The sequence below is a fragment of the Cygnus olor genome, chromosome Z (genome assembly GCF_009769625.2).
Source record: "Cygnus olor isolate bCygOlo1 chromosome Z, bCygOlo1.pri.v2, whole genome shotgun sequence".
Lineage (NCBI taxonomy): Eukaryota > Metazoa > Chordata > Aves > Anseriformes > Anatidae > Cygnus > Cygnus olor.
The window spans coordinates 34,155,025-34,410,392 of NC_049198.1; the positions used below are offsets into that span (position 1 = coordinate 34,155,025).

General features: G+C 38.5%; 3 protein-coding genes across 15 annotated transcripts; 2 read left to right on the forward strand and 1 right to left on the reverse strand.

Annotated features, from left to right (window-relative positions):
- Nucleotides 1-5,078: 5,078 nt before the first annotated feature.
- Nucleotides 5,079-27,204, forward strand: SNAPC3 (small nuclear RNA activating complex polypeptide 3). The gene is made up of 9 exons (XM_040540956.1): nucleotides 5,079-5,728; nucleotides 13,523-13,600; nucleotides 14,627-14,711; nucleotides 15,483-15,587; nucleotides 15,941-16,090; nucleotides 21,816-21,898; nucleotides 23,159-23,323; nucleotides 24,378-24,485; nucleotides 26,284-27,204. Exons 1-9 carry the CDS (start codon nucleotides 5,490-5,492, stop codon nucleotides 26,429-26,431), a joined length of 1,161 nt encoding a protein of 386 aa, XP_040396890.1. The 5' UTR covers nucleotides 5,079-5,489; the 3' UTR covers nucleotides 26,432-27,204.
- Nucleotides 27,205-34,316: 7,112 nt separating this feature from the next.
- PSIP1 (PC4 and SFRS1 interacting protein 1) lies at nucleotides 34,317-70,844 on the reverse strand. Its single transcript, XM_040540957.1, is given in 22 exon segments — nucleotides 34,317-35,045; nucleotides 35,047-35,061; nucleotides 37,894-38,005; nucleotides 40,692-40,911; nucleotides 41,098-41,199; nucleotides 43,958-44,028; nucleotides 45,193-45,248; nucleotides 48,312-48,429; nucleotide 49,097; nucleotides 49,190-49,287; nucleotides 49,290-49,400; nucleotides 49,723-49,736; nucleotides 50,371-50,413; nucleotides 50,416-50,445; nucleotides 52,217-52,331; nucleotides 56,313-56,375; nucleotides 56,703-56,810; nucleotides 59,432-59,548; nucleotides 65,278-65,416; nucleotides 69,251-69,327; nucleotides 70,319-70,485; nucleotides 70,721-70,844. Coding segments are annotated over 21 exon segments (1,728 nt in total). The 5' UTR covers nucleotides 70,391-70,485; nucleotides 70,721-70,844; the 3' UTR covers nucleotides 34,317-34,999.
- A 4,793-nt stretch (nucleotides 70,845-75,637) lies between these two features.
- CCDC171 (coiled-coil domain containing 171) lies at nucleotides 75,638-243,563 on the forward strand. 13 transcript variants are annotated; one of them, XM_040540963.1, is made up of 26 exons: nucleotides 75,638-75,845; nucleotides 76,502-76,615; nucleotides 78,533-78,605; nucleotides 81,709-81,847; nucleotides 83,969-84,143; nucleotides 91,275-91,456; nucleotides 97,417-97,560; nucleotides 110,046-110,138; nucleotides 111,440-111,600; nucleotides 120,402-120,540; nucleotides 131,177-131,279; nucleotides 136,191-136,294; nucleotides 139,146-139,235; nucleotides 141,097-141,297; nucleotides 143,236-143,403; nucleotides 145,324-145,512; nucleotides 150,724-151,225; nucleotides 151,931-152,047; nucleotides 156,457-156,683; nucleotides 157,344-157,526; nucleotides 159,308-159,493; nucleotides 180,658-180,803; nucleotides 184,066-184,120; nucleotides 196,073-196,204; nucleotides 221,477-221,629; nucleotides 243,229-243,553. In XM_040540963.1, the coding sequence occupies exons 3-26, from the start codon at nucleotides 78,550-78,552 to the stop codon at nucleotides 243,268-243,270; spliced, it is 3,687 nt and encodes a 1,228-aa protein (XP_040396897.1). In that variant the 5' UTR covers nucleotides 75,638-75,845; nucleotides 76,502-76,615; nucleotides 78,533-78,549; the 3' UTR covers nucleotides 243,271-243,553. The 13 variants fall into 13 exon arrangements, with proteins under 13 accessions (XP_040396897.1, XP_040396893.1, XP_040396892.1 ...); XM_040540959.1 differs by lacking the exon at nucleotides 76,502-76,615 and adding an exon at nucleotides 76,681-77,167; XM_040540958.1 differs by lacking the exon at nucleotides 76,502-76,615 and adding an exon at nucleotides 76,780-77,167.
- Nucleotides 243,564-255,368: the final 11,805 nt, after the last annotated feature.

The window sequence follows — 255,368 nt, forward strand, 5'->3', positions numbered from 1 at the left end:
TCCGTTTCTGTTGTTACCAGTTCTCTCTTCTGATTTATCAGAGGGACTACACTCCCCTCTGACTTTCTTTCAAATGGTACCAATGTACCTCTAGAATCCCCTCTTGTTAATTTTTGCATCCCTTGCCAAGCTCGGATCCATCTGTTCCTTGGCTTTCCTGATCCCATCCCTGCACATCCAGACAACATCCCTGTACTCTTCCCAGGCCACATGTCCCTGCTTCCACTTCCTGTGCATTTCCTTCTTATACCTCAGTTTGACCAGCAGGTCCTTGCTCAGCCATACCAGTTTCCTGCCTTCCTTGCTCAACTTCTTACGCGTGGGGATGGAGACCTCTTGCATTCTAAGTCCTTAAAGAGTTGCCAATTCTGATCAGTTCCTCTGTCCCTAAGCAAAATGTCCCAGAGGATCTCATTCTCTAGTTCTTTAAATAGCTGTAATTTTGCTCTTCTAAAGTTCAGGGCCCTGACTTTGTTCTTTGCCAGGCCCTGTTAATTGGAATAATTGACTAATTTAAGTAATTAATTAATGGTGATTTATTTAATTACTTAACTGCTAGTTAATCATTGGAATTATTTACTAATTCCAATTTCAAGCAAAGCTGGCTGAAAGCTAGCTCCTTCGCTTTGGGTTTCACAACTAACTCAAAATGTTTTTAGATAGATATCATCTTGCATATTTCCAATCACCGAAGCTTACAGTGACATCAAATACATTTGACTTTTCTTTGAAAAATATTCACCAAAAAACAACAAAACTTCTTTTTCCCATAGAAGTACAGAGTACACCTATGATTAGCCCTCCAAGACTATAAAACAGAAATGACATATTTGGGCAATGATTTATAATGTTGTGTGACAAGGTTTCCTTCATACTCTGTAAAAGAAAATTCTAAAATGTATAGGACAGTTACGCACAGCACAAACGAGAGATTCCGTACTGGGTATTCATCCAAAGGGAAATGATGGAGCAGATAAGACATCTTGCAGAAGCTTGGCTGTAGTTCTGCTTGGTGTTTCATAAAATCTTTGCATGCTCTAACTACAAAATATTTGTACTAGAAGGGAAAAGGTGCCTGTGTGCTTTAAAAACGTGGTTAATAGCTTCTTAGGGCTAAGCACAATTATACTGTCAATTTACACTGCCAAAATGTTAAGTAATTCTGTAAGAGGACTACATCATTTACCCTCTGCAAATATGAGCCTTTTCAATGCTATTTCACCTCCTTACGTAAAACTGTACTGCCAAACATCTTCTTTGTCTTTTGTCAGATATATAATGTAGCTAGTCTGGCAAAAGGCTCCTACACCTTAGGAAACCTGTAGTTTGGCCTTAGAAAATGAAGTTATGCTTTCCAGCTGTGTGTTTCACTGATACAGTTTCAAGTCCAAACATGAATTCCTGCAGCTTTTCTTTCCAACTTGTGCCTGAATCCAAGCATGATATTTATGATAAAATTCCAAAGAAGGAACAAGTGAAAACAGTATTCATGACAGCTGACATAAATGTTTGGAACAATTGCAGCAGCTTGAATTCTACTTTATTTACAGTTGTTTGCTCCTGACTGTAACTAAAATGTAACATACTGAGCAGCTTTAGATGCTGTCTGCTCTGTGATACTATTTCTGCTTTGTGTCTGACTTCTATTTGTTCCTTATTTCAGTAATATACTCAAACTCAGTTCTAAACTCTGCACTGGTGTGGCCTCAACTCAAGTACTGTGTGTAGTTTTGGGCACCACAATATGAGAAGGACATAAAACTATTAGAGAGTGTCCAAAGGAGGGCAACAAAGATGGTGAAAGGCCCAGAGGGCAAGACATATGAGGAGTGGCTGAGGTCCCTTGGTTTGTTCAGCCCAGGGCAGAGCAGGCTGAGGGGAGATGTGAAAAAGATGTGAAAAATGCTAGTAGCTGCCTTTACAAGAGTCTCTGATGCAAAGACTTTTACACCCCCAAATCACTGTTCATCAGCATGGGAATTTTGGAAGCGGTGACAGCCAAGACACTCCTAAGCAGTTCCATCTACTCCCATTCCTGGTGAACACCAGGTTGGTTGTACTGATGCAGCCCTCTGTAAGATCACAGTAAAAACACTGTGGCTTAACTTGGGTCAAGCTACAAAACAATCCCCCAGACGGAGTCAGGAAATACTTTCAGCTGGGTTTGTTCAATGCTTTGGGTCCTGTAGTCCAAGAATACAGATTATGCATCTTCATAATGAAGGGGTTCAGTACTGTGTGTGGAAAAGAAAAACTCTTTAAGCCTCATAGGTGTTGAAGTCCTGTCTCAAAAAATTACAGCCCCAAACCATTTCTGTATCTCTGTATTGCTGTACTGAGGCAGTCACTGCTTAAAAAACAGTGACAGACAATGTTCTCTGTCTGTCAAGCTACAGAGGTATCACGGAACTCCAGACTGAGCTAGTAAACAAAGATGGAATCTATTCTAAAACACTGAATAAAAATAACATCCAACACCAGTTCTCAGAAGTTTTTTTTAAACTGCCTGCAAACATTATTTTTTTTAGCTTCATGACACACCTGTTAGTGTTTTCGTGGTTATTTTCTGGATGAAGCAGAAGCCCAGAGTATTTTAAATTACTTTTCTTAAATGACCTAAATTTAGTTACGTGAACTAGGTCTGAGAATAACATAAAATGATGATTTATGACTAAGCCACAGAACTATCATAACCATTACCAAGGCATTATATAAAGGCTACATCTATTACAGTGAGTACTGCCGTGGAATGTAATAAGCTACCACAAGTAGTTATGTATTCCTGAGGATGTGCCCATAAAGAAACGAATGAAGGGTGTTTCTTGTGGTGAACGAAGGAGTTTAATTAGTATCTTTGCCTTAGACTTCCTTGATCATTTAGGCTTTCTGGTGGTTATGTATCCACAATGTTTATTGACTGTAACTGGATTTGTGTGTATGTGAACTCTGATAATCTGTCTCTTAAGCCCTCAGGATACCACAGTGTTACAAAATACAGACAACCTGATTGCTTCAGAAGCACATTAGTTACAATTTCTCTTTATTCACCTTTGCATGAAGCGTGCTTTTTCCAGCTTGTTTTCCATCCCTCTAGCATACCATCTCCACTTCTCATCTAGCTCTGATGGTCTTTCAATGCTCTTTGGGTTTCAGCATTTCCCATCTTAGAGAATTCAGTTTCCTACCTGCCTGAATTTATACTGCTTGAATTCTTCATACATCCTTAATTTCTTTAGCACTGACGTCTCTTCATCAGAGAAAAGTAACTACTGAAAACTTTAAAATGCCCATTCGCCTTGTTCCTAGTGTATAAAGGGCAGATTGGTTCCAAGCTATAAAAATAAATAGGTCTGTTTGTTCTTAAAAGGATTTTTGTTGAGTGAAGTTGCTTTATAGGTATGCGACTTCTTAGTATTGAAGTTGGGAAATGAAAGAGAAAACATATCGTCCACTTACCACTCAAAGTGTTCAGCTGTGCTGCTTTTACCTTAGCTACTCCTTGAGCTGGTACTAGCTACTCCTGGAGCTTACTTACCCAGTTGTGCTGCATGAAGTTTATGTACTACTTTTTTTTTTTTCTTTTTTAAAGTAATGCAGAACAGACCCCAAAATACAGAAGAACTCAAAAATCAAACCATCACAGGGAGAAGGAAGAGAGGCAGTGAAGGAAATTCACACATCTTACTGATCATTCCAAGAAGTATGAATAGAGCACAGCAGTTTCTAGAGTCTTCCAGACACGTTCTTCAGCAGCACAGACCTCTGTGATAGCTCTGTGGTTGGCAGTGAGCATGCTTGTGTTGTAGAATTCTGTAGTCATTTTCATGTGGTTTGGGGACAAAATCCAGCTCACTGATTTCCACATTGTTTAGTGTGTTTGGTATTCCAAAGAAGGTTTTTGAAACCAGTATCCTTCTCTGAACGTGATACAACTCTGTTTTCTGGAAGAAAAGGATTTAATCCTACTACTTTTGGCCCAAAGTGTTTCTAAATGTTTATGCCAACATTTAGATCAGTACAGCCTACTCTCATCTGTGGCTACAACAGATACATGATAGGGTGTTTTCAAATTTCAGGTAGTGTTGCAAGTGCACAAAGGGGAAAGGTATGTTCGTAACATAAACAAAACATGCCCACCGTGGAAGATCACAACAAACATAAAAAGGCAGGTGTGGCATTGGAAACTGGAATAAGAACCCCTCGTGGAACAACTAGTAGGTTTCGGGGAGGATACAGCAGGAAGTGAGTGCAGCAGTCCCTAATCAAGAGCTTCCTCCAGAGCTTGGGAGTGTCATGAGGCACAAACATGATGGATGAAGAAAGCAGAGGGTGTAGCTGAAAAGGAAACAAACAGTGTCAATGAGCGCAGGAAAAATGGACTGAAGCTTAGCAAAACTTCCGTAATGAGGAATAATAACTGTAATTAAGAGGCAAAGGTGAGCGAGAGCTGATGAAAGAATTTAGCACTGAAGTGCAAGTCTAAATATAACTGGGGAAGGCACAGGGCTGTAGATCATTCTGTTATTGCTAAGTGAAGCAAAATATGGTCCTGTATCATAGGCTGTGCTATTACATTCTTACCACTCCTAAGTACTTACACACTCCTCTTAACTACTTTCTCTTGCAAAAGCTGCAGGTAAATGCTGTGACCACCGTCTGCACTTGGCCCCTTCCATGTAGCTTTCAAAGACCTGACCTCCGTTCGCAAACTTTTCTGGTCTTAACCTCACCCTCTGCTCCTCCTTTTTGAGTACTATTTCCATACTTACAGAAGTAATAGAGTATTTTGACTTGAAGTGAGTGAGAACGCTCTTGTTTAATTGGTATGTGAAACAGGTGTATCAGGTTAGATCAACCCAGGATTATTTGTGCCTCTTTCTTAACAGGTGGTGATAACAGCAGCTTTGTCACCCTGTTCCTATGGCTAATTTCCAAGTGCTCTAACAGGAGAATATGCTGCAGCTGTTCACTGCGGGGTTCTCTGTACCTTCTCTAAAATACTGCTACTGAAGCAACTGAAAGCATCATTAATCCTGCGTGGCAGGGAGGACAGATGGAGTCAATATATATATATATATGCTTTTTAAGCAAAGACATTGGCAGTGCCAAGAAAGTAAACTGCTACGGATCTCCAGAACCTCACTCATCATATTTCTGCACATCCTAATGCTGTAAAAAAGGGTCGGCAAGCACCACACTCGCATTTCAGCAGAAAGATGGTTGGGGCCGGTGTTCTCGGAGGTCCTTCCCAACCTAGCTGGTTCCATAGCAGAAATTTTAATGAGGCGCGACGAAAGACTGCACGACACCATATAACACCCCAACGCTGCACGCTTTTAAGGACTTCATTTATTATTATTATTATTTATTTTTTTAACACGCACGCCCTGATTCCTTCACGAGCGGAAGAGGCGGGCACGTCTATGTCGACGTGACGCGTTTCCATATGGCGGACTACAGGCCCCAGGGGGCGCCGCGGGACGGTGGCCATGTCCGTGCCGCTGCAGGACATGGCGGCGGTGGCTGTCCCCGAGTACGAGGTGGGGGAGCTGCACAGCCGAGTCTTCTGTGTCGGCGCCCTGGGCCGCGGCTGGCGGCAGCAGCTGGGGCCCCCCGACCTCTCTCTGGCGGCGGAGGAGGAGGAAGATGAGGAGGAGGGGGACATGGCCGTGGCGGAGGAGCTGGGCTGCGCCTTGGAGACGGCGGCCGAGCTGCGGGCCGTCTGCAGGTGGCCGCGGGAGCTGGGGGGCCTGGGGGGGTGGGGGGGTGGGTGGGTTTTTCCCCCCTATTTTCCTCTGGAATAAATAGTGGAGAAGGAAAGCGTTTCTTTATAGAGCAGTGCTGGGTTTTTCCTTATGGTGTGGGCTTGTCATGGTGAGCAGAGGCCTCGGCGCCCTGCATGCTAACCACGTAAAGCCTCAGCGCTCTGCATGTAGAGGCATACCTGCACCGCTCATCAGGTAACACTGACGGTGTATGAACATGTACGTGCTCTTAGGAGGCCCTGGTTGCAGAGGTGGAACTTACATGAAGAAAGCAGCCAGACATCTGTGTTAACACCGCCTAGATGGGCTCTGGCACCGTACGGTAGCTTTTGACTCTGTGCATCCTCATCCTCTGCCTGCTTTTTCTGTCAGGGCTGTCTGTGTGGTCTATGCAAGGCTCCGCAACTGACTCTTGGTGCAGGGGACAGCGCTGTTTTGCCGAGCTGCCTAGCTGGCAGTAGGTCAGGGAAAGAAAAATGGTTCTCATGTTCTTGTGCACTGGCTCCCACGTAGCTCTGCTCGTTTTTGCAGACCAGTGAATTGCAAACTTGTGTTAGCACTGGAAGGGGAGAACCATCCAGGTGCTAGAGCAGCAGGATTTAATGTGTTAAAGCTGAGAGGCATCAGACTTCCAGATCAGATAAGTAGTGAGAATCACCTGCTCTTACCCATCCTCTAGGAAAGGCCAGATTTCACACAGCAATTGCTGCAGAAAGCATCACAGTTGGTGGTTTGCCTGCAGCTCATCAGTTACAAAGACGTGCCAGAGCTCTGTTGCTTTGTGTATAGCTTTGTGCAAGACCCTTGATGATTGTTTCCTCCAAGGAGGGAGAAGTATGTACTAGTTTTTGCAAAAGCAAGGTGGAGGTGGCTCGCTTTCATGCATGGAGTAGAATGAATTTAGTCTCTGTAGTGCTTTAACCCCAGCAAGCAGCTGAGCCCCACGTTGCTGCGCAGTCGCTCCCCCCAGCTGGATGGAGAGGGAACAGTTAGAGAGATAAAAGCAGTGTAACAAGAAAGAAAGGAAAAAAAAAAAAGAAAAAAAAAATAATAAAGGTGGGGCGGGGGGGGACACAAATTAAAAGAAAAGAGTGACAGAAAGGTAATTGCTTACCACCAGCTGACTGATATCTAGCTAGTCCCCGAGTATGGTGCCTCCCCCAGTCATCTCCCCCCATTTTTACTTCTGAGCATGATGTCGCATAGTTTAAGACATCCCCCTGTTCCTCAGGGCCAACTTTCCTGGCTGTGTCCCCTCCCAGCTCCTGGTGCACCCCCAGCCTCCTGACTGGCAGGGCAGTGTAAGAAGCAAAGACCTTGCTGCTATGCAAGCACTGCTCTGCAACAAGTAAAACATCAGTGTGATGTGAGCACTGCTTTCATCATAAATCCAAAACACAGCACCAAAGGAGCTGCTGTGAAGAAAATCAGCTATCCCAGCCAAACCAGGACAGTCTCAGATGTGATCCAGAAGGCAAAGGTTGGTAATGTAGCTGGAGTCGTGATCTATATGGGTGCCCTAAGTGCAAGATGCATATGAAGTTGCACAAGTTGTGTGGTGAGTGTCTTGCTAAATGTTTCCACAGTTATATTTCAAATTGTTGGCTTTGCTGTCATGTTGTCACAACATCAGCAACATTATTTGAGATGGTCGTTAGCTGATAATTACTGCTTGTTTAAATGGTGATGGTGCTTGAGAGGGAGGAGGAGGTGTAGGAACGTACCACACTGCTTCAGTAAAAGGCAAGAAACATGCAGAATTGGAGCCTAGGAGCACAGAGTTCAAAGTTGGAGCCAAAACATACCTGTGTGTATGTTGTGTGTGACAGTGAAAGTTTGGGAAGCCATTCAGAAATCAGACCCTTTAGGGACACTTGTAGTGCAGGAAGAAATCAAGACAGTGAGTTATATTTTGCCTTTTCTATGGAGGAGAAACTTGTCAAGCATTCTCACATTTTCAAGTGCTAGCGTAACTAAACCAGTGCTTTACTTCAGCTGTCATAGTTCTGGTGATTGGGATTTTTTTAGCATTACTAGGCTTAGGAAAAATAGCGGCTGATGCTAGTGTTAGAAACAGTTCATGTGTTCTGGTGTGGCAGCACCTGTGTGAATTACTCTTTAAGCTCTCCCTCTGTAGTGTAGTTCCTGTTCTGTGCTGTGGCTTACTCTCTGCAGTGACCCTGTTGCTTGATCCTGTATGCTGCTATTTTTGCATAAATTTCAAGCAGATTTTCTGTGCTTTATATTTCCCTTCATTTATTCCATGCTCCTCTCTTCTGTCTCCTTCCATCTATGGCTACTATGTTTCATCTGCTGCCTGCGTTTCCTGGGGTTACAGGGCAGTGCTGACCATTTGCTGCAGAGTAAACCATGGAAAGTGGTGCTGTGTAGTGAGGAAGTTTGGAAAAGGGGGGCAAAAAGGGAGAGAGGGTCTATGAGGGAGAAAAAACAGATCGTCTGGCAGCTGCTTGTTGGCTTTGCAGGAGAATGAAGATAAACCTGCACATCCTGGCGTGACCTTTTCCCTCATGCAGGCTGGAATCCCAATCCCTAATCTCCACGTGCTTTTACTTTTAAATTAAATAGTCCTAGTCTCATGAATCTCTCCTTAACATTGGCCAACCTCAAGTCACCACCTCTGATCACTTTCACTTGCCTGCTCTGAGCTGTTTGTACTTGTCCCTTGAGAGGAGTTGACAACTGTGGACTACACCAAGATCTATTCTGTGCAGTCTGCTGGTCACACTTGTTATTAGCCTAAATATAGTTTCCTAGGCACTGACATGAAGGCATGTTGGATATGAACACATTTTCTTCACTGAACTACTTGTGAGTGAAGTTCTGGCAAGTTAAGCTGTTTTGCTTTGGTTAGAAGAGAGATGGCAAGATGTGGATACTGCTGCTGTACCTCTGTTTGAAAGAAAACAGTAGCAGGATAAGGGAATCTTTCATAGACTCAGGATGAAGTTTTCCAAAATCCATAGTGGAATATTTTTCACAATATTTGTGATATGTGTATGTTTAAGTATTCCTTATGATTTAGAGTCTTCTGGTGAGAAGAAGTGGAATAATATTTAAAAGTTGTTTAACTTGCTGTGCATCCCAGTATATTGTGGTTGAATCGCTCTTTTTTTGCACATGTGTATTTTTCTATTTGCGGGAAAATAATTCCACCTTCACTCACTTGAATTTGACTCAGTAAGAACAGTTTGCATGCTGCTCAACTTGCGTGCAGACCACGGTTGTATGGATTGCGTGCAGGTGTAAAATGCTGTCCCCAGCTAGGAGATCCTATCAGCTTTTCTCTTAAATAACCAAGGTGTGGGGAGGGTCAAGTTTTGACTCTTGTTCCGTCAGTTGGCACAGAGATTTACACTGGGTTTCAGTAGTGATGTTTGAGAGACTGAAGTGTTTTAATGCTGGAGGTGCTCAGCTATGTTACTCTGTTTTGCCTTCAGGGTGATTTGTTGGGTAGGTGTAGGACAGGCTTAGATCAGTGTGGATTTTAGGTAGGTCAGGGGAGGTGAGGCTTACGGGTACCTTATTTCTCTTCAGCCCTGCTTCACCTTGTTTTATTAGAAGGGGGTAGTTGTAAATATCTCTAGGGATGTGTTATAAAGCTGCATTAAGCTAGCATTAGCATCTTATCGTATTAGTATTTAGCGTCTCGTAGCATTAGTGTCTCAAAGGTGATGAAAGTACTGCCCTCAATACATATGCAATATAGAGAGTAGTATAAACACTGTATCTGATATAGCAGGAAAGCATCAGGCAAAATACTAAAGAATCTTCGAAGTTTTTGATTTCTAAAACTGAGGAAGATTTCTGTGTTGCCAGAATATTCTGAGAAAAGTGAGGCTATGGTGATTAAAGGCTTTGCTGATGTTCTGTTTCCATGTCAAAATTACCACAGGCCTGGCCTTAACCTTTTTATTTTTAGCCTTCTTCCTAGGGGACGTGAATTTTGTGTAATGCTTTGTATGCTTTATTTAAGTGAGACCTTCGTCTGTTGCTCCTTGTCACTCTCCTACAGTTCATCTTAATGCCTGTTAAGCAATTTGGGCATTTACTGTGATTATTTCCTCCCCTGCCATAGCTGAGTGCACTGTTGTGCATATGACTGCTCTTTGTCTTGAATCAGCTTGACTCAGGAGTGGGGTGCGTCTGGTGCAAGCTTTCTGTTGCATGCAATTTGGTGTGTTAGGCACATGACACCCACTACCTGGACTTAATTCCCTGGGGGAACAGCCATATGCCTTATGAAGGCTGATTTTCTTAGGACTGTGGACCAAGCATTAGTGGTATGGTTCCACCACACTGGAGTTACTCCAGTGTGGCCTGCAGAAAAGGCCATGTAGCAAGGTCTTTCAGGACTTAAGTGCCTGTGATACAGTGAGATACTTCATCGGTTTAGACTGCTTAAAAAGCCTGAAAAAGGTATTCTGCATGTAACATTCCTTTAGAAATCAAAGGTTTCTGACTTTGAGGAGTTTGAAATTGCAGTATCGAGGCTCACAAAGGTCCATGCAGCCTCTCAGGGATCCAGTGTCATTTTCTCTTTGTGCTAGCTACCATTCCAACCTTACACGGAAAATGAGGAAGCAGCTTGCGTGACAGGTGTTTTTCACTGTGTCTTCTTGAAGCTGCTTTCTAGGGAATGTTAGTTTTTTCCTGGAGTGGATGATTAGTGGGCCTTCTGCAGATGCCACAGCCAGAGATTGCTGTCTAACGCTATGGGAGGGAAGGAAAGCATAGGCAAGTATTGGGGAGTTTGACACTGTATGCTTGTGTAGAAGGGAAATTCCATTGCAGAAAATGGACTCCACAATCAGTAAGATTGTAAAGTAGGTATGTTTATTTAGCGCTGGGCAGCACGTGGGGTAGTCTCACCAAAATTGTGCACCCGCGACACGGCAACTTGCCATGGTTATATGCAGTAAAGAGTTACATATACATGAAGTTCCACAATGCACCTATACGTGTGCATAACCTGTCCCCGCTTCGTATTAAAATTAGTTCAAGAAGTCATTTCCATAAGCTCCTCCCATCTGCGCTTGCACAGTGTCTCCTGGTGGTGGTCGCTGGGGGTTGTGGGGATGAAGGTTGGTGACTCTTCCTCGTCACCGCTAGTTGACCTCTTGTCTTTGCGCAGACTCAGTTGCTCCTTGGCTCTTGTCCGTCCGCAGGACCAGTTTCTGCCAGTTTCTTAAGATAGGCTCACACTCCTATCAAGAGACTAACCTTGGTAAGGGGCCCAAGGGTTCTTGCTTTAACTAATTTGCACAGTGCACAATAGTTAGCAAAGACACTAAGTGGCATCCACTAGCTTAATACTGTCAGTGCTCTACCTCTACTTGATAAGATTCTCCTAACTCCCTCTCTCAAAATGGGGTTTTGTTGCCTTTGATGTAGATGGAATTTTACAACAGTAGTTTTCAAATCTTGCACACAACCTACATGTTGCTTAAAGAGCGAAGGGTATAGGCATGTTTGCAAAATGGCAGGACCTCAAGAAATTCAGCATTTTTAGGTAAATAAGGTCACTGATGCATGTGCAGGAAGACTTCAATAAACAGCCTAGGCAAGCTGGTGGGATGTAGATTGTTTTTATTGGCCACAGAAAGGTTATTTGTGAATTACTTTACCCGTCAGGGACTATATTTACTTCAGTGGATGGGCTGTTCGTAACAGTTACCTGACAACAACCTAGAACATAGAACAACCCTATCTAAAGCTGATGCTTGCTTTATATTCTCCAAAGTACTCTTGTCCTCCTTTATGTTGCTTAAAATGACTGTTCTTTAGCAGCAGTCTGCATTCGATACAGGGCTGACTTCGTTGCCTCTGCCTCTAGTTCCTCTGGTGGGAATCTAAGGATAAGGTTGGTTCTTTTTCTAAGGGGTTGCAAGTAATTGCTGCATTGTTTTTATTTGTTTCTTTTTAAAATAATACATCTGAATGAATCTTCTCTTAAAATACACAGAAAAATTCTTATTTTTCTTTTACAGTACATCTGGATGGTATGAAAGCATCTAAACAGTAGTAAATCCAAGTAATCTTCAGTGCAGAATAAATGTATTGGGTCATCAGAAGTAGGGCATCTACCCTGAACTGAAACTTTATCTCTGACGTTTACTTGCTGTCAGCTGATAGCAGTTGATTCCAGACTTCTATTTCTCAATTGCTGTATACTCCTGTGCAGTCCTACTCTAATGACTTATCCATTACTGCAATTATAGTTTTCCCGAGCTTAGTATGGTTGACATATGGAGGACATTAGAAGATGATAATGAAAAAGAATATAACCAAATCATACATTACATTGAGAATAGATGGTACAATCTTTTTTTTTTTTTCCTTCTGGATTCCACCAGTGCTCTCCTTCTCCATATGGAGAGGTTTGCATAAATGTTTGTTGGGATTCAACCTGGACAATGACATAGGCAGTGATATAAGCCCTGACTTTATATAGTCTGCAAACAGTGGGGAGACAAATCAAGTCTGATTGAAAGCGGGTGATACTTCTCTATTTTAAGTGCTATTTTTTCACACAGTTTTCATGTTGGATAAAAAACTATGATTTTTGAATCAGTGTTTTTCTGTATGTTTTTAGATAAAAAAAGGATAACTGATGCTAGTGTAATAGTGTCTAATTTGAAGCTTACACTGCTGGGTCTGTTTGTGGGGTGATGTGGAATAACTTTATATTATAAAAACTGTGACAGGATGCAGATGTGGTGTTCTGCAGTTGTTGTTTTTTTTTTCAAATGTATTGATGAGAAGGCCCTTCTTTACTGTGAGGGTGACAGAGCACTGGAACAGGTTGCCCAGGGAGGCTGTGGGGTCTCCTTCTCTGGAGATATTCAAAACCCACCTGGGTGCCATCCTGCGCAATGTGCTCTGGGTGATCCTGCTTGGCAGGGGGGATGGACTAGATGATCTCCAGAGGTCCCTTCCAACCTTAGCCATTCTGTGAGAAATTTCATCCTTGTTTATGGTATGGAAACGTGACATTTGTATAGTCAGTTTAAATCAGTACTGCAGCCAAAACAGTTCCACTCTTCCATCCTACATCCTGCAGTGATTTGCACTACAGCAAAAAATTCTAGTTAGCTGTACTTTGGATTCAGTGTGGGCACAAGAAGAGTGAGGGTTAAAAGCATCAGAGGATGGAAAGAAGGATGCAAGGAAGGGTGGACCTACCACTTTTGGCAGAAATGTTGTTTAATTCCCATTGGAAGAAGTCTGGTGTAAATGAATGCCTTAATACAGCAGTCAGTGCTTGTGTGAATGTGGTGGCTTGCCTACATGTGCTTAGTTGAGTTGTTAGCTTTGCCATATGGATTGAGGCTGATGGTCCTTTTTGGTTGAATCCGTTTTGCCATATATCATCAGAAAATTGGAGCAGGTGGGTGGGATTTGAAAAAGTCAAGTGACATTTTTAAGTTTATAAAAAGTGTTGGACACACATCTCTACCGGGGCTTGTTACGCCTCTATAGACGGCTATGCTTTGTTAGGAAGAATGCAAAATAAAGAAAATTTGCCCAATTTCTGTGAAAGCTAGATAAAAAATCCAGGACTCTTTGACTTCTGGTTCTCTGTCTTATCAGGCATAAGGGCAGTAGAGTTGATTTAGGCTGTACAAGCTATGCCTTGTTTATTTGCATTTTACTGTCTTTGTTCCTTTTAAGAATAACTTACTGATTTTCATTAAGTATGAAAAAATGTGTAATAATTATTTTCTTTGTTGTCCTAGTGTTGATATGTTAATGTCTTCTGATAAAGAAGAGGACCCAGAAGTTATTCCTGAAGATAGCAGTTTACTAACTCTTCGGTACGTTGCTACGATGTACTGTCTGTGTCCTCATTTGAGGGAGGAGAAAAAGGCCAAACAAACACAACAGCGTGGTTAGCTGCATGTTCATTTTCTAGGCCATGGTGTACTTTCTGAAGCAGTGTCTAGAAACGCTCTAAGGGCAGAAACACCATTTTAGGACAAGCTAGTTGATATGAGCCTTCTGCTTTAATGTTACTTAGTTGTTTTTTTTTTTATGAAGGTATGACACAGAATATGCCATGTTTCTTCCTGGAAGAACTGAGGATTCCTGAACCTAGGTGCTTCTGAATTAGTGCCTGTATTTTGAGCACACAGGAGACTTCTTGAAAGCATGTGAAGAAGGTTTCTATAAAAATTTAAAAAACAAATCTGTAGTTCTTATCTCCAGCAACCCGCAGTCCCATTGTAACATCCAAAGTGTAACTACTGAAATTGTGGCCATATACTTCTTCAAAATCTTCCTGAAAACATTCAGGAAGATCTGAAGGGGTGAATAGACTTGTCCTGGAAGTTAAAATGAGTTTGTTATTCGCACAGTGGTTAAATATGTGTATTGTAGGTGTGGCACGCTTTTTTTTTTTTAGAAGTTCTTTGTAGAAAAATATGTCCTGAGGTTGAGAATATTTGTATTTTTTTCTTTTTTTCTTCTTTGCTTGAGTATGAATTGGATTTTTCTAAAGTGTGAGGACTAGAAGAAATAGCTTCCTCAAAGGTAGCAAGTGTTCTTCTATAGAGTCTCTGCAGGGTCAACATTTTGTTGTTTTTTCTCGTGTTAAAAAACTGCCCACAAACAAACCATAATTTGAGTGTGAAAAAAAAAAAAAAACCAAGCTGAAATCCACAACCTGGAATGATGTACGGGAATTGGCAGACAGGATTATTGCAAATGTTGGTTGTACTAAGATGGCCAGAAATCCTGCTCTTTGAAAGCTGCACTGTAGTGCCTTGTGTTATTTGAAAATATGTCTACAGATTGCGTACAGAAGTTTAATGAAGTTTTTGTCCTGTGTTTCTGTCCCTCAGAATTAGAAGGAAGGCACTGGAGAGGAGAGAAGAAAGAATCATCGTGGATCGGGCTTGCAGGCAAGAAACTCTTGCCTATGAGATGGTAAGATTTCCATCATCTCACAGGATTTCAGTGCAGTCTAGCACAGCCAAAATCCAAGTACTGGTTGCTTTTTTTTCCCAGTACTGGGAACCTGTGTACACTGTAAATGTTTGCGGATCTGAATCTGAAGATAATGACTGAGATTAAAGACATTTTATAGAAAGATAGCACAGGAACTCATCTCTTAGTCTGTTGATACCAAACATGGTAAGGAGGAACTCCACCCCATTACTGCTGTATGACTGCTTTTACTTGGCTGCTACTAAAGCATTGTGTAGGGTGTCAAGTGTACTGAGTGTTGTATGAGCTTACTATATAGCATAGAGTTACTGCTCTAACTTACTGCAGATTACTGCTGCATAGCATTGTTGCTTGCAGAGTCCTGTGTTGGTATCTAAGCTTTAATGTATCAGGAGTTGTCAGCTGGTTTCTGTAGAGCTGAAAGAGGAAAACAGTAGAGGCAAAGTTCCTAGTTCTGAGCTTCATAACCCCTGTTTCTCAGCCATTCTGATTTGTCACAGTAGCTGGGTGTTTCTAATTGTCAAAAGCACCTCAGTTTCTCCAGAGCTGAGAAATGAAGGGAAATGTTTGAAACCACAATTTTTCACTTTCCTATGTTGAAGGAACGAGGCTGTTAATTCAGAAGGCTACAAAAAGACAGTCAAAAACAAGTGATGGTTAGAACAGAGTTTCTCAGACTTTTATTCAGGGACTGTGGTATATAAAAGGTTGCCAATATAATATCTGTTTGTATCTTTTTTTTTATTCCAGGAGTCACATGCAATTGGAAAGAGGCCAGACAATCCAGTAGACCTAGTAGAAGAGGGAGAACTGCTTTTAACTCTGAACATTTTCTATCCTGTCATACTTCAGAAGGTTGGTACTAAATCCTATAGGCTGTATTCTAATGCCTCTTCCCTGCTCAGGTAACGTATTGCTTTCCCAAACAGTTAAAATCACCACTGAGGAAGCATGGTAAACCCTTCAACTGTGGTAACTTCTCAAGGCTTTTACAGAATCTCGTTTTCCGTGTGGTACTGGTATACACAAAGATATTTCTACATAAAACTAGTAATTTCCATCTGTAAAAGAGGCTGAGGCGAGATACTGTTTAAATCTTAAACAGGAAGGTGGTGTGCTGCTATTAAATACCTCAAGCGGTCAACCCAAGAGCAGTTCTTCTACTGAAGTGATTTTCACTTGAACCTTTTATGCTGTTTTTTTTGTAGCATAAAGATCACAAACCCTATCAGACAGTCCTTGTACTGGGCAGCCAGAAGCTCACTGAACTCAGAGACTCAATTTCCTGCGTCAGTGACCTCCAGATAGGTGGAGAGTTCAGCAGTCAGCCAGATCAAGCACCAGAGCACATCAGCAAGGTAAAACCTTCTGCTTGGACCACTAATGTGTAAGAACTTGGAAAATACATAGTAGAGAGGGGCAGGGTTGGTTTTTTTGTCCCTTCAGTACTATATTTAGCTAGTTTGGTTCTGAGTGGGGGTTGCACCACAAGTAAATACTTCCTAGTGGCATTGCCAAGCTGACCTGCTTTGTACATTTTTGATGGCATGTCAAGAGAAACGTCATTAGTGCTATTGCTGGAAAGTAGTAACACTAGCATTGACTTCTTGTGGAGATGCGTCCATGTGGACTGTTTTTTACACTGAACAATATTCTGAAACACCAGAGGTAATGGAAAGCTAAAGGTGGACTTCCCATCTCTGAACACAAATCATAGAATCATTAAGGTTGGAAAGGATCTCCAAGATCATCTGGTCCAACCGTCCCCCTACCACCAATGTCACCCACTAAACCACCTCCTTAAGCACCATGTCCAGCCTTTCCTTAAACACCCCCAGGGACAGTGACGCCACACCTCCCTGGGCAACCCTTTCCAATGCCTGACTGTCTCCTAATTTCCAACCTGGACCTCCCCTGGTGCAACTTGAGGCCATTCTCTCCAGTTCTATCGCTTGTTGTCTGTGAGAAGAGGCCAACCCCCAGCTCCCCACAGCTTCCTTTCAAGTAGTTGTAGAGAGCAATAAGGTTTCCCCTGAGCTTCCTCTTCTCCAGACTAAACAACCCCAGCTCCCTCAGCTGCTCCTCACAGGACTTGTGTTCCAGGCCCTTCACCAGCTTCGTAGCCCTTCTTTGGACACGCTCCAGGGCCTCGATGTCCTCCTTGTAGTGAGGGGCCCCAAACTGAACACAGTACTCGAGGTGCGGCCTCACCAGAGAAGAGTACAGGGGGACGATCACCTCCCTGGTCCTGCTGGCTACACTATTCCTGATACAAGCCAGGATGCCGTTGGCCTTCTTGGCTGCCTGGGCACACTGCTGGCTCACATTCAGGCGAGCATTGACCAACACCCTCAGATCCTTTTTCTCTGCACAGCTTTCCAGCCACTCTGCCCCAAGCCTGAAGTGCTGCATGGGGTGTTGCAGCCAAAGTGCAGGACCAGGCACTTAGCCATGTTGAACCTCATGCCATTGGCCTCTGCCAATCCTGTCCAGGTCCCTCTGCAGAGCCTTCCTACCCTCCAGCAGATGGACACTTCCCCCCAGCTTGGTGTCATCTGCAAGCTTCCTGAGGGAGCACTCAATTCCCTCATCCAAGTCATCAATAAAGATATTAAAGAGGATGGGTCCCAACACTGACCCCTGGGGAACACCACTGGTGACCGGTCACTAGGTGGATTTCACTCCATTCACCACCACTCTCTGGGCCTGGCTGCCCAGCCAGTTAGTAACCCAGCAAAGAGTGTCCCTGTCCAAGCCAGCTTCTCCAGGAGAATACTGTGGGAGACCGTGTCAAAGGCCTTGCTGAAGTCTAGGTACACTACATCAACAGCCTTTCCCTCATCCATCAGGCAGGTCACCTGGTGATAGAAGGAGATGAAGTTGCTCAGGCAGGACTTGCCTTTCATGAACCCATGCTGACTGGGCCTGATCCCCCGGTGTCCCGCATACACTGCGAGACTGCATTCAAGATGACCTGATCCATCACCTTTCCTGGCACCGAGGTCAGGCTGAGAGGCCTGTAGTTCCCCAGGTCCTCCTTACAACCCTTCTTATAGATGGGCATCACATTAGCATGTCTCCAGTCATCCAGGACCTCTCCAGATGACCGTGACTGCTGGTAGGTGATGGAAAGCGGCCCAGCAATCACATTCGCCAGCTCCCTCAACACCCTTGGGTGGATCCCATCTAGCCCCATGGACTTGTGATGGTCCAGGTGGAGCAGCAGGTCTCTGACTGTTTCTACCACAACTGTGGGGGTTTCTTCTGCTCCCCATCCCAGACTTCCAGGATGGGAGACCATGTACCCTGAGGATAAGTAAATGCTTTGGTGTTTGTAAGTCGGTGCTGATCAAAAGTAGGAATGAAGATTATATATCTCTGCTCCAATTTCCTGATATTCTCTGGGGATATAGAAAAAAGGTCCAAAAAGAAAAAAGTACTCCAATTGAAAAGACTGAAATTACATAATGTAGGTAATATGTTACATCAGATATATCACAGAATAACAAGGTGGTTGAGGCTGGAAGTGGACCTTTGGAGGTCATCTCGGCCAACCTCCCATACTCAAGCAGGGCCACCTAGAGCAGGTTGCCTAGGAGCAAGTCCAGGCAGTTTTTGAAGATCTCTAAGGAGGGAGACTCCACAGCCCCTGGGCAGCGTGTGCCAGTGCTCTGTCACTGTAAAGTGTTTCCTGATGTATAGACAGAACCTCCTGTGTTTGTCTGCACCTGTTACCTCTTGTCCTGTCACTGGGCACCACTGAAAATAGCCTGGCTCCATCCTCTGTGTACCCATGTTGATGAGATTTCCTCTGAGCCGTCTACAGGCTGAACAGTTCCAGCTGTCTCAATATTTCCTCGTATGAAAGATGCTTCAGTCCCTTCATCCTTACGACCCTTCACTGGACTCTGTCCAGTAGCTGTATCTCTCTTTGCACTTCTCCTTGCAGAACTTCATCAGGTTCCTGACAATCCTTTTCTCGAAGCTGTTGAGGTTCCTCTGTGTGGCAGGATGACCCCCTGACTTATCAGTCAGCCCTCCCAGTTTTGTGTCATCTGCAGACCTGTAGAGGGTGTATTTCACCCTATCATCTGGATCATTAATGAAGGTGTTAAAAAGGACTGGACCCACTGCAGACCCCTGGGGTACACTGCTAGTTACTGGCTTCTAACTGGATTTTGTGCCACTGATCTCACCCTCTAGGCCCAGCTGTTTGGCCAATGTTATAAATTAATAGTATAGTATATTATCAACGTAATATAATTTATATAATGTGTGATAATACATGATCTGAAGAGAAACCATAGTGAACTCTGTACTCTGGAACCTGCACATTCTGCTTTCTTCTGTACAATCTGAAGAGACATCACAGTGTACTCTGCACTCTGGAACCAGTATGCTCTGGTTTCTTGTCAGATTGTATATTATCAGCTGTTATATATTACATAATTTATATTACGTTGATAGTATATTATTTATAGTACTGATTGTATTGTATGGTTGTATACATAAAAATGAAAATTTTGCACATTCCCGTTTAAGACAACTGAAAGATGTCCTCCATCTTTTCAGTTATATAAATTAAGTAGAATAATCTTTCTACCTAGCTACTAAAGCAGTAGCTGATTAGTTCTGAGGGTAAACTCCCTTCCTGTGCGTGCAGAGGAGTCATCTGAGACTGTCAAAGCATTCCTAGAAGACAGGTTTGAGAGATGTGGCTTCCTAACACAAATAACTTCTACAAAGTAAACGAATGTTACCATGCCTGGCCTCCCAGCAGGAGTTGTTTGTGAGAGGTGTGCTTTGCTTTCATTTGTTTGTTTTCTGGAAACATGACTAGGAATTGCAACAAACAGTGGAGTATAGGCTGAGTGCATGTCAATGAAGTTGCATGTTCACAATAAAATGTGCATGTTCCTTCAGCAGGTAGGTAATCAGCTATCATTGGGGTAGAATTATCTTCTTTTGGTCTAGGAGGAAGTGGCAGCTATACTTGCTAAAAGTATGTTAGCTTTTCCAGATTTTTGACTATTAGAAGGATCCTAGAAGCTAATTTAAATCATAGTGGCACTATGAGAGGCTACAGAAAAGAGGCTGTTGTATGCAAGGTAGCTGTTGATGCCTGCTTTTTCTTCTATTGAAATACAGTTGGGGTACATGAGCTGAGCAGAAGGATCAAGTTCCTGCTCTCAATGGTTAGGGAAACATCTGTAGCTGGTCAGTTGATACAGAGGGCAGGAGACTTTTTGGATTTTGTTGGTGTAAGTAGGCAGTATTTGTTTCATCCTGGGTTTTGTGATTTTACTCTTTGCATCTGTGCCATTTTAATTTTTTTGTAAAGAAGCATTTGAGTCAAAGCAACATAAGGGGGATGTTGAAGAAAAGTAGTCAATATTGAGGTGTTTTATTCCACAGACATGGATACCTTTAACAACGTTCCTGATCTTTTGTGTGAATATTATTACTATGGGGATCCCCTGGAGAAATGCGATGAGACATTCCTCCTTGCGTACTGAAGGATAATGCAAAGTCTGAGCAGAAGGAATGTGTGAGTTGTATCTCTTGCTAGTGTTGATCAGGAAAGACCTGACTCAGACTCCGCAGAATCTTGGGGTTATATATGTATACAGTATATCTCAGCGTCACTTGTGTGTGCTATAGCTATGCATAGTTATATACACAGCATACGCAGAATGGCTTCCTAAGCAGCAGTCTGTGTTCTGCTCTGAAGTGCTTCGAGGCAGGTTTAGTCTGTGCCCTTCAACCTTCCCTCATCTCTAACAATAAATGCAGTACAAAGCTGGCCTTTTTCTGCAGCCCAAGATCCAGGATAGACTTGTTCCAAAAGAACTTGGAAGAACACAATTTAAAGGTGAAGTTATATGGATAAAAAAGCACAGATTTTTTGGTCATCTTTTCTCTGCTCAGACTGCTTGTTTGTATAAAGACTGTTTTGAAACCAACAAAAGGAAATTGTGGAAATTACAGAAAAAGGAATTACAGAAAGCAGATATATGCTTTAATTAAGGAATTACTTTTGTCTTAGGTATCAATGATGTAAGTATTGAAATAAAAAGTTTGTATGTTCCTCCCCATCTTACTTTTTTCTGTGTATATATATAATGATATTCTATTCCATTTCTTTCTCCTATTGTAATAGCTTTATTAGTTACAAAACCACACACAGTTACTATTTTATAGAAATAAAGTATGGCTCTAACTTTAGTTTTGGGAGAGGACAGCTCTCTGAATATTGCTGTGCAAGCAGTCTGGATAGGTAAACGTAACGATACTTTGACTGTGTTATTCGAGTAGGATATTTTCTCCATATGTTGTTCCTTCTCAAGAATATGCATGCTGCAGGAACTTTTTTTATGGATGGATATGACTTTACCTTAAATAGTTATGTAGTTCTTCTGCAGAATTTGTTACATATGCGTGGACAGCTCATAGGTTAGCTCAGTTTCTTGGGATGATGTGGAAAGTGACGATGCTTGCACTGCTGATATGAACGCCACAACTTGTTAATAATATTTGATAGAGAAGGTTGGTACCAGGATGCCTGTCTGCATGTGACAAACTTTGTAATTAAGGGAGTATTTTGAAGGAAGGTAGATTTTCTTCTGATCCCCCAGAGGCGAGGGGATTGAACCTTCCAAAATTGCATGTCTGTCTTGTTTATGTAGATGTGACTAGGGACTGCTCCTGTGTAGCTGTCTTGTCTGTGTTGTGTGTGCGCGCGTGCAGGGGACAGGATTTGCAATAATTTGCAATTATTCTCTGTCATCCCAAGTGTTCCTTGTGGTGTTTTGTGTTTTATAGAAATCCATAACTGCTATGATGGAGATAGGAATAAGAGAATTAAAATAACCTATATTGCCTTGAGAATAATATCAGCAGAGCAACTGCATGAGCTTTCTTGTCAGCATCTAAAACCAGAGCAAGGTTTATCTCAGAAATCTGTAGAATGAAGTCTCTAAAAGTAATCTGGATACCTGAAGTGCTCATTTTTTTGACGTTCTTGTAATGTTGAAGGTGTTAATTATCTTGTAACACTAATGCAGACTTCTCTTTCTTTCTCAGGATCTCTACAAATCTGCTTTCTTTTATTTTGAAGGCATCTTTTATAACGATAGAAGATATCCAGAGTGCAGAGATCTGAGCAGGTACAGTATTCATATACATAGACTATGGAAAACCTTAAAGGACAGGAAATTTACTAAATTTTTATTATGATTTGTGGTGTTTTTAAGACTGGAAAGGTTAGTGTGTAAATCTAGAATGGACTTTTCATTTCTACCCATATCACTTTTGAAAAGGAAGAATGAAGTTGTTTCTCACAAATTCTGTTTTGGTGTGTTGAAACACTGTGAAAGGGAAAACATTCACAGCTGTCAGTCTGTACTGGCTTTTTCAGTGCCCTCCTTAGTTGTGATGACCACCCAAAAGACTTGTCTGTGATGTAGAAGATGGGTCAGAACGACAGCAGGCTCAGCTGTGTGGGAATCAGTTGTTCTGCTCCATCTTGAAATTGTGCTGAATGCCTTCATGGTTAAACCAGAAAAGAGACTGTTAGGAAAAGAAATGCGAGACAGCATTCCCAAGAGTCTCAGGTATCTCTTATTTGGAACTATACGTACCATTTAAGCTATACGCCCTTGTTTGTTTTGAGGAAGTGGGGACTTGCTGACACGTCAGGAGATGGTGGTGTTAGAATGGTATGGAAGAGCTATGAGTTTGGACTGTATTCCTGTTGTGCCAAACTTGGTATGTGATTTCAAAGAAATTAATTATTTTGCTGCTGCTTCTCTTTCTGTCCTTGAGCAACAATGATTTTTATGGAAAAGCCTGTGATGACATACACAGTTCATAGCGAATATACGGTTTATAGTGAAATGGCATGTATGTAGGGGTATACTGAAAATAATTGTAATAGTGACTAGTGCCCTTCCAATCCTAAATAGCTGTGCAGTTGTCAGCTTTGTTTCTTCTTGGGGGAAAAAAAAAAAAACACTAAAAAAACTGAAACCAACAGCTTTAAAACAAAGTCATAGACCAAAGGAACAAAAATTATATTCTGGTGACCTGAATAATTGGAGTGCTTTAGAAGTGTTGGGCGGCAAACAACCTGGCCTGGATGGGGTGCCATCAGTAGTGTGCACTCTAACTAGACCTCCTCGTGAAGCTACCTGGTAGGGATTTAAATGCAGGTCTTCTACAAGAACAGCGCACAGTTCTGCAGAGCTGTGTTACTGCTGTGAAGTTACGTCATTACATCTGTTGTGAACTCTTCATTTCAACCTGTTAAACTGTATCCCACTGAAGAGCACTGCGTGTTCCCCAGAAAGTAAGGAAAAGGAGTATTCTTCCTTTCTGCATGTTTGCAGCTTATAGCCTTGCCATGCTGATGACCTTTCTATTTTCAGAACAGTCATCGAGTGGTCAGAAGCCCATGACAGAGGCTATGGAAATCTTCAGTCTGTTAAAATGGAGGACTACACATTTAATGATTTGTCCCTCAAAATTGGCTTTCCATACCTTTTCTGCCACCAAGGGAACTGCGAGCACATCGTTATCATCACGGATATAAGGTAAGTTACTGCTGTTTGGGAGTTGCCAGGCAATTAAAAGCAAGCCTTCAGTGGACAAACTTCAGACATTTAGGTGCTGAATATCTGTTAGACTAATTTTAAGATCATTCATGTGTCTTTCTGCAGGATTTATTTAAGACTTTATTCCATATACCACGTCAGAAAGGAGAAGAGCGATCTCCCTTGCTTTTTTTTTTTTGTAATAGTTTGACCTGCATAAAAAATCTGGTTTCTTATTAGCATGACATGACTTGTGGTATGGGAGGAATGGCACCCACAGTGAAAAGCCTTTTCTATGCAAAGCCAGTGTGTGTCAAATTTACATAATAATTGTGGAGCACTGGGCAGCACACTGCGGATAGTGGCTCTGGCTACAGTCAACTAGACTTGGTAGTTTAAACTTAGTGTCAGGCTGCAGGAACTGAAAAAGGGATGGAGGAATGGAAATAGTGGGGTAACGTGGATGGGCAAAGCAGAGAAGGAGCAGGTGACAGTGGCTGTGAGGTGGCAACCACATCAGCAATAGAACTGTTGTGTGTGCTCTGCTTAACATATGAAGGGTAGAGAGAGCACTCCTCTGAGTGTCTGTAGATCATTTTTTCCTTCTAGAAGCATGATATATCTAAGTATTGTTAATAAAAGGTATCTCTCAGAGGAATACAACCCAAAGAAGGGTCTGGATGTCACACGATGATGATGATCTTAGGGTTGTGAACCTCTGAATATTCTCCTAGTTATGCGCCTGTTAGTCTACGTAGGAGGTATAAGCTTTAAACTGTAACTTACTCTGAATTATTTGCTTGAATGACTAAAGTAGATGGTCTGAAAATTTGAGTTAGTAACACAAACTAAATTTACTTCTGATAATAAAATCCACAGATGGTGCAACGAGCAGTCTCATCTTAATACAGATGAAGACTTGGAGAAATGCTAAGCAGAAGTAAAGTCATAGTTTGTACTGGAATTGAAGTCCTGCATCCGTGCTTATGTTCAGATCAACTCCAATGTGTCTGAGTCTTTATTGTATTTTGTGTATTTATTTATTTCCTTCAAGGCTTATTCATCATGATGATTGCCTGGACAGGAACCTCTATCCCTTGTTAATCAAGAAACACTGGTTATGTACCAGAAAATGCTTTGTATGCAAAATGTATACAGCCAGGTATGCTACATAATTTATCTTTTTAAGGTGTCTTCTTAAACAAATCTTTATAGGTGTTTCTACTAACTTTCCAGAAAATAATAATAATTGGAGCTCTGTGTGTTTTTAGTATGCTATGTGAATAATCTCCATCCAAACATCCATAGGTGTTCTGAGATTTTATATTTCAGGCAGGTGTCCCTTGAAAAGGCTTCCTGCAGGTGTAGTCATTGGGAGGAGATGATTCAGGATGATCAAAGAATTGTAATGGTGCAGAGGTTAATTCTTTGGCTCAGGTTCTTTTGCATACATACAGCTGAGCTCTTGATCTGTTACTTACTTTTGAAAACCTCAGTGTTGGGGGAGTACGATGCATTTTTACCTTATGACAAAAGATGCGAGATATAAATTCTCTTACAAAGCTTCTGTTAAATCCAGCATTTAACATTCCAGTAGAGGGAAGTATGGATCTGTCCGACTTCAAAGTAATATATTAAAATCTGGAGATTTTCAGAAGCAGATGGCATATAGCTCCCCCACAGATAAACTTCAGACCTCTACAAGGAAGCTCTGTACTGTGCTGGTGTACTTGAAGTAACTTCTTGTGATGCACAGATTTTCTTCAGATAAAAGAGCAGAACGTGAAGTTGCTACTGTAGTGTTTAGTGCTGTTTACTTAGACATGAGAAAGCCTTTCAGTAGTCCTAGTAGAAAGTTCTCTTAAGGAGTTCTATGCACTGAACTAGGCTCCTTGGTTTTATAGACCTGAATGATTTCTTTATAAAAACACCTGTTGCCTCCCTTGTGTGTCCCCTGCCCCCCGAGCTTAAACTCAGCCCCAGTTTGACACCAGAGCTGTGTTATGTTACCTTGCTAGTTTGCAAGTTTCCAGGCAACTCTTAGAGTTTGCCTGGAATTAGGCCAAGAGCCAATTTTCCATCATGACGGGAGCCTCTTCTAGGGTTCCTAGCAGAGCCCCCAGAATGCCTTCACAAGTGGCTATAATCTGTGAGGCATTTGGCCAGAAGGGGGGGGTGGAGCCAAAGGGTCAGTTTGGGGGAAAGATGGGATAGGGAGGGCATTACCAGAGGTGATGTAAATGCATTAAATTAAAACCAGGATTAAGCACTAAGCTTAAGTGGGGAGATGCTAAACCATGGGTGCCAGAGCTGCTTTGGCTGTCTGTCCTGTATGTTGTAATCTGTGCAGATAGGATCTTTAATCACCAGAAGCCTTGAGCTGTCAGGGCTACCATAAATTAATTGCTCAGTGACATGGCAGCCCCTCTTTGTGCTGGCAGCTGTGTTCATGTTAATTTTTGTGCTTGCTGGGGTGTGCAGCAGTCCCTCCTTGCCCTGTCTGCATCACCCAGGCCTTTCTTGCAGACTTGTAAATGGATTTGGTTATTCCAAGAGTAGTTCGGAGTCAGTCGTGTGCGTGCTCTGTATCGAGGTTTCTCACTGTAAGGTAAAACAGATTTATCTTTTATGACTTAAATAGCCAGAGGCTGGACAGAAGATTCTTGACTTTTTTTTTTTGTTGTTGTTGTGCACTGTACCAGCGATAAAGATCTGAGGGTTCCACAGGACATGAAGTGGCAGCAGTGGCAGATATCAGCTGAGATTGACACAGAATAGGCAGAGGGGTTAGTTAGGAAATCGCTGTAGGCCTGGGATGGTAAATATGCAATATATGTAGTACCTCTTCGGTGTAACCGTACTGATGTTTGTTGATGCTATCCCCAGCTCTGAGTAAAACATTGAGATGTTTGTCGTGTGTTTGGCTTGCATGGAAAATACTTGTATTTTGTAACTTGCAGGTGGGTAACCAACAAAGACAGTCTGGCACCAGAGGATCCTTGTTTCTTCTGTGATGTTTGTTTTCGAATGCTCCACTATGATGCGGAAGGCAGTAAACTGGGGGAGTTTCTTGCATATCCTTATGTTGATCCTGGGATTTTCAACTAAAACTTGCATGATTCAGTGGACTACATCGATGAATCTGTTGCTCTAGCTGCTAAAACCACCAAACAACTTGAGTGTTGAGCGTACTGTAGGATTTTTGGTTAAACTTCTAATTCCTATGAGGAGGAAGGAGCTCTTCGCACTTAAAATCTTTTTGGTATACCTTTACATCCACAGAGATAAGTTAGCATGGAAAAATATGCTCAGGTGTGTATTTTAATACAGTACATTTTTAATATACTTTTACTACAGTACAGTAGTTTGGAGATTAGACTCTCAGAATCTGGATGTTTTGAAGAGAATGCCCTGAGAATGCCCGTGTAAAAGCTGGTAGGGTTTTTGTTTGTTTTTGTTTGGGAAATCCTTTGCATCCAAGGCTCTGTTAACCTCAAAGGATGACAAAATGGTCTTTGGGCATTTTACCTGGAAAACTGGCAGTGGTCATCTCTGAACAAGGCTGGAAATCGGTGCGATGAATTTGCTGGGAGGAGAATGCTCCCCAGGAGACAGCTCATAGTGTTGGTTATCTTCTAGGTCTTCCCATTAAAAAGTGGGTGCTTTTATCTGTAAGCTCCTGCTGTCCTTGCACGTTGACTCTGAGGGCTTATTCTGTGAAGAGCAAACCACATTTTGCCAACTACTGAACTGTAGTCTGCCTTTCAAATAAGTTGATTAACTATGTTTACAGTGTATGTAGTTGTAAATGTTCAAAATTAGTGTTCATTGTGTACTTTTTAATATTTTTGTTGTTTCTATTAAAATGTGAGCAATTTGTACTTACTAGTCTTGTGTTAAACTGAAACTCTGCTTGCCGAGGCAGAATACACCTATCTAGTGTCTTGCTTTTTAAATTTTTAATCTGGAATTCAGGGAATTTCAGGGGAGATCTGGCTGTTTAGGAAAGCTAGTAAAGTAACTGCTTTTCTTTTGAGAGCCTCAGCCAGTTCCTAGAAAAATCTACTTCTGGTTGGTGTAAAAGACTGCCTACTCTGATAACCTGCATTTAGTAATGTATTGGATGAACTGAACTGCTGTTCAGATCCTATGGCCTGAATTATGCACATGTTCACTTGATTATCTTAGATGCCTTGAAACTCCTTCATACAGATACCTGACTGCTTTCCAGTGGCGCATTAGTTTGTGTGAATGTAAACCAGTGGTTTTTTAGGACCAAAAAAAGGACGTGACTTTTTTTGTCTTGTAAGCCAGCCCACTGTTGGCCTGTTCATTTTTAAAATGGAGTAGTGAACCTAGCCCTTCTGTCAGGTGTTGGGAAGCGTGATGGTTTGATAGTTCTCTTATCCTGCAGGAATCCGTGGAAGAGGAACTGCCCTGCCCTCTACAACTGCCACAAGTCAGACTATTAAGGCATGACTGCTTTGCAGTGCTGTAGCAGCTGCTTTGAAATCCCCTGCAATACACTCCTGGCTGCAACGTCTGTATTTTTTTCCCTCATCTTCATCTTTTCCCCAACCCTGTCCTCTGTCAGCTGCATCCTGATAACGTGGGCTTCCCAGTCCTCTTAAGTATTGGAACTGAGATCACATAGCTTTAGAAATTATATCAGCTGCCTATTGTTTAGTTCTTTGATGCCTTATTATGGTGAATTTTAAGAAGGTAATCTGAAAGTTTTTGTGCGTGTGTAGTCTTAATTAGTTTCTCTGTTTTGCTTTCCTTTAGCAGTAGTGTGGTGGTATTGCACTGATGGGCAGCTAAGCTACCCCACACTGCTCTCACTCCCCATCCTCAGAAGGTCGGGGGAAAAAATATGGTGGAAAAAAAAAGAAAGCTCGTGGGTTGAGATAAGGACAGAAAGATTGCTCACCAACTACCATCATGGGCAAAACAGACTCAGCATAAGGGAGATTAGTGTAATGTATTGCCTACTAATAACAGACTAGAGCAGTGAGAAGCTAAAACCAAACTAAAAATAGCTCCCCCCCATCCACCCTTTTCCGTGTCCTCCCCTCGAGGAGCACAGGGGAATGGGGGCTGTGGTCAGTCCCTAACACTTCATATCCGCCTCTCCTTCACAGTCGCTCTGTGCCCCTGCTCCACGTGGAGTCCCTCCCACGGGATGCCGTCCTTCCCGAACTGAGCCTGCGGGGGCTGCCCACAGGCAGCAGCTCTTCAAGAACTGCTCCCACATGGCTCCGTACCACGGGGTCCATCCCCCAGGAGCAAACTGCTCCAGCACGGGTCCCCCACGGGTGGGCGGCAGCTCCCCCCAGACCCCTGCTCCTGCGTGGGCTCCTCTCCACAGGCTGCAGCTCCGGCCCGGGGCCTGCTCCTGCGGGGGCTCTCCATGGGCCGCAGCCTCCTCCAGGCCACATCCACCTGCTCCACCGGGGGCTCCTCCACGGGCTGCAGCGTGGAGATCTGCTCCATGTGGGACCCATGGGCTGCAGGGGGACAGCCTGCTTCACCTGGGGCCTCTCCACAGGCTGCTGTTGTAGTTTTTTTTCCCTTTCCTAAGTAGGTTACCACAGAGGCACAGATTGCTTACTGGCTTGGCTCTGGCCAGCAGCGGGCCCCCTTTGGAGCCAGCTGGAGCTGGCTCTTACCAGGCAGCTTCTAGACTCTTCTTGCACCACTGTGTGTATTTTTATTTTTTAAAAAAAACAGCAGGGAGAAGAGAATTATGTGAATTTATTCTTTCATTAAACTAATTCTGCCTCAGTATAATTGTTTTCCACCTAACCTATTTACCTTCTTTCCAGTAAAAAGTTACGGTCAAATAGGTTACAAAAGCTGTTCTCTTGGCAGGTCAAGAAATTTTGTTAGGGCCAGTCCCATACTTCTAATAAGGAACGAGAAGCTGGCCACAGTCTGGGTGCGAGAAGCGAGTGCATCTATGCTGAACTACAAAATGGAGAACTCAGAAGTTGCAGTATGCTGTGTTCTGGTCCTATTCGATATTCAATTTCATCTTAAATGACTAAACGAAAAGTTTACAATAAATCATAGCTTTTAAAAATACTTTTAATTCCCAGGTGCTGTCACAAGACAGCTGGTTCTGACCTTAATTTAATGTTTGTGAGCAATTCCTCAGAGTGAAATCCAACATTGGACCCAGCTGCCTATTCATAATTAAATTTCTATGACACCAGCTGGATAGTTGTGTTTTGGCTAATTGTTAAATGTTCTTAGAATGTAAGTGATCACAACTTCAAAGTAGGTTTATTATTTCACGATGAAAAATGAGAAAATAGTTATTTGTAATAATCCTGTCTGTGTTTGTTTTTGGTATTTTTTTAAAAGCAAGACAATCAGTTTGTTTCTTACAAATCCCTTATTGTGATAAATTGGGTGTAAAGGTATGGATGGAATTTGAATATGTTTGGAATTAAATTCAAATGAAAATTTAATAGTCCTGCCTGCTGACATGTGGAGACTTATGTCTGCACTTACCAGGGGAAGCAAAAAGGCTAGAGAATTAAAAACTGCAGTTGAGACCAGGCACGACTGTGTATTAATAGCATTAAAGATTAGTAAAAGGCTCTTAGAGTGATCTTGCTTTTTATCCACCTTTTTTAAACTTTTTTTAAAATCTGTGTGTGTAGACAAATTTTTATCTTAAGGGAAAAATAGGGAAAACTTTCTTCTTTAACTTTACAGTGCATTTCAGACTTAAAAACATGGAGTCACCATACTCTAAAATACTAAGCTAGAAAGCATTCCTAAATAAAAGGCATTAATCTGAATTTCTGTTTGCCTTTTTGCTCTGATCTTTTTAAAGACTTAGTGATTCACAGTGTGAACCTTTACACCTCACTTGAAACTTCCAAAAGGTCTTGGACGTTCTCTCCTAAAGTTTTTGCTGTGCTAGTGAGGTGACGATACAGGATGCTGTCCTCACGTTGAGGAGGGGAGCGGTTCCTCTGATTTTACTTTGGGTGTGAAGTACAGACGCAAAATGTAATGCATGTAGACGGTGTCACTGTCCGGTGCTAGCAGGGTGCTTGTAACATCATCACCATGGCCCCCTGTGCACCTGGAAGAACAAGTAACTCAACATGGCTGCACGGTGTGTTAAGTTACAGTAAACATGACTCTGGAACAAGACTCTAGGACGAGTGGAAATGGCCTCAAGTTGTGTCAGGGGAGGTTTAGGTTGAGTATTAGGAAAAGTTTCTTCACTAAAAGGGTTGTGCAGCATTGGAAGAGGCTGCCCAGAAAAGTAGTTGAGTCACCATCCCTGGAGGTCTTCAAAAGGCATGTAGATTCTGTTCTATGGATGTAGGGATGCTGCTGTCAGACCTAACTCTGCTCTAAGTTACGTGCGTTAGTTGTGTCTCTCCTGCAAAAGAAATGAGCCTTATTCCTCAGGAGACTTAAGGAGTTGGACAGCCCAGTCCTCACCTCTCAGAAATACTTGTAAAGAGACATAACTCACAGAAAGTTACTCGGAATACTTAAACATCTTGGGAAGTGAGATAATCACTCTAGAATCAACGAGATTCTGTGAATTCACGTTACCTTCTGGAAGTGGTGGCATGGTTGACCCTTCATATTTTCAGCAGCTGTGAAGTACAGATCTGTGTTAGCTCATTGACATTCTTTCCTAATGTGTGTGAAAAGAAGGCGGATTTGGCATCGTTGTGAAATATAGTGCCTCTTCTGGTGAAATGGTTTCAAGACAAAGGAATGGTCAAAATCAGGAAGTGTCTATATGAGAATTCCTGTTTATTTTGGGTTAATGTATTTCTATAAAGACTTTTGAGGGTGATGATTTAAGTTATTTTAGTTTCCCAAGGCAATAAATACGTCCTGTGACTAGAAGTTCATAGAAACATGCAAATTCTGATCTGCAGCAGCTACCTGTATTTGGAAGCTGAAGGAGAACACTGTTGTCTTTTGACCTACCTCTAGGGCCTTGTCAGTTTGTCCCCTTTTCCGCAGTCTGTCATGAAGTACTAAAGATCATTGAAACTCAAGATCTACAGCGGCCAAACATCATGACCATCTACTAAAAGCAACTTCATGCTGGGACCTGTCATGGCTGTTGAAGATAGTACCTTAAATCAAACCTGCACCATCAAGATCTGAAAGGTGTTCAGTTTCGTTATACCAAAACCTTCCATTTTGTTAGACCAATGCATACCCATTATGCACATGAGAAGCTTTGCAAGCAGTTTTAGCAGGTAGTTCTGTGACTACTTGCATGTTTATACCTTTGTGGGGAAGGAGATTCCTGTGCTCAAAATCACACAATTGTTGCAACCTAAGACTTCTTTCCATGCTGAGGTTTAACTTGCAGTAATCACGTAAGTGGATTCTGCTCTGTAAATACAGGCTTCAATATTTAATCATTAACCTTTCTAAAGGCCTGTAGCTTGAGACTTTAATTTCCCAAGACAGCCAGCTTCTTACTATAAAGTACTGTTGTAATTGAGTGCAGTGCAGTGTAGCTGCAGCAGTATTAAGTCATGCAAGTTTGTATTTAAAATTCTTGTACAACGTAATTAGCAGGATAAAGGCCTGAACAACATACTCTGCATTAGCTAGTGTGATACTATGATTCAGCTCCGAAGGCTTACTTTCTTGAGCTTAAAAAATAGTCGTTTTATTACATGTGAAGTGGTCAAGGCACACAACAGCGTATCTGCCAGTCTTTTAATCAACGTGCATCCAGGAGGCTTTACAGTTTGTAGTGTGGAATAATGCTTTAAAACCTGTTTGGATGACTAGTGATAGATGCTAACAATGGAATTTTGTCTATTAGATGTAGTTATATACCACAGATCTTCTCTTTGCTGCTTTCCTCCCTCATCCCCAAGGCTTTCAGTGTCTGGGTCTATTGACAAACCCTATGAAACATACCAAAGAAAAAAAGCACTAGGCCTTACAGTTAATACTTGAGGGCTGACACCATTCTTGGAGTATGCAAGTCAGTATAGGAAGAGTGCAGAACCTCGTTTATTAGGAATATCTTTGCTGTTTATTTTTTTATTTTAACAAGAAGTAATTTACTAGCATGCATCTCAGGATGGAGGACTTACTCCAGGCACCCTTCACATCTCTCTCTGTTAAGACAGCTGTGAAGAGAGCAGCTGCTCACAACTTAAGGCAGGAAGGTTGAAGGGAAACGGTACCATTCTGTAAATACACACTGAAGCACAAATCATCTTTTTGTTAAGGTCACTACAGATGCATGCTTCTATCTATTGACATTAAGAAGGCGAAAGTGGTGTAGTAAGGAATGTTGGGGTAAAAATATCCTTGCATCCACAAAACTTGAAACAGATCAATATAGTGAATATATCTTTATAAGGCATGCAGGGTATTCTGATACTATGGATTCAGCTGTACAAATGCATTAAAACAGACTGCATAAATTCAACTGCTGGTGGGCAATGTGGTTGAATGCACAAACATTCTGTTGGATCTTCCACATTAACTGTTATATGGCCTAGTCTTAATATTACAGAGTAGTGAAACCTTAAATATATGTAATAGATTCTAGTAAGGTCAACATACAGAAGCAGGAACAGCATCCAAGTGTACCACTTTGTAAGTGGGCAGTTAAGAGGTGGTCAAACTACTTCAGATGGGCATCAGCAGCTAACCATGTATATAGTAACTTCATGTTGCACATGCAGTCTGTGAAGGAGTAGCATATTTTGCAGAAAAAGACAAAGCAAATGTTCTTTTTTTTTTCTTATGGCAGATTCTGGCAAAGTTATGTCACAACAGTAAAAGCTAGTGCAAACTACACAGCAGTTTTAAACACAGTAGACTTTGGACTGCGTGTGAATTGAGTATAAGCTAACATGTGCCTCCGGTCACTATTGAGTTTTTGTTGTTACTTAAAGCATGCAAGTGAAGAGAAGAGGAGGCTAAGACTGTGATCCTGAATTAAGATTAATGTATGCTGTTTAGTTTTCTATCCTATTAGGAAGGAAAAAGCAAGATGGCGGTGCTAGGAAGAAACAATTTTCTCTCAGGAATTAGGAGATGGAGAGTAATAACTGTGAGTAGGGCAAGACTTTAGTGCAAGGTAGCATTATTATCAAGACAAACCTGTCACGGTTCAGATTAGGGAAAACAGGAAAACTTGAAGAGTGTTTCAAGTTCCTAGAACATCACCTAGTTTGCACTTGCAACTTCACCATAGTGCATGGTGAAGTTGCTTTTTTCCTGTTACTGAATATCTGGCTGTTTGGCACTACTGTATGAGCAGAACTGCAAACAAAGATAAGGACTGCCAATTTATTGAACTTTAGGTGGGAAAAAATAACTCATTTTATGTATAAGCCAAGATAAACTAAACAGCAGCAACAAAATGGGTGGGCTGACTGAAGCAGCCATGGCAATTCATAAGGCATGTGAGCAAGAAATAATTTGATTTTTCACTATGACATACTATGCTCCTTTGGTCATAGCAGAGTACTAAAAATTATTCTTGGTTTATAGGTGGTTCTGGCCACATTGAGAAGCAGTGGTCTCTGGCAGGCTCTAATCACGTTTTTCTGGTGCTTCCTTGAAGGCAAGATAATATAAGGTGATACAAACACCTGAAACACTGTCATCTTCTCTGGGAAGACCCAAAGAAGATTCTTAGAACTATTAAACTTAATTTCTAACCTGGCCCTCCTCCGTCAAATACCCTTTTCTGTTCACATACAAGGTCTTCCTAGGTCTGATGTTAGACTAAGTGTTTGAAGAAATTTTTCAGAGAAGCTTAAGCAGGTCTCATTCCCTTTCATGCCTTTAGGAATTTTTGTAAGGAGTTCACTATATTTCACTATTATTTTTTTTTTAATTCAGGTTATAAATCCCCAAGTTAATGCCAAGGCAAAGCTCTCAAGATTGAAATATTACTAAAATGAAGTATGTGTAGTTCCTAGGACTGTTTTAGTTTTTATTAAGAACCAGTCTCTCTTTATCACTTCAAATTCTTTAATTTTAGAAATTGTTCAAGACTGTTTTCCAACCAGTGTGCATCAGCAGCTTTGGTGAAAACACCAGGTATCTTTCTAGCATACTTATCATACCAAATGCATACCATGAAGTCACATTCCATTACATTGGCACAATAAGTTTTGCAAGAACAAACTCAGCTTGTTTAAGAAAGTGATTAAGTAAACTCACACGTAAACCTTTTAACTATAAAAATGCTGCTTCCAGCTCCTACAAAACACAGTGAAAAGACATCCCCACGAGAGTTGAAAAACTATGCACAGAGGTCAGTATCATAGGAAGAGATTTTATACAAATGAAGCAATTAGGCAGTAAAAGTATTTACACTTTTTCCTGCTATTAACTAGACAAACATACAGTAGTCAGAGAAAAATATACTACAACTCTAAGTCTTGTAACATATAAGCATTTTTTCTCTAAATGGAATTTTAATCTTTTGAAATGTGTTACCTGTTAATACTGGACAAAACTATTGGCAAAAGTGTTTAAATACTTTTAAACCAAGATTAAAAGGGGCTTTAATTCCACAAAATTTAACTTCAAAATACTATGCTTATAAAATTATTTAAACTTTCAGCAGTGTATAGATTTCAAATGCAAAACTTAGCAATCCTCTTCAATCCCCTTTATAAAAAGACTCCAATGGTGTCATTTGTTTTTGAAGGCAGATTCTTTTGCTGTTTTTTCAAGCTCTCTCTTCGCCACATATCCTAGAAATATAATAAATTAACATTAATGACAATGTAAAAGCACTGAAGTAAAGTCTTACTCCAGATGAATGTTTTTACACAGACAAGAGTTAAATGATACTGATATGCATTCAGCAGCAGGTAAGTCTGGAGAACGGAGGCAGGAACCGATGCCACCTGTTTGCTTTCTCTCCTAAGTGGACTACCCCCAAACATTAGATGAAGCCAGCAGTGACTGTCACCACATGACCACGTGTGACCAGACATGAGTGGCAGTCATTCAGAGGTTGGTTTGTGTTCCATTCAGGTCATCCTCCCAGTCTGCTGCTGGTAATGTCAACTCAAGTGGAAAAGCACTCTGGCTTTTTTCCTGTGTGGAGTATGCTTTTGTCACATAACGATACCACTTTTCTTTGTAGTCACGAGTAATGCACTGTGTGTTCCAAACAGTAAGTAACCTCAGGAAGCAATAGAAATCTCTACCAGCAGAGAACATAAAGTACAAATAGCTACAGAAGTATTGGACAATTTCTGACTTGAAAATTTTTGAAGTACTTTTTCAGAAAGGCATTATTATGTCTTGCCTCTAAGTAACAAAGGGAGTAAAATTCCCTTTATTCCCTTATGTTCTGGAAGTAAAATTCCAGAACGTAATAGGTAGCTCTGCACTTGAGAAGTTTACAAATTACTTGCTTAGATTCAGCAGTGGGAACTGTAGGAACAGTTTTTAACATTCATGATTTGTTCACAGTCATTTTGCTTACCAATTGCTCACTTGCAAAAACCAGAGCACCGGAAATAAATACATATATTAAAAAAAATACTGACTGTAAGGAATTTTATATGATGGAGAGACATAAGTCTGTAGCTTGCTTGAATTTAAACAGGTATGCGGATAGATTACTTAACATCCAAGATATTCATAAGAGGTTTTACAAGTTGTTTTATATTCATTACTTGCTAACAGATATAAGTTAAGTCCAGAGAAACTGCTCCCAGGCAGCTGTACAAGGTTTTGCATGGAGTGGGGTTGATTTCCTTGTTTAGGTAGGTCAGAGAAAGTGCTGGAAAGTGTGGAGTTCAAGGCCACAGCAAACACCACAAACGCATAAAAAGATAAATGTCTATTAGCATAATATGACACCCCCACCTAGTTCCCTCATGGACTATATATTTACAAGTTTTACACATACAATCACAGTTACTGAAATGTTAAAAGTATAAATTATATTGCCTCAAAGTGGCTTATTTGAGAGTGTTTATATTCAACAGCCTGTTGTAGGCATGTCATTTAAGTATCTGGAGCATCCACCTTAGGTTTCTTTTCACCAATGTCCACTACAGTGTCATGCATGCATCCAAATATTCTTAAACTTTTTCTTTTAATAGCAAATATAAAGGGAAATTTGACTAAGGTTTTCCTTTTGCCACTGGAAAATTTGTGTTAGGTTCCGCAGAAAAGAAGAAAGGAGCAGGCCATGAAAAATGATGCCTTAGTCAACCAGTTAAGTTGTTTATTTTTAAATACTTGGACCAATACATTTGACTGCTGATCTGCTTTGCTGTTGATTTCAAGTAGCTCAGGTGTTGCACTTTATTAGTACCATACTGTGTTTTCACCACATGTCCCGTTTAAGGAATGTGCTATGCTCTGTAATTTGTGCTGGGAATCTACACTCACGTCTTAATTATGCTCCCTTTACATGCTACTTGTTGAAGGCAGATGAGGGTCTGGCATCCTCATCACTGGCTGAAAATTCCCAAGTGTCATTTCTGAAAGTTGTATAGTAAGAAAGCGGTAATTCTAAGGCTACCTCTCAGCAAAAATCAAATTCATAGTCATCTTAAGGTGGTTTTTTTTTTTTTTTTTTTTTAAGTTTACCCTACTGTAAATAATGGTTAATATTACACACCCTCATACATTTTTAATTTGGTATGCAGCCAGAAGAATGCCAGGCAACTGCAGTTCCTCCTGGACTGTATGAAGATGGTAATGAAAGGAAAGCTTGCAGTAATACATACTGCTGGACAACAAGAATCTCTCAACACAAGAGCAGAACTGCTCAGAAAAAACAAATTGGTATTCCAACCAAACAGTTTTGCTTAAGGATAATTTTAGACCCTCCCCTCATTTTTCACTAAATTCTATTACGTATTCCTCATGTTCTGCAAGAGATTCATTGCTTCCATTTTTATTATTATTTATTTATTTTTACAAAATTGCATTTTCAGTGAGACCAAGGTTTAAATACTACCCTCAAGCATTCATATGGCATCTTGTTTGGAAAAAGGTAAATGCATCAACCTCTGGCATTATTATATACCATCACGTTTTATAGAGAGTTCTAAAATTTCACAGGTCTAAGTTCTAGCCTGCAGTTTATCTGCATTTGGGCAATACTACAATTATAATTACAGAGCACTAGTTGAAGTAGTTTGGCTACTGATCGGGATAAATTGATTTAAAAGAAAAAAAAAACTTGATCAATCCTCTTAGTTTCTGTAAAATTTGGTTCAGACATCATTTGCTTTAAGTAGTCTAAAATACAGTGGAAAGCATGTACTTTGCCCTACCTTCCTGCATGCTGTTTTTCACCTAACAAGACATATTTTTTTTTTTTTTTTTTAATTTCCACTACAGCAGTGAAGGAAGTAATTTTTAAAATGCTCATTCAAAATCTTAAAAAAAAAAAAAAAAGTATGCCATTATTATTGTCTGAAGTTGAAAAAAAAACACCTGTAAAGAAAACGGTAACTCAACATGATTAAGTAACTTCAATCTATTCATGTTCTGTTTACATCACTTTACTGTAAACAAAACAAATCTTTAATTCATTAAAGTTACTAACTCACTTTTTCTTACTCCCAACTTCAGGCTTGTCTTTGTTTTCATCAGTGTTCTCTCCATTGTGTTGTGATTCGGTGGTGTCTTGAGTTTCAGATCCTCCATTCAGAACTTTTGAACCTTTAAAATGAAAAGGCAGGGGAAAAAAAAACAGTACAGCAGGCAGCAAAACTGTGCTATAAGAAACCCCAAACTATAAGAAACCCCAAATAATGTTGTTACATATATCAACTCCAACGATTTAAGTGTTTTCCCATCATCTTGATACTTAGCAGCTAAAATAACACAAAAAGCAAGAACCGATAGTGTTTTAACTTCTGAAAATTCAATGTACCTCATCCCATAATTTACATGATGGGAAATTAAAACATTTCTCAAGGTTTCAGGTTCCTCTTGTATTTGCCAGGCTACAAATAATAGGACTAATGCATACCTATATTCTGAGCAGTAAGAGACTGAGCCTGAATGAGCGTGTGTATGCATTCTGAGCATACACTTGAGTATGAATTCTGTATACCACTCTAAGCCAGATGGACAGTTCAAGAGACCCCACCTGGCATACTGTGTTCAGCTCTGGGGCCCTGACGTGGCTTTGGCTGGGTCAGAGTTAATTTTTTTCACAGAAGTTTGTATTATGCTATGATTTGGATTTTTGATGAAAATAGTGGTGCTAACACACGTATGTTTTTACTTGCTGCAGAGCAGTGCTCACACAGAGCCAAGGCCTTTCCAGCTCCTCATGCTGCCCTGCCAGCGAGGAGCCTTGGGGTGCTCCAGGAGCTGGGAGGGGACAAAGCCAGGACAGCTGGCCCAGGCTGGCCAGAGGGGTGTCCCACACCATGTGGTGTCATGCTCAGCAACAACAGCTGGGGTAAAGAAGGAAGAAGGGTGGGCCTTTGGAGTGATGGCGTTTGTCTTCTCAAGAAGCCATTCCACGTGCTGAGCCCTGCTTTCTTGGAAGTGGCTGAACACCTGCCTGCTGTGGGAAGTGGCAAATGGATTCATGGTTTGGCTTTGCTTGCGCGTGTGGCTTCTACTTTGCCTGGTGAACTGTCCTTATCTCAGCCCATGAGTTCGATTCTCTCCCCGATCCCACCTGGGGACAGTGAGCGACCAGCTGCGTGGGGCTGAGCTGCCCACCGGGGCTAAACCACAACAGGCCCCCAGCACAGGAAGGACATGGATCTGCTGGAGTGAGTCCAGAGGAGGGCCATGAGGACGATCAGAGGGCTGGAGCACCTCTCCTACAAAGACAGGCTGAGGGAGTCAGGGTTGTTCAGCCTGGAGAAGAGGGGGGAAACCTTACAGCGTCCTTCCAGTACCTAAAGTGGGCTACAGAAGAGCTGGGGAGGGACTCATTGTCAGGGTGTGCAGTGATGGGACAAGGGGGAATGGCTTTAAACCTAAAGAGGGTAGGTTTAGGTTAGATATAAGGTGGAAATTCTTTGCTATTTGGGTGGTAAGGCACTGGAACAGGTTGCCTAGAGGAACTGTAGATGCCCCATTTTTTCATTTTGCTTTTGTTTCCAGTATTTTTTTCCCTATTAGAATAGAGTAGAATAATCCTCAAGTTGAATCAGTTTTACCCATGACAGCAACTGACGAGCAATCTTGCTATCCATATCTCAACCCACAAACCTTCTCATCTTACTTTCTCCTCCTGTCTTGCTGAGAAAAGCGAATGAGAGCTGTGTGGTGGGCACCCAGCCGTCAGCCAAGGTCAGCCTACCACCCTGTGCCTGTCACAGGGTTGGGGGAAGATCTGTGTGGAGCCCCCACTACATCATACATACTTCTCTTGCAATAAATGGCAGGATTTCAATGTCATCTTTCTTCCTTAGTAGTTACAAATACAACTACAGTTATTCTGAACCCTTGGCATCCTCAGTCACCTCAGTTACAGTTACTTGTTTTTTTTTCCCAGATCCAGGTGATTAAAGTTTCATTTTTGATGAAATAGTTTTGCTCCCAGGATTCAAGTTCAAATTAAATTCAACTTTTTTCCAATACTTGTGGACATCAAGAACCTAAATAATTTTAACGGATGGGTAGAACTCTTACACTTTGAAGGATTTACATTCCTTTGCAACCCAGCTTCCCAATGTCTCCCTCATTTTGTCCTATTTCAAAACACAAGTAGACTCTTTACTGCATTTCATTCCTTTTTTAAGTTGCGGACGTAAGTTACTGAAGAGCCTCCTTACCATAGGAGGCTTTCAATATTGTGCTATACTTTTATAAGCACTCAGAATTAATCTGGAATAGTACTGCTTTATGCTTAGGCATAAAGGCTTCTTCTGACTACATGACAACAACTTCTTTACTATTAGGCTGAACTATGCTACTAAGTAGCATGTAAGTGGTTAAAAGCTACTGCTACATATAGTAGCATGCATGACATAGGAAGAGGCTGGTAAAAAGCAAGGTGGAAACCAAAAGCAAGGTAGGCACCAAAAAGCTCCTTGAAGAATGAAGGTAGGATGTCGTTCTATCTAATGCTTAAAGCTTTTTTTTCTCACAAAGTAGTGGAGCTAAAAAATTTACTAAGTAAAAAATGATGAATTCATTTCTTGCAAAAGCCCTTGCCTTCATGTAGTAAAGGCAAAATAACAGTGGAAAACAGTCGTAAGTTTTACCCCTGCATTTTAAACTTAGTTACAGCAGCATTATCCTTGACTATTTCAGATATGCGAAGGTGTAAATAGATGGGTAGAATTCGTACATCAAACGTTTTCAGAAGCTGGCTCAGAAGTGGGTGGAGACTAAGTCTTTTATATTACAAGAAATTAAAACCACCATGATTTACCTGTTTGGTCCTTTTCTTTTTCCATTTTTTTGTTACTTCCTTTCTTCCACTGTTCTTTGGTTTTATTGGCTTCCTCATGCTGCTTCTGCTCAGCAAGTGATTTGTTTAGTACTTGGGAAAGAACAGAATCTCCTTCCCCGACCAGAAACATGGTCTTGAACTTGTTATATAGCATTGTAGATTTCTCCACGATAACTTGGCTAACTTTGAATTTCCGTATCTGAAATCAAAGTGATAAAATAGGCGGTTCCACTTATGCATGTATATACCTATGTAATTTCATCAAATGCTAGATGAAATTCTTAAGTTAACATGAAATATCTTAGTATTTTCACTCTCCGAAGGAATAAATAACACTCATGTAAATTTAAGAAAACAGTATTTTGAATAACATTGCTGATCTCACCTTCTTGAGAGTTAGAATCATCTCTGTATGTTTCTGAGCTTGTTGCATTGTGATTTGAAGAGATGCAAGCTCATCAAGAGCCTCAATACACCTGTTCACATCCTGTAGATAAACAAGAAGTTAGTTTGATGACTTCACTTAAATGTTAATACTCATTAAATAGCCATATTGAATTCATTTCCACACTTGATGATACATTCCTAAAATACCCTTAAATTTGATGATGTACTTCATTTTATAACAATCTATACAATCCGTACAAACACAAAGATTACTACCAGTTGCATTACCACTAGTTACACACCAAAAGGTACATGTTATTCGAATAACATAAAATAAAGAACAAAAACCAGGAAACAACTTCATACCTTTATTATACCAACCCAAGCTTTCTGCTGCTTTCACAATTCTAGTAGTTTGTTACCTACAGCTGTTCTGCAAATACTCAGCCTTTTCCATATACAATTTTTTCCATGTGACCTGCCACTGAAAAGGCAGCTAAACAAATTAAGCAGCTACGTCTGATACACAGAACTGTATTTGTGTAGAGCTTTCAGTTAAAAGTTTGATGAGTGACACATTGTGGAGGACACCCAGATCAATCATGATTTTCTGGTCCATGTCTAAGAACCATCGTGCTAAATTCTTCCTCCTATAATACTTAGTTCTCAATTCCCTTACCTTCAGCTTCTCTGATTTTTACTTCCTATTTAAAACTAAGGTTAGTCTCCAGCCCAGGTCACAATAGTATTTTACATCTTGAATAAAGCTGTAGCTCATGTTCTCAATAGAAATTAGTATTTATTTTTCTTTTAATAATTAATAAATGCAATTATGATAAGCTAAGTATCCTTGCTGTAGCTCTATAACCAATGTTCTTCCCAGTATTGTAAGATATTTGCTCCATTACTCTTGTTTGAAGAATTCTAGGTGGGTTTTGGTTTTCCTCAAAGTTTATCCATCCATGTTTGGACAGTGTCTGCTTATTCCTCTCAGGTCACCAGTCTCTGTTCCCAGTTCCTGCGTGCTTGCTTTTCATGTCCGAATTCAGTCAGGAGCTTCTTGTTCATCCATGCAGCCCTGCTGACATGTTTGCTTATGTTCCTCCTTGTCAAGATGGACCAATCTTAAGGAGGTAATTCAGGCAAATCAGATCTCCTGTTCACCTTTTCCTCTCCAGAATCATCTCCCAAGGGATTCTTCCAAGCAGGTCCCTTTAAAGGCCCAAGTCTGCTCTCCTGTGTCCAAAGCTGCGATCACTTTTCTCCTGCTCCCTCTTCCCAGGGTCCTGAACTCTACCATCTCACAGTCACTGCAGCCAAGATTGCCCCTGCCTTTATTATCCCTGACCAGTTCTTTCCTAAGATCAGGTCCAACAGGAGGTCTTCTCTTGTCAGCTCCGTGATCATCTGTGTTAGAAATTTCTCGCACTCCAGAAACTTCCTGGATTGTTGTGTAATCTCCATGTTGTCCTCCAGCAGATAGCAGGGTGGTCCTCCTAGGACCAGGACATTTGAATCTAAGGTGTCTCTCAACTGCCTGAAGACGACCCTCTCTCTGCCTCTTTCTAATTGGGTGATCTGCAGGAGATGTTCTCATCAATATCACCACTGTCTATCTGCCTGCTAGTCCTGACTGTAAGTTCTCAGTTGGCTAATCATCCGTCCCAGTGCAAAGATCCAGTGGTCTCTCACATAGTTATTTCCTGCCTTGCCTTCATGGCACCTGTCCTTCCTAAAGGATGGCAGCAACCATCCGTATCAACCTTCCATGAACTATTCTACCAAATCTGTGATCCCAGTGACACCACAGACCTGCAATTGCAAATAGATGTCTAATTCCTCTGTCCAATTCCCCACGAAGTGTGCATTGGTGTAATTGCACTTCAGAGAGGCACCCAGTTGTGCTTTCTAGAAAGGCTGAGAGATTTCCTGGTAATGCTGTGCTGTCAGTATTTCCTCATTTTTGTGCATGCACTTCTAGCGACTCCACTTCAGCCCTGTTTTGTTGATAACAAGGTTACTTCTGTTCATATCACCCTGCATCACGTATTGCCATCCTGGTCCACCATTTCCTCACTTTTTCCTTCACTACTGCTCTTGGTTTAAAGCTATTTAACCAGTTTGACTAGCTTCTTGGCAGTGGTACCTTTCTCCAGTTGGTCAGGTGGATCCTGTTGTCTCCTTGCAGTCCTTGATCCTCAGCAGTTCCATCATCTGGAAGCCAAATCCTGTTGATCACATCAGCTCAATTGCTGACCCACAATTGTCAACCAGTTGTTGACCCACAGGATCCATGCATTCCTTCACAAGCCCTTTCCTCTCATTGGGAAGATAGAGACCACCACTCAGGTCCACAGTGCACCTGAACATCACTCTCAGAGCCATAGAGTCATACTCAGTACTTTGCAGGTCTCCCCTGACTGTATCACTGGAAAAACAGCAGCAGTTAATAAAAAGCCTGAAGGCCACACAAGCCTCAGCCACCTGTCAGTAGCGTTAAGAATCTGAGCCCTCAGAAGGCAGCAAGCTTTCTTCAACAATGAGCTGAGACAGCAGATAGGGGTCTCCATCCCTTACAGCAGATACTCTGCCACTACCTGACTCATTGCTTCCTTCTCGTGTTCCTGTATGGCTCATCTTATTTGAATGTTTCTGATAGGTAATTTACTCTGAAGTATTTTTAAACAAAACCAATTTTACCTGCTGACATCAATATTTTAATGTCTATAGTAACCCCATTTAAACAGTATCATTACCTTTCAAATTGAAGAAAAAAAATCCTTTCATTCTCAGAATATTAATTAAAAACAAACATGTATGTATTTCTTGCTGGAATTCTACAGCAGACACATACTTACAAGATTATCAATTTTTAGGGAGTTCTTAATTTCTGCATGTATTCTTTGAAGCCTGGAATCCATTGATGTTTCTGAAGATTAAAAACAGTATGCATTAATATTTGGACAGGCAGCCCAATTCAGCTAACCTTTCAAGCACACTCAAGCATGCCACAGGGGTTATGACCTGAAGTGAAGTACACAGTTTGTTTAAACTGGACACTATTGGCAACCTGCAAAGTTTTCTCCTTAGGAATTTTAAGCTGAAAATAATTTTCAGTTTCAGTATCTACCTGTCACCATCTGCTTCACAACTAGGTTAAAAGGGAAGTTTCAATAAATACTAACAGCTACAAACTTGGAAAACCTTAAGTGACAGGATACCTGGATATCGATGGTTTTGTTTTCAGTAAATTGGACATAAATTAAGTCATAGTCCAAATCCATCCAAATAAAATGGCCTCTAGCACACATTCTGCAGGAGGTGGGAACGACATATCTGAGATGGACATGCACATTTATGTGCCAAATGCCTATTTTTTTGCCCGTACTCAAGTGGTACGTATTCTGAAGAATACCGCACACAAACAGAACTTAAGTCTAGTCGTCTTGGATGGGTTTGGATAAATTATTTTCCCCTGCCAGCGGTGGATTTTCTTGCAGTCCATGCCAGTGGATCTTTACTATATTACAAATTACAGCCAGTGGTTTGGATTGCCCTTAAAGACAGGAGTACTAAAAAAGGAATGACTTATCCCTGTGAAGGTCAGTTTGCAACTCTGGGTTAGCAGGCAAGACCACAATAATCTGAATCTAAGCCTCTTGCTTAGGAAGAACAAGCCTCTTGCTCAGTAAAAGGTAATATCTAAATACTTTCAAGAGGTCCCCCAGATTATCTTGTGTTATGAGAAGACAAAGGAAAAAATGAAGGGAAAACTAGACTGATTCGATTCAAAGAATAGAAACTTTTGTTTCTTTTTCACCATCAGAAGGGATCATCGGAAAAGGTTTAAAGTCTTGAATGACAGTAAAATAGGAATAGCAGAGAACTGTTATAATGCACTGAAGAAGGAACACAGAAGAACACACACAGAAGAACAAGAACGTCCTGTTCACTGAAGGACGCAGTCATGGATCAAACAACTTGGACTGAGATCCCAATGCCACCCTTAGCAGTAGATTATCTTATCCAGGCAGTTAATTCTGTTCAAAGTTTAAGGTGACCCAAAATATTCTGTCAGCTTCTTTAAACTAACCTCTTTTCTTCTCCATCTTCTTAACTTCTGTTTTCTTGCCTTCTTCTTTACTCTGCCTATTAAAAATATTTAAGTATATTTACAAAATTGTAACATCTGTTTTTCAGTCTTTTTTTCCTCTTTAGTTTTTAGATGAGATGTCATGTTTTGACATACTATCTCTGTAAAACATTAACATGCAAAAAACACAATGAACTAAGCCCTGGTTTTCATAGACTGAAAAAAATAAATAAAAGTTATTTACTTAGCTGTGATATTGCTGATAAATCACACACTGACAGACTGTTTTCCTCCAAAAAAGCAAATTACAGGTTTATAAAGACAAGTTACATTTGTAAACTACACTCTGTTTTGATTGCATGTACAAATTGGAAAAATGGCATTGTACAAAGCTAATTTTGGAGGGAAAAAAAATGCTTTAAGATGACAAAAAAGAAGTAAACTGAAAAAAAAAGAGCAATACTACTATTTAACGTTACCATGGGGAATTATGGAAAGATCAGTTAATCATAATCAGTTAGTATGTGATTTAACTTCCTCATCTGGTTATTACATCATATGTATCCTACAACTGACCTTTAATGTATCAATGATAACTTAAATCTCCTGGACACAAATACTACTAAAGAAAATTTATTATGATTTAACCAGAATCTCCTGGCTCTTTCTAACTGCCTTTCTAAACGTAAAGCTGGAACTCAAGAAAAAAAAAAAAAAGTACCTTCATCTTAGAAGAGGAAGACAAGCAAAAATCTTTCAAATCAGATAAACTTTTTTTCAGAGAAGATCATTAAACCTGTTCAGAACTCTTCAGTCTTGTCTTACTGAGGGGTTTCAAAGCCTTATTTATAATTATAATCAGCCCTGATGAGAAGGAGCTGGGGATGCTGGCTGATGAGAAGCTCAGTATGAGCTGGCAATGTGCACTTGCAGCCCAGAAGCCAGCTGTATCCTGGGCTGCACCAAAAGCAGTGTGGCCAGCAGGGCGAGGGAGGCGAGTGTCCCCCCTCTGCTCTGCTCTCATGAGACCCCACCTGGAGCCCTGCTTTCAGCTTTGGGGCCCCCAGCACAAGAAGGACATAAGAAGTGTGAGTGCAGATGAGTGCCATGAGGATGTTCAGAGGGCTGGAGCACCCCTCCTATGAAGAAAGGCTGAAGAAGCCGGGGCTGGTCAGCCTGTAAAAGAGAAGACTATAGGGAGACATCGCTGCAGCCTTCCAGTACCTAATGGGGGCTACAAGGAAAGCAGGAAAGGGACTCTTTGTCATGCAGGGAGTAGAGTGGTAAGACAAGGGGGAATGACTTTAAACTAAAAGAGGGTAGGTTTAGATTAGACATAAGGAGGAAATTCTTCCCTCAGAGGGTGGTGAGGCACTGGCACAGGTTGCCCAGGGAAGTTGTGGATGCCCCATCCCTGGAGGTGTTCAAGGCCAGGTTGGATGGGGCTTTGGGCAGTCTGGTCTGGTGGGAGGTGTCCCTGCCCATGGCAGGGGGTTGGAACTGGGTGATCCTTAAGGCCCCTTCCAACCCAAACACTATAGGTTTATAGGCAGATTGATAGAATCATATTTCAACATGTCATGACTAAATATTTAGTAATACACATCCATAAAACATTCAGGCCTTCATGTCTGTCATCTTCCATGTTCCTTTCATACTCCATCCAGTTACAAACAACAATTTTCAAGTACATAAGCTATTTTACTTCAACTGGTGGCACAGGTTCATGCCCTTTAAACACTAAGATTTCCTTGAATTTCACACAAAGCACTGTTAGTACATTTATGTAAATATTAATGAAGTAGTTACAACCAAGAAAATGTAGATTAAACTGATGAGGAAGATAACCTAAAAACAAGATCAGCCTACATTTGGTGTACTAATAGAGTAACTTGAAATCTTGTGCCATTCATCATCAGCTACAATTAAATTCATTATACATTCATTAACTACTCCTCTCTTATCTTCCTGAAACAAAGCTCTATATACCAACAAGAGAATACAATACCAAGCCATTTAAAAGTAGAGGAAATTTGATTAATATAACCGAATCAACATATGACAGTTAAGTGCAGAAATCAGTCAGTGTATGTCATATTTAAACAGTGATATATTAAAAGCTGCAAAAATTCTCAGGACAATTTATTATCTCTGGAGTTGGAAACACTTAAGTTTGCTACTGGCAGGCAGAATAACTATGTTAGCTTTCCAGAGAAGGAGTGACAGGAAAAAGAGGAGAAGAAAGGAGTAGAGGATAAAAACCCCAGACGAACTACAATCTTGTTAACGGATGTGAAAAAAGTAGAATTTTTGTTATAAACGAAGGGGCCATTATCCTCCCCCTTTTTCTCAGAATTTTTACCTTGTTCTCCCTTTCTTCTGCCCTCCCATCAACTGTGGGGATGGGAACATCACGTTCTTGTGGTAATGGCTTCTACACCCATTTGCAGAATAGCTCTTGAGAAGTAAAATTTTTTCCTATCGCCCCACCCCCCCCAGTTTTTGGCAGATCTTCTATCCAGTATTATGCTTGATTCATTGTGATAATTTATTTTCTGAAGGTGGACTGCTCTTGGTATCAATCAACTGCCTTTGCAGTGCAGAGTAATTTTTTTCTTGTTTCTCTGACTGAGTGTGCTCCAGCTGCCCAGACAGAGAAGGGAATGTTTTCCGGAAACCTTATGCATTCCACAACCTGATCAAACTATCCGTTACCGTGGATTACTAGGGTCCTACCAGTCTCAATACAATGCCTTCAAGATAAAGTAAAATACAGGCTGTCCAGATTATCATTTCCATTCTCAAATGTATAGTCTTAGGAACTTCTAAACACACTCCAGGATCAGTCCTCTGCTAGAAATTCCAACGCACTGGAAGACTGACATCACTTCATTTCTAGGTTCAGTTCTTCTCATCCTCCCATAATAGTTAACATACTGATTTAAAGGAGCTTTTTACTCTCCACTTAAAAGAATGTAAAATAGACAAAAAGAAGGGTGCGGGGAGAGAAAAACAGAACAGGGTACAAACCAGCTTGGAATTTTTCATCTACTGTCTTCTCCTGCTAGTTTAAAAGTACTCCTATGATTTGTAGACATCACATGTTAGACAATACTCACGGTTCACAGTCTGTCTGCTCCTCTTGCTTACGCTTTCGTTCTGTCACCTCTCTCTCATGTTGGCCTCTCATAATGTTTCTTCTATGAGCTGTCTGCAAGCTTCTTCTCCTTTTTTCTTCTGGTTTTATTGGCGATTTTAGGATTGGAAAGAGAAAAGGAATCTTTAGGTTAATGTAAAGCAGATGATTAAATCCTTGTCCAGTAGACAGGTGAACCTACCTACACTGTATGTCTTTGAAGCAACTCTGGTTCTTGGAACAACCTGACAACAGTTGGCTTTCCCTGCAACTAAATACAAGACTTCCATATGCTGATAAACTCTGATTTTTTTTTAGTCCTTTTCCCTGTTCTTCCTTTTCCAATTGGAAGAAAATATTCTGACCACCACAAAAATGAAGAAATTGCAAAATGACTGGGAAGGCCTTATGTCTTTCAACAGTTTATTTCAAGCCAAATGTTCTCTTAGAAGCATTCAAGCAAAAAAGACCCAACCAACCAAACGAAAAAAAAACAATCAAAATAAAACAAATACAACAGCAATAACAACAAAAAAGCCACTGAAAAAAAATCTGACAGAACTATGTGACAGGATAATATTCTGCAACTTGAATTCTGCATCTCTGTATTAGCCAACCACAAGGTTCCAACATTTATTAAGATCTGCATTAACTTCAATCAATGCCCTATCCCTGGAGGTGTTCAAGGCCAGGCTGGATGGTGCCTTGGCCAACCTGATCTATTGGGTGGTATCCCTGCCTATGGCGGGGGGCTGGAGTTAGATGAACTCTAAGGTCCCTTTCAACCCAGAAAAAAAAAAAAGTATCTTCAGTGATACTGCTTTCCTTTATAATAAATAGATCAGTAAAGCAAAATTATACCTTGTCACCCTCTTGCTCTTCTCCCTCATCTTCAGAATCAGAAGTTGATGCAAAAACCCCTTTTGCAGCATTCTTCCTTTTTGGTTCAGCCTCTTTTTTCCTTCTTTTTCCTCAAATTCCTTCTTTGGTTTCTCCTCTTCCTTCTGACTTTCTTCATCCTTCTTCCCTTGTTTTTTAGACTTTTCTTCTGGTCCTTTTTTCTTTGCTTTCTCTTCTCAGTAACACTGAAACATGAACAGTACTTAGGCATCATATCCATTAGTAACAGTGAACTTAAAGCAAGTATGTTCTCTCAATTCAGGAAGGTTTTTTTAATAAACAGAATATTAAAAATTATGAAATTAATCAACTCTCAGTTCATCTAATGACTGTGGTCAAAAAATGTGAGTTTTTTTCCTAGAATTCTTGTCCATTACCTATGCCAAAAAAAGAATGTTAATATTGAGTGCAAATAATAATAAATGAAAATATTAATTATTAATAGTATAGAGGCTCTAATGAAGCAAACATATTGTGCATGCATAGATGCAAACCCAAGAAGTTAATGCTCAGAAGTTCTCACATACATATGTATCTGCAGGACCAAGGACTATTCAGAGTGCAAACACTAAAGTAATTTTATACATTATAATTATTTAAGGTGTACATACACTGAAACTGTGCATTTGCTAACCTACAGAAAATTATGCTAATGCTGAACTTTCTTTCCGTTATGAGAAAAACTAGAGGCTTGGCACAAGGACAATGGAGGATATGTATGAAATTTAGGTTGCTGACAGTGTTGGAATTCAGTGGTACCATCAGAAGAGAATTTTGAAACAAAATGTAACAAATTGACATTTTCCTTTTGTATGATCTGGCCTTCCCCTTATCAAGTATCTTTTCACAAAGCATGCAGTTACATAAGGATTTTTGCACAGACTTTACTAATCAGGAAGATCTTCTGCCTTGATTTAGACAATTGTATACCTTGAGTTATGTAATAGTATTCATATATTATAATACTATATAATAGTAACTCAAGAGTTAATATAGAACCATAAATAACATCAAAACAAACAGTAACTCATATTGACCACTAGAGGGGAAAAAAACAATCAGGAACTAAATATGAAGTCTTCACATACAGGACAATGTTAACAATGAAGAAGTTTTATATTAGAATAAACAAATAAACTCACGGGTCACTCTCGGAAATACAAGGTGTTTTCACCAACTTGGGTCTCCTCTTGGTTTTGGAATCTTTACTTCAGAAGCTAGTTTTTATACAGAAATAACAGGTTAGTCCACAGCTACCATCTAATTCCTTGTCTCTGAGGAAAGATTCTTACTCAAGAGAAGCTACACTTAAACCAAAATAACTGTTTCATACAAAATTCAAGTGTTAAGTGAGTACCAGCCTTTAATCAAGATCTCTTTGAAAAATTAGTGCTATTTCATACATCGATTGTTTGCTAACCACAGTCTCAAACTACCAATTCTCTCATATTTCTGCGCTCTGTGCAATTACAATTTGTTTCAAATGTTGCATAACTGATATAAACAAGCCTGAAATCAGAGAACCAGAACAAGTGTAAAGAAGTCACTTAGTGTCCGCATTTACATGGAGCCTGTTTAGTGCCAGTAGTTTTCAGTACACCATGGAGCTTCCTTAACTTGTAGCAAACCACTTAAGTTCTACCATCACACCAAGGTATACAGAAAAACTTGGCATTTCCTCAGGTTGCCATATTGTTGCAAGACAGTGTATCTGACAGTATATCTGCCTTCTTGGCACTTAAACCCATCAAACTCTGTCAAACAAAATACTCAGTGCACTGCATTTACAGCTTTAAAACTTGCAGGGTGTGCTTGTCTCACATGTTCACTGTGGTATCAGGAGACATAATACTCAGTGTTTAAATTTCTGTTGGTGTTAGTGTAGAGCACTGTTAAGCAAGAGATGCGTGCATCATATTGACACTAGAAAATGATGCATAGTACATCTTACAATAAGGTATTTTATATAGCTGGCGAAAGCATCTCTTACAGATCCTTTCCTGCTCTTACAGACAGTAGTTAGTGCAAACAAAATACATTTTAAAGACGAAAGCACATACAAATATTACAAATGTACATTAGTAAATATAATGAAATTGTGGGGGAGACTGTAGATTTAATTTCCTCACAGCTTCCAAGGCAAAGCAACTAAGTCAGTTAACTGTGGTTGCACTTTCTCTAACTTATTTTCATATTGTCAGCAGATACAGACGAGTATAAAGTATTACCTATCTGTTTCCCAGACTGTATGGTCATACAGTGTACTTCACTGCTCCAAGAACTGTTTTTCTACTGAGTAATTAATAACCAATTCAAGAATATCTGCAAGCTTAACACAATGATTCCAACAGATTGGATCATTGCTACCTTCAAAAAAACCAGCACTACCGGATTTTCAGCAACTGGCTCAAACTATATATTTTTAAATAAAGTAGTTGTAGTTTCACTTCACTTGTCTGTCAATCTACACAGATCGTTTTATTGTTTTAAATATTTTTAAATGAGTCTCTCCTACTCTTTACTTGTTTTTATTGTTCTCTGAGCTCCACCTACAGGCACAATCTCCCCACAGCTCTCTTATTCATGCTTTAAGGATGTTCTAACAACAATTTAACTATTCAATGGTATTCTGTATGTTTTTAAACCTTTGTAGAGCGACAGTGCACACAGAAATCTTACTTCATAGTCTGTAGTTTAGCAGGATCTATGAAGACTGCTTTTCTGAAGGGGATACTTGTACCCCCCAAAACAATGAGACTTATTCAGAGGACAGAGCATTAATGCTAACAATTTAAAGCCGTTTATGTCCTAAATCCGTCAGTTTGAGAGTGTGAGGTATTTTTCTCATTACAATCTATTATCAGGACTATCCTTAGCATAAGAAAATACTTTGCAGTAGTTTAGGTGAAAGAGACAGTAAAACCTCTCTAATTATATAAAGGTATTTCTGGTGGCAGAAAAAAAATAAAAACCCTTTTTTAAGGTTACCTGCTGGTCTTCCTCTTTGGGGCTTACTTTTGGGAGACACTGTCACAGGAGCTGCTGCTGCAACCGCTGCTGTTGCCACTACTGCTGCTTCCTCAGCTTCAGCTTGTTTTTCAGCCTAATTTAAGGAATGCATTATCCAAGTGAAAAACAGTGCACCAACTTCTCAACTGCTTCTCCAAACAAAAGTTTTAAATGTTAGCATTATGATACTATTATATATTATTAATATACCATACTATTGTATTGCTTCTACATATGAAAAAAATCAAATTTAGTAACAGTATATCTTAAAAAAGATATCACTTGCTTTACGTGCTCCATACCATGACTACCTCATACAGTAACTTTTCAAATCACTTCAAATATTCATCATTCATCTTCAGAAAAATAAAGCTATCTTGGTACAAGGAAGTAAAAGAATGATTTACAAGAAACCTTAATATCACCGTAACAGCATGTCAAAACCAAGTTTTAAGCAGAGAAGTTCATTTTTTGGCCCATATACAAATACTAGATGCCATCAAATTCCCTAGCATCTGGCATCACAGCATCTGGCCAGTAGATGGAGCTACTCAGAAGAACACCTGCTCTGTAGCTAATTATCCACAATGGAAAAATTGTATGAGCTGCACTAACCAGACATAAATAACTTAATCCATACAGTCATCTTAGAGGGGTTGGGTTTAAAGAGAGAATTTATGAAAAAGAAAAATGATATGCATCTCCCCAGCAGAACATTCCATAAAAGCAGATAAAAAGAACATAGAAAAATTCCAGCTGGAGAAAACATTCACAGAACTTAGTGTAGTGGATACAGGAGCATCACTTGGAGCACCAAAAAGTTAGTGACAAACATATTTAATCTTCATATTCTCTTAGAAACCAGTGATAACAAGCTGTTTTGAAAGAATGAGACAAACTTAAATCAGGCTGATGTAGAGGTACATCTCACATAGATGGACTGTTTAAGTAAGACAGAAAAACAACTGATAAATTTATTTTTTAACAATTCCAGATGAGAAAACACCATGTTTCTTTTGAAGGCATGTAAGGAATGCATTCAAAAGCCATATAACTGCATAGGCAACACTTTTCTGGTCTGCAAACATGCACCACATCCCTGGAATACTATTCAAGCTCAGAAGCAATACATCCCAAAAAACAGGAAGTCAGGCAAAAAATGCCAGGAGGCCTTCATGGATGAACGAGGAGCTCCTGACCAAACTCAAGCAGAAAAAGGAGGCCTACGGAGGGGTGGAAGCAAGGACAGATGACCTAAGAGAATGTAGAGATGCTGTCTGAGCAGTCAGGGACCAGGTTAGGAAAGCTAAAGCCCAAATGGAATTGTTTCTGGCCAGGTACAAGAAGGGCTTTTGTAAGTAGTCAGTGACAAAAGGAAGACTAGGGAAAACAAAGCCCCTTTGCTGAAGGAAACAGAAGGCCTGGTTACTCAGGACAATGGAAAGGCCCAGGTGTCCAAGATCACAGTCTTTCCCAGCAGGACTGGTCTTCAGGAATCCCGGATTCCAGAGGACAGGCTGAAAGACTGGAGCAAGGAAGATGTACCTCTGGTGAAGAGGATCAGGTCAGGGAATACTTCAGCAGACTGGACTTTCACCAGTCCACGGTGAATCCTGATGGGATACACCCATGAGTCCTGATGGAGCTGGCAGATGTGATTGGAAAGGCCGCTCTACAGTCTTTGCTTGATCATGGCAACTAGACGTGCCTGAAACCTGGAGGAAAGCAAACGTCAGTCCTGTCTTCAAAAAGGGCAAGCAGCAGGACCAAGAAAACCTCTGCTCCTTCCTTGGGAAGGTGATGGAATAGCTAATCCTGGAAACCATTTCCAGACCATGAAGGAAAGATCATCAGCAGTAGTCAGGATTCACCAAAAGGAAGTCATGCCTGACCAAACTGGTTACGCTTCTATAATGAAATCACCAGCCTGAAGGACGGGGGTGACAGAGGCCAGCGGATACTGTCTTCCTAGACTTCACTAAGGCCTCTTACACTGTCCTGCATGAGAGAAGCTGCTGAAGAATGAAAAGCGGTATGTTGAAGGATTAGCAGACAGTGAGGTGGATCGAAAAGCAGCTGAACAGCTGGACCCAGAAGGTAGTGGTCAGTGGTACAAAGTCGCGTTGTAGGCCTGTGATGAGCAGACTGCCCCAGGGGTCATACTGTGTCGAGTTTGTTTAACATATTCTTTAACAAACTGAATGATGGGGTAGAGTGCATCCTCTGTAAGTTCACCTACGAGACCAAACTGTGGGGAGGCTGAGTTAACCAGCCATCCAGAGGGACCTGGACAGGCTGGAGAGGTGGGCTGACAACAAACCTCATGAAGCTGAGCAATGAGAAGTGTAGAGTCCTGCACCTGGGTAGGAACAACCATGCTGCGGGCCAGCCAGACAGAAAGCAGCTGGTAGAGAAAGAGCCGGGGAGTCCAGGTGGACACCAGGTTGAACATGAGTCAGATGCGTTGCCCTCGCTACTGAGAAGGCTAACGGTATCCTGGGCTGCGTTAGGTGAAGTATCGCCAGCAGGTCAAGAGAGGAGATCCTCCAGCTCTACTCTGCATTGGGTGAAGCTGCACCTGGGGTACTGTGTCCCGTTCTGGGCTCCCCAGTACCAGAGAGACGTGGACGTACTGAAGAGAGTCCAATGGAGGGCCACTAAGATGATCAAGGGGCTGGAGCACATCTCCTCTGGGAAAGGAGGCTTGGAGTGGATCTTACCACCGTGTATAAAGATCCCAAGGGAGAGTGCAAAGACGAGCGCAGGCCTCTTTTCAGCAATGTCCAGTGGCAAGACAGGAGGCAACAGACACAAACTGAAGCACAAAAAGTTCCATCATCAAGAAACAGTTCTCTGCTGTGGGTGAGGGGAGTGGAGATCGTCAAAAGCTACCTGGACATGGTCCTGGGCAACCTGCTCTAGGAGGCCCTGCTTGAGCAGAGGGTTGGACCAGATGGCCTTCAGATGTCCCTTCCCAGCTCAACCATTCGGTGACTCAGCCATGGTCTGCAGTAATGCCAATTTCTGGTTAAACCACCTACCACAAACAGCATGTGCCAAACAAAAAACTGAAGCTGCTAGTGTGACAGAAGAAACCATCTGGGGCCTGAAATGTGTTATGACACAAGAAAACAATACCAAACAAACCAAAAGACACCACAGCCATAAGATTTGAGTGCGTTATGAAAAAGTACAGAATGAGGTCGCTGTTTTAATGTCACCTGAAAGGCTTCTCTCCCATTTAGAAGCTGATATCAAATATATGCACACTCACAGATACACTGTTAATTCCTTGCTTTTCAGACTTGCCTTCATTGAATATTACTTTAGATTTATTTTTAAGATTTTTAATAAAGTATTCTTTCCATTATGTTTTCTTTTTAATTGTTTTTGTAGGAATATATAAATGGGTATCTTTCTTTTTCATGAAGCAAATGATATTTAGTATGCTACCTACCTATGGCAAACACACTAAGGTCCACAAGTACACCTCTGCACTCATCCTGCTGTCAGCACTAACATATCACGTTAAAAATCAGGAAATAGTTTCAAATTAAAAGTAAACTTTGCCCCACTTTAATCTATTTTCTATTTGGATCAGTGCCGTGATCTAGCTTGCTGTGTGACCACAGGAACACTGATGCTGGAGTACACTAAGCTAGCAGCTGGAACTGCTTCTTTCATAAGACCACCAATTTTTCCCAGGTAGAAGAGAGCACAAAAGCACAACCTCACAAAAATGGGCAGTATTTCAGGTGTTGGTTCAATGTGAAGATGATGTTAACCATTTTTTTCAGAGCTTCAAGACAAGTTATTTATGGTTAGTTTTTCTTATTTACACGGTACTATTTGGTAAGAAAAGGGAACTCCCTACTCTACACTGAGTTCAAACAAAATTATGGCTTTTAAAACATTCCCTGAGAGAACTGCCATTCCTGCAAGTCTTCCAGCTATTTAGAAGGGATGGAAGAGTGAAAACAAAACAAAAGTCAAGCAACTTATGCATAATCTGTCACAAAAGAAAGTGATACCAGTATTAACCCATCCAAACATAAATAATTAGCCATACTGTTACCTTTCTTTTTCTTCCTCTTCTAGCAACTTTAGGAATAGATGCATCACTTGTTTTCACCACATCCTGTAAATTGAAAATGATGCTGAGTTTTAACAAAGGAAGGAAATTTATGAAGTGATAGAAATACACTGTTCACCTGATTTTTAATTGAACTCAGACAAGCCAGATTAAAATTCCCTCTCTGCTGAAAGCTTAAATTCCTGTTAATTTCAATGAGAGGTTTTAATCCGCGTCAACAGATACGAAGTTTTACAGCTTAAACTTCAGTCCTGAGACTGTCACATAGCAGTAACTGTATGTAGCTTCCCAGTACATAAAAACAGATTTTAATTAACTGACATAACATTAAAATGTTCTTTAGTATGCAGGAAAAGATGAGCTTTCACATACTTCTTTACTGTTTCTTTCAGAAGGTACATCATCTTCTTTTGCAGTATCCATCTCCTTTTCGTCTGCTTCCTCTATTGCAGTTAAGCTGCTATCCCTCTTAAAGAGCAACTGCAAACAGAAGCAACAAAGAGTCAATGTATGGAAAAGTACTCAGAAGAAACAAAAGTTAAATGAGCACGTGCTAATAACCATCATGCTGCTTTTCTTTTCAGTCTGTCTGTATACACGCTTCTTTTTTTACGTACACATTGAAAGTATAAGGCAGGACCACTTTCAAACATACTGCAGATTGATGTATTCTGGTAACTATGTACTATGATGGAAATTCAAGTCCATTTTGTGGTTATGATAATGTAACTACTTTTTCACTGCAACCTTTACATGATTATTTCTAAATGTTCATGCCAATATTCAAGATTCAATTGAATCAGCTCAGGCATACAGATGGATTACAGTCACAGACATTTATCAAAAACTATCACTCTATTAAACAAAGACTTCATGTAGTAAAAGACCACAAACAAGTTGTTTAATCACATGAGACAGTAATTAGTGATAAATGGTGCCACCTAACCTGTGCATTTTTCTTTTTTATACCTTAGAAATACTAATTTTCATTTTACACAGTTAGATTTGAACTTCAAGTTTGTAATAAATTACTTGGAAATAATCAACATTTTTCTTGTGGCCTAGGTATGTGCATTTTTCTTTTTCTTCTTTTAAACTTCATTTCATCTTCTCAACTTTAATGCTATTGCTTTGCCCAACTTGCAAGCACCTCCTATGAAATTCCCTTTAATAGTAGCTACATGTCTTAAAATTTCAAAATTGAACGAAGCATCGCAGGCAGGGGGCTATCACATAATATTGATAATCACGGCTGTATTATATCACTGAAGGCTTTGTTTTGTTTTTGTTTGCCTTTCTTTAGGCTGCGACTTTAAGAATAATCACTGTACACTAAAACCACATGAAGTCAGAGTACAATGGTTAGAAGCATATTATAACTACATCAGTATCAATAGCAAAGGAGTAAATCTGCTACAGATGTTGTCTTAAACTGGTAAACTGACTGAGACTCATTACATCCCTTCAAGACATTCCATTCCATTTTGGTGTTCAAAGGGCTACGTATGGTCTTTGTATTTTTTCTTTCAGAGAGCTAGGTCAGGACAGCCAGGAAGCACTTTTCAGTGGAAACATGATGACACTGCCATCTCCATTCGCACAAGCTGCTTGCTGCATACACTGACAGTGAAGCAAACTGATGAACCAGTCCAGTACAAGAAAAATAAATAAATGAAGTTTTCCCTTTGCAGTAGCAAATGCTGGGAGACAAATGCTTTCATCAGCATTGTTCATAGGCAAGAAAGAGGAATAACAGAATTAGTAAACCAGCTATGAGGAAATTACATATTGAAAAGTGTTCCTGAAGAAAAGTTGACAGAACCCAAGTCATGCTGACCTTCCAAATGTGCTGGTACTAAATTAAGAACACTCAAAGCAGCAACAAGTTGGGAGAAATAACTTAAATACCCCCACAGTCTCCAACTCAACACAACAACTTCTGACACTTTTATTTTTAAATGGAAGGTCTTTGTCCTCTTGAAAAACAAGCTCGGAGCTCCTAGACAATCCTCCAGGAGGGATATTCACTATGCATTAAGCATACTGGCAATTCTTCAGTTTTAATGCTAAAGGACAGTCACCTACGCCTACAGTAAAACTACACTAAAGCTTGACAATAATCAACAGGAAATCTGGCATAATTAAGGCAAGTCTATTCAAGAGTTAGACACTTGTTTTAAGGGCACTGATTGTTTTGTAGTGTATTAATTTCCAGAAGTGAGTTAAAAATAAATGAGATGCCATAAACTTATCATTATCACCTGCGTCACATTTTTTTGTCATTTTAGGATTCTAGTCTCTTTTAAGAAAAAAGGAGATGACAACAACTCTTCCACACTGTATGGAAAATAGAAGACACGTGAACAAAACAAAACATTCAAGAATAGAGAAAGTTCAAAGCAATGTGCTACACTCTGTTATCATTAAGTAAGCAGTAAGCTAGAAAGATTCCCCTCTTAAAACACAGACTACGTACAGCAGCAGTAAGCTTGAAAAAATGGTGTTTCAGACAGAAATGCATTTTATAAGTATGAATACAATATGTTTAAGAACATAATTTGTTTCAGAAGATTTCAATGTATGCACACATTGACTAGGCAAAGAAGATAAACCTTGTCAGTATAATTTACCAGTTACTCACAAGACACTTCCCTGACCCTGAATTCAATTGATACAACTATCTTTTTATCCATTATGTATTGCCTTTTGTATCTGTTCACATCACAGTTTGTGGTGTAATTCAAACTGACTCTAATCTGTTCAGGCAAATACACTGAAAAACCCTTTCAGCCCCAAAAGAACTTAATGTTTGTTCTCTTAGGCTTTTCAGGGAAAATATTGTAACTGAATAGACAGTTGTACCAGATGATGATATTAACGAGTCTTCAAAGAGAAGAAGGTAATCTTAAAGTTACACATTGGCAATCATTTTGAATTTAATGTACCTAAGAAATATTAATACATATATTAAGTCTCATAACAACCAAATGCAAAGTAGTTATGACAGAAAAGTACAGTTCAAGTGTTTAAATAAAAATTTGACAGTACAGGTTTGACTTGAAAGGTTGATAGTAAAACGAAACACGAATTCTGTCACTTACTTTTGGGGGAGCAGCCTTTCTCCTTTTGGCTCCTGATTTTTCTTCACTTCCCTCAGCAGAATCCTGACTGCTTTCTTGAAGAGTTTCTTTGATAGAAGTGCTAACAGATGGATGGGACTTCAATAGAAAAACATGGCAATTGAAATGAAAATCACTTTCTGAACTACAGAATAACTACACCGAGAGGTGTTCTGCCACCTGTAAGTTACTGACGAAACATCACCCTATGGAATCCTTTATGAGAATCTACAAGAATATCAAAATATATCTATTTCTTTAATTTTCACACTTATCAATTTAAATTGTATTTTCATTATCAAACTTTCAAGTTTTAATGTTATAATGATAATAAAACTACTGCAATGCAAGATTTTTCTCATGAATAGTTAAGAAAAAATGAGGTTTTGGTTAAATATAACTTGCAAGGCTCCTGTCAAGAAACGTTTTTTTAAATGAGCTGTCAATCCTAAGTGAGCAAGAGCCAGCTACCAATTCCTGAAAACACGAGCAGAAAAAAACATAAGGGCTAAAACAAAGTCAAAGACATGGTAATAGACAAGGTAAAGTCAGAATTACTCTCTTCTAAATTCCATTATTTTGTGGATAGCATTCTCACTCTTGAATATCAGCTCCTTCGAACAAAGCTGGCAGAACTCCTCTTAGTATTTCCCCTTCTGAGGAAGTGGTTTTGGATTTAAGCCCAAGCCACAAGCTCCCTTCTACCCTCTACCTTCCTCACTAGCAGTTACAAGCAACATCTGTGAAGTATAAATACTGCTTTCAGAACATTCCAGCCAGCTCTGGCAGTTGAACAGGAATGGCAGCTCTCAGAAGGACTTATCAAAACAAATATACTCAATAAAGAGAGAGAAAAATAAAAGGGGGAGTTAATTTCCCTCTACAAATAGCTGACAAGTCTGTCACTTCAATATTATCTTGTCGTCAAAATAAAAGCTTGATTTTGCCAACCTCTCCATGTGACTACCCCCTCTAGCCTTCTGTTCCAAGGCCAGACACAAAATTCCCTCCTCGCACTTAATTTTTAGACTTTGACAAATGAACCATCCTTCCTGCTACTGTCCAGTAATTGTGCTTCATTTAACTCAAAGAATATTTGTTTTAAGCCAAAAGGTTGTATGTGTATCACATGTAGACTTCACCTATGTAAACTGCAATGTATTAGTAGGCCGTAATGTATTGCCCTACTTCAAAACATCATTGGAAAAAGAGGGCCTCACTTACCAGTTTACTTATGTTACCTTCCCTCTAAATCTCCACAGCCTACCACTACTGCCCTCACCTCCAGGCCCGCTTGCTGCCTGCACTGACCTTCTCTCACAGGCTGTCCTGTCCTGTCCGGGGTGCAGGGGGCGGGTGCAGGGCTGAGGAGCGCTGAGGGGCTGCCCGCAGCCGGCCCTCAGCCAGTTTCAGCCGGCTCTGCGCCCAACCCAGAGCATGAGGGCGTGAGGCGCCTCTGTGGGGACGAGGCGCAGGGAGGGGTGCAACAGCTACGGGCAAGAGAGATGCTGAAGGAAAGATCGGGTGCCTGATGAGGGCTGGAATGATGACGTGGAAGGAGAGCGAGTAGTACCTGATCAATGACATGATGCCTGCACTGGGCAGGAGGGACACCAGGGAAAAAGAGATGCCAGGGCTGGAGGGATGCTGGGGAAAGAACAGAGGCACAAGAGGCGTCCCCCAAGCCAGGCTCAGAGCCCAGAGGAGCTGCCTGAGTAGGGGCAAGGAGGTACACCTCAGAGGCAACCGCAGCCCACTCAGAGCCACTGAGAAAGAAAGAAGGAGCAGCAAAAGCAAAGTAACTACACCTACATCACCTCACCCCAGGGACTGACTGTAATGTGTGGCAAGGGGACTTGAGACCAGCAAGGGTGGAGCAGAAGCATACAGAGGGAAGGCTGAGGCATTTTTCTCTAACCTGTTTGTCTTTGTTTCTCATTGCATAGATCTGTAACAAAAAGCTTGCGTTAATTGGCTAAATTGTGCAGAATTACCTGACTTGAGAGTGTTTTGTGGCCTGTGACATACCCTTTTTTGATCTCTATTTTTGATCTCTAAGCCCCCCTCCCTCCCATTTTGCCCATTTCAACCACTCTACTACTGTTAATACTAGTTTCCTAAAAACTCCCATAAAACTGCAAAGGTAACTATATCAAACTCACATGCTTGCTCTCCTCCCTGGATTAAAATGTCTAGAACCGCTACCCTTAAAAAAAGTCAGTTGTTAATTGTGACAGCCACAGAGATTTTGCCTATCACACAGATGAGCATCCTCCTCTTACTACTTGAAGGGAGAATCTGTATGTACTCATTTCTCCAGCTTACAGAATATGATGCTAAGGCAACATCCTCACAAACAGGAGAGCCATCACCTAGTCAAATATCAGGGAACTAACAACAAAATAAAACAAGGTACCTCTGACGTCTCATCTTTGTGAACTGTACATTACCTGCAAAGTATTGAAAAAAAAATAAAGCTCATTTCAGCACATAAGCTGAAAATAAATAAAACTGAAACAAAAAAATATCACACTACAATTTTCTTATTATAGGATAAAGTGGGACATTCTTCCATCTTCGCTATGGATCTCTGAGGAACAGTGACATAATACTCCATTCTGCAAATTAAACACCATAGATGGTATTTTGTGAAAAACCATGGACAACATATGACTCGTTTACTTGAAAGCATCAAATATTGTCAAAGAAAATCCCTTTAAAGTAGGCCCCTACTGCTGGCTTTATTTCAAATCAAGTAACCCTTACTCTGCCCGTTTTACATTCAAATTTCTTTTACAGAATACAGCTATTTGAAGGTGTTCTCCTTCTGCAACAACAAGAATTGCCTGCATGTAAAAGTATGAGCTCACTGAATCCTATGGGCTTGATTTGCTCCAAGTAAAGCTTGCTTTTAAGAATGCATAACAAAGGAAAGCTATCAAAACAAAATGCTTTCTAAAACTGAGGTGAAAATTCAGAGGAAAATTTCATAAATCATAGAATATCCTGAGTTGGAATAGTAGGCTCAGTGCAGTGACAACTGCCCTGGGGAACCTGTCCCAGTACCCGACCACCCTCTGGGTGCAGAACCTTTCCCTAACACCCAGCCTGACCCTCCCCTGTCCCAGCTCCATGCCGCTCCCTCGGGTCCTGTCGCTGTCCCCAGAGAGCAGAGCTCAGCACCTGCCCCCTCCGCTCCCCTCGTGAGGGAGCTGCAGGCTGCCATGAGGCCTCCCCTCAGCCTGCTCTGCTCTGGGCTGAGCAAACCAAGGGACCTCAGCCACTCCTCATACATCTTGCCCTCTAGGCCCTTCACCATCTTTGGATGCTTTCTAATAATTTTATTTGCTTCTTACACTGTGGTGCCCAAATTGCACTTACTCAACATGAGGCCACACCAGCACAGAGCAGAGCAGGACAGTCCATTCCCTCGACCGGCTAGCAATGCTGTGCCTGATGCACCCCAGGGTACAGTTGGCCCTCCTGGCTGCCAGGGCACACTGCTGGCTCATGTTCAACTTGTTGTCGACCAGAACCCCCAGATCCCTTTCTGTGGGGCTGTTCCCCAACCTCTTGTCACCCCAGACTGTGTGTACAGCCAGGGTTGCCATGTCTCAGGTGCAGAATCTGGCACTTGCTCTTGTTGAATTTCATGCAGTTGGTGATTGCCCAGCCCTCTCATTTGTCAACAACATCTCTCTGCAAAGCCTCTTTACCCTCGGGGGACTAAACGACTCCTCCCAATTTAGTGTCATCAGCCATCTTAACTAGCATACCTTTCAGTCCTGGTTCCAAGTCATTTATGAAAACGTTAATGAGAGGTGGCCCTAAAGTGGAGCCCTGGACAACCCCACCAGTGACTGGCCACCAGCCTGATGTAACCCCACTTACAAAACATTTTGAGCCATTATTTACTACATTCATAGGATCATAGAATGGCTTGGGTTGGAAGGGACCTTAAAGATCATCTAGTTCCAACTCCCCTGCCATACGCACGGATGCCACCCACTAGATGAGGTTTGCCAGGGCCCCGTCCAGCCTGGCCTTGAATTCCTTCATTCATTCTGTAAAATTGAATATATGCAAGCAAGTTAGTCACTATGGCCCTGTAATCCATTTACTTTAACAGTTAAGACATCCCCAAGAACAGTTCTTCTTTCAGTATTTTTAAAGTTCACTTATAGGAACAGAATGTAAGTACTATTTGTGGAAAGATTGTTTGTTTTTAAACATTTTTTTCCTGTTTGTTTTTAAATGTTTTTTTCATGTTTATTTTTAAAGATGGGATTTTTTTTTGTTGTTTTCATAAAAAGTAATAGTGGCAAAAAAAAAAAAAACAATCCAGTGGCTCTAGACAGAACCTGACCAGTTCACACAGACAGCCTGTTAAGGAGCTGTTACAGAAGCTGGACTGAAGTGTTTGAATGATACTGAAAAGGTCTAATGGACTTTTCCCATAGCAAAGTTGCTAGACTAAGAAACTAGTCTGTATACAGCTGTTGGCAATGTTTTGTCTGCCTCCCATGGGAAAAGTATTTAGAAATGCCTGAGATGTTAAGAAGGCAACTCAAAGTACTGCTTAGCTGAAGTTATTGATCCCCACTATGAAACAAAACACTGGAAGACCTTGCTCTTGGTGGTTGTTTATACCCAGATTTTCAGGTTGTTAGAACTGACTGGTAACATAAAACTAAGCTATGGTTCACAACTTCCTCAGCCACCCAGGCAGAACCTCTCCTAAGCTGGCACAAAGAAAACAGCAGAAGGTCTAACAACTCATTTTTCAGTAGCAGAAAAAAGAAACAACTGTCTTTTATTAATACAGTGCTTCTCACTGTTATAAGGGGATTAGCATCCGGAGGCAGAAAAAGTGTACGTCCAGAGTACAACCTCTTTTCTGCTGACTCTTGCTCAGATTAACTCTTGATCCATTCTTTGAACTAGAGATGCAGTAACTTGGGATATCTTTAGGAGCAGGAATTAACTGGTGCAGAAATGGCAGTCTGGCATGTCATGTAGGAGCAGAAAAAAAAATACAGACACCAATTGTTTTTTTATTATTACTGCAATAATGTCTAGAGGCCCCAGTAAGTGATCAGGGCCCACTATATGTACCAAAACCAAGAAGCTATAGAATGTTCAGAGAAGAAGACAGACAAAAATGATAAAGACATTTTTTTTTCTTTTAAGAAGAAGTTTGTGCCTTTTTATAGGTAGAGCTGCTTAGCTCCAGTTTAAGCTTGGGACATTTACCAAGAGGGTAAGAAACAAAGAACTACTGACAAAAGAAAACTTGAGAGTCACATGACAGAGGGGCAAAAAGCAAGAATCACATTATTTCCAGCCACTACAATGAAATACTGTGTACTACAAAAGCGTGCAATGAAATCTTACAAAGGTATTTGTGGAGGAAACCACTTGGGCTTAGATGACAGGAAGAAGTAAAATGACAGATTGCTGATGACTGAGTAAAAACTGATAAAAAAATTGTGCTTTCTAAGTACAACTGTATGGTTCTGAATATGACTTGGTGTGTGCTGTGATGGAGCAACATTGTAAAAAATATGTTCAACTTTCAATAGTGATAGACTTGTGCTGTCAACATGATTCTTCATGAGCTTACTATAGAAAAATAAAATTTCCATTTACATGAAAGAAAAGTCTCTCATGCTACTAAAACTAGAGATAAATTAAAAAAAAACACAAAACACAGTGTAACCTGCAACTGAGTGTCATCAATGATTCTTTATCCTAGAGCAGTAAATAATCATTGCCTTTTTTCCCCCAACAGTATAGTAACAAGTAGTTGCAGACTCTGCATAACTTACCTGCTGATGAGAGAATTTCACTCTGGGATTATTGTCAATTTCCCACAAGCCTTCATTAAAGCCCTTTCTTTTATTTGGTTTTCCATATTTCTCTTTATTTTCAGAGTAAGGGAATATGTCCTTTGGTCCCAAAAACGCCCTTCAGAAGAGAAGAAAAAGTTACCAGGAAAAAAACTACTCACATTTTAAATATTTTTTTTTCAAAGGAGAAATAAGCATCAAATATCATTAAGAAACACAACTCAGCATTAGCAGACAACCAGTTCTGTTACATAAGCAACTTTAGTTTTCCCAATTTAACCTTCAACAGCCCATGTTTTCCATTACTACCACCACATATATGGCCCCTCTCCTTCCTAAGGTGCTGAGTGTTCAGGCAAGAAACAGACAATGCTTCTTAACAGATGGCGGAAGACAACGAAGTACTGTGAACCAGAACAACTAAAAATTTGTTATCCTGTGAATGAACAGAAAGAACATATGCTTTCTTTAGAAAGACAGGATTAAGTGTTAAGAATAAAGAATTCTTATATCCTGACTAAATAATACAAGAGAACAACAGAAAAGAAAAAGCAGAAGTGGTTCCAAACTAACAAAGAAAATCTTTTGATGTTACTAAATTAGAAACAATGTAGCTAAAAGACAAAATACAAGAAGAATCTTAAGTGTATCAGGCATGAAAAACAACACTGGAAGGCAGTGACTACCCACACCTGAATGTATTTGACTGCCCAGGTCCTTAAGAATGCTGTGTAATTCAGCATTAATTCAGTAACTTTTCAGTTTATGAAGATAAAACTTCATCACTTTATTTACTGAATTCAATAAAAACTTAAAGCATTTCCTTAAGGTTCTTCCTCAATCCTATTCTTGGGGAAGTAAATATTGCAGCTTACATTTATTTATTTTTTTTTTTATTTAATTTACTCTCTTAGAAGAGGTCTTCAGATAGGTTGTGCATCTTTTTCACACAGACTGACAACATCCCTGCACAGCACTACCCCTACTGTAATCTGTGTAACTAAACCTATCAGCCTAGCTTTTCTTATATGTCAAAGTCACAGTATCCACACTACTGTTTTCTCTAAGCTAGACTTAGGAGAACAGGGCAACAAATTCATGAGGACAAGTATTCTGGTTTATGCTGAAGAACATCAAAGCCTATATAGTTCCTGCTCTACTCCCAGTACTTTTCAAGTTAGAACTTCACTGCAGCAATCCATACGCTGCTAAAACAAAGATGCCACTTTGAGTTTCATTCTTATTTTTGCTATGTGTCTAGACGCAGCTGTCTGATGTGAGACTCAGTAATCTGAAAAGTTGCAGGTACTTGCTTTCTAAAGTAATGGCTCATGGAAAGTGATATAGATACTTCTAATCCCCACTCTCCTATTTTCTTCATCATCTTTCAAAAGACCTAATAGAGACCTACGCCCTACTGCACTGAAAGACAACATGTTATCATCTAGAAAGCTTAAGCATCTCCTGCTCCAGCAGTAGAACACTTACCTACGTGCACAAAGCATTACGTAAACCACTGAGAGATTAGACTGCGAATTACCTGGCCCTTTTCAAGAGATGGTTATAGTCAGTTCAGCCACCATGGGAAACACACATCTGCAAAGCCGCCCTAACCAAAAAAGAAATACTGGGGAGAGAGACAGATGGAAACTGGACGGGACAAAAATAGGAAGCATCGCCTCCTTTCTTCCCTATCCCCTGAGCAGAAGTGTTTGTCCAAGGTTTGTATGGCTTTACCATACGTATTGCTCAAGCTTTGAAAAACATCAGGAACTCTCAGCCATGAAGAAGAGGTCACGTAGCATACTGGGCTGGTGTATTTAAAACCCCATGCGCCAAAAATGAACGAGAAAACTTAGTGTAGAGACATTACCCTAAGACACAGGTTCTAGAAACTACTTTTCATTGTGGCCTTCTGCAATGATGTCATATACTAGCACAACGGATCCAAATAAAGCTTTCATTAAAATAACATCTATATTTTTACTCTTTTAGAATGCTGCTACATTAAGACAAAGACAGAAATAAAGGAATGTCACCCAAATCCCCAAAGCCTATTGTAAGAAGCAAATACCTGTTCACTGAACACAGATAGTAACGCATCATTGTTACTCACAGTTATATGCTGTAAGCAACAATAAGTATGATTGAAAAGCAGGAGAGTTTCACTTGTTACCACTCTAAGGATCACTACATAAATTACATGTTTAAAGAACAAGACAGCTGGGTCACTGCAAAGTACAGGATGCTCCTGTACTTTGCAGGCTGTATGTGAAACTGATGCAGAAGTTTCTCCTATATTCTATGAATCTCTGAAAGGCAGTAATCCTGAAACTACAGCCTGCAAAACAAAAAACTAGACTGCAGTAAAACTTTACTAGGAGTGTCAATGAGTGAAGAACAGATATTTCAAATTTACCCATGCAAATGAGCAAGAAAAAAAAAAAATCCAAAGTCAAGCATGAGTTAGGAACTTAACTGAAGTTTAAAATGCACCACAATGCTTAAAATTTGCAAAGGTATTTCTCAACCTTTAGGTAAGGAGTTATTTCTTTCTCCCTTATATTCAACTTGTGCCTGTAAACTTACATACAACTACACAAAACCCAAAACCCAAGTTTAAACCAGAATGATATACATCAAAGGGGAAAAACTAAGCAGTATTATATTTTTAACTGCCAAAATATTCTGGGAAAAAAATAAAAAATAAAGATAACCAAGTGTACTGTTTAACCTTACCATTAGGAGAAGTGTATCATTAAGTGTAGGGACAATATGCAAACTTGAATTGAATTCTGCAATTCTCTTCACCCACAAAAACACACTCATGCTAAAAATAAACCAATAACTGATCCATTGGCAAGATCAATTGAAAGAAGGTATATAAGCCAAGCACACAAAAAGCTCTCTCATTGGGAAACTATTTCTCAAAAAAAAAAAGTAAAAAGTAATCCCCCAAAGAGTAGAGGATGCTTGCTTTTTAATTCGACAAGCACTGGATATTCTCTTAACATGAATTATTTTAAAAACATATGCAAAATAACAGATTAAAGAGATGTCAATAAATATTTAACGAGAGGAAGATAAAACAAAGTCTTCCCACAAAATGCAAGTAACTGAGTACTTTTTTATACATAATTTCTATTTGTGACCTGCTTATATGCCAATTGCCATCTTATTAAGAAAAAACAGAGGGGGAAAAAAATGAATTACTTGTTTTTTTTAAATAAATGAGGCAACAAAGGCAGAACTGAATTTGAAGTCTTAGATATACTCGCTAGAACAAATTCATACTATAAAGTAACATGAGAATTTTAACACGACAGAACTACATAGAAAGCAGTATGTCGGCAAGGAAAGTTAGCAGCGGAAATATCCTCAAAAGAAGTTTATGAGTGCAAAATGCTAGCATCATTGAAAGTACCTAAAGACAGATGTTTTGCAGAATAACAGGTATAGAACAGCACCTTCTAATTTTTCTCTCAAAATCTTAGAACCTCAAAATCTTAGAATCTCGGAAGGGAGGGGGTGGGGACGACTAATGCAGGACAATTTAACTATTTCTCAATTTTTTCCTATTTCATTGTTCTCAGCAATATTTCACTTTCTTTAACAATGTATTTTTGAGAATTTTGACTATATACAAAGCTTAATTAAAGTCCGTTACAAAAGAAAGAAAAACTCACCACTCGTATCACTTTGGGTAGGATTTGTTTTTCTACTGGCATGGAAAACATACATGGTATAGTCACAGTCTACCATTTCCATTTCCTTGAATAGCTTAAGCAAGTGTGAAAGTAACATGTCTTGACAAAAGACATTAATTCAGGAGATGACACGCTACTGAACAGCATAGTTTTAAAACACACAATTTTCAGGTAAGTCATTAAGTTCCTATTACAGCATGCTAACGGAATAAAAAAAGCACGTCTCTTAAATATGAAGAACTTACGTCTCATGGGTGCCAAAAAAGAATATAGGCATTTTGTTTGCAGGAGGCTTTACTGCTCCATCAGGAACTTCATCCACCTAAGGAAAACAAAGACCACAACTGAAATCAAGTAACACTTAATAACAGTCTAAAGGGAAACATCTATAACTGATAAAATCATGAAAAAAATGCTACAGAGAAGTAAAGCAGGTCTCAAAGATACAATGTTAAAAATAAAACCGATTAAACAACAGGATTATCAACAATAGGAAATGAAAACACTTCTTGCGTTACAGCAATATAGGACATTGTTTTTTAAAAGGAGGTACATGATGGGCTGCAGGTAGAAGCTTGACTTGATTCCATCCAAAAAACCATCTCTCCTTCACCATAAGCCACAATGCACTTTCTCCCCTTACACTGAACTGATAACTTGTCCAAGGCCAGATGTCAAGTATTAAGAAAACAGTCACTACATTTAACAATAAAACAAAACAAAAAAGCAAACGAACACTCTTGATGCCGCCTCTTCGCTAAATAGTGCATAGTTAGTCTTTTAGCTACGTTTCCACAGCCGTTAAATGCCTGAAGGCAATCACAGAACTTGCCATGGCACTTCCAAGGGAGGAGTGGGAACAGGAGAAAGAAATGACTGGACAACTTATCGCTTGCACTCAGCTTCTTCTACATGAAAAGCTACAGGGATGCCTGACTTTAATAGCAAGGAGTAACGCTGCCATAAGTTCGTATTTTCCTTTGCTAAAAGCGAGCAGTTATTTGGGAGCCGTGTTTTTGTACAACCAGGTCCTCGCACAGCCCCAGCCTTTGTTACGCTACCACGCAGCGGTCTGAAAACAGCAGCGCTGCTGAAAGCCAAGTTATGCAAATGAGGACAGCGAGCCAGGGAGGAGAGGGCTACTGATTTCAGGAGAACGGGCTGGATTCAAGGAGAGGCGCGAGGCAACGGCAAAGCGGAGCGGGGGACCTGCGGGGCCACTTGGGAGCCGCTTCCCCGGGTCAGCTCGGCACGCTGCAGGTGCTGGGCAGCGGCACGGCGGGAGGGCGAGGAGGAAGGAGCGGGAGCCTTACCCTGGCCGGCCAGTGCGGGTAACCTTTCATCTTGGCGAAGATGAGGTCTCCGGGCTTGAAATCGCGGCTCATGGCTTCTCGACGTGCGCGACGCGGACGGGGCCGAAGGGAGGGCTCTGCGCTTCCAACCCCCTCCGCCGGGGCGCCGCCAGCCACGCGAGGTGCCGCTGCCGGGGGAAGCACACACCGGGTCGGGTCGGGTCGGTCAGCGCGGCACCCTCAGGGCCTCACGGCTCCCACCGCAGGCCCCGCGCCCCCGCCCCGCTCCCAACGGCCGTCCCGCTCCCTCAATGGCCGCCCCGCGCTCCCCGCCGTCTCCGGCCCGCCCGCGGCACCTCGGCCCCGCCGCCCCCCTCCGCTCCCCGCCGTCCCCGCCGTGCTATGTCCCGGCCCGCCGCCCACCTCCGCCTTTAGCCGCCGCCGCCGCGCGCCCTCCTCCCGCCGTGCCGGGCGCTACCACGCGGCGGCGGGCGGCGGGGGGGGACCGCCGCGGGCACGGCCGAGGAGGGGCGGCCGGGATCCTCCCGCCCCGCGCCTTCGGGGGACGCGGCGGGGGGACGCCGGGCGGCAGAGCCGGTGCGGGCGGGGAGCGGGCCAACGGGTTCGGTTCGGTTCGGCCCGGCCCCCCCGGCCCGGCGTGTGGCGCCTTCCACCGCCCGCGGGGCGGGGGCGCGGAGGAGGCGGGGCGGGGGGGGGGCGGTGCTGCCTTGGTGCCGCCCTCCCGCCGCTGGCAGCGGCCGTTGGCGGCGCTGAGGGAGCCGGCGCGGAGCGCGGTCGGGGCTGCGTCGCCGCCCGGAGCCGAGCTGGTGCTGGCTGCCCCAGCCCTCCCCTTTGTTCCGCTTTCAAGCCCTGTTAAAGCACGCTCCCCTTCTACACCTCGCAGCCCTTACTCCTGCCAGTCCCCAGGCTGCTGCTGTTCCCCACGTGCTCCTAACCTCGTTTATTCTCTTAACTTCTGGGTTTCCCCCCGCGTTCACCAACTGATGCCCTTGGTTTCAGTCTCTGCTGTCTGAAGGTCTTACAGCTTAGTGGTCACAACTCTTTTTTTTTTTTTTTCTCTTTCTTTTAAATCTGGACTAGTGTTCAGGCTGTGCCCCTTGTTCTCTTCTTATCTACTCCGGCTTGTTTACCTGACAGTACCAAAACCGCCCCTCTCGTACCGTTTCACCCCCTCCTGAAGCAGCTTATTCAACAGCTTCTGTCCCCCTGCCTGTCCTGCCTGTCCTGTTGGATCTGGTGCTTCTCCTGCTGCACTGAAAATCACCAAGCCCGCCAGCTCAGGTGTGGTTCTGACCCTTCCCCGTGGTCCCACACAGCAAGCGCAGCATTTGTGCTAGCACTGTGGCCAAACCCAGGAAGAAGAGGTGTAAGGAAGAGGCGTAGCACACAAAGTTACTTCTTACTCCTCGCGTAATTACATTATCTGACGCTGGCAGATGAAACCACGCAGTGCTTGAGCAGCCATCCTCACTATGGGGCATCGTTCACAAGTGTCACGGGCCAGATTTCTGTCGTCGCTCCTCTGTGGCACTGGTGTAGAAGGAGACATCCTTGTAAGAAGAAACAGCATACTGGTGTTAGTTTTGATACTGAAACTGAAGTCAGACCCAAAACACCCACTTCAGTTGCCACAGAGAAAGTACTGTTTTGTTCTAGGCTCCCTTGTCCTTTTAAGCAAAAAAAAAGTAATTTGTAAATGTTAACTCTTCACACATTTGTGGCAGAAGTTGTTTAAAAAATAAGACTAAGGTAGATTGTATATCTGGACTTGTTTAGCAGAAGGTACCAGTTTGACCAGTAGAAAACTGTCACTGCATTGGTAGTTACAGAACTCTTCGTTTTGGTGCATCGAGTCATTCCAATTTCAGCAGTAGATAAAGTTTCCTAATTTTTCATAAATGTGACAGTGTTGAGTACTGGGAAAAACAAACGAAAAAACAAACAAACAAAAACATATACTAATATTTTGCTAGGCAGGAATTGACAATCTGCAGGGCTTCCCTTAGCTAAATCGTTACTCTGTTTAGTCATATGATTACATTTGTCTTCCATATCAGATTAAATAAGTTCGTATTTTAGTTTTGAAGCAGTGCTTTCGGAATCTCTTGAGGACATTCCAATTTTCTCAGCCTTTGGAAACATTCTTTTGAATCTGCTCTTTCTCAGGAACCAGAAGCCTTGCATTTAATTCAGTGGAGGGCTTCTGAAAAAGTTTTGATTTTTCCTAATTAAGGAAGCAATTCAAGATTACTTGGTTTTATCAAAAAGTAGGGTGTTCTTCAGAAGATGCTAATGAGACTAATACATTTTTAAAAGGTAAAGAATACAAAGTTAAATATGATTTAAAGAATGAAAAAATTGTTTGAACAAGTTATATTTTGTGTGTGATCAGGCTCATTTGTACATTAAGTAAAGAGACTAAAGACAAACTGTTCAAATATGGACTAAAGTGTTAAGTAAACAGAAGACTGTAGACAAACTGTTCAAATATAGACTAACATGGAACGAAAAGACGTGTACGTTGCAATGCAGACACTGTGCTCAGAAGACAGTAGCAGGTCATACTGATGCTATTAAGCTTTAAGAAGGGTAGCATCACCAATTTTTAGCAAATGGTTTCATTTTGAATGACAGAATCTGCAGAGCCAGACCTGCCAGCTGGTGCTAAAGTAAGAGGTCAGTGCACTGATAGGCAGCAAGCTATCACAAGCTGTGGCAACTTTTTCACAGGTGAAAAAACAAAAACAAACAAACAAAAACATTCTTCTTGTGAGGAGTTGCATTTCTTGAGCTTGTCTGTTTGAAACAGTATTTCCAACTGATTTCCTGCAGGTGTGGGTTAGCTTGCTCTGCAAAACAGCAGGCTGTCATCCTGTCTGCAAGTGAAGCAGTTGGTTGTGCTCTGCTAAGGTGAGAACCATACAGATGTAACAGGTTTTCACCTTCTTTTTCCAGAACTTCAAGTGCTGCTTCTATACACATTGTGAATACATCTCTCTAAAGAATCTATTTCACACATAAAAGTTAACATTGAATTCAATGTCTAATACAGTTTTGTTGCTATCTTCCTAAAAAACAAACAAACAAAAAATATTTATCCTGAGTATCCATAGGTTGTAGACTGAAATAATCCTTAAAGAGTGAAGAAACTTCTAAAGCATTTTATGTGGGAGATGAATTTTTCAGTAGTCGAGGACGGAGGGATGTTTTCTTTGCTACATGCATAAGTCAGTACTGTTTTGTCTAATGTGGCTTATGAATCAAGGTCAAAAAAAAAGTTGTGCATTCTTTTGGGCAGATAAAGTAATTGCTTATTGGTTCTATATCTGGGAAGATTTTACGGTTAGAAAACCTATGAGAATTTGTACACATGATCTGAAGTCTCTCCAATTCCTTCCATGTTATCCCGTAATTTATATTCCTTTAGTATTCTATGCGTTTTCCATCTGCTTCGATTTTCAAGTACCATCAGACGACAGCAGAGGAGTCCTCAATCACTACCATGTTTTTGATCAGCAAGGAAATTCTGTTATTAAAATAATTGTAACATAATGATTCTTTTTACTGTTATAGACCTGGACAAAGAACTTCATTGGCTTGTTTACAAGACAAATCAACCACATAATGCAGATGTACAAAAAAACACAGCTAAAACCAGATTACACAGATCAGATCACAACCTAGAGATCAAGTTTTGAGACCTCTTGGAGGATGTGAAATAATATGGAGCTTTTTGTCTCTTGCAATTTAAACTTCAGTCTATGCTGAAGGATATTAGTATCAGCTTAATATTTCACCATGCATCTTAGGAAATCTCAGCCCGAAGTGACATTTCTGCAGTTAAAAGTGACAGGAAACAACTGTGGGTAAAAGTCATAGGGGACCTCAACTACTGTGACAGTACTTGTGATAATGAAGTAAATCATGTCGACCTGTAATCCAAAGCAATTAGCTGTACTTTGAATTCAGTATGAGTGTTTTCCTGAGTGAGGACCAACTGCAGTGCTGTGGTTAATATAAGCTGATTTTGACTTCATAGATAACTGTCCTTAGTGTAATTTCTGTCCTGTTGGGGAATTCCAAGTAGAAAAAAGAATAAACGATTTTATGTTTGCTTATGTATTTATTTAATAAATGTAATATATTTATATACATATAACAGATATCATATTTTCATTTCAATCACTAATAGTATTTCCCGAGAGATTTTTGAAGCTACATAATCCGAAACCTTTAGATTCAAAAGACTGAGTTAAGGAAAAGATTAAGACTCGACTCTGTTTGCTTCCACTTGTTGCATCCAGACTAAACAGTGGCACCAAATCTGGAGACGGAGCTGCCAGACCAAACGCCGCCGAGAAAGCCTCAGATGAGATGATGCAACACAGCTCCCCTTAGTGTTAAGAGGACGGTATTTACCTACGCCACAGGACAGCGCAGGCGGGCAGATGGGATCATTTCTGCGCATCCAGTGCTGAACATGGCACCCATACAAACTCTGTGGGGCTTGCTGGATGCTCGTATACCCAGCCTTCACGCGCACCTAAGGTGGTAATTAGGGCCAGCTTCGATTACAGTTAAATTAAGTGATCCCTTCTGTAATGATAACTGAGTTGTCCAAAGAAGATTTTTGTTTTCTGTGTTTTTAATATGTGCCCATTCTGTGCCCTGTCTGTCAGGATATTGAGCCTCTTCAGTGACCTGCCTGGACTGTGACAGTGGCAGCCCGGACTGTGCATTCTCAGATAACCTGCCCGTATCTGGGCTGGGAATTTGCTGAGATTAACCTGGCCGCTTGTGGATCATGCATTCCCTCAGATCTCCCTGTAATCATAATTACGGGTGATACATCGTAATGCGTTTTTTCTTCAGGTGCAGATGAGCGTTAAGAGACTGTCTGCCCAATGTTTTGCCGAGCATGGCTGGTGACAGCTGTGATGTGCCCTTGCTGAGGCACACTCTCCGTAAAGGACCCAGGTTTCTCGGGGCCTGCAGAAGTTCGTCACAGGAATAGGAAAATAACACATTTCCGACTACTTGCTACCAGAGCCTCAACGTGCATCTGCTTATGACGTTAGCGGCACTTATTGAACACTTTGATGCAGTTTTAACTCTCTTCAGCCCGTGGCAGGATTTCCAGAAGAAGACGGTGCCGGCTCTTCTGGCACGCCTTGGGTGGGCTGTCGGCCCCCACCCCCTCCACCCCCGCGGCTCCGCTCCCCTTCAGACCCTGGCCCGGCCCCCCCCGCCGCCGGCCGAGGCGGGAGCCCGCGGCGGGCGCCCCCGTCCCGCCCCGCGCATGCGCGGCGTCTCCGTGACGCGCCGCGGCCGCGTCTTCCCCGCTGGGCCCTAACGACCGAGCGGCACCGCCGGCAGCCCGGAGGTGCGGCGGGACGGGAGCGGGTGGGGTACGCAGCGGTGCCCCATCGCTGCCCCCATCGGGTATCGCCGCTCGCCCGCGGGGTATCGTGGCCGCCCGGCGATAGCCCAGCGTCGAGGCAGAGCTTCCCGGCACCGTCGGCTCTCGGTGAGCTGCGCTTCGGGCTGCCCCCCCCCCCCTCCCCCCCCATTTTATTTTTTTCCTTCCCCACCCTGGAGGCGGTGTGCCTCGGCGTGTACCTTGATGTCTGGCTGTAATTAACGAAAGGAACCCCTAAATCAGTTCGCTAGAAGTAAATGCTCTCCTATTAATACAATCTATGTTATCAACATGCTATTTATACTGATTTTTTTTTTCCCTGTCACAAATACCGAATTAAAAAGTTTCCTCTAAAGGTGATGGGGGCTGTAGCTTAATGCTCCTCCTTTCTACCCTCATATATTGCTGATGTATCTGATACAACACAGATATTTTAAAGCAGATTTCTGTAATGGAAGACTAGTTGTGTTGCTGCGTTCACCTAAACTTGGCTAGTGACTCAAAAAGAACCCCCCACACTGCCTCTCACCCTCCTCCAGTATTTTAAGTATTACTCAACAATAAAATAATACTCCAGTATTATAAGATATAAAATATCTCCTTTAGTATTTTGGAGATAAATTGAATTTGTTATCCTCTTAAGAGAATCAAGACTGTAAGGAGTGGAACAGCATATACAGACTACACAACATTTTGTGTTGGCGTTCTTCTGAAAACTCTGACAGCAGATATTGTATAAAATGCATTATTTTTTTCATCTACAGCATTCAAGCTTGGAGGACTCACTGTACAGTTCTTTTTGTTGGGTAAAGCTGATTTCAAAGTACAGTTGGTGGTGATTGTTCACACGACACAGTAGCGCTGTTTGGTAACTATTTGTGAGTGTTGACAAGTGATTCTTTCATTATGTTGCTAAGGAAACTAAAGTATGTCTCTGTTACAGGCTTTAATGTTTTTATTGTATGGAAAAGAGTAATATTTGAAGCTTCTCAACTAAAAATATTTATAGTCGAAGGTGATGTTGATTCTCCAGAGTTCATAGACTTAAAAAGCTGCATAATGGAGATCAAGAGTTCATCTTCCACAGTCAGTCATGCAGTCCAGGAAGCTAGTGTCCAAAAGCAAACGTCAGTCCTGTCTTCAAAAAGGGCAGGCAGCAGGACCAAGAAAACCTCTGCTCCTTCCTTGGGAAGGTGATGGAATAGCTAATCCTGGAAACCATTTCCAGACACATGAAGGAAAAGATCATCAGCAGTAGTCAGGATTCACCAAAAGGAAGTCATGCCTGACCAAACTGGTTACGCTTCTATAATGAAATCACCAGCCTGAAGGACGGGGGTGACAGAGGCCAGCGGATACTGTCTTCCTAGACTTCACTAAGGCCTCTTACACTGTCCTGCATGAGAGAAGCTGCTGAAGAATGAAAAGCGGTATGTTGAAGGATTAGCAGACAGTGAGGTGGATCGAAAAGCAGCTGAACAGCTGGACCCAGAAGGTAGTGGTCAGTGGTACAAAGTCGCGTTGTAGGCCTGTGATGAGCAGACTGCCCCAGGGGTCAATACTGTGTCGAGTTTTGTTTAACATATTCTTTAACAAACTGAATGATGGGGTAGAGTGCATCCTCTGTAAGTTCACCTACGAGACCAAACTGTGGGGAGGCTGAGTTAACCAGCCATCCAGAGGGACCTGGACAGGCTGGAGAGGTGGGCTGACAACAAACCTCATGAAGCTGAGCAATGAGAAGTGTAGAGTCCTGCACCTGGGTAGGAACAACCATGCTGCGGGCCAGCCAGACAGAAAGCAGCTGGGTAGAGAAAGAGCCGGGAGTCCAGGTGGACACCAGGTTGAACATGAGTCAGATGCGTGCCCTCGCTACTGAGAAGGCTAACGGTATCCTGGGCTGCGTTAGGTGAAGTATCCCCAGCAGGTCAAGAGAGGAGATCCTCCAGCTCTACTCTGCATTGGTGAAGCTGCACCTGGGGTACTGTGTCCCGTTCTGGGCTCCCCAGTACCAGAGAGACGTGGACATACTGAAGAGAGTCCAATGGAGGGCCACTAAGATGATCAAGGGGCTGGAGCACATCTCCTCTGGGAAAGGAGGCTTGGAGTAGATCTTACCACCGTGTATAAAGATCCCAAGGGAGAGTGCAAAGACGACGCAGCCAGGCTCTTTTCAGCAATGTCCAGTGGCAAGACAGGAGGCAACAGACACAAACTGAAGCACAAAAAGTTCCATCATCAAGAAACAGTTCTCTGCTGTGGGTGAGGGAGTGGAGATCGTCAAAAGCTACCTGGACATGGTCCTGGGCAACCTGCTCTAGGAGGCCCTGCTTGAGCAGGGGGTTGGACCAGATGGCCTTCAGATGTCCCTTCCCAGCTCAACCATTCGGTGACTCAGCAATGGTCTGCAGTAATGCCAATTTCTGGTTAAACCACCTACCACAAACAGCATGTGCCAAACAAAAAACTGAAGCTGCTAAGTGTGACAGAAGAAACCATCTGGGGCCTGAAATGTGTTATGACACTAAGAAAACAATACCAAACAAACCAAAAGACACCACAGCCATAAGATTTGAGTGCGTTATGAAAAAGTACAGAATGAGGTCGCTGTTTTAATGTCACCTGAAAGGCTTCTCTCCCATTTAGAAGCTGATATCAAATATATGCACACTCACAGATACACTGTTAATTCCTTGCTGTTTCAGACTTGTCTTCATTGAATATTACTTTAGATTTATTTTTAAGATTTTTAATAAAGTATTCTTTCCATTATGTTTTCTTTTTTTTGTTCGTAGACTTAAAAAGCTGCATAATGGATATCAAGTGTTCGTCTTCTACAGTCAGTCATACAATCCAGGAAGCTAATTGGTGAGCTTTACTTCTATATTTTGTAGTTCCGTACTATGGTTCATCTCTTTGTGGCTAATTTTCAAGGTCCCTGAAACTGTGTAATTCAGCCTGAGGAAGAATAAGATGTGATTCATCAAAGCCGTGCCATGCTGATATAGTCACCATATAAAAAGTTTTGCTTGAAGATACTTGTAATGACCATCTGATGTGCTGGAATTCTTGTATGAGAATTACAAAGACATGACTTAGATATAGAAGGAGTTCCTGTCTGCAGTCAGGAATGCTGACCTGGAGTGACAGAAAGATTCTGCATTAGCTGAGGTGGTAGAGGTCAGCTTTAAGTCTTATACGCAGGCTGTATTTTTTACAACCTGGCATGTTTGATACTTAGCACAATTAAACTAAGCTTTAGTTAATTCTGTTTATCTTAGCCGTAACAGCTATTTACCACTATTTAAAGCCTCATTATACAGAGCTGGCAATGATGTAGGCAGGAATAAGAAAATTCCATGACTACTAACTTTGGTTAGGCAGTCAGACTGCAGACTGCTCCTTGAGGTAGAGGAATTTAGCAAGATTATACTAATAGGAATATTAAGAGATAATAATAATAAAATAATCACTGTTACAAAGTTTACACTTTCTGCTAGATATGGCGGAAAAGATAGTAAAAACCTTTTTCTATAACGTTCTGTGTCCACTATAGCTAGCTGACTTAGGAAGTGAATGTGAATTTAAAGCTTTTCAGTTACAGAAAGGCATTTTGCAGTGTAGAACTCAAAAGCTGTTTCACCTGCCTATGTCTTGAAGAAATTTGAAAATGTTACTAAAATAGTGCCTTAGACAAAAGCTGTAGCTGGTAAAATAGATGTTTTTGTTCAAAACCTATTACTGATGAACTGCGAATATATGAAAATGGAAATAAAAAGTTTTCTCTGAGTTTCTATTAGATTGCAAATCACACGTGAAACTTTCCAGGGATTTTGTGTGGTTTTGTCTTTGATTTAAGCTTCACTGAGCTTTGTACAGTAACCCTTCTGCTTTACATATGAACATGGAAGGAAGAATCTCCTCCAATAGGTGGCATGAAAGTACTGCATGTGCTGGAGATAATTACTGGCTTTAAAGAAGAAAAATGACACATGCACACTAACCCCACCCCCCAGCTAAAAAGTAACATAATCATTGCATAGCCTATGTTTCCTTGAAGACTGCAGAGAGAGGAGAAGAACAATTTGGATTCTGATTTTCTCCCTAACCTGTGCTTTGCTAACTCTGGTCTTCTTTTAGCTGCCTATAAATGAGATTGATACTTTTTGTATCATCCCTGAATAATGACGTCTGTCTTTCATCGGTTGTCTCCAGCCGTGGAGAAGAGTGGAGGGGAAAATAACTCTCTGTGGACACTTACACGGTGTCCGCAAACAAGCTTTTACACAGTTTCTGGAAGCTCCGGCTGTTCAGATCCTTCTTGTTTCCTGCTTGATTTACCACATCTTCTTACTGCTATAGCTATGAGTTATATAAAATAGCAATCCGTGATATTGCTTAGTTTGTTGTTGATCTTTTGCCCTTTGAGTGATGTTGATTCCTTTGGGTATGGCTACCACAGTAACCCCGAAAGCTAGTAATGCATCTATGGTTTTCTCTCAGTGCGCACAGGTTTTAATGATCCTTATCTCCTACAATTATTAAACATATAAAACTTGTTAAATACACAGCACCCCATAAAACAATTACTGATGACATACAGTTATATTGGTCTCATAGGTAAAGTCTGTCTTGGTTTTAAATGAAAATAGACTTAATATTTATTTCATCAAAATATTTTTTGACCTTTTATAAGAAATAGAATTTCATCCTTCATTACTAGTGATGTCTTTAAAGGTAACAGTCAAAAATATATGCTATTGTTCTTGTTTTTGACAATGTTCTTGTCTTTTTTTTCTGCTACGTGTATCATCACGTAGGGCTCTCAGAAAATATTAGTTGTGCCTCTGCACAAACCCAAGGGTAAAGAGGTCTTAGAAAAAAAAATAATTAAATCCCAGTAGGTTCTGTTGTTTTGCAATTAATACTTAGGACTCTTAAGACAAAGGTAAGATAATGATTTATCATTTTTAATTCAGTGTGAGATGATAGCACCTTTTTGGCTAATCTGATTATGTTTCTCTTCATGGTATGTTTCCTAGTGATTCTGAAAACTTTTGCTTTTGTATGGAGCAGCTAATTACTCCAGCCAGACTTCTTTTATTATATATATAGTAAATATAGTATAGTGTGTGTATATATATATATTTACTACATATATATATTATATATATATAAAATGTGAAGACTGAGTTTTAACTCTTGAAATAAATTTAAAAGTGGCCAACCTGAAGTTACAGTAATTGCACACAAGATTATAAAACTAGCATATTTTAATGAAATGTTCATTTTTGTACTCAATTTCCAGTCTATGTACAAAAACTTTCTTCTATTATTTTAATATTGCTTGTGGTTCCTAAGGACTGGTCCTGCTGTCAAGTAGTTTTTCTGTTAAATTAAATTCTAATTGAAATGAACATATTAGCTATTTTAGAGGACTAGACCTTTCATAGGTATTATGTTAGTAGTCAGTTGCTTATGTGAAATGCAAATGTATGCATCTTTCAAAAATATGTAAAGATTATTTTGATTCCAAATATGTGCATTTGTTACATGATAGGGGTGGTTCTGAGATGGTAAGTCAATGCTTTTTTTTTTATTTTTTTTTAAAAAAAAAAGAACCATACTGCAGGAGATAAATAAGAGATGGAATGATGTTTTGAAAGTGTCGTGAAAGATTATTGAATCAATAACAAAGACAATGAAAAACAATAAAAGAACACGTTTTAAAATCAATGTTTGGAAACACAAAACATATATCTATTTTCAGTGCCTACAGCTACATCCCGTATCCTGCATAACAAGCAATTATATGTAACTCTTCTTTCAAAAAGCAATAGTATGATAACAACTACATGGCATAATTTGTGAATGTTTTGAATTTTTGCCTCACAAACTAATCATTGAACTAAGGGACCACTAAAATTTATAAGGAGTATTCATGTATTTTGAAAACATTCATATTTTGCAGCCTAGATAGTGCCAAGAATGAGTCACAGTTACTAAAAAATAGCGATGAGTCAGAATTGGACAGTGATGAAGATCTAGCATGGCAACTCTATGAAGCTGAAAAAGAAAAATTAGACATAGCCATTAAACACCATCAAGAAGTAAGTTTTTTTTGTTTGCTTTATTTTGCTATTTTAAGAAATGTAATCTTCTTTCATTAAAATCATGTTCTTGCATGATGTGTTGAAAGTGCAGTCATTAGCTGAAAAATAATAATAAAGGTGTCACTCTACAGACCTCTCATACCTGTTTTAGTGTCTCTCCTGTCATTGTTAATAATTAAAGTCATTCCAACCTTGGTGCAAATTTTCTGCAAGGAAAATTTCTGCCTTCACCAGTAGTTTGTTAGATAAAATTGCCTAATGGCACAAAAAGATAGATGCCACAGCTTGAATCTAGCTTGATAAAAGTAATGTATTTAGTTCTTTATTCTATTGTTATTTTTTCAGAATATTATGGTAGCATTTTAATTCTGTAGAGATCATTTTGCTAGCTTTATGACTCATGGTTGTTTTTGTTTGTGTACATCAAATCTAGGTAGGGTATCCATTGATTGTCTTGCACTGTCTTACCTTATACAAATTTGCTATTTTGCAGAATTTGTAGCAAAATCTATAAAGTGCAAATGTTGTGGAATAGAATCATAGAATATCCTGAGTTGGAAGAGACCCACAAGGATCATCTAGTCCTGCTCCTGGGTCTGCATAGACCACCCAAAAATCAGACCCAGTGCATTGTCCAAAAGCTTCTGGAACCTTGGCAGGTCTGGGGCCATGACCACTTACTTCCCTGGGGAGCCTCTTCCAGTGGAAGTGTTTGTCAAGCACTTGGCATTCTTTAATGAAAGCTTCGTTCGCAGGGAGATTGCTTTACCAGCATTACAAAGATTTTTCCTGGTGGTATTGTAGCAGATTAGTATTGAAATGAAGTGGTAATAGCAAGAAAATACTTTGATACTTAAATTAAGATAGATTAAAAATTTTTGCATTTGTATACATAAGAAAAGGTGAGCACTGAGTACAGTGGTAGTTGTAATCAACTGCAGAGGTTTTGATACTAGGAATGCTTCCCTACACTTAACTAATGCCAATCTGAGGAGTGATGTGCTGCTTTAGACTGTGCTTATGTGGAAGTATTACTACTATGGATAGTAATTCTGTTCTTAGCAGTTTTCTGGGGGTGATGGATACGGGTTGTCGTTGGTTTTGTTGGGGTTAAATCGAGCCAGTAAACCAAGTTTGCTTTTCCACATCCATTTATTATTGGGGTGTGTACATAGATGAAGAGATTCCTGCTTCTCCCACAGTAACTTGCTCTTGTGCTGCATTCTTCTTCCATGGTCCCATCAGCTGTGGTGTTATTCTGTAAAAACGGGCACCAGAAGCTATCTGGATTTGAAGAATAACCTCTTAAATTGTGAATTTGTAAACTGGGTGTACATAGCAAAATTAATGTGCTGTACCATGTTGCTGTTGTTTGTACTGCACAGTCAGGTTGCTTTTTAAGTAGATGAACTACTTGAGAGACTGTTTCTTTCTATTTACAGTATAGTTACATATAATGGGAGTGCTCAAGTTACCTACAACTAATATCATTCCAGTCAAGAGGCTACTCTGTACACATTCTGAAGAAATCTGTATTTTACAATGATGGGACTGTGTTTCTTAATCTGGATGAGGTCACTTTTTGAAAGGTTTTCTGTGCTTAATTTGTTGTTTGTTAAATTTAACTGCATTTGAGTACTGGGTACCTTTATTGAACTAAACTTTATGTTCATATGCATGTGTGTCAGTTATTAGAGGTTTGGTAGTCTAGCATCCCAACATGACTGTTCTTCAAAGTGTTAAATTTGAAGAAAATTAGTAGAAAATTGCCTGTTGAATAGAATGTTTTGGTAGCTGCAGTTTTTAATTTTGAGGTGCAAGATGACACTATCATGACTTATTTTCTTAAGGTAGAATAGTTTTGAAAAAATGAAGTACTTATACTTTTAAGTACCTGAACTTGATCTAGGAATATGACCAGTTTGCATATAAAACAATGACAGTATATTTATGCAGATTTTGTCATTTGCAAGACTAGTTTTTAAGTGTAATAAGAAGGTAGCTGTAAATGCAACTCAAGATATCTTCTGAAAATACTCTGCAGGCATATTTTTGTAACATGCTGCTTATTTAAGGGAGCATTGTTGCCAGTTTTCTGAAACAAATTTTATTTTCTAGCTGTCTAACCATGAAATCCAGATTGTCAAATTACGGTGTGAAGTTGAGAAAGGAGAGGCAGTGCGACAAAGTCTGGAGTATGAATTGGCAGTTGCCAGAAAAGATGCTAATTTGAGAATGCGTGATGCAGAAGAGGAATTAAGTGTTGTAAAAACCAGGCTTGTGGAGCTGCAAGGTAAGTTTCAGAAGAGCAAATGCTGGTAAGTGGTGAAGTCTGTTACAGGTCGGGCAGACAGATGAGGTGCAGTAACTTGATTAAATTTTCTACTTATTGCTGTTTTTCTGTAATCTCTCTTACCTATCTGTTTTTGTAAACTGGTGTGCTTGTTGGTTCCTGTGTGAATTAAAACTAACCTACTAAGCCTATCATCCCTTTTTATTTTTTCTCCTTGTCTTCCGTTCCCTCTTTTGCTGCTGTCCTTGTACAGAATTGTAATCATGGTTAACCTATGATTAACCTGTCCTGGTTATTGCAATGTCCAGCAGTTCTTCATTCCCATTTTGGGAAAAAAAATCCTATCCATTTCATTTGTTTCCACTATTTCCAACAACTTTGTTCCAGCACTTCTCATCATGCAACTTCTGTCTTTCATCTCTTCAAAGGCTTCAAATATTTCATTATTCATGTCTAGTTCCTATTCTTTTCATCCTCCTCGTTTCTCTTCTTATAGGTAGTAGAACATGTATGTTGTGGAATTATTCTATTCGGGGGAAGGAGTATGACATTAGTATGTAGAGGGGAAAGTTTTTACCTAGACATTTTTTCCTACTAGTGTTATATTCAGAAATTCAGATTTCCTTGATCCTTCTCAACAGATTATGTGAAATTTCTCATTCTTACAAGTAAGTGAGGTCCATCTTTAATTATCTAAGTAAGTGTAGAATCCTAGAATTATAGAATATCCTGAGTTCAAAGGGTCCCACAAGGATCATTGAGTCCAACTCCTGGCTCCACACAGGTCTACCCAGAAATTCAGACCATGTGACTAAGTGCACAGTCCAAACGCTTCTTGAACTCTGACAGGCTTGGTGCCATGACTGTGTCCCTGGGGAGCCTGTTCCAGTGTGCAACCACCCTCTCAGTGAAGAACCTTTTCCTGATATCCAGCCTGAACCTCCCATGTCACAGCTTGACACCATTCCTGCGGGTCCTATTGCTGGTCACTAAAGAGAATAGATCAGCGCCTGCCCCTCCACTCCCCCTCGTGAGGAAGCTGTAGACTGCGATGAGGTGTCCCCTCAGTTTCCTCTTTTCCAGGCTGAACAGGCCAAGTGACCTCAGCCGCTCCTCATACATCTTCCCCTCTAGGCCCTTCACCATCCTAGTAGCTCTTCTCTGGGCACTCTCCGATAGTTTCACATCCTTTTTGTACTGTGGTGCCCAAAACTGCACGCAGTAATTGAGGTGAGGCAATATAATATTACACCTTTTTAACCTAGTACATGAGATACAATTGTGAGTTTGATGAATCTTTGATTTTCAGTGAAGAGTTCAGAGTGCTGCTAATGTAGATCTTATTCTTCCAAGGTCTGAAGACTTGTAAACTTGGAAATACATATTGTACCAGGTATTTCTAAGATAATTAGAAAGCTGAAGTTTTTACTCCCTTTTTTCCACTGCTCTGGAGAATAAAAGGCAAAGTCAAACATTGTTTTTTGGGGATTGCAAAGTGGAAGAAGGGTTTTTTAAGGATTTCCCTACTATTGCAAGAAGTGTTAGTTTCTTACATAAAGGAAGGCTATCTTTTACATGTTCATATTATTGCTAATTTGCATGACAGTTTTTGAGTCTGTTCTGCTTTAGAAGTGATCAATATGCATGTGCATTTTAAAATAATTAAAATCTCATGTTGTTATATACTTTATGATTTAGAAAAAGCTGTATTTGTTGGCTGCTACGGTGGGCATGGGGCTGTTGGTTACCTGTGCAGGAGGAGGTATGTTCTAGTCAGCTCCACAGCTGATGAACCCAGCAAGCAGGAAAGCGTGCCCACCAGCAAGCATGTGGTACTTCTGTGGAAAAGTAGCCCAGAAAGGGTGGTAAATGCTGAGAGGAAGCAAAAAGAAGAAAAAAGAAACATCACCAGAGCAGCAGGAGGGAGAGGTGGCTAGAGAAAAAGAAGAAAGGAGAGGCAGGAACAGAGTAGGGCTGGGGCCAAAGCAGTGATGGCCCAAGCAGAGACAGAGGTAGGACTCAAAAGGGACTACCATTGGTGGAGGAATCACAGTGCACTGACCCTGATCTCCTGCACTGCCCATCACCTCAGCAAATGGACCGATTGCAATATGCAGTGAGAGGACTGGAGAGCAAAAAGGAGATAAGAGAGATTTTGCAGAAACAAGGGGCATTTTCTGTGTGTGTCAGTATATTAGTTTGTTTCTGGTATTGGAAGGAACAGTGTTTAGTAGTCTGTTAATTGTCAATGAATTAAATTGGTTGAAATTCCCCAAACTGCTTTTTTTTCCTCTGCAACGGCCACTGAAGAAGTCAAAATACTTATGAAGTTGCTTCACAGTTCTTCTGCTGTTTTTGGTTTACTACTTGTTTTCCTTGGTCACTTGGAGCTTTATTCAGTTATTTGGTGCTGTGATGTGACCCCATCTGGCACTGTATACCAGTGTGCAAAGCATGGGAAATAAACAGGATGAGCTCGAGATCTGTGTTTGGTCGCAGGGCCACGATCTCATCGCGATCACAGAGATGTGGTGGGACAGCTCGCATGACTGGAACGCTGTCATGGAGGGCTATGTTCTCTTTAGGAAAGACAGGCTGGGGAAGCATGGTGGTGGGGTTGCCCTTTATGTGAGGGAGCAATTAGAGTGTACCCAGCTCCACCTGGGGGAGGGAGAAGGACAAGTGGAGAGCTTGTGGGTGAGAATTAAGGGGTGGGCTGGCATGGGGGACGCTGTTGTGGAGGTGTACTACAGGTCACCAGATCAGGAGGAGGAGGTCGATGAGGCCTTCTACAAGCAGTTGGTAGTAGCCTCGTGATCGCAGGTACTGGTTTTCATGGGGGACTTCAAATATCCAGGCATCTGTTGGTTAAGCAACTTGGCCAGGCATGCGCAGTCCAAACGGTTCCTACAATGTGTTGAAGATAATTTTCTGACGCAGGTGGTGGAGGAGCCGATGAGGCGGGGGGTGCTTCTGGACCTTGTCCTTACGAACAGGGATGGGCTTGTTAGGGATGTGAAGGTTGGGGGCAGCTTGGGATGCAGCGACCATGAGATGGTGGAGTTCAAGACAGAACTTGGTGGAAGAAGTAAGGCAAAAAGCGGGATTGCCACCCTGGACTTTTGGAGGGCCAACTTCGACCTCTTCCAGGACCTGCTTGGGGGTATCTCCTGGGCTAGGTTGCTAGAAGGCAAGGGTGCTTGTGAGAGCTGGGCAACATTTAAACAGCACTTCTTCCAAGCTCAGGATCGGTGTATCCCTAAGAGTAGGAAATCAGGGAAGGGGGGCACGAAACCTGCGTGGATGAGCAATGAGCTCATCGACAAGATCAAAAGGAAGAGGAAGGTCTATGAAATGTGGAAAAAGGGCCTGTCCTCTTGGGAGGAGTATAGAACTGTTGTCAGGGCCTGCAGGGATGCGACGAGGAAGGCTAAAGACCACCTAGAGATGAAGCCTGCAGAAGAGAGAAAGGATAATAAAAAGTTTTTTTTTAAGTATGTAAACAGTAAAAGGAAGACTAGGGATAACGTGGGTACCTTGCTGAACGAGGGGGGTGTCCTGGTAACGGGAGATACCAAGAAGGCGGAGATACTGAATGCTTTCTTTGCTTCAGTCTTTGCTTCAAGGACTCCTCCCCCGGGACTCCTGTACCCTGGAGGGAGGAGAAAGGGTCTGGGAAATGGAGGGCTCCCCCCTGGTTGACGAGGGAGTGGTTCGGGAGCATCTGAGTGGGCTCAATGCACACAAATCCATGGGCCCCGACGGGATGCATCCATGTGTGCTAAGGGAGTTGGCAGAGGTGATCGCTGGACTGCTCTCTATCATCTTTGAAAGGTCCTGGAGAACAGGAGAGGTGCCTGAAGACTGGAGGATAGCCAAAGTCACTCTGGTCTTCAAGAAGGGCAAGAAAGAGGATCCGGGAAACTACAGGCCAGTCAGTCTCACCTCTTTCCCTGGAAAGGTGTTGGAACAGCTCGTTCTGGATGCCATCTCCAAGCAATTGGAAGAGAAGAAGGTTATGAGGAGTAGTCAGCATGGATTCACCAAGGGGAAGTCGTGCTCGACCGACCTTGTTGCCTTCTATGATGGCATCACCAGCTGGGTAGATGGGGGGAGAGCAGTGGATGTCATCTACCTTGACTTTAGCAAGGCTTTCGATACTGTCTCCCACGACATCCTGCTAGCAAAGCTGAGAAAGTGAAGGATAGAGGAGTGGACAGCAAGGCGGGTTGAGAACTGGCTGACTGGCCAAGCTCAGAGGGTGGTGATTGGTGGCGCAGAGTCCAGCTGGAGCCCTGTGACTAGCGGTGTTCCCCAGGGGTCAGTGCTGGGTCCGGTCCTGTTCAACATCTTCATCAACAACCTTGATGAGGGAATAGTGTCCGCCCTCAGCAAGTACGCCGATGACACAAAGCTGGGAGGAGTGGCTGACACGCCAGAAGGCTGTGCCGCCATTCAGCGAGACCTGGACAGGCTGGAGAGCTGGGCAAGAAGAAACCAAATGAGGTTTAATAAGAGCAAGTGTGGAGTCCTGCACCTGGGAAGGAACAACCGCATGTATCAGTACAGGCTGGGGGACGACCTCCTGGAGAGGAGCTCTGTGGAGAAGGACCTGGGGGTCCTGGTGGACGACAGGTTGACCATGAGCCAGAAGTGTGCCCTGATGGCCAAGAAGGCCAATGGGATCCTGGCGTGCATAAAAAGGAGTGTGGCCAGCAGGTCAAGGGAGGTGATCCTCTGCCTCTACTCCGCCCTGGTCAGGCCTCACCTGGAGTACTGTGTCCAGTTCTGGGCTCTCTGGTACAAAAAAAGACAGGGATCTCCTGGGAAGAGTCCAGCGGAGGGCCACAAAGATGATACGGGGCCTGGAGCATCTCCCCTATGAGGAAAGGCTGAGAGACCTGGGTCTGTTCAGCCTGGAGAAAAGAAGACTGAGAGGGGATCTTATCAATGTTTATAAATACCCGAAGTGTGGGAGACAGAGGAATTTGGCCAACCTCTTCTCAGTGGTTTGTGGGGACAGGACAAGGGGTAATGGCCACAAAATGGATCACAGAAAGTTCTGCATCAACAGGCGAAAGAACTTCTTCACGGTGAGGGTGATGGAGCACTGGAACAGGCTGCCCAGGCAGGTTGTGGAGTCTCCTTCTCTGGAGATACTCAAGGCCCATCTGGATGCCTGCCTGGGCAGCCTGCTCTAGGGAACCTGCTTTGGCAGGGGGGTTGGACCTGATGATCTCTTGAGGTCCCTTCCAACCCCTACAATTCTGTGATTCTGTGATTTAGCAGCTTGGAGAGAAGGGCTTGTTTGTGGCCTGTAGGCCTCCTCAGTATTTCCTCCAAATTGTTTTTCTACTGTTCTCAGTGAGTCTTGATTTTCTGCCATCTTACAGTCCTTTCTCATTGTTTTGTCCACTGATTCTCTATGTTGTCTTAATGTGCCTCTTTTGTTCGTTTTGCTCTTCTTCAGGTGGGAAGAATTTTCAGAAAACTCAGATGAATTTGAAATAAAAAACTGTTAGAAAGTGGTGATCACTGAAATGCCAGTGCATTTAGTTGTGTTCATAAAAGTGAGAACCTGATAGAAAATACTTCCATCCAAAAGCCAGCTTGTGAAATAAAACAATGTTCCTAGTCAAACCACTTAGTAGGCATAGGTAATAAAGGTTTCCACAGCATTTAAGGTTTTGCATAAGAGCATATACAGTATTCCCCTATCTCAGGGCATTTGCAGGGCTGAAGGTTTAAATCTTTGGGGCAGCACTAAGTTTCCTTGGAAAAGCCAAGCCTTTTCTTACTAGCCTAACCAGCCTTGGGTTATAGAATCATTGAACGGCTTGGGTTGGAATGGAGCTTAAACACCATCTGGTTCCAACCCTGCCCATATGGCAGGGACACCACCCTCTAGACCAGGTTTCTCTAAGCCCCATGCAACTTGGCCCTGAACACCTCCAAGGATGGGGCATTCACAGCTTCTTTGGGCAACCTGTGCCAGTGCCTCACCACCCTCTGAGTGAAGGATTTCTTCCTACCATCAGATCTAAATCTCCTCTCTTTTAGTTTAAAGCCATTACCCCTCGTCCTATTGCAACGCTCCCTGACAATGAGTCCCTCCCCAGCTTTCGTGTAGGCCCCCTTTAAATACTGGAAGCTGCAATGAGATCTCCCTGTAGCCTTCTCTTCTCTACGCTAAACAATCCCAACTCAACATGTCTTCACAGGAGAGGTGCTCCAGCCCTCTGGTCATCTTTGTGGCCCTCCTCTGGACCTGTTTTAATAGGTCCATGTCCTTATTATGTTGGGGGCCCCAGAGCTGAATGCAGTGCTCCAGGTGGGGTCTTGTAAGAGCAGAGTAGAGGGGGAGAATCACCTCCCTCAACTTGCTTGTCACACTTCTTTTGATGCAGCCCAGGATATGGTTTGCCAGTTTGTGTTCAGTTTTTTATCCACCACTGCCCCAAGTCCTCTGCATGGCTGCTGTCTACCTACTCATCATCCAGCCTGTATTCATGCGTAGGATTGCCCTGACTCAGGTGCAGGACATTGCACTTGGCCTTGTTGAACTTCATAAGGCTCACATAGGCCCAGCACTCAAGGCCATCCGGGTTCTTCTGAATGCCATCTTTTTCTTCCAGCATCTCAACAGCATCACTCAGTAGGTTTTCCTATAGGTTTTCCTATAGTTCCTTTTATTAGGCAGGTGCATGTCTTTATAGGTTTTAATTGTCTTTAACTGAGCTTAAAGTTAAATGCTAGAGACCAGCATCTATCAGATAGAAATATGGAAATTAGCTGGCCAAGTACTGTAGAAATGTGAAATTGTCCTCTGTGCTATAAAGACCTCACTTGAAAGAGTTATCTCAGGTTTTTAGTCTTTTCCAAGAGGAGAAGGGTTTCAGTTTATAAAAATCTCTGAAGCATTCTTATGTCCTTGTGTGAAAGATACTACAGAAACTCAAAATTTTATTTTTTCTTTATTGAGGAAGTGGTGTTCTCCAGTGCTCAAAATGTTAATTTTCTAACGTTCCACAAAGTATCACTATACACAGATAAACCAACATATGTTATACTTTTGTTTTCTGAACATGCTTAGCAGTAGTACTTGTCTTTCTCTTTTTCTGAAAACAATAGTATTGAATGAAAAACTTCAGCAGAAAGTGGTAGAGACTGAGAAAGCGTTTCATATTGCTCAACAGAAGTGGAAAGAACAACAGCAAAGACTTGCAAATGAAAAGGATGATATTCTCAGAAAATGCAAGGACGAATATGAATTGCTTCTTAAGGAGAGAACCAAACTGGAAAGTGTTTTGCAGGTATGGTGTATTAATAGTTGGAAAGATGAATTGCATTAGATGATGCCTGGAACTTTTTTTGGTGAAGAAGTCTATGTGGTGCGTTGTTTTTTTTTCTGGTAGAGAAAAAAGAGTCCCACAAATAGATAAATATTGCAGCATGTTTCTGAAGAATATATAAAGCTGTATAAAGTTATGCTTACTGTTTTGCAGTCTTCCTTGCTTTGATGGAATGCGTTATAGCTGGCTTAATGTTAGCAACTAAACCAAGCTACCAGTGTACTATGGTGTTGAGGCCCACTTGTACTATGGTTCGGAGCTGAGTTAGCAGAATCAGGGAAGCCCAAGACCCAGTTTATGACTCCATTTCCCTTTTGACTTCCCTAGTTTGACGCACAGTAGCCTCTAAACATGAAAATCACTTGTACAGTAAGGAGACAACGCACTGTCATGGAACCCACTGTGATGACGGGATTTCTATGTTGTTGTACGTTATTCAGTTGATGCAACATATGAAGAACATGATGGTTTAAAACTTCATTGACATCTATTCTTTCTGTAGGCTTAGTATTAGTGGAAAGAATGACTGTGCTTGGAAGTTCTGCTGCTTGGTTAGGAAAAAAAACACATTTAATGTTAAGAGGTGGTATGTAATCTGCTTTATACTGTGGATTTGTATTCTTCAGGTAATTAATTTCATAATATTTCTGGAAAGTCACTTTTGAAGTTAGCTTGCACTGGTATGCATAGATCCCTTAGATGCTAAACACATTTATATTTTTATTATTTTTTGTACTTATTCCATAGTTAAGCAATTCAAACCAGTTATGTTTCAAACAAATCTAGTAATATAATGGTGCGGAAGTGCTGAGTTAACATATGCAACCTTTACCTGTTCCACAGGCTTCCTAATAATTACTCAATTATGGTTTAATCATTTTAACCTTTATAATTGATAATTGAATTACCTTTTGCCTCAGCAATGTAATAACACCATTTGAGCAAAAGTGAGCACGTAGTCAATTATGGTTATCCTTCATACTTTTAAAGAAGTGTAGAGCAAAGGCTCTATAGGAAGGTTGATAGCCATTTAGTCATGTGAATGACATGTGGAGAGAATGGATTGCTACTTAATGAGAGATACTTTATATATATATATATATATATAATATATATATATAATATTATATATATATATTTCCTGTCATATCCTTTTATAGCTTCCTTTAAGATGTGGGAGTCTTGACTCAGCTGGGCTGGGCATTGGTCAAGCAGTGGAAAATTAGCTGTGCTTTCTTCCCACACAGTAAGCTCCAGTCCTGGGGCAGTGCCATATAATGTTCTCAAGGGACACAAAACAGTCCTTGTCTGTAGCATCTTGGAAGCTAAGTTCTCACAGCAAACTAACCTATTGTACTGTATTGTGATGCTGTTTGTCAGATTCTATACCGTACCTGTAGGAGCAGCTCTTAAAAAAATCAGAGCAGAGAGAACTCCTTAATTACATGTATTCTAAGAATACTGTGAACTCTCTCTTCAACTCTTTGAAGGCAGGACCTGGAAAGAGAGGTGCAATGAGACCTGAAGCAGAAACCAGGCAGTGTGTGGCTATGTAGTGTATTTGTGTTGTGCTGCAGAACTGTATTGTAGTCTTAATGATCAGGAGTCTTGGTTGTGGAGAAGGATCCCACAGTACTGGATTTTCTCTGATGGATGGGCAAAAGGGAGGTCTCCACGATAAAGGTGGTGCCTCCAATGTGTGTGGATATGTTAAACAATACTCCGAAGGAGCAGCTAAGAGGAGTAAATGAATAGTTGAACAAAAAATAGAGAAAACCAAGCGAGGAGGTGGTTTCAGAGAAAAGCATGATTTGGTTGGCAGGTGATGCCCTAAGGTCCTTTTCAAACCTGCAGAAACTCAGTATGTAAAAAAAAAAATACTAGCTATAAGCTATGAAGAAACCTATTTTTAGATACAATGTTTCTTTTAAGTTGCCAAGTAAAGCAGGTTAAGGTAGAGCTTTGGCTCAGAGTTCTGGTTAACATTAGGCTGAGTGAGGTTGAGGAGGATTTTGAGTAGACTTGTGTTCAGTTCTGCAGTGTTCTGTAGGAGTCACATGCGATGAGTTTAATACTGGAAAGAAGATATATAAAAAGAGCAGTGTTAGAAAGGTATGCAAACTTAAGTGATGTTTGGCCCAAGGTTGAAAGAGGATGTGGATTGCTTGGGACATTGTATTCTGTGTCAGCGGATGTGTATGCAGAAGTAAAGGTGATCTGCAGAGGCAGACACTTTGTTTGTAAATGGAGTAAAGGTAGAAAATTGTTCACTCTGAAGGTAAACTTTTTTAAGTTTTAAAGATATTTCAAAGATATTCCAAGTTATGAAATGAAAGCTAGATGAGAGAAAGTTTAATGAGATTCTGAGTATGTACTCAAATCCCATTTGGAAAAGCTGCACTTCATGAGCTGTAACTGTGAACTCAGCTATGAGCATCCTGAGGTAAGCATGGAAATGAAGTCAGATTAACCTATTGAAATGTGTCTCTAAGATATGTCACCATAGATTCAAGTAATATCCTGAGTTGGAAGGGACCCACAAGGATCGTTGACTACAGTACTTGGGACCACACAGGACCACCCAAAAATCAGACCAAGTGTCTGACAGCGTTGTCCAAACACTTCTTGAACTCCAGCAGGCTCATTGCCTTGACCACTGCCCTGGGGAACCTGTCCCAGTGCCCGACCACCCTCTGGGTGCAGAACCTTACCCTAACACCCAGCCTGACCCTCCCCTGTCCCAGCTCCATGCCGTTCCCTCGGGTCCTGTCGCTGTCCCCAGAGAGCAGAGCTCAGCGCCTGCCCCTCCGCTTCCCTCATGAGGGAGCTGCAGGCCGCCTTGAGGCCTCCCCTCAGCCTGCTCTGCTCTGGGCTGAGCAAACCAAGGGGCTTCACACCTCTTGCCCTCTAGGCCCTTACCATTTTTGTTGCTCTCCTTTGGAGGCTAATAGTTTTATGCCTTTCTTATATTCCTGTGCCCCAAACTGCATATGGTACTCAAGGTCAGTGCAGAGCAGGACAGTCCATTCCCTCGACCGGCTAGCGATGCCATGCCTGAAGCACCCCAGGGTACAGTTGGCCCTCCTGGCTGCCAGGGCACACTGCTGGCTCATGTTCAACTTGTTGTCGACCAGAACCCCCAGATCCCTTTCTGTGGGGCTGTTCCCCAACCTCTTGTCACCCCAGACTGTGTGTACAGCCAGGGTTGCCATGTCTCAGGTGCAGAATCTGGCACTTGCTCTTGTTGAATTTCATGCAGTTGGTGATTGCCCAGCCCTCTCATTTGTCAACAACATCTCTCTGCAAAGCCTCTTTACCCTCGGGGGACTAAACGACTCCTCCCAATTTAGTGTCATCAGCCATCTTAACTAGCATACCTTTCAGTCCTGGTTCCAAGTCGTTTATGAAAACATTAAAGAGAAGTGACCCTAAAATGTAGCCCTGGACAACCCCACCAGTGACTGGCCACCAGCCTGACATTACCCCATTTACTAAATAAACCCTTTGAGCCTGACCCATCAACCAGTTGTTCACCCATCATATTATGTACTTGTTTAGCTGTATGCTGGCCAGACGTTTTGTCCAGAAGGATGCTTTGAGAAACAGTATTGAAAGCTTTGCTGAAATCCAAAAAGATTACATCAACTGGAGGGAAAGTAATCTCTCTTATTTATAACAGGTTCTGTAGTGTGCTTTATAGGGTGTGCTTTGCATGCCGTCTGTTTCATAATAGAAGAAAGCTTTGGAGTTCAACAATAAGTGCAATAGCATCACCCTGTGGTTAGCCAGAAGATAGTATTCCTTCCCAGAAGCACTGCAGAGTTTTTTCTTAAACTACTTGTGCAATCACATTGTTTATATACACATTTATATATGTAAAAAATTAATATAAAACAGTTTTGCATCAGCAATGTTTTTTATAGGCATATATATATAGTAAGTGTGCACATGACATGCAGACATACATGTATGTTTTTACATAGTGAAATATGTTTGTACCTTTTAAGTGCAGGTGACTATTGTGTTAATCTGGCAAAGTTTCATACTGCATAGGAGCTGGAAAAGCTTCGAGACTTCTCTAAGATTCTGAAATCCTACAACTGATGTTGACATGTATAACTGCCTCAATGTATTCTAGTCAATTGCAGTCTGACTGATGTTAACTACTTTCCAGTATAAAATGATTTTAAGTTTTGATGTACTATTTTCCAACAAACTAGGCATTATTTACCTTGCACATGCTTTTCCCAGTTTATTTTTTTAAGTTCTGGAAGATGTACCTGAAGAGATAAATATCTCTGTATCTTTTCAGTGTGGGGAGAGTGTGAATAGTTATGTATTACATTATTATTTTTTTTTTTATGTCATTGGAGGAAACCCATGTATTGCATTGATACAACAGGAGAAGTTAGGGGATTAGTTTAAATACAGTTTGTTTCTGTGTATATTATTTTTACAATATTGTGATTTGCTTTAGGTTCCCATTCTAAATTCACATGTTCCTTGTTAATTTTTCAGAGGTTGAAAAAAATCATACCATAGTGCCTGCACATAAAAGAAGAGAGAAAATAAGCTTACATTTTCAGTTAGCGATTGGTAATACTTCGCATCTTAGAGTAGTCATGATTCTCTTACTGTCATGGTTGAGTGGTCAAAACTCTCTGCCTTCAAACCAGAGGAACGTATAAAATCCCTTTCCAGACTTAGGAAAGGACTTGCATTTCTTTGATCTTCATGTATAAACATGGTTCTGTCAGACTTCAGTCTTCCAAAGAATCATTTTATATGAATAATTCATTTTCTCCTCCTTTTCCTCCCTGCTTGGGAGATGCCTTATGATTAGTAATTTCTAGGAACAAGAATATGTGATGTAAGCGTAATAGCGGAATTTGCAGACCAGCTGAATAGCTTTGGTGTATTTTTACAAAATGTCTCTTGCCATGATATTGAATAGGATTAAATGAGCAGGAAGATTTACTGTGATCTTTCTGTGTTTTTCACAGGAAGCCATTTTAACAAATTGGGTCTCCAAAGGCTCTCCAACTAAATCGCTGGATTTATGGCTCGTTCCTGATCCCAGTTATGGGAAAGCTTATTCCTGTCCACTAGACCAAAGCTATTCTTTCTGAGACTTCTGGGATCTCCAGCTTAAGTATATGCTAGACTACTGGGGGTTCATTATTTGGCTACTTTCCTCCCAGCCAGGTGTGGTATGAATGTGGATTTTGCAGCTGTGACTCCACAGAGCTACTGAGTCCAGTAGCACTAGTAATTATCCCAGCCTGTAGCTTGTCTCAACTTCTGAATTCAGAAATCGAAGTGGGGAATAGCTTGATTATTTTATACTACTAAGAACTACTTAGTAGTTCTTATACGTAATTGTTTAACATAATTCAGTTTCTAAACAAAAGGAAGTCTTTCTAAGGTTAGCAGAACCAAAGATTATTAGTCTATGGGAGTAACCCATAGACTGTCCTAAAAGTGCCTGATCCGTTTTCAAGTTCTAATAATTAAAACCAAAGCAAAGTAGAACTTTCTGTGTATCTTTTCATGAAACACACTTAGCTGCTTCCCTCCCCATCATTGCCATTCAGCAGGGCGGGAGAAGAGATTGGAAGAGTAGCCCTTTCCTCTTTAAAGAATAAGGTTTCCTGTGGGGCATTGTCTCTGTTCTTGGTATGATTGCAGAATGTCATATTCGTAGTGATTCCAAGCTAACACATTTTAGCTGATGGTGAAGAAAGAGCACATATACTGTTGGGCAAATGGTTCTGTTAACAGGTGCTAACTGGTTAGATTTTAATAACTGTTTCTAATGCAGTTTCCATCCACAAAGCATTCCTCTTTTGAGCTTTTATTGTTATACTTTTTTTTTCAATAAAAGCATCTTCACTTTTTTTTCTTTTTTTTTTTTTTTCTAGGAGCAGAGTAGTGCACTGCAAAATATACGCGAAAAAGTGAAAGATGTGGTGCTTGAACATGACTGGTCTGAGCTGCTTAGGCATCAGGTCAATGAACTTGAATGCAGTGCTGAACAAGAGGAACGACTTAAAAAAGAACTTGAAGTAATGCTTTCTGTTTATTGCTGTTAGTCTCAACAGACACTGAAATTCTGAGCAATTTCATTTTTGAGGGATGGAACCTCCCAGTTAGGTGGTGACTTTTTTGTACTGAATTAACAAAATGTTGAACATCATTTTGCAGAGGAGGCTGAATAGGCCAATGCCTTGTACTATTTATGTCTGGCTTGAGACTGATGTTTGAACAACAGGTGGAAAAAGGCTTATATGAACATGAAAATATGGTTAAGATGAATTACCGTTACTGTAAGAAATCTGTACATTCTCAGTAACCATTTAATATGTCTTTCTTCTTTTTGTCTATCCTCCATTCTTTTTGACTTAAGAACAGGTTTTGAGAATAAGTGAATTTACAATGGGAAATACACCAGAGCTGAGGAAGGCACCAGATGGTGTGCTACGTAGAGAGAATAACGTGCTAGAAGATCACAGTGGTGTTATGCAGCTACTTCCTATCTTGTATCTAAATGCTAAGGGTAGTTTTAGTTTGTTTGTCGAGTGAAACCTGTTGCTGAGGAGTCTTACATTTTTCAACCTACTGCCTTGTAATTTTGCTGCTTTTAATAAAATGCTAGTTACAGTTCATAGAATCATAGAATGGCCTGGGTTGAAAAGGGCCTTAAAGATCATCTAGTTTCAACCCCCCTGCTCTGGGCAGGGTTGCCAACCACTAGAGCAGGCTGCCCAGAGCCGCATCCGGCCTGGCCTTGAATGCTTCCAGGGATGGGGCATCCACAACCTCTCTGGGCAGCCTGTGCCAGGGCCTCACCACCCTGTGAGTGAAAAACTTTCTCCTAATTTCTAACCTAAATCTCCCCTGTATCAGTTTAAAACCATTCCCCCTTGTCCTGTCACTATCAACACATGTAAACAGGCCCCCTGTTTGGACAGTTCTCTCCAAAGTTTCAGTATTTTGTTCATCTACTGAGTTGTTTTTGTAGTAACCATGTGTGGTGGTTTTACTGAACTCCAACATAGCTGCTCTATCATCCCACCTCCTCAAAGGGAAAGGGGGAGCAAATAGAATGGAAAGGGCTCAAGGACTGAGATAAGGACAGGGAGATCACGCAGTAATTATTGTCATGGGCAAAACAAACTCAGCACAGGGAGATTAATGTAATTTATTACCTATTACTAACAAGCTAGAGCAGTGAGAAGCAAACAAAAAACACCTTCCCCTGTATGCATCTTCTTCTACGTCCCCCCCAAGAGTGGCACAGGTGAATGGGGGGCTGCAGTCAGTCCCTAACGCTTTGTCTCCGCGGCTCACTCACGGTCACTCTGTGCCCCTGCTCCACGTGGGGTCCCTCCCATGGGCTGTTGTCCTTCCCGAACTGAGCCTGCAGGGGCTGCCCACAGGCAGCAGCTCTTCAAGAACTGCTCGCACATGGGTCCATCCTTCAGGAACAGACTGTTCCAGCATGGGTCCCCCGTGGTCAGCAGCTCCCACCAGACCTCCTGCCTCCACCAGGGGCTCCTCCACAGGCTGCAGCCTGGAGATCTGCTCCATGTGGGACCCATGGGCTGCAGGGTACAGCCTGCTCCACCAGGGGCCTCTCCACAGGCCCCAGGGGAACTGCTGCTGCCTGTCTGGAGCACCTCCTGCCCTCCTGCTGCACTGACACTGGGGTCTGCGGGGCTGCTTCTCACTCCGCTCTCCCAGCTGCTGTTGAGCAGCAGGTTTCTTTCTCCCTTTCTTCAATCTGCTTTCTGAGAGGCTCCACCAGCGTTGCTCGCTGGCTCAGCTCTGTCCAACAGCAGGTCCCTTTTGGAGCCATCTAGAGCTGGCTATGGTCTGACATGGGGCAGCTGCTGGGCTCTGCTCACAGAGGCCACCCCTGCAGCTCCCCTGCTACCAAAACCTTCCCACATAAACTCAATACACCACCTTGTCTGAGCATGTGCTCTGGACCAAGACATTCTTGGTAGAACCCTTGTCACTGAAGAGAAGTATGGTGACCAGATGATTCTTTACCCTGTTGTAAGTTTTCTATCAAAGGTATTTTTAAATATTTTCTGCAACCAACTTTAAATAATTGGCACTTGCAGGATAATAGGGGTCCTTAAAGGAATAAGTGACATACAATTTTTAGCTGTGTTCTCTGTTATTTTTCCCCTGAAAGGCAGGAGAAGTGTTTAAAGCATTGATTGCTAGGAAGTTAGAGCACTGCATTAAAGATGAAGTACAAAAGAAAATTCCTACAGGGAACATCAAAGCTCATCAGCTGAAAACACTGATTATTGACCAAGAAGGTAGACATTTGTGCCCTCAAAGAGATCTACAGGTATTGCAAGCTGCGTGTATTGGCCTAGCCAGAATTGCCTTCAGATGGAAAGTGCTATGTACTGGGAAGTTTGAATAGCCCTTTTAAAACAAAGATTTTTTTGCTTCAAAATACTTACACAAGTTTTTGTTTGTTTGCTTGTTTTTGTTTGTTTCTTTTGTTTCTTTTTGTGACGTAGTGGCTTATTAACATAGGAATTATGAGATGAAAGGAAGAAGAGCAAGGCAAGCAATAGTTTCTCTCTTTAAATAATTTGATTGGGTGTATTTACCATCTGTAAATTTGAAAAGGAAGTGCTTAGACCCTTAAATATGTAACTGTGCCCTGGAGATGGTTTTATAAGAGAATGCTATCTATTAACGACAGTCAATGAAGATATTTTAATTATTGCTTAATTTTTATTAGAATTAAGTTAATGTATTGATCTCTCAATACTCTCTAGTGAGAAGACAGTGTATTGATGCCACAGAAAAAAGTCTTGTGGTACTTGTAAGTGTAGGTGTTTAATCAGTGATGAAGGAAAGTTTGTGATAAATGCTCTTGAATAGGAAGGTTTAAGCAAATAAGTGCAAGTCCACATGAATAATAATAAAAGAAAAAAGTAGCATAAGTTAAACAGCAGCGCGTATGCTGTAGTCAGCTTGCATTTCACTGCCATCTCAAAAGTAAATTGCATGTTTGCAAATGTCTGAAAGGGCCTACAGTGGTATCTTGAAGTCAGAGACATTAACTAATAAACATCTTTTGGAAATGCCTGTACTGTAAGAAGCAGAAGCACTAAATATTTTCAGCTCATAGTATTGCTCGCTGTAGACTTCATACTGAATGGACTCAAATTCCAAGGTTTGTGACAACATTATCTGCATCGTACAAGGTAACTGTACGCTGCATCTCTGTTTTACAGAAGTTTGTTTTTGCTTTTTTTGTGGTTATGAAAAGCTGCCTCCTCAGGGTTCTGAACTTCAAAATTCAGGATCATAAAATCTGTTTTAAGCTGCCCTCTCACCTTTATTTCTCTCCCAGAAACTTTACATAGAGAAGCATTTTAGTATTAGCAGAGCTTGAAAATTAATTTGCAACGTTTCTTGTTCAAAACCTCACTTTGGCTTACAAATTTGTTATTCTGCTTCTCTGACATTCTGGAATACAGTCAGGCAGACATATTTTCTGTTCTTCATGCTGAAACATAGTGGAAGAACCTCAGCCAAAGAGACCAGATAAACTCTTCTTCAACTCTGTAGTATGGTTACTGGAACTTTTTCTTTGGAGATTGTAAGGAAGGTAAATGGTGGAGTATTCAAGGACAGACCTGCTGGGTAAAGGAGGGGAACTGAGCACAGCCTTCCCTCCCAATAGTTTGAAATAAAGGACTGTGCTCTTTTAAATGGGCATAGTGCATTCCCACATAGAAAGAAGTGCTTCTGTGAAGCCTGGAGATTGTTGGGATATAAACAATATGGATTGCCTGGTTATAAACGTGCTGTGCTGTCAGTGGAATTTCTTCCTCCCTAAATTAAGCAGCCTCCTCAGTAGCATGATAGCATCTATGGATCGCATTCTTAGTTGCCAAATTCTTCCTGTGCATTGTGGAAAAGGTATTAAAGGAGGGCAATAAAGTCTGGGCAGTAGTTCTCACTGTGTGCCAAAATGTTGAGGTCTCTGCGGTTCTGCCCACCTAGTGCTACTCTTGCAAGGTTCTGTGTTTTTCTTTTTAAAGCTGCCAATTTAAAAGTCCTCAGTCCATGGGAATAAGTATTACCTATTAGAAATACAGATAAAGTTCTGACAACCTGTACTTCATGCTGTGGTTAAAATACAAACATTATTTTAGCCTGTAGTGTTAGTATTTGAGACAGATTTCCTTTCAGTTATAGAGGCCTGAAAGTAAAACCCCAGTTAGAAGGCAGTGCATTTATTCAAGAAGTAGCCGTGTATTTCTTTATTTATCTTCATGGAATATTTACCTTATAGATTGATTTTTTTTAAATTTATCTTTATTTTTGTTTATTTTTAATGGGAAAATGGGCTCGTGAGATGTTCTTATGTCAATATCCATGCTGAGTACCTCGTTTTAATGGGCATTAAGTTTAAAATGTGTACTTAAGTTTTTCATGATGATAGTAAACATCTTAAGGTGATTTGTGTAGTGAGTAGGATAATTCTAATTAAAAGGCAGCCCTTTAATTTTATGCCATACACTACTTCTTCATATGCAGTCAGGATGATTTTATGGAGTTCACAAAGCTGTTCGTTTACTACCCTCTGCTGGATGTGAGGGAGAAGTCCATGAAAAAATACAGGTTACAGTAATGAATAGAAATGGTAAATTTAGAATCTTTCTTCTTGTACTTTGACACTTGTGGAGGTGATAAATTCTAATGGATTAGATTATAAAGAAAGAAAGGAGAAAAAAAAGTCTTGCCTGCTACTCCACCCCAGTCTCTCCCCCCCCCCCCACCTTTTATTATTTTTGAAATGTTATTCGGGTTTTATATTTCTTATTATTCTGAACATGGTCTAAAGGAGTACATTTCTAGTTTCTGGAGCGCATCTCTAGTTTCTGGAATTAGACTATTCATTCTTGGCAATTCTACAGAAGCTTTTCTTTATTCTGCTGCAAGATAGCTGTTGGTACCATGTCTAACCTGCTAGTTTTATAGCTTGCAGCAGTACCGAATGTGGTGCCCACTGCATGGGCTTGGAGTTCTTCTGAGCACATACTGTACCAGAAAAAATTGAAGTGGAAACCCTGTCAGTGTTCTTCATCTTTAGCCAAAGATACAGCAGTCAAACAAATTCTTGATATATTTGTATTGAACTCATCTAGATTCTACAAGTTACAAATATAAGTATTCTGGAAGCAGAGTCTTTTATTTTAGCCCTTTGCTCCAGTACTCTGGAAAGATGATTTCTTGGGAAATATAAAGAAATTTGTATTTATGAACAGTGTTTTGTGTGATGTATTTAGCTGCCAAAAAGCTGGGAAAGCTGTTTGACGAACAGTGAGGAGAGGAGAATCTGGATTTTTATCATGAGAAACAGAATTATTAGTTCATAAATTTCAATCTCTTTGTCTTGTTCACAGAAATGCAATGATTTTCTATTGTTTGTTTTGTGTTTGGGGTTGCCAACTTTTAGTAAGATGAAGCTCAGGGTCTCTCAAGGTTTTAAAGCATTTCTCATGAGTTCTGAAATATGTCCTATAGCTTGGTGCATTTTATTTTGGGGACTTTGAATATGTTGCCATTTAAAGATGAATCCCTTAGCTTTCCTGATGCCTTTCCCATCCCCCTCCTTTAAGTGTATTGACCTTTTCATGTCCTGCTAAATGCGTCATCTTGCAATAACTTGGTAATGTTGCTGTGGTGGGAAGATGACTGCAAAGAAAACTTGTTGGAGTGATGGTCCACCTCTGTATTTACAGAAGGTGTAGGTACATGTGATAATTCAAGGTTGTAGGTGTACTAAATTTCTTACTGTATCCAAGTCAGAGAATCAAGAAGTTGAGGTCCCAGCTAAAATCAAAGTAGAGTGGAGAAAAAAAAAACAAACAACACACACACCACCACCAACAAAACAGAAACCAACCAACCAAAAAAAGAAAAAAAGACCTGCTTTTTAATTTTATGTGTTACTAGTAAATTCACTGTGAATTACAGTGTAGAGTAAGTTAGATAAGTCTCACAGGAAAAAATTGAAAAAGCCCCAAAGAGTGTGATAGAGAACACATTCCTCGCTCGTTAACAGTGTCACTGCTTGAAATTTAAACTCCTTTTTGTCTTCTATGCCTACACGCTTCTTGATAGCTTTTTCATGTGTCCATAATGCACAACTTCTGTCTTGGAATTCTAGCTACTGTGGCTGTCATGTATTCTCTCTAAGAGCTGCAGTTTTCATAATGATACCTCTGTGGTGGCTCTGAGGTTTAGGCTTCTTCAGTGACAGGCTCGCTGATGTAATGGAATTCATCTCTGAGAGGATATTCCCCTTTATCATCTCATACTTCATTGTATTACTCAAGTTGAGGTTGAAGGCTGTTCACTCTTAATTTGCTATCAGACCAAAACTGAATACTGTCTTCTGTAGACCTTAACAGGAGCTAGTAATAAGTCACATGTAAATCTTGTCTGTGTGCATATATAAAGTAACAGTGTCAGTTAATGTGCTCTTACAGGGTTTATGGGTTATGGAGCATGGAACCACAAGGGGCATCCTTTTCCCCTCAAGGTACGGTAGAAAGGGAGACAGTTCATATGGGTTTGTCAGCTGCAAATCAGTTGCAGAATAGAATGAACTTGGACTTTAATCAAAGGCAACCAAACTGTATCATTTTAACAGTCCTAGTTTTTACTTTTTTTTTTCTTAAAGCCAAGTATATGGGTGATCTTGGAGATCCCATGCCAATGTAGTTGTTGATCCAGTGTTACGCAGGTCAAATATGGCTCTTCTGTCAATGACATATGTTATTCTAGACTTCATATATAGGAGATGTTCAGTGAGGATTGGCTGCACTCCCTTGAAATGAAAGAACGCTTGTAGTTAAGTACTTTTATAGTTACTAAAAAGTTGTTTATTATCTGGACAGGAGATGGCTCCACCTTACCATGATCAAGAAGCACCAGCCTCTCTAACACTAGGTGGAAATGGTCAGCACATTTCCCAAAGATGTGCTTAGACCTGACCTCCTGATTTGAGTTAGGATTCATAGGGAAATGCTTTTAAGTTGGAAGAAATTAAGATCTTAATCTGAATATGGAAGCACACAAATAGAGTGTGTGGATGATGATCCTGATTTGAAACGTGTATATTCACTGAAAACCGTATCTTGGCTGAGCATTGCCTGTAGGGGCTGGATCTCAGCCGTGGGATGTGTAAGTATCCTGACAGCTTGCTAGTAAAAGTGAAACTGAAAAATCTTGCGGAAGTGATCTAAGTAGAAGCAGAGAAGATAAAAATTATTTCTGTTACTGTATCTAAACTTAGTAACTGTTGTAAATATACTTTTATATTTTTGTTTTCTTTGTTGTATTTTTCTCTGATAATAGGTATTTTGATGTAAATGTAAGTATTAAAGGATTCCATTTTCATGGCTGTGGCATTGTACAAGTGTAAGATATTGAATTATTCTTTCAGTATGCACTACCCCAGTATTCACAAATATTGCAGCACTTAAAAGAAGGGTGAGAGGCTGAGAAAAGTGGAAGCCACACAGGCCAGCATGGAAAATGGTACTGCAAACTGTTAGCATGTGCAAAATGTCTCCTAGAAACCACATTAGCATTGGCATGCAACAGGCAAGTGGAAAATGTGGCTGAACCTTAAGGGATTAAAGGAAATAGTCTAACCATAAAGCATAGTTGTGCCCATGAATTGTAAGGCTTGCATTGAAGTTTCTGTAGTAATTTTTATTTGCCATCTCTCAAAAGACGCAATTTTGTCTGTGCTGTTGTGGAAACAGATATGAAATACTTTGTCCTTTAAATTAAGACCTAATTTGGCTCAGTTTGAATATCTGAGGAAACTTTGAAGATTCCACAAGTTTCTGTATAGTACCTTACTTAAGATAAGTACCTTACTTAAGATAAGCTTGTCTTTAGGTATCCTGCAGGTGCACATGGAAGTCACAGATGAGCTCTTCAACCACTGCATCTTACTGGATAACCAATTTTATATCAATGTTGGATATGCAAACACCTTGTAACCACTGGAGAACACACTTTTTTGGATCCATCCTTGAGATACACCTCCCTGGTTGGCTTGGACCTGAAAAGAGGCATTCCAAGCTAAAATAGAAAGTATTCCCCCTTGATTCCCAACTGAGAGACTGTGATTTGTATGTCTGAGACCTGCAGGTTGTTTTCAAGCATATTCTTCTTTGTATGAAGGCATTGTGTAAAGTTTTTGGATATATGGTTCTGCAAGGAGAGTGATTCTCATCTTCTGCGAGATTCAAAGAGGTTTGGCAAATGTGATTCTCGTACCAGCAGATTATTTTTTTTCCTGTTTGTTACCTTTCTGTTTGTCAGAAAGGAAAGTGGAACTCCTCATCCCACTTCTCCTTCTGGAATTGTTCATATGGTGTTACAGGTTAGACTCATCCCTGACATCTCTTTCTTTCCCTCATGGAGTGCATAATGCATCGTTCTCTCTGGCAGAGCATGCAGCTTCTCAGTGTGGAGAGAATTGTTTATAAGGATCAATAGAGCCTGTTTGAAACTTTACTAGCAAAATAGACAGTATTTATATATGGTGTTTTTTTTTGTTTGTTTGTTTGTTTTTGGCGGTTCTGTTGTTCCCAAATAGATCTTCAGTCTCAGTTTGGAATCCAGGTACATTTTCTCTGTCTGATGTGCACTTTGATAAACAGCAATTCCCAAATTCTTTTCTGTATAGCAGTCTAAGCAAATGTGAACTTCTCTGTATTTGTTAAGTCTTTCAGTTGTTTAGCAAGGTGTATGTGCTAATTGCTGGAAATACATCTCTTGCAGTTTCTGTTTTCCCACAAATTTTCCATTTAATTGTCTGGCATATGACTGCTTAGTATGGTGAACCAGAAGCTGTAGCAGTCAAGTCACAGAACTCTGGAAAAAGAATATTCATTGCTGTACCAGACACAGACAACATCTACATTATTTCCCCAATTTACATGTGTAACTTTTCTACAAGCTCTTTTAAACATGTGAATCTATTCTGGATAAGAGAGCTACTTATACTGGTAAACTAAGGTTGAGTTTTACCAGAATAATCTTTCAAGGTGTATAAGAAGAATATAGTTCAATCATCATCTTTGGTTTCTATCTATCCAAGAAAGTAGTGGCAGTTCTTGTCTGGTCCCTGACAGTGACTTGACTTGATTGAAAATACATTTCAGTCCTCTCCCTAGGTCCATGTTTTTTGAAGCTTCAGTGAACTCATTTAAGCAAGATTTTAAAAATCAAAGTGGTAACAAACTACTGGTATGACTCAAGACTTTGAAGAATCATACTCTAGAAGGTGAAGTTCAAAAATAAGGACAGGAATTGAGATTCCTAACCTTGCAAAGAAACCCCTATTTTGAACAATTCATTTGCTCAGGTCTTTATATGGGGAGATTATCTGTAAGATTCTATTAATTTCCCACCTATTTTTGATTTCTATTATCTAATATAATATTCCTGTATTCTCTGTTTTGAGTATCTTTTGAATGGTTTCCATTGGATACATGCCAGGTGCATCTAGGTCGTCTTTGGTTGGTCTAGGATTCATACCTCTTAACTACAGCCTAGACATACTGTCTTTTGTTCCAAGCTCTAATTAGAAGCCTATTTCTCATGTTTCAGAGGTTATCAAAAATCTCTGTAGATGAAACACCAGTTTTCCCAGTACTTCCCTTTTTAGGCTTGCTAGTTATACAAGTTAATTCTTCAGTAACTGTGATGGTTCAAGCAAATGAACCATCTGCAAATACGTCTTTTTAAATGGATTTGCTCTTAATTCAGAGAGTAAAAGAGTGATGTGTTGGCACTTCTTAAGGTGTCTGATTGCTCCTGCCTCTCTTTCTTCGTTGTTTCACAATTTTTAGGACTGAAGTTCTGTATTTCTGACAGTTTAAGTTTCCTTAGGACCATTACTTTTCCCTTTGTCCATCATGTCGGCTTAAAGAAGTGTGCTCTAGTTTTAAAGAACTACACCAAGAACTGATACATATGTGATCTGTTTTGGAGATGAGGGTTGCTCCAGTTTTGCATTCTTGGCAGATGCCCTCAATCAAGCTGTTATTTGTTCTCTCCGTTTCCACTTTTCGTCTCAGGACTGATGAAATCTCATTGTTCTAGGGGGCCTCCATTTGTGAAAGTCAGTTAACCCTTGTGATAGTGACCTGCAACAAGCAGAAAGCTCTTTTGTTTCAGATGAGGAGAGGCCGAGAGGAAGGAACAGAGCAGAGTTCTCACTTGGACTGATGCTCAGAAAACAATACAGGATTCTGTAGTCCAATGCAGTACAGAACATGTGAATTACTAAGTTATGCCTAAAAACTTGCAGAGTCACTTTTTTCACTTTTTCTATTTCAGTGTTTGATATATAAATAGACACTTGAGCAAGCTGACCAAAGATGGAAGAACATTTTTGCCCTTGAGTGTATGTCATGAAATGTTCCCAGTGAAGTTTTTAGCTCTTCATTTTTTTTAAATAATTTTATTTCTCACACTAAATGTTGTGATAAGTACCTTCCTTGCTCTTCCCTATGCTCTTCTAATCAAAGACTGACTTTCTGAGAGTTACTACAGAAGAAATGAAATCCACCTCACTTATATATATTGTTTACTGACTACTTTTACTAGGGTGGCAGTATTCTTTTGTAAAACCATGCCGTTGACAGATGTTGATCTATTGGAGAATGCTAAGGAGGTCCTTCCAAACTGATCCAAGAGGTAGTTGGCTAATTCTGCGTTAAGGCTAAAGGGGAGTAAGAGCTGATGTGTGGAAGGAATGAGGTTGTTAAGAGTCTAAACCAAGCTGTTTCTGAGAATAGTCTTAGAAAAATAGAAGTACAGGGGGAGTATTTGTGCAGGATTTGTGGACTTATTTATTTATTTAATTATTATGGTAAGCAGATAAAATTCCTGAGAAGAAAAAAAGTTTAAGTCTTCTGACAGATCTTACTGTGGAGTAGGTTTGGTAAGCTCTGTGCTGTTACTGCTTTTCTTTTTAATAGGCCTTCTATGGACATCAGTTTTAAAAATCTTTCCTTTTTGTGTGTGTGTGTATGTGATTATACAAACGAAGTTTCAATTTATTGCCAAGAACTTTTGTTTTAACATCTGTTAATGTTTTTCTTCTCTTAAATGGTTGGAATCAAGATGCAGTCTCACATGCTTATTACTTTATTTTACATTTCCAAAATCAATAACTTTGATTGTATTTATGTAACCTGAAATGTGCTCATGTTAAATGATTTCTTGATATTAATTCCTTTTTCTTGGTCTTCCTAATTTAACTTGAAACCAAGAGACAATTTGGGATATATTTTTCTTTTCAATTCAGCCATCCATCACAGTGAAAAGATTTTATTGATAGAAAACAATGTAGTTAAATTTACATGCAAGTTCCTATTGTATCAGATCTTTGGTTACTGCTTTTGATAAAAGTATTTTTCCAGATGAAACTCTGTTCAGGCCTTTATCTGGACGTATGTGTCTGGTGATCACTTTTGTGTTTAATGTAACTTGGAAGATTTTTCTTCAGCTTGAAACACTTGACAGGATAAAAGCAACAAAACCAACAAAAAGTAAGAAAATAACCTACCGTTTGAACTTTTTGTGGCCAATCCAAATTTCACAGTAGATTTTTAGCATAGTTATTTGCATTCTTCTGCTTTTCTCAATTTTGAAAGAATGGACATCAAAGATTCACAAGTCTAATTCAGACATGTTGCTTAAACTATGCATACATCTGTATGTTCTTTTGTGTAATGACATGTGCTAACTGACTAAATTAGGATATTTGGTAAAAGATCATACACTTAATGTCTGCTAGACGAAAACATAGAATAGTTATAGGTCAAGGAACACTATAACAAAGAATACTAAGTTAGTTCTTTGAAGCATTACAGACTTTGGAATTTTCGATGCAGAGAAACTGATGGGTCTAGAGCTGCAAAGCCCTATTTTTGGCACCTTAATTGGAAATTACGTGCCAAAACCAATATGTGCTTAAGGAATTCTCTATATTCTTGGTGCTTTGTCTGTCTTAATACTGAAATTGCAGGTACTCTATTGATAAATACTCATTGTATTTTGAAACATATAGGATGGGGTTATGTTGCCTCAGGTGACAACCTTGGTGAACAAGCAAGTAGCAAGGTAACGAGTAGAATATTTAAGTTTAATGTTTTTACTTTCTCATTTCAGCCACAGTTTTCTTCATTCTAAAACAATGCAGCAATAACATAATGTTACGTTAATTTTTTTAACTAAATAGAAAATATTTTTTACATGCCTAAAATAGTAAATAATTATCTGGATATGTATTTCTTGGTGCATCACAGTTCTTACATCATTTCTTGATATATCACATTTCCAAGTACAAGTAGTTCAGATCTACCAGGTTGGTATACGGAGTCCTAATATACTGAATAAACAGAATAATCTTTGTGTTCTATTTGCTATCTGTCTGGACTTAAATTTCTTCAAAATGTATTTCTAGGCAGCTACAGTGAGAATAAAGAAATTGGAAGAAAACACTGAAGCAGAGAGAGCAGCGCATTTGGAATCCAAGTTCAATTCAGAAATCATCCAGGTAAGCTGTTTGTTAAATACTTCGTGGAAGTGTACAGTAAAAGAGTTGATGAAGATGTAAAGATACAATCTTCCAAAAATGGTAAGACCACTTACTTTATTCAATAAGAACATTAAATATTTTTTTTGTATTGTGTTGAAACTGTAATAACTAATACATAAACGGAAGAATAGAAACATACCTATTTTTGAGGGACCATTATTTTTTTATATTAATAATTTAGTTACATTTGTAAGTTTGAGAGAGTAATTTCTCCTAGCATTTAAACAGTGTGGGAAAAGGAAATATTTCACTGGAGTTAAACACCATAATACTAGTTAAATGTCCTGTCTTTTGGATGGATGCTTACTACAACACCCAGTGGATACATCTAACTTCTTTAGGAATGGGATAATCAATGCACCCTGAAAGTGCTGTTCCAAATACCATTTTTCAGAGTAGATTTCAGCTTCAAATAAAATTACAGTATCAGCAATTACCAGGAAAGGTTAATTGTATGAGAAAAAGTAGCATATATATACTTGAATACTAAATCTTTAAATCATACGGGGTTTGACCAAATAAGGCAATTATGGCTTATTTTAAAAAGCAAACAAGAAAAATTTAAATAGCAGTTCCTTAGTAATCTTACATTATCACACCCTTTACAATGTATTTAAAAAAAACTCCAAAACCCACTTCTTAAAAAAAATCTTAAAAACTTAAAAAAAGAAGAAATTGGTATTTTATTTTTTTATTTTCTGAGTAACAAAAATAAGTACTGCCATTCCTGAGATAGTTATTTTCCTAGTCTCATGATCTTCTCTGTCAACAGGCACTTTTTTTTTTTTTTTTTTTAAAGTGACAATGTACTAAAAAGGAGATACTCAATTTTCTTCTACTTTACCATATTCAAAGGAACTGGGAGGGCAACATTCCTTAAAGTTAGGGACTTCTCTTTTATGAGTTAGTGACTGGTTAGGTTTTCTTTCATGTTCATGTATGTGGACTTTACAAGTGTGTTTTGTGCTGAGCAGAAGTGTAGCCTTTGCTGTTAATCCCCCACTTTCATGCATCTAACTTAAAAAACAGAATTTCCCCGAAAACCTTACCTAAAGCCTAAAAGACAAAAAAATTTGACGCTACTGAAGGACTGTAAAAGGCACTTTTCCTCAGTTTATGTATTTGTTTCTGTTTGAACTGTATATATTCATACGCTTTTGCATATTTTCAGTGCTTTTTCTATAAATGCATTAATATAGAATTAATAGAACATAATTGTCCTTAGAACATTGCTTTCATTGTTTTTTTTCACTTTGTAGCTAAGAATTCGAGACCTTGAAGGAGCTTTGCAGGTGGAAAAAGTCAGTCAAGCAGAAACTCTTTTGGATTTAGAAATGATCAGGAAGCAGTTCAAAGAGGTAGAAAATGCATATGAGAAAGAAAAACAGAATGCCCAAGAGAACTTGGAAAAACTCAATATGTAAGTTATCTTCTAAATTTACTGCAAAATGGCAGTAGGCAGCTTGAGTAGCACTTAGAGTTTACATTCTCTATAGTTTTCTGTCAGTAGAAAACAAACCCATCCTATGTGCTTTGCCAAACCAAGGCTGAGTACCTGGCATTCTGTTAATAATGGGTTCATACTAGGAGCATACGTATCGTGGGAAGGTGGAGAAAATCTGGAGAAAGTCTGTTATGCAGATTATTTGTCAAAGCAAAATACTGAAAATGGTAGTTATAATAGGGTTCTGTCTCCCGTAGTGTGTGGGAGAGGTGTAGGAAAACATACATGACAGGCTTTTAGCAGATTTTTTTCACTATACACTTAAATTATTATGAAAATTATTCACCTCGTGGAGCTAGATGGATCTTTAAGATTTCTGTCTTGAAGTTGTTTGTTTATAGTGAGTAGTCTTCATTTACAGCTTTTGAATTCAGGTTGAAAGTTTTGACTTAGTAAGAAGATGACAGGAAAAGGTGTGAAGTGTGTGAGAGTAGACAATCATAGAATCATAGAATATCCCAAGTTGGAAGGGTCCCATAACAGTCATTGAGTCCAACTCCTGGCTCCACACAGGTCTACCCAAAAATTCAGACCATGTGACTAAGTGCACAGTCCAAACGCTTCTTAAACTCCGACAGGCTTGGTGCCGTGACTGTGTCTCTGGGGAGCCTGTTCCAGTGTGCAACCACCCTCTCAGTGAAGAACCTTTTCCTGATATCCAGCCTGAACCTCCCATGTCACAGCTTGACACCATTCCCGCGGGTCCTATTGCTGGTCACTAAAGAGAATAGATCAGCGCCTGCCCCTCCACTCCCCCTCGTGAGGAAGCTGTAGACTGCGATGAGGTGTCCCCTCAGTTTCCTCTTTTCCAGGCTGAACAGGCCAAGTGACCTCAGCTGCTCCTCATACATCTTCCCCTCTAGGCCCTTCACCATCTTTGTAGCCCTTCTCTGGGCACTGTCCAACAGTTTAATGCCCTTTTTGTACTGTGGTGCCCAGAATGGCACACAGTACTCGAGGTGAGGCTGCACCAGCGCAGAGTAGAGCAGGACAATCACTTCCCTCGACTGACTAGCAATGCCATGCTTGGTGCATCCCAGGATGTGATTGGCCCTCCTGGCTGCCAGGGCACGCTGCTGGCTCATGCTCAGCTTGCTGTCAACCAAAACCCCCAGATCCCTCTCTGCGAGGCTGCTCTCCAGTGTCTTACCACCCAGTCTGTACATATAGCCAGGGTTGCCCTGTCCCAGGTGCAGGACCCAGCACTTGCTTTTTTTAAACTTCATGTGGTTGGTGATTGCCCAGCTCTCCAATCTGCCCAGATCTCTCTGCAAGGCCTTTCCACCCTCAGCCGAGTCTACAACTCCTCCAAGTTTGGTGTCGTTGGCAAATTTGCTCAAAACACCTTCTATTCCTACATCCAAATTGTTTATAAAAACATTGAAGAGGACTGGCCCTAAAATGGAGCCTTGGGGGACCCCACTAGTGACAGTCTGCCAGCCTGATGCAGCCCCATTTACCACAACCCTTTGAGCCCTGCCCATCAGCCAATTGCTCACCCATCATAAGATGTTTCTGTCTAGCTGTATGCTGGACATTTTGTCCAGTAGGATCCTATGGGAAACCGTGTCAAAAGCCTTGCTGAAGTCCAAAAAGGTCACGTCAGCTGGTTTCCCTTGGTCAACTAGATGGGTGATCTTATCATAAAAGGAAATCAAGTTAGTCAAACAGGACCTACCCCTCGTGAACCCCTGTTGGCTGGGACCAGTGATTGCATTGTCCCCCAGGTGCACTTCAGTAACTTCAAGGACAATCTTCTCCATAATTTTACCAGGCACTGATGTGAGACTGACAGGCCAGTAGGTGCCAGGCTCTTCTTTCTTGCACTTCTTGAAAATTGGTACAACGTTTGCCAGCTTCCAGTCTACTGGGACCTCTTTGGATTCCCAAGACCATTGAAAAATAATTGAGAGAGGTCCCGCGATGGCGTCAGCCAGCTCTCTAAGCACGCTGGGATGAATCCCACCTGGACCCATGGACTTGTATGGATCCAGGTGGAGCAGCAAATCCCGCACATGTTCAGGGTCAGTTGGGAGTTTATCATTCCCACCGTCACGGTCCTCCAGCACAGGGCACCCAGGGTCCTGAAGCCCATCATCAGCATTGAAGATGGAGGCAAAGAAGGCATTAAACGTCTCTGCTTTGCCTATGTCATTGTCTGTGAGGTGACCTTCCCCATCAAGTAGTGGACCTTTGTTTTCTTTGGTCCTCCTTTTTCTATTCACATATTAAAAAAAAACCACAACTTTTTATTGTCTCCCACAGACCTGGCCAGCTTCAACTGTAATTGGGCTTTGGCCACATGAATTTTCTCCATACAAATGTGAACAGCATCCCGGTATTCCTTCCACGTTGCCTCACCCTGCTTCCAGCAGCCATACACTTTCTTTTTCTGCCTAAGCTCCAGAAGAAGATCCCTGGTCAGCCAGGCTGGCATTCTGCCCCAACTGCTTGACTTCTGATATTTTGGAATTGCCTGATGCTGTGCTTTTAGGAGGCAGTGCTTAAAGACTGACCAGCACTGATGGACGCCAATGCCTTCAAAAGCAGTTTCCCAGGGGATCTTGCTGACTAGTTTCCTGAGCAGCCTGAAGTCCACATTCCCCATATCCAGGGCTGAAGTTTTGGTGGCAGTTTTCCTCCTGTCACCAAAAATTTTAAACTCAACTGCTTCATGGTCACTATGACCAAGATGGCCGCCAATTGCCACGTCCCCCACAAGACCCTCTCTGTTCTCCAGCAACAGATCTAGGAGGGCACCTTTCCTAGTTGGCTCTCTTAGCACCTGCACCAAGAAGTTATCATCTAGGTGCTTGAGGAACCTCCTGGACCTGCTCATGTTGGCCGTGTGGTGATCCCAGTTGACGTCTGGCAAGTTGAAGTCCCCCATAAGGACAAGGGCAGTTGATCTTGAGGTATCTCTTAGTTCCTCAAAGAATCATTGGTGTTGTCATCCTGGGTAGATGGTCTGTAATAGACTTCCACAACGGCATCCCCTTTATTTGTTCATCCCTTAATCCTTACCCAGAGGCTCTCAACTTTGCTATTGCCAACTGCATGCTCCACACAGTCCAGCCTCTCCTTCACATACATCGCCACCACCCCACCTCACCTGCCCTGCCTGTCCCTCCTGAGGAGCCTGTAACCATCTATTGAGGCACACCAGTCACAGGACTCATCCCACCAGTTTTCGCTTATGCCGATGATGTTGTAGCTCTGGGACTGGGCCAAGACTTGTAGCTCATCCAGTTTATTCTTCATACTACGTGAGTTTGCATAGAAGCACTTCAAATGCGCCTCATTGTACGCAGCACCCCGTGGAGCAGACTGAAGGACATCACTAGCACACAGTCCCTCTGATTCTGGCATGCTTATCACCAGCGGGCCTGGTTTTATCCCTTTCCCCCTTCAACTCTAGTTTAAAGCCCTATCGATCAGCCCTGCTAACTCCTGGGCAAAAATCCTTTTTCCCCTCTGAGAGAGGCGCATACCATCTGGTGCCAGCAGGCCTGGTGTCACGTAGACCTTCCCATGATCAACAAACCCAAAGTTCTGCCAGTTGCACCAGTTTTGAAGCCACGTATTAATGAGATGAATCTGCTTGTCAACACTGATCCCTCCTATCGGAAGGACAGAGGCAAACACAACCTGTGCCCCTGATCCTTTAACCAGTCGCTCCAAAGCCCTAAAGTCCCTTTTGATTGCTTTTGGACTTCCCTTGCTGCTTTGTCATTAGCAGCCTGAAAAAATTACCTGGAATGACAAAAATTAAAGCCTGACAAAATTACCTGGAATTCTTGTCCCACTTAGCATAATCTGTTTTGTCTGGTAACAGGTGGTTTTTGGAAGAATGGCTTTGTTACGTTCCCCAGGCAGATAGGAGGATTCATAGTACTGTATTGTCTTCTTTGGCTGAATCAGGTATATATTGGTGTAAGAAACTGTCAACCAAAAGAATGGTGTTGGAAGGCAGATAACTAAGCCAAATGTTAAGTAAAGTGAAGGACAGTAATAGGTGAAGTTTAGGGAAGGAAGAGCTTTAAGAGGACTTAAAGTTGGTGGTGCACAGTGGGAGTGTGTAAGGAGATTCAAGCTACTAGAATGAGTTGGAGAAAGGCAGAAGTGGAACTTCCTTCAGTCTAGGATTATATGGGTATGTACACACAGGTATTTATGTTGACTTACACAAACAATAGCAAAGAACAGAAGAAACTGGATTTTGTACAGGTAAGGAATTTTGTGGACCTTTGAGCACTGAATTCATCCTTACTATATACATGGTTACAGAGCTGTTTTTAGTAACATTTGAAACATCTGCTGTGTTATTATTCATAAAAATAAGGACAAAATAAGTCTGAATGTGAGATTATGCATTTAGGTAAACCAGAGCCATATTAAAAAAAATAAATCCTTTTTTTTTTCCCTAAGAAAATGAAATAATTTTCATATAAAAAAAGTTGTGACAATATGTGAAATACATTATGATTCTTCATGAAGATTGCAGTCTTAACAGCTGGGAAGCTGACTGAATATATTTTGAGACTCTCTGTGGTCCTAAAAGAACATCCTGTCTGGTGATTCTTGCTTTGAACATGAATCTGTGTTAGCAACATAAATGGCTTTAAACTAAAACTAAGTTATTTGTGTTTCCTTGAAGTACAGAGAGAGCCTGTATCAGTGAAATGACTTTTTTTTTTTTTAATTTAAAAAGTTCCTTTGTGCTCAGAACAGCCTTGTTTGAAGATTGTTGGATCACTGGCTTTACATAAGAAGCAATTTGCATTTCCTGTGTTCTTTATGTATGTAACTTCTTATTCTTACACAGAATATGGTTCATTTTTTTTCTTCTGGTAGGTTGCCATATTCAGGTGGTCCAGAAAATATCGATAATTCATGTTTTCACAGATGAGTTCACAGATAATATCTTTTCTTCCCCACTCATTCTTGGACTGTTTCTTCAGTCCTTCCGAGGTCCAGTATTCCAAGGTCAGATTTTCCAAGGTCCATATTTGTATTTAAAGCTAGAGCAGACAAAGTCAGCATCCTCAAATGAAACAGATGAATTTGGGGTGTTTCTTGGCTGATGTCAATGAAGCTGGAGTAGTTTTCAGCCTAGAAAAACTTTTGCAGTCTTGTCAACATGGTATGACTTTCTGTAATCAATCAGGGAACCGTTAGTCTTCCAACACTCTCTAGGTACCATTTACTCCTTCCGTCTAGAAACTTCTGGAACTATTCTCTTTTTTTCTGTGTAAGCTCAAAAAGTTGCCCTTGAATTGTATGAGCAGCTCATACATGCATAAGGCATTGGCTTTGTGTGTTAATTGGATATCAGTATAAACTTTGTCTAATATCCAGACAGTACTTTCACTACTTTCAATTATTTGTTGATTCAAGCAATTATTTCTAGCAGCTTCTGCCTACTGAGAAAATTTTCCATGATTTTAGACAATGCAAACCTTTCTGTGGAAGCCAACACAGTTTAACAGTTGGTGGTTGTGTCAACAGAGCTTAAAGAACAGCCATCCACTTGATGGTCTCAAGTGGACCGTCAGTATACTCGTATACTTTAGATACTTGCATGCAGTGGGCATGTACTGCCTCTTTTGTCTCCTGCCTTTTTTATGTTTTGAGGCAAACAAGTATCAGTTAAACTGATGAGTATCAGTGGTTTCTTTCACTGGATCCCATCATTAGAACTTTCGATCTACGTACCTTTGAGGGTTGTGGTCCTTGGACTAATGACAATGTCAGGAGCTTGACATTTTATTTTAAGTCATAGTTTGGCATCCTAATATATTTTCCCTTTTTCTGGAGGAGTCCCACAAGATTGTGTTTAAGTCTTATACCTTGAAAGTGTTGGGGACTTTCATTTATTGTGATAGAACACTTGAAATTTTTTTAGCTGGACTTGATGTGGAATAAATGATACCAAAGTTGGAAGCTATCTAAAGCTGTGAGAAATTATTTTCTCAGAAAAAGATGGTTGTAGTAACTGATACCAAGCAAACAGACTTTTCTGGGTTGCATAATTTATTAATTAGCTCTGAACCCAGTAGAACTATGTAAATTGGAAGCAACAAGGGATCTGGCTCTCTGTGTGAATTTACTTTTCTTGAAGAGTGAGGGCATGACATAGAATAAATTGGAACTTCTCTTACTGTGTTTCTGAAAGTTATGAGAGTAGGAGTGACTTTGGAGGACTGAAATAGACAAATTCTTTCTTTAAGGATAAGAAGTAAACATCTACAGCTAAAAGAAAAAAAATCAGCCAGGCTGAAGCAGAAGCACATAGGTATTAGGAGGACTTATAAAGTATTCGTTTAGCTAAAATATATATTATATCTTTGTATAAGAGATAAGTCTATAGGACGTATGTAAGAAATAAGTCAAAGCCAGGAAGTGACAATATTTATTCAAAACTTTAAAATTTGGAATAATTTAGAGCCTTTTGGATTACTTAAAATTCTAATGAGACAGAAGTGGTGGGAGAAAAGACAAGGAAGAGAGAGACCTTGTTGTTGCCACTGTTAAGTTATGTCATAGAATAATTCAGATTGGAAGGCATCATAGAAGATCTTCAGTTCAACCTTCTTCTCAAATCAGGATCAGCTATGAGATCAGGTTGTTAAGGGCTTCAACCAGTAGAGTCTTGAACACCTCCAAGAATGGAGATTGCACAAGCTTTCTGGGAGTCTGCTCCACTTCTTGACTGCCATTATGGTAGAAAAAAGTTTCTCCTAGCATCTCCTTTGAACCTTTTCTGATTCAGTTTGTGACTGCTGTCTCTTGTCCTCCAGCCATACATTACAGCGATGAGACCGTAATGTCTCAGTCTTCTTGATAACCTAAAGATATTGTGGGGGTCTGTTATGCACCCTGAAGTCGTCTTTTCTCCAGGATGAATATATCAAGTTCCCTCAGTTCTTACATGGCTTGTACTCTAGCCCTTGATCATTCTGGTGGCATTCATCGGACCTCATTCTAGTTTATTAACTTTTTTTCTTGTGCTGTTATTAGTTCTCTACTAAAATGCTATGCTGCTGATTTGTGGCTGGCTTGCTGTCTGCCAGGTCTTTTTGGTCAGAGCTGCTCCCCAGCCACATCGCTTCAGGGGGGCTTTTCCTTCCCAAACTCTGAACTTCCACGTGCCACTGTTGAATTTCAGAAGCTTCATGTTGGTGCGTTCCTCCTGCCCATGTAGGTTCTTCCCAGTGTATCAGTTTTGTTGTGTTGTAACCTCCCCCCGGCCCAGTTCAGTGTTATCTGCAAAATTGATGAAATGGCACTCTTGGCCTAATCCACGTGATTGATGAAGATGTTAAACAGATTGTAGTATACACTCCTACAGTATCCAAAAGTAGTTACCAGCCACTACCATCTGAGATTTACTATCTAACCTTTTTTTATTATTTTTTTAATCTATGTGGTTGTCTGTGTATCTAGACTGTGAAGTCCTAATTTGGCTATAAAAATACTATGAGGCAGTGTCAAAAGCTTTGCTAGAGTTTAGTTAAACATCATCCACTATTCTCCTTTTGTCAACAACTCCATTTCTTCTATCATGGAATGTGACTGGGCTGGTCAGACATGACTTAACCATGGTAAATCCTCAGTGACTGATTCCCGGTCATCTTTTTCTCTTTCGTGAGCCCAGAAATTTGTTCCAGGAGGACTTGGTCTGTGATCTTCCTTATACACGTGAGGCTAACTGGTCTGTATTTCCATGGCTGTTTCTTTTGCACTTGTCTGAGTAGAGGTGTGATATTTGCCTTTCTCCAGTTGCCAGGGACCTCCCTGATCTCTATGACCTTTCAAAGGTAATGGTGAGAAGCCTAACTATGACATTGGCCAACTCTGTCAGCACATCTGAATGTAGATGTGCTGATGTCTTCAATTTCTATGCATTCAGTTCTCACAAGTAATCCCTGACTCAATCCTCATCTGTTGCTAGCAGTTGTTTGAACCCTGTGGACAAGCATGTTTTCTTTCCTACCATAATACAGTGGTATAAATCTCTTCTTGTCCTTGTCATCCTCTACAAACATAAGTTCCAAGTGAGCTTTGGCTCTTCAGACAGCTTGCATGCATGCCTAGGCAATCTTTCTAAATTCCTCCTTGTATTCCTATTCCTGCATCTGTCTCCTGCATGTTGTTTGGCCTTGCAGCTCTCATGAGCTGCCTGCTTAGCCATGCCATGGTCTGTTTGTTTGTATGTTTGTTTTCATGAGTACCAGGAAGGACAGTTCTAGTAGAAGTTGTTTTAAAGCTTTGGATGGATCTACTGGTGGAAAAATCTAAAGTCATGCCATTCTGAGTAGCATAAAGTCAGGTATGTGGAATCATTGGAAGTGACGTTTGTACATGAAAAAAAACTTGTTGTTTAAGCAAGACTTGACATAGTGTTTCTGAAGAGGGCTACCGTGTTAATTAAGTTTTGATGAATTATGTTTATTTCGTATAATTTGGAGTCCATATCAAAATGATCAAATAAAGTTATGGCTGGAAGCTTAGTAGAAACATTAGTAATTGAAAAAACTTTCCTGAAAAAAAAAAAAGTAGGACTTTTTCAGTTGAAAAAATAGTGTGTGGCTTCAGAACCCTTACAATGTGTAAACATCATATGTGCCACGTCTGTTGATTATATTTAAAAGTATATAGTGTAGTTCACAAAAGTATTTTTGATTAATAAATGTTCTAATGCTGAAACTTTCCAGATTAAAAAGAGAGTATTTCTCCACAAACAAGCAAATGAATGAGAAGATAGAGGAAAAGAAAAAGGTAATTAAAGATCTCTCTGAGAGGCTACAGGATAATGAAAAAACTCGCAGAGAATTACAAGAGGAACTTGAAATGGTAAGACAAAAGGCCTGTGGCACTTGTTTCTTAGGGGTTTTTCAACATACTGTGAAAATGCACTTGCTTTGCTGAGCAGTGCAAGAACTCTATTGTTACTCTAATCTTACTCATATTACTTTTTTTTTTTTTTTGTAAAACATGAATAAATGTAGCTAATACACTGGAGAAGCTAAATTGAAAATGTACCTTAAGTGTTCTGCTGTATATTTAACTGAAGAGCTTTTGCAGAAAACAGCTACATTAAAAGAGTGGCTATGAGAATTTAACTTGTGTTTACGTTCCTAGAGAAGGCAGCAATTTGTAGAAACAGATTATGGTTCCTTGTAGGGAATATTATATCTTTGTACCTAGCCCTTTTTCATCTACAGGCTTCATTAGGTACCATTGTATGTACGTACACACATTTATTTCACACAACATCTTGTTTTTACTGCAACATTTGACTATAAATATGCTTGTTTGAGGGTGACAAAGCAGAGGGCATTTTTTTTTCTTTGATGTGGATTTGGCATGTGGGATGTATTTTACTGTGTTACTTTCTGAAATCTTTCTTTTTTATATGACCAACTGGGGCCTTCCCTCTGTTTCTACTCACCCCAAGTCTGAATAACGATTTTCCCATCCTCTTGCATAGCAGCAGAGACAAAACACATATCTTATGCATTATCTATAAAACCTTCTCTCTTTCAACTGTGTAGTAGCATTTGCAATATTTCTATACTTATCCAATGTAAACCTTTTTATTTTATTTTATTTTATTTTATTTTATTTTATTTTATTTTATTTTATTTTATTTTATTTTTATTAATACTAGGCTGCAAATTTCTTCCTTTTCCATCTCCTGGAGCTGTGAGTTTGGAAGGTAAATGCAGTCATTTCCCTGCTGCTGGCAGTTACAGCAGCAGTGAACAGGAGTAGAGGCCTGCAGAAGAGAGGATCTGCAGACTTATTGCTGTTGTCTGTTCAGCTTATCTGAAAAATAAAGATATTTTAAAGGGTTACATGTTCACAGTCTGTAAACAAAAACATTATGAACAAGTAGACTTAAGTAGACTTGAATTATAGTTTCCTTGACTATGGATAATCAAATAGGTGAAAATTATAAATAAGAACTGAATAGGAAAAGAAACCTGTAAGTGTAACTGCCTTTTGGAGTAAAATTGTTGAATGGTTCTCCATCATGAATGTTGAAGTCAGTATTGGGTGTGATTTCTGTAAAATTCATACACTTTAGTTCAGACAGGAATTAGTTCATAGAGATCTGTAGTGTGCATTTATAAATAAAATCTGTTTTAATTAACTGGGATCAGATGACTCTGTCCTCTGACAGATGATAGATCTTTTGTATGTCAGTCTTTGCCCTTGCCAATGTTTTAGTGAATTTGGATTCTCATTTCAAAATTACATTGATTGGCCATTCTTACAGTAACTACAAAATTAGTGTGTATGAATGGCAAAGCATTCACCTATTCAGTGGTTTTAGGTTTTGTCATAGAGCTAATTACTAGTTTCAATTGATTGATGCCAAATGGTTCATCTTACTTTTTAATTTTTTTTAGTCAGAATTATTCCATACATTGTCTTAATATACAGTTCTCATGCAGATTGGTAACTAATAACAGATAAATCAAAAACCCCTTCTTCCTTCTGGGAGAATCACACCTTCTTCCCTGCAAGAAGAAGTGTATTAAAAGACATTTGCTGGCCTAGTTAACCTGGAAAAGTCATCTTATATGACACAAAAGGAATAAGAAGATAGAAAAGCAACTGTCTCCCCTAACTACTGTCAGTAATGATTAGTATGCATTCATATGAAATATATGTTCAATATGACATATTTCTACTATGAACATTAGAGACTCGTTAGCTATCTCTGTGATACAAGTTTTCCTTTTTATTTTGTGTTTTATTTTTTAACATTTATGCTGTATTTGACAAAAATTCAGGACAAAATTCTAGTTTTCGTCAAGGTTTCTGGTAAGGGCAAAAATATTAAATAGTGTATTCAAAATGAACTTTACATTATAGAAGGGTAAAAAGCAGAATAGATTGTCTTGGTTAAAAGAAGAGTCTTGTTCATAGAGCTGGTTGTTTTAATTGTTACAATGGAGTGATTTCAAACCAGAGGACTGCCTTGAACAGGTAATAAAAACACTCATTTTCTGTGGAGTTGCATTAATGGTCCCCTTTGGGATTAGGTTTTTATCACCTTGGATGGCTTTGTATTTTTCCTGAAGACTTACTGTATTTGTTTGAGAAGCAGGAATGGATGTGTGTGGTCTTGTTTATTGAGTCTGGACAACTTTTTTTTTTTTTTTTTTTTTCCCCCAGAAACGTAAAAGCAGAAGTCTCTGGCAAAAACTGAGTATAGATAGCATTTCACATACACATACTAAAATTGTGTGAAAATGTGTTCTCTTCCCTTCATTTCCCAATCTTGCTTTCTTGATCTGTTCATTACTTTCCTATGTTTTATACTACCATTAGACATCCTGTCCTTTCCACTCCAGTCTCATAATCTTATATTGGTTTCTCACTATACTGCTATAATACAGGTTAACATTTTTGTTTGTAAAACGTTTTGGGAAATATAATCAAACCAGTGAAGGCTGTTTGTTTTTATAGAAACAGACTTACGCAGGGACCAAATACATTCTTTGGAAACTTTTTATATCAAAAAGAACATTTTTTTTTATGGCTCAGTTGAATGTATAGTAAAGTAGTTACACTGCTTTTAATTTTAAATATCAGCATGTGGCACAAGTTTGCCAGAAATTTGCATGGATCAAATGTGATAGAATCTGTTGATATCAAACAAAACTGCTTATGAGTGTTCAGCATGAGCAGGCTCTCAAGATTTCCATTGTGTTTTTACTGAGGAAATTGGTCTCAAGCTTGTCATTATTTCCAGCTAGGGTTTTTAGAAATTTTAGCTTGAAGAACAGGAATTTGGAAGAATGGCCATTGTGATTCAGATCTTGTTTTAAATTGAAACAGTCCCAGCTGTATTCCTGCCCCATGGAAAGAATAACTGGTGCCTTGAATAGGTTTTAAAGTTACTCAGGGTATTTACATTTCTGGCACCTAGTAGTGGATGAGTACTAATTCTTAGTACCAGACAAGAGGGAGACGTTGAATTTTTATTTTATGAGAAACGTATATTGAAATTTGGGGAACTTGCCAATTCACCAGAATCCATATTAGGAAATTGCAGTCATTAAGAATAGTGTATTTTAGTGTAAATTTCTTTAATCTGGATGTATTGTGTATTCATTTCCTCCCGCTTGTATAGATACTATCAGGAGTAGTATAATTGTATAATTAGTGTATAAGTAGTGTAATAGATTACACCCAGACTCTTTTGCCTTGTGGCATATAAATCTTCCTTGCAGTCATGCATGCAGTCATGTGGTGTATATATTCAGGCTGTCTGTAATAGCCTTGTAGGTTATTGCAAGCTGAAAGTCAGGACAGGAGTGTTTGAGAATCTAGTTCATGTACATTGGCAGTAACTGTTGTTGTTTAGTAGTAGTCTCTCAAGTATCGATTGAACAGACAATAAAACACCCTGAATGTTATGATTATTCTACAAATTCTGTGGAATAGGATCTGGTACTCAATGGCAAAGATTAACTGTGAACATTTTTTTGTTTCAATTAAAAACAAAAGAAAAAAAGCAACACAGAAGACAGAGGCACAGCCTTCATTAATTTTGTGCTAATGATTGTTAAATGGTGTATTACCTTGCTTTGTGTTTTTGTTTTACTTGCCTTAACTCAAGTATTCCTTCTTCTGTTGTCCCAGTTTAAGAAGACCAATCAGTTTGATAAATCCCATTGATGTCAAGCATATGTTTAAATGATCTTCTACAAAGAAATCAATTTCATAATTTATTCTGGAGATGTCACTCAAACTGTGATGTCCCAGTGTTTGAAGACAGGCATCTAAGAAGTGCTTTTGAAATTGCCAATTTTTGAAAAAAAACTGACAACCAAAAAAGCCTGAAGAGAAACTCTTACAAAATTCTCTTCTACCAAAAGGTTGTTGCAAACTTCTCTGTAGGAAACTAGAATTGTTCTATTTAAAACTTGAGCATTTTTGATGAATTTCATTTCAGGTTATTAAAACTGAGGCACAAAATTTCTTGAGAAATTGTATTTAATTTACCTGTGGCCAGGCATGTTTTAAAGACTGCTCTACAAACTTTCAAAAATTTTAGCTAATACGAGATAATAAATAAAATGTGAAGTATTTAATAGCTAGTTAACTTGAACAAAAATAAAGAGGAGCCTAAAGAACTATATTGTTGGGGGTTGGGGGAGTTGTTTTGTTTTTGATATAGTTCATGCTTGGTTGCTTAAAATTTGTGCCACTGTCCTGCAGTACAGAATATCACTCAGGTAAAACCAGTTGTTTACTGTGGAGCAGCCTTCTGGAGCTATTTCTGTAACTGATTTGCTTTGGTCATGCTTGGTCACTGCATTCCGATTCTTTTATAAAGCATTTACCCAAATGCTTTTCAAGGAGTAGCTGAACATGCTGCTTCTTAGTGACTGTGTGGCTATGTCTAGCTTTGGCACATGCTCTGATATCAACAGATGACACTTGGACTGCACACTAAGTGACTGAATTAGTCTGTGTGCAGTAGAGCCACACAGGAAATCCCTGCAACTGCAAATAAAACAGGCAATGCTCCTGAGAAGATCCCTCATGGAATAATGGCAGTAGATTGCAGGACAGGACCCCAGTTCCTTGTTTGATAGATCTGGAGTTTTCGTTAAGTTAGTTTTGAAAGAGCCTCAGACTCCTGCCTACATGTTTATTCTTAAATTGTATTGAGCTTGAGATGCACACATTTGCAGAATCAGGTCACATGGGCTATTCTTGAAGCATGTATAGTAGGGTTTATGCTTACTTTATTCAACAACATCAGAGTTCACTCTTAGAAAATCCTAAAAACAAAAACCACAACATAAATCAAAAAAGAAAACAAATGAACAAACAAACAAAACAAAAAAAACAAACAATGGGACTTCATTTCTGGAGCAGGTGATGTAATGATACCAAAATAGGAGACTGTAGATGAGAGTACCTCTGCAACCATGGTGGTAGGGAGTTGCCCAGATAAGTGCAAATACCCTGCCTCTGAAAGGTTAGTGTAATTCTGACAGTGGGTGAAATAATTTATACAAGTAGTAGATTTTCCTAATAGTTCCAGTTATTCTTAGTTAAGGATTTGTAACATTTGGAAGAATTTTCCCCTGGTTGGAGCCTACAATACTTTAATAAAAAATACTTGGCTTCTATTTAATGTCTTGAAAAATGCAGTTTTGTTTTTAGATGTTTATGTAAATATATGGTGAAATACATTCTTCTACCAGAATGTCTTCTGTTCTCAAGGGATGTTTTGCAATACTAAGAGCCTTCTTAAGGATATGAGGTTTGACTTGGGGAAGGGGCTATAATCCAGCATATATTCTGAGTTCAGGAAGTATGATTTTGCTGCCATATTATTTGGTTTCTAGCCTCCCAATCTGAATATTTTGGAGGGGGAGAATTGTGTTTGGGAGGGATAGGAAATACTCAATATAAGTTTGGAGAATTTTAAATTCTCAAGTGTTTTTGATGCATGCAGTTGGGCTTTTTGAAATCAGACTTGATAGTGGATGTATTATTTGCTTCAACCAGACTATCCTTTCATTTTTCCCTGTGGGTACCTTCCTTTCAGAATAATCACACAGAATGGCAGTCACTGATGCTGGCAGGCATCTCTGGAGATATCTAATCTACCCCCCATTCAGAGCAAGGTCAGCTACAATAGGTTTTTCAGGACTGTATCCAGCTGGATTTTGAATATCTCCAAGGACTGAATCTACACAATGACTTTGGACAGTCTGTTCTAGTGTTTGACCATCCTCACAGTATTTTTTTTTTCTTGTATTTAAATGGAATTTCTTGTAGTTTAGTTTGTGTACATTGCCTCTTGTGCAGTGACGGAGCACCACAGAGGAATCTGGCTTCCTTTTCTCCGCTTCCTCTTGTCAGGTGCTTACACATATTGTAAGTCCACCTGAGCCTTCTCCTCTCTAGGCTAAACAGTCCCAGCTCTCTTTGCCTCCCCTGGTATTACAGTTTTACCAGTCCCTATGTCATCTTTGGCCCTTTGTTGGATTCACTCCTATAAATCCATTTCCCTCTTTTACTGGGGAGCCCAGAACTGGACCCAGCACTGCAGATGTGTCTCACCAGGGCTGAGTAGAGGGGAAGGCATCACTTTCCCTTAACTTGCTGGTGATGGCTTTGCTAGTGCAGCCCAGAATACTGGTGGCCTTCTTTGCCTCAAACACACATTGCTATCTCATGGTCAGTTGACTCAAGTTGGTTTCCAGCCTGTGCTGCCATGTGGAGTTATTTTTCCCCAGGTGCAGGACTTTGCACTTACCTTTTTTTGCACTTCGTAATGTTCCTCTTGGCCCATTTCTCCAGTAGCTGCAGGTCCTTCTGAATAGTAGCAAAACCCATCTGGTGATTCAGTCAATACTTCCACTTTTTTACTGAAAACTTGCTGAGGGTGCACTCTGACCATCATCCCAGTCATTAATGAAGATGTTAAACAGCATTGGCTCCGCTGCTGACTCCACTGGGATACCAGCCACACCAGCCTTCTGCCACTGCTCATGATGCTCTGCCTGCTTACTGCCCCACAAGCCCTGCAGTTCAGCCGGTTTTAAATCTGCCTCATTGTACACTTATCTAGCCAATACTTCATCAGTTTATCTATGATGATGTTATGGGAGGCAATGTCTAAAGACTTACTAAAGTCAAGATAAATGACATGCTGTGCCATTTCCCCTCAACCTTCAGGACATTTGTCTCATTGTCGAAGGCTGTCAGGTTAGTTAAGCTGGATTTCCTCTTTCTATGTCCATGTTCAATACTACTGATCACCTTCTTGTCCTTCATGTGTTTGGAAATGGTTTCCTAAATTACTTATTTTATCACCTTCTCAAGGATAAGTGCCAGACCAACTTGCCCGAAGTTCCCTGCATCCTCTTTCTTGCCCTTTCTGAAGACAGGAGTGACCTTTGCTTTCTTGCAGTCCTCAGGAACCTCCCATGATCACCAAGGTATTTCAAAGACAGCTTAGAGTGGCCTGACAATGACATTGGCCTGCTTGCTCAGCTCTTGTGAGTACATGCCATCAGGTCCCATGGGTATGTGTGCATTCAGTTTGTTCAAATGTTTCCTACCTGGTCTTCCACCACTGAGGGTAGGTCATCTTGGTCCAGGCTTTACCACTGGTCTCAGGGAACTGAGATTCATGAAGGCTGGTCTTGTGCACTGAGGTGAACAAGGCATCGAGAAAGCCTTTCTTGTGTCCTCATCACCAGATCTCCTTCCCCACTCAGTAGCAGGCCCACATTTTGCCCAGTCTTCCTTTTGCTGGTGATTTGTGTGAAGATACCTTTACTTCTGCCTTTCGTGTGCCTTGCTAGATTCAATTCTAGGTAGATTTTAGCTTTTCTAAGCTCATTCCTCTATGCTTTGACAGTGTCTCTGCGTTTCTTCCAGGTCACCTGTTCCCACTTCCACCTTCTGTGTGCTTCCTTTATATATTTAAATTTACCTGGGAGGTCCTTGTTCATTCTTGCAGGTCTTCTGTTGCCTTTGATTTTCAAGGATCACCTCCAAGCTCAAGAATGGTCAGTCCTGATGAGCAGGAAGTGAAGAAAAGTCAGCAAAAGACTTAGTTTACAAGTGGTCTTTCACCTCTTTCTACTAATGCGGTAGAAAGGGTTGGGAAGCAAACCATCCTTACGTAAAGGCTTTAGCACTTTGTCACCTAATTTCCCTTTTGAAGTAATCTAGGGAACGTTCATACAAGTATTCACACAGGAATGACATCGCCTAACACAAACATGATGATGGATGGAGGTGGTGGGAGAGAGTAATCTCATCTCTTCGAATAGTTGGATCTGGCAGAGATCTTTCAGCAGCTGCAACTGATTATATTTGACTTCTACACTCTAGTGGACTCCATTTCCCCTTTCAAAGCAGAGTTATGTATGCCCTCTGTGTTTGTTCATCTTGAAGACAAGAAAACTACGAGAGTTACAGCTACTGCCATGAACTATCAGATGGGTGCTTTTGGAGAAGACTGAGCTACGCTCTCATTAGAATTGTGCAGTGCAAGTATGAGAGCAAACAGAAGTTTTAGAAAGGGAAATTCTAACTACCTGTAAGGGGAAAAAAAAAACACTTCACAGTGAGGATTGTGAGCTATTGGAACAGGTTGCCTGGAGGGGTTGTCGAATCTCTGTCCTTGAGGATACTTGAAACTTGACTGGACAGTGCTCTGAGCAACCTAACCTGACTTCAAGCATGGCCCTGCTTTGAGTGGGGAGTGGGACCAGATGACCTCCAGAGATCCTGTCAGCTTAAATTATTCCATGATTTTATGACTCTACGCATTCTTATTAGATACCTGTCAGTGAGACATAAGAAGTTAGATCGATATGTTCAGACCCTTTTGTACTCTTATCCAGTGTCTGGATTTCCTACACTGTAGTTCACTGTATTTCTATTCATTTCTAATAATGGGAGAGAGTGATTGAAAATGGGAGTTAGAAAGGAAGGATACAATTTTTTTTGCAGCAGAAGTGTGGAGAAACTGGCTAGTCTAAAGAATTTCCTTTTGATCTTTATTGCTGTTGAAAAACAGAGACTGAAATTGGTTTAGAGAGTATGGATGCAGTTAGCAAATAAAGCACAGAGCAGTAGTGAAGACTAAATAAACTGCAATATACTGTCTAAATTGTGGTAAATTAACTAAATCAAATGAAAAAACTGAATTAGGAGAGAAAAAGAATTCTCACATTTGAATTTTTCATGGGAAAGGGTTTTTCTGGGAAAATTTAGTTTGCTCTTGTCTGTGCTGGAGTGCTTTATGTAAAAAAGAGTATTTATTCTATGATGATGCTGATCATGTTGCTAACTTATTTTTAGTATGTGAGGTCTTTGAGATTATATCAGTACAGGACAGTAATGAATTTCATATATTTGCATCCTGTGAACTATTTTTACTGGATTTCAGCAAATACAATCTCTCTCTACACAGAAAATTTTATAGACTAAGAATTAAAACTTTCTTATTTTTAAATATATAGAAGTGATATGGAAATTCTTTATGAAGTGTAGTACAAACTCTCACACAAGGAAAGGCGTGTAAATGCTACAGGGGACCTAACATTGAAATAGACACATGAATAATATATTAGTTGATATACAGTACATATAATTAAAATTGAAAGAGTAAAGCAAATTTATAAAATATTTAAACTGAGTAGTGAAGAACACTGCAGAGAATTAAATGTCTTTTTTTTTTCCTTTTTTTTTTTTTTTTTTTTGCCTGCCACTTTTACGCTACTAGTATGTAGCAGTAGCAGTTTTCTTAGGGAGGATGTTTTCCACACTTGAGAAATTGACTGGGTCTTTACATGTGCAGTGAAACATAATTAAAGCGATGGTTTATAGATATGATAGAAAACAGTAGGATTTTTTTCAGTGCAAATAGGGTAAACATCCATAACAAAGTAGAAGTGGAAATTAGTCAAATAGGTATTAGAATTTAGAATAAAAATAAATTGAGTAATTAAAAATAATTAGTTTGAACATAACATCTTTGAACATAACCTTTGACATCTTTGAACATAAACCTTGTTATAAGAAAATTATGAAAAAAATATTTAAATCTAGTTTCCTCTTGATTTTTTTAAACTTGTGAATTGGAACACACTTTGTCAATGATCATCTAAAATTATACTTTTCTTTTGAGAAGTCAAAGCTACATATGTCCAACAGGATGTTAGTCTTGTCTGGAATTACAGATGCATCTGTAATAGCAGTCTTTGAAAGCTGCAAGTTTTAATATTGGATATAAATTGAAAGAATGATTTGATACAGTCGATATTATTGCATTGATTAAAAACTCTGCTATAATACCATTCTACCCTCAATATAAAAACAGTGTCTTAATTTGAACAATAGGTTGCACTTAACAGCTTTCTTTAAGAAAATTCAATGCTAGAAGCTGAAAGGCTCTGCTGCTTTACATTCCATTCATAGGGAGAAGTTTTTGAGGTTGAGGAAATAACTATCAAGCTTGGAAGATACTAACAATTGAAGTAGGCAGGTTTGCAATGAGAATAGGTGTGGGATTTGACAGAGTGCCAAATCATGAATTTCTAGACTGTCTGCCAGTAGTTTGGTGTCTTTCTGGATGCCCTTGTAGGGTATAACAATAGATTTCATTGCTTGCATATTGCTTCATGGGCAGCAGTTAATCATCGTTCATTAAGATATTTTTAAAGCACAAGATCTTCAAGAACAATTTTTATTTTTATTTTGACTACCTGAAGCCTTTACGTCTATTTTAAATGTGCTTCAAGTTTCCATGAAACCCTGTTAATTATTTGTGGCATTAGCTCATTTGACTCAGGAAAAGAAGTGTTAAAAGTATAACATGAATCTAAACGTAAAAGGCAATAAAAATACCATGATCTGTATTGCTTATGTTTACTATTTTAATGGATTTCTTTTCCCCCCTCCTGTCTGTCTCTCCTGTCAAATAAAGGCCAAGAAACACCAGGTCTTTCTAACAGAGACGTATGAAAACAACATGAGAGAGCTGGAGTTACTCTTGGACAGCTTTGCTATGTCAGGCCAGCGGACAGCAGGTTAGTTGAAGGTATAAAATGACAGATGCATCTGTCAATGTTCCAAAGTCACTACATTGTGGGAATTCTGCAGATGCCTCTTGCATTCCCTCTTCTCAACATGCTTTGATTTGATGACATGATAAGAGCAGTTCTCACAGCAGTCAAATGGCCTTCCTAGCTGAGAAAGGGTGACGGAATGTGGACCTGCTGTTGTCAGCCCAGAGCTTGATTTACAAATGCTGGGGTGTATATGATCGGTCAGAAAAGGGCTCACTTGCTGTGCTCTAAATCCAACTGAGAAAAAAGTCCTTACAGTATACCTGCAAAGGGAACAGATGTTTTGCCTGAACTGAGCCAAATTCTCAGGCAACCTTCAGCAACTTAAAGGTCATATATTCAAAAAGGTTGTGTAGGACACATGATATAACACAATACTTTTTGCTGTTGAGTGTGCACTAATATTGTATTGCATTCAATTGATCTAATGCAATTATTTTTCTGTTCTAATTATAATGAATTGCAAGTTAGTAGTTGTCAGTCAACAAACGGCTGCGTGCATAAATATTTGAAATTGTGGCTAACAAACAGAATTTTAATATAAAAGCTTGTGATCTTTTTTAAAGAGTGAAAACAATACACTTTTTTCATTTGAATCTTCATTAAAAGCTATGTATAAAAAAAAATCTCTATGTGATTCCTGTTAGAAAGTCATATGCTAGACACAAAAAGCTTTCAATTTACAGAGCAAATAAACTGGAAAAAACAACAACAACAACCACCACCAAAACAAAACAAAACAAAAACAGGTCAAATGTTTCTTAAAGGGCAAATTAATTTATTTGATTTAAATTGTGATGACAAGTTTCTGCAATGTTTAGCAACAATAGACATAAAAGGTGGTATAACATCTTTAAGGAAAGATGCGCATATAAATTAAGATTTTTTTAAGGCCTAGCACTGTTAAAATAGAGTAAAGGAACTTCCTAGGAATTCTTTTGCTCTCAAAGGCCTAGCCTTGAATATGTGATAAATTGATTTCTTCATATGGGCTATATAACTTTTATTTGGGAGCTGGTATCAGTCTTATTCTGTAATCATAAGTGTAATTCCTGTGGGTAATACCTATAGGTTTGCTGCAGATATGTCAGACTGAAAAGCTCTTCAAATCTGTATGTTTTCCTCAGTCTTGCAAAGTTCCACATGCCCAGAGGGGATACTGCAATTCTGGAGGGAGCTGGATGCTGCTGCCAAAGTGTAGTTCCAAAGCAGTAATTGTCTTTTGGATAGGTTTTCTGTTCTCCCTCATGATAAACCTTGCAGAGAACAGCTTTGAACTGTTTCTGTCTTATTAGGGATTTGGTAACTTCAGTATTAATTTGCTTTTGTTGTTTGAAGTAAACTTCGAAAGAACTTATTTAAAGGGATCTTTTTTTAAGCTTCAGTGTCTCTGTAGAGGCTTAGTTGAGGCAGAAAGTCAAATTTAGCACTGCTGTAGATTGAGTCTTTATCTCTAATACTGAAGTGGATGTTGACAAATATATTTGTTCTACATGTTCAGTATGCTTTTAAGTGTGAAACTTAACATTTTTAATGCTCTCAGCTTAACGTGTTACACTTAGGAATTTATTATCTAACAATATAAGTTTTCAAAAAAAAAGTCTTATTTGAAATGGAAATGCCTTGATGCCAGTAAAAATCAAAATCACTGGTAAATCTTCATAGTTTAATTAGCAGAAGCGGGGAATTGATGCTACACGACCCACAGTTGACTGGACAGTTTTCCTTGTTTTGATTCTTTTTTCTTTAGACTTTCAACTCCAGTGGTCAAAATTTTTCCTTAAAAATCTGTCAGTATAAAGGCTCCAGACCCTTCATTTAAGTGCTGATAGTTACTGTGCTTTTGGAGCTATCCAGGAAAAAGAGAAGAAGACTTTATATTTGTCAGATTAAAAGAAATTAAAAAAAAAATCTTTATACATTCCAAACTAAGGAGCACAATCTACATCTTCCTCTCTTTAAGTGACCTTTATAAATATTCCACAGCATTGTTACTGTTACCAGCCAATTTGCATGATTTCAGTTTGTTCATATTCAGTTTGTCATATTTTGCAGTTACTCACCTGTAGGGCGTGTGCTCAGAGAAATTTGTCTTCATTTTAAAAGGAAAGAAAGGAAAAAAAAGTTGCAGTAATCTGAAAAAAAAAAAAGAAAATTGTGAATTGAGTATAAAGAGATAAGAGTTTTAGCTGTTTGAATCAGTAGAAAGACTGAAAGAGTAGTTTACTCATCTTTTTACCTCCTGTCAGAGTCATGTTGAACCTGGCATTTTCCCCAGATTTTTCCCCAAAACTCTTAGGTGATACTGGGCAAATGCTTCAAGTATTGTTTTCCCCCTCGTTGCTGAAGTAAGGGCCTCTCCAGCAAGACAGTGCCATTTGGATTATGTTGCATGTCTTCTGCATAGCTGTATGGAAACAGACAACATTTGGCCAGTATTAAAGCTGTAGGCTTGTTTTCAGCTAATGCAGGAAGGTGGAATCTGGTATTTCTGTTGGCAAGCTGGGCTGCCTAGAAAATAAGGTTGCAGCAAAGGCAAAGAATGCCAGGATGGAAAGTTTACTGGCAAAAGTCTGTTCTTGGCAACCATGATACAAATTAAGACAGTTCAAAGACATGTTTTAGGGACAGCATTGCAGGTTGGGACTTCAGAAGTGAAGATACATTATTTAGACAGCTTGATGAAAAATATGGATTGGAAGACAACTGCTAGATTGACTTAATGGCTATTATTTTAAATTGACGATAGCTGCGTGTTACAGCTTCTTTGGAGCTGGAAGTAAGGAAGAGCAGTACTTTTTTTTTTTTCCTGTGCAATAGGTTCACTGCAAAGTGTTCCTACAATAGATAATAGGAAGAAATTGCTTTTGTAATTGAAAAGACAGCACTGGAGTCCTGTGCATCCTTAACTTTAGCTATGGTAAAACGGCAGTATTGTAAGGTGTTACAGATCTGTTATTATATCTAAAATCTGAACTTCTCACAAAAGGTCAGATTTTATGATTTTTTCTCAGGATGATTGTAAGTGTAATAAATTGCCATCTGGGACAGTTCTAGGACTCAGAGTTTTGAGTCAGGGCACTGGACTCCCATTGAGAAGATCTTGCTTTTCCCTGACTCTGTAGATGGTTAGAAACTGTGGAAAATAGCTGTCCACTGGAGGTACCTGATAAGACGGAGCAGCATTCTGTCCTAGAGATGTGCCTTATTTCTAAATTCACTTTTATGTACATTCTTTCTAAGTTCACTTTTATGCTGTAGGGCAGATTATGCTCCTGAGACTGAAAACAAATTTACAAAACTGTATTGGTTTTTCTAGGCGTAACTTTGACAGAAACAGCTGGCCAGCAAGTTGAATAGAAAAGTTAGTGTCCAATCTGAATAGTACTCAGCCATACTGTATGCTTTCTGGCATTGAAGGGCTGGGAAAGAAGTCAGTAATTAATTTAAAACTTAAATTTTCAGAATGGCTGTTGGCAGTATTTTCTAACTTGCATGTGTGTGCAGGTTTTCCACTAACAATAGTGTGTTATGTGTGGCATACAGGATAAATCTAATTTTTTAGAATATCACACTAATTAGGTAATACTAACCACAGGATTCTTTAAAAATAATAAAAAAAATCCAACAACTTGGAAGTCTGTAAGGGCACCTTCTCTGACTGACAAAATTTCATTCAGGACTGTGACTGACCCAATGAAAAGACTTAGTGTTTAGTATCTGATTTGACTTTATGAGCCACCCTGGGAAAATTGATGATAAATGCACATTACTCATCACAGCTTTTTTGGAGCTAGAAGTGTAGAAGAATAGTACTTTTTTTTCTCTTTTTTTCTTTTTTTTTTCTTTTCTGTACAATAGGATCACTTCAAAATATTCCTGCAGTGGGTAATAGGGAGAAGCCCTGTACATTCTTATCTTCAAGGCTTGAGGAAAAGGTGATGTTATCATTTGTTACAAAATGGACTTATAAAAGTTGCATACTAATATAAACAAAGCTGAGGAGGAATCTGTCAATAACTTGCTATTTTGCTGTAACACCAGAAAAAACGAGTACGTTTTTCTTGGAAATTTAATATCAGCTGACATCTTGTGACCTCTTGATCAATATAGGGTTGTTTTGCTTTCTTAGCACATTGTACTACAGCCTTTGGAATGTTCAGACTTGTTCATATGTCCCTAATTAAGGCAACCAGATCAGAAGTCTCCATCTAAAGGTTTAATAAATAAGTATAGTGTGTATATAATGGATATATCAGCTTGAAGATTTATAATTGAAACATTATGTAGGACTCTGCAGACAGATAATACTTTTTTTTATTATTTCCTTTGGAATGAAATTCTAGATCATTTAAAAGGTTTTTAAGACCTCTCCAAGCATAATATAGTCAGTCATGTGATCTTTGGCTCAGTAAAGCTTTGAGTAAATGAAGTACTACATTATAATTTGCATGCTTAGTCACAACAGCAAAATAATGTCAAGAAAAGTGTAACATGCTTAACTTTCAGGCAGTGTGTTTTTCAAAGTGTGTTATTGTGTGGTTTTAATGTTGGCTGGTCTGACTGAATGACACAGTTTTGACCACTGTAGAAATTATATTTGAGACTGCATACCAAATACATTAGGTAAAAATGTAATCCAGAATTTACAGTCCTGTATCTTGTATTGCAAGTTTTATACAAATGTCTTTCAGCTGTATTTGCTATGAAGGTATGGCTAGTCAGCTTTATCTTTTGTGGAAAGAAAGGCTGCTGTTCAGTGTTTTGTATTGTCACTGAAGCCCTAACTAATTTTAATATTTCTCATCCAGTGTGAGTAGTTTTCTCTCTGTGGCTTTATGGGCTTAATTTTCATTCTCTATTTTTCTTTAGGCACTTGTAAGGACAAAGATAAGCCTTCAAGCTTCTCTGTCCTTGAGACTTTGAGTTGTACCTTGACAGCTTACCAGAACAAGCTGGAAGATACATCTAATGAGGTAACACTTGCACTGTTTGGCTCTATATGTATTGCCTTCAGCCTGCAGCAGTACATACGCTTTGCTTGTAACAAAGGTCAGAAGAGAGGGAATATTGAGCTGACAGCTTCACATATACAAAAAGAAATAGCCTCTGTCACTACTATTTCTCTAAGCTTGCCCTGCGGTAAAGTTTCAGTTATATTTGGGGGGACGGGGAAAAGAGTTTTTTTTTCCCACTTTTTTTTTTTTTTAATCTGTTGGGCTTATTATTTTCAATAATCATTCATGGAAATAGGTCTTCCATATCTAGGATTTCAGTTAAAAGAAGACAAGATGTAAGAGTTTGGGCAGTGTATATTACAGTACTCCTAAATACCACTTAAGACTCAGCAGTCATTGGTATCAGATATGCAAGTATGCATTCCCTTGTATATTTAAAAAGTGGCATAATTTTCTGAGATGAGTGTGTTTATGATGAAGTCTCTATTTTTTGATGGCGTTTTGCAGTCTTTTCAAGTAAAATAGTACCTTGACAGTACTTTCCTTAAGATACCTAAGATGGCAATTGATACATTTCAATTTTGGGAGTCCTGCCCTTGAAAAAAAAAATACTTTTCATGCAGTTCTACTGACCTTTTATTTTACTGTCTGAAAAGTCACAATCTTGCATTTATTTTCTCATTTGTATTGCTAATGTGATTAAATTAATCCTCTTGGGTTTAAAGTTTTTATGAATTTGTAGCTTTAAAGGCTGTAGAGAGAAGTTAACTACACTTTGTTAAAGCTTTTCTGTACAAAATTTTAATTAGCTTATCTTTGGATAAAATTGGCAAATACGGAAGAGCAAGGTGTAGTAAGACGGTAAAAATGCCAGTGATGTTTTTTCATTTTTAGGTTTCGTCTTTTGTTTTGGCAAATGCATAGTCTAGCTAGGCATTCGCAATATTAAAAAAAAAAAAAAAAGTATATCAGCTTTGCCTGTCTTACAGGAAAAAGCATGGTCTCCTGGAAGACCTTTGAGTTTGTTCAGTGGGCGCAAAAATAAGTGACCATGGAAACAATTATACTTTTGTAAACAGCAAGCACTGTTAGGTCTCTCCCAGTGAGATAAGAGAGCCGACGTGTATAGTCATTATGAAACTCTTCTGAGACCCAAGTCTGGAAGCTGCAGAGTAACTAGGAACATATTACCCACAGCGAATTGTTATTTGGGAGGAGGAGTGTCACGTGGTGTGCAGCACAGTTGAAAAGTCGACTCAGCAGGCTTTGGCTTAGTGATGTGCTTTGTTGTGAAACCGTGCCAGAGACAGCAGTGGGGAGACCAAGGGGGTGGCTGCTAAGAAAGCAAAGAGGGTATTCTGACAGAAAGAAGAATGAACTGTCAAGGAAAATAAATCGCAAGCAGAGCAGGACCAACTGATGACCTGCCACAAGACTTCCCAGTAGGACTGCATGTGACTGACCCTGAAGTTGTCATACAGAGCCAGAGATCACTGAGCACCTTCATGGTGCACAGAAAGGGCAGTGCTCTGTCCTTCTTGATTACCCCGTCCCCAAAGATAACACTGCTTTTGTTTTTTTGTATATTAGATATGTGTAGTAGTAAAACTGTTTGTAATAACACAATAAAACTCAAAGGGACTATGAAGGGCACTGTGCAATAAAAATAGGATGTTTTAATACACAGCAGTAACGGTTTAGTTTTGAGTAATTATGTAGTGGTTATTTTTGTAGTGAGATTTCCAACAAGACCACACATACTGATGGAATTATTAATATACATGTACACCTGTGTGGGTATGTGAAATATGCTGGTAAACTTGTAATTTGTCACATTTAATTTACTGTGTAAATGACTAGATTAAATTATATAGTTTGTTTGTGTGACTGAAAGTTGTATGCGTGTTTTGTTTTTGATGGAGAATAAGCTTTTGACTTTATGTGCAGAATGTGCAGACGCTCTAGTGCAGAGGCTAGAATATGTTTGGGGAGAGAAAAACGGCTACTAGACCATTACTAACCGTAAAAAGACTGGAAATATTCCAGTTGCAGTCTGCAATTTGCCATAATCATTTCTGAGGGTTCTGCCAGGTCTCCTGATCTGAAATTGAACAACAACAAAAAAAAATTCAGAGTAATTTGTAAATTTTGTAAATGGGATATTTTACTTCAGAGTTGTTTCTGAATGCTCAGGTGTGAGCAGTAGCCTTCAATGTAGTACATATCTATTCGATGGTTTATTTCAGACGAATGTGTTACTAACCTTATCATCAGGTAACCAACAACAAAGGTTATAGTGATGCGTTATTATCTTTTTTTTTCTGAAAGTGAAGCTAGTACACCTACTGGTCATTATGGACCACTAAGGTGGCTGCTTCTAAAACCTAAAAAGTTGACAAGTCAACACGTCTCTCTTGGGATCATTACTGCTGCTTCTTGGTATCTGACTGCTGTGCAGCACTCAGTAAAAAGCAAGAGACTATTCTCTTAGCTGGACACTTTGTGCAAAAGGCCAGTGACTTTGCAAGCATGTTTTCTCAAACCACTCCCTGAATCATAATCTGAATTTATTACATTTCAAACACACTTCAAAGTCCTTGTTTTTGTCAGATATTTTGAGAGTTGATGGGAAAGTTAATGATGGGCTCAGTTTGGGATTTTAGCCACTGCTATTTATCATAAATCACTATAAAAGAGTTTTTAGTGCTTTTTTTTTTTTTAATAGCACATTATTTAGATTGTGGAGAGTATAAATATTGTCAAAGGATTTGAATTGAAAATGAATTTATTATATAAAATTCTTCGTTTATATTCAAGTGATTATATAGCTCTTCCGTAAGAGCCATTTTGACCTCTGTGTTTTTCACAGCTTGGGAAAATGAAGGCTTTGTGTGAAAAGATGACAAAAGAACTTGAGATATCCAAAGAGAAAATGTATGCTTTAAGTCAAGACCTTAAGGTATGGTTTCATGAACTTAACATCAAATTTGAAAGTTCTGCAAAAAGTATCCATCTGGATGTAAGTTATCTTTTCATCGTATCTGAGTAAGTCTATGAATCACTGTATTCTGTTGAGCAGACTAGTTACCCTGCAAGGTTGTGTGTCATTCTATCTCATTCTGGTTACCACCTGAGTCTACATAACTGAGCATTTCAATGATTGCACTTCTGAAATAATTTGAAATCTGTTTTTCAATTTTAAAGTATTGTTTTATATTGAGATGACTTTCAGTAGTTTTTTAACTAATTGTATCTACTTTTCTCAAGAAAACTAAAAATTACGAAAACTTTACCTCTGTTCATGTGAAAGGAGATGTTATTAAAGATGTCCATTCTTAGTTTTTGTTTATCAAAACAGACAAGTTAATATATGTATGAAGCATCAGGTATACCAGTAAGATATACCTGGGAACTGGTAAATACACTTCAGAAACCTTTCTGAGTAAAGAGGTTTTTTTGTTTGTTTGTTTTGTTTTGTTTTTGCTAACATACTACTTTTGTAACGTCCTGTCTGGTTACATCAGTGGCCAAGGGAGTGAGGAAGTCCTGAGGTCATGGTTAAACTTAATGTTCCTGCTGGCAGTGTATTATATTACTGCCAAAATAGAATGTCTCTACTCCCAGTGTTTCTCAGATTGTTTTGCAGGGGATATACTGCTTCATCACTTCAATTTAGTCAGAGATATTTCTGCAACATTTATTAAATCTTCATATTCATTTATACTTGAACATCATATCCTTTCATCTGATCTGAACTTTCTTTACTAACTAGTTTATGTTCAGGACACTTATGGTTTTTGCTTCTTTATGAGGTCTTTTTAAAGCTTAGGTGCTTCATTTTTTGCAGACCCCATTGAAACAGATTTGTGTACTCTTCAAGCAAAAAATACGTTTTCTGCACACAGATGGTGCTGCTTTGTATGTAGTACATACAAAGTGATTGTGTATGCACACAATCACTTTAAATCTTCAGTGATAAAATTTAATAAATGATTGAAAACTAGGTCCAGCCTAAAAACATTTGTTAGAAACTTACTGGTGCTTTAATATTGTAATATTTTCATTAAGAAAAAGAAAAGTCATTGTCTCATGAGTTGGAAGCATCTTTCCTATTACATTTCCCATATAAGCAGCTATGGTTGTATGAAAAAGAAACAATACTTTCGTTTTGACCTTTAACAAACTTTAGCAGTTCTGGAAGTCCAGTGCTTGTAGGAAGGGTAAGCATGTGTATGTCAGCAATCTTTTGTCTTACAAGGGATAGTTTAATAAATTCTTTGTTTATCTTGTGAGGTTTGGTATTGGTAACATGATCTTTATGGCCATTTCTGATGATTAATTTCTTTTCATGGTCAAACCTCCAAAGGGAGTCCTCAAATTATTATTTTTTTCCGTGCAGATAAAGAATATAGTGGTTCACAGTAGCTCTGTTGTCCACCAATCTGGCTGTAATGGATCAAAGATTTACTTACGAAAATAATGTATCTTTTCACTGTCTCAAAGACCAATTCACCCTGCGGAGGATAACTTGCGTTCATGACTTTTGAATTCTCATTTGGGGAGATAAACTGGATTTTGAATTCAAAAAGAAAAGTCATTGTACCATGGAGTTTTTAACTTTCTGAGATGGATTTCTGATGCTGTCTAGTTCTAAGCTGTGGAAAAGGACTATTGTCAGTGTTGAGAATCTATTATTGGCAAGATGTAGTCAGATTAGCCTGGAGTCTTCTGAACACGTGGCAATGTGAATGTTTACTTCCTCAGATGCAAAGCTCTGGAGTAAGGTACCAACCTTTCTGTTCTGTGTCTCTGTTCTACAGGAAGCACAGGATAACTTGGCTGGTGCCAATAAAGAGTTAAATCATCTGCATACTAAGTGTGCAGACAAAGAGATTTTAATAGGAGCTTTAAAAATGGAGCTACAGAATGTACAGCAGTGCTGGGAGGAGGAGAAAATATGTGCCACAGAATCTGAAAATGAAATCCAGAAGCTTACCAGGGCTTACCAGAAGGATATGGAGGTATTACCAGAGACAAGATGACTGTCAGAAAGAGACTTTATTTAATCTTTACTTTGTACATTTACATACATCACATGGTTACCTTTAGACTTAACAGATTTATCCCCAAAATATGATTTTAAGATATGTATTTTAAAAAATGTATTTAATATCTACAAGATCTCAGGATATATTGCTTCTGCTTCCATCTGCGTTGGAACTAATATCTTAACTCTTCCAGTATTTTGAGTTTTTGAACAACTGAAATTATTTAAAACAGATATGCTCAATGAACATTTTTTCTTTCTTTCAAACTGAAAGTTAACAGGAATATTCTATGGTTGGAACCTACAACAGTATCATCTTCACATGTTGTTAATTACTGATTCACATAGCAATTGATAGATAGCAAATGTGGAATTGAGGTAATTTTGCATGCCTGACAAAAAACCTAAAAATTCTTATTTGTGACCTTTTAGCTCATTGTGGTGTGCTGTAAGTAGGAATTGCTTCAAAAAAATCTTATCTCAGAACTGTTATCTCTCCCTCTCTTTGTATTTGTTTACAGATGTTAATTTTGTTGCTTTATTATTTCCTCCCAGTAAAGTAGTTCTGTATTAGCAATAGCAGTGATTTTCTTTATCATTGTTGTTGTGCACATTGAGCTCATTACTTCCACAAATTTAAATTTGGTTGCCTACTGAGTAAAAAGGGAACATTCTTTCCACCTCTCTAGCAGTCTGGTATTTAAATAGTGTCCACATGAAGCAGCTGGAATTGTTATGCACACATCAGATAATGATTAAAGTGAAGGAAACTAGAAGCCTGGTTATATTGTAAAGTCAGCATGTCTACAGCACTGTGGTTGCGTTCAACATGTGTGAATTGATTTGGGGTCTTGGGATCCCTTATTTTCATGCCAAATGGATAATTATCATCCTTAGTTTATCACAGCTCAAGCAAAAATGCTATGATGGTGGCACACTGCATTTTCCTTGGGGAAATAGAAGATCTGCCAAAAATGAAGTTAAAACAAACTGAACTACTCTTTTTTTTTTTTTTTTAAGTTAAAATACCATTAAATAATTGTGAGAAAATGCACCTAAGTGCAATGGAAAGGTCTCAGGAAGACCATAGTTCCTCAACTTAGTCATCCGCAATTTCTTGTTTTAAAGCTTCACTAGGGCCCCTGGCAAACAGTGAGAACCTTTCCACTGGTTTATTGACTTTGAATAAAGGCTCCGTTTCTGGCGGTTATTGAGGTACAGCTTTCTATTGTTTTCGTAATGAAAGCTACTAAGTTGCATATCTGTACTAGAAGGATGAAGTCTGGAATTTCCTTTGCATACTATTGTTGCTAAAGATTATGTACAATTTGCATCAATTTATTATACCACTGACTAAAGTCACTGTAAATGAACGAGATGCGGTTCATGAAATGTAGCTGATGAAGCCATAAGCCTGTTTTGTGTAGCTATTTGGTTATATATATTCCATGCAAAAGAAATTTTCGAAGGAATTTAAAGTGTCAGTTGTTGGATCAGTGGTTTGTGCTGCCAAGCCAGTCAGGCTCTTTTCTGTGTGCTATGCAGATATTGCAGGTGGGTACAGTTTGAATGTACCTGTAAGTGTTAACATGAATAATTAAATTGCATTTACTAATAACACTGAAAATTGTATCTGTATTAGGTAGTGGTTATGAGCACTGCAGGATCAGACTTTCTGTATATATATGCTATGTATAACCAGACAAGTTTTGTAAAAATTGTATTCTTACTCTGGCTTTAATATATTTGACTGCAAATATTAGCAGTATTGCTTTTCAAAAGATTGACAATGAGCTTGGTGACTTTTTTTTTTCTCCTCAGTTGTGTGCAGCTCATATTACTGCAAGTGTGATGCACCTCTTTAGATTCTAACACTGTTCATATATAACAGTTACATTTTCTTTTGTCTCAGGAGAAGCTAACCTTCCTCCATGGCTTGTACCAGCGGTTGGTAGCTGGCTGTGTGCTTATAAAACAACCAGAAGGCATCCTAGATAGATTCTCTTGGTCTGAGCTTTGTGCAGTCTTGCAGGAGAATGTTGATGCCCTGATCTTAGACCTCAACAGGGCTAATGAGAAGGTAAGTGTCCTTAGGCACCAGCTACCTCTATTAAATTCAGTGACATTTGTCCACATCACAGTATCATTAAAAAGGACTGACATTCATCTTATTTCAAAAAGAATTTGGACGTTAATAATTCAATACCATTAATTATGGCTTGTCTACAACTCAGTTTGATGCCATTGCTGTGGGCATGTAAATGTGACTGAAGTCTGTATGAAGTCTCTAAGCTCCGCTTTCTGTGCAGGACATGCTAATAGTACTAGCCAATATTAGCCACAGGGACCTAATTAAAAGAAAATAAATTAATCTTACTGATGAAGCAATTCAAAGAACTTAGTCATTTACACTAATAAAGCAAGTCTTTATTTTAGCATAAAACAGAAACAAAATGCACTTGCTTCAGGAACATCATCTTTAAATTATGTGTTTAAGATTTGGATATAATATTTGAAAAAAATGCCAATGTATTTTTTGTTTAACTATGATTTATTGATTATAATATTTGTATTCAGAAATACAGTAGAAAATAGTTATTTTTATAAATCATGTCAACATATGTTAATATTTGTTCAAGGGAGAAACTGTACTTTTCTGAGTGATCTTAATATTAATGAACTTCCATGGCCCTTCTCCCCAGAAATCCCTACGTTTTTAGGAAGAAGAGACTGAGACTGGTTCCGCTGACTAACATATACCACTCTTTAATTTCATTCAGTTCATGTTCTGACTCCATTGATCGGGTCGGTCCTGTGCTGACATGGACTACTAGAATGATTCCAGATCTTGGCTGCCCTGACGTTTTGTTACTGAGCATAGGAAGGGAAAAGCTCTTTCAGAACTTTCTCATCTGCTGGAATTGTAACCACTTTTCTGGCTTGTGTAAGGGACAGGGCTAGTTACAATGAATCATTTTGATTCCTTCCATCATTTAGTAAAAAATCAAAATCACTAAAGAGGGATAGTTTAGAATAAATTCTGGATTATACAGAAAGACAACATTTCTATTTTCATTTCAATGTAGAGGAGGAAGGAGAATGGAAGGGAGGAGATGGGAATGAACATTGTTGGCAGTGTTTTTGTGTGTATGTGTGCCTAACTCTTTCTTACAGTTTAATTTAGTATGGTTATTGAGATTGATTGTGAGGTTTCTAGGGCTCTTGTCATGTACTTACCAGCGTTTCACAGATTTGGGGCAGTGTTGTTACCTGTGGTGTACCCACTTCTTGAAAACAAAAGTTTTTCTCCCGCATTTTGATGTGATGTATTTGGAAGGTATATTGCTGATAATCTTTCACAACAAAGTGCATGTACATGCATTTAGAAATTGTTGCTAACTTAATTCATTCCTCCATTTGGTTTGCATGGGAGCTGCAAAGTTAAATCACAGAGTGAATCACTTCATGTTCATTGAAATTGCATTATAAACTGATGAGCTTATTTTGAGAAAAACATTCTGTACACTAAAGCTTCTTGCAATTGTTTTCATACTCAATAATATGTGGAATGTCTTGGCTTTCCAATCAAACAAAAAGTGAAATTAAGGACTGTTTTTTCATTATTACTTTAAGTTCTTGCAGACTGCTAGAGGACTGGTATACTTGGATTACTAATTTAGCATTGTAAGATTTAATGCGCTTCTTTCAAAATGAGTAAGGGATGTCTAGTTAAGGTTCAGAAGGCAACAGTTATGTTCAAGGGGGTATAGGGATGAACAAACAGAAAATAGAGAAAAGCCATTATTCCAGCATGTGTCTTGCAAGATTCAAGGAAACAATCTGTCATGAAAGGCTTTTTACTTTTAATAAATAAGTTGAAGAAATTGAAATTTAGATTTTATGCTGGGGAAGACTCTGTAATTTAATTAATATGTACAGCTAAAGTCCAAAAGTTTATCAAGAGATAAAAAAAAATTCTTTTTAAATGCTTGTCATGCAGATATCTCACCTAGAATATGTTTATAAGAACAAGTACGATACTATGAAGGAGCTTCAACAAAGCCAGGAAGAAGCTTTTAGCAAAATGGCCAAACAGATGAAAGCACAGGAAAGCTCTTGGCAGAAACAAAAAAAGTGTCTGGAACAGCAGTACTCAGGTCTCCTTGGGGAAGTTCATGCAAGAGCACAGGTATGGTGCTGTGAACTTCTGAATTTCTTTTCCTTGTAAATATTTAACGGACTATTTCGGTAGTTTGAGCTCCTAACCAATTTCAGGTTGTTTGGGAATTTTACAGAGTCACAGAATGGTTGATGTTGGAAGGGACCTTTAGTATCTCTTTAAAATAAAATTTAAAAAATCACCACTACTAAAACAACTGTGCTAGTATTGAATTCACTTAGGATAGGAAACAAGTGACTGCTTGTTAAAATGTTCCAGAAATTTAAGTGCTTAATGTCATCTGGCAGTTGCTAATGTATATATTTTGAGAATGCTAAAGCTTTAAGATTGAAATTGCTTATTTAGGAATTATGTAGTTCAGCAGTTAGTTTTTAGTGTCATGCTTTGCAAAGACTTTGTAGAATAACAGCAATTTGGTGTCATCTGTGGATGAATTTAGGTGTATTCGTTCTGACCCTGAGAACTAATTAGCAGTTACAGTGGTAGATTTCAGCAGTGTTAAAGGACTTTTTATAAAAATACGTTGGTGAGCAATGGTTCAAATGTGTAAAGCTGTCATCAGTCATTGTTAGGAAAGTTATTAACCATCTAAAATTTTTACTGTTACTCTACCACTGCAGTTCATTGTCTTTACAATCACAGCCCTTTAGAGATGTTTCAGTTAAAATTGTTGTGAAATGCAAGAAGTAAGATATGACTTGCTATTTGTGACTACCATCTGAAACATGCTTTGTCAGATGAAGGCTGCTTTTGTCTCTGATTTTAAGCTTGGAAGTCTGCTCTCTGAAAACCGTATTTATGAAGTATTTTTTAGGCAAAGCAGTTTATTGTGATTTTTTGGAAATGGGCTAAAATCTTAAATGTTTTCTGCTCAAGATTTACAGTTCACATTGGATATTGGCAACGCTGAAAACATCCCCATGAGTGCCCATAAGAGGCATTCAGACTCATAGTGACTTCCTCCAGCATGCTGTACTTTCATGTTATGAGATCATTATCAACAAAAAGAATGATGAAATAGGAAGATTAATTTTGAAATTGACCTTTCCTTTTAAAAAGAAGTAGTGGGGTTATGCAGTTTAGATTTCTATCTGCTATGGATACTGTGTGAAACAAAGGTCTGTGTAATCTCTTTCGGACTGTAATGTGTTGTGGAGAATTTGTTCTGTGTAATACTATACCATGCTTTGGGATGGTGCTGAATATGCCATTCTGCTCAACTGTAGCTGGCACGCGCATGCACTGAAAATACCACTCTCTGTTGCAGGCTGTGCATTAAGCATGTCTTCTGGAAAAGACTTTTTACATCAACGTGCTGTAAAAGACTACTAGCTTTCTAAAAGGGAAGTGCTTTCCATTATAAATACCTGGGCATGTTTTCTGAAACAAGTTGTGTAGGATTACAAGCTGATAGCGGTTGAAACTAAGCAGTGCAGCATCTGTGTACACTTTGAACTTCAAACAGGAGTTCATTCAACAAAACCTGGTCTCATCTTTGTTGTTTCTCACGTTCCAGCTTATCTGCCTTAGCATTTAGTGTCAATCTTGGAAGAAGACAGTCTCATTTCCTCTGGATTTCTACCTTATGACTGACATTGAACCTACAAATACCAGATTAAGCTTTTACCTTTCTGAGGTCCATAGGCTCCATGGATGTCTGCTATTAGGGCTGTTCTAATCCTGACTGCTTGTTTCTCATTAGACTTGTCTTTTCCGTAGTGCATTTTGGGTCTGTTGGCCATATTAATCTGCAAGCTCACTGCTGTGATGGATCAGAGTTATGCAGACACACTAATGTTGTAGCCTTGTTTCCATAGCAAACGTATGTGAAGGCAAAGAGAAGGCTTTCAGCTCAGACATGTCGTAGATCTGTGCTGATGACTTTATCATGTTAACTGAGAGCTCTAACTGCACAGCAATACGAGTAATGGATTGAGGAGATTGTTATTTTGGTTTCTTAGAATTGAAGTGGAGAAACGGGGGCTTTTCTGAATGGTTTCCTAATTATTAAAATGTGACATTGCAATATGGAGGTTTTAGTAGCAATGAAAACTGCCATTGCTTTTGTCCCCATCTAGTAGTGTTCAGAGTCCCTGTCTCCAAGATAGGATCTATGGATATTAACAGATTCTACTTCACAGCTGTTATTGTTGATCAGGTGGACAATGTAACTGGAAAGCAGGTTTTCTCTGGGGCAGAAATTCCCACAGTGGCCTTATTGCAGACCAGCAGTAAACAAGCCTCTCTATAGAAACTGCTTTTCTTTGTTCCTAGTCTCTATATATGGTCAATAGACCTTAAAATGAATATCCTTTTTCCTTGTCTTTTGTAGCAGAAGAAGCTTAGTCCCCTTGATTTTACGGTGTACCATTCTGTTACAGTGCCTGTTCCTTAGCCTCACACAAATTATTTATTTAGTCTGTACACAGTCTCATAGGAAAAGTCCTCTGAATTTTAACTATGAGTTGTTGTTTGTTTATTATGTAGACATTTATTAATCTGTCCCCATTTTTGTGGCAACCACTTAAAATAGTAGCATTTTGTTCTGGCAAATATTGTGAGAGAAAATTCCTGTAACTACTTTTAAATTATTATTTTCAAGAGAAAAATAAGAGGTTTACTAAATAGGTAATGGAAAAAAAAATCCTTGAGGGAGAAAAATGGCTTTTCTTTTATTTGCTTTTTTTTTTTTTGTAAAGAAGCTTTGCTTTTACTTCAAGGTGGGTGAACTATCTAACGACTGTGGTTATGTTACAATTGTATCAAAAATTGGTGTTTTAACACAGAAAACAAACCAACTGAAATACAGGAAAACCTTTTGAAGTCAGCATCATTATATTTCTAGCTTCCAGTTCTGTTTTCTTGCCAAAATAAAGTGTAAGAAGTAGGATAAAACTGTGTTGCTAGTATCATCCGTTCTTTTGTTAAGGATTGTTGGAATCTACCAAGTTCTGTAGCCCAGTGAGGAATCTCTCAAAACTCAAGCACCCAAGGAAGTCGATCTGCCAACATTTAGGAGGAGAATTCTCTCCCTTTCAAAATTGTACTTTTAAGCTTTGAAGAAAACACTAGAAATAATGAAGAGAAATACAAAATTAATTATCAGCCCCTAGAAATACGAGGGTGCATTTTCTTACAATTTATTTTTTAATTTCTGTAGTCACTGTCTTGTTCACTTCTGCATATTCCCATATAACCTGAAACATTTAAACACTGTTTTTTTTTTGTTTTGTTTTGTTTTTTTGATAAGCTTTAATTAGCCAGAATACTGGATGTTAGTATTGCTACCCAACAACCCTGTAGGGATCACACTTTAAGTTTGTTTACTCAGATGTTGGCCTTTCACCTGTAACGGCCAGAAACCATAAGTTGTTTTCTAAATTCAGCTTACCTTTTCAGTTCCTTCCAGTCATGCTATCAGTTTTTCTTCTTTTTTTTTTCTCTGTAAAAATGAAGCATTCTAAATAATGCAGTAGCTCTGAAAGTATTTGTACTTGTGCATACTTAATTTTAGAGCAGTTAAGTGACATATGAGGCCTGTAAATTGCATTTTATAATTAAGTATTTTAATTACCTACTATATTTCTTTATCACTGGAAGTATTTTAATAACACACATAACCTGGTTATATGCAAAACACTGTAGTATGTTTTTCTCTCAACATCAATATTGTCAAACCATCTGTAAAGTCTACCTCGTGGTATTTTATTTCTTTGTCTTAAAGAGCAATGTGTATAAGTTTGGTCATGAGAGAGCTGTTATTCTGTTTGTCTTCCTAGTCCAGTTAAAATGCTTTCTCTTTCCAAAAATAATTAAATATTTATTTGGTCAAAGACATTCTGAGCTGACGTAGGTTAACTTTTTTCCAGAAGTGCAAAATCTTTTTATTTCCTTTTTAAGGATAGTTTATGTATTTTTCCCCATTTTGTGTTTATTGGGTGAAGGAGGAAGAAGAAATTAGGATGCCCCTATCCCCATTTGCTTAGGACCAGTACCAAAGTTGATACGTGGGAATGTGACTGGCAAATGTCACTTTACTTCTCTCTTGTCCACTACTAACAGGAATAACCTCTGCCCCATTTCTGACAAAACTGCTTAGAGCTCTAAGAGAGGCAGCTGAGACTTGATATAATCATCTCTTTAATTTGTCATACTGACTTAGCATTACACTTGTTCTACCTTTATGTGTTCATGTATTGTAACAGGACCATAAAAGTTTGACTTGAGCTTGTGGGGTTTTTGTGAGGTGTCTAAACATTTTTACCTCCATGTACCACTGAACCCTGTTAATCATAGCTTCAAGTGGCTCAGTCAGAGGACTCTCACATATCAGGAAGCTAGTCTAAGCATCTGAGGCCATGGCATATTGTCTTGATTCTGGTATAAGAACACGCCTGTCATCAACAGCACCTAATCTGCATAATATAACCATAGTCCTCATATTCCGTAGCTTTTTGGAGTCTTCATTTAGCTGTTTGGGTTTACTGTTTCAAACCTCCCTCTTTCCCTATTTTAGGGCTTAGAGAAGGGAGAAAAAAAACACAAAACAAAACAAAAAAAACAACAGTTCTGCAAGTTGAAAAAATCTGTGATGGCTGTAGTCAACATAAAAACATATGTATTACACCATTCTCTTCAAAACTCTGTTCTGTATGAGACCTAATTAATCTGTGAATATATAAGTAGGGGGTTGATTACAAAGTAATTAGGAGATCACCTTTAATTCCCCTTTCCCAGCTGCTGCCAATCTGTCTAGTTTTATCTTCCAGAGTTTTCCGTATTTTTTTTTTCCTATCTCTTACACTAAATTTCTTTTCTCCTTTGAAGAACAATATTTTTTTTCTGAAGTTAGAGCATGTAATTGCTTATTATTAAGTGAACTCATGAAACTATTGTGGATAGCCAGGTACTGTTGAACCCTCTGTGTTCTATTGTTGTAGAAGTGGATTAGCTTCAGAAATCTAGACTTTGTAGTTGAAGATTGTGCAAATTTTTGGCATGTCATTGTTAGTTTTTGCATGTATCTGGTACTGTAACTTTTTGCTAGGAGACATGCTTTGACAGTCATGACTGATAATTTTTGTTCCTTCAATTTGTTATAATTCCATCAAAAAAAAAGACAAAAAACAACTCATTTAGGTAAAATGATTTTGATTTCTTTTTTATTTAAATAATAACTTTCAGTTAATGTTTCTTCTCCCCCCACCCCTATTATCCCAGGAATACCAAGAAACAGCAGAGAAAAACAAGGAAACAATCTATGTCCTTGAAAAAAGACGGGAGAAGTTGGCCCTTGAAAATATTTATGTGAAAAATACGTTAACACAGATTCAGAAGGAACATTCATCTCTCCTGGCAGCATGTGCACTATTGGCAGGTGCCTTGTATCCTCTCTATGGCCGATCATGTGCTCTGTCTATACAAAGACACCTTCTCCAGGATCAGGTCAACATCTATGAATTAGTTAACCAGGAGATTAGGACTCTAGTTCATGCTCTCTCTGGTGTAGAGGAAAAGAAGCAAGAAGCTAAAATGAAGAAAAGAAAATTCAAAGGCCTGATACGTGTGTTCCGAAGAGGTGTGATTGCAGTTCTGGCAGCCAACAGGCTTAAAGTTTTAGCTCAGTCTTCTAGTTCTCTTTTCTCCTGGGTAAATGGTTTCAAAGAAGGCATTGGAATTCTAGTTTGTGTAGGGGACTCCAAAGGCAAGCATAATCTGTCAAGTAAGCTAATTGTTTTCTGCTTTATAAATGTTATGTCAAATTAAATGGTTAGTGAATGACAGTTAATAATGTTAATAATAAAGTGGAAAGACTAATATAATGACATCATGACAAATGTCATTTCTGGAATTGAGGTTTCTAGATTTCTTGACAAATGTAATTTCCACTAAAAGGAACTACTTAGTCTGTTTACCCGTAACTTTTCTTTCAGTACTTCACATGTGAATTCATACTATTTGTTATCTCTGACATATGTGTTAATGTGTTTCAGAGTTAGGTGCTATCATATCTTTTGTCTTATCTTTTTCTAAAAAGATAATTCACCTTCTTTTATTAATCACTTTTATTATTTTTTCATACCAAAAATGCAAAAAGATTGTATTTTGGTTCAGATAAAATATTAGTATAGGATTTCTAAATTTTTCTTTTAAGGATTATGTAGTTTTCCTGTTCCTTTCTTTTACCAGATTGCTTCCCCCTATAGGATCAAATGGTATCAAAAATGTTTCACAAAACCAAAGATCCATTTACTTTTCTGTTTTAGTAGTTGTTGAAGAGTACTCAGTATAGTCTAAAATGTTCTGAAAGAAGAATTGGTTTGTAGGTTATGTACTTAGTTTGGTCAATTTCTGAAAGAGCTGAAGGTAGTATTGTGCCTTACTTGTGTCGCTTGGTTTTATTGCTAGTTCCAATTTTCTTTCACAGGACACAAAGAGGAACAAATTGATTGTGTTGAAGCACTCAGCTGGTTTACTAGTTCTAAGCTCCTTGCTGCAATAATCAGTTCTGTCACAGAATTACAGGATGTTGTTAACAAAACAGGTAAATTTAGAAATATGTTAGTGTAGTAGAAGAAAAAAAAAGGCATAAACTATGATGTTTACATGATTGCTATTTTAATGCTATTTTGATACTATTCTGTATCAAATTCTTGGAGAACTGCCTTGGTAGGACATCAATTTTCTTTAATTGGTGATATGTCTATCATTTGGGTACATGGAGTCATGGAAATAGAAGGCTCAAGAATGTTTCTAGAAATAATCTGAACTGCTTTGTTGTGAGTTAGAAAAAACGTTTCTATACCATGCCAATAGATACATGGTTAACTTGTTCTTAAAAACGTCCAATGAAGTAATATTTTAAAAATTCCTAGTTATCTTGTTCCACTGTTACAAAATATTTTACTGAAGATCAAACTATTTTTTTAATAAAGTCTATTACTGTCTTAAGTAAGGCCCTAAAACTGACACATTTAACCTGGGATTTTACTAATGCTGACTGACTGAATGTAGTTTCTGCCATTTATATGATACAAATCTAGAATTCCAGATATAAATCTATAATTTCCAGAATTACAGGCGTCTGGAAAACAACTGAGATTTTCATCTATTTTAGTTACTATCGTGTGGTTTCTGACAGAGAAAGAAAATACTTTCAATTAGGACACACTATAGCAGTCCTAATTTTATGTACCTGTTGTGTTCCCTCTTTAAGTAGATCCTCAATGAGCCTTTTGTCTAGATTACGTAATTTTCTCAGTCTCTCCTCACGTAAGTATTACATATGTTATATATATGCCTGCAGAAAATTTTAATGCCAGTTCCTGGATAAGTCATCTCTTGATTCCCAGCTATTAACTGTCTTCTTTAATTTCTTTGCAATGAGGACTGATATAAGATCTCACTTGTTCCTTCTATGTTGCTGTTATCCTTAGTTGTTCATTGGTACCTTGTAATTTCCAAGTTCTAAGAATTCTGTCATCAAATAAAGGATATTAAAAGAAATGAAGGATAATTTATAAGAATAAAGGGAAGTAGCAGGACGGAAAGACTGTGATACAGCTTACAGACCACAAACAATGAACTGAAACCAGAGGTTAGCCATTAAATCAAAAGCAAGTGTTTTGTTTGAGTTTCAGGTACCCTCTTGGCTCACTGTTTTCAGCAATTTGAATTTGCATCCATATGAAACAAAGTTTGTACTGTGTTTCAGGATATTCACCGGATTTATACTCCAAATATTCCTGTGTATAGAGTACTGAATAAGAGCAGCAAATTGAAAGGGAATCAAAGATAAACTCTACAGCAGCATCAACATGCTGAAGTGCCTAGTTAGAATACCCTAAACATCACGATATTTTGCCTGTGTTGAAGTAGATGAAAATTCTGTTGGACTTTATTTACGTGATACCTCTGTACACAGCACAGTTTTGACATGTAGATTTAGCAAGAACCATGCTGAGAATGTTATAATCATAGTCAGTTTGGTGATTTTTTTATAGGTCATCTCTATTTAAGTCGTATTTTTACAGAACCTCAAGATCTTACTAAACATGTATTACTTGGGATTCTGTTGCTCATTAGATCAAAAGTCTCCAAATAACCTTTGGTTCAAAAAAATACTCATAAGTAATTTAAAGTTGGAAATGAAACTTCCAGAAGTACCTAAGTGATAAGGCTGTGAATATATTTGAAAGAAGGGCTTGCATAGTTGGGAAGCCCTTTTATGTTTTGTAAGTCATATTTCAAGTAAGATTTAAACCTGCAAACTGACTTAAGTGATTTTTAAAAATTATTGAATGTAAATAGGCAATCTGAGAGGCATCTTCTCTCTTCATGTTTTGAAATTGCAGCAGTTCTAGATGAGACTGCATGTAACAGGAGACAGTAGGCACAAGAAGGTGCTATGTGGATCTACAGCATGGAATGGTTTGGTGTCTTGAAAGGAGTTTTAAAGATGGCGATGTTCTGAGGAGGTGTTTGAGGAAGTTCAAAGAAACCAAATCTGTATCACTCAGAAATGGAACTACTGGACTTGTGCACTCTGTTGTTTTGAGGCACATTTGTTGACGTTCACATTGTGTGTTAGTTTGGTTCTCATTCTAGCATGTTTTGGAATGGTCTCTCAGCTTCAATTTGAATAAAAGTTTGTCAGTGTTTTTTATGTTTGTTTGTAAGGTTATATTTGTAGGTTTGTTTGAACAGAATCTGTACTGGAGTAAATCAGAAAAAGTACAAATCAAATTTTTTGAATACAAACATCATCAACTGTAACATACACAAAGATTTTGAAGCATTAACGTTTTAGTCTAGTGTAGTACTACTGAGTTCATCCTGCTGACAGTTCTGTTTCACCAAAACAAATTAAAAGAGAATTTTCTTCACCTGTCAGTGAATGATTTGTTTTTTCTTAATTTGCTTAATGTAAGAATTAAATTCTCTTTGTGATATACCTGCGCTAGTGTTAATCCTGTGTTATACACATCATAATATCCAAAATTGAATGCTTTTATTGTATCCTTGATCCTTTGTGGGCATGTACTTAAAATGCTTATGCTTAAATCCTATATTTTCTTCCCAGTGATTATAGATACAGTTCCTTGTGGAATTGCATCATATTCTTATTTTGGCTTTCGAAACAGTAACTTGCATCAACATATTTCTGCATGTTTCCTCTAAATCACTCTTCACTGAAAATTAAACAGAGATGATTTTTTTTTTTTTTTTTTTTTTTTCCCATCCCAGGAAAGTGTCTTTAGTTATTGGGCCCTCAGCTGGAATACTGGTTGTGAAATACAGTGTTACAGTACAATTCTCCAAACTATTATTATTAAATTATTTTTCATATGGTTAAACTGGGGGGGGGATTCTAGCAGTAGGGAACAGTGTGCCATCCTTGGTAATGAATACATGAAGAAATACTACATTTTCTGAGAGGCAAACTATCTCATATAAAATGAGGTGTAGATGGAAGTGCTAGGGAGAAAGAAGAAAAAGGTCATTGACAGGTGTTTTTTCTTTTTTTCCCCCCTTTTTTTTGATATTTACCAGTAATCACTGCAAAGGAGAGGTTTTTAGAATATTTTCAATGTCATCTTACATGGAAGGCAGTGCACATGGTCTAGTTTTATGTTAATTAAACATTCTAACTAATGTTGCCATTATATTTGGAGAAAAGAGATGGTCTTTGAAACTGAAATGTGGGACAAGAATAAACTTTTTAAGAGTTAAAATGATGAAAGTAGTTTATCTTGGATGTGATCAGGAATAGAGTGCTGACTTTATCATGTGCTATTTTGTTTGTTTATAGATAAATTGGGTCTCATGTAAATGATAAATTATTTTGAATGGAAATCTGATAACAATAATCTTTTGTTTACTTACAACCTTTGGCTTTATCCTCGCAACATAAAAAAAAATATTTTACTTGAAAAAAGAAGAAGCTGTCATTGTTCTTTTCTCTATTTATACTTTTAAGTAAATATTTTAATTCACTACAGCAACAGGAGGTCTGTACTACTGAATGTAAATAAGCTCTTCCATGCTTGTCATCTTACACTGATAGTATCATAAGACAAGTAATGACAGATTAAGACCTGCCTAGCAGAGGGAAAACTAAATTACAAGACTTTTATTAAGGCATAAATAAACCTATTAACTCTTATCTGGAATACCAATTAGTGGAAGGAGCACTGACAATTTTATTTATCAACATTAAACACAATTATTAATTACAGACCTGACGAATCTAGCAGTAAGCAGGACATGTTGGGTGTGCTGGGGCCTTAAGTCCATTATATGAGAAGGATGATTACCAAAATCCTGTGGGGAAATAAGTAATTGTAGCTGTAAAATTTTAATTGCCTTGGAATAAGGTAAATTATATTCTCTTGTCTCAGAATATAAATAGTATGGCATTAAGGTACCAAGCCTCACTAATTTTGAACAGCAAATGATTTAGACATCTATGGAGGGGAGGGAAGAAGAATCAAAAAAAGCTCAGAAATTTGCGTTGTAAATACTACGATAAAGTGTTTTACCATGTGCTATCACATCTAACACATTTGACCTGTCTGGAATTTTGCTTGCATTTGTCTTGAATGTTTCATAAATTACGAAAATAGAACATCCAAGAAAGACTTAAGAATGTGTAGTGTTGGAGGCGAACATGAACAAATAAATATTCTTTGAAAAACTAATCCTATTCTCCTGAATCTTATCCTGTCTTGCCCTACCTATCCACAGATTGATAGGAGTAGAATGTTCAATGCTCAATACAGAATTTGTCCCAAATTTGCTCTGAGAAATTCCCTTAACCTCAATCTCCATTCTCAAATGGAAATTTCCTACCGAGTGTTTTATAGATGCTATGTGTTATTGCTTTTTTCTGTCTTAAAAAAAACCAAACAACTAATGACCTACATAATGTTTTGTTGTTGTTGTTTCTTAAAGATCCAAATTCCTGGCTTTCTGGACACTTACTTGTAAGTGCAGCCAGGAACTCCTTTTCAAAACTTATGGACAAGCTTAATGTAATAATGGAGACTGTTCCACTAGACAGCAGCAGGAGCATTTCCTATACAGAGGAGGACTCCTTGGTACGGAGGCTGGCTCGCGGACTTCATAAAATAAATGCCCAGGCTCTGGAAGCTGGATTTTGTGACAGACTACCCATTATGGTATGCATGTGCTACTTCATGTAAACAGTAGGTTCACAGTAAAAGTGTTACAGTGAAACTCTTCATAGCACCATTACTTTTGTTTCAGATTTTTTATGACTCAGTTGAAGTCAGCTACACAGGAACTTGACTTGAAACACCCCAAAGCATTATGCACTGACTGGATATTTTCTTTTGTACTCTAAGAATTGATATATCCAAAAAAAAAAAAGAAAGGGGGGAGGGGAGAGGGGAAGTTCTATCAAAATTGTATTTACTTTAGAAAAACAAACCTATTTCTCACTTTAACTTACTGCTTTTTTGTTTGTTTGTTTGTTTGTTTGTTTGTTTGTTTTTAAATTTGTTTGGGTTGCCTTTCAGTAGGGAAAGGTAATTTTCTCCCCTCTGATGAAAATTAAAGGATATGTTTTCTCTCATAGAGTCTGTCTTTCTCTGTGGGTCTTACATGAAAGTAGATACTTTCTGAAAATAAAATTTGCAATAACCCTCAAGAGAAGGTGAAATGGGTTCATGTTTTTGCACTTGTGTGCATCTTCTAGAGATCAAGGACAAGATGACAGTTTTGCCTGGGTATTCAGTGTAACTGATTTTTTAAAATCACGTATGGATATGAAATGGCATATTTTTAAAGTGTGTAATATTGTTTCTGTTTACTAACAGAAAAGCATAGCATCCTTGCAGAAGCAAATATTTGAGTTTACACAAAGACTTCATACAGCAGAAGTGGAACGCCGCTCATTGCGCCTAGAACTTGCAGAATTCAAAGGGAATTTCATTGAGATGAAAAAAGAGGCTGACAAAGCTCAGAGCCTGCAAAAGCAATTAAATATGTTTAAGCAATCTGTAAGTACATCTGATTTAGGTAAGGCTACTTACAAGAGAGACCTTCTTTTTGCACATTTTTTGTTTTGTGTTCTTTTGAAAAACAAGTCAATCTACAAAGCCAATGTACTATTTTCCAGAAATTTTCCAGAAAAGTTGATGCATAAATGTCACTAAACTTTAAGCCAGATGTATTTAGAATCCTTTCCATACAAGTTTCTCTTTGGTTTGCAGAATGAGATACTCTATGTAAATTACACGTTTGGGCTTCAGCAGCTCAGGTTTTCTTCCGTGTGTTGAAAATGTTGGTGTGATTTATATGCTCTAAAATGATTACAGAATCACAGAATCACAGAATTGAAGGGGTTGGAAGGGACCTCGAAAGATCATTGAGTCCAACCCCCTTGCCAAAGCAGGTTTCTTAGAACATTAATAGTTACTATGTCAAAACAGTAAACTTAAAATGAGAGTATTTAATATGAATGTTCATGACAAGCTCATAAAGTATAAATGTAATATTTTAAATTCTATGCTGATATTGTTCAACATTATGATAAATGTTTTACTCTATCTTTGAGTATGGGGTTGTATTGTGAGCTAGTCAGTGAAAATTTTAGTGTGTCTGTTTCCTTGAAGGAGTGAGTTTGGGAAGGAAAAAAAAACAAAACAAAATCCTTTCTGCACTCTAAATAGCATTTATGCACCAAATTCCTCTAAACCTTTGCAGTAGCTAGATGATTTACCTGAGCACTCTGGGTCCACTAACCTGTACATAGCACTGTCTGGCAGGAATGAGAAGAAACAAGAAAAAGGTTCCTTAACAACTTAAAACCAGCTGTGTGAGGGATTTATCCTTCTCAGGTCCTTACTGCCCTGCAACATGAGTTCTCTGTCCCCAGTACTCCATTTTGTCAGTTGCTGGTATGTTCCCTATCATCCTCATGCACCTGTGCCTTCGGCGGGCATTGGAGGGAAGAAACCTGTCTTGCTTTTGCATACTGGAGATTGACTGGACGTGTTTCTTCCTATGCTTATCTTCTGTAGGTTACATTAAAAATTGAACTCAAGTTTGAGCAATATGAGAAAGTAAATGGGTAGGAACTCTTATCTGTAACAGTGCCCAAAGTTGATCCTGAGGCATAAGTGGTAGACCTGTAAGTGTGACCCAATCGAAACACTTCCAACAAGACTATTTAATAGATGATTTCACATCCATTCTCCTTTCTGTTCCTAGGTTTAAAATGTTGTTATTATTATTATTATTATTTTTAACTTAGATGAACAAGGCTATCTAATCATCTTCAGTTTCGTTCTTACTGGGTTTTATCTCCTTACAGTTCTGGGAGAGTTAGATGAGATTGTCACATTTTAGATTGTCATTTAGATGTAGATGGTTTTCCGTGAGGAATTATTTGTTCCTCTGGACCATATTGGGTGTGGGAAGAAGGATCCAGGCAGGTGTTTGCAAGGGTTAATAAGATGCATACTAAAATGTTGGACATTGATCTGCATATTTCCTTCTTAATATTAATTTTTTACAATCTGGGTATATTAATTTGGATAGAATAATTAATGCTTAGTGTTTACAGTACCCTGAACATTTTTTAGAAAAAATACAGTGAATAAAATTGTGTACCATTTAGTATTTAGTGATCTGTCTTCATGTTCAAAAATCTAAGTATTCATCTCAAGCATGCTTTTGTTTTAGAATTTTATATGCTAGCAAGTAGAACTCTGGAAGTCAACCTTGTGAACAAATGAAAATGGTTACACAATCAAACACAATTTATTTCCCTTATCAGAAATTGATCACTCACGAGAGGTTTGAAAGTGCATGTGAAGAATTAAATAATGCATTACATCGGGAGCATCAGGCACAAGTGCTTTTGAATGAACAGGCACAGCAGCTACAGGAATTAAATAATAAACTAGAATTGCACTGCAGTGAAGAAGCAGATAAAAATCAAGTCTTAAGTGAAACTGTAAAGGTAAGATGATTATTCGTATGAAACAGGCACCAGAAATTTTCCTTTTGGTGAATAAACCAAATCTTTTGTGTTTTGTGCAAATAAAATGTTAGGAGTGGATGAATGTATACCATTGGAGTTTTATAGTACTCAGAAAAGACTTTAAAGATGAAACTTCAAATATAATTTCCCTTTTCTGTTTTTGGGAGTGGAGAGCGTACAACAGTAATCTCTGAAGTATTTCAAGTTTACATGATACTTAAGAGACAGCAGTTTTAGCTGTCATGAGGTGTTAAAAGGCTGAAGAAAAAATGAAGGAAGAAATACAAGAATACATTTTTTTATTTTGGGGGGGTAAAGATCCTTATAATATTTTAAAACCTTGATTAGTTGTTTCCTGAACGTAATCTTAGTACAAAGAACGCATTTGCCAGTTTGGAATGTGGTAGATGACAGTAGAGAAAGGTTCTTTTTTTTTCATCAGAATTTAATTTTTCCCCTGACATAATGAGTAATGAGGGAAAAGAACTTATCAGAATCTTTGATAACAAATCAAGGAGCAGAAAGGGACTAAGAGCTTTGAAAAAAGGTGCATATCTAACATGGAACAGAAGAAACATTGTGTTGACAGGCCAGTAATGCATGGTGACTTTAGCTCTGCAGCTTTTGCTTATTTTTAATTTAAAGCAAGTTTTGCTGCTTCTTCCTCTTCTTCACCACTACTACTATCCACCTCCCAGTATTCTTCTCTGAAATGATAGTTGAGCAGAAGAGAGTGCCTCACTAGTATTTAGAGAAATAGAAGCAGTTACGATTCTGAGGAAGATTTAGGAAGGAAGTGATAAGAAAGGTCAAGAGGCAGAAAGAGAACCTAAATGTCAAAAAAAGATTTTGGAAAATACAACAATGAATATGGATGTCAAGGAGGATAACTTGCAACAAAGAGTTGCAGTCTGCAGTGGTACACAGTGGAGAAAGCTGAAAGATATTGTTAAAGTTATTAAGGAGTGTTTTCATCAGCAGTATTATTTACTAAAATGCCTTATCTCATTAAAAGGGAAAGGCAATGATACTTGCAGTTTAACATTTATTTTTTATGGTTTTCCCCCCTCCCAGGCCCCTAGCTGGTGGTGTTTCATTTCAATGTAAGAGTCTATTAAATTCGTCTAAGTCAGTTTACTTGTTAATACTATTGCTTTTTTTTTTTGTTTCAGATGCAACTGAAGTATGTATAAGCCATTAGGCTTGTTTGGGAAATACTTGATTAAAATTTTTAAAATGAATATTAGGATCATAAAGAAGGGAAGGAATAAAACACAGGTGCTATATGAAATCTTCATTAGGTTCTGCTCTTTATACATTGCTGTATGGTACTCCACCATATTAGACTTGATATGCAAATCCTTCCTTTGAATTTGTTTGGAGGAGATGAGGCAAAGTCAATTGTAAGCATTTAAAATATATCACAGAATCACAGAATCATTTAGGTTGGAAGAGACCTCCAAGATCACCGAGTCCAACCTCTGACCTAACACTAACAAGTCCTCCACTAAACCATATTACTAAGCTCTACATCTAAACGTCTTTTAAAGACCTCCAGGGATGGTGACTCTACCACTTCCCTGGGCAGCCTATTCCAATGCCTAACGAGTTTTAAACAAATCTATTACATGGATTATTGGTTACTGAATAAGATTTAACAGCTTCTGAGCTTTATTAATTAAAAGATAGATGTTTTATTTTTCAGACAGTGCTTTTCCAGAAGTGCACACTATTTCTGCAACCCCCTAGCAGTTGTTGGCTACTGGAACAACTTGACTTAATGCTTGATTATAACTTACTGGAGCTTGTAAAGATACAGTACAATGTAACAATCTAGCTGTTGTGATAGGACAAAGGCTACAAAAGTGGACAAAATAAGCCTTAAAGCTGCAACTTTGACCACTTACAGTTACACTGGTTTGTTTTTCTAAATGTATTACCCTGTAATTCTCAATTTTTTCCATGGATGAATTTGAACTAACTAAATGAACTTACCATACTTGCCCCATGGTAACTGCAGCAATTAAAGCTAGTTTGTTACTAACTTCTGTTTAGGTATTAGAAAGTTGATTGATTGTCTCTTAATTCTTTCCTGATGTTAGCTACCCTAGTTAGCGTAAAATTGCACTATGGTTGTAAAGGCCTGTCACTGTATAAAAGAAGGAAACAAAATCTGTTGTAGTCGTATGACAACCTAGATTCAAGATCTAGTGTTTCTTGACCTCTTATCATGCATATTGATTTTATAATGCACACTTCCTAAATCATCTCCATTTAATTTTTATCGTTGTTTTTCTACAGTCTTTGTGTTAACCCAAAAAACAGTTCCAAACCTGTGCTAAATAAATACCTCCTAAAGTCAAGTGACAGTCTAACACAAACTACTTACCAAGGGGTAAAACCAGTTCTTTTTACTTTGAGCTTTTTGTGGTTTAACCCCAGTAGTCAGTTGAGCCTCACACAGCCACTGGCTCACTCCCCTGCAGAAAAGGGAAGAGAAATGAAACAGTAAAAGTGAGAAAACTCATGGGCTGAGATAAAGACAGTTTAGTTAAAAACAAACAAACAAAAACAGTGCACACATGTAAAGCAAAATAAGGAATTCGTTCACAACTTCCTATTGGCAGGCAGATGCTGAGCCATTTCTAGGAAAGCAGGGCTCCGTCATATGTTGTGGTTACTTTACAAATATCACAACTCCAAATGTTCCCTCCCTCCTTCTTTCCCCCCAGCTGTTATTGCTGTACACTTCACATTGTACAGGTTATTCCTTTGGTTAGTTGGGGTCAGCTGTCCTGGCTGTGTCCCCTCCCAGCTTCTTGTGAAACACCATCCTCCTCAGTGGTAGGGCAGTGTGAGAAGCAGGAGTCTTTGTGGAAGCAGCGCTCAGCAACAGATAAAAGATTAGTGATATCAACACTGTTTTGGTCACAAATCAAAAATATAGCACCATATGAGCTTCTATGAAGAAAATGTCTTTAAGCTTTTTTGCGCCACAGTTTACCACAATCCCTCTCTCTTCATAGCTGTATTCAGGATAGGCATGAATGGTCTCTGCCTCTGCCCTGATGTTTTAAGTGGCACGTCTCTTGTCTTGGCTCATCCTTTTGTGTGACCTAAAATTATTTTTTTGTAGCTCTTATTTTACAGTACAGAGAAATAATCTCGTCTCTAGTAATTGGTGCTTATAAAACTGACCTTGTAAAACTTGGTGCTTTTACAATTTAAACTGTTTAATAGTATTAAGTATAGAAAAAGGTGGTGCTGCACTGAATAAAAAATAGAAAAGTATGCTTTCATTTTAAGATATGAAATAATCTTTCAGTCTGGACTAAGCACATACAAAAATCTGGATAATATAGTAGTGTACAAATGATTTCTTGTAGAGCAGAGAATCTTGGAGTGAAAAAAAAACTAGCCTTGAAGTCTTCATTTGTAATTTATATAGTGGTAAGAAGGGGAAAAATAAAATATTTGACACTTGTACTTTTGATAACTTATTTTGAAACTTATCCACTCTTCAACAGAAATCAGTAAGGAGATATTTTGGTATTCATGTACTTTCATAAAGTAGCCTTATTAAAGGAGTAATACTTAATTTCTTAGCTTTATCGGTTCAGATTTTAATCCCATATATTTTTATCTTCTTAATGGCATATACCATAGAGACATCTGAGGTAGCCAATTACATTTCAAGGTCAGCTGGAACTAAGCAACTCTTTTATACCACTTTATTTTTTATTTTTTTTATTAGATGAGGTAAATTACTAGCTCCAATTCCCTTTTCTTTGAAGAGACTGTTTACACAAATGCCGAAGAGGCATCTAAAGCAGACATAATTTTTACTCCTTATACAAGCATGTCTTAATTCCACTAAAATACTTTTTCTTCCTATTGGCAGGCACTGTGTATATTTAGATCTACTTCCTTTTAGGGATGTTAGTACATGTAACAAAAACAATATATTTTTGAGCTTTAATTTATGGAGCGTGTCCTGTAAATTGTCAATGAATAACTCTGTGCATTTCAGGTTTCAACTGCAATATATGCTAAATCATGTAACTTGCTACTGATCTGCCTGAAAATAGTCTGAAATGCATATTTCAGAAGAAGATTGTACCCTGACTAAATTTTTGTTTCATTTACTCTGTTGAATTTAGTGAAGCTACTGTTGATTTATGATAGTATGAGAAAGTAGTCTTGTTCAAGTGCTTTGATACCACCACAGAAAAGCATTTTCTGATGGGAAGATTTGGAGTGTTTGCTTTCACTAGCTATTTCATTTAAATCATTATATACATATTCTGTGTTCAGAAGGTGTAGAATCTCTTGCTGAAGAGATTAATCCAGATAAATTAGATTCTGATGGAGAGAGGGTTTTCTAGATTTGTTCAAGTGGATGTTTTTCCTGAGCAGGCTCTGTTCTTGGTGTGGATTTTAGGTGAAAGTGATATATAATTTGCTGGGGTTTTCTGCCTTTTCTCTTCAAATATTTATAGACAAGAATAATTCCAACTATCTATACAATTTCTTTTATTAATACCATTGCTCATGCTTTGAAAATCAGTTTTATAGTTGGCTGTTTCTGTAAATGATTGCCACATTCCCACTTACAGAAAGGCTTAACATATGTGAGGAATAGAATAGAGAAGTTCAGTTGGAAGGAACCGTCAAAGACCACGGAGTCCAACTTCCTGACCTTCTCAGGGCTCTCCGAAAGCCAAAGCATGTTACTGGGGGCATTGTCCAAATGCCTCGTAAACACCGAGAGGCACGGGGCACCAACCACCCGGCTAGGAAGCCTGTCCCAGTGCCTGACCACCCTCATGGCACAGAAATGTTTCCTAATGCCCAGCCTGGCCCTCCCCTGGTGCGGCTCCGTGCCGTGCCCGTGCGCACTGCCATGGGTGACCAGGAGCAGAGAGGGGCACCTCCCTGCACAGACCTGCACACAGTATTCAAGGTGAGGCTGCACCAATGCTAAATATAGAGGGAGAATCACTTCTATGTGCTATGCTGTGTTAATGCACCCCAAAATGCAGTTTGCCCTTCTGGCTATCAGGGCACACAGCCGGCTTGTGTTGAACCTGCTGTTGACCAGCAACCCCAGGTCCCTTTCTGCAGGGCTGCTCTCCAGCCATTGGTCTCCAAAACTGTGCCTATAAACAGCATTACTCCGTACCAGGTGCAGTACCCGACGTTTACCCTTGTTGAATTTCATGCCTTTCATGATTGCTCAATGCTCCAGTGTATCTTGATCTGTCTGGAAGACCTCTTGTTCCTGCTGTGAGCCAACAGCAGCTCCCAGTTAAATATCATCAGCAAACTTGCTAAGGATACACTCCATCCCTGTATCCAAATCATTGATACAAACACTTAACAGAACCAGCCCTGAGAAACACCACTAGTGCCCATCTGCCAGCCGGATGCAGCCCCACTCATTACAACCCTTTGAACTCTACTGTTGGAAATCCACTGCCTTCCCTTCATCCACCGGCACGTGACCTTATCATAGAAGGAAATCATATTAGTAAGGCAGGACTTCCTGTTAATGAACCCATGTTGACCATACCTGATAATGTTCTCCATAACTTTTCCAGGGACTGAGGTTAGACCAAGAGGTCTGTAGTTTCCTGCATCTTCTCTCATGCCCTTCCTGTAGGTGTAGGGTATAACACTGGCTAGCTTGCAGTCAGCAGGTAAATGGTTGAGAGGATTCCTTCTATAACATCCGCTAATGCCTTCAGTGCCCAGGGGTGAATCCCATCAGGCCCTATGGACTTATGAACATTGAGCTGATACAACTGTTCCCTTACAGTGTCAGTGACCACAGATAGAAAGTCACTGCTCTCCCAGTCATGGTCCTCCAACTCCAAGGTCAGGGGAGCCCAAGATCTGTTGTTGCTGTTAAATGCTGGGGTGAAAAAGGCATTAAATGCCTCTGCTTTTTCCTCCTCCTTACTTGTTAGGTGATCATATGCTTCAAGTTATCCGTCCAATGTTTTGACCTTCTCTTGCTGTTGACGTTGAAAAGACTGGAAGAAGCCTTTTTCATTGCCTGACACCGCACTGTCCAGTGTCAGCTCAGGTTGAGCTTTGGCTTTTCTTGTTTTCTCCCTGCAGATGTAAAGTGCAGCTCTGTACTCAAAGTTATTTTCTTGCTTTTCAAATAGAACAGTGAAGACTGCAGCCAGCGTAAAAAGAGTAATATTTGGGGGATTTGTATTAAACTCTCTGGCAACAGAATTTGAAAGGGTGTTAGGATTTGGCTGTACTGAGCTGTACTTTTGATTCCCAGGAACTTATTTGTCACTTTGGCAAGAACGTGCATTTCTGTGCCATGCTCAATTAAATCAAATTAAGGCTGTTCTTTAAAGAAAGCAATGTGGCTTGTTACTGTTAGTGTCCAACTTACTGGAAACTTAGTATTAATCAAATTTAGTATGTTAAAGGAAAGCAAGCTCCCTTCTGAACAGGTTAGCAACTAAGATTCATAATTCATTAATTATTATTATTATTTTTTTAGTTTCCATAATCTGTTCTGAACATCTAAATAATTTATAAAGTAGCTAAGAATGGATTAGCATTGCTGTCTGCCCTATTCTTAGTCAAAAGAGGTCATCATATGTTTTATTATAATAAATTACAGGTTAAACAGCTTTGTCATGTATTTCAATTTGCATTAACAGTATTTGTAAAATACGTGAGAGTGCTCATTCTCCTGCTCTGTTACATAACTTCCACTACTGATAACTACTTACGTAGACAGTCTTCAAAGAGTTAGGTCTACTAAAGTCCTGAAGGTGGCCCTTTGTGATTTCTTGTTTAAAAATTGTACTGCATTGCACGACTTAGGAATGTGGGAAGGCACAGTCTTCCCAGGCTTACTCCTAGCAGACACTGTCCTTACACAACTGATTAGTCAAATAGAGAGCATCCTGTTGTGGAGTGAACCTGAGAGCTTCACCTGACAGTCAAGAAAAAGACACCAATGGTCTTGAAGACTGCATTCTATTTCTCAATCTACATTTCCGATATATCTCTTCATGATGTTTGTCCATGTTAACATCATACTGTCTTTCTGATTGCTTTAAAAAAAAAAAATCACCAATTTGTGAATTAAATCTTTTCTTAGAGAGAAATAACTGTACTCTGTTTAGCATTTTGAAAGCGGGTCTGTATGTTCTATTGTACAGCTGTCCTTCCTTTGCTTCTCTGGTAAGCCTCTAACATTCAGGATCCAAGGATTGCCCTGTCCTTTTTCCACTTTGGGGATCACCTCATTAAAAATATTGATCCTCTGAATTTCCTCACTGAGCTATCTTTACAGTCAGATTGTTAGGTCTGTGTATTTCCTTTGTTGTGTGCCTAGAACATTCATCAGTATCAGCACAAGTTGTCTGGAGGGACTGAGGTCAGTACATGGTGGTTAGAAAAGTGTCATGCTTGCTCTAGAGTCATCAATGAAACAATCCAGGAACTAAGTTGTTGAAGGTCTGGTCTGCCGTAGCTTTTCTGAGTCAGGCTTTCTGGAAGATATGTAGTTAATCAGCAGAACAGGAGAAATAACAAAGTTTGCAGTTATGTGCTAGTATGTGTATTACTGAACATGAAGTTCAGTACAATAAAAATTTTTGCATCAGTCAAACATAATTCACTTAGAAGCTCCTATTTTAAAATGATACTGGCATTGCATTTTTTTTTTACTGTTTCATTCTTCAGCAGTTCCTCTTCTTGTCCAGTTTTGTGAGTTGAATATGCCAGTAATAATTCACTGAAATTTTAAGACTTTACGTTGCAGTTGGAATACTTCGTATCAAGTGAGCATTTTGTTATTTTTTATATTGTTCTACTAGAAAATGTTTATTGGTTAACATTAAGAATATTAAGCAGCTGTTTGGCAAATTCTATATTACCCTTAAAGAAAATAATCTCCAAAATGACATCTATTTTACAATGACAGAACAGTGAAAAGAATTGCCAGTTAGACATTATGCTAAAACTCATCAGGTAATAAAGATTATTTATCTAATAAAAAAACCACCAAGCCCTTATGTTGTATTTTATTTTTAATGTGTCAAACAGTTGAAGATAACTGAGGTAGATGCTCTCACCATTATGACAATTATGATGTAACTTTGGCACTGAAAAAGAACTCTGAAATAAGTCATAACTACATAAGATCACTTTAGTTAATCTTTAAGCTAATTAAGACTAGGAGTTAATTTCCAACTAAGAAAAAGGTTTTTTTTAATTTTATTTTTTTTTATTATTTTTTCTCTTTCTCTCTTCCTCTTCCTCTTTCTCCTTCTCTTTCTCTCTTTTTTTTCATTCAACAGGAAGGAAAATAAGTTTTTCTTTCTATAGAAAATTATGGAATTAGTTTGATCATGCTGGTCTAATTCAGCATTCTGATTTCAGCAGTTGTTTTTACTAATTATGCACATAAGCAGCCTTCCAGTAAGGCAAATGACCAAGACAGGTAGAATTTTGTCTAGAAATAATGCAACTAATGTGGAAACAAGAATTGCAAGTAACAATAGTTTGGTCTGTAAATTACTTCTGAACAGATGGCTGAGACCTTGCAGTTTTGGGTTAAATTTATTAATGACTGATACACAGTGAATTCTAGAATGCGTTTATTTATATCTTTACAGTGTAATAATGTTGCCCATTTCAGGGAGTACTTGAAGTCTGTTTGGTACATTGTTATTAAAAAATAATATAAAAAATCTGACATTCTGTCAAAAATTATTTATTTTTTCTTTATTTAGAAAGTAATTGAATGAGGCAGAGTGTTTTTGTAGTCCTTTAAAAGTAATAGTCCAATATTTTCCAGGCATTCTGTCTCTAGGAACTATTTCTCCCTTTGGTGAAGGGGAAAATAAATGGAAAAATATCAGGATCTAAAGGCTTAATGGTTTTATTGCTGAATTGTAATTATAATAATAAACACCTCTGTCCATGACCTTGGAATTTATAATGCAGTGAGAAAGATTTATTGACATGTAATTCGGAAGAAAAATGGAATTATTGCATAATTACAGTGTGTGGTTATTAAGTGTATGTACTTACATACCACATATTCCTGTTATTTCAAGACCTTCAACTATCTTTCAGTTTTCATTCAAGAATACAGAAAAGCTTCATATTAAAATCCAGTTCCTGGGAGATCTGTTATTTTATTGGCTCAACTACAAAGTAACTTTGTTACCTTGAGATGTGCAGAGGAAATCAATAGATCCTTGAAACAGCTTTTTTTTTTTTTTTTTAACGTTCTAAACCCATTTTTTGCTGGTCATTTAGATATCAACGTGTAGGGCTTTCTGCTGTAAAGGTTCTTGATACACAAGCCCTTTATACGAAGATTTGCTTCTTGCTGCTGCTTAACTAGGCTGTCTCTAGGGCCCCTTTATTTTTTCACCTTAGTCAGGTTTTCCCATGATCTCTCTTTCTACTTGTGTGAAGTTAACTGTCCAAAGATCTTTTATGTCTTCTTGTGAAACCTTAAGTAACTAACTCTTAAATACCTATTTGAATATAACAAGGTATATCTAGGTTTAAACTAAACTAAGAGATGCATTCCTTTGTATTTTCCCCCCTTTCTTAGCTACATACAGTGAAAGCAGTTATGTCTAACTTTCTTGTAAGCTGGATTTTGAATTTAATTGGGTTGTATGTTTATTAGGTATTGGTTGATTTTCAAGGGCAAGTTGTTGGTGGTTTTTTTATCCCCTCATATTTTCTACCACTGTCGGCTTCCAATACCTATACCTATGATTTCTTTTTATCAGGATAAGTGTGGAAGCTCTTCAAGAGTGTAGAAGGATAACTAATTCAAAGAAGCTTACAGTATGTATTATGGGAAACCTATTGAAGGTCTTCAAGCTTGCCGCTTGAATCTTATTACTGTCTTAGTAAAATAGTTTTAAAAAGTTTTCAGCTGAAGTAAACCCACCTTATTATTATTTTTTGTCTGTGGACTATAAAATAAGTAATTAAGTGATTTAAAAATGACTAATTTAAGCTTCTCAATTCTAAGGCAAGTCCCAAGATTTTTCCAAGTTAGTTTTTGTACAAGAACACTTCTTAGCTGAGAGAATGAAAAAATGTGTTCTTTTGAAAAAAGGGAAAAAAGTTCAATAAAGTTATTGTTTTTTATGATATCCAATGTATTTGATAATAAGCCACATTTATTACTGTGAAAAATGCAAATAGTGATTCAATTTAATAGTTGCAGTGATTTATTGCTGTCAGTGAGTATCATGTTGGCTTCAGGATCTGTGGTCACCATGCTCAGAAAAATGTATTCCTCATTTAGAGTTTGTTCTCTGTTGGCACTTGGTACACCACAAAGCATATCCAGAGGGAAGGGAGACACCTAATCAGTATACCTTTGTAGTACTTTGATGTTGTTATTGAATATTGGGCTGTGATAATCTTTGAAGCTTTTTAAATGGAACGATTTAAAGTTGCCTTTTGTATTTGTTAAATATTGTTTTACTCTATTTGTTCTTTCTGCTGAGAAGACCCTTCTCCAGTTTTTAATGAAGGAGGGACAGTGGTGACCTGCATAAAAACAAACAAACAAACAAACATATTTTTAGTATGAAATGATATATTGTGTGTGTACATATATATATATAAGCAACATAATATATATATAATTATGTATTATGTAATAATGTAAATTCATTCCTGTTTTATTGAGGTTTAAAGAGTAAAAGGGATAAAGAGAATCATGTATGTGTGTTTTCCCCCTGCAGATGCTTCATGCAGTAGGGTGTGGGTGGCATGATATTAAAATTAAATATGCATACGTTCCCTAAACAGCATTTGGGACTGTCTGCAGAAACACATCTGCCTGAATTACGTATGTGGGCAGTGTGGTTAGAACTCTTCTACTGAAAGGGAACACAGTCTTTGAATGTAAGCTGTATAAACTGATAAATCTGCCTAAGCCCACTTTAATGTTCCATGTTTAAAAAAAAAAATGGATTTGATCAATCCTTTTAGTTAAAGAGAAAGGAAACCTTTTGCTGAAGCAATATTAAAACTTTAGCCAGTGTAAATTGGTGTGCTTGGTGTTGTCCATAAGTACCTGACATGATGGCCCACCCTAACATAGCACTGTTGGGTGGAGTTGTATAGCAGCCTCTTCCAGCAGGAAAAGTTAAGTAACTCAGCGGGGACAATGAGTGTATTGGACTCAGGGTAAGTATAATTTCTTTCTCAGAATTGAACATTAAGTTCTGTTTAGGAGATTTCTTGAAACTATTATCAAGCTTTTTAGGGTTCTCTCTTTTGAACCAATGTCTGAAGTGAAGACTGTGGTAGGTAGCCCTAGTATCTCATAACACTTGTTTCTTCAATTTAGTTCTGAAACAGAGTGCTGTGTGACTTACTGTGTCCCTGTTGCCTTTTTAGCCTGTGTCCACGTTCCTACTGGCTTCACACTGTGTACGCCTTTTTAAATGAATGACGGGAATGAAATTGTGATTATTTAAATCGTAGGTAATATTCCTTTGTCACTGATGATCTTTTCATTAATGTTGTTTCTCCCTGCTGCTGAATTATCTTAAGTAGCTGTAGTGATTTAAAAATATTCCAAACAAATGCAGTGGTGCAGATGCAATGGAAAAATATTTTTGAGAACTTGCAATACTCTGTTCCTGGATTTAGAAATGTCACTGATAACAGAAGATTTATTAAGACCAATAGGACATAATCAGAGGCAGATGGTTGGAAATCAGTTTACCTACAGTGAAGCTCAAGTCAGTGGAGTATGTTGTGTCATCACAGATATGATGAAGAAAAGTTTCTTTGCTGAAGGGGTTGTGCGATACTGGAACAGGCTGCACAGGGAAGTGGTTGAGCCACCATCCCTGGAGGTTTTCAAGAAACATGTAGATGTGGAGCTTAGAGACCTGGTCGAGTGGTAGACTTGGCAATGCTAGGTTATTCTGTGGTTCTATACCCAACTAAGTATTTCTGTGTACGTACCGTACCATACAGTAGCACTTGTAAACCATAATAAAGGGTAAGGATCATGTATACCTTATATAGTACACTGTTTATAAAGGTGCACAGTTAGATAATATGTAGCACAATTAAGCAACAGTATTGCAGATGCTTGTATATAGCAGAAAGTGGTGTCAGCAGTATGACAGTTGCACCTATAAAGTTTGGTACCTGACTTCTGTACAGGAACATGAGAAAATTATGAGAAGTCCTCTTTTATAATATCAAGTATCTACCATCTTTTTTATAGTCTTGCACTGTAAGAACTATAAGGCAGGGGCTCTGTCAGAATAAAAAATGTAACAATGGCAAAAAATAGAATTGTCTTTTCTGTGGCATGTAAGTAACTAATTTGACAGCATGACACTACCAGAGCACAGAAAAGCTGTTGCTGCTGCTGCAGGGCTGTCTAGCCTGCAACTGCAAAGGGTTAGCTTTTAAGGTAGCAGAGGAATTCACTTTTTCTAAGGGCAATGAAGAAACATCTGTCCTTTTTTAACAACAAAGAAACCCACCTCCATTATTTGTAGTGATCCAGGTTTCTGAAATGTCAAAAAAAAAAAAAAAACCCACAAAAAACGTGCAAGGGAATCAGTGGCAGGAGAAGAGGTAGCACGTCAGAGATGAACAAGGAATGATATTATAGTTGTACCACCAAGCATATGAATTCAAAAATTTGTAGTCATTTAACATCCTCCCTCCTTCCCTCCTTCCCTCCCTCCCTCCTCCCTCCCTCCCTCCTCCCTCCCTCCCTCCCTCCCTCCCTCCCTCCCTCCCTCCCTCCCTCCCTTCCTTCCTCCCTTCCTTCCTTCCTTCCTTCCTTCCTTCCTTCCTTCCTTCCTTCCTTCCTTCCTTCCTTTTTTAATCCACTGAAATCTCAGAATGATTAAGCCTAAGCTTTTTTCTAAAATTGTCTTTGATTATTTTTTATGTTGGTGTGATTCTTCTCTGCAGCTTTCTGCTAATACTAACATAATTCACTTAGCTCACAAGACAATATAAATTTCTAGATTGTCAGGTGCATAAATTTATTATGCTTATTAGCATTTTCCAAAATGTTGTTTAGAAGTCGGGTTTCATTATTATCTTTGATTGAATTGGGGTATGTCTGAATGGCCCAGTGCATCTTGGTATTCACAAGGGTGTCCATCATTTGAGATGGCTTTTCAACTTATATTTCTGCTCAAATGCAGTGATGTACCTAGCTAACATGTTGTACTTAGGCTTTGGGACTACAAACACATCTTAACACTGATGTTTTTGCTTGCTAGTACTACTAGCAAGATGCAAAGTACAAGCAAGATACTTGCTTGTATGTCTGAGCGGTGCTTCAGTTAACAAATGGACTATCTAGATGTATATAGGTAAGGACATTCATTTTCAGAATGTGAGTGCCTACAATTTCTGATAATTTGTCTAAGAAAATTCTCTTGCAAGATGAAAATATATACATTTTCTTATCAATTGAATGACTCTCCTGATTTTATTTTTTAAATATAAATATTTTTTACTATTTAGGTTCTAGATCTTGTAGAGTAACTGTATATTACAAGTGCTTTTTGAGTACGTGCACAATCATTTTACATCTAGTTTTCTTTAGATTACTACTTGACTTTATGATAATGATTTGGTAAAGCCTTAGTTATGTTGTATAGTTGTATAATTTGTGTTCTAATATTATGGGATTTTCTTACACAGAGCAATCACAGACAATTGTACCCAATACTGTATCAGAAATGTGAAAACATGTCTGAAAGTATTCCTTAATTCACCACTGCTTTGTTGGTTATCTGTTAAAATTATTTTGCTGATTAGTGTTAATGTTTTGCTTAGTAGCCCCACTTACCTTCTGTTATCTCATTACATGAGGCACTTTCAAAGACAAGCCATTTAGTACTTTGTTAGATAAACTGTGGTCTGTAAGGTATGTTTAACTGCTTCTGTGCTACACCACATACTTCAGAGAAGAGTCATCATGTATGTCATTTCTCAGAATGCCAGATTGTGAAAAGATTGCTGTTTTAAGACTGAAGGTCCAGCAGCAAAGAGGTTAAAAAAAATAAAAATAAATCGCTGCTTCTTCTGCAAAGCAGATACATCTCATTCAAATGTCTTTTTGAATACACTCATGTTTCTTTTTCTAGAGGAGTTTAAAGGGCATGTGAAAACATTTGTTATTGAAAGGATGTCATGGGTGGTCAGCCTCAGGTTAGTTCTGTTTTGCAAGAGCACAACAGCCACATGGAGTTCATTTCAAACTGTTTTAAGACACTACTGCAGTCACTCTGAAACACACTGTGAATCCAGATACAGTATGTTGATATTGCAGAGTTTGGTTTCCAGTTGAGAAATCTAAATCCATCTTGTTTGTTGTTATATTTCTAAATGTATGCCTTAGATGTTCTTTTTCATGTATTGATGAGAAGTCTCAGCTATGATTTTTTTTTTCTTTGCTACAGAACTTCTTTCCCTAAGATTTTTCATCCAAAATATTTTGTTTTGATTTGTTCTTGATAACAAAGAATTTAAAACAAACTGTGGAAATTCAACTGTGTAGTTTGAATTAGCATAATTTAATTTCCATTGCAGATATGCACACTGAGAATACAGTTGACATTAAATATGTGTATTTACTATTAACTGTTGCTACATTTGTATGGTTTGTGTTTGGACCTTCAAAAGATCCAAGATTTCTCTAGGTTATCTGTAGACTGTCTTTTGAGGGGCACCCATAGGCTATCCTGAAGATTGCATTTGCTGACAGCATTGAATTTACAAGAGTGATCAAAAGCAGAGTGAACGTCCACTTTATCAGGGAGCCCCACTAGGCATCTTAACAGACTGTCTATTTGCGACCAAAATTTCCCCATGGTGCTCTTGTATGGCTAGAAACCAAGGGAATAATGGAACTTGCAATGCTTGTGGCCATTGAAATATAAACATATAAATATAGTTCTCATTTTTGTTCTTGAAACTGATGTTATTTTCTTAAAGTAATAACTACATAATAATGTTTGCGTTTAGGGTGAAAACATATACAGTTATTTCTAAAGATGTCTTCTTATCTGATGAAGAACAGTAAGACATACTAATAAGACATTCATGAAGAGCAGTGTGTTATACTAGTAACAATAGTGAATGTTAGTTTTACTTGAATATAAAAAGCAAAATAAATCATTGGAAGAAGGCCACTTAAAAAGATTTAGTTTAAGTCAGTAATGCATGCCTTCTGAATGCTGATAACTAATAACTGATCAGCTGAATGCTGATAACTTCTGAATTGATAACTGAACATAACCAAATTAGACTAGTTTAAACTTTCTCTTAAAGGCCAGCATATTGATCTGATGTTGCTCACTAATAATTGGACCTTCTCTTGGCTAGAAACTTTTGTAGGCTTCCAACTTTTTTTCTGCCTGTTATCCTGAGCAGCTATTTACCCTGAGCTCTTGGGAAATTTTTGCAAGATACTACTACTTCTGCTCTTACCACTTGGTAGCATTAAAAGCTTCTCTTCTCCAAGCTGAACAGTCCCAGCTCTCTCAGCATTTCCACATAGGAGGGAAACTCCAGTCCTTTCTTGGTCATTGTGGCCCTTCACTGGACTCCCTCCATCAGCTGCATCTCTGTTGCACCAGGGAGTTCAGAGCTCCAGATGTGGCCTCATCAGTGCTGAGAAGAGGGGAAGGATCACCTCCTTCAATGTGATGCTGCATGTGGTGCAGCCTTCTGTGTCACAAGGGCATGGTTCTGATGCATGTTCAGCTTGGTGTCCACCAGGACCCCTAGGTCCTTTTCAGCCAAGCTGCTTTCCAGCTGGGGGGCCCCCCAGCATACACTAGTGGCTGGGGTTGTTCCTCACCAGAAATTTGCACTTCTCGTTCAACTTCATGTTTCTGTCAGTCCATTTCTCCAGCATGTTGAGGTCCCTCTGGATGGCAGTATGAACCTCTGGCATATCAGCTACTCCTCCCAGTCTTTTATCATCTACACACTCGCTGAAGGTGCACTCTGCCCTATCATCCAGATCATTAATGAAGATGTTAAATGTGACCAGACTTGATAATGATTGCTGGGGTACACTGTTAATTCCTGGCCTCCAGTTCATTCCATTGATCACCACTCGCTAAGCCCAGCCATTCAGTTTTTGACCTGCCTCACTGTCTGCTCGTCCAGCCCAGACATTGTCAGTTCTCTGTTGATTGTCACTGATAATCTTTAAAAGAAACAACACGGAAGACAAAACAACAACAACAACAACAAAACACAAGAGCACACACACACAAAATCCTAGATATAAAAGAAAAACAAACAAACAAAAAACACCACAGAACAAGTGTACCTATGTAGAGCTTGGTAAAGCAGTGAGTTTTCCAGTCAGATCTGTAGTTTCTGTACATTGTGATAGAAGGGTATGCACAGTAGCTGTTATTTCTCTTCCTTGGCAGGAGGATTCTTTTACTCCCTCTTAGTTTCATTTCCTGATCAGCCATTTAAATAAGCATTTTGGACTCCAGAAGAGTCATGATTCATATATAGTCATGATGCATTTTGTTAAATGTTTTATACACCAAGTGCAAAAGCAAACAATGAGAAGGCAAGTATTTAACTGTTCAGAGTTCTTCTCTTTCATTTTTAAATACTCTTCTGTCTTGCTAACCAGTGAGGTTGTGTTTGCGTTTTTTTTTCACATGCTTTTATCAGCCTATTATTTCTCACTCACGAACTGAAAACTCAAGTTTTAACTTCTGCATTTGGGCAGATTGAATGATTTGATATAGAAAAGAGAGCTAAAAAAAAGACAGTTGGCATCTATGCTTTGTATGACCTACGTTTTATGAAAAATGAGACAGTGGAGAAGTATATTTTAGCTGATGGATGAATGGATTCTGGCCTAGCTTTGTATTCTTTTTCTGTGGACGGTTATTTGGTATTTACCTAAAACAACTTTACAAGGGGTATTCAATGTACAGTTCTTTTAAAAAATAGTATTTTGTATCTAGATGGAAAATGCGCATACCAAATTTCATCCTGAATATAAAATCTTTCATTTCACAGATCTGTTTATAACACACGTACTTCAGTATCTTGTAGTGCTGTGTTGTTGTTTCTGTGTAGTATATATCAAATTTAGTAAGCAGTTTGACCTGGCTTTGCTGATCTTGGAAAACATGCTCTCTGTATAAATGTGTCCCACATGCTTTGCGTGAATTTAAACTGTATGACTGTCATCATTCATCTAGAATGATTATCTCTCTTCTTTTGAATAGAGTGGTAAAGAATGGACATGTTGAGCTTTCATTTCTTTTTGGAACTGGTTTTGAGGAAAACACAGATTGTTAAAATTATTTTTAGAATTTTCAACTCACCCTATGTACACCCAATTAGATTTTTCTTCAGTGCTATCAGTTACATGCTGTTCTCACCAACAAGTGTTTTTTCACTCTGTTTATGGAGAAAAAGAAGCCCAAATCTAAAATATCTCTAGAGGGAACTCCCTTTATGGATGCTGATGAAAACTTAACCGAACTATGAGATTTTGGTGGACTGTAGAGGAAGTGCAGTGAAGTCTGAAGGAGTACCTGAATGCCTAAACATCTGAGTTATATGAATAACTGTCATTTTATGAAATGTCGATAAATTGGAGTTTGGCTTCTAAGTTGTTTCAGAATCACTTATGCTTGAAAGTGAAAGCTCAGCATCTTCACAAAACTATGTGCAGACATAGTAGGTTTTTAAAACCTCCATCCTTGTTATCATAGTCAGCCTTAACTTTCTAACAATTGTAATTGTCCACAGGAAACATTTCAAGATAAATGCACTATCAGGTTTTGAAATTTTCTTATTTTTGTAAATACTAAGACCTGGGGAGCAAAATAAGAGCTATATTGTGGATTAAGTGAAATATCTCAAGGCTGTGCTTTTCTGATAACTGAACCTGAAGTGACCTTTCTCAGACACAATTACAGAGCTGTATGTTTTTCCTTTAATTTCATCAGGGGTTTAATTAGTATACAAATAAAACTTCCCTTATCTTCCTTTCTACCTAATTGGCTTGTCTTCGCTTATATATGAAGTATGTGAAAATGGGCTGTAATTAGGGTGACCGTGTTAACCTTTTTTTCTCAAATGTACTGTTGCCTAAAGGCCTCAAGGCCTAAAAACAGTGCTTTGGATTATTGCTTTGCAATCACTATGGCTCTCCCATAGGTTTTCTCATGAGCAGAAGGGCTTTGGGTGCTGCCGGTTCCCACTGCTTAACGGGATCTTCATTCTTCTCCCCACTAAATGTTTATTGATTATCTCACTGCTCCACACTCAGCCTCCAACAACTTAATATCAGGTGACAGTCAGGAGAGTTCTCCAAGTAATTAGAGTGGAGCATTGAGGGAACAATTAGGAGCAGAGTTATTAAACTTGATTTATCCTATTCTCTCCTGAACACTTTCTTGGATATCAGAACATCACACTTTCACAATCTACCCTGGCTGAGAAATTAGTGGCTAACCTGCTGCTTATCATTGTTGCCTTGCTGCCTTGAGGCACACCCTCTTGGTTTCAGTCACTCAGCTGGAAATATTAGAGTCCATAAAGTTTATCAAGGGTTTTAATTAGATCAATCTGCAGAAAGAAAAAAAAAAAAAGAGAGAGGCTTAGCAGCCATTACTGTAGAACATTCCATACTGTATTTGAGCAATTTTCAAGGCTTGACTTTAACCCAAAGTAGCAAGGATCTTCAAATGAATGCTGAAATTGTTTTTAGGGAGCTGTTTTGTTTACAATTTGTGTAGGTATTGCAATGTGATTGATAGGAAAAGTCTGAATCCTTTGGAGATTTCTCCAGAGAATGGTGAAAGTTGTCAAAATGATAAAACTTTTAAAATTTTTGATTTAATCATTTCTTTATTACTTTGTCATTAGATGGATTGCTGACCATGCTTCTCCAAGAGTTGGGCTTCATGCTTTCATCCCTGTTATGGCTTCATTAATAGGCCTGTGCTGGCAATTGATGAGCATTATCAGTTAGCAGCTCAAATAAGCTTTTGATGCTTAGTGAGTCTCTTCACTATCTCTGGTCAATGACGAAAGCTGTATACTGGAACAGCCTACTCTAGTCCTTGTAGGAGCATAGCTATCTGATAAAAGTTAAATAAATATGCATCCCTTCTTACCAGGGTGTTCATATTAGCCTGTCTTTCTCTGGTCACTTAGACCACTAGTATTTTGGAGCAAGACTCCAGCTGCTTACATCAAAGTATTAGGAGGATTCTCTTATGCGTAGGCCAGAGCTCAGTCCTGTGACTGCATCTGTAAAACACTTTTTTCAAGCAGATTGGGAAAGTTGGGGTGTCCAGAGCGTTGCACCACAGGTGCTCAATAAATTTTCTTTGTCAAAAGATGAGAATATGAATGGGAGGAACATCACTCTGCTTTCATAGCTGTGTTTCCTCTGTACTGACTTAGCCTAATATAAACGAACAGTAAGCACAATAAACAGAAGGCAGTGTTCTTTGTTCTTAAATGATAGACAGCTCCTTTTATTCCTGCCAATACATTTCTAGTAATTTGGACATAATTTTTCTGAAATTCCTATCATCCACAAATTAAGCTGTACAGACAAGATTTTGATAGTCACTGGTGGCATCAGAGTAATTTCTGAAAGCAATGTTTCTGGTTTTGGGTGTGTGTATGTTAACTGTGGAAGGAAGAGGTCTGTGTTTTAATTTTATTTATCTTCTTTTCCCAGGTAAAAATAGCATATTTAGTCTAAATTCTTGATTTACAGTAGATTTACAGTTGATTTTTACAGTAGTGATTAATTTCAACCTGGATTTTGTAAATTGCCGAACAGAGAGTTCTGGTAGTAGTGCTGTACCTTACAGTATGCTGTTAAAATAACTGATTGCTTTTATTATCTTGAGAAATGTGTTTTGTTTTTTTTTTTAAAATAGGCAATCCACAGATTTCAGTTTGTTTCACAGGATTATGTTGCTTGGTGCTGTACCTCTTTATTTTATAGAAATATTGTCTAACATTTTTTTGAAGTGCTTTTGACTCTTAGCTAGGTTTGGAGCTTTTTCAGATTAGTCAAGTTTTCAGTGCCCTGCAAATTTTTATCAGCCTTTTGTATCTACTGAGTAAAATTATGCAGAATATTCTTAAAACTTAAGCAGAAACAGATTCCTAAATTTTGAATGCAGGGTGCAAGAATACAGGGTGCAAAGGCAACTTTGCAGCCTTCTTTATCTCTTTATATTGCTTTAGAATCTGTCAGGAAATTTGCATTTTTAAAAGAATGTTTAGAGCCGCCTATTGTATTTTTCCCCCCCAAAAAATAAATACTGTAAGTGAAATGTAACATTTAGCAAAGAATGAAATCACGTTATTAATACTGCAGTCTCAAAAACTATTGATTTATCTCGGCTGAAAGAAGTAGTAACTAGCCAGGTTCTGTATTAATTAGTTTGGTGTGCTATTTGTCATCTGTTGGATTAATCTGAATTGATTTAAAGCACATTGTGTTAATTCTAAGCCAGAGAGAAAAATAAAAAATAAAAATATTTCGCATATTGGAAAACTCTTGTTAGCACAGCAAAAGCACTGTAAAGTAGTGATTTAATAAGTATAGCAGCAATGTTGTACTTTGTGCACTAACAGAGAACATTAGTGGTTTTTTTAATCTTGAATTGTCTGAATCGTGCATAATGTTTAAATAAATACAACTTTGTTTATTTCCTTTCATTGTGAATGTTTTTTCTTAATGCTTCTTTCAAATTAAGGCTTGAGAATATTTTGTTCCCTTTAATGCTGTACTCTGGATTCTTTCTACTGTGTTTAGATCTGTTATTTGTAAATATGGTACCTGTAGCATAGTATATGTACCTGTTCGATCAACACATCACTTTATTGTATAAAACATAATTGTACACAGGCAATGTATTAAAAATTGGGGTGTTGTGAGTTAGTAATGTTTCTGCTGGAGAATTTCTAAAATGGTAGTATGTAATGGTCCAAATCTACTTCACAGTCAGTCTGTTTTCCGCTTTGTTTAATAGCCTATGGCATAAATTGAAGTTAATTATTTGGGCTGACAAGTAACTCTGCTTTCTGTCTGCTTGCAGAGACTCTTCGAGGCAAAGATGGAGCTGAGAAGAAAAGATCAATCTCTGCGTCAGCTCAATAGACTTCTTACCCAGCTGGAGCAGGACAAGCGTCGACTGAAAGAGAGCATCCATGATGCAGAGAGTGCCCTCTGCATGGCAGCGAAGTGAGCGCTGGGACCTTGGGGAGATCACTTAAAACAGACAAAAGATCAATTCTTACTTTCATGCACAGGGTTTTAGCCCTAGCTAATGTAATGCTAGAAAACAAAAGTACATCTGTCTCTCTTTGAAATTCAATGATAGTCTTCTAAAAAGAAAACTGTTAGTTCAACATACTAGATATATGTTTTCTGTAGTTAGCCCATAAAAATACTCCAAATTCTGGGTCCTGAAATAGCACAGGCATTTTTGTTTGGCAATTATGTTACTGATTTGACATCTCTTTGGTAGAGCCCTTGCACACTGTTTATTTAGGAAATGACTGCTTGTTTTCTCTATTTCCAGCTCATCTTTTTTATAGAGTGATACAATGTACTTATAAAACATACAAATACATCAACTAGGTTACAGGTCTTAGCTGCCAAAGTAGTTGAAACCCATTTTGAACTCGGTATTACCAGTGGAACAGGGTAGATCTTTCACCTGATTTCAGAGTTTTGGTATTCAATTGACTTTTACAAGATTATTTCTAACCTCTGTAGTGGGTTTACGTGGCAAGGTTTTGGTAGCAGGGGGCTGTAACGGTGGCTTTTGTGAGAATGATCTAGAAGCTACCCCATGTTTGGTAAGGGCCCCACTGCTGACCAGAGCTGAGCCAGTAAGTGATGTTGTTTTGCGCCTCTGAGAGAGCAGATTTAAGACAGGGGAAAAAAAAACCACACTGTGCCACACAGCAGCTGGGAGAGTGAGAAACAGCCCTGCAGGCGCCAAGGTCAGTGAAGAAGGAGGGGGAGAGGTGCTCCAGGCGCCAGAGCAGAAGTCCCCTGTGGCCTATGGTGAGGACCATGGTGAAGCAGGCTGTCCCCCTGCAGCCCATGGAGTACCACAGTGGAGCTGGGTTCCACGCTGCAGCCCGTGGAGGAGACCACGGTGGAGCAGGTGGACCTGCACTGGTGGAGGCTGCGGCCTGTGGAAGACCTCTGCCGGAGCTGATTCCGGGCCGGAGCTGCAGCCCGTGGAGGGGAGACCTGGCAGGAGCTGCTGCCTGTGGGGGATCCAGGTTGGAGCACTTTGCTCCAGAGGGATGGACCCTGTGGTACGGACCCATATCTGGAGCAGTTTTTGAAGAGCTGCTGCATGTGGGCAGCCCACGCTGGATCAGTTCATCAAGGACTGCATCCTGTGGGAGGGACCCCACAGCACAGGGGACGAGAGTGACCGAGAAGGAGCGGCAGAGAAGAAGCGCTATAGACTGACCATAACCCCCATTCCCCTGTTCCCCTGCACCGCTCGGGGGGAGGAGGTGGAGGAGGGTGGATGGGGGGGGAAGGTGCTTTTGGTTTCTTGCCTTTGTTTCTCTCTTCTCTAGCTTGTTAGTAATAGGCAATAAATCTTACTATCTCCCTATGCTGAGTCTGTTTTGCCCGTCACGATAATTACTGTGCGATCTCCTCGTCCTTATCTCAACCCTTGAGCCCTTTTCATCGTATATTCTTCCCGTTCCTCTTTGAGGAGGGGGAGTGAGAGAGCGGTTGTGGTGGATCTTGGCCGCTCACTCGAGTAAAACCACCACAACCTCTTAGAATCATAAAGACATATAAGAAGATAACATTTAAACATTTAAAATTTTCATTATACCTGAGATACGTTTGACTTCTGACAAACAACAGCTTAGAAACTTTAAGTGTTTTATGCACAAGTAAAAACAATTATAATAGTTTTCAGTGAAATGTTTAACAATGTAATCAAAATTACAAATGTTATTTAGTATGAGTGTATTAAAGTAGATGTGACCCGAAGAAGGATTTGTTCATAAAAGGTTGCCCCTTTTCACCTGGCCTCAACCTATTTTATGTATTTTACTAAAGAGCATTCATAACATATTAAATTCAGTAAATTTTTTTTGATCATTTTTAAAACTGTTTTATTGCTGTATATAGCAGTTGAAAAAGAAAAAAAATAGATTCATTTTGAAAACTTTTTTGTAGGTGCTGTAAACAAATATCAGAATTTTATTTAAAGATGTTATTTAACTATTCCCAAAAAGCAAGATAATAAGTCAACCACAGTCACAGGGCTTTTTGTTACCTGTGGATCACCTGTTAACCTAGGTCCAAAATTCCATCTAAAGGCCTTTTATGATCAACACCTGAGAATATTCAAGGAACAATCTGACTTCCATATCATTAACTAACTTAAAAATTAATGCTTTTGGACTGGCTCTCCAGAACTGATTTTACACAGACAAAAAGCAGTTGCTACATAAGTGAGGCAAACGGAGTAGGAAAAGCGTGTCCCTGGCAATCCAATTGAAAGAAGAACCTGAAGATCCTGAAAAGACAAAAATCTACATGACAGCTTTAATAAGAGTGTGATAGCCAATCATATTTTTCTATCCACCTTTCCTTTTTGGCTGTTAGAATAGTATGAATCAAGAAAATGAGGAAGCAGCAGTCCTTCTAGGCAGAACACCACCATGTTTTGTAATTCAGCTTTAGGAACTCTGAAAGCTAGAACGAAGTGTTCACATAGCTGGCAAGGTAACTGACTGCCCTGGAATACTCAGGTATCAGCTTGCTTGGCATAAATTCCATTTGATTTCCTGTTGTGTTTTGATGGTCACTGTGGCCCACTCTCTTTAGTGTTGTGCAACTGTAATTTTATTTCTGTAAATGGAAGATGAGACCAAGGTTATTTATGGCAGCATAACTGTTCAAAGCTGTCTGTCTTAATGAAGCCCTGGTCTACAAAAAGGCATGAGTAGTATTGCATTCTCTGAACTTCTGTTTTATAAAAATAGGATCCTTGTCTGGACTTCTGTTTGAAAAGTCCACTGGAACACATAAGGGAATGTTCAGGTTTATAGAAGACAGTTTTTTTTGTGTACAAAGAAGACTTCATGAAAAACATAGTCTGTCAGTATTCTCCAGTATAAGAATGTAATCTCAACCCACTAGAGCCTGGAGTCCATTCAGCGTGCCTTTTCTTATCCAGGATTGCAGATTTCCTCTCCAGGAATACAGTGATTGTTCATTGGTATAAATACACCTTGATATATACATATATACTGAAATGCCCTTAAATATTAGTTTAAAAGTTTGCTCACAATAGATGCATCTTCCATATGGAAACATGCTGCATATTGTCCATGAACTATTTTTGTAATGTTTGCACTGGAAATAAAAAAGGAGAAAGACAAACGTAGTAATTTGTACATCAGTAGAGCTTCAGTTTTATTAATTACTCTGTTTTTTGCTCTTACAATAGACACAAAGAATTGATCGTTAGTCAGATGAAATCTGTGGAAGCCACTCTTAATAAGGTAAGAATTTGAAGTGTTCTGTCTGTATTTTATTTCCAGTCACATAAAGCTTTTAAAACTGCTTGTTCTCAGGGAAGCAGGAGGGTAGAAGTTGAAAAACAACTTCCTTTCAATGGCATGTAAGTTTTCACCTTCAACTTTTCTCAGCTTGAAAAAGTATTCAGTTTTAGCAAGATAAATTACAATTATGTAGTATATGGACTTATTTTTAATATATAACTTATTATGTAGTTATTATCGTTACGTAATTCACTTTCCTTCTCTCCATCACTGAGCACTATTTCTGTTTAACTAAGTGAAGAATATTGATCCTTCAAATAATTCGGAATTGCTGCTGATTTATCTCTACTGAGTCAGGTGGAGTTCATCAAATGTGGTCACATACATGGTGCTCATAAGACATTTGGTGCTGTGCATGCTACCTTAATCTTTGATACATGATAAAATAAGGAAAAGATGGTGCATATTAACCAAAAACGTTAGTAATAATTTCTTCTAAAACCTTTTAAAGCTGAATTATAATCTAAAGTTTTCTCTTGGACCTGTATTATTTTACTCTGGTATAGTATTCTTTGAAGGTTCAACAAAGCTGAATATGTAATTATTTGGAAGACAGAGCTGTTTTTAACTGTAGCTCTAGTGGCTGATTGTTTTATAACTGTTTTCAGTCCAGATCAACACAGAGCAAAAAAAAAGAGTTTTTATTACCTTGGAGTGTTCATTTCCCTTATCACATCTTGAATTCCCAGCAACACGGGAATCTATTCCTTATTTTAGTTTCTGTGTCCACCAAAACTGCCGTTAATTTAATTTTCAGATACCCTTTTTTAGCTTTTCTTTCTGTTAATGTTCACAAAAAGTGACAGTACCTAAACTGCTTTTGTGCTTTAGCTGCAGCAAACCATGCTGAAAGGTAATTTTTTTCCTTTTTGTCCCCATATTCTTTTAAGTTTGGGAAATCTATGTAATGCAGAAAGTGCTGCGTTTTTACACTGACATGTACATGTAATGTTGTTGGCCTTGAGAATTTATTATTCTGGATATTATTTATTATTCTGGATTTTGAAAGCAGAGCTGTATATGCACAAGCATTGAAATGTTTGGGGCAAGGTTATAGGAAGTTTGCATACTTAGTAATGTTTTTCATGATGCAGTGAATGGATAAAGAAACTGTCATTTTTCTCTGAGAATTTTAGTTACCACATACGCTTTTTTATTTCTTGATGCTTGTTAGAACTGCATGCAGTTAGGCCCAAAAAGCTAATTACTGAATAGCAGAGTAATTTATCCTTTCTGGTTTGTCAACCTAAAGAATGAAGAAAACATAAGAATTAGAAATGTCAGGATGATCTTTGCAGCAGGAAATAAAAGAATTGATTGTAAATCATTTATAATTTGACATATTATTTCTTCTTGAAGAACAAAGGGAAAATATTGATCTTTGTTTGGGAAATATCTGAAATGTAGACCTGACATCATAATAGTATCTAATTATCTACAATTAATGAGCATGGCTTATGTGTAGACTATCAAGTTTACATTGTTGTTCTATGAGAACTTGATCAAGTAGATGAAATACTAGTAGAGGAACAACAAGCCTTTCTTTTTTTCCCCATGGAAATTCTTTGAATTGAATTGTTTTCCAAAAAGGTATCAAAAGAAAAGGGATAAAGTTCTGAATCATCTGGAGCTGAAAAAGTATTTCCATTAGCTGCAAATATATTTATGGGAGTTCAACACTAAACATTGTGGTATTTCTACATTGATGTATTCATGAGCAAATATCCACAAAATTGCACTGCATCACCTGCAGGATCTGTGTTATCAATGCAAAATACTAAATTTTTGCCTGTAGAACTCAGAGGGATTTTACAGACATCCACAGAAATCTTACTTAGTCTAGAGGGTGTACACCGATATCCATTAAGGCAACCTCATTCTTTCCTGTACTGTATGTAGCCACTACAAGAATTCCAGAAGGCAGCAGTGTAGGTGCCAGGTCATCTGCCTTTGGATAAACTTGTGTGTAACTTACACTAAACAAAGCAGGAATGGGTCTTAAGGGTCTCTGTGCATGATTTTAATACAGCTCTAGATGAGGGATCATTTACAATATTTACTGCCCCCCTGTGACTGGATGGAAAATCTGGTATCATACATTTGGCTTTGTCAACAAATTCTTGGGTTTGCTTGTGCCTGCTAAAGGCTCTGATGCTTATAATGATTCTTCTAAGACTGTTCCAGAGCTGCCTTCTGAAAAGACTGATTTTTTTTTTTAAATCATCGTGATATTTGTGAAGCAGAGACATTGAAGAATCTGAGCATTTGCTATCATAAGAGAGAGAATAATTTTAGCAACTAGTTCCATATCCTTTTTAACCTGTAAGATATGCTTTAGAAGCTTAATTTTTGCCTTAACCCCGGTCTTGACATGGTAGCTATCTTCATCTGACACATGGAGCTGGTTTATTTGCACTAGAATTCTTGTGATACCATTAAAATCAGAGAAGCATTTTTTTTTTATGTCTTTCCAAATTTACAAAACAAAACAAAAACAATAAAACAACAACAACAACAAAAAAACCCTGGGGCAAACAAGGGACCTTAAGAGGATTTTGTTCTGGTTCAGTTTTATTCTCATAATATTAAAGATGATCAAAAGGTACTAGCTGATTTTTTGAAAATTTTGGTTTGGAAAACATGTCTTTTTTTCACTAGAATCTCTTAAATTGCTTTAAACTGAAAAGCTGAGCAAAATAGAACACAGATTTAAACACTGGCTACTGAGAGAACTTGTGCCTGTAACTTGACAAATTCCCTTAAAAAAAAGATATAAGAAAGCAAAATGGCAAGCAGTGAATTTTTACTGGAAGCGTTCTTAGAAGAAAATTCATCTGCTTGAAGTTCAAACACAGATTTTCTCAGAGTTATCATCAAGAGGAAAAAAAAGTGTTTTGTTTCAATACCCATCTCCAGTCCTTTTTATGCATGAAAAATAAATGATTTCTGGCAGCTTTCTTCTCAAAAAACAATGGTGAGAAATGATTTTTTTTTAAATAAATATACACATTATGCTTTTTGATTATTTCATTATTAGCTTCTTCTGTACTTCTTCCTATGAATATCATCTTTGCTTAAAACACAGTAAGGGACATTAGATCTGTTAATTTTATACAATTAGATTCTTTAACATATGTAGTTAATGACTTGTTAGTCATGGTAGTCCAATCAGTGGAAGAAATCATTTAATGCTATCTCTGCTAAAATCTTCAGCCTTCCCTTTGTATTGCTTCTCAGTTTGAGTGTCTGTGGTGGCTTACTCTTGGCTAGCAGCCAGACACCCACCCAGCCATGCAGACTTTCTGTCCCCCTGGGGTGAGAAAGTTTGCGGGTCAAGATAAAGGCAGAGAGATTGCTTACTACTTACCATCACAGGCAAAAGGGTTGTCTTGGGGAAGATTAATCTATTAATTAAAATAGATTTGGGTAGTGGAAAAAAAATGGGGACAAAAAATTAAAGGCATGCCATGCTCACTACCTTTCCCTTGAATTGTCAGGCTCAAGTTCATTTCACTCTCAGCTGCTCAACCCCCCGCCCTGAGGCACAGGGGAGGTGGAGCTGGGAGCTGTGGTTAGCCCGTAACATTTCTTTGCTGCTTCTTGCTCCTCACACTTTTCCCTAGCTTCAGTGTGTGTTTCCTCTCCATGGATTGCAGTCCTTCAGGAAAGGCATGGTTCATCACGGGCTCTTCATGGGCAGCGGTTCTGTCATCAAATACCTACCTGCTCTGGTGTGTCCTCCAGTGGCTGCAGCATGGACATCTGCTCTAGTGTGTTCCTCCAAGGACTACAGGTGGATGGAGCCTGCTTCACCGTGGCATTCTCCATAGGCTGCTGGGGAATCTGCCTTGGTGCCTGGAGCACCTCCTCCCCATCCTTCAGTAACCGTGGTGGTTGCACTGCTGTTTTGCTCTTGTTTTCTTTACTCTCCCTATGCCTGTGTGGTGCTCTTTGCTCTTTCCTGAATACATCTCAGCAAAGGTGCCACCGTCTTGGCTGCTGGACTCAGCCATGCTTGGCAGTACGGCCATTGGAGTGGGCTGCATGTGGCAGTGTCCAGAACTGGACACCCACAAACTCTTCCACAGAGGTATCCCCCTGCAGCCCTCCCCACTGCTGCTAACACCTTGACAGCTACTCTTCATACAGTGCTGTAATTCCCTTCTCTTTAGGCTCCCTAAATCCTTCTTCTCTAAATTTCTGTCTGTGCAAAACACTGTCATGGGAAGTCGTCCCAGTGAGTCAGCCTGTACAGAGCCAGGGAATTGTTTGTGTTTCCCCTTGTACTCTTAACTGTTAAGGTCTTGACGAGCTTTATGGGCAGGCAAAGTTTTCAGTCGGCCCAAAACACCAGATGCTTAGGATTTGGCCATTTTAGCAGGTTAATAAAATACCATGTCTTCTCAAGCTTAGACTGTTACCGCTATCCTATGTGAGGTTGATGAACTGTGATAATGAGTTGGTAAAAGAAAAACAAACAAACAAAAAAAACTCTCCAAAATATTTTTCCCAATACCCGCTTGCAGCCCACTCTCTCTGACATTTTGGCACAGTTCAGGGATCAAAGCACCTATCCAGTGTGTTCCTTTCCTTTTGGGACCTGGTTAGTAAATTCCTTTTCGTTCTCTTCTGTAATGCACTTTGTTTCTGCTGATTGAAAGGTTCATATGCCAGCTGGCAGAAGTGCTTCCACGCAGTCGTTGTGTTGTGTTGCCTCACTGCTGCTTTCCTCTCACCCCTGTTGTCTTCTTTGAGACGTCTATAAAATGGCTGTGCATGAGATTTGGGCCCCACAGTGCAATCAGTTAAAAAAAAAAAAAAAGAATGCTATACAGTCCATTCTGTTATCCTTGTAAAATACAAAGACAAACTCATCTTTCTTTATCCAAAAGTATGATGTATTAAAAAATAAAGGATAAGAGACAGTTGGAGATGAGGTGAAATGTTGAAACACTTGAGAATTAATGACATGGTAGCATTAGGTTGCCATTTTTGATGTGGTCCATAGCAATAAAATACATCTCCTTATGATGGTTGTTTTATAGCCTGTAAGAAATTCATTTATTGAAGTTTTAAGCCCATATATACGTGTACATCAGTGATAACACTCATAAATAGCATTAATTGTTAGTTTCAGCAAGAAGACCACAAATTGATTAGGCCTTGAAAAAAATGAAACAGTTATGGGGCTAAAGCTGGCTTCCACAATCAGGCTTAATAGATGTTGCCCAATACTTCTAGATCCCATTTAGATGCCTTTAGCCCCATTTTTTCTGAGTTAACGGGGGTCTTTAAGTGTCTACCATTATTATTTAGGTATCTCTATAAAGATTTAAAACTCTTTTTTTGAGATCTAAATTTGATTTTTTTTTCCCTAGCATAATTTTATTGCCAGAGCTGGTTCTTCTAATGTGTTTAGATACGTTAACAGAGTGAAGCATGCTTGTATGTTTTTGTGTGTTCAGGGTCTGTTTATCACTGTGGATGTCAGTTCTCAACAAGGCATGTTGTATCACAAGCCTATTGAAACAGTGGTATGTATTCATGCAATAAAATCACAAAGAAAACCCAACTAGAATATTAAAACTCTGAAGATTGCTCTAGGAAGTTTATAGTAGGAAACTAGCTATTATTTTCCCATGACAAGCAAAAAAAAAAAAAAAAGATGAATTTTTCTTCTCCATCTCAAATTAGCACCTTTTTATATAAATGCTTTATGAATTACTTTTGTTCCCCCTCCCTAGTAATCTGACTTACTTGATCCTTGTTCCTAAAGATCAGTTGTGCAGGACATACAGGTGTTAGCACAGCTGGCTTGCTGATGACAACTCTGTCCATATAGCTGTCTAGTGTGTCATCACTCATATTGTTCAGTGTCATTCTGACCTAGCCAAGCTAAAAATTGTACTCCAGCTCAAGAGGGATTTAAAATCCTTGACAAACTAAAGATAAGACATTGTCGAATGTCATATCTATGTGCTTAACTGTTTTCACTTTCAACATATCTAAATAACTAATTTCAAGGCATATTTGTCTTCATTTTTTTTCCTTTTTTCCCCCCTTTTTTCTTTTTTGAAGGCTGAATAGGCTGAATACTTTTGTGTAGTTTGACTTTAATAAGGAAAAATCCTTGTTTGGAGAATTGTTGAATTACTGAATACATTAACTGTTATTTTCTCCAAACATAGGTTCATTTTCAGCCCAAGGTCATTGCAAATCTATTCATAGGGGATGTATTATAGCGCACATCCTGCAACTATAGCGAAGCTTAGGTGCAGTGGTCAATGTTTGCAAAAAACAACTCTGGATCAAATTAACATCTTGCTCAACAGAGCATGTAGTGTCTGTGTGTAGTAATATGAGAAAGCTTGAATTAAACTTCTAGGTAAGCTTTGGATGGGATTTTTCTATACTGAAAATTAATTTCCAGAATCTTGACTGGAATTTCAGAGGGCAAAACAACAACAACAAAACTAGCATGCCCAAAACATCAGTTTTAAGGTGCATGTCCTTACACACATGGTGGTTTTGTGGTAATTAGTGTTCTTTTAAACACCACCTATGAAAAGACTTGAATTATAATTAAATACAGGTTTGCATGGCAGTAATCAAAAAGGGGACCAAGTAAATCTGTATGCTAATACAGAAATTTGTAGTAGATTTTAATTAAGTGGTCTATCTAATTAGATTAATGTATAGCTACCTGTAGCAGGATATGTACAGATGCTGTCCAAATCTTCCACCATCAATGGCTGGACACTTGGAATTGGGGATGTATTTCTTCTTTTGATGAAAAACTATACAACAATCTGTTGATCTTTAATAAGTACTCAAACCTAACTCTGTTGGACATTTAAGTAGTACCATGTAGCCCTTTCCCTTGTACGTGGCACTGTTTTGTCTCACAGAGGCATGTTGTGATTTGCTATGGGTTGGCCTTATTAAAATATATATATATATGTATATATGTATATTTTTTTTGTTTGTTTGTTTTTTACATCAAGTCCTTGTTTTTGATTTGTTTGATTTAAAGTGCCTTGAGTTTAAGCAGCACAGTGTTGTCACAGGCAGTGTCTTGGCTTCTGGAGCGATCCTTAATTCCTGAAACATGCTCATGGATAAGGATGTTTCATGGATGAGTATCCATATATACAGTATTAAAACATATTTTTATGTATTTTATATATATTTTACCATGAAAGATCATATTTGCAACAACAACTTGCACGTCCTTGTTTTCTGCAGTATGACCTGCATTATACATGCTGACCAGGAGGTATGGACATTATGCACCTAAACCAGCCATGTATTTGAAAGATTGTGGCTAAGACTTAAATGTGGTTTGCTTTCTAACTGTCTCCTTGCTTTAAAAAATATATATTCTAAAAACATTTTTGTTAATTGTATGTCACATGTGGAGTACATAGTTGTGGTAGAAGCCATTTTGTTGGCACTCTTTTAGAATGATTTGCATACATATTTGTAGCTTCTGTTGTCTCAGCAACATGGTCATCTCAAAGTCAAGAAGTCTGAATTGTTGTTTGTCATTCACTATCACCATATCACTGTAGTTTTTTGTAGTGTTTAAATTGCAGATAATATGCTATTAGCATAATAATAGGAAATGGAAGCGCAGTAAGTCCAAAGGTCTTCACTTTCTAAGAACTATTTTTTATTTATAATTGGTGAACTTTGAACTTATAAAAGGTTCTGCTGTATTGCTTACCTTGTGAAATTTATATCCAGGTATTTTCTATTCAACATGAGAAAACGGTGAATTAGGTCTAAAATGAGAGATTAAAATCTCTGGTTTGTTGTACCAGTCAGACCATAAGAGGGCAATGCATTAGGGAGGGGTAAGCTCATCTTGACACCTTTCACAGCTTGCTAGCATTTTGTACTGTGTCTCTGTTGGCATAACTGGACATACTAGCTCAAAGTGTACAGAGGGAAAACAAAGAAGTGAGCACAGAAGTAGTCTGCAGAAGAAATTATTTCTACCTCTGATCAGCAGAGAATTTTTAACATCATTGTTGGACATGTAGAATTAGTTCATCAAATTCTACACCTTTGATTCAGTCAATAATGTAACTTCAGTTTATTATTCAGTTTCAGCTTTGATCTGAATTCATCAGTACTTTATTGATTTTAAATTGAGTGGCTATGGTGCTGTATTCTGTGTTGCTTTCTTAATTAATTAAAAAGTTAAACACTGTCATAAGTCACTTTGCTCCTTTGTTTTAAAATGTTTTGAGCACTGTAGACTTGTTTGAATCCATTTGTGATTTTTCCCATTTTCACACAGTATTCATATAAGCCTAAACTGAAAAATCTAATGGTCATACCAAGCAGCCCACTGTCATAGTACTTACTATACTCCATATAAAATAACTTTTGTAACTTCTCATTGTCCCAGCCAAAAATGTATTTAACAAAACTAAGAATAGCCAAAACCTTTGCAAGCATTGCATGTAGATAGATTTATACATGTTTTCTCTATATTCATTTTTGAGTATAGGGAAGTGGAACTGGTTTTAGAAATTCTTCATCCTTGCAATAGGCCTGATTAGTTTTTTTAAATTATAAGTCTCAAGCCTAAGAGCACTTTCAGATAAAATGTTCTTGCTTTAGATTTCATGACAAGAAAAAAAAAAGTGTTGTTAAGTGCAAGAAAGCTCTGAAACTTGCTTCATAAAGCCTAACTACTATATGAAATAGTTTTTCTTCCTGACAACTGGCAAAGAAAATGTTTTTTTGTTTGTTTGGTTAGTCTTTTATATAAAAATTACCTTACCCTAACAGTTTTACCTTTGCCTGATAGTTCTATAATGTGTGTAAATACTATATTTATTTCCTTAGGGAATAACAAATTAATCACAATCTCCCAACTCCTGTATTTATATTTTTAGCTTTCAAAAAGTAAATAGCATAGAAGTGATGAAAATAGTTATTAACTAAGATAACCTATATATATGGACTATCCATGTGGGCACGGCCTTTACAACTGTACATTCCTTGAATAAGGTAGCCAAGTGGAAGACTGTTTCCACTTTTAGTGAAGCCATGTAATGATTTTTTCACAGCCTGTATTCAGTCTTTTGTTCTTGTTATTTTTCCTGAACCTTTGTGAGTATTTTTCAAAAGAAAGCTCTACCTTTCAAAGGAAAAGGTCTAGCTTCATTTTCTGTTTCTCAGCATGTGTATTCATAATGAGATTTACTCTTTACTACCTATTTACAAACACAAAAAAGTTTTTTTTTTTTTTTAATTCATTTTTAATTGTGGAGCTCCTTTTCAAAAATCATGCTCTTTAATGAACTAATATGTACTTCTCTGATGCTGTGGTATTAACTACATATGCTTACCTCAATTCAGCGATTTAAAAAAATGTCTTTTGTATTTTATTGTTCATTGAGTGTCAGTCCCCAATAATAAAATGGAGAGTATGAAACTAGTAGGGTTAAAAGGACTTCCACTGTCTGTATTGTGTGTGTATTATACCTCCATTGCTTATACATTGTTTTTTTCTCCCTAGTATTAGCAATCTGCTTTTGTACTTTGACATAGGGATTTCCCTTGTGAATATTGTCACAGAAAAAAGAGAATTATCAATATCGCAGTTAAACTTGACTTTCAAAGCTAATAGTATCTCATTTGGGGGCTCAAATTTAATAAATTTTCTTTGATTCTGGGTGAGTTTTTAAACATCAAACAATGAATTGGCCAGGGTGCAGTAAAATATTTAGATCTATTGACTACGGTTCAGAAGGGTAGAAGGCAAAACACCGGTGGTTTGATGTTGATAAATTCTTAGTACCTTAATCCACATTAATGTTTTCTTTTATCTATGTGCATACTGGCAGCAAAGAAACTGAAATGTGGTGTTATATATATAGATAGATAGATAGACAGATAGATGTAAATCAAGCGTATGTATGTGTGAGTTTATATAAATATATATATATATGTATTTAAAGTAATGCATTTTGTTATATTCAGCAAGGTTAACATCTGACCGGAATTACACATGCTGACAGAACACTCTAGAGAGTATGTTTGTTCCACAGGACTGTATATCCTGAACCTGGTGCACTATGTGTGCAAAAAATGTGTAGAGGACCTTTCCTGTTATAAAAATTGCATCATAGTGCATATGTTTGGCGGCCACAGGTATTGACAGGAATTCTTTAGGTCAACTTGGGAAATGTAGGGCTCCCTATTCCCATAGAACAGAGAAACGAATAAAATAAAATCTTTTCTTTTTTGTATCAGTAGATTTACACATGCATGCTTCTTTCATTCAGAGCAGATTTCAAAGCCTGCAATACTGTTTGAAATATGTTCACTCATCAACATTTTACAAAAATTTAATTTTGTAAGTTACTACAAAAAAGTAATGTGGGATTTAAAATGAATGAGAGTTAATCAATGGTGAGTTCTTTCAAGCAAGGGAGGCTCTGAAAAACTGAAATTTATCTTAAATACTATTTAGTAAATGATTTAAATACTGATATATACGTATTTAATATATGTTTAGTATATGTTTTAATATCAAAATGTCTATTGTTGTAAAAGAGTCAATTATTTTTTGCAGTACTAGCTATTATTACTCACCAGATACAATCTATGCCACATGAATATATTTCATCTTTTCATTTATAGTAATGTATATTTGTATGCATGCATGTCCTTCTGTATTAGAATCATACCTGACTACTGGGATCTTTTGAAGGTGGACATGATAATTTTTATATTAAATACAATGAAAAATGGGTTTGTGGCAGTGTATGGTGTGATGATATATATGAGTGATGTGTTCATGGAAGTTATGTCTTAGATATGATCTATTTCACATCCATGCTGATAGCCTAATTACATTTTGTAATATATGGAAAAATGTGCATATTAAATAAATAACAAAAAAAAATGTCTCTTGTGCAAGACTATTAAGTCTGGTTGTTTGTAAAGAGAAGAGCGTTAATCACTTTACATTGCTGTTTTTACCTACGTATTTTTGTCACTCTGGTCTCCAAACTGAAAACAGTTTCTCTCTTAGTCAGTAGGTGGCACTGTGACATCAACTGCATTTGGTTATGTTTGTGGCCATATGTAGAAATCACGTTGATAGTATTTTTTTTTTTTTTTGTTTTATCCTTTCGTTTCAGACTGCCTGCAAAACTAAATAAATAAATATCAAACTGTTTGAATTTTGTACAAATTGTAGTATTTCCTAACCCTGAAATGTCACAGTTAGGAACTGTATAAAAGTCGATTAAAACCAGTTAGTGCATTATTTTTTATATACGAGTCCACAATATGAAAACTAGTAGTAGTAGATTTGTTTTTCTCCTTCTGTTAATTGCAGTGCTACAGGTTGTTTTTTGTTTGTTTGTTTTGTTTGAGGATTTTTCAATGTAGTCAGGGCTCTAAATGAATTAATATTAAATGAACCTAATTGTGAAGAAATGATATGATCTCCACACAGTAGGCAGAACTCACATAAGAGTTTATCGTTTGTATGATTGCATGAACTTTTAAATTTCGTAGCTGGTTTTTTTTTGAGTCTGAAGTACAATTGCTATTTCTTTTCTTACAAGGTTTTTACAGGGGATAGGTCTGTAAAATGTATATATCAGGTGGGCTTGTGAGCCCTTAGTGTCTTTCCTTCTAATTTCAGACCAGGGGAAGATGCTTTTTCTTCTTAACATTCTCTCCCAGCACTCTGAATTAGAGATTTATTTGCAACGAAAAATCAATTAGTCCTAAATTTATTCATGGATTTCAGGTCCAGCGATCAATGCAAGTCCACTCAGTGGGCTCAAGGGGACCCAGTTCATCCCAGTTAATGTGTCTGAAGGGGAATTACCATTGATGCTGTTTTTTTCCCTTTAGGTCAGAGATCAGACCTTGCTGTCACAGACTGCGGCAACCAGGAATGACTTCACCCTGCAGCTACCCAAACTGCACCTAGGGACCTTTGCAGTGGAAGGGCTGAAGGGCGGGCCAGAGGTTGTAGCATTTCAGGTTAGAGTCTAAAACAATCCTGTTTCTTCTTTCCCTGTTTTTTTGCATCTGAGATAGAATGAGAAGCTGGGCTGCTTAGAATGTGCGGAGAACAAAACTATTGCAGTCAACAGTTGAAAGAGAAATAATTTCCATATATGCTCTTGAATATCGTATTTCAGAGGTGATGTGAACTTTTAATTTTGCAGTTATAATGTTAAATAACTGGCAGGAATATGACTGTTGAAAATTCAAATATTATCTTTGAAAAATAATACCAGTTTATTCTACTATTTTTTTTTCTTCTTCTTGATTTGGGTAACGCAAAGTAGGAAAACAAACAGCATTTTTATGCTTCTTCTGGTCAGTATCACACTTACAGTTTTAGTAGTAGTAGTGATTTTTGAGCATTCCTTATTTAAAATAAACCACTATTAAAAATATTCAAATATAGAAGCTGTTTTCTTCATGTAGGTTTAAACACTGGTATGATTAAAAATACTAATTTGGTAAAGAGGGAACAATGGGCAAGAAAGAGAAATGAACTAAAAGATGTACATATTTGCAACTCTGAAAACGGATTTTGTGTAATGTCTTATTTTTTTTCAAAGTTTGTTGTGTCATCTTATACATAAACTATCCCTTAGTCCCTGTAGCTCTGCAGAATAACTGTTTTTTTTTGTGTTACATTATTGCTAAAGGCAGAACATTTAGTTTTCTCAATGAAAGAATGAAAAGCAAAGTGAGTGCTTACTTCTTTCATTGTGCTCTCCTGTGTGAATCTGAGAGAGGAAAGCCAGTTGTGTAAAGTGCAAGGAAGTCAGACACCACAAATGTTGCATAGTGTGCATGCATTTCTGTAGTAGTCCTTTCTAATTTATTGTAGATATTCTCTTCTAGATGCAGTACGTAATTGCAGGAACAGGGTCACAAAATCAAATATTCAAGAGAGGTATATCCTAATCTGCACATACTTCATACTATTTCCCTCTTGCATGCACATGTTTCAGTGTGATAAAGATTTAAATTGTCTTTTTTATCATGCTTTTATAAAATTGTAGTAAAGTGTAACACCTGAAATTCTCATGAACTTTAGTTAACAGCTCTATGTCTCTAGCGGAGGGTGGAGTTGCAACTGTTTCCACACAGTGACGATCATTTTTATGGCTATGCAAAAGGTTCCACAGGTGACATATTTTTGAAGAAACCATCATAGGAATCACCATCTTTTAAGTACTGTTCTTCTAAATCAGTGACTTACTCTGTGTTAGTTGCCTTCCACCCCAACTCCTATTCTTTTTTGACCTCTGGAGTACTATAGAAACATTTGTAAGACAACCCATTTCTTCTTCCTTTCTAAAAAGATGAAGAGAAATAGGAGTCTAAAAAAACATAACTCATGTTTGTATAGAGTGCTTGTGATATAGGAACTAACACATAGCAAGGTGTGCTCTGGCTAGCTTACTGGCGGTGCAGTATTATAAATGTACTTTGTGTTCACCTGACAGCTCAGATTATACATGGTTACTCTGTAGGTACACAAACAACATCAATGATCCACAGTCTATTTCCCTGTGAAGTTTTTTTCTTTTCTTTTTCCTGATTAGTTACTCAGTCCCTGTTGGATAACTTTCTAAGTATATTATATAGACTTTGTTTTAAAATTTCCTCTTTTATATAGCTGGGAATCAGCTAACTTGTTTTAATTTCACCGCTGTATGCAAAACTATATTAACAGCAATCCTGCAATCTTGAATGAGGTAAGGAGTTAATAATAAATTTATGGACACTTCTTATAAAAATAGTGGATGAAACTGAAAAACCAGTACAGAGATATGATTGGTGTATCTAACTGATATATGTGTATTTTATAGTTAGTCTACAATGAGTACATTTCACTTAAAGGCCTTATTCTCTGTGAATGTTAGACATAAGGAGTTCTTTTCCAAGTCTAAATCTATTGCTCTTTGATGGTTCCTTTAAAAAAATTGCAGAGAAATGAGGATTCTAAGTTAGACATTATGGTACGGATTAAGCACTTAGCTATCAGAGGTCTTGAATACTCACAGAACACATTGTTTTATTTTTGTTTTTCATACATCCAGCTCATAGCAGGTGGTTGGAATCAGTAATTAATCCTAATTTTATATCCAGTGTTTCAGAGTGTCTCACTTTTCCCTTATATGAGGGGAAGATAAAAAGCTTGTTTGTGGTTACACATCTACATAGGTTATCTTTCTTCCGGATTTTTCAGAAAACAAGTGGTACTTCAAAGCATGTGACAGGATGAAATCTGCTATTCCTAATTTACCTTGTGAGTGGGAATATGGGAAGTATTGGAATTTTTAAATTGCTGTTATCTCCATATGAGTGTTTCTTGGGCGAGGTATGCTTTCACTACAGAAAACAAGTGCACAGAAGATTGGCATAATGAACCTAAGTTGCTTGACTGTGAACTAAGCTATCAGATTTTTTTTTTCTGGCATACTTAATTATCAGTGTTTTTTTTTTTTTTTTTTTTTTTTTTTTCTTCTATCAAGTGGATCCAACATTCCAAATAGTATTAATACTTACAGGGCTGATTAAACAAACAGACAAATGAAATCCCTGTATAGTAAGTGACTTGCATTTTATAAAGAATGTGTTGTACGCTCTGGCGATAGACCTTTGGGTAATGAAACACTTGGGATGCAAAATTCTGTGAATCTTCTCCAAACTCTGCACTTTATTGAATTGCAAAATTAGATAATGAATTGAAATGTAAGTTATTCAACAAGAAAGTCCTTTCACTGAATGTCTTCTGAAACTCCATGCAAATAGTGAAATGACTACCTAGTGATAAGTATGACTTAATTTATAGACAGTTGTTAAATTCTTGGAAACTGTAACAAGAATTAGTATAATAGTTTGAAAGTGTCACTTGAGATGGATAAATAATGAAAAAACTGCAATATCTCCATGAAAAAAATTATGTGATGGCTATAGCTTTGAAATACCCTCATCTGATATTTAATTGCTGTGGAAGATATGTCACAAAATCATACTGTTTTTTACTTAGCTAAGTTTGAAAGTGCAAAATAAAGCGTTCTTTTTGAGCTACTGAAACACATCAGAACAGGATTTAAAGTGTGCTGTTCTGGCCATGCCTGAATATTCCCATGAAGACAAAAGTGAAACAGTATGTGAAACCTTCAATAAATACAGGATACAGGATGAAAAAGAGCAACTGAAATAACGTAGGATTCTTTATTCTAGTAGTTGTACTTTTCAGATAACTATTTAAATTAACCGGTTAATTTTAACTGGTTAATTTTTAACTGGTTATTAACTAGATAACTTTAAATTAATTTAAATTAATCTTTAAATTAAATATTACCAACTCTTTATAAAATACAAAATTGAATTGTGCTACACCTTTAAGAGGAGGATAATGTACTCTAGCTTTATTCTGGAAGAGATTATTGGTCACCTAAAAAGTGGTAATTCAGAAGATTCATTCTAAGCTAAGTATTTTTACATCATGTGTGTAATGAATACTCATGGCAAGCAATTTGACCTAAAAACAACGCATATAGTCCCAAAAGAAACCTAAGTAAATGTAAACATTCATCTATGTATAATAAAGCATTGGTATACAGTAGTTCTATTCATGGATGTAGCTGCAGAAGGATAAGAACTGGTATCAAAGAAACTATTGAAGCAAATTTAGGTACCTCAGACCAGTGTCACAACACCAACGTATAAAGAACTTTGCGCTTCAAAATATTTTTGTGTTTGATTCCCAACCAGAGAAAGGCTGACAGTACACAAATCAGCAACTTTGCCTTGTGTAGAAAAAAACTGTTGTAGGTTGGTTTTACAGGAGATTTGGGAGCAGAACTGCCTTTAAGGAGGATGTCCCAGATATTTTGTTACACAGAAGTAATACAGATTCATCCAGGCATTGATGCTAAAAAATTGTGACAACTAGAAACTAGCTACAGTTGTCAGAATCATATCCACAGCTTCTCCAAAAGATACCATTTAGAGCACATGTGTATGGCTATGTGATCAGACAACCACTGATGTTCACATGTGGTAGCTGCCAGCAGATGTGCAATTAGAGAAAGAGTAATCATTTTCTGTGTCATGGGAACTACCTTAACCTCTGTCTGAAATGTCTCCATTTGCACATTTTGTTAATTGGCCCTTTTAATTTGTGGTTGTTTGCTTTTGGTCAATATTTGGCACGGGGAGGGCCTTCTTCCTCCTCTAATATTTGGTTGCTAAAAGATATGATACAGGTTCTAGGTGTTGTTTTAGAATAGAGTTGACGTTCAGAGATGAACTTATGTTGCTGTTTTGCAGGATTTATATGAATTAGAGACTCCAAAATATGTGAGTTTTGTCAGTGAAATTAATGAGAATTTGCCTACTTGGTGTATTTATGTGGTGTACAGCAAAGTAGATGTGAGGACAGGACTATTGGCAGGCTTCTTGTATAGAAGGGATGCACATACCTATGTCTGTATTTGTCAGCTTTTATATGTCTTAGGAGAAAACATTGCTTTATGTGCTGCCCTTTACCTGAGGTGTGAGATTGACAATTGATCTGGCTATAGGAAATCTTCTGCATTTTAATAAAATTGTACTTCGTTATAAACCTGGACTATGAGTGATTTGAGTAAATATATTTATTTTTCATTACTAAGCTCTCCCTTAATTTTGAAATAGTTACTATATACTTGTGGTTTGCTTTCTCTCCTCCAGGTTTGTTCGAGACAGGTAAGTTTTCTTGTGCTCTGCCTGCCTGCCTCTCTCTCTTTGTCTCCCTCTCTTTTGTGGCTCTGCCTCTCTCACTGTGTGTGCATGTTCTCTGCTGCATGCGTACTCTCTCTCTGCCGTGTGTGCTCTCCGCTGCATGCACGCTCTTTGCTGCATGCACGTGCTTGCTGCCTCCCTTCTCTTTCCTTCTCTCCCTTCCTCCGTCTCTGCCTGTTGCTGTGTCTCAGATTCTTCGCCGGCCTCTCCACTCTGTGCCTGTTTTGACCGTTCTTTCTCTGTCTCCCTCACTGTCTTGTTTGCTATCCCTCTGTTCTGCTCTCTGTCCCAGCACTGCCCCTCTCACTCTTTTGGGTTCCTCCTTTTCCCTCCCTGTCTTGTTCTCTCTCTGTTTTCAGCGTGTGTTAGTCTGTTCATACAGGTTTAGGAAGACCACCTGGGGATTTACGTATACTTCTTTTGGTTTCTCTGGTGTTTTGACGTAATTTGAAATGAAAACTGCAGTAATAACATTACAGCTTATAGTGGTGGTAGTAATGCAGTCAAGTACTGACCTATCATTAGTGTTAACACATAATTATAAATTTATGAAGCATAGGTTCCTACCATTTATTTTATGTAAATTATATATTCAAATGTGATGTTGACATACGTTATCTGAAGGTGTTGTAGGTCTTCTAATTAATCAGGCAAACATAAATGTAGTTTAAAGTTTAAGGCGTCTTAATTTGTATGCATTTTCACTTGTTCATTAATGTTAGATTTATGCATAAGAGTTTAGAACTTAAAAGATAATACCTAGTTCTGCTGGTGTTTTTTCTCAAAATAAAAAGCACTTCCATTCCCGTGTTTACTTGTCAACTAAAAATTTCTTTCCAAATTGGGGAAGCAAGTGATTTCAAAGGTGTCATAATTCTGTCATCAGATTTCATCATCTGCATAGGCCAAATCTTTCAAACATTACATCTAGCTCTGGTATGAGGACTTAATGACATGAATTAATTGTGGAGTGTCTTGAAAACTAAGTTGCTAGTATTTTAAATTGTGTATTTGTAAATCTTGTAAAGATTTTATAAATCTTGTTTTGGAGCCTTTTTCTTTCTTTTTAACACCTTGAAAAGGAGAAACCTTTTTGACGGAATCTTGAAGATAGTGTATTTATATATGCATGCACGTAACATATAAATGCTTCTATTGCTTTCTTTTTATTTCCTCCATTTCACCCATAGAAGGAACTATCCATTTTATTACAGAGGCCAGAATAGTGCCTCTTCTGGAATCTGACTGCTCAGCTTATTACCGGATAAAACTGTGTGTTCGTTCTCCTGGAGTTTAACATATGCTGTCAACAGAACCTGGGCTGCCCTCCTCCTCTTTTCTTCTCCTCTCCAAAAGAACTAATTTCCTACCTACTGTCAAAATGTGCTGCTTCTGGACTGACCACCAGCCTGCCTTCTAACATATTGTTTAAAGAAAAAAAAAGATTATTTATTAATATCATGATACTTTGTACTTGCACCATGAGTTGAAATGCTTATAAATAAGTGCACTAAACTCATGAGAGTGGAATTACACCTTCTGCAACTCTGATCTTTTGCAAATTCCATTGTACTAAAAATAAAGTTGATGCAATGCTTACGGAACAATAATTAACATCTAAATAAAATCTGAATGACCAGATTGAAGAGATTTAACATGAAGAATTCTAGCATCTCCTTGAATGTGTTCAGCTGTTATCTGGAGTCGTGTCTCCAGATAGGTTGCATTGTGACTATAAGTATTTAGAAGCCATTTTAGCATAATTTATTTTAACTATAACTCCTTTAAATACAGTATTCCTTGTGAGCATGTATATTTGACTGCACAGTTATGTATTTTGGATGTATTCATGAACCTGACCTGGCAGAAAGCACTCTTTATAGACTATACATAAACTTTTTTGGATTATTAAGGTGCTGGTGGTGATGGTCTGATATTATGAGAATCCTGCATTATATTCTGTGGTATTCAAATGAATTGTATGCTCCTTGGATCCAAATTCCATTACAAGAGAGATTGCTTCTGGCACAAGGATAAACCACCTTACAAGGTTTCTCATTAGTGTAACATAACCACAGGTGCCCAGTGGCACCTCCCCTGAGTTGTTCCAGGATGTTTCTGTGACGGCTATGGTGGAAGCTTCTCTTTGAGAAAGGCTGGTTTTGATAATAACCTTATTAAATAATGCAGCCTTGAAAATCTGAGGAGTTGAAAGTCTGTATTTGTTACTGCTTAGATTACTACATTTGTTGCACATTTGTTAATGAAACATAACATTAATGTACATTTGCCCAACACAACATATAACATAAATAAGTGAAGCATCTTCAAAGCATCAGTGATGCTGGAAATCTGACTTATGGTTTGAGTTTCACATCACTTTTCCTTTCTGCTGATTGTGTTCCCAATTTACTCTTCTTTTCACATCATTTCTTTTAGCAGTTTTTTGCTGCCTGTCCTCAATGGGCATTCTGTTACTCTCTCTCTCCTTTCCTCAGTTTCCCCCATCCTTATCATTAGCCTCTTTCCATCACTTTCTCAGCCAACTTTCACTTTTTTGTTTCTCACCTTGCCTTACTTCATTCTAATAAACTTACTTCATTATAATAAACAGCTAGGGACTAAATGAAGAAAATGTTAGAAGGCTTTGTAGTAGCTGATACATTGATTACACCCCAGTCCTGTTAAGTCTTTGACACTTAGGACAGTAAATATCAAAGTCAGTATCTGTAATCATCAATTAATCAAATACTGAAAGCTGTATCTTTATGCCTGTGAATACACTAACTTTTATCCAGCCTCGTTTGTAAGCATTATTAATTTTGTAAAAACTTACAGTCGAGATCTGCTGCTGATTATCTTGAATGCCAAAGTTAGTGTATAATCATTTAACCTCTCTTAATGGAGAAATTTCTTTTCTGACCCTTTCAAGCAGTTGTGTAAATATCTGCCTTTGTCCACTTAGAATTTTTCATACATTTCTATCCGTGGTATGTGGGTAATCTGTTAAGATGAAACCTGTGCTGATAAGTAAGGAAGTTCACTCAGTAGACATGATCTCAATATGTATCCAAAGCTGCCTCAGTCAATGAGTGCAATCTCCTAAATGCTGTAATTACAAAAAAAAAAAAAAAAAAGGCATTGTCCAATAACAGAAAATAACAAATAGTTATCACAGCACCTTGTTTGTTTGACATTTTTTCTCAGGTACTCATGAGGTTATCTCTGTGCAGTATTTTAGGAATAGGAGTCATTGTATCAGATAGCCACTCCATAGCTTGGATGTGACTGTATTGTTTGATATTGTCTGCATTGTATGCTGTTGTAACACAGATAAGCCCATTCAGAAGCACAGCTGTTAAACTGCCAATAGTCATGTGGGTTGCAAAAGGAATTCATGAAATGAATATCATGAAAGATTAGGAATTGTCTTGAGCCTTACTTTTTGTGCTGGTTGTTTTAATTTCAAAAACTAACAAGTGCTAGGCAAGTGAGCCTATACAATAGGATTTAATAAAACAAACTTAATTACACAAATATCTTAGTAGCAAGAACAGAATCAAAACATTTTATATTAATTACATTTAAAGTAAAAAAAAACCTCTTAAATGCTAAATCTTTTGTTTACTCTTTTTTCACTTAACTGCTTAGTATTCCATCATTATATAGCATCTCCCCAAACATTTGTTATTCTTACTGATCACTTACAGAGAAAAAAAAAAGAAATAATACACTATATTAGTGCAAGAATTTTGTATCGGCATCAAGGGAGGCATTTCTGCCCTGATACTGCATTTGGTGGGCCTTGTAGTTGAAGACCTGGAAAAGGAAGGGTTATCTACAACTTGAGCGAGTTTATTATGGCTTAGTGATTTGCTGATTGATTTCATTTGCTGTCAGTTAAGGCTCTCTTAATGTCAGTTTTCTTTGCATAATGCCTTGAAATAAAGACTGATGAAGTTTTTCAGATTGATGCCGCTTACATAAACTGACCCTGATTTGCCCTTCTGCATGACAATATAAGTGACAGCAGTTAGAGGAAAATATAGCAATGAATATGCAACTTAAGGATTAAGAAAAACACAGTAAACCTTTCAGAATATAAAACTAGGTATAAAAAAATAGCTCTTGTGTTAATTTCACAATTGTCCTATATTTAAGAAATAGGCCAGGATAACATCCTAAGTGGTATACCACTCAAGTGAAATTCCAAGAGGACAAGTTTTAAAAGGATTAAAAGTTATTCTTTTTTTTTTTTCACCCCAAATTCTACCAATTTGTCATTAATTAATTGCCTATATATATAATAAATACATATAACCAATATATATATATGTATTAATAAACTTTGTCTCATAAATTCACATATCTTGTTACCAGTGAGTTTTCTCTTTTATGTACTTATCTTGCAGCAATGCTAATGAAGTACTTTGAAACTGTTGTCCTGATTTTTCAGTTGCTGAATTGGTTGATGGTCTAGTGATAGGTACTGTTAGAATCCTAAGGTCACAAAGTCCAGCGCTTTCATTAGACTGTGAAAAGTGTTCATTTTTTAGAGTTGGTAAGTACTATTGCTGTAAGCGTTCTAAGACAAAAACATCTGAAATAGGGCACTCATCTTTATTGAATGGTGTCCACTGCGGCACCCAATTTTATTGTAATCTTCTTTAACCCTTACCTTGTCATGGTCTCTTCCACAGAAGCAAAATGGTGGTAAGAAATTAAGGGCTAGAGAGAAAAGGGAGAGGACTGGAGTGTGCTAAATTAATGGAAGGATGAGTGGAGAACTCTTTTGTAAACCTGAATAACAGGGATACACAGCTTGCATGTTGGCAAGTTCACCTGAAAAGGACTGAGTGTTTCATGGCTTCTGAAAAGATAATATCCATGGAAAGACCACCATTTATTTATTGTCCTGGAACTTTGATAGAACTCATATTCAGAGTCCTTTGAATGGCGTCCACATCATAATCAGTTTTGACAAAATACGGTTCTAAAATAAAGATGAGGAGGAAGCAGTCACCCATTCCGTCTGTGGGGCAAACTCTCAGTGCCCACTTAGTGCTTGAAGACTATAATTTAGTTTGGAGTTCTTTCTGTTCGGAGGCAGATTATGTTAGAATGGGATGTATACCCATTAGTGCGTCCTCCTCTTCCAGATCATGACACATAACACTAAAGGGAAAGATTAGAGAGCAAAGCGTGATGCCCTTGCTACTGTCTGCAGTGCCAGAGTTTCTTTCCAGCCAGCTTCCCATTCTCAAAGCAATCATCCCCTTTTAAAAATAAATTTAATATTGTGCAAAGCTAAAGGTTACAAATTGAAGTTTAAATTCTGAAGTTTTTACAACTGCTTGCAAAGACCATGAGAGTGGATTCTGAGCAGTGAGTCTTCTACATGTCAAAATGTGATGTTTGTCTGTACGTTGGCAAAGGTCACTACTCTGGATGCTTGATTTGTTCTGCATTTATTCTGTGTGAGACTTGCTGCAGATTTTAGTCCTTTGGGAAATAGGTAGTGGGACTGAGTAAACATTTAACGCCTAGAGGGCACATAGAATAACAGTAAATCTGGTTGTTCCTGCTTATAAACTGGTTAGACAGGGGTAAACAAAGGAAAAGTATAAGAAACAGGACAACAATGTCTCCAAAATCTTTCCCATTCTCCAACATTTTAGTTCAAGGACCTCCTGAAACAAAGGTCATGCTTCTGTATTCAGTGGCCTTCAATGTTTTTGTGTTTTCTTCTTCTTCTCCATTTATTGTTCCATTGCTTTTTGAATCCATGTAAAGTTAAGCATTCATATGACTTGTGGAAAGGACTAACGTATTAATTATGTACTTTCTGAAAAAATATTTTATCTGTTTGTTTTGCAAATGGTTTCTCATTCTTGTATTAAAAGAAAGAGTGCATAATTATTCCCAGTTCACCTACTTTATACTACCTGTGCTTTGGCATCATCTGTCATATTATCCCCTAAGAAACAGCCCAGAGCAGGTTGAGAGCCTGTGGGTAAAAATCAAGGATCGGACCAACAAAGGACACCTTGTGGTTGGGGTTTACTACAGGTCACCCGACCAAGGGGAGCCTGTGGATGAGGCCTTCTTGCTCCAACTACAAGAAACATTGTGCTCACAGGCTCTCATCCTCCTGGGGGACTTCAGCCACCCATATGTTTTCTGGGAAAGCCATGTGGCAGGCAGTAAGCAATCCAGAAGACTCCTGGAATGCACTGAGAACAACTTCCTTGTCCAGGTGTAAGACAAACCAACCAGAGAAGAAGAGTTACTGGAACTGGTTTGCTCACCAATGCAGAAGAGCTCATTAAAGAGGTTAAGATTGGAGGAAGCCTGGGTTGCAGTGACCATGCCCTGGCTGAGTTTGTGATCTTGGGGGATATGGGCCTGGCTAAGAGTAAAGTCAGAACCCTGAACTTCAGAAGAGCCAACTCCCACCTGTTCAAAGAACTAGTGGATGAGTTCACATGGGACACAGTCCTTAGGGACAGAGGATCTGATCAGATCTGGCAACTCTTTAAGGATATTTTCCTTGGAGAGCATGAGCTCTCTATTCCCATATGTAATAAATCAAGCAGAGGTGGTAGGAAACCAGCATGGTTGAACAAGGACCTGCTGGTCAAACTTAGTCAAAAGAAGGAAATGCACAGATGGTGGAAACAGGGCCATGTGCCCTGGGAAGGATACAGAAATGCTGTCCGGATGTGCAGGGAAGGGATCAGGAAAGCCAAGGCACTGACAGAACTAAACATGGTGAGGGACGCAAAGAATAACAAGAAGGGGTTCTACAGGTACGTTGGCTGCAAAAGAAAGACTAAGGAGAGCATACTGCCTCTGACAAATGAAGACGGTGAACTGGTAACAACAGATGTGGAGAAGGCAGACAGCTGAACAACTTTTTTGCCTCAGTCTTCACTGGTGGTTAAGCTTCCCACAACTCTTTGAGTCCCCGAACTTCTAGGCAGGAGCTGGGCCTGACGCAACTTAACAACTACAAGCCTATGGGGCTTAATGACATTTATCTCAGGGTCCTGAGGGAACTGACTGACGTAGTTGCCAGGCCTTTCTCCATCATATTTGAAAAATCATGGCAGTCAGGCAAAGTCCCCAGTGACTGGAAAAAGGGAAACATCACTCCCATTTTTAAAAAAGGGAAGAAAGGAAGACCTGAGGAACTACAGACCAGTGAGCCTCACCTCTGTGCCTGGGAAGATCACGGAACAGATCCTCCTGGAAGCAATGTCAAGGCACACTCAGGACAAGGAGGTGATCTAGGACAGGCAGCATGGCTTCACCAAGGGCAAATTGTGCCTGACCAGTCTGGTGGCCTTCTATGATGGAGCAACTGCATCAGTCGACAAGGGAAGACAGACTGATGTTATCTACTTGGACTTTTGTAAGGCCTTTGACATGGTTCTGCATGACATCCTAATATCTATATTGGAAAGATATGGCTTTGAAGGGTGGACCATCCAGTGAATAAGGAATTGGCTCAATGGCTGCACCCAGAGATTAGTGGTCAATGGTTCTGTGTCCAGGTGGAGGCTGGTGACAAGCAGTGCCCCTCAGGGTTCTGTCTTGGGACTGGTGCTTTTCAATATCTTCAGTGACATAGATGATGGGTTTGAGTGCACCCTCAGCAAGTTTGCAGATGACACCAAGCTGAGTGGAGCAGTTGATACAACAGAAGGAAGAGATGCCATCCAAAGGGACCTGGACAGGCTGGAGAAGTGGAACCATCTGAATCACATGAGGTTCAACAAGTCCAAGTGCAAGGTGCTGCACCTGGGTTGGGACAACCCCAGACAAGAGCACAGACTGGGAGAAGAAGTCATTGAGAGCAGCCCTGCAGAGAAGGACTTGGGGATTCTAGTAGACGAAAAGCTTGACATGAGCCAGTGGTGAGTGCTTGCAGCCCAGAAGGCCAACTGTGTCCTGGGCTGCATCAACAGTGGGGTGGGCAGCAGGTGGAGGGAGGGGATTGTCCCCCTCTGCTCTGTCCTTGTGAGGCCCCACCTGGAGTGCTGCGTCCAGGTGTAGGGCCCCCAGCACAAGAAAGATGTGGATCTGTTAGAGCAAGTCCAGAGGAGGGCTACAAAGATATTGAGAGGGCTGGAGGACCTCTCGTATAATGAAAGGCTGAGGGAATTGGGGCTATTCAGCCTGGAGAAGAGAAGGCTCTGGGGAGACCTCATTTCAGCCTTTCAATACTTAAAGGGGCCTTATAAAAAAGGTGGAGAAGGACTTTTTACTTGGAGAGATGACAGGACAAGGGGAAATGGTCTTAAACTAAAAGAGGATATATTTAGATCAGACATTAGGAGGAAATTCTTCACTGTAAGGGTAGTGAGGGACTGGAACAGGTTGCCCAGAGAAGCTGTGGATGCCCCATCCCTGGAGGTGCTCAAGGCCACACTGAATGGGGCTTTGGCCAACCTGATCTAGTGAGTGGCATCCCTGTCTACGTCGGGGGGCTGGAGTTAGATGATCTTTAAGGTCCCTTCCAACCCAAGCCATTATATGATTCTGTGATCCTACCTTTCTCTCCCATTCCATCAGCAGTTATTTCTTCCATGATTTCCAAATTACAAGAAGGTGAAAAACACTAAAAATATTTCATAGTTTCTACCTTTGGTAAGTAGCGGAAGTGATTTCTCTGTGTTACTGACATGCATAGGCATAGTAGCTCATAAATCTGTAGCTGTAAAGTTCTGAAAAATGACTAAGGAAGAAGTGTGCTTCTGAAATAATTAACGTCAAAGGTAGTTTGGAAAATGCTGTCCTCTACAGTGTTTATAAGTTAGGACAGCCTGAAACCTGTGGGTTAGAAGTAGTCCCTCTGATTGATCTTCCTTTAAGGTTACCACACAAATGCATGAAGCTGCAGTGCCTGCAGTCATTACCAAATCTGGTGAAAGAGTGACATAAAAAGGACTTTCTCCATCTAGTTATAATACTTTGCTCTAGTGTATTTTAACACTTCGTCCTAGGGTATTTTAATTCTCATCCTAATGTTAAATAATACTTTATGCTGTCTAGACAAATTAATCTCACCAAGGAGAATCCTCCTTAGTCTTCTCCTTTCAGTGTTCCTATAAACATCCAGCTTTATGGACACAATTCAAAATGTCATCGTATCTTCTCCTCTTATGCTTCTAAGGAGTTGGATCCAGTTGTTGACTATTGGCCAGACAAGGGAATGGACCTTATTTGCCAGACTCCCAACCTAATTATTTAAATTTTATTCTGCAATCTGATGATATTTTTCCATATAATACAAAATCACTTGGTGCATTTGCTGAAGACAAATCAGAAAATCAGTGTCTTCTGAAATTTTATCTAGAAAAGCTCATCAGATAACAAGTCTTTAAATTGTTTGTCTGAGTGAGGACAACTGGAGCTTTGCCAACGGAAGAGTTGTCTCTTGTCTTCGTCTTTCAAGCTGTTACAAGTGAGCAACTTTCTCACTTAGCTTGCTGACCTCTTGCAGAGAAGGGGCTTAAAACCAGACTCGTGTATAGTGGTGTCTTACTCATCCACAAGTTTTTATCACGTGTTGATTGAGATTTACCCTTCAGAGTTGAGGTAATCCATCTTCTATATGACCACTACCATAAAGGTAGGCAAACAGATTAAGTTTTTCTTGACAAGGGTTTTCTTCAGATATGCATACATTGTTGGTAGAACTAGACATTCAGAGATGACGAGGACCATTTTATCCATTCTTCTTCAGACTATGATGTTTAAAAGCAAGGCTTGGGAGGAAAATATTTATTTCATACTAAGCTTAAGGATAGCCAATTATCAACCTTGGTGTCAGTACCACATTTGGCAGATATTGTCTGTATTTTCCAACTTTTGTTTTGGAACAAAGAATGCTAATGTGTTTGTTCATTGTGAAGGTCAGTAGTAGACCCTGTGCTCATACAATTTCCTTAGACACTTCAGGTTTTGCAACAAGAGACATTGTCCCTGCAGTTTCTAATAAAACATTTTCATGGTGTAAATCAGGAATCAGGTCTTGAAATCAAGTCTGATGGAAGACCTAGCCATCCCTATGTTTTTTTTTGTTTTGTTTTGTTTTGTTTTAATACAAAATTTGGTATGAAGCAGATTAGTTATATCACAGAGTTTAGACAGGATGAATGGAGAACACTTGTCCATTCTGTATGTGGCTATGGACATTAGAGTTTGTTCATTTATCTGAAGACTGCAATTAAGTTTTTCTAGATCATTACTTCATCATTACTTGGTGTGTCTGAGACTGACTGGTGCTTTTTTGTATGCTGGCATAATGAATTTATGCACATAACTGATTTTGGGGTGAGAGACAGAAGTCAAAGATTGGTTTGCTATCCAAGCTAACAAGTATACTTTCAGGCTTCCTGACAAAATCAGAAAACATTGCATTAAGTAGGATGAAATATTTTTGATGAATTAGAACACAGTACTACCATGAGCACTTCATAAGAAAAGCAGGGGAAATGAAGTGACTATATCACAAAACTTTGTAGCATTCTAGTCCCTGGGTTCCATTAGATCAGGGCATTCACCTACAACCTGATATGAAGATAGACGTAGTAATGATTGTTTATATATGAATCACATAATAGCAGTTCTCATATCCACTCAATCTGCTGGAAGGGACCTTTGTCACTCCTAACAAATGGTAACTACAGCATAGATTATCTCCATCTTTTTGCATGGGAAATACAAGGTGGACAGATTTCCCTCTGATTGCATATTTTATTTTATTTTTTATCTTAATTCAGTTTGAAGATATTTTAACCTAAAACTAGGGGTTAGACTAGATGATCTATATTAGTCTTGGGATATTATTGGTTATTATTGGGTTATTATTATAACTGGGTTATATATATATATATATATATGTATATATATAATTGGGTTATTATTATAACTTGGGATATTCTGTGGTTGACAAGCTGCTTCCTGTGGCCAGAAAGGAATAATCTATATCCCTTCATAGCTCTAGTCAAAATATTTAAGGAAATCTCTATACTGAACCTAGCTTTTGGAGGATGATCATATTCATTTGTTGGAGTCAGCAACAGACCTTTTCTACAGGGGTTAAAACTAAATTGATATTTTGTCATGAGTCCTAAAAAAATATATTAGAAGTCTCAATAGCGTCTATTTGCCCGTAGAGCATTTTCTTTACTAAAAGTAATTGAAATTGGTCTTAAATAATTAATGGAGTACCTTTTAAAGCCAATGAAGGAACTGTATTTTAATTTTCAGTAAATTTGTTTTTACTAGTATGTTGACAAATAGTCTTTGAGTTAGTTACTTTGTTTAGATAGTTTGTGCACAGCATTTTCAGAAGAAAAAAAGTTACTCAGATCTAGTACTCGCAATCAATGTGAGGTTGTTTCAGATTTTCCCGTTTAATAACCTCATGTGTGCTTCTCTCCCTGCCTTGAGCTTTTCTCATACACATACAAATACAATTAATCCATTAGATTTTATACTATATGACATACTGTTTGGGTAATTTTTATTTAGAAAAAAAATCACTGTTTTGTTTTTTTTTTTTTTTGGTACCAGGTGTCCTATTGGTATGTAGGAGTGCCATAAAAATGAGAAGGAATAAGCTTATCTTTATTGATTCTGTTTCTTTAGACTTTGTTGTAAAAATAGAATTCTGTACTTCAACTTTTTTAGATCTTCTGGTTGCAAGATGTCACTCCAATAGACCAAAAACAACATGATCCAGTTACAAGCAGCTTCTACCTGCACTTGACATTTACATGGATTTTGATGATGTTTTAATCTTGTGTTACCTTAATACTGAATGCTTGATAGGATACTGTAGGTTTTTGAATAAAACTGCTACTGTTTAGTAGAATAAAATACAACTGCTGCTGTTTAGTTCCTCTTAGTGGAATGTTGTGCTCATTCTGGGGACATTCTCACACTTACAGTTTACTATTATTTTCAGTGACTACCTGTCCCTCTTTATTCCCTGCCTAGAATATATGTGGCAAGAGAAAGCTGAAAGAAATGTACCAGTGTAGAAATTCTTTCACTTTTCATTTCTTTCTTGCCAAAACCATTTTCTTGAAAATTATTTTCCCTCCTGACAGACTAAAACATTCTTTTTGTATCAGCAGTTTGAGTAGGGGTATAATATATTGGTAGCATATCCCTTTAGCTGTAGCTTAAACAGTGCATTCTTCGGGGCAGCAATTGTTTTTCCTTTATATCTTTCATGCAGGTATGCTTGGCTTTGTGCAACAGACAGTGAGAATGATATCTTGCATGTAAGTGTTGTCAGCCTATAAAAATCTGCATTTTCTTAATCCTGTGAAGTGGTAATTTGCTTGCACGGTCCATTACTGAGTAGTAAAGTGTACAGATAGCTGCTTTGCTGTAAAATAATCAGGATTCTTTCTGTGTGATTGTACCAACAAACACATCGCTTGATGGTCTTAATCTGTCAGTTTCCAAATCAATGTTATTTTTGAAACTCTTATACTTTGTAATAATTTTCTTGGCAATTGTTGTTATGCCCATCCACTGTGGTTTCCAGTAGAAGTACTTTCCTTTCAGTCTCTATTTCAAAGCTCCCTTTTCAATTTTCTGGTAGGAAGTCATGTCATTACCTCTTGTAGAGAATCTTGCCTTTTATTTAGAGCTTCATTCCCTTGGGCTATCCTCTGAGAACTTCAGGGTAAAGTAATTGTTATTGAAGCAAAGGGGATAGAGTTAGGCCCCGTGTGTGGCACTGAATCATGTTGTGTTGGAAAAAAAAAAAAGTTGTAACAGAACTGACCTGCTTTTTGGCACATTTAAATTGTGCATGCCACGCTCGAATGGAACCCAACAAAAAGTTTAGTGTCAAAATGAGATACAAGGAGAATAGATCATTAAAGAAGTGCCAAACAGCTGCAAAAGTGCAATTTTGCTGAATGCTGTTTCCCTTGAGTTTTCTTCCTGATGCCTGAGAAGCTGCTCTATTTACATCCTCCACTGATGTTGCCACTAGACATTTTGGACTATGGGTCAGGGCAGACAGAATGGGATTTCGAATGCTAAAATATATGGGGGAAATGAATTTTAATCCTTTTTCCCCAAGTATAGATAACCTAAATCTATAATAATCTGAAGTCTTGCTTCTGAGAATGAAAATTAATTGGAGTATGTTTTAATTTGTGGACATTTTAAACTAATCTTTTTTATGTCAGTTTGAAGCAAGGCAGTAACGACAGGCGTTGTATAGGTTATCTATTAAACGTATAGAACTTCAATCTGTGGAGTTTTATTTTCACACCAGTTGCCTTTGCCTGCACTGTACTTCAGCCAAATTCTGTACCCGAAATAGAATTCTCAGTCTTTTCAGATTCTCATCTAAGCAACTTGTTATACTGAAGTTAATCTTTCATTCTTCTGAAGCCCATTCGTTATTCCTTCTCTTGTTCTTTTTCATCTTTTTGTATATGTTGCCCTTAGGTAAATTTACTACCTACTAATATTCTTCCTAGTTCAAGAATTTCCTGAAGGGAGGACCTAACAGGCAAATGTTAATTTTGACTTTTTTAATACTTTTTTTTTTTTTAAAGCACATTGTGCAAAGTAGATGATTTTATTATTCTGGCTGCTGTATGTGATGTTACAAATGAAATGCTTACATTGTCAGGCTGTTAGTCTGATACCTTTTTGTAAGCATCATTTCACACCAGGTCTGCTTTAGCTTTATTCCCTCTAAAAAGGAGATACAGTTCTGGGATAACAGCAAGCCCAGAAAGATCCTGTGTCAGTCATACTATATGGAAGTTAAAACATAGAAATTGGTTCTTAATCACTGGGTAACTTCAGAATAGTCTAAAACCTTGAATGCATACTTCCACTTGCAATTATTTAGAATTCATAATCCACATAAAAATGGTTTGTTTTGAACTGTGTTCATTCTCATTAGAGAAGTACTGAGGGTAAGGAAGATAACATGCATGGTGCTTTAATTTGGAATAAAAAAATACTATTTTTATAATGTAGAATAAGCTTTAAAACTTTGATGAGAGATCTGCTAATTTGCATATGCCGATCTGTATATTTCCTGTAACATGTTTCTATTATGACTGAACTGATAACAACTGAAGTTCGAGTAACCTACAAGTTTCAAATTAATTTTAAAAAAAAAAAGCTGAATTTTCTTCTCATGTCATGTTTCATGTTTCTTAAAGATTGTTGTGTACTAGTTAGTACAATGCCATTTTTAAGTTAAATAAAGTATTCCTGAAGATTGGAGTCTTCCAGTCTGGTAAATTCGTACATGCAAAAGCTGTTTTAAAGCATTGTAAAGCACTGTGCGCCTTAAAATTTGTGCTTCTAGAAGTAGTGTACAGCACAAGGAAATGGTAAGTTATTCAAAAGTAAACAGAGTATATTGATTTTTATTTTATTTTTATTTTTTTTGGTGGAGGGGAGTCTTCTGCGGGACTATCTCTAATGTTAAGTGTTCTCAATCCTTTTTAAGATTAATTGGAAGAAAGAAAGCACAGCTTAAATTTTGCAATTTTGCCCTGCAGTTCACTAGTTTGTAGTGTATGAACAGCATTAAATTAGTTTGTCTCATTTGCACTCTCAACTCAAGTTTGTCAGCTTCACCAACCTGTAGCATAAGCCAGAAGTATGTATGAATCATAGAATCATAGAATATCCTGAGTTGGAAGGGACCCACAAGGATGATTGAGTCCAACTCCTGGCTCCACACAGGTCTATCCAAAATTTCAGACCGTATGACTGAGTCCAAAGAGCACAGTCCAAACATTTCTTAAACTCCGACAGACTTGGTGATTTGACGACTTCCCTTGGGGAGCCTGTTCCAGTGCCTGACCACCCTCTTGGTGAAGAACCTTTTTTCTGATATCCAACCTGACCCTCCCCTGTTACAGCTTGACACCATTCCGTCGGGTCACTGAAGAGAAGAGATTGGCGCCTGCCCCTCCACTCCCCCTCGTGAGGAAGCTGTAGACCACAATGAGGTCTCCCCTCAGCCTCCTCTTTTCTAGGCTGAACAGGCCAAGTGACCTCAGCCACTCCTCATACGTCTTCCCCTCTAGGCCCTTCACCATCTTTGTAGCCCTGTGAGTACCTTCGTATTAAAGATGAGACATCTATGAACAGGTCATAAGAACCTTCTTCTTCTTACACCTGCTTTGAAATAAACATCATCTGTTAATTTCACTTAAAACATGTTTAATTTTTAAGTTTCATATGTTTTCTTTTATCTAATTACATGCTTATCTGCCTATCTTCAGAGAATGGAGCACCAGTAGGTGGCTATGCATATGGTTTTGCAATGCTCTTGTCTTGTCTTAACAAGTTGGGGAGTCAGGCAAAAGGACAAAGTATGAAATGTTCAAAATATTCAGAGTTCCATTTCCTAACTAATCAGGATTTGAAATTTAAAATACTTTGTTCCTTTACTCAGGGAATATCACTTTCTTCAATTTTTCAAAATTTTCTGATTCAGTTCAAAGATAGATAAAGTATTTATTGGGATTTCTAGACTAGGATGCTGTCTTAAACAACAACAAAAAAGTTCCTTAGATGTACTGAGGCTTAATGTAACTTGTCCATTGAAAACTACACTTGAAAATAGGACTTTGGCTCTCTTGCCAATTTCAGGAAAATTTCAGGAGAAAAGTACAATGTTCAGGAGAAAAGCATCCTTTCTCACAGAATCACAGGGTGGTTGAAGTTGGAAGGGACATCTGGAGGCCATTTAGTCACTCCAGTCAAGCAGGGCCACCAAGAGCCAGTTGCCCAAGATAACCAGATGGCTTTTGACCAAGGAAGGATACTCCACACATTTTCTATGCAACCTTGTTCTCGTGCTCAATCACGTGCGTAGTAAAGAAGTATTTCCTGGTGTTCAGACAGAACCTCTGCTTTCCTTTTTGTGCCCATTGCCTCTTGTTCTGTCCCTGACCACCACTGAAAAGAGCCTGGCTCCAACCTCTTTGCACCCTTCCTTCAAGTATTTACATACACTGATGAGATTTCCCCTGAGCCTTCTGTCCTCCAGGCTGAACAGTCCCAGCTCTCTGAGCCTTTCCTCATAAGAGGAAAGGGTGCTCCAGGCCCTCAGTCATCTTTGTGGCCCTTTGCTGGACTCTCTCTGATATGTTCATGTCTCTCTTGTACTGGGAGGGGGCACAACTGGACTTACTGCTCCAGGTGTGGCCTTACCAATGCTGAATGTGGGGGAAGGACTACTTCCCTCAACTTCTTGGCAATACTTTCTCTAATGCAACCCAGGACACTATTAGCCTTCTTTGCCACAAGTCCACACTGCTGGCTAATGGTCAATTTGTTGTCTACCAGAGCCACCAGTGCCTTTTCTGCCAAGCTGCTTTTTAGCTGGGTGGCCCCATACATATATATTTGTACATGGGATTTTTCCTCCCCACATTCAGGACTTCACACTTTTCCCTCTAACAAATCATGAAGTTAATTTCAGCTCATTTCTACATCCCGTTGAAGTCCCTCTGGATGGCAGCATGTCCCTCTGATCTATATGAAAATCCTACAAGTTTTGTGTCATAAATTGTTGAGGGTACATTCTTCCTCATCATCCTGACCATTAATTAAGATGTTAAATAGGACTGGACTCACTATGGGGTAAGCCTCTAGTTACTGGCTTCCAAGTAAACTTTGCACCACTGATCACTGCCTTCTGGGCTCTGTCATTCATCCAGTTTTCAAGTCACTGTCTGCCCATCCAGCCCATACATCAACAGCTTGTACATGAGGATCTTACAGAGGACTGTGTCAAAGGCCTTACTGTAGTCCACGTAAACAATATCTACTGCTCTCCTCTGATCCATCAGGCTTCTCATTTCATTGTAGAATCTTAACAGGTTGGTCAAGCATGACTTCCCCCTGGTGAGCTCATGCTGACTACTACTGATGATTTTCTTGTCCTTCATGTGCCTGGAAATGGTTTCCGGGATTAGCTACTCCATCACCTACCCAGGGACTGAGGCAAGGATGACCATCCTGTAGTTCTCTCTGTCCTCCTTCCTACCCTTCTTAAAGACTGGAGTGGCATTTGCTTTCCATTAATATTCAGGCATTCCTTCCAATTATCATGACTGAACAGAGATTATAGAGTGGCCTCACATGCTAGCTCCCCCAGCACTCGTGGGTGCATCAGGGCCCACGGATGTATGTGTGTCCAGTCTGCGTTGTAGGTACTCCATGCTAACCTTATGAATACATTTTTATCCTGTGAGTTGCAGTCAGTTACCAGGTAAAGTCACGCTTCTTTTTTTCAGGAAGTCCTGACTTAGTGTTGGAGCACTACAATGATGACACTGAAAACACTTCTACCGTTATAACTTGCTTCTACTATTTCAGTAGTATATGATGTAGAACTTTATATATAGTGAAGTTTTTTATAACATAAGACATTGGGTGGAGTAAAAGGTTACTATAAAAACCAAGTTCAGCTGACTACTTCTTTTTCTTTGATTAATGCAGAGTAATTCATTACAATTATTGCTGTTAAAATTGTAAAAACTTATGTAATTTTAACCATTGTTAACTTGTATCCTCTGTTCCATCCTTAGAATGACTTTGTTATCACAGACTCACAGAACTGTTAGGGTTGGAAGGAATCATCTGGTCTAACCCTCCTGCTTAGGCAGGCCCACCGAGTCAGTAATGTTTAGAATTAATATTATCCAGCCTCACAATTACTGTGCCCTCCTTGGTTAAGTCTTCTCTCCACTACTCATCTGTCTGAAAAGGTTTTAACTTTTGAAGTGGTCTGAGTTGCATTAATATTGGTTCCTATAATGTTCAGGGATCACTTCATCTGACTTTTCTGAATAGAAGTCATCTTCTGATGTATATTTTTAAAATGTTTACATTTGTAATGGAAGGCAAATTTTTATTGTTTCAGATGTTCTGTTCCCAGTTTGCATGTCTCAGTATCGCCAATATATTCAAAACAGGAAGTGCTCACTTAAATGCAGATCCTGCAGATATGTATGCATGTCAAGTTTTGTGCTATAAAAACTGATCAGGAGGGTTGCTGAAGTATCTTACACCTTATTGCTGTGTATACTTAACAAAAGAAAGCACTCCTTAGCAGGAGAGCAACAGAATTCTGCAGAGCAAGATGGCCCTTCTCTGAAATTCTGTTAACAGATACTGTTGTTGTTGAACAATTTCCAGAGCTGCAGAAGTATTTTTATCTGTAAGCCACAAATAGGAATCTAAATTAAGCTGCTAGACTCCTTTAGATACAAGTTTATTAATTATTTGATAGATCTTATAACATGTAAGTGACCAGGCTCTATCCCCATTCTGTGTGTATTGAGCTTCCTAGTAAGTGAAACTTTTACTATGGAAAACAGGTTTGTGACTCAATGTGTGACTGACATGAGTTATGGAAAATCGTACGTAAATGAATGCCTTCCAATGGCACGTCTAAAAACCCAATGTATTTTCCTTCCTGTGGCATTTAAAACAACTGTTCTGCGCACACATTCTCAAGGATTTCACATCACCCACCGGAAGACCCCAAAATACTGTTTTCCCTAACCTGACCCTGAGTGAGAGAAATCCAAGCTGACCCTGACTCTTCCTGTTCCAGCTAGGGCGCTGGAATATACAGAAAAGAATGCATACCTAGGGTGCATAAATGCTACTTTGCACATTGCTAAAGAATTGTAAATAACTTAGAAATTTCTTCCTTCTGGGCTAAAAAAATCCAGATGTCGTAGAAAAAAAAAAGTTTGCTACACCTGAAAATAAAAGCTGGAGAATTAATATGTTTTCCCTACATTGATTCCATTGATTTTTGGACTTTTTAAACAAGAGAAAAAAATAAATATCTGAATTTCAGCTATTAAGGAAATGATACTGCTGTTTCAGATAACTGATTGGGCTTATAGTGGCTTTGGAAACGTAGGGTGAATCCATGTAGATTAGTGGCTTCACTAACTTTGTGGTAGTGGGGGTGAAAGAAAGATGGTAAGGAATCCTCTTTAAGCATTCTAACTTAGTGATACCTTTCAATATCATGTGGGAAGTAATCAAAGGAGAGCATAAGATTTTTTTTTCTGTGAGACACAACTTATTGGAACATATTGGTATAATCCTTGCTTATGAGTCACAGGCCCAGTCCATGGACATATTTCATCATATCTGATTTTATGGACAGTTGCTATATGAAGGCTCTCATGCAGTTTTGTACAAGGTGTAAGTTGTATCCACATTGTTGTTTGGTATTGTTTGTCAAGGGCTGCAGCATTTTCATGAAGTTGAATGTAAATGAAATAATCTTAAAATCAGAATCAGAGCTCACAGAGGCAGATTTATAAAACTATGTCAATCCACTTCTAGGACTAGCACTATAGAATGGAAAATATTTTGGATATTCTTTCTGATGGGAAAAGATATGATGGTATTAATTTACCACTGCTTTCCACATTTAACAATGAAACAAAATGTTTGACTCCAGCTGCATTAACTTTTATTCTCAAAAGCAGTAGTGTGTTTGAAAACAAAGAAAGGAAAACAGTAAAAATCTTTGTGAATGCCTGTTTGTGGTACCAAGTTTATTTTTGCCTATACCACAGAATTACATTCAAAAGACAAATTTCATATTATCCGTAATATGTTCGTACAGTAGAAACTCGCTACAGGTCATTTCAGAAGGGAAAACTGTAACCTATAAAATGTGATTAACCAGTTGTAAGGAAGTCCAATAATCTCAACAGTGTTATACTATTTAGGGTAGATATAAAGTTACCAATACTGCCAAATCATTTGTACTCTCTTGTGCTGCTAACTTTATTATCAATCTGATCAATATTACACGGTTGGGACCTTCTTCTACTATATACATGAAAACAATTATATTTTCCCAGCTATATTGTAATCAGATTATTTACTTTCAGGGGTCTGTAGGTTTACTCTGTTTCTTTTGTTTCTGCCAAATTAATTTTAATTTTTTTTTTTTTTTTTAACATGGAGTGGGAGGATTAGTAACTCAAGTCATTTTGGTAGTGTGAACATTAACCTGAAGCTGTGTAGTGATTCTTTGTAGAAGATACGAACTTTAAGCTGAAACAGTGTAGTGATTCTTTGTGAAAAGAAATTGAACTTGCACTGTCTTACATGTACAGAGAGTGAAAAGTAATATCAGCTGCTCAGTGCAGTATGGCATGTTTCAAAATAGTTCATCAACACCTTCTAATTAGGGTGCACAGCAATTTTCTTTAATGCTATTCATATTTAAGATAATAGAAGGAACACAAAGACCCATTTAAGACTTTTAAATGTTTGTCCTGAGACTGAAATTTAGCTTGCCTTCTAACCTTTGTTTGATTTTTTTGATTAATAAAAGTTAGCTCTTATGTAATGAATTTGAGCGTATGCTATTTGGCATTAAAGTATATCCTGCCTGGCACTGATTATTTATTTTACTTTTTAAAGGCCATGATTAAAAGTTTTATGGATGTCTACCAACTTGCAAGTTCCAGAGTTGACATGTTAGTGAGAAAAACAGCATCTCATCGGCTTCACACTGCAGTGCTAAAGTCCAAGCTCCAAACAGCTTGTCTTCATGAAAGTGAGAACTTACAATTGGTAAGTCTGCTTTTCAACTAATTTTTGTCATTTGGACGTAGTTTCTGAGCATCTCCCTTCTTGCTGCACAGTTTCTGTAGTGGCAAGAGACACCTTCTGAGACTTTTTCATAAGAAAAGGGGTGATAAAAGTTAACACAAGGATTAATTTTACTACTGAATCTTCGGTGAGGACCTGCTCTTTGCTGCTGTCACTGGAAAAGTACACATTGTGATTTCTGTCTTTGGCAGTACAACAAACAGCTGAATTTTGGACCTGAAGAATTTGACTCTCTAAAGATTAGCACCCTATGAAAAGAAACTGTTATTAATTGTGCATGTAAAGACAGTGTTAATTAGGATACATGATTTTTTTTGTAGATGGTGACGAATAATGCATCTCACTAAAGGAAAACATTGTGATCCCATTGTAAGGTTAAAATCCAATTTCAGAGATCATTTCTTGTCTAAAATGTTGTTGTCCACAAAGATACTTGAACTTGTTTAAGGTTAATAATGTGATTCCTCAGATCTGAGAAGTGTCTTTAGGGGATTGTTGAATGCAGATGTATGTGTCACACAGGCCAGACACATTAACTGTCAAAGATAAATGGTCAAGTATGTCTAGAATGAGACTTTAAGTTGTGCAACTTGCATACACTTGATAGATTTCTTCTCCATCTTTCTTCACTTTTCCACACAGGATTAAGAAGAAAGCTTTAGGAGGTGGGCTTGTTTGTTGATGTTTTTTGTTTTTTGTGTTTTTTTTTGTCTTTTTTTTGTTGTTGTTCTCTCCCTCCTCCTTTCTCATCTTTTATTCCCGTGAAGCAAAGGACCATAAGGAAAATCAGGATTGTTTGATTTTATGCTTGAAACATAAAATCCTGAAGAAGAGAGCAGTCAAAGCAAATGGCACAGACACCTCAGCAAATATATATCCAAAGGTTGTGACTATCGCTTTTGTTGTTTCCAGAATGTTGTTAATTGCATTAATTTATTGTGATGCTTCTAAATTGGATCAATGTGATGGAAAATTAGCACAAATAGAAAATATATTCATCAGTGCTGAATTTCACTTTTAAGATCTTGAGATGATAATTGTTGAATGAAAGCGTTATTTGTGGCTGTGCAACCTTTCTAAAAAACTCAATGAAGTTGCTTCACTGAAATTGCTTCTTTTCTCCTCCAACCGGCCTTTCTTTATGTTTCTACTACGTTTACATTTGTCCTGCTGAGCCTGTGCCCAGTGTAATTGGGTTGCTCCTTTGCTTGTTATGATTGTTTTTGTTGTTTAAATCAAGATGACCACTTGTATACTAAAGATTGGGAAGTCTGCCAAACTTGCTGCAGCAAGGTTTGCTTTCATTTGGATTGAGAGAGCTTTTAGCAAAGATTATACCAGTCCTGTCTATGAAGGTCTATGCAGTGGCTTGATTTGTTACAGTGAAAACAAACAAACTCCCCCCCCACCCCGCCCCCAGCTCTCTGATGCCTGTGATTAAATGCAATTCTTTCATAAGTAATTGGTGTCTGCCTACAGTATCAATGTACAGATGATACTGTTTGTATTGTAGTACTGTCTGTGGGCCCTTCTGTACAACCTGCTGAGGAGACAAATAGTTCTTCTTGAGACAAGGTTTAATTTGAACCTGAGCGTAAGTGTTAATCAGAAGTGTTCTAAAATTTTAATGTAGAGGGGAAAAAAAAATCAGTGATAGTTTCTCAAACTTCCTTGAAAAGAATTATATGTGTTTATAGGGTATTGTTTAATATTTGTATTTTCTGTAAACTTTGTTCCTAATATTCACAAACATTGCATGAAACATGAGTTTTAGTAACTTCAGGCATCACAGGTTTCCAGCATGGCTTATATTTTTAAGGTTCAGATGACAATGTCCGATTCTGATTTTGAGGAAGTTTGCACTGATGCAATTAAAGTATTAAAGTACAGCTGACTTTTTGGTTGATTATTTTCAGTGAAATGGAATAATGCCTTTTCTCAGGCATCTGTTGGGTTTCATAATGATAACACACTTAGTTGTTTTCAATCATTGTTTAATCACATACCCAATTCAAATAACAAAGCAAACAAAACTTTTTCATGTAAGAGAGAAACACAGTAACTGGACTGTCTTAATTAGTTTAGACTGTATTTTATTTTGCAGAACTTCTTCTGACATATGTTTGTGTTCCTAGAACAGTGAGCTATTGCTCAGTGCTGAATCAAATTTTTGAAAAGTTTTCCAGGTGCATACCAAGTGAGTGGACACCTAGCTTGTAAGACCAATTTTTATATCACTATGTCATGACTGTCTCTTGGCGACTTATACGCTGGTTGTATAAGGTTATATGACCTCCCAGCTGTCCGTTGTAAGTTTGGGCCATTTATCAGCGTTGTCTTTTGCATGTTGAGGAGGTGTTGCCTTCCTAATTGACCTTTATGTATTGAAATTTGCTAACTGCATCGCCTTTCTTTCTATTCACACCACTTCTTTTCTCTTCTGTTGCCTTTTTTTTTCTTTTTTTTTTTCTTTTTTTTTTTCTTCCTTCTAATAGTTGAACAAATCTGATTCAATAAGGCAACATCAGTGATTGTGACTTCTCATCTTATTTAAGTGTTTGAATTGACATCTCCAACCTCTTCATCCTTCTGTCTAGTTCCAGGCCAACCACTTTCCTTCTAGTCGATAGAGTTTAGATTCTGAGGTTGCTATGTGTGCTCATGCTAATGCCAACAGAGAGGAATAGGAGGATTATTATAGGAGGAAATAGAGGAATAGAGGATTATTATGTGGGGTGAAAGGATGTCAAGAGCAGAATATCTGTGTGCTCTTTGTTAGAGTCCACTTGTCTGTCTGTTGTACCCATCTCTGCTGATTCTTCCTCTGTGCAGATAAGGCCCCGTGCATATTTCATTCTTGCAACTCTTTAAAATTCAGTATGGCTAAAATATAGACTATTATTTTTCTAGCTAAACCTTTTTTTTTTTTCCTGTTGTTCCCTGTTTCTGTATCTGTTTTCTCTCTCTCTGTTTTTTTTTAATGACTTTTCTGCTTTTTTCCTCTACCAAGTGCTTATGCAACTTCCCTTACATTTCTAAAATGTCTTTTTTTCTGTTATCAAACAATTAACACTTTGTAAAAGTCTTTGCAACCATAGCAGTTTCACTTTTCTGTATTTCCTTATTTTTTTAAATTTACTTTTTTTGAAGTGCAACTGCTCCAGTCGCAATTCTGTCCTCTGTAACTTGCTGCATACCACATTTAGGGCCATATCTATAATTGGTAGAGCTAGTAATAATAGTAATAATAGTTCAGCTAATAATGTGTCATTGGTATGGCCATATATATAGACTTGTCTATGAGGATTTAGGTTCCAGAGGAAGAACAGAGAAGCCAGCAGTCAGCCTCTAGCATGAAATAAGATGGAGAATTTCACTGAGCACTGAGCACTGAATTCAGTACAGGACTGGCACTGCCATTTTCTCCATGAACTTTAAGAAACTCTATTCCAGTTACAAACTTCTCAGTGGCCTTCCCTTTATGTGTCAATGCCCTTATGCGTTCTTACAACTTGCCTTAGGAAAGCTTGTTGTTCTTAGAAGGTGGTCTTAGTGGAAGTATTTCACCAGTAGGAACTGTACATATAAGGAGAGAAGATACCAGCTAAAATGTTCCAATATTTCCTTTTTTTTTCCTGATTATTTTTAGTTCAGCAACAATAAACATCACAAACTGGACTGTGCTTATGGGTTTCCTATTAAATGAACACTTGCCAATATTTTCACAGAACTGGACTCTACTCTTTTGATCCATTTTACTTTTTCAAATGCCTGAACTTATTACTATGCTTGCACTTTCATTCAGAGTTGTAGTAGCAAGCAGGCTTTGAACTGTGAGCTTATAAATGCTGTACTCTACAGTAGTATAGTCATAAGCAATTATTTTGTGGGTGCTGTGATGAAACATGTGGCATCACGTTAGTCACATGGCAAGCATGAGTCCATGCCTAAGGGAATTTGTTGCTGCAAGCGCAGTGCTGTGGGGAGTGGATGCAGTGACACTGTATTTTCCAGTGTCTGACACGTATCAGGAAGTGACAGAATTCAGTCCAATATAATTGTGCTCCAGAAGATGTTTTCGTAGCTTTCAGCCCTGAGATTTTGTGCCCAGTGTCAGTACCACTGTCAGAATTTTAAGGATGTGAAATATTCTGCTATCAGTTCTGGCAAACAAAAGAAGCCCTTGTAACTCTATTCCAAGCACTCAAGTGTTTCTCTGATCCTGAATGTACTTTGTGGTCCATTCCACTCTGTAGCATGTGTGTGCAGGGAAAATCAGGATAGGAGGGAAATGGGCCGCTATATTTAATAGTCACCCAGAAGCATGCAGCTGATCCAGTGATCCTCCTTCCTCTTTTTTTTTTTTTTTTTGGCTTTCACATCAGAATCAAAGGAGAGTAGAAAATGAATGAAGGGGAAAAGAGAGTAACAAGAGAGTAACTTACAAAGCTGATGAAGAAAGCTTTCTATGCTGTTCTGGAGAAAAGGAAATGTGGGGAGCCAAAAGGATAACTTTAATTGTAAAGGTAGAGAAGGCAAGTTTCAGATGCAGAGAAAGTCTGTAAGAAGAGCAGAGTTCTCATGCAATGAGCCATGAAAACAACTGTTGTCTTTGGATGCTTCTCCTAACTCGGGTTGAAAATCAAATCACTCATTGCTTTATGTGGCTTTGCATCATCCTTCCTTTTTTTTTTTTTCCCCCCACAGTTGTGTCTGTGTCTGTCTTTTGTCTGAAAATTCCTAGTGATATCTTGTAAAGTACTGCAAATGTAAGGATTACAAGTTTCAGTAAGGTGAGAGAAGCAACTAGAATGATCCTACATGTGAGAATATGTATACTTTTATATTTTTTATTGAAAACAGAATTAAGCAGAAAGTATACTTCATACTCAAAGCAGTCAGCTCTTGGTTCTCATGACCTACTTGCATCTTTTTGATGGGAGGGAGAGAGAAAATAAATGTTTGAAACTCAGATTTACCAGTTAACTGCACCACTGACACTCTTCCTACTTAGCCAGACTAGTCTGGGCAGTGCATGCCTTTCCCCATACCCTTTGTTTCCATGTCACTGGTTCAGTCAGCATTTCAAGGCTGGGACCTGCCTCTAACAGGGATACAACATCTTACATTTAGAATTATGAGAAAGGAACTGGAGAGGAAGAAATAGATCATTGCCTTTTCACTTGCTGCAGAGGAGAAAGTCTTGAACTCCATCAGTGTAGTGTTAAATGTCAGAGAACGTCTTTCATGGGCCAGAGCCATATCTCCTGTGTTAGAACATGGAATGACTGATGTAGCTGGGGGAATTCTTCCCAGATGTTGCAAGAAGCAGATAGGTCCTGGATGAAAACTTTGCTTGGCTTTTCCACTACTTCATGCTAGCCTGATGCACAGTTCAACCAAAAAGATTTTTTTTGAAAGATTTGGAATCAAACTGGTTTTGTAAAAGATTCAGAAACACAAGTTTTTAATTTTCCATGCAAAGAATTAAGCAGACTTAATATTTTCATTGTTACCTTTGTCTTGCAGCATTTTCTTGGCACTAGTCCAGGGCAGAATTCAGTAAGATGTAGACCTCAAATAACTGTAACTTTGCTCAGTACTGTTAATTACCAGTGCATGGTTTATTTACTGTGAAACACAGGAATATTCTTAAAGTGGTAGAAGTAAAGGAAAATACAGCAGCCCTGTAAGGAGAATTTTCCCACTATTGAAATAATAATAGACAAGAATGTGCAGAAATACTGGAATAAGCAAAAAAATAAAACTATTCACTAGGCTTGAAGTCTTTTATCAGGATAAACCTGGAAAGCAGTAACATCTACCAGGGAGTAATTTTTTTACTGAAGTATTTGAATTTCTTACCTGACCGTAAGCAACTGACCATCAGTTGCCAACTTTACTGCATAGTCAAGGAATGCAGGTATCCTGGTATAAATGCTCACCTTGTTATGTGGTATTGCTTACATAAGTAATAGTTGTAACCAAGCAGTATAAATCATATGGTTTAAACTATTTGCTTATTATGTAGTACCAATAAAAATATAATAATATGAAACCAATATGATAAATCATATTCTGTGACTTGGGGCAAGGTGTTCAGAAAGAGTTACAGCAACCCACCAACACATTTGCTGTTTGGTAAAGAATACTTCCTTTTCTATGCAAAAGTTTTTTGATACTCAATATTCTGGGTATGTGAACTTTTAACTTGTCAGACTATTGTAACATATTTGAAAATTATAGTAATTTGATTAAAATGTTGCCTATAAGGCAAAAAGTTCAGTTAATAGAATCCATATGTAATTAAAATGCAGAACTAAATGTAATCAGACCCCAGTGACTGGTGCCTTCATATTGATAGTTTTACAATGGCCTCTGGGGTTGAAAGTTTATGTTAAAGTTACTAATGTAGCTGTGCTCCAGAAAATGAGCAAGGCAATTTAGCCATTTCAAGTATGACAACATGCTGAAGCAATAGTCACACAATACAAGAAGTTGATACTCTGAATTTTAGGGGTATCTTCCACTGGCAGGTGGTAGAAGCACAAGAACTACTTGAGTACACTAGTCAGAGAATTGCATTCAGCGGCAGCACTGTTGTATAAACATCCCTAAATGAAGGATCTTGCTGTGAGCATCTAAGGGTGTATTTTTTTTAATAACACAGTCACTTAATTTGTGTGAATTCACATTTGAATCATCTGAAAGTTATAGACACAACACTATGTACCAACCCACAAAAGAAGTTAAAAAAATTTCCTGAACTTAAAAAAAAATAAAATTATTTTCTCTGGACAGTTTTAAGAGTCGACATCCTGTGTTAGAGTTCTCTAATCATCACCAGCACAATTTACAATCAGAACACACAGAGAGCCAGTTCAGACCAGCTCATCTGTTGACTTTGGCAGAAGCCCTTAATCTCACTGTGTGCAGCTGCCACTTGAGAGCTGGGGACTCGGCAGAGAGCCGAAGGAGGGTGGGATACGGGGTTGGTCAAGGCATGAACACATAGGCCTGCTTCATTTCAACAGTCGTACACTGCTTTTTTTATAGTCTTTTCATTTTACAACTTTTTTTTTTTTTTTTTTTTTTTTAAACCTGAAATTAAATGAGGACCTCTCATGAGCCTCTGCGCTCCAGGCATAAGAAATTGTAATGTCTGGCTTCCAGAAACTGTCCCGTCAAAATGTGCTTCTGATTAGGTGGCTTAATTACAGCTGTGAAAACAATGTTGATTTAGGCCTCAAGATTCCAATGCATGTCAGCCGTTATTAGCTAGCCTTGGACTGAAGCCACCATTTTAAAACTTTGTACCACTAAAGTCACACACTGCCTGACAACTTTTTATTTAGGCAGAAATGTTGCCAGAAGCAACACATTTTATGCAAAATATTTTTCATTGTGCAAATTTCAAATGTGACGCTGTTGATGGACATAAAATGGGTAGTTATGGCTGGACTTCACCAAATCCAAAGCCTAACTTTTGCAAATATAAAACCCCAAACCCTGTTTAAAATAGTTCTTATAAAGTTTGACTGACATAATGCTTAATTTTAATTCCTTTAATTCAGTTTTATTCCAAATCCAGCATGTTGGTTTAACCACCCAATTTTATTGCATCTAAATTTTCCTGACAGTTTCATTTGCTGTTGGGAAATAAAATTGCCATTTTTGCAACATGGGAAATAATGGCTAGTTTCAAAACCAATATGTTTGAAACTTCCTTTGCCTGAAGCAGGTTAAGGCACACAGTCAATTTACTTTAGGGGAAAAAAGCTCATTAAATACTTTTTAATATTTTAATATAATTTAAGTAACTGCTTTCACAGTGGGAAAGCTTATTAGGCCCATGTATTTACACCTGCAGAGAGGTAAATGTTTGGGTAATTAGGTGGTTTCCAATACTTCAGCTTTTCAGTGTAGTGGCAGAATTAATACCATGAATACTGTAGATAGATGCAATGCATTCACTGCATTTGAACATTACTTTTCCACTGGTAGTATTTTGCTTTCATGTGCTCAAGAAAGAGATTTAAGATTTAAGTATTTTTTTTCTTTGTTTTGTCTGTTTTGAAAGTCCCCTTAATGACAAGAATTGGCGAAGGAATGTGAGTGACTGTGTGTGGGTGTTAGCTCTCGGCAGAGGCCTGTGCTTTGGAAAAGCAAGGTCCACGTTCTCACTTCACAGTTGCCATGAAATTCCAAATGTCCATGCTGTGCAGTTTAATGGAAACCATGAAGTTCCTAAATGACCACAGGTTTATTCCAACATTAAGCACAAAACAAATCTTTCAAGTCATTGGCTGAGTAGCAGAAAAGGAGGGTCATGTTTTCAGGAAGCTAATCTCCTTTCCATTTTTCGTTCATGGTTTGCATTTCTATGGCATTAGAAATGTGTTTCTACTGAGGTACGGGAACTACTAGCTCACAAGCAAAGGTCCACAGTTCCCAGGACTGAAAACAAGATACTTGGAAGCTATTGCTGTATTCATCTCTTACCCTAAGTGCTCAGGCCAGTGCAACAATTGTACCTCCTACAGTAACTAATTGGAAATTAGTTTGGAGAAACTAATGATTTGGACAAGGAGACAAGTCTAAAGCATAAATTCAAGTTTGCCTTGTAGGAGAACATCATGCTTTCATTCACTGCTTGCACCAGATTAACAGAGAAAAGTGAATGCCTATGTTTCATTTTGTTCAGGGTTTGAAGGAGAAAGATAGAAGTCTTTAGTTTTATTTGCAAAATGGCACGTGGGTTTTTGAGGAACTGAATATTTCTGAAAGGCCCCAGTGGCTGCGGAGGGCAACTTTGCGTCAGGAGACAGCTGTGTGTCAGACATGTATGCGGTCTTTCATAACGTGTTTCTTCGGTAATGTACAGTGAGTTTTATTCACCAGCTGCATATGTTTGCTTCGTGTTTGCTACATGCCTTTGTTTCTTTTGCCTTCCTCCCACACCTTGTGAAGTGAAATTTTCAGCATATCAAAATAAGAGAAACTTTTCTATATGATTACACGATCTGCTAATTCCATAGTAGAAATAAAAGTATTGGGAGTGCTAGACAGGCTGTTATTTTCAGAACTGGGTATTATAGACCAGGACATTTAACCCCGAGAAAAAGTTTTTACAAAATAACAGAGCCAAGGACAAAATTTTACTGGCTTTGTAGAAGAAAAGGAATATTCTCTACAAAGGCAGACAAATTCACTTCTTTCCAGACTCAAGGACTTTTACTCAGGCCAGAAGGTGCTTCCTCCTCCCTTTTGAAGAAGTTATTTCAAGAAAGGGAGCTGGGAAGCTTCTATTATTCCCCGTTAAACTGTGGGTTAAACATAAAGGGAATGTCTGTCTGTTCTGTGACTGTGAATTCACTGAGAAATTTTTGGAGGGGATTAAAGCATAGCTGCGCCTGAATGAGTCTAGCTCAGATACTTAAATGGTGTGCAAATCCATGGAATCCAGGTTGTTATCTACCCTTATATTTTCTTATCATTTTAAATTTAGATCACATAAGGTATACTGTTGTGAATAATGATTTTCATGTTCTGACAACTGTTTGATTTTGCATTTCTGTGTATTTAAAGCTAAGTATTTAAAGCACTGTTTATAAGAAGAAAATTCAGTGCTGATCTTCATTCATTAGCTTTAATGAATGTGTAGATGATACCTGTGAGTTGTGATTAAATTGATTGGTATAGTAGATGGAAGGATTTTTGTTGTCTTTCAAAGTGTTTTTTTGTTATTTTGTAACACTGCCTCACTGTCCAGTGCACAGGGAGAAAGGACCAGAGAGTAAGACCCAGTGTTTCCAGCAGTCAGCCTGTTTCTCCGCCAGCCTCAGAAACGCGTATATGTGCAGCATGCCCCCAGTGTAGCATGTATAATGCTACATTCACTCATTACAAAAAAAAAGAAAGAAGAAGTTCGTGTTGGCATTTAACTGGATTAGTCTGGAGAATCTAATCATAAAAACACATTTTTTAAACAGGGTAAGTAAGTATTCCCCTCAATAGATGAATTTTTAGGTGTTTGTAAAGGAAAATCCCATATTTACATGTTTGTATTCCCCTCTGGGTGGCAGGGAGACAATGCACGACCCTAGAGAATTCAGTGTCACCTAGCTGGTAAACCTTCATTCAAAGGAGACAGCCATCTCCGACAACTCTTTCTGCTCCTAGTCTCAGCTCCTGGTGCATTGGTTTGGAAGGAGGGTCATGGGAGCACAGGGCTGGGTATCATCTCCACCCTTGGTCCCACAGCAGATTTCTCAGCTGTCAGAGACCACGCAGAGGAGGAAAGGATCCTGTGCAGGCCAAAGAGAGATAATGAGAGTGATAAAGAAGGGTAGCTGTAAACCACAGCAGCCTCCTTTACTTTGTGTCTTTCTGGAATTTGTAAAATCAAATTACTCTCTGCTGTTTTGCTCATACTCTTTTCTCTTGCCTACTCCTGTAATTGTGTATGCTTGCATCCTTTTCACTTGGGAAAAAAAGAACAAGCCTTCTGTGACATTTTAGCTGTAGAGTAACATGTTTTTGTAGAAATACATCTGTTTACCTACTTCCATTGCCTGAACGTTTGCATTTTGTACTTTAAGGATAAAAGTTAATGCAAGAAATGAAAAGAAAAAAAAAACAAAACAAACTTTAAAATATATTAGAGTGTATGACTTACACAGATAAAAAGACAGGAAATTCAAAGTTAGGGCATGAAGCATAACACTGTTTTTAACTCATAATTCTACTCCTATAATGTTGACATGATTTGAGGGCATACAGTCAGCAAGTTACATCTTAATGTCTATTTTTATTGGGTTTTACACATTTAAGTCACACTAGTTAATATTTACCCAGCATATATTTATTTATTTATTGTTGTTGTTTTTAAATTACATATAACAGACTTCCGTGGAAGTCTGTGAAAACCTACATTATGTAGTGAAGGCACAGTTTTTCCAGTTAATCTTAGTAAGGACCTATTTTCTCCAGAGACTGGGCTCCCTGAAGCAATTTGACCTGTTGAATAAACTAGTACTTGAAGAAATTTTTAAAATATGAAAGAAGTACCAAGTAGGGTAAAGAACCTCCTTGTCAGCTATGAGGATGATATCACGATGAAAATAATCATTTTTCAAATAACCTTTGTTTTCTTTAGTTTCTATAATGATTCAGTACAATAAAAGACATTTAGAACCACAGTGTGCTTCTTAAGCCATATCCTTCCTATTTTACGAGCATTTTGTTTTCTGTTGACTTGTTGCAGAAACACTACCTTTTGGAGAGGGAAATTTACAAAAAATATAGGCAAGAATACTGTGGTAAACCACCAGCAGTTTCCATGTTATGTTTGGTATTAAGAAAGCAAAGTAATACAGTGATGATGTAATGATTCCGTTTCATCGTTTTCAGATGCTGTAATTGTTTCAATTCTTACATTTTTTTTGGAGGGGGATCCCTGGAACCTTTAAAGACACCTTTCTTTTAGACACCACACTTCTGAATCTGCGCCTGAACTGAAATTGACCCATAGATCCATGGTTTAGTCAGGAAATGTCACCATAAAGCTGATATTACAATACTTGCCTCTGTTAAATTTGTATGTTCACCAATATTCTGGGAAACCTTTTGTTCTATCTAGGCATTACAAGTAGTTTGACAAAGAAAGTCCAGAACCACAGTCGTGGAATAGTTCACTGATTTTTCAGGTTTTGTTAAGTACCAGTGAGTGTCTCATTTGATCACAGGATGATTAGCTCATATGGTGACTACAGGCCTATGATCAGGATCCCTGATAGTCTTTCAGGCTCTGTGTGACACCAAGGTTTCTTTCACAGGGTCTTGTAAATCCATGACACTCCTCTGGGAGCCTGAGCATATCCTACAACTTAACCAGGACTTTGCAAAGCTTTTTGACACTACCAGTCATCTAATTTCATTTTAATTTGTGCATGTCAAAACATCTCATTGCTTTAGGAATTTCTAGTTGAATTTAGTAACTTACTGAAGTTTACTGTGCTTTAAATAAAATATTCTTTAGAAGAACATAATCTAATCAGGAGTTCTGAATAAAAGAATTTTAAGGTATCATTCTGAAGCATAAAAGGACCACCGAATTACTGAGAAATCCCTATGTAAAATGATTTTTAATGTTATGTTACAGTTTTCTTGCTATACAAACCAAAAAGCTTAAGGAACCTCTCTCCAAGTCTCCTTCTATGTTCCTCATGAAATTTCGATAAAAAACTTGTGTGCCTGATGAAAGTTTGCAGTGTTGTATGTGGAGTGGTTTTTTTCTTTTTCCAACTCTTCTTTGCTTTCAGAACATGCATTTGGCGTATGTATAGCAAAGGATGAAATTCCATTAGCAATTTTTTAATGGTGATTTGCATAAAATATGGTTGGTATGCAGGAAATACTAGTTCCATTTGCCTCACTCACACTACATGTTCAGCCCCCCAGAAAGTGATGATCTAGTACCTGAACTAAAAGCAGTTCTTAGAGGCTGATTGTGCTCTTGAATTTAGTAAGTATAAAAAGTTCTGTTGAAGTAATTATTAGATTTTTATTTAATCTCAGTCTGAAATATAACTGTATATATAAATTGGGCCAAAACCAATAGAGACAGTAACCCTAGGTCACCCACACTCAAGTTGTTTATAACTGATAAGCTTGATTCCTTGCCCAGTTAGTGTAATTTGGATCTTGCATTTACAAAAGACCTACATGTTAGCTGTCAACTGAAATTGAGCCTAAAATATGTTTTTTTTCAGGCCATTCAGATATCAACTGATATTTTATAAGCAACACTGCAGGAAAGCCAACTGCATTCCCCAACCATTACTGTTATAAAACTACCCTTTAGAACTCTATTGAATATAAACTGCATGAGATATTATATGCAATTTGTGGGAGAAGGAGTAATTCCCTCCCTGAAGTTACTTGAATCAAGTTTCACTGGGGATGAATGAACATTAAAATGCTTGGTTTGGATAAGCAAACAAAAGCTTGAAAAATGTCGTGAACCTATAGGGATCCAAAGGTATCTCTTCCTGGTGTATCTTTCTCTGAGCTGTTTCAAGGGGTGGGGGATCAGACCCTAACGAGGATTTTGACAGGGAGGTGGCAGTCTACACAACTGCACTGGGTGACCAAGAAAATGCACGCTGCGTTGGCCAGTGGTAACAGGGTGGAACCCTTTGTCTTCCTAATACATTGATGGTTTTAATAATAAACATTCCTGTTAAGAACATAAAGCTGACAGCAGTAATAGTTCACTTCTAAGCATAGCATAATTCTGTCATTTTTTGCTTTGTCGTTAGAGGATTTTTTTAAGAGGCCTTTCAGTTTAATACAGTTATTTAGATGAGCTGAGGTACAGGCCTACAGCCTCATGCAAATGCTCATGTTCTTACTCAGCATTACAATCTGTTGTTAAAAACAAACAAACGAACAAACAAAACCCTACAACAACAACAGACAAAAAGTCTGTCTTTCAAATAGGTGCAGATAGGTTGCATTTATTATGCCTGTATCCAGTTTATCTTCCTAGTTCTGTTGTCTCCTAAGAGCTACCTTCAATCTGCTGATTGTTATGGGAGGCTGTCTATTCACAAGATCAGCATCTCCCTTCTCACTACATGATCTGCAGTTATTTTCTCCACTAAAATGCTTTGTGTATCACTCTTACTTCAAGTCCGAAAAATACTATTTTCCTACTCGAAATCTCAGTGAGATGTTCATCACATGTTTTTCATTGCTGAAAACTACCCATTTTAGCATCAGCAACCTCTGCCAGAGGTGTGCAACTTCCAGGTTCTTATAACTTGCTTCTTTTCACCACTTTTCATAAAGATAAGTTGGTTCTATGTCCTTTCTGTAAATTCCTGTTGTGAGAGGTGTCTGCTTTACACCTCAATCAACATATTTTATTTTTGTTTTCCTTCCTTCACGCTTATGGCTTCTCTTGAGTTTCTGATTTCTACAAGCTGGGTGTCTGCTTCTCTTTATAAAAAAAGCAAGTTTCTTACAGGAAAAATGCTCTTTCAGTGCTTTTTAGAGAGAACTTCAGGGTGACCAGTCCCTGTAGATATGCCGGTAAAGCAAATAGGTAACATAATCTATCCAAACTTGCTGTAGTTAAGCAAACAACAGAATCCGAAAAGACTCTGTGGGTCTTGCCCTTTTGGGTCATGCCTTGCTGAAGTTCTAATAGTTGAAATCCATAAGGCTATGATAAGGCATTCACAGCAGCTGTTCTCTTAGTTCCACTGCCCAGACATCTGTACTCATACAGTCTGTCCCAGCTTTGGTTAAGAAGCCTCTTCATCAAAGGGCACTTGAACATCGTCAGTACTTATTGAGTATTGGCTCTTTGAAGGCACTTTCTGGCTTAGTCCACATATTCAATTCAAATACATTTGTGAGAAGTAGTAAGCAAATGAATATTTTCAAGGCATCTGGCTGCAAAGTAACAGTAAGTTCCATGTTTGTTCTCATTTTTAAATAACCTGTCAGTAGAATGCTAAAATGTTATTTTCCATTTTTAGTAGTTCGCTTGTTTTGTTGGCTGCATAGATGCATAGTTCTGATCGTTATTCCTTAAAATATTGCATATTTGGTAGGAATACACAGCCAAAAATCATCTTCTCAATATTTTTAATGCAACAAAGCTGAATCATAAAGGTACTTTAATTGTTTGTAGACCTGTCTTCTTTATGTTGTTAAATGTTGTTATCAGAAATAATTACATTTTCAACTTTTACCTGTATTGCTGATACAGTATATCTTTATTAATTATAAAGTGAGTGAATTATTTTACTGAATCAGTGTAATTCCTTTTTTCTTTTTTTCTTTTTTTTTTTCCTGTTTTCCAAAATGTTTGTGTTGATTAACTCTACGATTCTGCATTAAAATTAGTCTCTAGGAAAAGATAGATTAACGCACCACTGGCAAAGCTTAGCTTTTCTTGTCCTGTTTAGTAATGAAATTCCTAAATTGTAGTCACACCATTTCTGAGCAAACAGACAAAAAGGAAGGTAGCTAAGCATTTTGCTGTGCGTGAGCAGTTAGAGGGCAAGCAGACACCATGCACCTTGACCACCTATTATGAAGCTTTTTGCTGCAATGTCAAGTGAAAGTGAGTTAATTGGGTGAAGCTGTAGAGCATGTTAGGGGCATGGTAAAGGGTTGCTGTCTGACAGCTGAATGTCAGCAGAAGCTAGTCAAGTGTGGCTGAGAGACAGAGACCTGTCACAAAGTTCATGTGGACTATAGCACAGTTAGGAAGATGAAATGTGGTTCTGTCTCACTTTCTCCCTCATTGCATTCAAGCACCTCAAGATTTCACACTGTATGTGTCAACCCTTGTTCTTTAAGCTGTTTTCTCCTAACAATTCTGCATTCAAATGATTGGACAGAAGATGCTAATGTTTGGCAAAATGAATGTAAATACACCTTTTCTCCTTTTTTCTGCTAGAGTGGCAGTATACATGCAACTCAGAAGAAACTTTGAAGGCTTACATCAGACAGTCACACTCCCTAGGAGTTTAGATGATGACTGAATACATTTCTCAAGAGAATATGTAGCGTGACACTTTAAATTGTTGGATAGAGACTGTTTTCCCTCTAGCACTGACAGAAGAAAAGACTAAGCAGTGAGCAGTGAGGACTATTTCATGAGCCACTTGTGCCTCAGCATGGTGTCACGAGTGTGTTAATCTCCCGCTGTAGTTATCTTCTTCTCTTCTTGTTGGAAAGAAGCAAAGAGCTGTGAAGGTAACCATCAGAGAGAAATAATTATTAGAGGCAATAAAAACTGGAGGAAAAATCACACAGTAGAGATGCTTACTTGGAAGCAACAGGAGCATCAGTTAAAGGCAACAACAACCTTGCAATACACTGATGCAAAATGTGGAGAGTTTTTACAACCATTTCGTAAGAGTACAGTGTACCTTTCAATGTTGGTTGCGCAGTACAAAATTAACCAATAGCCATTCAGGTTGGGTATTGAGATTAAAAATAAACAGAAGTTGCTTCTATTCTTGAGAAAGTGGAAGGACAGTGGTAGGCAATGGTGGGTAAGAAGTCTGGCTCATGAGGTCATGTTCCTGTACTAAAGAACTTGGAAACTTCAACTGAAGTCAATGAAGACTGAGCATTTCACCATGAAAATAGTGCACTATATAGTTTGTATAGTGCTTTGGTATTATTACAGTGTAGTGCGGACACCTTGACCTGAAAATGAGAGACGTCCATGTGTATTCCACTGAATAGAGAGAAAATTCTGAAGGATAGAATTACTATATATGCTGAATGGCAGATTTTTGGCTAAAATGTTTAGAAATCATAACAGTTAGCAATGCAAAATCAAATTCCTTGTCTTTAAGCCATCAAAACATTGAAGATATGGTGGTCTGATGTGATAAGCCATCTAATCCCATGCATTTCTTCAAACATACCAGGTTTAAGTATATTTGAATAAAACAGGATTTCTTTTAGAAAAAAAAAATACAGTGTTAAGAAATCTTTCTTTAATTGCTCTTAATTGAGCCTCTAGAGTGTGATTTCACTGAATGCATTAAATGCTAAAGCATTATAAAAGCAGAAAAAAAATGATTTCCAGATATTTCAGAATCATGTATTTTTTCAATAACTTCTGGAAAGTGAAGAGGGAATTCTTTGAAAATGAAAAATGCCATTGGCTAGTAGCAATCAAGAAAGAAAGTGGGTTGTGTGTTTAACTTGCTGACTTAATGTGTAATGAGTTGGCAGTCCACTGAATTATTCTCTGATAGTAAATTGTTTCCAGAATCCAGGCAGGAGTGCTGACAATTAAAATTTATAGTGAATGTTACAATTTTCCTACTTTATGTCAGGGCACAAATTTAGTCTTACTGCCTCAGAATACAGAATTGCAAAATCATTGACATGGGAAGCAAACTTTCTGGTTTTGGCCAGCATAAATTCCTCCTTTGAAGAAATTTGTTAACTAGTGCTGTATTAAACTGACACCACAAGTAATACTTTCCATTTTAAGTAGCAGTTTTTAGCATTTTCATCAGTCTGATGTTTTATTTATTTCACTGAGAGAGAGAAATGACTGTTTGAGCTACTTTTAACAGCAAACGAATGAGCAGCATGCTGAAGTCCATTGGCGTTATGTGGCAAAAGCCAACTATTACCAGTTTTGGGAATAGCAGTCTGAGAAGGAGGTTGTAAATTATTTGAAAATTTTCATCTTTTTACAGGGGAATAGGTTTTCCACATAAGTGCTGAAAAATGGTATCAAAGATGGTTCTTGTTTCTTTAACACTTACTGGAATTCCTATTGCTACAGTGAAATGATGCAATGTACAATGCCAGCATAGATGAAAGAAGCTGGAAAAAGTGTTATTGGCCATTTGATGTGCTGTCTACTGGTATTACTGTGTATATGTATGTTCTAGGTTCAGGGTAAGGGGAAGAGATGAAAAGAAATCAGTACCAGAAAGCAGTTGTGGAGATATGTATTGACTGTTTCCTACTTCTCCATTGCTCTCTGCTCTGTGCTTACCCCTTAAATTTCTTTCTGCTCTTGGATGGCTGTGCTGCAGCTTCCTCAGAGATTTTAGAGGTTGCTGGAATTCAGAAGAAACTACAGCTTGCTCCTCCTTCTACACTTCTGTTTGCTGTCAGGCATCCTCACACACCTAGGCATCCTGTAGTCTGGTGATTTCCAATACATAACTCTTCGGCCTTATAATTCAACAGTCACCTTTAATTTGCCAAGTGATATAACACTGAGCTTACTACTGCATCTGCATCATCACTCAGGGAACATCTATAACTGAGTCTTTGTTTTATGTCGCAACTTCAGTGTTATTCTTTCTGCCATTTCATTTCATCCCTTTCTTGGTAATTTTCTGTTCTAAGTGGCTTCATTACTTCCTTACCTAAGTCAAAGAGGTATATGCAAGCTTGTTTTTCACAATCCACAAGCCTTAACTCACAAAAAAGCCTCACCATTTTTTATTATTCTGATTTTTTATTTATAATATAATTTATGTTGTAAAAAAGCAGAAGGAAAATTTGTGCTACAGTGTTTTGAAATTGAGTATTTGAAAGCAGTTTAAAGTGACTAAAATTAGCGGTGGGAAATCCCCAGATTGGAAGGAATTATTGTAACATACAAATAATAGAAGGCAATTGAAAAGTTGTGGTATTATAGTGAAAATTGTGGTCCAGTAAAATTATCCTTGTGTTGACTTTGCAGGCTGAAACCATTCTGACTGATTTGTGGCTTCCACTCTGGTTATAGATTTTACTGCTACAATTGAAGATAAACAATATTCTTCCAACAGTGTGTTTCTTCATTTAGTTATCTGTTTGCACCACTGTCAAAATGGATGCACAGTTTTCTAATTCCAAGTGTCTGACTATGCACATTACTTCACAAGTATTGATATATAAAAGCAAAATAGGGTGTCTTTGATCACAACATGATGCTTTTGAATAGGCTGACATCACAATAAAAACATACATAAGAATATAATAGATGGTGGTATTATAATAATCACTCACAATGTCATACATAATAAAGCAACCCTTTAGAAGTCAGTTTTAACTTTGGTAAAACAGTGCATATATCATCAGACATCCTGTAAACTAGATCCTAAATGTGATCAGAGGTTAGCCACAAAAGAGAACCAGCAGGAAATAGTTTTTTTAGAAATCTTTTTTCCATGTCTAATAGTAAAATATTGCTCGAATTAGCTGTAGTTTAGAAAGCAATTATTTCGTAATATAGACTAATCTTTCTTTCTTTATCTTTTTTTTTTTTTCCCTTAGGAAAAACAAATTTTTTAAAGTTAGGCTATCAAACTTTGAAAAATGACCACAGCACATGACCAATTACTGTATTCCATAAACATTTTGAAAGCATATTTTTGCTAGACCTATAGTGTCCTAAATATTTATTTAGCTGATGAAGTGTAACAGTCTAGATGAAATCATCTAAATCAGGTAAATAAAAGTGCTATGCTAAAGATTTACCTGAACAGACACTTTATTTAAGATACATAATTCCTCTTTTAAAAATCATCTAAATGCATGTTTATATGGATTATCACAACTCTTGTATATTGTTTGAGCTTGTCAGTTTAATACATATTTTAGAAAGGTGTCTAAATACAATAATGTTGAAAGAGCTGTGTTGGGGAAATTATCACTTTAAAATTTCTTTGTACAGGTATATGTTCAAACAACATATGCGTATTGTAACAGTTCTGAGTGTTTTTTCTAGTAACCTATAGAAAGAATATTGTTTTCTTATTCATCGTGAGTGTATATAATGATATTGGATCAAAACAGGTCTTAAGAGTAACAGCCAAGATTTTTTTTTTTACATCAATCACATTGTTATTAAATCTGATTTCCATTCTACTCAATGAAGAGTATTCTGTTCTGTGTAAAAGGTACAGCACAGGATCTGGATAACTAAAGCAGAGCTTTTTTCCCCCAACAGTGAAGCTTTTACTGTAACATAGTCTATTGACTTGCTGCCAATCATTAAGTTTCATACATTTTTTTTGCAACTCTCAAAGGAAATCTGATTTCTTGTCTCCTTCCTGGGATTTTGATGCCATATTCCTCCAAAAAAGCCCCAGACCTCACTATATCTGAAGAAGGTATTATGAGATAGTAATTGTAGCATGTGATGTTTAATCATTCTCATATGCTGATTAACTGAAATGTTGAAAGCAGTACAAACCATCATGTTAACATTTGTCTTCAGCATTTGTAGTCAAGAGTGAAACCTGTTAGTAGGTTATATCTTAGTGATTTCATTCATTTACACAGAGAATTGTTTCTAGAACATCACAGTTTTGTTTTTTTTTACGTGTTTCAATATTTTCTTAATATTTTCTTATGAATGTCTCTTTCTTTAGAGGGAATTTAGGCCAGCTAATTAAAGCGTATAAATAACAAACTGTTAATTGGTGTAATAGGTGGATGCTTTCACTGAGATCTTATTTCAGATATGCTGATACAAATGCAGTGAAGCTTCTTTGTGTTTTTGCTCTTTAATGGTTCCCATTCTGCATAGTGTTGAGCACAGTAGGACTGAAAAGGTAGAGTGTTACAGATCAGTACCTGACAGTTCTGCTGGTTATTTCATCCCTGTAACCAGCATAGTTCAGAAAAACTCGAGGCACTACCTCATTTTAACTATGTCCTTGAAGTAGTCATCTAAATTTGCTACCATATGGGTTCTTAATGAACATGTAGCATAACCTGGCTGTTTACAGTAGCTGCAATATGGCTTGTGGTGAACCAGGAAATCAAAAGAGTCCATATCAAAGGGAACTGTTGAAGTAGGTGTTAGAGGCAACCATTGATTTTTCTTCGGCTACAGTAACAGAGGAAAGGGGAATCTTTCATGAATGTGTCTTTATACCTATGATTGAGTCTGGATTTGTTGAAATATGAATATACACACTCACCGCTGCCTCTCTCTGTGTATCTGTGAGTCAGTATATTGGAACCTGTGTGCCTGCATATATATGCATTTCTGCTTCTGTGTATATTTGTGGGTGTGCATGCATGTGCATGTGTGCATATGCATGTACAGCCTCCCTCAAATGCCGAGGGTGGGTGTCTAAAAACTAAAATATAGAGGAGCAGTCTTTCATTATCTTACCTTTTGTCTTTTCCATAGTTATACTTTGCATGTATGTGAGTTTTTCACATACTTTATGGCCTGATTGATTGTTATTTACGCAGCTATATTGGTTAAAATACCTTGGTAAAGGGCAGAAGAGCAGTATGACATCACATTGTTAATTTTTTTAATTTTTTTTATTATGAATATTTAAAGGAACACATGTCTGTCTTTAGCACTAAAAAACTATTAATGTTGATATGCTGGTATTATCCATAATTTTTCAAAGTGGAATGCACAATGTTTTGGTTCTGTGAGTTATTTAATGTTGAATTTTAACTGGTCTAACCTTTGTAACTGTTCAACTGAATGTCGAGACTCATTGAAAGATGAATTGTGTTCCCCAGCAATGTACATTCAGTGTATATTCTCTACCATTCTAACAGTCTAACATTCAAAGAGTATTTGATTTCAAATCATGATAAAATGTGTTTAAGAGTAATTTATTACCTTTCATGAATAGCACAACATATTTTTCCTAATAACAGTAACAGGGAGACTGTAGTTGAAGTTTGTTTACTTGATTAAAAAAACTCACTTAAAATCATAATGAAGAGGGGTAAATGCTGCCTGTACATATTTTTTGTGTTTTAAATAACGTAGGCTATAGTTTCTTAACATTTATTAGTGCAGAATATTGTAGGCAACATCCTTTGCTCCTGCTTATTAAAGATTAGTATATATATATGCAGGTATCGTATATTTTACATAAATGGTTGAAACAAGAAACAAACACTTGCAGATACTTCATATATATACATTTGTGAAAGGTATAATGAAATTATTTTTCTTGCTTCTTTAACATAGCATGTAGATTCTTTTTGGATTTGCTTTTTATTATTATTTTATTTTACTCCAGGAATCAAGAGGGAGTTCAAACATCACAATGTCTTCAAGCTAGCAATTCAGCCTGACCAGAGTTGAATCCCAGATTTTTTTGGCATTGCAAGCTGAACCTGACACATCCTACAACAGTTTTATGCACAATAGAACCAATTCTCAGTCTTCAGTCTATTCCTTCAGCCTGAATGTCACATCCAGTCCCAAAAGAACAATGGAAAATGGATTTTCAGGTTCTTTGTATCAATAATCTTTTAGAAGGAAAAAATTGCATTAATGTAAAATGATGCAATTAAAGTGCAATTTTGTTGCTACCTTTGAATTGTAGTTCAGCGTTTGTATTTTTTGACATTAATTTTACGTTTTTATGAAAATGTGCATTCATATGTTCACATTTCTATGCTTCCTGTTCTTTGCATACGGTAACAGTTATTTTTTTAACTTTTATTTATTGCAGTTGCTCATTTCTTATATAATATATTTTTAAATGTTAAAGAATGACACATTTTGGGTAATTTTCCTCAGTCTTAAAAAAAAATCAATAAGCCATTTTAGTCTCTATCTATCAAAGTTGTTTCATACTTGTCTATTTTAAAGCAGGACTGCAATACTTTAATAGGATTGAGAGAGCTATTTGAAATGTATGCCAATGATTCCTGTCATTTCATGGCAGCCCTGCCATGGTTCACTGAGCCCCCTCTTTTCTCTTGTCAGCTCAACTGAAGACAAGCATTTAGTTGCAAACTTTAAGCAGGTTGTGCAAAACAGAAATGATGTGACTGCTTCTCTTCCTGCACAATAATGTCACTGCTGGTCAATGTGAGAAGGTCAGGTTGCTCCTTGTAAAGCTACATGATACCACTTGCCTATTTGAACAAGTTAAGTTAACTGCTGAATCTGGTCCCTGTAGGCGTTGAAAACTCACCCTTTTATCAAGTCTGCATTTCATAAGAAAGAAGAACAATTGTGCAGGGAGGATTTCTGATGATATGTTTATGTACTTTATAAGGACAGTTCCCAAACCAGTGTTGCAGGTAATATATTTAGTTTAAGCTGAAAGACTTTAAAGTAATGGCTGTCTTGACCTTCAAATAGACTCTTTTTTTGTTGTTGTTGGTAGGACCCAAGAGTGACGCCCATCTTTGATGCTGACAGAATTTAAAGCAAGGCCATTGCCCTGCATTTTCTGCCTTGTAGCACACAAAAGTAAAATTGTATGTCAGGCCGAGATGTCGGGGAGCTGACAAGATGCCCCAGTGACATTTCAGCTGGAAAGAGCAAGTGTCTTGCAACCAAGTGGTCAAATATCAAATAATAGGTCAAGCAGGAAGGAGCTGAGTTCTAACCACAAAGAGGTTTCTGGTAACTTACTTGACAAGCTTTTGGGCGCTTTGTGGCTTGACAAAGTGATGTTCTGTTGGGTATCGCTAGACAGACTGTTCTTTATCGCCTTCAGAAGATCAGACATTGACATTGATTAAACTCTTTAACCCTTAAAGGTTAAATCGTAGCAGTTTCATCATTGTGAATGAAGAACAAAAGAAAATTTGTAATATACCATTTGTTTTCATATTAATCACTGAATTCCCCAGTGCTATTAACTTTTGATGTACCATGTAGTTTTTGACAAAACGATTGAATGCAAAATCTATATAATTGATTGTCTCTCATTATGGACCAGTGATACATTAGAAAAATAATATTATGCATTATGGAATTTGTAATTTTTTCTAATATGTCAAAGACAGGATTTGATTTTAGAGTCCTGAATACTGAAATTCCATTTTGTCTGGAAAACAATTTTTGCATAGATAATGCACCACTTATGATGACCAAAATCTTCCAAATGCCCTTGTTTTCAGATGCCAGAAAGGCTGATATAAATCTCAGATATACACCCAAAGAACTTTAATCAAAGTTTCAAGTTTTCATGTATACTCTTTTGCAAGTCCATTGCTCACAGCCCTGATGTGCATGTGTGTATGTACACTAATATAGGTCATGCAAAAACAAATAATATATCCTCCAGAACTCTCACATGTAAGAGTTGGCTGATATACGAAGAACACTCCTTTTCTTTATGCTGATGTATTTAGTCTTGAACACTGAAGACAGAAGTTTTGTTTCCCTACAAAAGTCTTGGCTCACCTCTTTCCTGATAGTGACTGTTCCTGGTAAAAGCACTGTAAGTACTGCATTCTTCTCCCACAAATATAATGTCAAAAATCTTCAATATTTGCATGAAGAATGAAATAATATGTGAGCATTTGTCTCTCTACTGTGTATAGAACTGTGGATGTGTTTTATTTTAAAAATATAATCTCAAGGTGCTCTACAGTTTGAGAGATAGTGCCTGCTCTTTCCTACATGACCTTAAGCTACTGAAGAAAATTTGCAACATATTTATTTGTCCCTTCCCTATCATTGCCAGTAAATGTGATATTGTGCATGTAGAAACAGAGGAAGGATTTATTTATGAAATTTGTTTTTCTTTCCGAAATCAGTATCTTACTGACACAAGGACTGATCTCCTCAAGTTACTTTAACTGCTTCAAGCATAAAGTTCATATGATTTTACACAGTCCACAGCTATGGTTAACTGAGTGCAATTAATAGGAACAATATAGTGAGCTATCATTTCTCACAAGAACTAGCTCATATCAACAGGAGGACATCTACGTAATTCACTCTGTTTAAATATTGACCAACTGCAAGTTACAGACTTCTTAAACCCATCTGATTTAAAGAGACTTTGAAATATGTGTTGTTTGGACGTCAGTAGTCTCATTTGTAAAGGGAAGCTCCTCTTTCCCGTGTTGGAAAGAAGTTTTTGAGTAGTAAACTGGATTATCGTTAGTCAAATACTCCTATGTTGCTTTTCAGGCACCTGGTAAATTGGAGTTTGTGATAAAGTCCAAATAAATACGAGAAATCCAGCTGGCAAGATCTCCTGTTAGTAGCCTACAAATGATCCCACCAAAGCATTTTGTTCCCTTTTTTAGGGACACAATGAAAATTGTGTTGCTTGTGTTGAATGTGGCAGCACAGTTTGGTAACAGTAGCTGCCAAAAGAGCATCATGACTGTTTTATACCATCTGCTCTCTTTGGCTTGCTTCAATAATTGCAAAGCTTCAGACCTTGATCCTTACTTTCAAAGTTCTGCATGGTTTGGGCCTGGAAATTCAGGAGAACTCCTTCCACTTAAGGAACCTCAACTCCATCATCAACATTATGCTGTGAGAACAACCAAACAGTTTTCCTTAGAAGAAGACCTGTGTTTGATGGGATTAAAATATTCTCCATTTATTATTATTTTTTGTAATTGGAAAGTCATTAGATAAATAATTGACCACACATCTGCCTTCTGGTAGGTCTAAGAATAAAATTTGTATTAATTTGTTTTCCCAACAAGCAACTCATCTCTAAAAAGAGACTGCAAAGTATATGATTTCCTCCCTTCTATATGAAGTTCTGCAGTTGTTACTACAACTCTCTGTGTGTGTATTAGGAAAGAATTTGGAGCTAACTGCATTATCGCTCTACATGCTGTAAGTGATTAGTACTAGAGCAGTAGCACAGAACGGCTTTTCAGCTCTCACTTACACACACACACATACACACACACACACCGCTTGAAAGGACTTTGGATCTCTTTACCAAGTTAATCGAGGACATTTGTGGTTGGAAGGCACCTCTGGAGATCATGTAGTCTCAGAACATGGTTAGCTACAACAGGTTGCTTAAGGTCGTGTCCAGCCAGGTTTGCATATCTGCAAGGATGGAGATTTCACAATCTTTCTCAACAACTTGTTCCATTTTAAAATCACCCTCAAAGTACGTTTTTTTCCTCCTTATGTTTAAGTGGAATTTCATATGTTTCAGTTTTTGTCCATTGACGCTTGTTCTATCACGGAACACAACAGAGAAGAGTCTACCTCCGTCTTATTTACTTCACAGGTATTTGTACACATTGGTAAGATCCCCCTGAGTCTTTTCTTCTACAGGCTAAAAAAATCACAGCTGCCTCAGCTTCTCATCATATTATGGGTGCTCTAGCCCTTTCATCTATCACCTTTGCAGGCCTTCACTGGACTCCGCTATGTCCATGTCTCTCTCATCATGGGGAGCCCAGGACTGGAGCTAACACCCAGGTGTGGCCTCATCAAGGCTGAACAGAGGGGAAGGATCACCTCCCATAACCTGCTGGCAACACTCCTTTTAACGTAGCCCAAGGAGGCTGTTGGCCTTTGTGGCAAGGGCACATTTCTTTCTCATGGTCAACTTGGAGCCCATGAGGACCTACAGGTCCCTTTGTGCCAAGCTGTTCCACAGTCACTTGGTCCCCAGTCTGCCTTGTACCACCATCTCAACCACTCCTCCCAGTTCTGTGTCAACAGCAAACTCGTAGAGGGTGCACTGCATCCTGTTTGCCAGGTCTGTACAGACCCTGCAGTATGCCGCTAATGACTGGCCTAGAGGTGAACCTGGTGCCACAACACTTTGAGCCCAATGGTACAGACAGATGTGAATCCCCCTTGCTGTTCGCTTACCTTGTTCGTATTTTCTTACGCCATAGTGGGATATTTTGCTGCCTAAAGGCCTCTTGAGACTCTCAAACACCATGAAAGCCCTGTTTTAAATGAAATGCATTATTTTATATAATCTGTGTGTCACTTTGATCATTTGGATCATTTGATCACTTATAGCACATCTGATCATACTGCTGTTATTCGATACCTAAAAGGTTATCAGTGTTTTTAGTATTACCAAATTGCGCATTGTGTTCAGTGGTATAATTTAGCACCTAAAAACTATTTAAACTCTCTTTAGAAACATTTTTCTCTTGACGTTTTCTTTTGTTGTTTGGCAGTATCACAGTTTGTTACAAATCTTTGTGTGAAGGATAGCTTTCTTCCATTGCTGGTGATAAACACCAAGCTTTCTCACTGTTTTTCTCGCCATTGTTAATCAGCCTTGAAATTTAAACTCACAACGAGGATCTTTCAGGAGATTCTTTCCTATCTTTTCAGATTTCATCTTGCCTAGTATAAAGTTAGTAGATTTTGCCTAATTCAGCTTTACTTTAGTTTTCAGAAGATGATATTTTTTGGACAATCTTTTCACATTATGCTCTTTGTATGCCCCAAAATTTACCTCAGTATTTATTCAGAAAGTATTTCTTTCTTCAGAAAGTCTTCTTTCCTCTGTGCTGAATATTCACCTAAACCAGTGGAATTTGAAGTGATCTTAGCATATATTAAAACAAAATTATTTGTTTCCTTTATATATGACGTTTTTAGATTAAAAATTGTATAAATACCTACCGTGGTAGATATCTACCTCTGCTGTGACGTTAGTTTTACAGATGTAGACTTGGTTTTCAATTTGGTCTCTGCAAATGGACCTTCCATATCAATGGGAAATGGAAGGTGACATGCTCTTTGTCATGCTAATGTAGATCTGATTGCTGTCATGGGGAGCATCATGTAGGGATTTTGTGCAGTTTCTATAATTTAATGTATTGTAGTTAGATGCTAATGTTAAAAAAAAAAAAGTGTTTCTTACTTTATGAACAAGTCATTCAGCAACACAGAAGAAACTGAATATTTGTCTGCCATTTCTGATATCCAGTGACCTGATAAATAAAATTGAACAAGGACAGAGAAAAATATGAAGAACCGTCTGAAAACTAAATTGTTTCCAGTGGATACTCAGCAGTAAGTAGGGAAACTCACTGAACAATTTTTCTTCACTTCCTTGTTCACTACTTCTACCTCTGCTTTACTTCCTGTCTCTTCATAACATAACATAAAACATAACCTAACCTAACGTAACATAACATATAACATAACAACATAACATAATCATTACTGATATTAGATTGCCTTCTCATGGCTCTACTGTGCCTGATTAAAGCTTCAGAGGTTGCTGGATTTTGTTTTGACTAATTAAATAAAAATAATTAATTAAAAGTAAAGAACATTGGATTATTTTTAAGCACAAGTATTGTGCGCGTTACTATATAAGTATCCTTTCTTTTTCTTGATAAGCAGATTTATAACCTCCAAATGCATAACGGCAACAGGACAGGTTGTTCAAAATGAAGGCAGCCGTGGCAATTATGTTTAATACATAAACATATTTGCATTTCTTTTTGCATGGCACATAGCTAACCCATAGCAGCTGCACTAACTGTTGACTTGTTGATGCCTGAATGGTTCAATTTACAGGAGTGGTCTGGTACTAAAAGTCCTGGTGACAAGCATCATAGACTGTGTACTTGTGAACAAGTCTTTTAAGTAAGGCTTAAACACTTTTACACTTTTCTGGGAAAATGCCATTAGATGGAAGAATATGGCACGTGCATAGCAGTGATACATGTGTATGAATCAGGCAAAAGTTTTCAGTAGCTCCCAGTGCATTGCTATGTTGATTTGCCAGACCATCATGATTCTGTACATAAGGTCTTTCTAATGAGGAGGATTCTGCTGGTGCACACAGGCTTAGACCCAAGGCTATACTTCATTCCATAACATCTTGATGGCATTTGGGATTTTTTAAATTATTCCAAAATCCTTTGTTCACAAGGTAGTTGTCCAAAAAACAAGGGAATTAGGAACTGAGTATGAAGTGCTTTCCTACCTCTGTGCCATGTGAAGGTTAATAAAATTTGTTCCCATAAACAATTGCATGGGAGAAATCTTCTTTGCAATATATGTTTGCTGTAAAAGATACATTCTGGTTTCAGGCTTTATTCTCAATTGGCTTACTGATACAAGTTTATGTCAGACATTTGGGTTGGGAAGCTGTATGTATTAAAGCACTGACCTTAACGAGAGTCATGCAGTTAAAATCCTGCACAGTTCTTTTAAAATGTCAGGGGTTAATGTTATTTAAATGCAGTATTTGGTGGTTTAATTGAGTCATGCTTCGTTGTCTTTTACTGCATATTAATGCCAATGAAACACTGATTGTTGACAGAAAGTTCTCTTCAGCAAAGTATACACAGACATATCGTGCCACTATAGAAGAATAGTTCAGAAGGCGGAACAGTCTTGCCCTGCTGGAGCACGAATCCTACACTGTCTAAATGGTGGCAACTTTCATTATACACTGACAGGAAATGTGAACTAGATTTTTTTTTTTTTCTTTTCTCGTACATGTTTTCAGGCTGCCTCCTGAGACGACTGATAAGACAGAACTGTCTTTAGATAAATAGAACTAGATAATAGAACGGTCTTTAGATAAATAAATTCATCTGAAGATTTTTGATGCATGTGTTACATAAGTTAGTAAATGTACCTTGAAGAGTGCAAAGCCAACTTCAGAAAAGTTTGTTGTAGGAACACTTTTGGATAGTTTTTGTAAGCTGGCCTGAGGACAAACCAGTGGCTTTTCATCTTGTCCTTGTCTAAGTTTAGAAAAAATAACATCATGGTATATCTCTGTATACTTCTCAATGTTAAGTTTGCATGCCAGTCTAAAACCGTCAAGGGGAAATAGACACTGGCATGGTACACAAAGTATAGAAAATACTGTAAATTGTGGAGTCACAATCAAGCAAGAGCTTTTGAAGAGGAGTATGGGAAGCAATATTGAGCTTACAAGAGATTGTGTGCACAAGGGTGATGTAATTTCATACAGTGCTTTTGCATGGTAGAATAACTCTTCCAAAACAGCAGCCCTCACATGGACAACTGTTATAAACTTCTCTATTTCAGCTGAAGTAGTCTCCATGCTGCTTATCTAGTCCCATAGGGTTTCTGCTATGCTTTTGGGCTCTGTTTTTTGGGCTCTGTGTTTTCCAGGATTTTTCTTATGACTGCAGGATACTTTTTGGAAGTCATTAGAATTCTGCATCCTGGAAAAGAGTTTGCAAATGCATGTGTCATGACTTTTTTTTTTTTTTATTTATTTTTTCAAGCAAATGTCATTTTTCAACTTGATGTCAGCCAGCCTGGTTGAAGCCTGCAACCACGAATAGATCTAGCTTATGTGGAACTTTTGATGTATTGTGCGAACTTACTGATTCTGATGCTATCTTATTAGGTGACATCAGGACAACACACTTGAGATCCTAAAGGTATAACTGAAAGTTTGAATCTTACGTGAGTGGAAGAGTTATAGCTAAGCATTTGAATCTTTTATGAGTGGTAGATCACAAAGAGTTTCCATAGCAAGTTGTAATAGTGCTTGTTGAAGCACCAGCTCATTTAAGTACATGTCTTTATGGATTTAAGTAAATATATTTAGCTTCCTTCCTGGTGTCTAAGGTATCAAGTGTTTGGAACCAGATTAGCTGTTTCACAGTAGGAATTACTGGTGGTTTTGCAGACCTATGTTTTCTTCCAGGATCTAAACTAACCCTGCTGTATATTATAGAGAGCAATGTAGTTCGGCAGGCAGGGCCTGTGGAGCTCTGACCTGCAGAACTTAATTCTTATATCTGCCACTGACTCAAGGGAAAAAAAATAAACACAAGCCAACCAACCAACCAACCAACAAAACAAAACAAAAAGGAGTCCTTCCATCTTTCAAAAATTTAAAACTAGGCAGCAAAGAACACTGACCAATACAGAGGGGGGAAGTCATAAAGAGACTTGCAGTAACCTTGTGTAGCTAAGTCTAATTATACGTGCAATTTGTTTGTATATGAACATTTCATCTGGGTGTTGGCTTTTTGAACATGTTAATAAAGCATTATACTTTATTTTACTTAATGTATTCTTAATCACTTTGTGGTTTATATGCTGCTATGTATTGTACACTTTGTGATGAACTTCCTGTTTTACCCAGAAGCAAGCAAGTAGAATCAAGAGGCTTGGTGAACTCTTGAGCCTCTAAGGCAGAACATGTTAAATTATTAGTAGGAGAGAACGGGAAATTCAATGATTACCAGTAAGCTAAGAAGTTTTCTTTGGCATTGTAGATAAACCCATCTTTGAAGGACTGAGCAAAATATCATATTCTTACGCTAACTGCAAAGCAGTTCTAGTCAGTTCATCAAAAAGCTCCAAGGAGGAAGGCACAAAAAATAAACAATTGGAAAAAAAATGTGGTAATATTTTTTCTAATAGACATCCTAATTTAGGGAAATAAGATAAAAATGAACACCATTGAGAAACAGCTTTAATTGTGGAAGACCAGAAAGAAAAGAAGACTTGCACAGCCTTGATACCTTCAGAGGACACACGACAACTACAAGTCTATGGGCCTTGATGACATGTATCCCAGGGTTCTGAAGGAATTGGCTGATGTAGTTGCCAAGCCTCTCTCCATCATATTTGAAAAGTTCTGGCAGTCAGGCGAAGTCCCCAGTGACTGGAAAAAGGGAAACATCACTCCCATTTTTAAAAAGGGAAGAAAGGAAGACCTGAGGAACTACAGACCAGTGAGCCTCACCTCTGTGCCTGGTAAGATCATGGAACAGATCCTCCTGGAAGCAATGTTAAGGCACACACAGGACAAGGAGTTGATTCGGGACAGGCAGCATGGCTTCACCAAGGGCAAATTGTGCCTGACCAATCTGGTGGCCTCCTATGATGGAGTGACAGCATCAGTCAACAATGTCAGACCGATCGATGTCATCTACTTGGAATTCTGTAAGGCCTTTGGCAAGGTCCAACACAACATCCTAATCCCTAAATTGGAAAGATATGGCTTTGAAGGGTGGACCATCCAGTGGATAAGGAATTGGCTCAATGGCCATACCCAGAGGGTAGTGGTCAATGGTTCTGTGTCCAGGTGGAGGCTGGTGATGAGTGATATCCCTCAGGGGGCCTGTATTGGGACTGGTGCTTTACAGTATCTTCATCAATGACAATGATATTGAATGCATGAGACCTGAGTGCACCCTCAGCAAGTTGACAGATGACATCAAGCTGAGTGGTGCAGTTGATACAACAGAAGGAAGGGAAGCCATCCAAAGGAACATGGACAAGCTTGAAAAGTGGGCCCATGTGAAATGCATGACGTTCAACAAGTCCAAGTGCAATGTGCTGCACCTGGGTCAGGGCAATCCCAGACATGAACAGAGACTGGGAGAAGAACTCACTGAGAGCTGCCTTGCTGAGATGGACTTGGGGGTTCTGGTGGATGAAAAGCTTGACATAAGCCAGTAGTGTGTGCTTGCAGCCCAAAAGGCCAACTGGGCTGCACCAACAAAGGTGCAGGTTGAGGAAGGTGATTGTCCCCCTCTTTTCTGCCCTTGTGAGGCCCTACCTGGAGTACTATGTCTAGGTTTGGGGCCCGCAGCACAAGAAAGATGTGGATCTGTTAGAGCAAGTCCAGAGGAGGGCCACAAAGATGATGAGAGGGCTGGAGTACCTCTCCTATGAAGAAAGAATGAGAGAGTTGGGGCTGTTCAGCCTGGAGAAGAGAAGGCTCTGGGGAGACCTCATTTCAGCCTTTCAATACTTAAATAGGTCTTATAAAAAAGATGGAGAAGGACTCTTTACTCGAGTAGGTAGTGATAGGACAAGGGGAAATGGTCTTAAACTAAAAGAGGATATATTTAGATCAGACATAAGTAGGAAATTCTTCACTGTAAGGGTAGTGAGGGACTGGAACAGGTTGCCCAGAGAAGCTGTGGATGCCCCATCCCTGGAGGTGCTCAAGGCCAGGCTGGATGGGGCCTTGGCCAACCTGATCTAGTGGGTGGCATCCCTGCCTATGTCGGGGGGCTGGAGTTAGATGATCTTTAAGGTCCCAATAGATTAGTATTTGGGCAGAAAATCCTGTCTGTGTCTCTGTGTCAGAAAAAGAGAAAAGAAAAAAAAAAGATCATCCGTCATGTCAACTGCTCCTTAAAAAAAAAAAAAGCCAGAGAAACTAATAAACTCTTCATGTGGAATCCCTTTCTCTAAGAGCCTGAATGTAAATTCTCCTAAGTGAAAACTTCTAACCATTTTTACTACATTACTTTAAAAAATCCTCAGATGAAAAATGTTTCCTATCTGCACAGTTATTTCATTGTCATCTCTACTGTATTAATATCCTGCAGTCCATGAAGATATCCTAATTTACTGAAAATGCATATTTTCTCCAATGTGAAACATTCATCTCCACAATTCTAACTACATTAAATGTCTTCACTAAGTATATGTGAAATACTTATGTTTTTTGGATTTGCACTTCTGTACCTAGTTGATTGGCTGATTACTGCATGGGGAAGGGTAGGGAAATCAATAAACATTACTACTGGGATATTGGATTTGCCAGAGTTTCAACAAATTGCTTAAAACCTAAGGGAGAACACCCTGACTGAATGACTTTGGACTATCACTGATTTTAAATTTAAAAGGAAGTGATAGGTAGGACTTTCTATGAATAGCTGGGACCTGTTTTCCTGCAAACAAAAAACAAAAGTTGTCAGTTTTTTACATAAATAAAATTAAATAACTATGCTAAGGGATTTACTGTCCATTTACTTTTCAGGAGAATATGCCTACAGTAGTCTTCTGTGGTCACAGGTCCTGACCAGACTGCAAAAGAATACAGATTCACAAGCCATATGATGCCATTGTCTGCAAAAGAAAATTAGCTTCCTTTACCTATCAGTAGCAACTAGCTTAACAGCGGGATGAGCAGGAAGATAAGATTCTTCCTATTTCAGCAAAAATGTTTCTGTCTCACGTACACACACAGCTTGACTTCCTGAAGGGTACAGATTAAACGGTTGGGGTTATTTGAAAAAGTGTCTGAAGTCTTCCTCCTAGCCAGAAAGAACTGCACTATAAAGATTTATAATTTGAAAGGGAGGAGTTTCTTCTTTTTGGTGCTGCACAAAAAGCCTTGGTTTCTTTTAATAACTGAAATGGTTTCTACCTCTGTCTGAGTCTGCAAGAACCTCTTACAAAGTTCACAGAGTAGTTACAGTTCACTGTGTGAGCTACTCAAATACAAACTTATTTTTTTGAGCAGCTGCGAGTCATCTTTGTTCATTGCCTATTGGCTAATTCACACCCAATTTAGAGACTATAAACCTGACGCTCTCAGAAAGGTATAAATCTGAAGGACATGAAATTGAAATATGTGGAGCTACTTGGGTTGACTTTAGACTGGAATCTGGGCTGTAGTCCTGAGGAAAGAGTTCTGATCAAATTTTCTTCATGGCATCCACAAGCTTTTTTTTTTTTTTTTTTTTTTTTTAATTGCAC

Coding starts and splice junctions, on each gene's coding strand:
- SNAPC3 (XM_040540956.1), top strand. CDS start 5,490: ATGTCCGTGCCGCTGCAGGACATGGCGGCGGTGGCTGTCCCCGAGTAC. Junction 5,729..13,522: donor GAGCTGCGGGCCGTCTGCAG/GTGGCCGCGGGA, acceptor TTGTTGTCCTAG/TGTTGATATGTTAATGTCTT. Junction 14,712..15,482: donor AAACTCTTGCCTATGAGATG/GTAAGATTTCCA, acceptor TTTTTATTCCAG/GAGTCACATGCAATTGGAAA.
- CCDC171 (XM_040540959.1), top strand. Junction 91,457..97,416: donor AACTGGAAAGTGTTTTGCAG/GTATGGTGTATT, acceptor TTTTTTTTCTAG/GAGCAGAGTAGTGCACTGCA. Junction 111,601..120,401: donor AACTTGGAAAAACTCAATAT/GTAAGTTATCTT, acceptor GAAACTTTCCAG/ATTAAAAAGAGAGTATTTCT.